This window comes from Molossus molossus, unplaced genomic scaffold (assembly GCF_014108415.1).
Source record: "Molossus molossus isolate mMolMol1 unplaced genomic scaffold, mMolMol1.p scaffold_m16_p_7, whole genome shotgun sequence".
Taxonomy (NCBI): domain Eukaryota; kingdom Metazoa; phylum Chordata; class Mammalia; order Chiroptera; family Molossidae; genus Molossus; species Molossus molossus.
This window is the reverse complement of record NW_023425401.1, coordinates 97859250-98134369: the sequence shown is the minus strand read 5'-3', so window position 1 is coordinate 98134369 and position 275120 is coordinate 97859250. Positions and strand designations below refer to the sequence as shown.

Genomic DNA, 275120 nt, shown 5'->3' with positions numbered 1-275120 from the left:
TTTCTTGAGTGCAGCCACGCAGGACTGTGGTCATCTTACTCCTTCCCATGGCCCTGGGGAGAGGCGGCGGCCCCTCCCTTGGAGATTCAACCCCACCTGGTGACCATTGAAATGCTAATTGAGGCCCATTAACAAACAGCATCTGCACCACCCTCAGAAAATCCTCTTACACTGAGCACCTGAGGGAGTTTTTCAGGCAACTCAGAAACCAAGGTTCTTCAGGTGACCTATACTAATAGCCTCCAGGCAAAAAAAGCTAGAGGAAAGTTAAGACTTGACAGTGGTGGTTAAAGTGGGTCCTCCCTGGCTCATCCAAACCCAGGAGAGGGAGCCACAAACAGCAGAACACCAACACCCACAGGGAAAATTTGGCAGACTCCAAAGCCCACTGTGATAGCCAAAATGGTGAAAAACAGAAACAAAAGCCAAACGAAAGAACAAGAGACCTCTACCGAAGATGAGATAAATGAGGGGCAGTTAAGCAAGTTAACAGAACTAGAATTCAGACCCATGATCTTGAGGAAGCTCAACAGCATGTGTAAGGACATGAGCACCATAAGTAAAGACATAGAAATGTTGAAAATCAACCAGTTAGAAATTAAAAACGACATATCAGAAATGAAAAACACATTGGAAGGTCTAAAAAGCAGAGTAGAGGAAGCTGAGGACTGGATCAGTGAATTAGAAGACAGGGTAGAAAAAAATCAATCAATCAGAAAACAAAAAGGAAAAACCTATTAAAAAACAGGAAAAGAGCTTAAAAGAACTGTGGGACAACTGGAAACGTAATAATATTCACATCATAGGAGTCCCCGAAAAAGAAGAAAATGAGCAAGGGTTAGAGAATATATTCAAAGAAATAGTGACAGAAAACTTTCCTAATTTGGTGAAGGAAGAAGGCATTCAAGTTCAAGAAGCACAGAGAGCCCCAAGTAAGAAGAACCCAAACAGGCCCATACCAAGACACATAGTAATCAAACTGCCAAAAATTAAAGACAAAGAGAGAATCCTAAAAGCAGCAAGAGATAAGCAACAGGTTACCTACAGAGGAAACCCCATAAGGCTCTCAGCTGACTTCTCACAAGAAACACTACAGGCCAGAAGGAAATGGCATGAGGTAATCAAGGTCATGAAAAACAAGGATCTGAATCCAAGACTACTCTACCCAGCAAGGCTATCATTCAAAATGGAAGGTCAAATAAAGACCTTCCCAGACAAAAAAAAAGGCTGAGGGAATACATTTAGCACCAAAGCAGCACTGCAAGAAATGTTAAAAGGACTGCTGTAATTAGCAGTAGAAATGGGAAGAAAAATAGAACCACACTAAACAAAAATGGCAATAAATAAGTACATATCAATAATCACCTTAAATGTAAATGGATTGAATGCTCCCACAGAGTAGCTGATTGGATAAAACATCATGACTCATCTATATGTTGTTTACAAGAGACCCACCTCACAACAAAAGACTCATATAGATTGAGAGTGAAGGGATGGGAAAAAATCTTCCAAGCAAACGGAAAGGAAAAAAAAGCCAGGGTAGCAATACTCATATCTGAAAAAATAGACTTCAAAATGAAGGCCATAAATAGAGACAAAGAAGGCCACTACATAATATTGAAAGGATCTATCCAACAGGAAGATATAACCTTGATAAACATATATGCACCCAATATAGGAGCACCAAAATATATTAAAAATCTTCTGGAGGACTTCAAAGGAGAAATTGATAGCAATACAATCATAGCAGGGGACTTCAACACCCCGCTGACATCACTGGAAAGATCCTCTAGACAAAAAATTAGCAACGAAACAGAGACTCTAAATGAAGCACTAGACCAAATGGATTTAATAGATATCTACAGAGAATTACACCCCAAAACTACAGAATTCACTTTATTCTCAAGTGCACATGGGACATTCTCAAAGATAGACCACATGTTAGGGCACAAACTAAGTCTCTACAAGTTCAAGAAGACTGAAATCATATCAAGCATCTTCTCAGATCATAATAGCATGAAACTAGAAATCAATTGCAAGAACATACAAAGACATTTCAACACATGGAAGCTAAATAGCATGTTATTAAACAATGAATGGGTCACCGAGGAGATCAAGGAAGAAATTAAAAACTTCATGGAAACCAATGAAAATGAAGACACAACAACACAAAATTTATGGGATGCAGCGACAGCAGTTCTGAGAGGGAAGTTCATAGCACTACAGGCCTACCTCAAGAAATAAGAAAAATATCTAATAGACTATCTAACCTCACAACTTAAAGAACTAGAGAGCAAACAAATAGAAAACCCCAGAGCAAGTAGAAGGAAGGAAATACTAAAGATCAGAGCAGAAATAAATGACATAGAGACCAAAAAAAAAAAAACAATTCAAAGGATCAATGAAACAAAGAGCTGGTTTTTCAAAAAGATAAACAAGATTGATGGACCCTTTGCTAGACTCACCAAGAAACAAAGAGTGAGAACCCAAATACACAAAATCAGAAATGAAAGAGGAGAAGTAACAACTGACAGCACAGAAATACAAAAGATCATTAACAACTACTATGAACAATTATATGGCAACAGATTCAACAATCTAAGCGAAATGGACAAGTTTCTAGAAACACATAGTCTAACAAAACTGGACCAGGAAGAGATAGAAAACTTGAACAGACCAATACCAACAGAAGAAATTGAAGATGTAATTAAGACTCTCCCAGCATACAAAAGCTCAGGCCGGGATGGCTTCACGGGGGTTTTACCGAACATTCAAAGAAGAAATAACACCCGTTCTCCTCAAACTATTTCAAAAAATTCAAGAAGAAGGAAGACTTCCAAACTCGTTTTATGAAGCCAGCATAATTCTAATTCCAAAACCAGAAAAAGACACTACAAAGAAAGAAAACTACAGGCCAATATCCCTGATAAACATAGACACCAAAATCCTGAAAAATTACTAGCAAATCGGCTCCAGCAGTACACCAAAAAAATTATCCACCATGACCAAGTGGGATTCATCCCAGGGATGCAAGGCTGGTACAATATTCGCAAATCAATAAACGTGATACACCACATAAATAAAATGAAGAATAAAAACCACATGATCATATCAATAGATGCCGAAAAAGCCTTTGACAAAATCCAGCATCCATTTCTGATAAAAATGCTCAGCAATGTAGGAATAGAGGGATCGTATCTAGACATAATAAAGGCCAAATATAAAAGACCTACAGCCAACATCATACTCAATGGGTAAAAACTAAAAGCATTTCCCTTAGAACAGGAACAAGGCAAGGATGCCCACTTTCGCCACTCATTTAACATAGTACTGGAAGTCTTAGCCACAGCAATCAGACAGAAAGAAAAAATAAAAGGGATCCAAATTGGAAAGGAAGAAGTGAAACTGTCATTATCTGCAGATGACATGATACTATACGTAGAAAACCCCAAAGACTCCATCAAAAATCTACTAGACTTAATAAATGAATTTGGCATAGTAGCAGGATACAAAATTAACGTCAAGAAATCAACGGCATTCTTATACACCAATGATGAACTCATAGAAAGAGAAACTAAGAAAACCATCCCATTTACCATTGCAGCAAAAAAATTAAGATACCTAGGAATAAACTTAAACAAAGAAATAAAGGACCTATTCACAGAAAACTACAGGTCATTGAAAAAAGAAATAGAGGAAGATATAAAAAAGTAGAAGCACATGCCCTGTTCATGGATTGGGAGAATTAACATCATTAAAATGTCCTTATTACCCAAAGCAATCTATAGATTAAATGCAATTCCCATCAAAATACCAACGGCATACTTCACAGAATTAGAACAAGTACTTCAAAAGTTCATATGGAACCAAAAAAGACCTCGAATAGCCACAGCAATCTTGAAAAGAAAGAACAAAGTTGAAGGGATCACATTACCAGATTTCAGGTTATACTACAAAGCCACCGTAATCAAAACAGCCTGGTACTGGCACAAGAACAGGCATATAAACCAGTGGAACAGAACAGAGAACCCAGAAATGAACCCAAGGCAATATGCTCAATTAATATTTGACAAAGGTGGCAAGAGCGTACAGTGGAGTAAGGACAGCCTCTTTAATAAATGGCGCTGGGAAAATTGGACAGCTACATGCAGAAAAATGAAACTAGACCATCAACTTACACCCTACACAAGAATAAACTCAAAATGGATAAAAGACCTAAATGTGACTCATGAATCCATGAAAATCCTAGAAGAAACTGTAGGCAACAAAATTTCAGACATCATACGCAGCAGAATTTTCACTGATACATCACCTAAGGCAATAGAAACAAAGGAGAAAATTAACACATGGGACTACATCAAACTCAAAAGCTTCTGCACAGCAAAAGATACAATCATCAAAATGGAAAGGCTACCCACTGTATGGGAGAGCATAATTGCCAATGATATATCAGATAAGGGGTTAATTTCCAATATATATAGAGAGAGTGCTCATACAACTCCACAAAAGGAAGACAAGGAACCCAATTAAAAAATGGCCAGAGGAACTAAATAGACACCTCTCCAAACAGGACATACAAATGGCCAAGAGACATATGAATTAATGCTCATCATCACTAATCATCAGAGAGATGGAAATTAAAACAACATTGAGGTATCACCTCATACCTGTCAGAATGTCCACCATCAACAAATCATCAAACAACAAGTGTTGGCGAGGGTTTGGAGAAAAGGGGACTCTAGTACACTGCTGGTGGGAATGCAGACTGGTGTAGCCACTATGGAAAACAATATGGTGTTACCTCAAAAAATTAAAAATTAAACTTCCATTTGACCCAGTGATCCCACTTCTAGGATTATACCCTAAGAAGCCTGAAACACCAATCAGAAAGAATATATGTACCCCCATGTTTGTAGCAGCACTATTTACCATAGCTAAGATCTGGGAACAGCCCCAAGTGTCCATCAGTAGACGAATGGATAAAAAAGCAGTGGTACATATACACAATGGAGTACTATGCAGCTGTAAGAAAGATCTCTTATCCTTTGAGATTACATGGAGGGACCTGGAAAGTATCATCCTAAGTGAAACAAGCCAAACAGAGAAAGACAAGTATCATATAATCTCACTTATTTGTGGAATATAATGAACATAACAGTCTGAGGAATGGGGTAGTCCCAGAGACATGGAAGTGGTGTACAGACTGACAATCCCCAGAAGAGGGGGTGGTGGGGGAGAGATAAACCACAGAACTTATATGCAGGTATGCATAAACAGTGGACATGGACAACAAACTGGGGACAGGGCAGGGAGGGAGGGGGAGGGGGGAATCAGTGGGGGGGAAAGGAGAAACATCTGTAACAAAAATTAATTAATAAAAAAATAAATAAATTTTAAAAAAATTAGTGTATCCCTTGTCTTAGCAATTGCATGAAACTATGTATGCTCAAAAACATACATTGTAGCACAAGATTAAGGAAGTTGTTAAAAGAGAAACAATGTCAATCAATAAATAATTAAAATAAATCATGCTATCTACATACATTAAAATCCTCTGTGTCTGTGTGCTTGTGTGTATATGAAAGAAGTTTTTATGTGTTTATTTAGAAAACTCTTCAAGATAAGTGAAAAAAGCAAGGTTACAAAAAGAAAAAGAAAGAAAAACATTTGTACACAAAACAAAGAACCAATTTCCTCTATACAAAGAGCTCCTACAAATTTGAGGCATATCACAGAGGTAATATTACTGATCAGTGAGAAAGAATGGGCTATTCAATGAATCATAAAAAAAATATTGATTATCCATATTGGGATAAAAATAAAATTAGGTCATGCCATACACCCACACACACAATGCCAGAGAGATTAATGGCCTAATGAGGAGGCAATATATATACATATATATATTTATCCTCACCTGAGGACATGTTTCCATTTTTGTTCAGATAGAGTGGGAGGGAAAGAGAGAGAAACATCAATGTGAGAGAGATACACTGATCAGTTGCCTCCCGCCTGACCCTGACCAGGGCTAGGGATGAATCACAACTAAGGTACATGCCCTTGACTGGAACTGAACCTGCGACTCCTTGGTCTAAGGGCCGATGCTCTAACTACTGAGCTAAACCGGCCTAGGCGAGAAGAAAATATTTTAAAACTGTCAAAAGACAATATAGAAGAGTATCGTAATGATCTCAGGCTGGAGTGAATTTTAAGATAAAACATTAAGAACACAGACCATCAAGAAAAAGATAGATCTGACACATTAAAATGTAAAACCTCCATACCATAAAAAGGTGGAAAGATAACTCAATGGACTGGGAGAAAATATATGCAAACTGAAAAAAAGTAAAGCCATTCTGAATATATAATTACCTTCTGAACATCAATAATAAAAAGACAACCCAACAACAACAAAAAAAGATAATCCAACAGAGAAATGGATAAAGCTTATAAACAGAGAAAAACAATGGTGAATAATAAACAAAATATTCAAAGCAATGCAAATACCATTTACACCCATCAGATTGGCATAAGTTAAAAAGTATGAAAAATGGAAAAATGTCCTCGGGTGAGGATAAAAAAACAAAAAACAAAAAAAGCCCTGGCCGGTTTGGCTCAGCGGTTAGAGCATCGGCCTGCGGTCCTGAGAGACCCGGGTTCGGTTCCCGCTAAGGGCATGTACCTCGGTTGCAGTTTGTCCCCGGCCCTGGTTGGGTTGTGCGGGTGGCAGCCACTTGATGTGTTCCTTTCACATCGATGTTTCTCTCTCTCTCTGTTCCTCTCTCTCCCTCCCACTCTACCTGAACAAAAAATGGAAAAATGTCCTCGGGTGAGGATAAAAAAAAAAAACCAAAAAAAAAAAGTATGACATGATCATCTATGTAGGAAATCCAAAATAATTGTCTGGCCAGTGTGGCTCAGTGGTTGAGCGTTGACTCATGCACGGAGAGGTCGCCAGTTTGATTCCCAGTCAGGACACATACCCAGGTTGTGGGCTTGATCCCCTGTCGAGGGCATGGAGGAGGCGGCCAATTGATGTTCTCTCTCATTGATATTTCTATCTCTATCTCCCTCTCCCTTGCTCTGTCTCTAAAATCAAGTTTTTTTTAAAAAATTTGTTTTTACATGTACAAAGAACTCTTCAACACACAACAATAAAACAACCTGATCTAAAAAATGGGTCAAACACCTTGACTCCTCACCAGAAAAGATATACAGATGGCAAATAAACATATGAAAACATGTTCCACCTCACCTGTCACCAGGGATATGCAAATTAAAATGAGAAACCACTTTGTGCCTATTAGACTGGCCAAAATCCAGAACACTAACACCAAATGCTGACAAGGATGCAGAACAACAGGAACTCTCACATATTGTTGGTGGGGATCAAAATGGTACAGCCACTCTGGAAGACAGTTTGGTGGTTTCTCACAAAACTAAATATACTCTTACTATATGATCCAGTAATTGTCCTCCTTGGTGTTTACCCAAAGGAGTTGAGAATTTATGTTTACATAAAAAGATTGCAGGATCTTTATAGCAGCTTTGTTCATAATTGCCAAAACCTGGAAAAAACCAAGATATCCTTCAGTAATTGAGTGGATAAGTAACTGTGGTATGTCCAGACAATGGAGTATTATTCGGCACTAAAAAAAAAAAAAAAAAGAAAAAGCTATCAAGCTATGAAAAGACAAAGAAGAAGCATATATGCACATTACTAAGTGAAAGAAAATCAGACATTCATTCCAACTATATGAAATTCCAGAAAAGACAAACCTATAGAGACAACGAAAAGATCTTTGGCTGCCAAGGGGTGAGGTTGGGGTATGGACAAATGACTAGGCAGAATGCAGAGGAATTTTAGCGCAATAAAAATACTCTGTATATTTCAATGATGGCTATATCTCATTATACATTTGTCCAAACCCATTGAATGTACACCCCCAAGAGTGAACCCTAATATAAAAACCAGGGGCTTTGGGTGATTATGCTGTGTTAAGGCAGGATTATCCTTGGTAAAAATGTACCACCCTGATGATTGATGTTGATAATGGGGGAGGCGATGCATGTTTAGGGGGTGGGGGTATATGGGAAATCTCTGTATCTGCCTCTCAGTTTTGAGAATTGGAACCGTTATTGATGGTGTGGACAAACGGGAACTCACTCCTTGGGTAGGAGTAAATGGGCGCAAACACTAAGAAAAATATTGCAATCCCTTGTAAAATTAAAGCTCTTAATCTCCAACCCAGGATTTCCATTTCTGGTTCCATAATCCAGAGAAGCCCTCTTACATGTCTCGTGTCTGATCCAAGGAGACGCATATGATAATCATCGTTGCAGCACTGTTTGTAGTAGCAAACTCTTGGGCATGTAAATGTATACTAGTCTACCCCAGTAAAATTCATAAATTAGGGTATTTGTAAAATGCAATACACTCTTCAATCCTTATAATAAACGAGAATGAGGAATGATCAAAAAACACAATATTAAACAAAAAAAGACAACCTGTGAATTGCTCCCTCGTATGATGACACACATATCAATGAACAACCCATAAAATAGTACTTTTTACTGCCCAGGAATACACATACATAGAAGTATATAACAATGACTGACAAAGATCAACCATGAATTCCTAACAATGGTTACCTCTGGGAGGGAAGAATGGGAATGAGATCAGGGATTTCACAGGTCTGTCCTCAGCTGCGTCCACCATATTGTATTTCCTTTTAAAAAAGAGGGGGGGGGGGTGATCTAGAGCAAATATGATTAAGATTTGAGCAAATTAGGTACAGGACATGAAGAGTGGGCACCTATGTGTGAATTAGATTGATTATATTATTTGTATGATTGAAACAGTACACAGTTTTTTAAACTGAAATAAACGGTAAAAGCAGTAGTCAAAAGGTTGTGTTTTTTTTGGGAAGCAAGTGTCAGAGTGTCAACCCACAGATTACTTATTCGTTCCAATGATAAGGTCAGCTTACAATGGAGAGGTGTGTCAAACATTACCCTCACTAAGTGTTCCCACTTAATATCAAGGGACAAACTGACACGTACCTCTGGATATGGTATGCTGAGGGCATCCTATCACCCGTAGAATTGAAGCATTCTTGCCCAAAATGTTGAACCTAAATCTAAATTTTTTTAAAAATCAAATTGTGGAAATTTTTTCAAAACAACTAAAAAATGTCATGTGACATAAAAGAGCCCTCCCTTTCCACACCAAAAGAAAGAGGAAGTGTTCCAGAACAAAGGAGACTGGAGAGAAAACTACATGTAACGTTTGATTCTTGATGAAATCCTGTGCGTAAAAAAAAAAAAGTTTGAAAGTATTTTGGGGGCAATTGAGGAAAATTAAATATGAACTAAGTATTAGAAAATTTTATTGTCAAATGTCTTATGTGTGATAAGGGTATTGTGATTGATTAGGAAAGAAATATCCTCATTCTTACTTGCTGAAATATCACAGAAAAAGTGCCATGATGTCTACAACCAACTTTCAAATAGCTAAGGAAGAAAACCAACACATGCACATATAAAAGAGCTAAAGCAATGTGCAAAATGTTCACTGGTGAAGCCAAGTGAAAGCTGTATGGATTCCTGTCCTTTTCTCTCAACATTGGTGACGATTCCAAAATTTTCAGTTAGTTGGGAAAACAATAGACAAACATTTAGAAAAGGTTAGGTCGTGTACGAACAGCTTTTCTAGCTCAGATAAAGTTCAGACATATATTTATGTATTACTATCGTATAAAAACTGTAATAAGAATGACAAGGTACTTGCCTCTTTTTTTCTAACCCCACCAAACTGATCGACTCAGTAAAAACAACGCATTAAGATCCTTTGCTTATTTAGAAGGAATAGATGAACCTACCCCCTAAATGCTAAAACTTCTAAAAATACAGTATCTGTAGTCTGTATTTATCCTTTTCCTTTGCTGAAGAGCCCACACTGTACCCAGAAGCCTCTCTGCACACCCAGTGCCAAGTCAGGGCGAGTGTCCTTACTGGACTGATTATACAAACACATTTCCTTCTTTTTTAATCCTCACTTGAGGATATTTTTCCATTGATGTTTAGAGAGAGTAGAAGGGAAAGAGGGAGGGAGGAAGAGAGAGAGAGACATCAGTTGGCTGCCTCCAGCAGACCCAACCGGGGCTGGGGATCAAACCTATAACCCAGGTAACCTGCAACCCAGGTAATGTGCCCTTGACCGAAATCGAACCTGAAACGCTCTAACCGCTGAGCCAAACTGGCCAGGGCACAATGTTTCTGGTCAGCCTTCTGAGCAGCACACATGAAGCTGCAATTCTTCCTGCCTCTCCCTCCCACATCCGTCTCCACTGCCCCAACTTCTCATCCACAGCCAGCTGCAATTCGGGAAGAAATGATGGGAAAACAAACTATGAAGCTTAGCAAATTCAGTCTTAATTCTGTATTTAGCTAACATGTCTGCCCGTCAGAGGTTTATCAGATGCTTTGACTCTGTGCCCCGGCTTGTTTCTGATTTTGCAGGTTCCTGCCTGTGTTCCAGACGACAGAGATCGCCATATTCCTGACCAGTGGAGTAACAGGCATTATTACTACATTTTGGATCCACTTATTTATTCATTCACACCCCTCTAAGACTTCTCTATGAACAGCTAAAGACTAATGTTTGTAAGTGGTGGGTAGTAAATTAATTTCAAAATATAACAATGGCAAAGCCTTTTTTAAAAGATGCTAAAAAGCCGTGGAGATTTCTTAAGATTAAAAATAGCCCTGGCCAGTTTGGCTCAGCGGTTAGAGCGTCAGCCTGCGGACCAGAGAATCCTGGGTTCGGTTCCCGCTAAGGGAACGTATCTTGGTTGCAGTTTGTCCCCGGCCCCGGATGGGGTTGTGTGGGTGGCAACCAGTCGATGTGTCTCTCTCTCTCTTCCTCCCTCACTCCCTCCCACTCTATCCGAAGATAAATGCAAAAAAAAAAAAAGTCCTTGGGTGAGGATAAAAAAATAAAAATAAAAGCAACACTACAGAAGTAAGAATTAATTTTCTGCTATTACAAGAGAGTCAAGACTCTCAGCAGTCTCTCCTATATATTAAGCTGAAAGAATTGGTGGCCAAAAAAGGAAAAATGGACTTTGAGATGATGTAGTTACTTGAACATAAATACAACTGAGCAAGATATAGAGAGGTGATTGTCAAATTCTTTTGCCTTAACTGTAATTATTATATGTTATATGAGAAATATGCGCAGATGATTAGAGAAATTTCACACTCATTTCTAAGGAACAAATAATTTTAGGAAAGAGATGGCTTGACTTTTTGAGACGTTTCTGAGTACACTAGTCTATTAAGAAGCATGGCTATAGTTTATTATCCACTCTGCCCCACAGAGTAACCCTAAATACCACAGAAATGTAATGTAGATGCAAAGATAGAAAACAAAATGAGAATTTCCAGACTATGTCTTTAATCTAGCATTTAGAACTATATCCCTAGGGGAAAACCACCACTGTGGAAAATTAAAACACTGGATTCCTGATAATGTTGATCGTTTTCTAGGTAAAATTTCAAAAGACTAATCATACATTTGTTTTATTTGTTTTATTTAAAATGTTTATTTTTTTACTAGTAAGGCTGAAACCAGGCAAAGTTTACAGAAAAAAAATGTCCATATATAAAGAAAGAAATAACAAAATATTTTTGGTCATAATTTAGAGACAAACTAATCTATAAAAAGGAGATAGTTTTCCCCAATTCATCTCTTCCCTAGGAGAGTACATTAACCACGGGCTCTCAGTTCCGTGATATCCTCAGTAGGCCTCGGATACGTCTGACAAGGGCTTGTATGAAACTATGGCGAGATCGAACTTTTGAATATAATCCTTCAATGTCCAGAAGTTTCTTTTGTAGTGATTCTCCGAAAGCGTTGATGGCATCAGCCTGAAGCTAGAGGTAAGACAGAGGACATTTCATTATTAAAACTGCAGTCTTGAATATTTCTTTTATTCTTTCTTCCAACTTAAAATACCTTTGAATCTCTGTAATGTTGGTCCTTTCTCATGTACCAAGTTAAAAAAAAAAATCACATTTTCCACCCTAGAATTTATTCAAACTGTTTCCCCCCTTTCTTTTCTTGTATAAATGTGTAACATTTAAAACCTCTTTAAATAACAACTATTGATGCTGCTGTTGACATGTGGACATATGCACAAAAACACTTCCTGAGCACCACACAAGAAGTTTTAAGAGTGAATATCTTTGGAGAAAGAAATAAAGGATACAGCAGGAAGAACTTTTACTTTATTGTGCAATTTAAAAAAGCCAACATGTGCATGCTTTTACTTTTAAGAATATATAATTGAGGGAAGGGAATCTGGTATCTACTTCAGACCTCAGATGTATTTTAGAGTGTCTATGTAGTTTCAGATGGATCCTTTTGGCATTACACTGAAAAGCTAAAATCAAATACAAATATTGTATTGAACTAACTGCCTTTGATTTTGCATTAAAATTAAACCACAGAGGTTATTTACTAATCCTGTATTTCTTCTAAATTTATAACAGACCAGCCCAATGAAACAGTCATTAATTCAACACAGTTTATTAAACATCTTCTGTAAGATCTGTGCTCTAGTTCATTCTGCACATGGCCTCACTTAACGTTAGCTTCCCTGAACAAACCATGCTAACATAACTGCTGTGACAAAGTCACCAGGATGACAGCACAGCATCTGTAACATCTGGCTAAGTGTGGGTCTGAACAATACTGTAACTGCGCCCCTCCTTCCGGGTCAAGGCCCAAACTTCAGCTTTAAGAAAGGCAGTGACCAAAAGGGTTCAGGGAAGAGCAGAGGAGTTATCAAATCACGGCCAAGAACATTTCTTTTAGTTGCCTAGGAGTAGATCTAGCTGTGATTCATTTCCCCTAATATCACACACCCTGACAACTGCTCTGTTCCTAAGACTCTGTATCTGTTTCATATAAGGTTCTCATTTTAATTGTTTTTGGAACGCTCCTCATTCAATTCCAACACCACTAACCAAAGGGCTACTAAGTACATAATACTGTACACAGTCACATGCCACGTAACGTATTTTGGTCAACGTCGTACTGCATGTGTGATGGTGATTCCGTAAGATTATAATGATGCTGAAAAATCCCTACCACCTAATGACTTGGTTGCCATCGTTAATAGAGCTAGGAGTGTTCACGGTGCATTATCTGCTTATAAGCAAATCTATGATGAAAAAAAGAAATAAACCAAAAACCACCGTGGATGTATTTGTGAAGAGAACAAGTCCTCAGGAAGAGCCTCGGGCAGGTCCTCAGGAGGTACTGCAGAAGAGGCACTGCCGCCACCGGAGAGGACGGCTCCGCGTGTTACTGCCCCTGGGGCAAGACAGCGATCCTGATGCCTGACCCTGTGTGGGTCTAGGCTGATGTGTGTGTTTGTGTCTTACTCTTTAACAAAAAGTTTGAAAATAAATAAAGAGAAAAAAGAGCTTAGTCTGGCCAGTGTGGCTCAGTGGTTGAGCGTCGACCCAGGCACCAAGAGGTCGCCAGTTCAATTCCTGGTCAGGGGGGCATGCAGGAGGCGGCCAATCAATGTTCTCTCTCATCAATGTTTCTCTCTCTCTCTCCCTCTCACTTCCTCACTCTCTAAAATAAATAAAGGAAAACAATACATATTAAAAAAAAAAAAACTTAAAGCTTATAGAATAAGGATATAAAAATAAATTTTTGTACAGCTATACAACGGGTTTGTGTTTTAAGCTAAGTGTTATTATAAAAGAGTCAAAAAGTTGTTTAAAAATTAAAAAGTTTATAAAGTAAAACCAGTACAATAAGCTAAGTTTAATTTATTACTGAAGAGAGAAAAAAAGTTAATAAATTTAGTGTATGCATAACCAATGGACACAGACAAGAATACTGGGGGGGGGGGCAAGGAGGAGGGTGTCAATGGGGGGAAAAGGAGAAATATCTGTAACAAAAATATATAAATTTTAAAAAATAAAATAAAAGGAGTGAACTTAGTGCGGCCTAAGTGGACAGTGTCTGTGAGTCTGCAGGATGTGCAGTGGTGTCCTAGACCCCCCCGGTACTCTCCACTCACTCACCCACCCAGAGCCACTCCCCGTCCTGCAAGCGCCCGTCACGGCAAGCACTCCGTATAGATGTACCACTTTTTATCTTTTATACTGTATTTTTACTGTACCTTTCCTGTGTTTAGATATGTTTAGATACACAAACAGCATTGGGTTGAAACTGCCCTCAGTATTCAGTACAGTAACATACGATCTGCACTGGTTTGTAGTCCAGCAGTAACAGGCCACACCACATAGCCTAAGAGTGTGGAAGGCTACACCGTCGAGGCTGTGTGAGTGCATGCTATGATGTTCACACAACCACAAACTCGCTTAATAACACGCTTCTAAACATGTATCCCCATCGTAAAGTGACACATGACCTATATAACATTATAGTCTACTATAGTTAAAGGTTTAATGGCTATGCACAATCTCGCCATTAAATTGTTTTCTGAAAAATTAAGTTGAGTGACGCTTTGTGCCTAAAAATTCTACAAAGTTAATAAAAAATTTTTTTTAAATTAGGAGTTTCCAGATCATAATGTCTATCAATTACTGAACTCTTAGTAGTTCCCAGGCACTACCCTAGGAGTCTCACGTGTGAAACCTCAGTTAATTCTGACAAAGCTCTGAGGTTGAACTATCATTGCCATTTTTCCGATGGGGAAATGGAGGCTCCGAAGGAAGTTGTTCCAATATCAACAGCTGTTAGGTGGTCATGCAGAAGTCAAATCAGGCCTTTGTACACATCCTGAAAATCATCATCTTACTAATACTAGACTTTCCTTCAGAAATAAAAAACGAGTATGAGAACAGAACCCTACCTGGTCTATGTCATGTTGGCTCACCATAGTCAGTCCACTTCTAAAATCCATATTGGCTTCAGAAGCAAAGGAATCTAGAGATGAAAGATACACACAAACCATCTCTGCAGTTTATGTCTACAACACAGGGGAGGAACCCGAGGACAATGAGCCACAGAGCATGGGAAACACGGGTCAAGACCGAGAACTCCGTTTCAGCTCTCAGCAAACGGAAGCCCCGGAAGCACTTCACTGGCCTGGGCCAGGGCTCTCGAGCTCGTCTTCTGTTTTTTCCACAGCAGTCACAGAGGCTCACCCCCGCAACCAGACCCGTGGCCTAGGCTGACCCACTTCCAATTTTCTGGACAATTATCTGTGACCAGAGAACACTGGAGCTGTCACCCCTTACTTGAAAGAAGTTGAGGAGCAGGTGAGGAGCAGCCTCTAAGGTGCTGTTATGCTCTGCACAATTTCCCATGGATAGAAATAAAATACAAAATAAAGGTGTCTAATACCTAAGTAGCTCTCGATTTTACTCTTAATAACCTAGACACATAAAAAATACATTAAAATGTGACTAGGTTTTCCAGGCACTAAAATCCAAAGGCATTTATGGATCGCGAATTTGCAGAATAAGGTTTACCTTGTAGCCTTCTGCTTTTGAACAAGGTCCTGGAGGCAAACAAGGAATCTTGGGAATCCGTGGGCGTGCAGTGTAACAAGTAGTACTCCAGATGGCGCCAGAGAATAAACAGGCAGGTCTCTATGATAACTACAGAGGAGAGCTCAGATAAAGGAAAACAATCTCAACTCGATTTTACAAACCCGTTTCTGAGGAGGAAGAAGGAGAGTGCACCACCTAGTGAGGTACCCACAGCCTCAGTCTTACAGCTAGGGGAGGGACTCCACAGAAGGTGTCTCCCCAGAGAGCAGCAGGGTGTGCTGAGGAGGAGGTGAGGACCGGGGGCGCTGCACCAGCAGTCTCCAATGTCCTTGTCTCCTGTCCAGACAGAAAGTGTCTGTATACAGTATCAGGATTACTAGCTGCTCTAAAAGAAAAAGAAAAAATTCGATTTGGAAATATAGCAGGCATTTACTGGGAAAAAAGGAACAATAATTATGTCCCTTTCCATGCGGTTTTTGTGGCCAAATAACTGAGAAAAAGTAAACAGTTCTACAATTTGCAGATTCTCTTACAGGCCACCATCCAGTGCCCCTGGGATTTCATGAAGGATACAAGAACAAAGGGACAGCAGTTTAGCTCGGTTGTTGATCAGCTTCACCAAACGCCGTCTGGCTAGAACATATTTCTGGGCAGTGGAGATTTTATCAACACCAGCAGGCATCACAGCTTGACACAACTAAGAAAAAGAAACAAATGCAGTATTAAGAATGACACAAACTGTAACAAAAATTAATGAAAATTTACTGTAAGAGGGTCGCCTGGGATAAGCACTGTGATAAACATTCAAATAAGTTTAAACATCCTGGCAGACAAGAGTCATCATCTAGTTAGGGAGCTAGTAAAAAAAAACACAAAAAAAACAAAGAAGCAGTCGAATTACAAATGAATATTCATTTGTTGCTTTTTGAATAAGTCCTGTCCCTGAGACAGACATTTCCAATCTGCTGATGGGCCGAGCAACCCTGAATTCCCCATCACTTCAGACAGAAGAAAAACTAGGTCTTTCCAGCAGCAGGTGTAACAAGGCCACAGCACAGCTGTAACAGCTGTCACAGATCTTCTGAAGAAAATGTGATTTTCTAGAGCATAAAAAACACAGTCACAAACATGAACCCTCCCCGTCACCTTTCTATGTGGCAGACCTATAAGCACACAGTCCAGTTAAAATTCAGACACTGGGTCTGGCAGAGGGCGTACTGAACGGGCTGGTGGAAGGTCCCGTAGTTGACTGTGATGCTATAGTCCCTCTTTCAAGTACTAGCATCACCTATAAGCTATGCATGAGGGGGAAAGGCCGCCAGATGTAAACCACACAATTTCAGGGACGACCTGAACCCAGTCAATGACTCCTGCCTCAATCTGGACTTGCTAGCTGTGGCTTTAGGTATTCAAAGTTCCAGTGCCTGGGTTTCCTCATCTGAGAAATGAGAGAAGCAACAACCTCTGCCTCGTATATTCAGGTAGAACTTGTAGCTCAGGGCCTGGCACATGAAACCACTCAATAAACATCCCCTATGATTATCAGAAGAGTGGCAAGAAGGAGTAGGCGTTGACTACTCTGAAGAGTGACATGGAGTTTTTTAGGAACGTTGGAGTGAACCAGGAATGGGAAAATAGCTCAACATCTGCCAGCCTGCCACAGGACACCAGGAAGCTGCAGCACTGGCCAAAAGATGCCTGATAGTTCAGCTGTGCCAACGGGAAAGAGGGCAAGCTACTTAGGGAGTAAGCCTAGCAACTCAGCATCTTTAGCCGCAGTAAATGCCAGGGAACGATTCTGGGTCATTGACAGCAGGCAGTCACGTTTGATGCACCATCCCCTTGTCTGAAAATTTTACTAAACAGGTACTGAAGATACTGAAGGCACAGAGACATCTTACCTAAGGAATCGTATCTACTGAATAAGCACCTGTAATAGAAGCCTAAGTTCTCAGCACAGATTTTAGAGTATAAATTACCTATTCAAAGGCCGGCTGCCATTCTCCCGATGGCAGGTGGTTTTCTTGGACAGGTGCAACTTCATTGTCTCTCATTCAAGAGTCTCTATGCTTACAAGGCATGGTGCCAAGGTGAGGGACTCTTCTTCAAGCCATACAGAGGAATCATTTTAATTCCTCCGTCTCACTGCATACATCATCTTTACTCACAAGTCTGACACCAGTACCCTGGTCCCTATTAGTAAAGTCAATGGCTTCACAGCCCATTATAAGATTCATACCTCTTTTATCTCATCTGGTGGAAGTTGCTCTACATTCTGTAGCTTGTTGACACTCCGTCGATGACTGTCATAATAGCTGAAGAAATCATTAGCGCTCTGTTTCAGCAGGTAGACAATAATACCCAAACCAGGCAGGCGCCAATATGGAACTACTGGAGCTTGGGTATCTATCAGAGTTGATGATAAAAAAAAAATAATGTTCCACTTATAAGCATTTTATATGAATTTCAAATGACCTGTTTTAAAACAAGAGATGCCCAGGAATTTAAGGGCATGTAAACTATTATTAAAACCAACCCAAGACTACTCTTAAATACCAATGTCAGTTCAAAGGAGTGGTTAGGAGCTACTGTAAGCACAAAACCAGGGATGAACATAAGGCTGAAGACCTTAAGGGAAATAAGGAAATTTGACTACTGGACAGAGAGAGAGCTGACCCTGTATTGGATAAAGATGTCTTTCAGAACTATGTTAGTTATAAACTTTTACACTCACCCCACCCCACACAAGCCATATACACAAGTTTGGGGTTTCCTGACCCCAGATGAGTAACTCTTGCCTCACCCTACTGCTCTAGTTATATGGGTTCATCCCCAGTCTTCGTCTTCCTGGTAGCTGAATTCCCAGCTCAAAGTCACTCTTCCAAAGAGAGAAGGAAATCATCAACTAAAATATTCAAAAACTATCGTTGGATTTAAACTTTAATGAGTCTTTTACCATAGTAACTCCATTTGGGTAGCAAAACAAAACGATCTGCCTTTGACTTGAGTGCCTTGTGAAGAAGGTACAAGGAACGCTGAGACGTCAGAAAAGCTGCCCGCAGAGGGACGAGCTAGAGACCAGCAACACTGCTTTTCTACAGACAGCCTGTGTGGGGCACACAGAGCACTTTTCTCTATGACTGAGGGATTTCTTAAGAAACACTTTAGTAATTTCAAGTTCAGTTTGGAGATCACCTTTGTTAATGGCCCTCACTGCCATGAACACTGAAGGCGATCTGCACTTCCTTCGCTGCTACCTCCCCCCTTAACTTTCTCCTGAGCCAGATCTCTTAGGTCTTCATGCAGAGGGGAGAGAGAACAGTCCCTGGCCGGTAGATGCTGCCACCAACCAGGATATCCCAGACTCGTCTGATTTTAGGTTTCCCGTTCCAGTCTTCAGTGAAGATGTGACAGTCCTCACGATACGGGCCATCTATACAGAGCCTCCTCCTGGGGAAATTATGTATCCTGGTCCCCAGATAACTTTTGTGTAGTTTCTCCCCCGATAGAAAGGTCCCCACAAAGATGGTCTAGTGTTGAGATTACTCCACTGCATTTCAGTTCTCACACACTAATATGATCAAATCTAGAAAATATTAGTGTTCAGAGGCTATCAGACGTAGACATCAGATGAGGATGACTTATAAGAAATCTGGCTACAGGAAAGACCACGAGGCCTAGGCACGAGAGTTGCTAGCTAGAGGAAAGGGGCCCTGATCATAATAGTAAATATACTGAACAACAACAGCAGCAGCAGCAATAGTGGAAATGACAATAGCCAACATTTAGGTAGTGCTAGGCACTATTCTAAAGCACTTTACAGCTAGTAACACATACAACCCTTACAATAACTCATGGAGCGGAGCTTGTTGTTACTGCCATTTCACAGATAAAGAAGCCGAGGCATGAAGAGAGTAAGTGATTTTTCTGAAGCCATACTAATAGTCACTTGTAGAACTGGGACGCAAATCTAGGCGTAAACTGCCTCCCTATAACTCAGAGTTCTCGAACCTACCACACACCTACCCACTCCCGTGTCTAGAATTGGCAGAGGAAAACATGCTTTTAACTCTTTAAAAAGCCTGAGGGAGAACAAAGATCAATTTATAAGGCTTCATAGAGCTCATCTTTAAGTATTAAAGATCAAAGAATGATAACAGTTTGTGAAAGATTAGCTCAAAATCAGAAGAAACTAAACGAAGTTTTAATAGTTACTACCGATAAGTTATTAGCATATGATTAATGTTTTTGAAGAATAAATGACAAAATTAAGATTCGATTTGAAAATCTTATGTTCAGGTTACATTTGTTTTTGAAAGCGTTAGATTTAAGGGGACGAGAAGGACTGCTCTCTTGATGCGGAGTCAGAGGTCTCCATCAAGACCTACAAGAACAATACAGAGATTCATCTTTATTCACAAACTGCCAGATACAGAGGGGAAGGATGAGGTGCAAAGTCACTGCTGGGTGACATGCAAACCACAGTTGTAAATGTGGGGTTGAGAGTAGGACTGCCAATCATTCCAAAGTGAAGACAATCTTTCCCCTTTGCTGAACCACCCATGAGCACATGCCGGGATCAGCATCTCCCCAAGGTGGGACTCTTCCCAGGGTGGCACCTTTATATTCTAGTGATCTTCTTAGAAGCAAACTTTTTGAATGTACAAGAAAGCGTCTATGTCCATACCACCCTGAATGCTCCCACTCTTGTCTGAATACAGAAGAAAGCTAGAACTATGCAGAATTAATTTGCTTAATTAAGCCAAAGGCATTGTTTTATATGTACAATCTAAATGATTTAATACTCATTCATCCCACAGAATATGGCTATAAAGCTTTATAGCTACATCTTCAATTTCTTTAAGACATACTCTTACCTAAATAAGACTACTCTCCAAATGAATGACTGAATGAAAGGTATCTTTAAGTAAAAGTATCTTATTAGATATTAAGGACTTCTGCTTCCAGGTGTGACAAACTGAAATCAGAGCAGAGAACAGGTAAAAAATCCTAGACATAATATAAAAACAGCTACCTTACGGTACCAGAGTGAACAGGAGCAGAGACACTGGTAGGGAGTGCAGTATGCAATTTAAAATTGCCCAACATACGAACAACTAAGAAAATGGAAAACCTTCTCAAGAAACAAGAAAACCGATCAAGTCTAATCACAGATGAACCAGATGTTTGAAATCAGTGAATGAGGGTTTCAAAGTGGCTATTCTGACTATCCTACCCAAGAGAAAACAAAACAGGCTCACAAACAATAAAAACCATAGGGTACCTCAGTAGAAAAAATATAAATGATACAAAAAAAGAACCATTTCTGAAATTAAAAAAAAAATCACTGGATATACTTAACAGCCAAATGGAGCTGACTAAGGAAAGAATAAGTGAACTTGAAGATAGATCGATCAAAAATATTTAAAGAAAAGAACAAAGAGAAAAAAAAAAGTTTAAAAAATGAACAGAGCCCTGGCCGGTTTGGCTCAGCGGTTAGAGCATCCACCTGCGGTCCGGAGAGACCCGGGTTCGGTTCCTACTAAGGGCATGTACCTCGGTTGCAGTTTGTCCCCGGCTCTGGTTGGTCGTGCGGGTGGCAGCCACTCGATGTGTCCCTTTCACATCGATGTTTCCCTCTCTGTCTCTTCCTCTCTCTCCCTCCCACTCTGTCTGTACAAAAAATGGAAAAATGTCCTCGGATGAGGATTAAAAAAAAAAAAAAAAATGAACAGAGCCTCAGGGACCGATTATATAGTATCAAAAAGTCTGATACATGTTTGGAGAGAATGGGGCTGCTCTATTTTCATATTTTAATCCAGCTAGCTTACTCTCCAAGCCTAGATCCTTCCTTTGGATTCTCAAGTACTATTCCAAGACTCTTCTAGATTTATTCTCAGAAAATATAGAATCCCTCTATTCTCTTGAGCTCCCCAGCCTATCCATAGGTCTGACAACAGTATGTCCTCACCACTCCTTCTTAGGAAAGTTTTAATTTTTTTCTCATTGTTACTACTCACAAAGAAAAAAACACCACCTCTTACCAAAGCCCGTCAGAGTTTGTCATAATCATAACAACGTAATTCCTCAAATACAGAGAGGAAGAACGAGGCTCACCTTGCCGGGCTCCCTCTCTATTCACGGTTTCTGATAGGCACGGGGTGAAGAGGCACACAGCATGCTGAAAGGTCGGGGAACTCTGCAACATGAGTGACTGGCAGTATTCCATGACATTGGCACAAATCTAATGGAAGAATAGCAGTAACAAAAATATTAGCTCCCAAATGACCTAATATCATGGAAATCCACATTTGAAGGACACAATTATGTTTAAACTGTAAAATTACAACAAAGTTATAAATCAATTAGTAAAATTACCCAGTTACTTTTATCAAATATTTCTAAAAATATTTTACAGAACAGGTACACGTTCTCACTCCTCTTACCTGTTGCATAGCCAGTTCGATCTCATCTTTCCTGCTCACTCTGTCTCCCTCCACATTATCATCTTGAAATTTAAACTGACGGAGTCTGTCAGAGCCACCAAAGCGACTTAGTAGTCCGAGGCACTGGCGCTAAAAAAGAAAAAATATTTTGTTCATATCTAGTTAAATGTTTAAAATTAGTTAGCAACCTCTCTTTCTTGAGGGATATTAGAAACAAAAAACTCAGTGGAGACTGGATTCACTTCAAAGTGTCTGATTTCTTATTCCAACGGAGTCAACTAAAGTCAGCGCTATTAAAGTCAACTTTTTGCAAATGTATACACTTGGCAGTCAACTCATTAAATACCAATTTTTTAGCAGTGAGTGAATCCCAACTATAATCTAAGTGTTTGCCAAAGAATTCTCTGTATCACAGCAAATAATTGCTTGGTAGATGCTCATTAAATAAACACAAGTTGATAACCAATGAGAAGCAAACTGCTATGGCAAACAGAAGACAGTCTGTAACAGTTAGCACATCCATGCTAATTGTCTACTAGAGCTCAAATACAAAGGCTGCTACTCCCATGGCCACTTCTTGGGACTTCATAAAGGGGTTGGGAATTCACAGCTGTCCCTTGGCTGACAGAACACAAATGCCATCTGTTTGAAATATTGGTACATTTTATCTGAGAATACAATTTTTCCTAAGGTTTCAAAGGGAAAGGATGGGCTTTTCAAAACTTGCAGTAAATCCAGTGGTCAGAACATGGGTGTGGAATCAGAGGCGTGGGTTCCAATAGCAGGTGCATAACTTTTTGCTATGTGAACTTGAACAAGTTACTTAACTTCCTCAAGCCTCTATGGTCATATTTCTAGGGTGGTAATAGTAATTCCTACCTTCTAAGATTGTTGCCAGGATTACCTGAGTCATGGAATTGTATTTAAAGTGCTTAGTATAGTGTTCTGCATATAGTAAGTAGACAATAAAAACATGTATTTTAAAAACTGGTATTATACACACACCTCCATACACTTATATACATATATGTAAAATATATACGTTATTTGAACTAATAAATTTGGAGAAGGCAAAAACATATTAAGGAGACTATATATAAACTTATTTTGTCAAAATAGTTATATCTCTTTTTAAAACTTGTAACTAACTGGCCGTTTGCTAGTCTTACAGATAAAACAGATGCACTAAAACCTTTTCATAGGCCACCTTATAAGTGATTCGTCAAAAATATTTTTTTCTCCCTATCAATGATAAAAGTTAAAAGACTGGGGGGGAAAAAAAGCCCAGAGTATTTGGGTTTTGTTGGTGAGAATGCAACCCTTTTGAAGAATAGCTCAAAATGCACCATATGGGTTTTGCTGGTGAGAATGCAACCCTTTTTAAGAATAGCTCAAAATGCACTATGTGTAAACCCTTAGACAGTGATACCAGCTATGTTATTTAATCTACAGTTTAAAATTCGGGGCACAAAAATGCTGATGGCAGCATTTACTTCTGGAAACTTGAAAAGCAGTTCATGACAAGAGGATTGGTTAAGAAAATTACTGCATCAAAAACAATGGAATGTATGCTCTGGTCAGTGTGGCTCAGTGATTAGAGTGTTGACCCACACACCAAAGGGTCACATGTTCAATCCCTGGCCCCGGCTGGGGCATCTGTGGGAGGTGACCAAGACACACTGATGTTTCTCTCTCCCCATCTCTCTGCCTTCCACTCTCTGTAAAAAATCAACAGTAAGATATCCTCTGGTAAATGTTAACAAAAAACAAAAAAACAATGGAATATAAATTCTAGTACATGAATATAATTATTCTGCAGTCAATAAAAAGTGAAGATGATCAAAGCAAGCCAGGAGGCTCCCAGAAATACTGTGATAAAATATCTAATTGACAAGCTATCAATTATGTGTGAACATACTGACAGGAGATTATACAACTGAAGAAGAGTTTGTGAATAAATTAGAAATAGATACATAAAAACCAAGCAAATATAAAAAGAAAATGATTTACTCTAGGGAAAACAATGTTACATAGAAAAGTAACATATCATCCATGACAATTACACAGTAATAATAATGTAACACTAAACACTGATCTAATTAAAATTATGATATAATTATATTGAGTTTGGGGGTGGGGTGGGGTATAAGAAATGTACATATTTTATGACTGAAGAAAAGGAGTAAAAAGATCTAGGCTCTCAACCTCCTCGATGGGAATTCAACAGATGATTCCTAAACTTGGATAATCAAGTAGTAGCAATATAAGCATATTATTTAGAGATAACAAAGAATCATTATAATCATTGAAAGGGTTTGCTCAAATTCAGGGACAGATTGGGGAGGGTGAGTGAAGGGACTGTGTATTTTGTTAAAAGTCTTAAGCTGCTCTTTAAAGAAATACGAATCAGTTACCTGGAATCTTCCAATATGTCCCTGTAGCTCCATTAGAGATCCTTCATTTACATCCACATCCAGTTCACTTAATATACCTAGAAAATTTGGAATGCCTTTAAATGTGGTTTTATAATCAAGAAAATAAAAACAATAAAGAGCTAGGAAGAGCAGTTCCAGTGTTTTATATATTTTATGTGCATAAACAGACACAGTCTCTGACAAGAGGGAGTTTGGAGAAATATAGCAAAGATTCATATGCAGTCTAAATCTAGACTCAATTCGTGATTTTAAAAGGCACTTTTTCAAGTTTTGAAAAAATCTACTTTTTATATCTATAGCCATAAAAGCTAAAATTTTTCTAAATTCAGCAGTAAATTACTTACTTATGAAAGAGTTTAGAACATAAAACACTAAGAATAAAATGCATATCTTTTATCTTTTACCTTTTCTGGGTATTGTATCACTGGATTTGTCCTTTCCCCTTAGGCAAAGTAGTTTTGCACATAAGCAAAAGTTTTCATTCCACTTCTGAGTATGGATCCATTTAAAATTCCTAAATCAAGCTGATCAATTTCTTATAATACCACAAACTCCCTTTATTTTTATCCAGGCCTGCAAGCAAACCCACAGTTCATTCTCCCCCTCTGGTTAATGACTATAGCCATGCTGAGGACCCACCTGAACTTGTCCTAACTACCAGAACTTTCTATGCATTTTCACAACCTCTTGAATTCATTTCTTATGTCCAAGCCTCTGCTCCATAGCATATAACCTAGAATCTTAGCCTTTGCTCCTTATGACAAGCTGCTCTTATTGTAGATTTCTCAGCCCATGACCTCATGTGATCTGGCACGTGCTGGCTTGTTCTAGCTCACCTGAGCCGCATTACTACTCCACTAGGCCCCATCCCTGCCCACCTCCTCCTCACAGTCTGCTCCCAGAATTGCTCTATTTGCTAGCATACTAAAATCTACCCTGCCTCAGAGGATTTTCCCTCACTAAATGAAATATGTCAGGTCCCTTGTATTCCGAAACAAGGCAAAAACCTGGATCATAGCAGATCCTTGAAATAGTTTCTTCTGCATTTGCTGCTTGTAATTCTTATGCCCTCCTTTCCCATCTTAACCCCTTGAAAGCTGGATTTTGAAGCTAACACTATCGTGGAACTTTGGCTTTTTCCTCTGTCCTCAAACTCTCTGCCACATGTATTGCTATTCCCCATGCGTTCTTTTTCTTTTTTTTCTTTTACCCTTGCACATCAACTATGCCTCTACTTAGAGAGACCACCAATTCTCAGTTTCTATGAGACCCTCTGTTAAATGCCACCTGACTGCTCTGCGTACCATATGTATCACTCTCAACTCCAAAATCCTTTCCAGAATATCTGTGGGTCATAGAAAAACTAACCCATTGATAAGTATGTGAGGAGGTATGACATATCCAGTACTGGGCTAGGCATTATGGGGAAACAAAGTTCTAAGTGGACTTATAAGTTCATGGGAACATTTAAGATAAAAAGAATGATATTATAGAATAATACAAAACAATATGTAAGCAAGACCTAAAGTAGGGTTGATAGGAGTAAAAATTGTTTTAAAAATTTGGGAGGGTATCTGACATTACCTTTTTTATTTATTTATTTATTTTTTATCCTCACCTGAGGACATTTTTCCATTTTTTTGTTCAGATAGAGTGGGAGGGAGAGAGAGGAAGAGACAGAGAGAGAGAGAAACATCGACGTGAAAGAAACACATTGAGTGGCTGCCTCCCACACAACCCAACCAGGGCCGGGGACAAACTGCAACCGAGGTATGAGCCCCTTAGCAGGAACCGAACCTGGGTCTCTCTGGACCGCAGGCTGATGCTCTAACCGCTGAGCCAAACTGGCCAGGGCTGGCATTACCTTTTTTAAAAAAATTTAAGTATACCAAGCACTAACAGAAACTGATCAAGCCTACCAGCTCAAATCTATAAAAATGCACACACACACACACACATACACACACACATAACACGAATATACACAGGTTATTAAATACCATACTGTTTGAATTTTTTAAAAGACTGGAAACAAAACAAAACAAAAAAAAAAAACGGGAAAAAAACTAAAAAGACTGGAAACAGTTACCATGTCATAGGGGTCTGGTTAAGTATCTCACAACTGCAACACTATATATAGCTAATTAAAAAGAATGAGGTAGGAGCTATATGTGCTGATGAGAAAATATCTTCAAGAAACAATGGAAAAAAATGTTGCAGAGCAGTGTGTGTAGAATAATTTCACTTGTGGACAGAGAAAATTTTACACACTTGCACAGTTCTTTTTAAACAGTAGGAATTGCTGGTCAGGGTTCCTTTATTCCCTTTTTTTTGTTCAGATTTATCATGAGCATGTTAAAATAAATTGTGCTTGCCCTGGATGGTTTGGCTTAGCAGTTAGAGCGTTGGCCTGTAGACCAATGAGTTGAGGATTCGATTCCGGTCAAGGGCATGTACCTTGGTTGTGGTTCATCCCCACCCTGATCAGGTCGTGTGGGAGGCAACCAGTCAATGTGGCTCTATCACATTGATGTTTCTCTCTGTCTCTCTCTTTCTCTCCCTCCCTCCCACTCTATCTGATGATAAATAGAAAAATATCCTTGGGTGAGGAATAAAAATAAAATAAAATAAATTGTGCTTTTCTGAACAGAATCTTAATACACTGACATGGTCAAATGATGCTATTAGCAAAATAGGGAATTAGGTGTTTCAAAAAATAAATGAAAGGAGACTACATCAATAAAACCACCTTGCCAGAGGTTTGATAAAAGGTAAGTAAGTTCCCTTTAAACCTAATTTAGGGCTTCTCGGTTAAGAAGGTAAAATGAAGTAGCACCATAATAATGTCCCTCCTATCATCAACCTACAAAATGAACAAAATTTACCGAAAAAGTAAAGGGGCCAATTTATGCCATAAACACCAAAGAGTGATGGCTAAAATGAAAAAAGAAGAAAGAAAAGAGGAAAGAGGAAAGGAAAGGAGAGAGAGGAGGGGGGGAGGGGAGAAGAGGGGAGGATGGAAGAGAGAAAGAAAGGAAATTCTGGTGGAGTAAGTTGCATGGTTCAGCTGACGGCCCTTATCCCACCCCTCAGCAGTACAGAGGAAAGAAGAGAAACCAATAACCTCTTGTAAATTCTCATGGAGACTCATTTTAGAGTAATTAGGTAAAGTCCTGCAGAAATCAAGGGGAAAACCATTAGGAGAACCACTCTACGACACTATGGGACCTCAGCAGAAGCCAGGGTAGCCTGACTTGGTATCAGTCGAATGAGTTCGGAAAATGAGCATAATAAGCCCACAGGACTGAGACACACCCAGCTGGGTGGAGTAGAGGCTAGTAGCTCACACTCCAAGTGCCTCCATAGGTACCATACTCTGCCCTGCTAAACACTCTCCGCTCAGGCAAAGAGCCCCAGAGAGGAAAAAATATTAGGGGTGCTGGGGTGGAGTCAGGGGTTGGTCTCAGACTACTCCCATATAAAAATGGGGATAGTACTGCCTAATAGGTAAGGGCACAGGCTCAGAAGCCATACTGCCGGGGACACTATTATTACCAGTATTATCTACGTGCCTTTGGACAGGTTAACCTCTCTGTGCCTCAGAGTCCTCGCTGCAAAATGTGGATAATAATAGCTGTATGTCATAAGATGGTTGTGAGAATTAAATAAATTAACATGTTAAGTGTGTAAAATAGTATTTGGAACACAAATGTTTAACAAATATGATCTATTATCATTACTATTACAAGTTCTGAGGAAAAGAAAATTATAATCAGTCCTGCTATCATTCAAGAATAAAGGCAACCTTTAGCCATTCATGAACATTAGAGAATTCAGTGACTATAATGTACCTCTTCTCGGGGGAGAGGATCTCAGTACAAATTAAAAATACCAAGAAATATATCAAAAGAACAAATTCAGGAATGGTGAAACCATGGGAGGAAAAAGAATTGGTGTTTTTTTCAGTGACCTCCTGTAAATATACCAGTACAACTAAATAGCTAAAGGTATTATGGTTTCAGGACTGTATGTAAATATATAAAACCTGGCAAAGTATAAATAATATAAACAAACAAACATAATCTGAAGGTGGAAGAGGAAGGTAAAAGACCTCATCATTTCATCTTTCACATCAGGAGTTAACCAACTATCTAAAATTTACACTCAATAAAGAAATTAACATATTTTAAATGACCAAAATATCTTTTTTTTTTTTAATTCTCACCCAAGGACATTTTTCCATTTTTTGTTCAGATAGGGTGGGAGAAAGAGAGAGAAAGAAACATTGACGTGAAAGAGACACATCAAGTGGTTGCCACCCGCACAACCAAACCAGGGCCGGGGACAAACTGCAACCGAGGTATGTGCCCTTAGCGGGAACCAAACCCAGGTCTCTCTGGACTGCAGGCCAACGCTCTAACCGCTGAGCCAAACCGACCAGGGCATAAATGACCAAAATATCTTAATAAATAATCTTTTTTTCTTCTTAATCATTTTTAAGAATTAGTATCTCCTGTACTTTTGCAGTAAAGAAACATTTGTCTGGAATTCAACAAAGTCTTCAGTTTCTCTTCATTTAGTTTTTTATCTGTTGAGTTTATGTAAAATTAAATATTTTCTCAAATTGCATGTAAAAGGTAATCCCATTCTTATAAATTACCTCTGTATGTCTGTTTTCTCTGTCTCATGTACATATATAAGCACTGGTCAAATAGAAAAATGTTTGAAAAGCTACTTACCAAATGTTAAACTTTTGGTAATTTCTAGATAGTAAGATTTTGAGTGTTAATTATTTTCTTGGACTCTGAACTTTTTATATAAGCAGATATCACTTTTATAAATGTAAACTTAGTACTTCTAAAAAGGCATTGAATTCTGTTAGTACCAATTTCAAATTAGTAACATACAGCTGCAAAGTAACACAAGCCTCATTCTATAAGTGCGCATGTCAGTCTGCAAAGAATTATGAAAAGTCCACTCCACACAACGCACCAGGCAGAGCTGCTTTACTGATGATCCCCGTGAGCAGGGCCAGCTCCTGCAGAGAGCCGGCACTGACGTCCTGGCAGCGCAGGACTGCCTGGATGGTATCGGAATGCGAGATGAGAAACTGCAACACCTAGGCCGGGAAAGAGAACATTATACATTTATGACTCATCTTTCTTATAACACTGAAGGAGTTCAATGTGAAGAAGAATGTGAGACAAGCAATTGTCTTCTGCACTTACACAGTTTATTTCTTCAAGAAGTGAACATTTACCTAAAATCCATAAGAAAGTTAAGGGATTTCTTCAAAGTTTAAAAACTAACATATTTAGAGACTACTGTAGAAGAGTATAACTTAAAACTAGTGTATGAAAACTATTGTTTGACCCCTATTTTACTTCATTTCTGTCCTAGTGGAAACTGAATATGAATTTAACGAATGGGGATTAAAATGAATTACTGCCAGTGCTCTATGGAAGTCTGACTAGTGTGACACGGGGACGATCACATAAAAACTGTTAACTCTCCTTCGGGCAGGGTGAAATGAATGAGATAAAACCCTGCCTTTCCAGCTCTGCCCTCCCACCTGCCGTTTACAGTGTGCACCATCAGAGAGGCCTCTAATTCTTTTCACATACAAGTCTCCTCAACTTGATCATGAATGCCTTCGCAGAACTGATTCCAAGCAAGCCGAACCTCTGAATCGCTCAGGAGCTGTGGCCCCTTTAATTTTTTCAATTCAGATTCCTGGTCTTAGACCATAATCACTTTGGGGATTCTGCTATAGACAGTAAAAGACTGGTATCAGAGAACCAATGTCTTATGCCACAATGGCCAACCTACTAAAAAAAAATTTTAATAGAGTAGAAGACAAAGGAAGTTTCTGAGTTTTAAAGAACTGACTCAAAGGCCAGGTATGAAAGGGGCAGAATGTCACCTAGACTAATTCGGTATAAAATAAGGTGCCATCTTAGAAACGGCAGTATTCTATATTGGCAAGATAAGCCTGAACTGATGGCAGAAAATGCAGACAAAATTACCATGAATTATTAGGACACAGTTCTAGAGGGTATCATAGTAATAGAGCAATATCATAAGACTACAGATTCATAATGATAAACCTAATCAATCAGTGAAAGGCTAAATTATATATTGTATTACTAGTTTAAAAAAACAAAGTAATATATGCATGCTTTTAGCAATGAAAATACAACTAATTTCTGGTGCTCAAAAAAATTTTTTGAGTTTCAAAATTCACTTACTTATATTACTTCATTCTCTAGATATCACAACTAAATGTGGCACATCATCTATCTTTTGTATTTTCTTCAAGGCCTAACAGTGTATAGCCTCCTCTCAGTAAATAGTGCTTAAATTAAACTTTAGAAGGCAGCTCATTCCTATCACAATAACAGCTTCCTTTTACTAAAGAACAAATTTAGATCTCTTGCTTTCCATCTCACTCTTCTATTAAGTAGCTGTGGTGTTTCATTCAACAAAAGTGTAAAAACAGGCCAATGAAGTTCAGGTCCAGTACAGGGGCCTATTTGCGATACCCAGGTGTGCCACCAACAGGATGATTACAGTAAACTCATTCACGCTTTCTATACCTAGGGTTTCTGCACTTGTAACATGAGGACCTGGCACCAGCCAATCTCTCTGCTAAGGCTCCTCTTACCTGTCCTGCTGCCTGCAAGTGTTGGGCCATGCTAGACGTGAGGATGACCTGGCACAAGCGGAGAGCTGGAAGGAGGATCTGACGGTACCGGTCCACTGGAGTCGGAATGAACACTGGGGGTTCCCTCATGCCAAACACGCTTCATTCATTTGCACCAAACAAGGAGAGAGCAATAGTGCAAGAGTTAAGGTACACTCCAATGTCCCTGACCGTCTGTCTCCATGCCAAACCACCACAGGTGGCTGATTAGGATATGAAGCTACTGATGGGTACTCTGCAACCCATAGAGACAGCAAAACCAAAGGAATCATTTGAATTCTGAAAAATCTTAGTAAGAAAATCTGCATAATTTGAAAAGACAATAACTGCAATTTCCTAAACATATTTATTCTACTCTAAATGTTCCCTTGGGCTATAGAGACTATGAGTAAGAAACTGATAAAGACAAGTCCTTCCCCAAATTTCTCTCTCCTGTACCCAAAGCCAAAAATTAATCTACATTGTAGTCCATTGCATTTAAAAACACAGCAAGATTTAAAAGTTAAAATGCAGTTATAAAAATCACTTGACTTTTAAGATGAAGTCTCAGAACACTGTATTAATAAAACTATTACTTAATGTAAATGTTTACATTTAAAGTTTTAGAGTAGCCCTGGCCAGGTTGGCTCAGAGGTTAGAGAGTCAGCCCGCGGACCAATGAGTTGCGGGTTCGATTCTGGTCAAGGGCATGTACCTCGGCTGTGGTTCATCCCTGGCCGTGGTCGGGTCGTGCACGAGACAACCAGTTGATGTGTCTGTCCCATCGATGTTTCTCTCTGTCTCTCCCTCCCCCCCACTCTATCTAATGATAAATAGAAAAATATCCTCGGGTGAGGAATAAAAAAGAAGAAATAAATAAAGTTTTAGACTAAAGAAAGTGGTTGTCTGCTGAAGAGAAGGGACTAGACGCAGAACATGAAAACTAAGGGAAATGAATACGAGAACGGCTTTGCACAAAGTGCCATGATCTGAGAGAAGCAATTAACTGAACCATCTTCACGTAAGGAGAAAACAATACCTCTCATGCTTAAAACTTTAAAAAGCAATATTTTTTAAAATTCTGGAGGTAAAATAGTTACATAATTAATACCGAAAAACTCAAATATTCAATTTGACAATAGCTCTTCAAAGAAAATTAGAAAAACTGGCCTAAGTGTCACCGCCGCTGGGAGGGCAGGCTATTGCCTAACAATGTTGCAGCCATGTAGACAAAAAAGGAAAAATAAAATCCGCATTCAAACTAAACTGGGAAATTTGCTAAGAAGTTTGAAACTTAAAATAACTCGACCTGATGCTTTCAAATTAGCAGGCAGCCGGTAAAAATGAGAAAAATATAAACTGCTATTCCAGTCACCAGGATTAGGACATCAGAACAAACTGTAAGTTCACTGACACTTTAAAAGACCATTAGAACTAAAAGCATGTATTTCTACTGGACAAAACAAAGTGGGGAAGAAAAACATTTACTAGCAAAATGCTCTCATCTCCCTCTTACACTGCTGCTCTAAAATAGAAAGCCTTTGGGTCCCTACCCACTTTTACCCTGATCAGCAACTTCCATTCATTAGTAAATGGCAGGGATCTATGACCACGCCCTCCACCCCCACCCACCTCCACCCCCCAAAAAGTCATCAAGATGAGAGTACTGCTCAGACAGAATTATAAACTGTAGCAAAATTATGTTGGAATTTCTTTTTTTTCCCCTAACAATCCTTAGTGGGGAACACATCGAAATAATCTACATGGACACTTACCCCTGTGGGTCCATTTCTGGGCGCATATCGTAGACTTGACACTGTGCCAGCCTCACAATCACGCCGGACCTCAGCAGCTCTAGAGCGCCCTGCTGTATCTTCGCCACTCTTGTGAGAAATGCCTAAGAAGTCACCAAAGGAAAATCATCACTACAGAAACCATACCCGAGGGCTTCAGACAAAAATGAGACTCTCGTGGCACATTTCTGATCTTGAACCATCACTGAAGAGAAATTCTGGGCTAGCTATGAAGGGACACATGATGCCACCTTTGTCATAGGATTTTATGAGGACTGAATGCCATAGCATACCTGAAGTGTCACATACAGTGTTTTTGCATAAGTTAAGTATCCAACTAAACAGCAGTTTCTGTTACCATCATGTGGGCTCATGGAGGGCAGAGAAGATTGTCCATAGCTGTTCTGCCCCCAGCGGCACCCTCTAGTACCTAGTGCCACGCCTGGCATATGTCTTTAATAAATACTTGTTGAATAAGCGAATGAAGGAGGGGGAGAAAGTTAAATAATCTAAGGCTTTTGTGCTTCTATTATTGTGACAGTGTAATTTTTTAAGCAGGAGGAAAGAGAACAGATTTGGAGTAACAGAAATGATGAATTATAGACTGCACTGAAATCCCGTTTAAAGTAGCACCAGCACATCTACACTGGAATGTTCAGGAGGCAACTACTGTGCCAGAATCCTGTCGTGGAAGGACAACTTGGCTCCCGGCCCTCCGCATAGAGCACTGAGTGTCACATCATTTGCCACCACCAGCAACCTAAGTAGGTGGCAGTCCCATTATCCAACTAACCCTCTCAGGATCATTTCAACTCAACTCTGGCATGCTTAGAAGATACTTCTAGACCACGTGCCCAGATTCAAAACTCATTAGAATGATTATAGCTGACATAAAAATATACGAAATATATTATTCCACATTAATAATCTTTACAACACTTATAGCCCCAAGAGGAAACGAGCACAAATGAATATGAAGCCTTACCATTTTGGATTCATAAGTATAAAGGGCTTTTAAAAGCGGTGGTTGTGGTGTGAGTAAGCTCTGCAAAGTCAGGTCATCTTCAACCAAGCTGTCCACGAGCACCTTCAAATAGCCACTGTTGGACAGGTACAGAAGCCACTGCTGCTGCTTGTCCACAGAGACGATCCGGTCGAGTAGAGCCAGTGCCAGCATCTGAGGACACATCAAAGTGCAAGCCATGCAGATGGCTACCGAACGGGAAGGCAGAAATGCCTTCATCTGGAAATACTCAGCACTTTTCTTACAAGGAAAGCCATAGCTTGCAAACAAACTTTCTTATTTTGTGTTTTTGAGGAATTGAAAGCTATATATCCAAAATATCAATTAGTTAATAAAACAAGAACATTCAGGATAAAGTTTTACTTCTGAAACAAAACCTAATACATTAAAATAATGGCATTAAATATATTTCAGTAAAATCTAAACATTACTTGTTGGAGCAAAGATTTTTTAAAACAGCCTTTTTTTCACTAATGGTAAAATTTTATACACTCACTACAGAAAACATAGAGACGTATATAGAAAATACATAGCTTGATAAACAGTTAATCCATTTTGGTCTATCTCCTCCAGTCTTTTTTCTATGCATAAGAACACAAACATTTTTTTTAAACACCTTCAGAATTTACTACACAGTTTATGTGTTACCCCATTTCTTAAAATCCTCTTTCCCATGGTTTTCAACATGATTCACATACTATGTAATTTTCCACTGGCAGGAAGTTACTCTCTGTTGTTTCTACAAGTGTATGCATCCTCTCTGTTGTTTCTACCAGTGTCGGGCCAAACTCAGAATCAGCAGAAATATTATTCTGAGGGAAAATTCTGAACTAATTGAGATTCTAAACAGAATTAAGCAAAACGTTCGACTAAACAAAATAGAAATTCCAAATTATAGCAAATAAGCAAAACCATTAAAATACATTGCAGAAAATAAGTCTCAGTATATAACATACATTTGAAAAGTTGAACCAGCTTATACCTTAAAGTCAAACTATGTATTCAATAATACCAAACAGGAGTTACCGTACCCTTCCAATCTCATGACCATCGCAGGCGTCTCGACAGACCACTTCCATGAGGGCGGCGCCGTAGCTCTCAATGATGGCTATGTTTTCTCTCTGTAATTTACTAAACACGTCTTCAGGGGCTGTCAACCTTTCCCACATGGTTTTCTTGGCTAAAAGAATTACAAAAGGAAAATTTGAAACACTCCAATTTGGTCATTGAATTACTACACTTCATGCACAAATGCTGGTAGGCATTATCTATCAAATTACAATACAAAAAAAATTACAAAAAGACAGAACTATGACAATGTGAGGTGTTAAGGTCAAGGGAAACAACATTCAAGAGAAACAAATGGAGAAAACTTAAAACTGAATTCTAAATCTCAGATCTGTCAGACAAGCAAGTTTTTAGTCTCTGTAAGTCAGATTCCTTTTACATAAAACGGGAAATGGTTGGCTGATATGCACTAATTATGGTTATATTAAAAAGGAAAAGGAAAAAAAAACGGTAAAAGTGGTATGAAAAAATAAGTATATAAACATTAAAATTCAGTTTGTTTTCAAATAAAACAGAAAGTAGGTACAGTGTCGAGCACAAAAGTATGTGCTCAATAAGTATTTATTAAGTTTAATATTTCTAATTTAAAACTTAAAAACACTATTACCTGGGGGAAAAGTACTTTGCTATTTAAAATAAGTCAAAATAAGCAATAATTATGGCTAAGAAAAACTAAGTAAGTGATAAAATTATTCTAAAAATAGATCATTTGCAAATTAAAAACAAAGAATTTTCTTTCAGGTCACACTCTAGCTCATCTTGATAATGACTTATAAAAAATCATTATGTAGAGCCCCACCTAGTGGTTAAGTGGTGATTTTGCCAATTCAACTAAATACAATGTTAAAAATTTTAGAGGAGGAAAATGGGGGAGTTGTGTTGAGGGGAGAGGGAATGGGATATCCATTTCTATCTCCTCTAAAACAAAATTTAAAAAGTCCCTATTTGTTTAAAAAGTTTCTCTGAACTATTCTTTTATTATTAATGACCTTAAAAATATTTTTGTGCATTATTTAACTGGGTAGGACATTTCTGTAAATAAATCACTTGGCTATTACCTTCTGAGAAAAATATTATGTAAAAATATATAGTCAATAAAGAATAATATGAAATAATCTGAGTCTTACACCCAAAATCTATGTATAAAATAACAAATACTCATATGTGTTCTCAGAAGGGCACAAGAAGTCCATTATCAGAAGGTGCTTATAACAAGTCCTTGAATAGCAGAATAACACTGGCATAGAGTAAGTACTATATATTGACAGGTCTGTTGAACTGTCAAAAATATTCTTCATGTTTGGAAACCAAAGAATCCAGCTTATTACTATTAATTAAAAGCACTAACTATATTTTAGAAAGCAACATTTATCAATATTTTAAATATGCATATATTCTGAACAAGAAATTCTACTTAGAATTTTTCCAAGGAAAACCCCACATTAGTACAATGCATGCTATCAGTGAGCATGTAAATGGCAGAAGGCCTTTGGAGAGAATCTATTAAAAGAAAAATGTACACACTCTTGTCATGGAAATTCAAGTATTCTTCTTGAAAATACATAGGCATATAAGAGAATATCTGCTGCAACATTTTTTGATAGTGAAATTAGAAATAATTCAAATGCCTATGAATAAGGTAAATTGTAAATAACATTACTGCCATGCTTTGGAAAAACAGCCATTTTAAGAGCTTCGCCGAGCTGTGTCCGGGGAGCGCGACAAGGGAGGAAGGAGGGCGCACACGCCACAGCACGCCGTTCAGGGGACCGGGGCAAGACAGCACGTTACAAAAATACAAGCTAAGGCTGTGTTTGAGGGTTTGTTTTCACAGACTACCTTCATAATTTTAGAAAACTACACCTTCTTCCTTTACTTTAGAGTAAGCCTGTTAATAATTCCGTAAAGACTTGTTTATTACAACTTTGCATAGACAAAAGATGGAAAAGCGATGTTTAAAATTTTAACCAATCTTAAATCAGAAAAGATGAGAAATCTATCTAATTCTACCTGCTTCTAACGTGTCCGGTTCATCTGGCCTCTGGGCGATCTGTAGGTAATAAAGCAGAGAGCCATACAGGTGTGTCCTCACTCGCTGGAATCCGCCGCCTAGGGAGGTACAGCAGAGTAAAAACCTTTTTTCAAACTAAAGTTAAAACAAATACAAAAGCTATAATTTACAGAAAATTTAGATGAAAAAACCTGTCTTCAAAATGAAGTCTAACAGTTTCTTCAATATGATGTGAAGTGAAGAATCTCCAATAGAGGTGAAATCCACCGCTGGGCTCTGTGCTGGAGAAGGGGAGGTGAAAGAGCTATCGAGCATGAAAGCGTACTGGGTCTCTCCAAGTCCAGAGGCCAACGGCTGCTTCTGCTCTGTGCGAACGGCTTGGCTTAGGTGGGCGGTCAGGGTGAACACAGCTCCCGCTACCACTGGCATCAACTCCTGTGCTGCCTCATCATCCAGTATCTTAAAGCAGAAAGACAAAGCAGAGTGAAGACCCTGCGTTCAGCTACCGTCATTAATATACTTTATATATGCTTAGCTTTTCAACTACCATAAGAATATCAGAATAGCACTGTACTGTTCAAAGAAAAGAAAAGCAAATATATAGAGAGAAATTTAAATATGATGCTGGCTAACACGTGTTTTTAACCAGAGCGATTCCTATCAGAATTTCCTAGGAGGTTTTTAATGGCAAATCACATAAATGGCCTCACCAATAGAGTGTCCCTTTCAGTAGGTCCGGGGAGAAAGCCACCCATGTGGATTTTTTAAAAACTCCCTAGATAATGCTGATACACACTCTGGTTGAGAGTGACTACTGTACAGAATTAACATCTTTCTCAAGGTAAGTCTTTTTTTTTTTTATCCTCACCTGAGGACATCTTTCCATTTTTTGTTCAGATAGAGTGGGAGGGAGAGAGAGGATGAAGGAGAGAGAAACATCGACATGAAAGGGACACATTGAGTGCCTGCCACCCGCACAACCAACCAGGGCGGGGGACAAACTGCAACCGAGGTACACGCCCTTAGCAGGAACCAAACCAGGGTCTCTCTGGACAGCAGGCCGACACCCTAATCGCTGAGCCAAACTGGCCAGAGCTTCAAGGTAAGTCTTAACCTTGGCACTGCACATATCTACCTATTTAAAAAAAATTTTTTTTGCCCTGGCCGGTTTGGCTCAGTGGCTGGAGCGTTGGCCTATGGTCTGGAGAGACCCGGGTTCGGTTCCCGCTAAGGGCATGTACCTCGGTTGCAGTTTGTCCCCGGCCCTGGTTGGGTCGTGTGGGTGGCGACCACTCGATGTGTCCCTTTCACGTCGATGTTTCTCTCTCTCTCTCCCTCCCACTCTATCTGAACAAAAAAAGGAAAAATGTCCTCGGGTGAGGATTAAAAAAAAAAAAAATCAATTAAAAAAATTTTTTTTAATATATTTTTTTTTATTGATTTTAAGAGAGAGGAAGGGAGAGAGAGAGAAAGAGAGAAACATCGATGAGAGAGAACACTGACTGGCCGCTTCCTGCATGCCCCTCACTGGGGATCGGGCCCACAATCTGAGCATGTGCCCTGACTGGGAATCGAACCAACGACCTCTTGGTGCATGGGTTGACGCTCAACCAGTAAGTCACACCAGCCAGAATCTCTACCTATTCTTAATCTAAAATGGAAAAAAAGGAGTTTGGCAAATTGTATGTATAAAAATATTTGTCCGGCAGCATGAAGTAATTTAGGAAGTATGTCACCTTATCATGCACATCTTGTAAAATATCACGAATAATCAGTTGTCGGTCCTCTGTCTGAATGAGGTCCTGGGGACAGGCTGTCAGTATAATTTCTACCAGCTGCCTCCATGACTCCAGCACATGCCGTTTTGCATGAAGACATTGCAACAACTTGTTTCTTCCTACCACGTACTGAAGGATGGTGCTGATTTCCTAAAGCCAGAGAAATTGAATTAAAAGGTTAACACGTAGCAGATAAAGTCTTTTACCAACAGGTTCCTATTTTTCACTGACAGTTACTCTGAAAATGTGGTAAATTTTGGAAACCTTCCACATTTATGCCAGTCAGCAGACAACTTTCTATGTTATACTTGTGACCACTGCTATGAAAAGTAATATACGTGGCTATGTGTGTGGCTGTGCGTGTATAAGGCAGGGAGCAAAGGTGGTAGGGTGAAAATCAGCTTTTTTATAACCCCATCTTCTTTCTTCTTCAATTCTCTACTTATACTAAATCTGGAGCACTAGAGTTGCCTAAAACCCAAGTCTCCTTGATGTGTCTTATATTCTTCTTCGTCTCTTGCTTTGGCCTATCCAGCAGTGTTGCCACGTATGTGGTTCTTCCTGCCTGACCTCTTACTCATAACTCCCCACTGTGGACCCCCCCCCCCACCGCCAAGGAGCAAGTGAAATGTAACATACAACATGGACAGGCTGCAAATCCTTAACTAGCCTAGCAGAAGAAATGTTATTATTTTGGCATTCAGACATTAGCTTCAGTTCAGTTTATAAAAGTTAAAAAGTCAAAAATAAAAGATTCCATTAAAGTTTAATTTTTAATTAATTTACAGATTAATGTACTACAAGTCCATTTATTGTTTTGTCTTCTAAACGGCAATTTAAGTAAAGTAGTTAAAAGGTTGAAACTGACAGACTCAGAAGGCTTACCTCCATTAGTAGAGGTCTCTGTCCTATGGCTGCCATACCTTGCAGGGCATTTACTTCAGCTACAAGAACCCTATGAAGAAGCTGTATGAGGATAAACAGAAAAATAAGACCGTTTCAGACACTGGAAGAACAATACCCCTAGCAATTCCTATACACTGCCCTAGAGAGAAAAGTTTCAGGTACCTTTATATAATCTAACAGTGACACCGTCCAGTTTCTAGTCAAAAACATCAGTTATCCCTCACATTTGAGTTTGGTACCAACCTGCCCTGGTTATCTTCCTCCCACTAGTGTGGCCATTACTATTTACCTGGTAGAAAGTTAAATAGTTAAAACCACTCCATAGTTACAGCTGGGAAGCACAACAACTAAGAGAAAGGTGATGAAGAACCTTTTAAACCGGTAAAGTTAGTGCGGTCTACTCCGTTTCATTTCCCGGCTGTTTGAAAACTAAAACCACCGTCCAATAAAGCGGTATCTCTATCGGAAAACAACCACTGCATGCTTGTATTTTTGTCCGATAACTCAAAGTCTGAACCACTTGATACTGCACACACCTGAAAGCCATCCTCACCTTGACATTGCAGACCGTCTGTCCCCGTAAATTTTTGTGTTCACAGTTCGCTATAACTTGTTCAATCTGGACCCGATCAAAGAAATCCAACTGCAAAGGCTCAGGGATCTCCTGACTGAAGTCAATCGAGTCAAGAATACTTAAAATTTTTCGACGTACTGGAAATAATAAAAAGTGGTTCAATTCTACTTAGGACATTGAGGAGAAGAACAAGCCCCCATACTCAAATCAAGGAGAGTGAGTGCTACGTTCAGAAAGGGTATTAGTCTAGAAAACAGAATAAAATTTAAATTTACTTTTAATACATCCATTTGCAAAAATATTTTTTCCTATCCTAGTTATAACAATTTTTGGATGACAATCCTTTACATAGCTTTTCTATACCAATTAAAAATTTGAAGACACAGACACAAAAATTCTCTCTTGAAATTTTAAGCAATTTAGTATATAATCTATAACTTCTTCGTGAATTCAAAAGGCTTTACCTTTTGCAGTAGTGTCAAAGTGGAGGAACCCAGAGACAGATCTATTTTCATCTTCCATTCCTCCTTCACCATCTGTTGGAGCATCAATAAAAATAGATCAGAAAAAGAACAACATACTTATAAAATTTATTTGAAAATAACAAAGTATTTTATTTCTAGGTCATTGTTTCTAGGTCAAAGAGCCCTATGCAAACAGATAATTAAAATGCAAAGATGATGAGGACTTACCAACAACATTCCTTTAATTCTTTCAGTCCCTCTGGGATCCACCTCACAATTGTAAAGAGGATAATCAGAACTCCAAAAGAGGTAGGACCCAATCATGCCCAAGAGACGATTAGAAAAGCTTATGCTTATTTTGCAAGCATAACACACACTAAAATATCTTGGGTCATGCTGGCTCTATATGACAAACTCCACTGAATATTTGTGTATATGAATATAACAAAATGTGGATGCTTCAAACAATAATAAAATGACAATTATGGGATGATTTTAAAATGTTGTGTTTAAAGGAAAAAAATTCCTAAAGGCAGAAAGACTTGATTAGTCTGCAATCACATACTAAGCACAAAATTCAGCTGTGAGCTTGCATGCACCCAGACCCGTCAGCAGCACAGTGAAACAATGCCGACAGTCACATGTTCACCTGAGTATGGTTTCACTGGCATGTCATCCAGCAAGAGGTGTAGGAGCCTCTGGGTATGTGACCGCTGACGATTCAGAGATGTCACCCTGAGTTCTATGGAGGCAGTCTTCATCAGCCAGGACATTTGGTTCAACATAGATATTTCATATTCTGGAAGTTAAGTACATAAGTTTAATTTCCCAATGAAAATAACATAAGATCAGAACAGACCTAAAGTCCATTAACTCATCAGATATATTCATTCCCACATACCACAGTTAATAATTTGTGAAACTTGGAACATAATAATTTCTCACTCTGAAAAATAAAAAAATAAAAAACAGATGCCAAGGGAGAAAAAAATAAAGTAGTAGATGTTTATAAAAGATGAGCAGAAGCAGATGAAGAACACGGGAGTCAAGTTTCCATTACCAGCATAATTTTATACAAATCTACGGAATTCTGAGTCTGTCACATTTTGACATTAATACAGAACATAATACTGTACAAAAATTCTCAAATATATCAAAATATTTTAAAAATTAAAAATATTTTTAAACTATCATACTTTGATTTTTATTTCACAAAACAAATATATTTTGAAAACGTAAAATTAATTTAAGTTGTATAACTGTATGATATCTCTTAAGATAATCCAGGGCATTTGGTTTAGCATATAACTAGGGTTGGGCCTTCCGTCACAGTTGCCACTGAAGAGCAACAGCCAGGGCTCTGCACCCCCACGACGTGGCCCTCAACAAGGGCCACAGGTGACCAAACATGTGAGCCGCCGAGGCAGAGCTGCTGCCGAGGGCGCCTCACCAAGCACACCAAATTCATGCGGGGCATGACCCCTTATGAGTAGAGTGCCAGGGAGTAGCTCAAGGTCTCCAAGGACACGTGGGTCCTCCTGCTCTTCAAGAGAAGTGTGGGGACACACATCTGAAAGGCGGCTGCCAAGGACTGAGCGCCCTCCCCCACTCTGCACATGATGCCTGGTTTTGAAGTCCTAAATTGTGACAATATGAACATAAAACACACCAGATAAAACGACTGCTGCTACTACTACTACTAATGACCAACGCTAGATCAATTTTTTAAAAACAGATATAATAGGCAAGATTAACTTTTCTTTCTAATTAAACACAAAAGAGGGTTTCTAGAAAGCTGCTTATACAACCAAAATCTTAGGACTAAAAATAAGATATAAACTTATAAAAATGAAGTGAAAACTATTTTGCCAGTGGATAATTCCCAAGGGTCTATCACACCGTCATTCTAAAAAATAAATTACAAACTGATAATTACTAGTAATAAAAATTTATTGTGAAATCAATGAGCATAGATTTCCTAAAACATAAAAATGATACCAAGTAAACTTTAAAACTCAACACATCACCACTGTCTGGATATAATACAAATTCTAAAAAATGATCAGACATAAAGTTATACAATGTAGAATGCTAAAAAGCATAGGTAGCCTGGGATACTTGTGCTGGTCACATCAATAAACTAAGTTATAAATAGTTTCCACCATAATTAGTTATCTATTTTTCATTTCAAGACCTAATTAGTTTCAATATATCGACAAGGAACAAAATTAAAACAGATTTTTAATAAAACAATATTTTACTCAAAATCTAAATTTCCTTATATATTTTTAGCCTTCAATAATTTTAAATTTTTATTTATTAGGAAAATAATCAAATTCCATCTTTCAGAGACTATTTTTAAATAATTTTGTACCAGCAGCTAAAACATGGGTCTGAGCACAAATTATAAAAGCAACCGCAAGTATCAAGCAAGTAACAAAAAAGGAACAGAATTCCACAACTATAACTACAATCCCCAAACATTACATAAGCAACACCACTCAACATGGACTTTACAATTTTGTTTTAAGACAGTGGTTCTCAACCTTCCTAATGCCGTGACCCTTTAATACAATTCCTCATGCTGTGGTGACCCTCAACCATAAAATTATTTTTGTTGCTACTTCAGAACTGTAATTTTGTTTCTGTTATGTCTTAGGCGACCCCTGTGAAAGGGTCATTTGACCCCCAAAGGGGTCACGACCCACAGGTTGAGAACCACTGCTTTAAGGAATAACAATGTCCTACCTTTGTTAGCAAAAGGTAAATGTTGCAACTGAGAAAATAAGAAATCCTGGCTGGTTCTCAAGTACCTCATAGTAGGACCAGATGTATCAGAGCAGGCACATAACTGATATAGCACCTTAAAATTAAAATAAAATAAGAAAATCCTCATGTCAGTTTTTGTTGTTATTACCCCATCTTAAGATAAAATGTGAAATTAGATCTACTAAGTGGAAACTAAGACCCATCAATAACTCAAACAAAATGGATAAACACAAGCAAAAAACTTAGAAGCTCATAGTTATAAGCAGTCCTCAGCACCTTAACTCAAGAAAATATATTAAAATACAACTGACAGTGATTAAGACATTACTATAAGACTAAGCTTAAAATGACCCTAAATACATTTATTAATACATACACATAGTTAATTAACAAGTTTTAGTATTTTAACTATTATTAATAGCAAATTACTTGGAAGTAACTTTTGAAACCATAGTTATTTTATCCCTACCTCAGGAATATAATAAATTTATATTGAAACAATTAAAGAATTACTAAGATCTAAAGATTCAACTAAATAAAAATATAAACTCTAAATAAAAATTTCACAGAAAATAGTGAGAATTAAATGCTTTCATACCAGATATTTAAAATGTGAATAGCTATAGCCCTGGCCGGTTTGGCTCAGCGGTTGGAGCGTCGGCCTGCGGTCCTGAGAGACCCGGGTTCAGTTCCCGCTAAGGGCATGTACCTCGGTTGCAGTTTGTCCCCGGCCCTGGTCGGTTGTGCGGGTGGCAGCCACTCGATGTGTCCCTTCACGTCGATGTTTCTCTCTCTCTCTGTTCCTCTCTCTCCCCCCAACTCTACCTGAACAAAAAATGGAAAAATGTCCTCCGGTGAGGATTAAAAAAAATAAAAAATAAAAAATAAAATGTGAATAGCTATAATACATATAAAAACCTCCATTAAATATATGAATATCAAGAGATCTACATAGATAAAATGACCCAAAAAATTGCACGAGAAAAAATAAAAATAGCCATCAATTAAAGTGTTCACCCTCTTCAGTAAATTAAAAACATTAAGGCTGCCCTAGCTAGTTTGGCTCAGTGATTAGAGCGACGGCCCATGGACCAATGAGTCACGGGTTCGATCTAGACCAAGGGCACGTACCTCAGTTACGTTCGTTCCTGCCCTGGTTGGGGTCATGCAGGAGGCAACCACTCAATGTGTCCCTTTCACATTAATGTTTCTCTCTCTCTCTCCCTCATCCTCTTTCTTCCTCCCACTCTGTCTGAACAAAAATGGAAGAAAAACTCCTGAGGTGAGGATAAAAAAAGCCCTGGCCAGTTTGGCTCAGCAATTAGAGCATCGGCCTGTGGACTGGAGAGTACTGAGTTTGGTTCCCACTAAGGACATGTACCTTGGCCCCAGTTGGGGTCATGTGGGTGACACTAGGTCGGTGTGTCTCTCTCGCATCTATGTTTCTCTCTCTCTCTTCCCCCCCTCCCTCCCGCTCTATCTGAAGATAAATGTAAAATATATATAGTCAGTAAAATATATATATATGTGTATATATATATAGTCAGTCACTGGTCCAAATAACAAATTAAAAGAAAACTTGTAATTTGGGGGCATTTCCAAGGGATAATCTGGTGATGATCAGAAACTAACATTGTCTTATATTTTAATTACAAAAAAACAACCTTAAGGCAGTAATAAGACAGACCTCTATTAAAAATCAGCAACATTTTTAAATGCCAAAAGCAAATCCAGTATTAGGCAATGTGGTAGTGAAAATTTTCATTCATGAGTAATTCATTTTATAAATATTTATTAAATGCTTTCCATGTACCAGGCACCATTTAATACCCACTGTAATTGTTATGATTACTTCCAAATGAAAATCTGAAGTCAGAAAACTATTCATATCCTTTGACCCAACAGTCTATCCTCATTATTGGTAAAGTACATACTTGCAAATTCGTCTACCTGCTAAATTTATTTGTAATTCCAAAATCAATACTCTGATGTTTTTGCAGTCTTTCACGGAAAGGCACCAAGAAGCAAACACCTGAGTGCTCACAGCCGAGACAGAGCAAACTCCGCTCTCATTTCAGTTCTCATGCTGGAAGCAAGTGTCCTTCACCCAGGCCATTTAGTGCTCCATCTCGTGCTTTTTGTTGGTGCTCTCACTGGTTTAAATGGCCCCAAGCAAAGCATTAGAGTGCTGTGTGGTGTTCCTGATGTGCCTTACAGAGAAATTACAGGTGTTCGGTAAGCTCCCTACGGGCACCAGCTGTAGTGCTGCTGGCTGTGAATTCAATGTTAATGAATTAACAATATATTAGAAATAGTATCCATAAACAGAAACACACATAAGACAAAGTTATGTATTCATCAATTGATAAAAATGTTGAGACCAGAGGCTTGTAGGATTCTGACCCTATGTTTTCCCTAGAAGCAACAGTTCAATATTTACCAATCAGTGTTCACGGTAAATATAAAGCAAATTAGTGACAACTATGAATCCATATCTAGAAATATATTGTTAAAAATATAAAACAAATAAATAAGTAAAAATATAAAGCAGAGAAAAAAACCTGAAAATTACCAAAATGTAATTTACATCATAGCTGCATAGAAAGTTTACACACTGAGAGAATAACCAAATAAACAATATGTATACACAGAAAAAAGGGAACACAAGGTAAAACTTAAATACTTCTGTTGAACATGTATTCCTGTCTTTCCAACAGCCCTGAGTTTGTTTTAATGATCTATAAACAAATAAAAATTTGATAAGCTAAATTGAACTTCTCAAAACAAAACAAAAATCAATTATTTATATGAGATGGCCGGTTAATAAGATACAAGAATAGATTCCCAAAGATGTGGGAGAGGTAATGCTGTTACAGGGAGGACACAAAAAGTGAGTTCCCACAGCAGGACCAGGCAGGAAATATCTCCATCCCTAGAAAGAACAGAGCAGCTGCCTGGTCTTCACCAAGAGCCGCTCTTGGGTTTCAGAAGCCAGCATCCACAAGATGCTCTGAACCTGCTTCCAAATGCATCTGCAAGTCAAAATGTTGTACGTGTCCTCACACGCTAAGCCCTCCAACCCCAGTAATCCCCAAGTATTCTTTAAAGTGGACATGGGAGGCAAGCAAGTTAGTCAGACTGTCTTAAAACTGTTTGCAGATATTGTACCGAAAACTGTAGAAAATTTTCATGCACTGTATACAGGAGAAAAAGGCATCAGACCCTCTACTGGGAAACCTTTCCATTTCAAAGGATGCCGGTTCCATCGAGTTAACAAGTTTATGATTCAGGGTGGAAACCTCTCAAAGCAAAATGGGACAGATGGCGAAAGCATTTATGGTGAAAAATTTGAAGATACACATTTCTATTATAAGCATAAGCAGGAGGATTTATTGAGCATGGCAAATGAAGGCTGAAGTACAAATGGTTCTCAGCTCTTTATCACAACAGTTCCAACTTCTCATTTGAATGGGAAACGTGGTATTTGGCCAAGTAATTAAGGGAATGGGTGTGGCAAGAATTCTGGAAAATGTAGAAATGAAAAGTAAAAAACCTGCCAAATTGTACATTATTGCAGAATGCAGAGAACTGAAGGAAGGGAATGATTGGGGAATATTCCCAAAAGATGGTTCTGGTAACATTCATCCAGATTTTCCTGAGGATGCAAGTATAGATTTAAAAGATGTAGATGAAATATTATTAATAACAGAAGCCTTAAAAAACATTGGACAATATACAGATGATGTATTACAGAATGGTACATCTGAAATCTATGTAATTTTATTAACCAATGTTACCCCAATAAATTCAAAGAAAAGAAAAAAAACATTAGAAATACTTTTTTCAATCCCAGAACTGGGAGATGGCCATTAAAAAATATACAAAAGTTGCTCTGACTGGTTTGGCTCTCGGCCCACGGACCAAAGAGTCCTGGGTTCGATTCTGGCCAAGGGCACATACCTTGGTTGCAGTTCATCCCCAGCCCCAGTTGGGGTCATGTGGGTAGCAACCAATCAATGTATTTCTCTCACATTGATGTTTCTCTCTCTCTCTCTCTCTCTCTCTCTCTCTCTCTCTCTCTCTTCCTCCCTCCCTCCCTCCCTTCCACTCTATCTGAAGATAAATGGAAAAATATCCTCGGTTAAGGATTAAAATATATATATATATACACACAAAAGTTTTAAGATAGTTGGAAGAAAGCAGATAGATCAAAGCTGCAATCTATTGGCTTTAAGCTGCAAGCTGGACACTGGTGCTTGTAAACTGAAGGTGTCAACCTGGCAGGGAGCAATCAACAGTTGTTTGAAGGCTCTTAAAACAGACCCATAAAATACCAAAGCACTGTACCATACAGGCCAAGGGTGGCAAGGACTAAAAAGAATACAATTAAGCATTGGCTGATCTAAAGAAAGCTCGGGGTAGCACCGGAAGAGAAAGCTGTCCAGGCAGAATTGCTGAATGGCCAAGAAATAATAAAGGCACAGAAAGAAGGCAGCATATGCAAAAACGTTTGCTTAGTAAGAAATTCAGTTTTGCTTAGATATTACACATTGATTGTATAAAGGCAATAAGAAAATGTGTAATTAAGAAACTAGTTGCATCTTTTAAAAAGCCTGGTTCTTAAAATACTTGTGAAATGAATAAAACAAAAAATAAACACAAGTATAAAACACAAATAAAACAAAAATTCTCATATAGTTTAAACTTTATAATAATTTGACTTTCTACCACCTTATATATAGTTATAGGGCTGCAAAATTTAAGTGGTTCTTAAAAAGTGCTTTCCCTTAAATTCTTCCATTCTCATTTAAGTCTTCACATCAGCCCATTTCAAAGATCAGAAAACTCAGAGAAGCTTCATGGCAGGCCCATGGTGTCTTAGCTAGTAAGGGGCAGATAGGGGAACTCATGTCTTCTGACCCAAATCCACTGCTCTCTTCAACAGAAAGAAGCAACTGGAAACACAGCATCATTGGAAAGTTTCTACACAACCTGGTCAAAATCCCTCTCAAAAATCCAATTTCCCTCATTTTTCATGTGATCAACATAAGGATCTGTAGATCCATAGGATCTTGGAATTTGTGTGTCATGGATTTTATCCATAAATGAAAGACTGTTAAAACTACCAAATGAATTCATTTCAAGTCAGTCTTACTGTTATACTTTCATTTCTGTGATAGAGTCGAGCACCTAGTTAAGTTTCTTCCAGGAAGTGCTACAGAGAGCAGCCTGCGGTGTACCTGGTAGCACAGCTCAGCCAGTTGAGGAGCTTCTCTCACTGCCTCCGGGCCTGTCCTCCCTTCGGTCCCTTTCTCCAAGATGTTTAAGATGGCATGAAGGCACGTCCGGGGGCAACCTAACACTCCTACACGAAACCAAGACAAAATGCAACGTTCCTTTTTAAATGGTTGCTTTAAAAACCTGAAAAAAACTTTACAAAAGTTAAATTCTGTAAATATCTCCTCTACTGCAAACAGTCTTACAAATATTTATTCAACAAATTGATAAATACTAATTTTCTAAGGCTTATTAGTCTGTCCAGACTTTAAGTCCTAAAGATTGAGCCAACACATGGCATTATTTCTTCCAGTGAATTAACCTAGGAGCCCAGCATTAAATACATGACTAACTTAGCTACATAAATATGAAAAGATAGTGTCTCATAGCGCTACCTGGGTCTTGCAGGTTTGTGGTACTGACAGGTTTCTTCAATTCAAAGCCCAGCAGGTAGAGAGCAAGACTGGGTGGATTGCGTTCCAGCGAGGTGATGAGAAGATTCAAGATGTGGATTCTTGTTTCATGACGGATTCCAGCTAATTTCTTTTCAACTTCTGATCCTTAATGTGAAAATCACAAAACAAAAGTAGAGAACAATAAAGTTAAGTCAAATTTAAAACTATAAAATTATTATTCCAAACCTCCAAGTTTTCTTTGGTTTCAGTTTACCTGGTTAGTCATCACACTGAGTTGGGTTTTGTTAAGAGGTTTCCCAAAAGCCTTATACATTTATGCCAGCAATTTCTCTAAGTTCTCTTACATCACCAGTGGACCAGTAAGTTCCCTTTTTGTTCAGCATTTATGTAAAATAAAAAATATACATGTTACTCTAAGACTTACCCTCTTCTAGACGTACAAATTCTTCTGTATCTTCACTATCCAAACACTCCACAAATCCAGCCATCAGCTTCTGACTTATACTCTGGAGGCATATGATGATAAGATAATAAATTATTAAAAGTTGCTCAATATTAGAGAAACTATAATAAATGGTATATATTTATAAACATTTATCTATAAAAAAAAAAGAAAACAAATCTGCACCAAGTAAAGTATTTACGTTTTAGTTACATTTTTAATTAATAGAAAACTCATTTCCTTAAACTGCCATAAGTTAGCACTCTATAAGAATAATTAAAGAAACAGGGCTTCCAGTCAAGACGGCGGGTAGGTAAATGCGGTATCGCGTCCTCCCACAACCACATCAAAGTTACAACTAAACTACAGAAAAACCATCATTCAAAACCGCCTGAAATCAAGCTGAATGGCAGTCCTACAACTACGGAATTAAAGCAGCAGCCACATCCAGACTGGTAGGAGGGGCGGAGGCGCAACAGGCTGGTCCCACACCCACGTGTGGCGGATAAAAATCAGGAGGACACCTCAGCTGGGAAGGTCCTCCCTGAGGACTGAGGGGTCCCTGTCCCACACCAGGCACCCCGCTCAGGGTTCCAGTGCCAGGAAGAGAATCCCCATCACTTCTGGCTGGAAAAACCAGCGGGAACTGAGGCTCAGGGAGGCTGAGGCACCTGGAGCCCCAGGCAGCTCCCTAAAGGACCCGTGCATGAACTTATCGGACTTACTCCCTCTAAGCTTGGAGGGAGGCAGCTCGAGGGGCGCCAGAGACATACAGGGAAGAACTGAGCTGTTTGGCACTGGAGCGAGGGCTGGAGAGGGGGCTTTCTCTGGGACAAACGTGCTGTAAGAGGCCTTTGTTCCTTTGGTGACCCTTCCCTGGGGCGGCAGACAGTCGCCATATCTGGGACTCCAGCAACCTGGCTCACACTGGTAGCCCCGCCCTGGTGACTCCCTGAGGCCCCGCCCTACCCAACTTTCAGGCCCCCCCAAGCTGTTGTCACTTGCTTAACCATAGGATTGACCTGTCTTGGATCCTGCTTCAGGTTTTTCCTAAATTCTTTCAAACAAGCATTATCTGGTCTCAGCTAGCTCCATACCGCTCGTTAAGTAATACACAGAAACAAACACAGGGAGGCAGCCAAAATGAGGAGACAAAGAAACAGGTCCCAAATGAAAGAACAGAACAAAACCCCAAGAAAAGAACTAAGCGAAATGAAGATAAGCAACCTAACAGATGCTGAGTTCAAAATACTGCTTATAAGGATGCTCAATGAACTTAGTGAGAACCTCAGTGAACTTAGGGAGGGCCTCAAGAGCATAAAAAAGGACCAGTCAGAAATCATGGATGCACAGTCAGAATTGAAGGAGGCATTAACTGAAATAAAGAATAATTTACACAGATTCAATAGTAGAGTACGTAAATCCAAGAAGCAAACCATCGATTTGGAATATAAGGAAGCAAAAAACGCCCAATCAGAAGAGCAAAAAGAAAAAAGAATCCAAAAAAATGAGGATAGTGTAAGGAGCCTCTGGGACAAGTTCAAGCGTGCCAACATTCGCATCTTGGGGGTGCCAGAAGGAGAAGAGAGAGAACAAGAAATCGAAAACCTGTTTGAAACAATAATGGCAGAAAACTTTCCTAACTTGGTGATGGAAACAGACATACAAGTCCAGGAAGCACAGAGTCCCAAATAAGATGAACCCCAAGAGGCCCACACCAAGACACATCATCATCAAAATGCAAAAGGTTCAAGACAAAGAGAGAATCTTAAAAGCAGCAAGAGAAGGGCAGCTAGTTACCTACAAGGGAGTTCCCATAAGGCTGTCAGCTGATTTCTCAAAAGAAACTTTGCAGGCCAGAGGGAGTGGCAAGAAATATTCAGAGTGATGAAAAGTAAGAACCTACAACCAAGATGACTCTATCCTGCAAAGCTGTCATTTAGAATCAGTGGCCATATAAAGACTTTCCCAGACAAGAAAAAGTTAAAGGAGTTCATCACCATCAAACCAATATTATATGAAATGATGAAGGGTCTTTTTGAAGAAAAAGATAAAATATATGAACAAACAAAATGGCAATGAATGCATATCTATTAACAATGGAATCTACCAACAAAATGAACAGGTAGAACAGAAACATTCTCATAGATACAGAGAACATTTTGTTGGTTGCCAGATGGGAGAGGGGTTGGAGGAATGGGTGAAAAAGGTGAAGGGAATAAGAAGTACAAATTCATTGCTAGACTGACAAACCTCAAAGGGCAAGGGGTTGGGGGGTGGGAAGAAATAAACCAAAGAACTTATATGCATAACCAATGGACACAGACAATAATGTGGGAAAAGGTGGGAGGGGGGCGGGAGTGGGGAGGAGAGGGTCAATGGGGAAAAAATGAGGAATATCTGTAATACATTCTACATTCAACAATAAAGATTTTTAAAAAAAAGAAACAAAATTTTTAAGTTTGCTTCCCTAATTTTCTTTCTCAAAGAATCAAACTAATTTTTTGTTGTTGTTGTTGTTGTTGTTTTGTGGTTTTCTTTTTTTTTTATCCTCACCCGGAGACATTTTTCCATTTTTTTGTTCAGGTAGAGTGGGAGGGAGAGAGAGGAACAGAGAGAGAGAGAGAGAAACATTGACTTGAGAGGAACACATAGAGTGGCCGCCACCCGCATGACTGACCAGGGGTGGCGACAAACTGCAACCGAGGTATGCGCCCTTAGCGGGAACCGAACCTGGGTCTCTCTGGACCGCAGGCCGACGCTCTAACCACTGAGCTAAACCGGCCAGGGCTCAAACTAGTTTTTTAAATATATCATTAAATTGTTATTTTATGATCTCTTTATTATATATCAAATGCTATAAAATCTTAACTAAAATATAAATTATTTTCATTTTACATCTAAAATCTTTATCTTTTAAAATCTACTATTTATCACTAGTATTATATTTCTGGGCTGAGAGATTAGATATACAGCCACTATGGAAAACAATATGGTGTTTCCTCAAAAAATTAAAAATTGAACTGCCATTTGATCCAGTGATCCCACTTCTAGGAATATACCCTAAGAAGCCCAAAACATCAATCAGAAAGAATATGTGTACTCCTATGTTCATTGCAACACTATTTACAATTGCTAAGATCTGGAAACAGCCATGTGCCCATCAGTAGATGAGTGGATAAAAAAGTTGTGGTACATGTACACAATGGAATACTATGTAGTCGTAAGAAAGAAAGATCTCTTATCCTTTGAGACAACATAGAGAGACCTGGAGAGCATTATGCTAAGCGAAATAAGGTAGACAAAGAAAGGCAAGTATCACATGATCTCAGGTTCCCGCATTGTAGCTATTTAGCAAATAGAGATTATAAATTGGGTTAATAGAGAAATATCTAAAAACTCTCTACAGTGTAGTATTAAATGAAATGACACAAATGTGGATGATTTCTGGGTTAATAGAGAAATATCTAAAAACTCTCTACAGTGTAGTATTAAATGAAATGACACAAATGTGGGTGATCAGAAATCCATAGAAACAGACAACTCACAGCAGTGAGACACATTCAACAGTACAGAGTCTCAGAATAGGCAAGTAACAGGGTGAAACAATAGATTCAAAGAACAAACAGAAGTTGCACTTGTAGCAATTGTCACATACTATTATAGATAGGATAAGCAATACTACAGTATATGTAGCATCACTGTGGCATTTGTTATTTTCTTCAAATATAAATCACAGCCCCTTATACAAGTAGGTTTTCACCCAACATACCTAAGTACATTTACTCTTGGAGAATTTTTCCACAAACAGGAATATGATTCCTCTATAGACCCTGTGACTTCCGTATGGACTCAGAAGCACCAAAAATGAATAACAACAAAATCAGTTACCTGGTCATGTGTGAAATCTCCAACCAGTTTTATCTGAATATTGGTGTTGCAAGATATACAGCAGAGGATCTTGGCACTTTCAAAAGCCAGTTCCGGGTTGGTATTGCCATGATACAGGTATCTTTAAAACAAGAAAGTATTTGAGGAATAATGCGATGAAACTTGGCCTCTCACTAGTCTCAATAATGAACATTTAGAACCAGGGCTTTTCCTTCTCATATAGCACTTTTTGGCAAATCAGACAATGGTTTCCCTTTCTAACCAGGTGCAGCTTCTTCTGGGTTAAATAGTGTACATCCAAAAGTCCTATGTTGATATCTGAACCTACAGTGACCTTGGAAATGGCGTCTTTGGAGAGGTCGTCAATCAAGTTAAGATGAAGTCATTAGGAAGGGCCCTAATGACTGGTGTCCTCACAAAAAGGAGAAGTTTGGACATTGACACACCATAGAGAGAAAACAACGGAAAGCTGAATGCAGAGATCAGGTGATGCTTCTACAAGCCCTGAAACACCAAACACTGCCAGCAAACAATCAGAAGCTAGAATATATACAGTAAAAAGCTGCTCCCCAGCCCTATTCTCCAAACATCCAATTTCCCTACAGGAGACCTACAACATTAAGATTAGATCATTTTATACTTGGAAATGTTTAGGACATAGAATAATTAGAAAAAAAGAAAAAGAAATTGTTATTAAAATCAGAGGAGCCAGAGAAGGCAAGAAAAAAATAAGGCCCCCCAAAAAAGTGGTGCATTAGGGATCTGACCAGTTTTGGAAATCAAAGCTAGAATCCCTATCTGATTCATTTCATCATTTTCTACCTACAACTGTAACTTACCTGGCAATATTCACCACATTATCAGCCTTCTTAGTTCTGGGATTGATTCCCTGCAGAAGTTGTTCTAAAGGAGATACTATCAGAGCCAGTTGACTCTCTCTTAGAAGATCCATAAAGAGATTTTCCTTTTGCAGAGTAAGATTGAGAAGTGCAAGGCAATGCTGTACTGATTTCTCTAAGTGTTTCTTCCCTATAAACCAAAAATTGAAGTTAGAAAGTTACACATGAATCATGGAAACTCACAGTCAAGTGTTAGGAAAACAAGATAAGCTCTTGCCAGGGCAGCTCCGTGGGCTGGAGCATTGTCATGTGCACTGACAGGTTGTGGGTTTGATTCCTAGTCAGGGCACATGCCCAGGTTGTGGGGTCAGGGCATTTACGAGAGGCTCTCTCTTTCTCTTCCTTCCTCTTTCTAAAATCAATAAAAACGTATCATCGGGTGAGGATTTAAAAAATAAAAAAATAAAAGACAAGTTCTAGATTCAAAAAGCTTTCAAGTTCTCAAACTTTCAGTAGCAACTTCACAAAACTGCTCACCCAAGCAAGTCATGGTAATGTTTGTGATTCAGATTACTTTTATGCAATGGCTTCTAGGTCATTTTTTCTGTATCTTTTCTGGATACCTCTTTTCCCTGAGTATTTAGAGCAGTGATATTGAACTGGTGTGCCGTGACACACCAGTATGCTGCAAGAATTTTTTTTTTAATCCTCACCCGAGGACTTTTTTTTTTTTTTTTGCATTTATCTTGAGATAGAGCAAGAGGAAGAGATGGAGGAAGAGAGAGAGAGAAACATCGATGTGAGAAAAACACATAGTGAGAGATCCCTACGTGCCCGTAGCAGGAACTGAACCCTGGCCTCTCTGGTCCGAAGGCTGACGCCCTAACCACTGAGCCAAACCGGCCAGGGCAAGAATTTTTAAAACATACAATACCTGACTATTTAGTCAGGGGCACTAACCTCTTTTCCCTTAGATTTCAAATTAAAAAGTGACAATAGCCATCACAACAATAGCCATCTGGTGCAAATAAATCAAAATTATACCTTTTTTTGGTCAGATTAGCAAAAAAAATTTTTTTGGTGTGCCACAGAATTTTAGTAATTAGTTTATATGTGGCATGAGATGAAAAAGGTTGAAAATCGATGATTTAGAGCAATGGTTCTTAGATGGGGGAGGGGAGTATTTTGGTCCCAGAGGACACTGGCAATGTCTAGAGACACTTCTGGCGGTCTCAATTGGCCAAGTGCTACAGGCATCTAGTGGGTGGAGGCCTACAATGCACAGGACAGCCCCACAGCGAAGATTTATTCCGCCCAAAATGTCAATGGTGCCAAGGCTGAAAAACTGACTCAGAGTAATACATACTCATTGTGGGAAATTTGGGAAATAAAGAAGCTAAAAACATAAACAAGGATCACTTATAATCCCATCATTCAAATTTAAAATACATGGGCTCTTATGCCAAACTTCAGAGGTTCAAATTGCAGCCTTGATACTTGCTGGGGGACGACGTGAAACCTCTGTTAACTGAAAATGATAATAAATACCACACAGGGCTTTCGTACAGATACAGATTAAACGCATAAATACTTTTAAAAGCACAAAATGCATAGTAAGCACTCAATAAATAATAACAATTAGCAGTAATAATGATACTAAATCAAATTTATTGAACCCTATGTACCAGGCACTGTAGTAAGTGCTTTTACAAATAGTATATGGAAAACAAAACAAAAAGTAAACTAGAGTCAAATTTAGGCATGTTAAGCATGTTCAAGTGAAGGAAAGATCATTCTAAGTACCTATAAAAAACCTTGCAATGAGACACAGTTATAGTTAGTCTCTATCCTTTCCTCTGCTTTCACTTTTTATATTTTCATTGTATGACTCCCTCAAAACACCACTGTAGATACAGAGAGACAATCTTACAGTGAAAAAGAACTTTAGAGGTCATTTGATTATTTTCAAATCCTTAGTTTACAAAAGATGAAAATACCGGAACTGTTTTCAAGGCAGAAAGACATTCAGGCACATACCAGGGAAAGGGGCGTAGGTATCAAGCTGCTTGACGCCTTCTTCCAGTAAACTAAGTGCAAGCTCCAACATTGGTGACTCATTTAGAAGATGATACATCAGACTGAATCCTGGTGGCTTATAGGCTATGATTTCTTCTCCTAAATAGAACATAACATAATCCAAGAGATGGTAAATTAGTATTTTTCTCACCTTTGATTTATAAAAAACAAGAATTAAATTAAATGGCATTTAAACACATAAAAGGCAAGTTTCAAGTCCCCAAAAGGCTGATCTGTACACAGGAATCAGTCACCTATTATATGTTAACTCACTAAGAACCAGTAAGGCAATGTTCTTTGTCTTCCATTCAGTAAAATTTTACTTTATTTTCTCTTGCTAGGAACAAAAAAGATTAAATTCTAATTTGATTTATAAATGGGAATAATATATACTATATATAATATATAACTTATAAACTATAAATAGTTTTATAAATAGCTGACACCTTATTTGAAAGTGACAGAATGAATTACCTTGTAGTTCCACAAACTGGTCTACAAAATCTTCAAGTTGAGGCTCATAATCTCTGAGCAATTTGTAAAATACCTCCAAAACAACTTCAGCAACTTCCCACTATAGAAAGATACGAATATTTCAATAACAATAAAACAGTCCAAGGTGCTAGCCAGGCCATGCTTTTCCTTCCCCCTACTTTTCTCCAGAAATGAGTGAAGTCCATGTCTACTTTATTAATTTATGCTAAGCAATACAGAAATCCCAATTCATTTTGCTTTATTTTGCTAAATGACAATGACCTGGCTACTTTTTCAAGGTAAAATATCTGTAAAGGCATTCCTCTTAGAGAAATGATTCTGCACCAGCTATTTGGGCTTCATTAGCTCATCTGGAAAAGATCTGAGAAATCACCTCCTCTAATCACCCTTATTTCCCAAGGGGAAGCGAGCGAGGGTCACAGTGTGAATGGTTTCCCTGAGACCATAAAGCTTGGCAGCAAACATGCAGGAGGTCAAGCCCTGGACTTCTCATTCCAGATCAGTGATCTAGCCCGTGGCTCTAGCCAAAGATGTTAACAAAACATAATCACTGGTAGGCTTGCTCCAAAAGAAACCATTATCACCTCAGTTAAAAATTGTTTTTATAGCCCTGTCCAGTTTGGCTCAGTGGTAGAGCATCAGCCCGTGGACTAGAGAGTGCGAGGTTCGGTTTCCGCTAAGAGCATGTACTTTGGTTGTAGTTTGTCCCTGACCCCAGTTGGGGTCGTGTGGGTGGCAATCAGTCGATGTGTCTCTCTCACAGGACCTTTCTCTCCCCCACCCCCCTTCCACTCTATCTGAAGATAAATGCAAAAATGACCTTGGGTGAGGATTAAAAAGTTTTTTGCAAACTATGTAACAAAAAGGAAAAATGTCTATGCCAAAGGGAAATTATATACAATGGTACAAAGAGTAAAATTAAAACTTCATTTTTAAAATTCATTGCACAAAATTTTTAAAAGGCTGAGTTTAGTAATTATATGCTGCTAATAAAAAAAAAAAATTGGTGCAAGTTTTAACTTATTTCCATCTCTAACCTAAATCTTCCTAATAAAGGATAGTGTGTTTCCACCTGACAAAGGTGCAACATTTTTTGTTACATTTTGGTCAGTTTGTTCAATTAAGGATCTGAATGACTATGAATTCATGTTAATTAAATTACTGATCACTAAAAGTCAGTGCTTTGGTGTTAATGCTCCAAATTATTTTTAATGCATATAAATTAATTAGACCATAGACATTTCAGTATTAAGACTATGAAACTTACTAACCTGCAAAAGCTAAAATTAATTTGTAGCTTCTTATACCTTAACAGAAAAAGCAACAATAAATGAATGAGGAGAAAACGTTTTTCTCTGAACATAACCTTTTCAGCTGCCCTCCGGTAAGCTCTTGTGCGGAATCGGAGAAACACAGAATCTCTAAGGAACTGCAAATAAGGGTCAAAGCCAGGGGGCCGCAGTCCAGCACCCAAATTAGAAGGAAATGAACTCTCCACCAGGGTACTAATAAGCTGGCAAAAGGCCCGTGTCAACGGGTATTCTTCACACCGGGATTCTATTTCATTTAGTTCAACCTTCCAAAAAAAAAATAAAGAAAATTTAGTAATATAAATATCAGCTATAAGGTATCGAGCACTTTGCAGACATTAACTAATTATTATTGCTACAATATCACACCAAAAGATAAAACAGATTGTTACCATTATTCACTGAGAGAAAAGAACACAAAAGTATTACATACTTAATCTTAGCCAAAAGGATAAGAAGGGATACAAAGTATTATATGAATCTAGATCAATCAAGAATTTCAAATTCATGCATATTGTTTCAAACTCTTAAGTAAAAATAGAAATCTTAAATGTTTTTTTTTTGAGAGAGAGAAAGTGAGGGCAAAGAGAGAGAAGAAAAGAAACCAGGCCCCACTTCAGGTTGACTCAAGTAACCTAATTAAATTGAGTTCAAAACAAACTCTCACTCTGGATAGCTGCTATTTAACATCCTTTCCAATGCTGAAACCTAAAGTACTTTGGTTCCTTTCAAAAAAAGTTTCAACACTGACCAGCAAACCCTTCAAATGAAAATACATTAAATTTGAAAATCATAAGAACTTAATAGAGTAAGAATAATTCTCAGTCTTTCTATCATGTGAATGTATAAATAGAGCATTGAAACTAAAAGGAAAACTTTACCTCTATACCAATAGCTTGCCTCTGGCTTGGAACCCTTATGGTCTGCAGTATCTTAAAAAAGTAAAAATGAAATGTTAGGAGCATTCCTCATTCATCAATGAAAAGTAGTAACTTTGCAATAATACTCATATTCCCCACCCACCATATCCACAGATTGACAATGTCAATCAGAACTGACAACTGAGAAGTCTCTGTGGACTTCCATTAGCAATTGTGTCAGGGTATAGTGATAGAACTTCCAATTATCTGGGCTTCAGAAAACTGGTCATTTCTAAGTGTTTTCAGCAAATTTCCTCTCAGATATTCTAGGAATGAATCTTAGAAGGATTTATGGGATAAAATCTTACCAGTGTTCTAGACACTGGTCTGTTTTCACAACCAATAGTACCACTACTATTGGTACCAGAAAACCAAGAAGTACATTTGTTCAGAACAGGTTTCTTATGTGGGCAGAAGTTTTGAGTTAAGATGTTCTGTCCTGTTCTTGTTAGGGTCATACATTGTCTATGGCATAATTAATTTTATTTAATGTCACATTATTTAACTCTCTTAAAAGTTGAGAATATACTATTAGGTGGGATTCTTTAAAAAATAATCTTACTCAGAGGATCAAACTGTCTAAACCCAATCACTTTTCCTCTCAGGTATAAAGAAACACTAAGCACTTAGGATTAGTGCTGATACAAAATGAATGAAAGAAATGGAATATCGATACTAAATTAAAAGTGACTGGGCCTCTTAGCACACACCCACACCCTTCATTTTTGTTTTTATAAAGTATTGTTAACATCTTCAGGACACATATGTTAGAACATAATTGGAATATTTTACTACTTCAAAACAGTTGCTTCTATGAATAATGTGTTAGAAGCAGAGGCTCCCTTATGTTATATTATTTCTAAGGCAGACACATAGTCCACTCAACCATTTTCCTAGAAATATCTCTATATAGTACATTCTCATTTTCCTTTTTTACTTTACCACATACAGAATAACTATACCTTGACAGAAAAATTCCAATAGGGCTTACATCTAAAGATAGAAAAGAAAAAGAGGCATTCCCCACATTTAATGAGCACAGATGGCTTCCAAAGGCTTATAGCATCCTGGTCTCAAAGACAGAGCTGAGGAATTCTGTCCATTCATTAATATCTTACAAACACTGAAAAACTTTAGTCCTAAGAGAAGAACCAGTCTCAGTAACCTAGTGAAGTTGTCACTGATCCAAGAGGTAAGCAAGCCTATTAGTTTCTAATGTTCAGGACCAAAATAATAACTTTCTCTTTTTTTTTTTATCCTCACCCGAGGACATTTTTCCATTTTTTGTACAGATAGAGTGGGAGGGAGAGAGAGGAAGAGACAGAGAGAGAGAAACATCGATGTGAAAGGGACACATCGAGTGGCTGCCACCGCACGACCAACCAGGGCCGGGGACAAACTGCAACCGAAGTACGTGCCCTTAGCGGGAACCGAACCCGGGTCTCTCGGGACCGCAGGCCGATGCTCTAACCGCTGAGCCAAACCGGCCAGGGCAATAATAACTTTCTAATTGGAAAATTCATGGTATATTATAAGTTTCCATTTGGATGCTGTTGCTTCTATATTATCAAGCCTCTCTTTCCAAACTGGAACAATGCAAATAAATAAAAGAGCTTGTAATACTACCTGAGTGTATTCCAATGACTGCCAGAGGAAAGCAGCAATTTCAGGAGATTTGCCAAAAGCTGCCAGTGTCCTGAGCAGTTCGGCTTTTAAAACAGGGGGAATGCTGCATTGTAGGAGTCCCAGAATCACCACGACAGGCGTCCACTGAGGATGCTCACAGAGGGCCAGACGAGCATTTTCACTCTGAGCATTGAACACAAAAAAGAACAAGAGACTTTCCATTTTAAAAAGCTAAGAAAAAGGATCTGCAATCATCTAAATGTCTAGCACTTATGATGAGTATTCATGGGCTTAATATGTCCTAAAATAAAGATAAGCCTGTGGTTTGTGCTTGAAGTCTACCACTAGATCAAATCAGATCACTTAGCTCAGTCAGTAAAGAATGGAGGAGAAACAGCCTTTGCAGAACTACTTTTATAGCCCTAGCATGTAAATAATACATGCAGAAATAAATGGTCTGCAAGGGTCACATAAATCCTTTCTGGAACAATACAATGTATTCTACTATAATGTAACATATAAATGGATACATACTTATCCTTTACTGATAAAAGAAAAAAAAAGGAGATATATATGGTATAAAATATCACTCCATTTTAATTCAATGAGAAATAATTACTAACTTGATGTTTTGCTTTTTAATAATGTTAAGCATTATTGAAAGAAAACAAAAAGTTAGAAGGAACTATTCTTATCCTGCACTCAGAATGCCAGATTGAGCAATTTACTGTTCTGATGAACAACAGAAACAACTAGAAGAGACTCTGAGCAGAGAAATTATGTAATGAAAATAATGTTTTTTAAAAACACTAATTTGGCAGTGGCGGTTAAGATGGTTTGGTGTAAGGAGAGAAAAGAAGAGTAATTCAATAAATAACTTTTCAATTTAAAACGTGCTTTATGCACACATGTGCACACACACACATACACGCATCTATGCAAGAAAACTTTCTAGAAGGATGAGCATCCAACAACTGATTCTTATTTGCCCTCATACATATTTTCTTTCAGGTGTTGGCTGTTGCTTTCTTACTAGCTTATGGTAATGAGCAGAACTACCATAACTATACCTTCTAAAGGTGAAGAACAAACAGCGTAAGAACAGAATCCCACGGGAGGCTTCCCATGAACATGGTGGAGTAGGTAAATGCAGTGCTCACCTCCTCCAATGACTATCAAAATAACAACTAAATAATAGCACAGTAATACTGGAGAGCCACCTGAAGATTAGCTGACCAGAACTCTTATAACTAAAGACATAAAGAAGCCACAACAAGACTAGTTATAAAATGAAATAAAAATGAAGCCAAACAAAACAAAACTTAATCCCATATATTCGCTACATTAATTACTAATAAACTTAGTGATACACAAATTTGATAAAATTGGGGGGCTCCTTAAAATGCCACTGGACCAGAAAACAATAAAATTAGACTCTCACACGCTGTGGCTGGGTTACCTACCCAAGTAATGATGGTGGACGTGAGCTGTAAAAAGGCGATCAGTCCATCCTGCTCCTTCTGGGTGATGCCACGGGAAGGAAGGTGGCGGTACTGAACACTGTCCGCACTAGGAAGATCCTTCCGGAGGTGTTCATGGTAAAGCATTAAAGAGTGGAAAAAATGTTCCCAGGAAACAGGACTGCCCCCTGCTCCCTGAATATTTTCAACTGTAAAGAAAGACAGCACAGAATTTTCTTTAAAAAATGTCTAAGCATTTGCTTGGAAACAAGGAAGAAAACAAATTTAAACAATAAACATTGCCTTTGTCCTAGATAAGTAGTGTGTTGAAAATAGGTTAGAATCCATCTGTGAGCTAGAACTCTGGATTCATTTTGCCTCAGGACTAAGAATGGGTGGTGCCCATGTAAATGCAAAGATAAGTTACTCTGGAAGTCAGTTATCTACTGCGTTGCCAGGAGAGCACCTCTGTGTTGTCACGTAACTATACAGGGCTACTTCTGCCACCAACTAATTCCCAAATGTTGAGCTTTAACTCCCATAGAGAGAGGTAACTACAGTCTGGATTTAGAAATGACACTACCAATTACACAAGCACTGGCACAGCACACAAGACGAGCAAGCCTTGACGGAGTAATGAAAACTCTGTCTTTGGAGCCAGGCGGGTCACACTTCCAGTCGTGACTCCCCAATTACTTGTGACTTAGGGTAAATTACTTCTCTAAACCTCCGTTTCCTAAGACGTAAAAATGAAAGTAATATCTACCTAATAAAGCAGATGTTTTTTACATATTCCTTTCTCTTCCCTTTTGCAGTGTTTTTGGTTTAACCAGACTCAAGTCTGAAAATTAAATGAGGAAATTGGGAGAGGGTCAAAAGAAAAACCAGTAAGTACAGAAACTTAGAAAACAAACACTTATGAAAATAGAAAAATCAAAATTAAGTGGCAGGGGCATATATTTTATTTCAAATACCGGATGTGTTCTTTAAAAATTTTATATATTAATTTTGATTTCTTAAATTGAACTGTATTTTATAAAGGAAACGGTAAAATTCTCCGATCTGTGAGAGCATAATCCAGGCATCGCTATGCATAAAGCTACCATGTATTTCTTTCCCCATTATTATAAAAATAAGTTATATGCCTCGTAGAACCTATTACAAATATATGTATTACAGATAACCAATATCCTTAATAGACGGTGCTACTGAACTCAAGAATGTCACAACAAACTTAAACATCTAGATTTTTCTTACCATGACTACTACCATTGACCTTGAGCAGGCTGAAACAGTAGTGGGCACACTGGGGCCCATTGGCCAATCCCTGCAGCATTTTCAGATAAGGAATATATATCGTTGGAGGCAACAGGTCACCCATTTGCCTAACAAACTTTGACAAGACAACCTGAAATAGATAGAAACAATTAGTTTACATAAAGCATATCTTACATTTAAGGCAACATGGACTAACTAATAAAGACTACTTGTTAACTAAAATTAAGTTCTCTGATTTAACCCACCAAAGCCAAAATAATCTGGTATTCTACTTAGGAAAAACTGTTTTCTCAAGCTTGTCATCAGCAATTTAATGCAATTATAGAATAATATTTTGGTGAATATAAGGTATATTTTTTTCCAAAACATCTCAATGTCTCAGAACATAAGATTACTCATATTCTAAATGTGCAAAATGATTGAAGTAATTTACCCATCTAAAATTAACCAGCGATTTCAAAGATATAATTAGACATCAGAGTTCCTAAATTCCAATAAAATTTAGTATACAGACCTTGTAACGTGAAAGAATTTTTGATGGTAACCTAAACATATTTTGTTTTGTGTTCCGGCCAATACCATGTTCCTACACGCCTGTTCTGTAAGTCCACTTACTAGTCTTCCTTTTTTCTTGCTTATTCTTAAATCTATTATCAACAGCTAAAAATATTATTCAGACTCATTAGTTGGAACTCGGAACTGAAAATATACAGTACTGGAAATTATCTGGAATTTCCAGATATCTGGAAATTACTGTTAAAGATATTAGTTGTAACAATGATTTAGTAATTATGTAGAAAAATACTCTTATTTTTAAGAGATGTTAACTTAACCAATGAGAGGTGAAATGTCATGCTGCCTATAATTTACTTTAAAATGCCCCAGCAAAATAAAAATAGTAAAAATAACAGGAGTAGATGAAGCAAACACAGCAAGATGTTAAGTTATTAAATTAAGATGTTGGGTGTTTATTATAACTAATCTCTCTTTCATGTTTGAAAATTTTCATCACAGAAAGTTTTTAAAAATCTTTAAGAATTTTTAATAAATCCTTCTCTAAAACATTTATAAATGAGGAGAAAAAATTAAACAATAAATGTAATAAATACAGTAAAAAGAAAGGACATCTGATGTTAAACTCTAGCATAAATGAAAATTCTAGAAGAGGAAATCCCAAAGACAGAGATGGCAATCCATTTTATTTGCTACTGCATATCATACTTAAGTTAACTTAGGATGAAAAATGAGTTTTTTCCTACATACCTACTGACTCATAGGCATTCTGTCATCAGTGATAACTTCTAAGCTTTTTCTTTTAGTACACATACCTCTCCTATCTTCCTCAACTTGTTAAGAATGATGTGTATTGCTTATTGTCATGCCTATAGAGGACTGACTAGTACTAACAACATTCAAATAAGTTACACATAAAGAGACTAAACACCTTTCTGTCTCTAACGATTTGACACATACCTAGTATGTTATAAAAGCCTGACTACATAAACTCCAAAATAATCAGAACTTAAATTTAAGAATTTCAAATTTCCTTAAATAAAAGGAAACAGTGTAAATTTCTAAAGATTACATTAATGGTCATTTGTGTTTACAGCAACAACATCAGGAAAAAACATTTTTCATGTTTTCAATCTCCCAATTACCATCCCAGGGTAGAAAAGTGGAGAAACTAAGAGCTCACCTGGCGTTGAGGGGGTCGCTGATGGGCCACCCCAAGGTAAGAACCCAGGATGGTGGTAGTCTGCAGAGGCTCTGAGGGGCACCAGTACTCCAGAGCAAGCTCCAAATTAAAAGGGTTCTTTTTATATAGCTCACCAATCTGCAAAGAGTAAACAAAGGCTGGGAAAATGCCGGTAACTCAAAAATCCCTTTTAAAGGAAAAATTGCATTTTTAATGAATTCACTTAAGATATCAGATCTAAAATTTTCCAAAATTAAAGAAAAAAGAACAGAAGAAGATGACAATCCACCCAATAAAATGGCTTACCAAGAGCATTAAGTGTTCCAGATCCCTTCTAAGCGAAATGGGGGGGTCATTACCCATCTGCATACTCATGTGAATCATTCGAGCATCTTCATCTGCCCGATTCCTCAACTGCTTCACCTAATAAATGGATTACATATGGTTTAAGATGTAAATTTATTATATGGCTGAATAACACTGAAATCAAGAAATCAGGGAACTATCTAAAAGTGATTACATAAAAGAAAAATGGTTTAAATACCATTTCCACTATGACATGAAGAAATATGCTAGAAATTTTATTGTAATATTACTATCCATAATTTATGATATCTTAAAATTTCAATGCGTTTTCCACTATAGAGAAGTTGAGTTTAACTACAGTGTTTCTCAATGAAGACATTACTGACATTTTGGGCAGGACATTTCTTCACTGGGTTGGATTATCCTGAATACTGAAGGACACTTTAGCACCTGGACTACCTACTAACTACCAACAACACTGCTAGTTATTGTAACAAGCAGAACTGGCCCCACTCATTTCCCAAACACACTCTGAAGGACATTATAACCCTGGCTGAGAACTGTTCTCTTATAACATTTGTGTGTACTAAATACCAACTGAAATAAGAAACTACTTCTCCCTTGAAAAAATTATAGCTAGATAAATCCAAAATTACAGTTTGTGATTACAACACTCCTCTCTCAATATTCAATAGAACAAGCACACAGAAAATCAGTATGGATATGAAAGACTTGAACAACACTATCAACCCATTGATCAAAGAAGTCTCAAAGAAAAATAGAAAATATATTAAATTGAACAAAAAAAAAAATACAGCATATCAAAATTTATGACACAGCTACCATTTCCAGATACCATTATCATTCCATAACCATTCCTATCTATAATTATCAATTAGGAAAAACTTTAAGCCTTTCTAAGGCTTCATTTCTGCACATGTAAAATGAAAGAATCAGCAGGCTTCTTTCTATTCCAAAATTTTGTGATGTTAGTCTATCAAGTCCTTCAAGGTCGATAAGGGGAAAAGCTATCTGTTATGTATTTCTTGACTATTCTAGTCCTGAGTGAGCTATCCTTAGCCTAAATAAATCCATAGTAATTTACTGTCTATACCTCATTTACTTACTGTTACTACCTATGTGTTTCTGTGTAGATATTGTATCTCTCTGACTAGGTTATAAATTCTTTGCTGGAGGCAAATGAATTTGTCTTCTTCACAACTAGCATCCTAACACCTGGCACATGAGAAACTCACTAAACACGACTCATTAAATAATGAATAAGCACTTCATTTCTTGATTGTTCAGTGCCTTGTGAGTACTTTTTCCATTTGCCTTATGTTTTTCAAAAAGCGTGGTATCAGAACTACACATGGCATTACAATGTGGATTCTTTAAGAGTGCTTTTTAAAAAATGTATTTTTTATTTATTTTTTTCTAATTTTTTTTTTTTTTAGAGAGAGAGGAAGGGAGAAAGAGAAATAGAAACATCAATGAGAGAACATCGAATGGCCGCCTCCTACATGCCCCCCACCAGGGATGAGGCCCACAACCTGACCGGGAATCAAACCAGTGACCTCTTGGTGCATGGGTCGAAGCTCAACCATTGAGCCACACCAGCCGGGCATGAGTGGTTTTTTTTAATAGAAACACACAAAAAGTGATTTTATAGAACTCCTTTTATTTCCTGCCCCCATTTTTATGGCTTTCTTGGAACAACATGGCACACACAGCTTATGAAATGAAGGAAGCTGTCTGAAATGGGTCTAAGAATCCTTTTTAAGATCAAGCCCTTTATTCAAAAGTAGCCTATGCATTTATTTCTTTAATCCATTATGTTACCTGTATCCATGCAGATGCCCATTTATAGACTATAACTAAGAGTCTAAATAATGATCTATGAAACAAGATTTTCTGCTATGCCTTCCAAATCATGTATGAAGATATGACTAATGCAACTCAGCATCAATCCCTAGGGTAGCATGGCATTAACAAGTTTCTACCCATACAAGCATTTTCATTTAACTATTACTTTCGCATTATAAACCATTCTGTGTGAAATTTTTTTAGCTTATTCTCAGTTAACAGGTATTATTTCACTTTGATGAATTATAAACTAATTCACAAACTGTAATTCAACTACTGTCAAATTTTAATCTATATAAAAATATTTTATTAGTTTTTAAAACATAAGGTTAGTTCACTGGTCAGTTTTAAATTATTTTATAAAATTTGTCTACTACTTTTTACTCATGCTAAATTATCCCACCTACCTTCATTGGCATAAGTGCAAGAAAATCTGTGATGAGATTGTGGATTCTACGAATATAAAATTCGTCCTGATAGAAGTTTTCTGACACCACTACGGATTCGGTGAGGAACAGGAAAACATTGTCAGCAATCGCAAGCTCTGCCATTGCTTCATCTGCTTCTGTGAATTCAGCCACAGCTAGAAATGTATTTAGAAAAACAGCACATGGAAGAAAAGTTATTAAACTAGATTACGTTATCTCATGATAGTCTGTTGATGTCTCAAATTGCTCAAACTCCCAGTGTGTGCTATGCACAAAACAAGACAGTAGAACTGATTCGCAAATCCCGAAGTACTAACAAAGTACATTAGAAAACCACATGGTCTTCACAGTAACATCATGAAGTACTACTTCAGAGATATGATGTAACACTGATTTAGTCCGGGAGCCATTATCAAAACATTAACATCTGAAAATGATTGATGTTCAGGCTTCAATCTCAATGTAATGAGCTGGATCATTCAGAAAAAGTCTTCACAGACAACAAGTGAGACCAAAACCTGAACGTGACCACCTAAGAAACTCTCTTAATTTGGTAATCAAGTAGCAAAAATTGAAAAACAAATCTTAACCTAAAGTGAAACTGGTCTGTGATTTTTTTAGCTTTTTATTTGGAAAAAAAAGACCAAACCTCCACATACCCATCACCTAGCGTCAATATTACCCATTATGGTCAACTTCGTTTCACCTAGATCTCCAAGCATTCCCCATCTCCACCAAAATTAGATTCAGGCAAATTACAGACAATTTAACATTTCATTCATAAGTGTTTCAGCATACAACTCAAAGAGATACTCCAAAAAGAAAACAGACCACGTACACACACAATACCATTATCAGATCTTAAAAAATAATTCCTCAATATCAAATATCCAGACAGTAGTCAAATTTACAATTGTCTCATAAACAGTATGAAAGATTTTTATTTTGTTTTTTGCTTTTTATCTTATGTGCAGTTTTTTTGGTTGAATCAGGATCCAAATAAGAACTATACATTGCAATTAACTAATATATCTGTAAGGTCCTCCTACATCTTTTAAATGTTCCCCTTATCCTTTATTTGCTGAAGAAACTGGGACTTTTATCCTATAGCATTTCCCATAATGGGGTGTGGCATGCATCCCATCCCAATGGTGTCATTAACATTTTTTGTCCTCTGAATATACTAAAAATTAGTAGTTTTAGCTAGAGAGACCTGACCTGACTTACATTCAATTCTTTTTTTTATAATAGTATATCCTTGCATCAAGAAATACATTGCTGATTACTTTTTATTCCATTTATTTATTTTTTTCCTTTATTGATTTTACAAAGAAGGGAGGGAGGGAGAGAGAAAGAGAGAGAGAAACATAAATGTGAGAGAGACACATCGAATGGCTGCTTCCCACACGACCCCGACCAGGGCTGGGAATCAAACCTGCAACCCAGGTATGTGCCCTTGACTAGGAATCAAACCCATGACCCTTAGGTCAGCAGGCTGCTGGTCTTAACTGCTGAGCCAAACCAGTCAGGGCTTCTTTTAAATTTTATTTTAGTGATAATCTGGCTTTGGAAAAGAACTGCTACATAGCTTATTATGCTTTACTGTCTTAGGGACCAAATACATAGTGTGCTATTGAAAGTATTTCCGTTTCCTTGAAAACAAGGATAATCTAAACTAGAGGGCTTTTTAAATTTGGTTTATCTTTTGTTTTGCATTTTGAAATAAAGCCTATATATCTACCAATTCCATACAAACTCCTAGAGAACAAAATAAGTTTCCTAATTCTTATTATAATTAATAATGATTACAAAATTATTAAGTACATATTAATAATAATAATAATTCCAAACCTTCACTTGAATTCATAAATGTTAGAATTAAAACTGCATGATGATAAATTCAAGAACTATTTATGGAAGACTACTTAGGTAGTAAGTGGCATTAATAGCTTAATGTAAACTGAGTTTTAATGTTAAAGTAAGTATATTCAAAATTAGTAAAGTTTAGTAAAATTCCAAACATACACTTTACAAAATAATTAACATGTCTGATAAAAATTTTCAGAAGTCTATAAAAAGAATAGGAATTAATTTTTCAAAATTGAGATTTTTGTTTAAACTTGTCTTCAAGAAATTACCATTTCTGTAATATAAGGTAAACAATTTGTCTTTTCTAGCAATTTTTAAAATCCAAATTTATAAAAATATTTTTAAAGTTTAAAAAAGTTAATTATATCCCTAATTGTCAAAGCTTATAAAAGGGTATGAGCAACTAAAGTTAAAGAGATTAAGTAGCCAAAGATCTGGGATTTGAAACAGGGTCTGGATTCCTAGCCTATTCTTACTCACTATTCTGTAGCCAACTACATCCAGGAAATAGCACAGTAAATTATAGCACATGAATTTGATTAACTGTCACATTGCCACCTAAAAGTTTAAAGGGTAATTTTATGCCAGAAAAGTACTTAAATAAGCCTTGTAAATGAATAAGCGATACTCTCTGGAAACAGAATTTGTACGTGAACATAAATGTCTAATTAGCCACCCGTCAGCTTTAAAATAAAAACCAGTTGGCCAAAGAAAGACTCCTAACACAAAAAATGCTTTATGCAGCCCCCTTGGGAACAAAATGTTCTGGAATCATTACATCACTGATAGTACCTTGGATGTATGCAATACCTTTCAACACAGTCTCAATTAAAATGCTAAATGGAAAAAAAAAAATTATTCGAGCCTCAAACAATTGGTAATATACTGGAATCTGTTGACGCTCTAGAACTAGAAAACACTGATGTGAATTGTAAAATCTAGGGTGTGGAGAAAAGGGGACTCTAGTACACTGCTGGTGGGAATGCAGACTGGTGCAGCCACTATGGAAAACAATATGGTGTTACCTCAAAAAATTAAAAATTGAACTGCCATTTGACCCAGTGATCCCACTTCTAGGAATATACCCTAAGAAGCCTGAAACACCAATCAGAAAGAATATATGTACCCCCATGTTTGTAGCAGCATATTTACAATAGCTAAGATCTGAAAACAGCCCAAATGTCCATCAGTAGACGAATGGATAAAAAAGCTGTGGTACATATACACAATGGAGTACTATGCAGCTGTAAGAAAGAAAGATCTCTTATCCTTTGAAACGACATGGAGGGACCTGGAAAGTGTCATCCTAAACAAAACAAGCCAAACATCATATGATCTCACTTATTTGTGGAATATAATGAACATAACAGCCTGAGGAATGGGGTAGTCCCAGAGACGTGGAAGTGGGCTACAGACTGACAATCCCCAGAAGAGGAGGTGGTGGGGGAGAGATAAACCACAGAACTTATATGCATATATGCATGAACAATGGACATGGACATAGACAACAAAGCTGGGGACAGGGTGGGGGGGAGGGGAATCAGTGGGGGAAAAGGAGAAACATCTATAACAAAAATAAATTAATTTAAATTTTAAAAAAACAACAACAAAAAAAAACAAATGACAACTCTTCAACTTCAAATTTCAACCAAAGGATAGTTCCCATCATGTTAGAGTACACCACTACTTGAGTATGATCGTTACATGAATGAAAACAGCACAATAGGACATGGTACATATAATTTCTTTTGGGAGACAAGGGGTGGGGGGGGAAGAGATCTGCATTTTACCACCTTAACAAAGTTTTATTTAATATAATTCTGGATATCTTCCTATTGCAAAATACCATTAAAATTGATATGTTCTTTCTCATAACAAAATTACCTATAATCAATTTACCTGTCACATCAGGTAACTGAGATATTCCCCTCAACGCCAGTGCCCAGGCAAGTCTAACAGTGGCTTGCAGCCCAGGCAGTTTCCAGGGCTGTGAGTCTTGAAGGCGAGAGTGAATTGTTGCAATGTACTGTCTCTCCGTCAACAGTGGAAGTTGATGAATCATATCTGAAAACACAAAGATACACCACTATACGAAAAAATAGAAAAATTCTCACTCTGATATACAGAAATAATGTCGAAAAATCACAGAATTCTCATTAAAGATTTATGATTAATTGACATTAATGTTTAGCAAACCAAAAATTACACTACTATAAAAACTGTACACACACGAAAAACAAAAAAATTGACAATCCTAAATTTTAATTCCATTATTTTCAATGGTTTTTATAAGTGTACTATAAATAAATTAGAAAAATAAAGAGCTACTCATGTTTTATGTTTATATAAATTCTAAAATATAAATCAATGCTACTTAAAGATCAAAGCAGAATGTTACTAGATAAATAAGCCAGCCTGAATTTAAAATATTAAGTAAAAACTGATCAAAACAAAGAATGCAAATTGTAAACAAGTACCTACTCGATTGTATCATAAATAAAAAATAGCCAAATGACAAAGAATTTTCAATTTACAATTCAATTGCATTACGGCATTTCAAACAAGCACAGAATTCTGAATAAATACTAATAATAAATAAGTAATGAGAAACACTATTGACCACCCAAGAATTCATTTATTTTACTTCATTATTTTCTTATACTTGCTCTTTTAAATTACTGATCTGAGACAGAGAGAGAAAGAGACAGAGATACATCGATCTATCAATCGGTTGCCTCCCACACAAGTTCCGACCAGGGATCGAACCCGCCACCTATTGGTGTATGGGACAACACTCCAACCAACTGAGCCACACCAGCCAGGGCTCTTATACTTCTTTTTGATGTTATCTTGTGAATAATTGCTTCAGTGATTCTCAACCTTTAAGAACATTCTTTATTTAATTTCCTGTACTTTGAAAGTTTCTGTTTACTACTGTACGTGCACTAATAATTCTCTTCTCCCATTTATTAATCAAAAAATACAAACAGAATAACAGAAATTATAAATGAGTTAATCAATCTAAACACCTGAAATTGATACAATTATGACCCAATATCAAAACCTTTATGTTTTAGTCAGCCTGTGAAACTTCCCAGGCATTTCTTTTAGCTTTGGAAAGTCCCAGCTTAACAAACTTCCATTTACTTTTTTGTTGTTAGTCCTCACCCAAGGACATTTTTTCCATTCATTTTTTTGTGTGTGTATGAGAGAGTGAAAGAGAGGGAGGGAGGGAGGGAGAGAGAGAAACATCAACGTGACAGACACATAGATTAGTTGCCTCCAAGCCCTGAATGGGGTGGGGGATCGAACCTACAAACCAGGTACATGTCTATGACTGGGAATCAAACCCACAACCCTTTGGTGCCCAGGCTGACATTCTAACCACTGAGCCATACCGGCCAGGGCAGGGTAGCTGTGTTTTAAATAAACCTTTCCTTGTGGCTAAGGATAGTCACCAAGATGAGTGGGAAATGTTCATTCTCCTTAAACACCTAATGAGAGAAGTGGATGATACAGTCAAAAGTGAACAGGGGATAACTGTAGGAATAATTATAAATATCTATGACATTAAATGGCAATAATATTCCTTTGTGGGAATTATTTTTGAAATCCTCAGTGTTAAGTAGTAATAGGTTATGCGATTGCCAAGTAAAATTTTATCTACTTCAGAGAAATCGAAGTCAAAGATGATATATTACTAAAAATGATAGTTACCATCCCTTAGAACGTTTTCATGAAAGGTATGAAATGTGAATAAACAGTAAGGAAACAAACAATTAAGTAAATTAGGCATGCGTAACTCATGAACATGTGCTATTTAACCTTTAACACTCTCCCACTCCAAAACCCAAAAGGACAACAAAACATCTAACAGGATTATAATTGTTTAAAATGTGATCTTATATCTACCTATTCAAAAATGAATGAATTGCACACAAAGGAATGAAAAGTATAATTTTAACTTTCTAGTTAAAAAACTACCTTTCTTAAATTTTATCGCCACAATTTTAGATCTAATTTTTTTTTTTTTTTATCCTCACCTGAGGACATTTTTCCATTTTTTGTTCAAATAGAGTGGGAGGGAGAGAGAGAGAGAGAAACAGCTACGTGAAAGGGACATATCAAGTGGATGCCACCTGCACGACCCAACCAGGGCCGGGGACAAACTGCAACCGAGGTACGCGTCCCCAGCGGGAACCGAACCCCGGTCTCCCTGGACCGCAGGCTGACGCTCTGAGCCAAAGCGGCCAGAGCTAGATCTAATTTTTAAAAATAGATGTATTAAGAGGTATCCAGTGCAGTACCATCGCGTTCCTCTGTGCTTTGTTCTATAAAACTGATGTCGAAGCAATACAGGAGTGCCATGAGGAGGGCCAGATTCACTGAATCCAACGAGCCATTAGCCTCAACTGTCACTCTTTCCAAATGTCCAATAAGGAGCAGAGTGTCGTCTTTGCCCAAAGGTGACTGGCAAGCCCAGGCAAAAAGGCTTTCTGCCAGAGACTGCCTGCACTCCTTGATGAGATCAGACACCTAGAAAAAAGAATGTATCATTAGATATATAAACAATAAATATGTATAATAAAAATATATAAATAAATCACAGTGAAGCTTGTCTTATCCCAAAATCTTAACTATCATTTACAAAAGCTAACTAAATAAATGTATCTTACGCCTACAATCACAACTCTGGAATTCTGAACAAACCTACTGTTAATTCCTCAATCTTAATCCTCACCCAAGGATATTTTTCCCATTGATTTTTAGACGGGAGGTGGGGGGATGTTAGAGAGAGAGAAACATCGACTGTTTGTGGCCAGGGATCAAACCTGCAACTCAGGTACATAGGCGCATGCCCTTGACCAGGAATTAAACCTTCAAACCTTTGGTGTGTGGGCCAATGCTCTAACTACTGAGCACACCAGACAGGACATTAATTCCTTATTCTTTTTTATCCTCACCCAAGGACATTTTTGCATTTATCTTCAGATAGAGCAGGAGGGAGAGAGGGAGGAAGAGAGAGAGAGAAACATTGATGTGAGAGAGACACGTCAAGTAGCTGCCAACCACACGACCCCAACAGGGGCTGGGGAAAAAATGCAACAGAGCTACATGCCCTTAGCGAAAACCAAACCCAGAACTCTCTGGTCTGTAGACCAACACTCTAACCACTGAGTCAAATCGGCTAGGGCTAATTCCTCATTCTTAAGTTCCAAGTTCCTATGTGGGATAACCAATTTCTTGAAAGTTCATGCCAGAAAAAGATCTGGAATGGCAAATAGGGGACTAGAAAGAAACTAAAACAACTCATGTCTATTTCGCCGACACAGCTGCCTACACACTTTAATATGCATTATTATCTTTCCTATGCCTATAACAGAAGAATGTTCTAATTGTCATGACTTTTCTGCCTTCGAGATCTGACAGCCCATGAAGTGATTTTGTTGAAACCTTGCCTCTTTGCGATGTTTTTCACTGCCCAAACCTCTCTCACGCTGTAGTTTCTCAAACTCATTGTTCACATCAATCTGTGACACCAGAGTAAGGACTTTGTAAGTCAACCCTTGCTCCATCAGCTCATCTGTAAAGCGTGTTGTCATGGAAACCAGTTCTGGACTGTAATGAAAAGAAATCAATAAATAAATTTATAATGAATAGTAACGCTTATACTTCCTCATCACGTGGACACGGCAAACGCTCTCCTGACAATAATGTGGCATTACTGAAAACACCCAGGGTGAATATCCTAGATCTCTTCACCCTTTTCAGATCACTGGGTTTCAGTGATCTAGCCATAAATAACTGAATTAATGTATTTGTAAACAAAATAAAGTACATGTAGCCTGTTGTGTCACTCTTGGAAGAATAAGGTAGCTTTTATGTCTTATGTTACACACATCACTTAAATTATACATTTTAAAGAGAAATTGTTGTTGTTTCTATCATTATAATTCTTCAAGTAATTTCTAATTAACCCCTGAAATCCTAAGACGCGAACAGACCTGAGTTCGAGGGTCCACGTCTTTCCCCGTCTAGACTGTATCAAGGCTTTCAGGGAATTCGCAATGCATCGCTTTCCATCCCAGTACAGAAGAACAGCTACTAAGCCTCTGGTGAGGCCAGGAAAGTGTGGCTGCTGGTGCTCTCCTAGAAAAGGAAGTTGAGAAATATTTAATAAATAAACACTTGTGTTTAGGATGAGACAAAAATCACTACGTCAATGTTCAAAGAAATCACAGAATCTCTGGGCTTAAGGGGCCTTAGGGGGTCTCTACTTCAAACATTCATCCACTGTGTTATTCTGTCACGTGAAATCTTTCAAATACTTGGAAGTTTCTTCCCCTAGTCTTTTTGGACAATTAAACAGCCTTTTCTTGTGTTCCACCTCCTCTCACCCTTTTTAACTGCTCTCCTTTGAGTAAGCTCCACTTTGTCTTTTTAAAGCACCCTGCCTATAGTTTGTTTCATTTCCTATGGCCTTTCCTGCCCCCTCGTCCAGTAACTCCTCCACTCCATTCCCTTCTGTTCCCCAAATTCATCGCTTCGCATGTCTCTGTACAGGCGATTGCGTTTGTCTGGATGCCCTTGGTCCTCCTAAGTGCCCACCGATTCCATTTGATATATGCCCACTCATTTTTCAACACATACCTTAAGCCTCATGATCTTTGTGACAATTTCTCTGAACAACCAAAGGTCAATTTAATCCTCTGCCTTCCAGACCACCACTAAATCTTGCACAAACCTGCATTAATGTACTTAATGATGTCGTAATTCTTTATTTCCATGTCTTTTTCAATTACTAGACTATGAGCTCCTTTCCACTGATTGAGGTTTTATTCATCTTTATATCCTCGGAATCTTAACACAGTGACTGGCCCATGGTATGCATAAAATAAATGTTTGTTAAATAAAAGATCTGAATTAGCCCTGGCCGGTTTGGCTCAGCGGTTAGAGCGTCCACCTGCGGTCCGGAGAGACCCGGGTTCGGTTCCTGCTAAGGGCATATACTTCGGTTGCAGTTTGTCCCTGGCCCTGGTTGGTCATGCGGGTGGCAGCCACTCGATGTGTCCCTTTCACATCGATGTTTCCCTCTCTCTCTCTTTCTCTCTCTCCCTCCCACTCTGTCTGTACAAAAAATGGAAAAATGTCCTCGGATGAGGATTAAAAAAAAAAAAAAAAAAAGTTAAAAAAAATAAATAAATAAAAGATCTGAATTAAACTCAAAACTGAAGCCTGTCTAGTTAACATCTCCATCATCGAATGGGAAAACTACCTTACTTATTCTCAATATCATACTTCTTTTATTTTTTTTCTAATAAGTTTTAAAAAAAAATTTTTTTTTCTTTATTGATTTTAGAGAGACAGGGAGAGGGAGAGAGAAAGATAGAAACATTGATGAAAGAGAACATGGATTGGCCGCCTCCTGCACACCCACAACTGGGGATTGGCCCACAACATGGGCATGTGCCCTGGTTGAGATTCAAACCAGTGACCTCTTGATGCAAGGGTTGACACTCAACCACTGAGCCACACCGACAAGGTTCATATTTCTTTTAATGCAGCCTTAGGTCAAAATGGATTTTGGTAACCACAATATCTTTAGATATATTGGACCTTCTTTCAATTAAAGTGCCTACACGGCTTCTTCACATGGCTCTTCTGTTATAATTTAAATGAACTGCTTATTTTATGGAAATTTCCATCTTTCCTCTATGTAGCAGCCAGAGAAATAATTTCAAGGTTATTCAGATTATGTAAATCTTCTGCTTAAAGCTCCTGCCTACAACTTCCCATTGCAATATAAAATCCAAATAACTTTCATGACCGGCAAGACTGAATGTGATCAGATTCCTACTCTATCCTCACCTTCCTTCACTCTCCCCTCACTCCTAATGCCCCCACCACAGGGGTGTGTTTATCCTTTCACATGCCTTCGTTCTCATCTCAAGCACCTGCAGTAGCTCTGCCTAGAGCACCCCCCCCACAGTTCCGGCATCTGTCATCATTCAGGTTCGGCAAATGTCCAATCTCAAAGAGGCCTTCTCTGAGTTCCCTACTTAGAGTTGTCCCCACCTCTCTATTTCCACTGCCTTGTTTTATTTTCTTCCTAGAATTCAGTATTATTGAAATTATTTTACTTTGTCCTATTACCCCCTCAAAAAGAAACTCCAAAACAGCAGTGACCTTACCTTCTTGCACATTATAAGACAATAAATGCTGTGTGCTATAAAATCCTGAGATGCAGCCAATGACTCTTTGCTGGTGAACGACCATGTAAAAGCTTATGTTAAATTGCCTCTAACACCTCCAATTGCTTAACTAAAGCTTCCCAATAACCAAAGAGAAACAAGAGAAAATATTTTGAATATGGTGTTTCAAATAAACGACATCCTTAGAAACTATTTTGGAATCTAAATCATATACTACTTTAAACTCCGAGTGAATAATTTTATAATTCTTACCACCTTACTGTAGGTTCAGTTAAATGTCAACCTACCGGCGAGGAGAAGCTCAACAGCCGCCAGCTCCCCAATGTCAAAAAGGTCACTGAGGATAAAGGCCTCTTTAATGAGCTGCTCAGGAAGAAGTCGGGTTCCCTGCTGACCCTGGATGGCGACACCCTCTGTGCTGGCTTTCTGAACCTTCTCATGTTGTTGAACATTTTTTGGCTACAATGGTAAAAATAAATAAGGTCATGTAATGAAAAGAGTACACTGGAGACAAGGTCTTAAATTGTTAACTAGAGAAGTTTATTCATAAGGCAGCCTGGTAACATGACAAAAGAAGTATTTCTCACAGAGAATCTACAATCAGACCTTTAGGAGGTAACACTGACATTATTTTCACCTGCTCAATAATGGCTTCTGCTGAACTCTGAACTACAAAATTTAAGAAAGCATACAAAATAGCATATTATTTTTCAAGTTTTTAAGGAACTTTTCCAATTATATATTTAATAAATAAAAGCAATAAGGTCTTCAAGTGGAAAATAACAAATGGATATATTAATTGTTGAAATAGTTAGTGGGGCTAATGATAGTTTATTAATATATTATTTAAAACATAGTCTCATACCCAAAAGAGTCTTACAACTTGGTTCAAAAATTTAACAAATGGCATATAGGACAGAATTACTTGATGGATCATACAATCTTAGATATTTACACCTTAAAAAAGGCCACAAAGTTCATTTAATCCAACTCCTCTGTTAACAGATGGGAAAACTGATGCCCAGATAAGTCAGGGGACTTGCCTGTGGGCAGACACCTCTAGTGGCAGAGTCAGGACTGGAACTCAGCTTAACTGGCTCCCAGGCTAGGACTCTGTCTAATAAAAATAGCTATAAAACCTAAAAAACAAAAGGCCATTTCTGGTAAGACAAATCCTAAATAGTTCTCATATGATCTTATCAATCTATTAAAAAAAAATTGCCAACCAGCAAGAAGAGAAATTGCCTTTTCTTAAGTACTCTATTCCTGGATGAAAAGGATTTCAAGATGCAGTAATTAATGATATGCAAGAACTGATTAGTTCAGCTAACACAAGTCACATAATATTATGAAGAGTTAAAATTTTGAAGTGTGCCTGGAAACAAATAAACTAATCAGTCTTACTGAGCTTAGATGTGTTAACTGTAAATCAGAAATTCCAAGGAGGCTCATTTTACTGAACTTTAAAGTTGTATTCAAATATTATTAAGACAGCTCTTAGCTATAGATAAGCCAATATTAATTTCTATGGAGAGCAAAAGGAAGATAACTGCTTCTAGAAAAAAATTACATTTTTACCGAAAACTTGAATCAGTGGACCAGTACAAGTAACACCTTTCATTTGCATGATCCTTTAATCTTTAATCTTTTAAGTTTACATGTTCCTTTAATCTTTTAAAAAGGAAAAAATAATAAATAAATCCAAGAAGCAAAAATTTCCTACTGGGTTTCTGAACAATGAGATGAAGTCAGGTTTATGCTTCTTCAAAATCATATCAAGAAGGTGAACAGCTTCAGGTTGTCTTCTCCAAAGAGCATTTCCCACCGTTTGCCAAATGTCTTTATATGGACCCCATAGACTAGCAGCTTAAAGAAAAAGAAAACCAGCATCAAATAAAACATATATTTGAAAAATAACGTAAATTGTTGTCTACACATTTTAGTCATGCTCACGGCTACTTTTTAAAAATACCGAGTTATACATAAAACCAAACATTAACATAAAAGCATACTTATTAAAATTCTCAAGCAAAAATATAAACATCATTTTATCTAACTTAATATAAAATAAATCCTGGCTTTGAATGGGAATATCAGCCGAAGCTGGCTTTGCCACTGTATTAGCCGTGTGACATGGAGTGGGGAAAGAACCTCTTTACACTTCAGTTTCCTTATATACAAAATAGGGACATCGTGTGCCTCATTGGGTTGAATGATTCGATACTAGATAAAACACATGATACAGTGCATGGCACACCACAGGCATGCAATAAATGTAAGTGACTTTCCATCCAGATGAAAAGCAGGAGTAAGGGGAAAATCTAATTTTGTAAAACTCAGCAGCTAAAAAAAAACAAAACTTTATTTTGGCTGGGATGCTAGCTATTAAAATACAGTATAGAAATACTAAATACTTTTGTACATTTATATAAAAAGGGTCACATTTTGGTTTATAAAGGTAATAAGTAATAATGAGCTTTTGCTATGTGCTATTGAGCATGGTTCTAAGCTCTTTACATGTATTATTTCATCTCAGAACACTATGAGGTCAGCACAATGTCTTCCTCCATTTTATAGATGTGGAAACTGAGGCAGAGAGGGTCAAGAAACCCAAGGTCACACTGGATAAGTAAGTAGGTTGTGAAACCAGACAGTCTGGCATCTGAACGTGCTCTAACCACTAAGCGGCACTGCCTCCATACATATATGAGAGGATGAATTTAGGTACTTCAGACATATCTGGAACATAGTCTGGTAAGTAAAGAAATTAAGATCACATCTAAAAATACTTAGGCAAATTTACCTAAACTCAGACAAATTCACTTATCTAAAAATCATTAAGTATGAGCAGTATGATATCATAGGGGATAAGAGAAACAATTCTGGTTTTTAAAAACTCACAATCAAGTTTGGGAGACAAAGTGTATATGAGTGAAATATTTCACTCACAATACAAGAAAGTAATATGATTGCTGCCACAAAACAATATAAGAATTTCAAGGTCAAAATGATGCTCAAGGACTTCTAAGGGATGGCTACACTCACGCAGCAATTGAAGGACGAGGAAAATCTAGGTGACAAAGAACAGGCAAAACTAAGTGTGAACAGAGGCTTAGATAAGCATGAAAGAGAATTCAGAGAGGTTAAAGACGTCACACTAGTGGCTTTCAAAGCCTTTTTACTATAACCCATGGTAAGAAATATTCCATATCTCAACCCAGTACACACACACATGCAAAACTGAAACAAGTTTATATGAAATACTAACTTTCACTCATTTATTATACGAGTGCACTCATATTTTGTATAGTCTTCCCCTTTTTGTTAGAGAACCCACTAAACTTATTTAAGACCCGCTATTTGAAAAACACTACCCTGATGTTCAAAGTTTCTGGTTGCAATCAGATATGGTTCCCATATGTGTTTGTAAAGACTCTGAAAGGGAAACTAGTCAAATACAATCAATCACTAAACATATGAAACTTAGCAATAACTATATTAACCCTACAACTAGCCTAAACTGTAAAGGATAGTCTGTAAATATGTTTAACTGCTAAGAAAACACAAAACCAAATAGAGTTACCAGGACAATATGAATGACAAGAAAGTTAACTGTAACCTAATTAAATGCAATGCAATTCTATGAACAATGTTGCCAGATGAAAGCAATATACTCGGAAATTTTTTTATAGGGGGGGGGGTGAAGGGAGAGGACAGACTAAATAAGTCAAGCTGAATCATTCATTCACTCAACAAATACTGATAAAGGGACTAGGGGAATAGACTGAGCAAGACAGACAGGAACTTACAGATTGACAAGTGGGACAGACATTAAATATAGCCTTCAAAAGACAATGACCAGTATAATAAAAGATGTGATGAAGTATAGAGTGCTGAGAACATATAAAAGGGAACACCTACTCTAATCTGAAGGGCAGGGGAGGAAGTAATATGTCAAGTCTTTGGCATAGGAATGTGGGGAAATGAAAATCACAATGTCTAGAGCACACATAGAGAGCAATTATCCAACTCCCTGCTTTGCTTCCATACTTGCCTATCCTGTGATTAAAAATATAGCTTATTGCCCTGGCCGGTTTGGCTCAGCGGTTAGAGCGTCGACCTGCGGTCCTGAGAGACCCGGGTTTGGTTCCCGCTAAGGGCGCATGCCTCGGTTGCAGTTTGTCCCCGGCCCTGGTCGGTTGTGCAGGTGGCAGCCACTCGATGTGTTCCTTTCACATCGATGTTTCTCTCTCTCTCTCTGTTCCTCTCTCTTCCTCCCACTCTACCTGAACAAAAAAAATGGGAAAATGTCCTCGGGTGAGGATAAAAAAAAAATATATATATATATATATATATATATAGCGCTTATCATATAAATTTCGAGTAAAGAATAAGCTGACAAACCATCATGAGTACCCACACAGATCTTCCCATTACAGATCAATAAATTGGCATACTAGTATGTTATATATGTCTCTTACTGAGTTTGATCATAGAAATTCAATTATTGGGCTCTAATCAACTCTGGATACACTAATAAATAGTTCTGGACCTGCCAAAATGAGGGCCTAACCCTGGATCCTGGTGACCCTCTGTGAGATGCTACTTGGGTGGTGACTAGCTGATTCCCTAGACATCATTTTCTTGGCCCTCTCTAACTGCAAAGAATAGAGTAGTTTTGAGCCTTGGATTCCAGAACAAGATGGCTTTTTTCCTATTCATAAATGGAAAATTTTCAAGTACTAGTAAAACAAGCATTGCAGGACAGTGGTGTGATTGATGGACTAACTAAAACAGGAAGTGGCAGGAACCAAGGATGACAGGCAGGTAAGCCACTCATGAGGTGAGGACACCTGAACTAGGGCGGTAAAAGAGACAAGGCCTGTTAGTAGGGTCAGAATTGGTAACTGATTGGCACAGGGTATGAAGAAAACATATCGAAAATGACACCTAGGCAAATTTGGAATTTGTCTTACCACAGGTATTTAAGAAATCTGACAAATAGTTGACAAAAGAAAGTAAACTCTCTGTAAAAATAAGACTTAATAGACAAAACAGCCTATAAAGAACTAATGCTCAGTGAGTTCTAGAGAAAAATTCCATTTACTCCCTCTTATGGGGAGGCATCCAATAACAGGTCAAAAATCTACACCAAAAAACCCATGTATATTGGCCTACTTAATCGATTGTTAACATCAACACATCACAGAAGGTAGGTGCAACGAAGATTTATCTTCAGTTTGACTAATTTTAGTAACTATCTTCCTGTTACTGAAAGGAAGCCATAAATTTTTCCAAATTACTAAATATGTATTTTTAACCTAAGTGTTTTGTTCATTTGAGAAATACTGTACCTTTGTTTTCCTTAATGTTTAAGAATATCTCCAGCAAGTCACATTTATTCACTCAATCATCATGTATTCAGTATTCAGTGTAGTGAGGGAAACACATTTATCACACAGTCACATGTAAGTGTAATATCCAATTTAGTGAATGCTATAAGGAGAGGTACCCGGGGCCAAGATCAGAGGAATCTGACCTAGCCAGGGAGATTAGGGAAGGAAGAATTCATTAAGGAAGTAATGGTTAGGCTGAAATTTGAAGGATAAAAGCAGAAGTTAACTTAGGGGTCAGAGGTGAGGACATGCATTCCAGGAAGAAAGGACAGCATGTGAGTTCCCAAAGCCATAGGAAACACTACACTCCCAAAGAACTGAGAAGCCCAAGAGAGCTCCAGTACAGAAAACAAGGGCTTCTTGCAACTGCCACACCCCGCAGGGCTTCCCAGCCCATGTTAAGGATTCTGGTCTGTACCCTAAAAGATCAAGCAAGATAAAGATTAAAAATGTCTGCTGCATTTAGTGAAATACTAGAAGGGTATGTTAACTTTACTGAGAGCTGTTTAGGAAGATGGGAAGAGACTAGAGGGGGTGGAGGAAGAGGAGGTATGGAAATGGAGTCAGGAAATACTTGAGGAACCTTTGAAACGTTTGACTGTGAAGAGGGTCAAGAAGACAGTAACTGGAGTGAAGCATGAGATCAAGATAAAGAGAGGTTAGTGGAAAGAAAAGGAGCAAGAGTGGTGAACATACAAGGGAGAGATGAGGTAATAGAGAGAAAGGCAGAAAGGGTGGGATTTACCTCAGAAAGACACAAGTACATTGATTCAAAGGGTGCAGATATATCTAGGTCATGCTTGTTGGCATCTATTTGCTCTGTGACTAGAAGACTTAGGGGTCAGTTGGAAGTTAAAAATGAAGGGCTGTCAAGCACTGTCAATGGTTGCCTACTACAAGCCATATGTCTACTCAGCCAGGATGATACAAGTTACAATACTAGTAAATCATGCATCTGAAACCCAAGCATAGACCTTAGAACACCACAATCTCTGCTTTTTTCCCCTGCTACAACTCTAAGATGTTTAATTTTTTGGAACTGTGGTTAAAAGAAGAAAAAAAAAAAGTCAAACAGAATTTATTATCTTAAACATCTTTAAGTGTACAGTTTGGTAGTGTGAAATACATTCATTGTTGTACATCAAATCCTCAGAACTTTTTCATCTTGCAAAGCTGAAACTCTGTACCCACTAAACAACTCCCCATTTCCACCTTCCCCAGCCACTGGCAACCAACATTCCTTATTCTAGGACTCTGACTACTTTATTTTATTTTTTTATCCTCCTCACCAGAGGACATTTTTCCATTTTTTGTTCAGGTAGAGTAGGAGGGAGAGAGAGGAACAGAGAGAGAGAGAAACATCAATGTGAAAGGGACACATCGAGTGGTCGCCACCCAAACAACCGAGGTACATGCCCTTAGCGGGAACTGAACCGGGGTCTCTCCGTACTGCAGACCGATGCTCTACCCGCTGAGCTAAACCGGCCAGGGCTGACTCTGACTACTTTAGATACCACATTTGTCTTTCTGTGACTGTATCCATTAATCCACCTATGAACATTTGGGTTGCTTCCCTAAGAATTAATTTTTTAAAAAAAATTCTCCCGATTCTTGCTTTTTCAAAAACAACTCCTTTTTCCTTCAATGATTTATGTTTAATGGCATAAGTATGTACCAAAGAATTGTATATAACCACAGTTGTAACCTGCAAGCCTTGCTTATAAGTTTACATCAGGGTAGGATGGCGGGGACAGCAATATCAACAAAGTAACTTCATTACTAACATTCAGATATATGGAAATATATTGTATTTAAGTAGTAGCATGTAGTCGTTTAAGTATCAAAGACTGGTTTAGAATCACTGGCTGGATAACTTTGGGGAAGTTACTTAACCACTCAAAGCCTCTATTTCCAAGTCTGTAAAATGGGACATTTAATAGCGGCTACCCCACAGATGTATAAAGGGAACTAAATGAGATGCAAGTACAACTCAGTCCAGTGCCTGGGAAATAGCGGGTGTTCAATGAACATAATCCTTCGTTATCACAAGGTAATTGATCATAGTGTTTCTGAAATGGTTTGATTTGAAAAATTCAGATTTAGACAAGCTAACTATGTTTCAATCTAGGCACGGACACTCTAAGCTGGAAATTCCTTTTCAGGCGTCCTTGCCCCGCCCCCCAGGCGCCAGCAGTGCGTCCCAGAAAATGTGACAATCAAAATGCTCCCACTCTTTCCAACGCCCCCGGGGGCGGGGGTGGTACCGCTCCAGGTTGAGAACTGCCGAAAGAGAACCCACCCCAGATCTGTCCGAGTTCCACTAGTGCCTTCTAGATTCCATCCCGCCCTGAAGATCTCCGGCTCCCAAGGTACGGGAGCATCCAGGACCGGCCACGCCCGCAGAGCTGGGAGTCATCCGCTGAGCGCGAGGCACACCTTCTCCGCCACCTTTCGGGTTGTAGGCTTCATGATCGGGGGTCCTCGCTTCCTGCATGACCACCTAACCTCCACGAGGAGTCCCAGAGCCTATTGGGGTGCGAGTTTACGGCGGGCGCTCGTGGCTGAAAAATCTCTCAGGTCCTCTGGCCTCACTGCCCGAGACTTGCGTACCCTGGCAAAATCTGGGCCGCAGGAACGTGATGGGGTGGGGAGTGGGAAGGACCGGGCTCGGCCCTGGGCTGCACGCCGGGATGCAGCGGACCAAGCCTCCTTCCTCGACCCGCAAGGCTACAGGCGCAGGGCCGACGCGCGCCATTCAAACTGGGGAGGGGCGGGACTCTAGGCCCCGAGCTCTGGAGAAGCGGACACTATGCACAAGAGGGGGACTGGCTGCAAGGAGCCTCGCAGCCCGGATGTCTCCCTGGGAAACCGATCACTGCGCTGCCCCCGTTTCCCTTCTGCCCCACCGCACTTACCCGAATTTACCGCCAACGGCGTCGCCATCTTGGAGGCGCGCTAACGGCGCCCTGTGCGCACGGAAGCCCCAGAAAAGGGGGAGGCTGCCCGGGGCGGCACCTGAACAAAATGGTACCACGCTGGGCCCTCCCAACAGCACACTCGACAGACCCAGGCGTACAAAGACTCGGAAAATCTGCTCTGGGTCACAAGAAGCCAATTTTCGCTGGGATTATTCCTATTCAAATAAGGCGAGAGCCACCAGTCCCGAGATCCGAGGTCCTTGATTTCACTTAGTCGTGCAGTGCATCCTGGGACTTGTAGTTTTTTAATGATGAATCAAGTTGGTTAGGTGGAACAGAAAAAGATATTCTGAGTTATTTAAATGACTCCCATTTATGACATATTAGAGCCGTGAAGTCAAATCATCTGCATTTCAAATTAAATCTTCCTTGCATTACTCACTTACTTAAGAGAGTGGAGTGGTGTTTAATGTGCATTGAACCCAAAACCATGAGAGCAGTTACAAACTAAGTTTTCATTGTATTTCAACATTATCGAGTGTCTTGCTTAACATAGTTGCATAGAGTGAAACAAATCGTAACATTTTATTATGAAATCTTCAAGTGTATACAAATTTAGAATAATGACCGCCCTGCTTCAATAGCATGGCCAATTCCTGTACCCCAACCCCAACTAAGGAGATTATTTTGAAGCAATTTCCAGACATATCATTCATAAACATCAAATATGTTTCTACATAAGCATCCCCAAATAGCTGGACCTTCTCTTTTCACTTGCTAAATTTTAGGTTGATAAATTTCAGACTAAAATATAGGCATAAACATTTGCTATCACATGCCAGATATTTATTGAGAATCTCACATTATCTTATCATAATAATAAATAGTAACATCCTATATATTTATATGTTTTATATATTTTATATATTATTATATATACATATTTCATTATCTCATTTAATCACCAAAACAATCCAATTAGGCAGATGATATCATTGTAGCTACTTATCTCAGATGTCCATGTGCCTTACAACCTCACTTTATCAACTCCTCCAACATTCCACTGAGGCTAGGAGAAAATAGTTTTTTGTTTTTAATTTTTACTTATTGATTTTAGAGAGAAAGGAAGGGAGAGAGAGAGAGAGAGATAGAAACATCCATGAGAGAGAACATCGATTGGCTGCCTCCTGCATGCCCCACACTGGGGATTGGGCCCACAACCTGGGCATGTGCCCCGACCGGGAACAGAACCGGTGACTTCTTGGTGCATGGGTCGACGCTCAACCACTGAGCCACACCAGCTGGGCTGGGAGAAAATAGTTTATATTCCCATTTTACTGTTGGAAATCAGAATTAAATAATCTAGACAAAATCACAGAGTATGTTGTCAAGAGTATCAGGCGTAGTCATTCTCCCGAACAAATAACAGGTAAGTGACACAATGTACATTAAGTGGAACACAAAAGTCATTGGCACCTTGACCAGTTTGGCTCAGCAGTTGGAGCATCAGCCTGTGGACCAGAGAGTCTCAGGTTCGGTTCCCACTAGGGACACGTACCCCAAAAAAAGTCATTGGTGATTTTTTTTTAAAGTCATTGTTATAGAAAGAGAATTGCCAGACTACAATTTAAGGAGTGAAGAATAAGAGAGCCCTGGCCAGTTTGGCTCAACAGTAGAGCATCAGCCCAAGGACCTATGAGTTGTGGGTTCAATTCCAGCCGAGGGCACGTACCTCGGTTGCAGTTCGTCCCGGCCCTGGTCAGGTCGTGTGGGAAGCAACCAGTTGATGTGTCCCTCTCATGTCAATATTTCTCTCTCTCCCTTTTTCTTCCTCTTTCTCTCTCCCACTCTATCTGAAGATAAATAGAAAAATAGCCTCAGGTGAAGATTTAAAAAGAAAAAAAAAGAATAAGAGAATGCAAAGGCGAAGTTTAGTGTGAAAGTGAGAAGAATGTTGAGCAGAAGCTTGTCGGGAAGCTGGCATTCAAAGATTTTCTTTCTCAGCACAACTATTACCAGCCTTCCCCTCCACATACTCTTTAAGCCCACACACTGCCCTCTGAGTGGATTATTTTGCTTTCTATGAAGGAACTCTTTTTTTTTTTTTTTTTTTTGTTCAGAGAGAGAGAGAGAAACGACCCAACCAGGGCCAGGGACAAACTGCAACCGAGGTACGTGTGCCCTTAGCGGGAACCGAACCTGGGTCCCTCTGGACCGCAGGCCGACGCTCTAACCGCTGAGCCAAACCAGCCAGGGCATATGAAGGAACTCTTTAACTTCCTCACCCATCATCACTCAAGCATTCTCTCCCTAGACTTGTGGGGCACCACCGTTCCTGGTTTTCCTTCTTTCTAGTTCTTCTTTTTGGTTTCCTACAGGAACTTCTCTTCCTCTTCTCATCATGATATGTGACTCTTCCCTTTCGGTCATCCCAGCCTCTATTTTTGTCATTCTACATGCTCTGGGAATTAGACGGCTTCTTACTACCACCTATTAACTAATGAATTCTGTGTTTGCATTTCTAGGCTTCAGATTTGTATATCTAACTTATCTACCCTACATCTCTATTGATTGTCACACAGGCATCTGAAAATCAGTCGATAATCCATAACTTAAATGAGCACTTTTCTCTTGAAACCCTGCCACCGGTATCCATTTGGTTGCCAAAGTCAGAAACCTGGGAGTCTTTCTACATTCTTCCTTCAATTGCCAGATCCCATCCATTCTGCTTGTAAATATTTCTGGATCCCTTTTTCTCTTCTCCGCTCCCTAGGCCATTGTTTTCATCAGGTCTAATCTTCTTATATTTGGTATTTTGCCATTGTCTTCTCACTGGTCTGGCTGATTTCCAACTCATCTCCCTCTCATGGATTCCCAAAGTGATTTTCTTTTTCTTTTCTTTTCTTTTGGTACGTGCCCCTAGCGGGAACTGAACCCAGGACTCTCTAGTCCGCAGGCCAACGCTCCAACCGCTGAGCCAAACTGGCCAGGGCCCAAAGTGATTTTCAAATCCACAAATCAGATTCTGTGCTTGCCCTGGTCAAAATGTCTCAGTGACTTATTACCTGAGGGTAATATTAGAAAACTTCTTAGCAAGGCACTCATGTCACTTCCTGACCAGGTTCAGCCTCCTTGCCTTCTCTCTTCCTCAACTGCCCTTTACTCTGACCATTCTGCATATTATTATTATTTCCCCCAGGATAGCAGGCTTTCCTGTACCATGTGTTGATGCCTTTGCACCTGCTGTTCTGTTTGCCTGGAGTGCCCTTCCTCCCCTTCCCCGTCCTCTATTGACCACTCACCAAGTTAACTTCCCAAACATAACCTGTCTTCCAAGTCTCAGGGCCTGTGTTAATGATGCCTCCCTGATGCTATCCTTGTACTCCCCCACCCCCCAAACCAATTCAGGGGCTTCATTCCCTACATCCCTATTGCACTGTTACCTGCCTCTGTTATAGCCCTCTGTGCTGACAATTGTCTCCCTGTTGAAACTGTTAGCTTCTTGTAGAAGATTGTTATTAAAGGACCCGCAGTGAATCGCATGTCCCTGAATTCAAGCCATTGTGTCATCATCTGCCACAATCAATCTGGGTGAGCATACAACTTGCTTGGAGGGGGAAAAATGCAGTGGAAGTGACACTGGGCAAGTTCCAAGCCTAGGATTTCAGAGGCCTAGGCTGTTTCCACTTTCGTTTTTGCTGCCCTGAGAAACCATGTAAGGAAACAAGATACATCGCACTATATGTGTGTTTGTTAGATAAAAATAAACTATTTCAAGGCAAAATAAATGCTAAATGGAGATACAGTAGTCCAATTATCCAAAGGGAATATATATTCCAAGACCCCCAGCTGATGCCTGAAACCACAGATAGCACTGAACCCTATATATACTATGATTTTCCCTATACCTATATACCTATGATAAAGTTTAATTTATAAATTAGGCATAGTAAGAATTAACTTACTTGTAAGTAATAATAAAATAGAACAATTGTAACAATATACTATAATAAAAGTTGTGTGATTGTTCTCTCTCTCTCTCTTTCTGTCAATTTATTTCTGAAATTTTTCTATTTTTTTCTGGAATTGTCCATTTAATATTTTCAGACGGAGGTTGGCTGCGGGTAACTGAAACCGCAGAGAGCAAAACTGCAGGTAAGTGGAGACTATTGTATTTGGACACATATTCAGCCTCTCCAGCTCCCCCAGACCTTCACCAGTGCAGCCCTCTTATTCATGGGGTGTTCCCTCTGGCTACTGTAATCACAGCATCCTTCCCCCTGAATCTTTGTTGGCACTATATTCTCGTGCTAGGATACCTTTAGCCCCTTTGTTTGGTTAGTCTTCTCAGGCATCACCTTTTCCCACCCTATTCCCTCAGGCTGGATTAAATGCTATGCTCTTTCATAATGTATTATAGTATTCCATAACTTTGTCCCTCTGGACCGAAAACTCCAACAGGTGATCAATAAGTGTTTGTTGAATAAATATGGCTGAGGAAAATCACCCTACAGTTCCTAACCCATTGCCAGACTATATGGTGAGCTCTTTGAAGACAGTTTCATAAACTACCATCTCTCTTGCAAGTGCCTGAAAACTGTAGAATAAGAAGACTAGGTCCCTCTTTTCCAAATGTTTGGACTACCAATACAGACCTAAAGAAGATAGGGTCCTTCATATTTCCTTGAGTTCCAGCTAAGGAATTAGCTAGTTGACCCGCCTTGCGAGGTTTTACTACAGATACGTGTGGGAACTTTGGCCCAGGCAGAAGGCATGTGCCACAATGGTACATGACATAAAACAGGGAAACAGGCTGGAGAAGAGTAATGTAAAAGTACTGGTGGCGAAGTCAATTTATCTGATCAAAAAGAGTCTTGACTGTACTCTGGGAATCAGCATGATACTTGGCTCCGGTCTTGGGCAGGGAGTGTGTGAAGGAGAGTGGGGAATCATGAGGGGAGCTGAATTCCGTCTGAGTGTGATGAAAAGCAGAGCATTCATCCCATCAGAAGAATACTCAAAGCGAAACTATGTACCAGGAACAAGAAAGCATTAATTGAAATAAACTATGGCACTGTTCAGGACATGATGTAAACTCAGAAACAAAGGACAATAGGAAATATACATGCAGACAATTGCAAAAATTAATAAATGAGAGACAGATGATTTTAAGAAAGATCCCAGATCCACATGAAGCTGTCGTGTGTGTCGTTTCTCTGCTTCAATTTGGCTTATGATCATTTTTCAGTGATTATATTTTGTATCTTCTCATGTCATGGAAGAGCTGGGGTCTTAGGAAAATGCTGAAAATAAGGTATAACATGCTGATGGAGTTGAGGACTTTTATTATGACAGGTTGCCCTGAATCTAAATTTTTACTTTGCTAGTGACTTACTGTGTGATAGTGAGCAATATTCAACCTCTCTGAACCTGAGTTTCCTCATTTATTAATATAGAAATAAGAATACTTTTTTTGCTACAGAGATTCAGTACAATAACACATCAATTAAACATAAAACAGAAGATATTCTGCTGTAGAAACAGGACAATCAGACTGAAGAACATTGAAGGTAAAGTATGAGAATTAAAGAAAAGAAAAATAAGCTATGAATAAGAGTGTCTGCTAAAGATAGACTAATGCAGTAATATTAATCGTATAGCATCAATGAATTCTATTAATGAGGTTCCCATGGCAGTGTTAACTCAACCATGTTGTACAACTCTATACATTTTAAATTGCACATTTAATAAGCACTTATGTAGTAATAAGACCAATTTAAATGCTTTTAAAATTAAACTTTCTGTCACGATGGCGGGTAGGTAAACACAGTATCGCCTCCTCCCACAACCACATCAAAATTACAACTACAGAACAACCATCATGCAGAACAGCCTGAAATTGAGCTGAATAGAAGTCCTACAACTAGGGAATTAAACAAGAAGCCACAAGGAGACTCATAGGAGGGATACACGCAGATGGCCTGGTCCCACACCCACATGTGGTTGATAAAAATCAGGAGGACAGCCCAGCTGCTGTGGCTCAGTGGTTGAGCATCTACCCATGCATCAAGAGGTTGCCGGTTCGATTCCTGGTCAGGGCACATGCCCAGGTTGTAGGCCAAACTCCCAGTGGGAGACATGCAGGAGGTGGCCAATTGATGTTCTCTCTCATCAATGTTTCTCTCTCCCCTTCTCCCTTCCTCTATCTCTAAAAATAAATTTAAAAAAAGGTTTTTAAATCAGAAGGACACCTTGGCTGTGAAGATCCTCCCTGAGGAGTGAGGGGGCCCGTCCCACACCAGGCTCCCAGCTCAGGTTTCCAGTGCCAAGAAGAGAATCCCCATAACTTCTGGCTGGAAAAACCAAGGGGAACAGCCCTGGCCAGTTTGGCTCAGCGGTTAGAGCATCAGCCTGCGGTCCAGAGAGACCTGGGTTCAGTTCCCGCTAAGGGCACGTACCTCGGTTGCAGTTTGTCCCCGGCCCTGGTTGGGTCGTGCAGGTGGCAATCACTTGATGTGTCCTTTTCACATCGATGTTTCTCTCTCTCCCTCTCCCTCCCACTCTATCTGAACAAAAAATGAAAAAATGTCAACAAAATGGAAAAACGTCCTCGGGTGAGAATAAAAAAACAACAACAACAACAACAAAAAACGGGGAACTGAGACAGAGGGAGACTGAGGCAACTGGAGCCCCAGGCAGTTCCTCTTAAAGGTCCTGAGCCCTGACTTATTCGGACTCACACCCTCCAGGCTCCAGCGTGGAGAGGAAGCAGCTTGAAAGGCACCAGGGACATATGGGGAAGAAATGAGTTGTTTGGCATTGTGGTGAGAGCTGGAGAAGGAGCTTTCTCCTGGAGAGGCTTGTAGTCAGAGGCCATTGATCCTTTGGTGAGCCCTTTCCCGAGCTGGAAAACCGCCATATCTGGGACTCCAGCAACCTGGCTCACACTGGTAGCCCCGCCCTGGTGATTCCCTGAGGCCCTGCCCCACCCAACTTTCAGGCCCACCCAAGCTGTTTCCAGTGGCTTTACCGTAAGATTGGCCTGTCTTAGATCCTGCTTCAGATTTTCCTAAAATCTCTCAAACAAACAGCATCTGGCCTTAGTCAGCCCCATACCTCTTATTAAGTGGCCCCAGGCCTGGCACTAGAAGCAGCCAGCCTTGGTTCACAACTTGGCTTCTCCTGGGCACCTCCAAGCCCAGCACATGAAGCAGCCATCAGCAGATTGCTTTGTAGCTTATGCTGGGTGGCTCCGGGTAGAACACAGGCAGTGGCTAACCTTGCCCCAGAGCCAGCACACCCAGTGGACAGCTTCAGACCACGTCAAGCACCACCACCCAACCACCTCCATGAGTGACACACTCAATGAGCGGACTCAGTGGGTACCAGAGCCCTGCTGAAGTAAGTCTTGCTCTGTGTGGTGGGCCCTGCACAGCTGATCCTCCAAGGGACTCAGAGGCCAGTGGGCACAGCCAGTCCTTGCAGCTGATCAGTCTGAGTAAATCCCTCCCACTGATGTGCCAACAGCAATCAAGACTCAATTACAACAGAAGGGTGTACAGTCCCCACTAGAGATGCACCTCGAGGGCCCAGCTTGGGTGATCAGAGAAGCTGTGCCACTGGATCCTACAGGACACCTACAACAATAGACCCCCGCTATGAAGCCTAGGAGACATAGCAACTCTACCTAATACATAGAAACAATGACAGGGAAGCAGCCAAAATGAAGAGACAAAGAAATATGTTCCAAATGAAAAGAACAAAACTCCAGGAAAAGAACTAAACAAAATGGAGATAAGCAATCAGATGCAGAGTTCAAAACACTAGTTATAAGGATGCTAAAAGAACTTATTGAGAACTTCAATGAACTTAAGGAGACCTCCAAGGAACTTAGTGAGAACATCAACAACATAAAAAAGGACCAGTCACAAATGAAGGATGTACTCACTGAAATAAAGAATAATTTACAGAGAATCAATAGTAGAGTAGGTAAAGCCAAGAAGCAAACCATCGATTTAGAATATAAGGAAGCAAAAAACACCCAATCAGAACAGCAAAAAGAAAAAAGAATCCAAAAAAGTGAGGATGGTATAAGGAGCCTCTGGGACAACTTTAAGCATGCCAACATTTGCCTCATGGGGGTGCCAGAAGGAGAAGAGAGAGAGCAAGAAATTGAAAACCTATTTGAAAAAATAACAGAAAACTTCCCTAACTTGGTGAGGGAAACAGAAATACAAGTCCAGGAAGCACAGAGAGTCTCAAACAAGAGGAACCCAAAGAGGTCCACACCAAGACACATCATCATCAAAATGCCAAAGATTAAAGACAAAAAGAGAATCTTAAAAGCAGCAAGAGAGCCCTGGCCAGTTTGGCTCAGCAGTTAGAGTGTCAGCCTGTGGACCAGAGAGTCCCAGGTTCGGTTCCCGCTAAGGGCACGTACCTCCGTTGCAGTTTGTCCCCGCCTCGGTTGGGGTTGTATGGGTGGCAACCAGTCGATGTGTCTCTCTTACGTCGATGTTTCTCTCTCTCTCTTTCCTCCCTATCTCCCTCCTACTCTATCAGAAGATAATACAAAAAAAAAAAAAAATGTCCTCAGGTGAGAATTAAAAAAAAAAAAGCAGCAAGAGAAAAGCAGTTAGTTACCTACAAGGGAGTTCCCATTATTAGACTGTCAGCCGATTTCTCAAAAGAAACTTTGCAGGCCAGAAAGGAGTGGCCAGCCCTGGCCGGTTTGGCTCAGCGGTTGGAACGTCGGCCTGCGGTCCAGAGAGACCCGGGTTCGGTTCCCGCTAAGGGCACGTACCTCGGATGCAGTTTGTCCCTGGCCCTGGTTGGTCGTGCGGGTGGCAGCCACTCGATGTGTCCCTTCACGTCGATGTTTCTCTCTCTCTCTCTCTACCTCTCTCTACCTCCCGCTCTATCTGAACAAAAAATGGAAAAATGTCCTCGGGTGAGGATTTAAAAAAAAAAAAGAAAGGAGTGGCAAGAGATATTCAAGGTGATGAAAAGCAACAACCTACAACCAAGATTACTCTGTCCTGCAAAGCTGTCATTTAGACTCAATGGACATATAAAGAGTTACCCAGACAAGAAAAAGCTAAAGAAGTTCATCACTACCAAACCAATATTATATAAAATGTTGAAGGGTCTTCTTGAAGGAGAAGAACAAAAAATACAAACAATAAAATGGCAGTTAATACATATCTATCAAAAATTGGATCTACAAACAAAATGAGCAAGCAGAACAGAGAACTTTTTGTTAGTTGCCAGATGAGAGGGGTTGGAAAGATGGGTGAAAAAGATTAAGGAATTAAGAAGTACAAATTGGTTGTTAGACTGATGAGGGCGAGATGAGATAAACCAAAGAACTTCTATGCATATAACCAATGGACACAGACAATAGTGTGCGGAAGGTAGGAGGGCAACAGGATTGGGGAGGAGGGAATCAATGGGGAGGGGGGGCATCTGTAATATATTGAACAATAAAGATAAGTTAAAAATTAAATAAAATTAGATAGAAAATTGATGTGGTCAGAGGAACACAGAACGTGCTGTGATTTTAAGGTTTTAATCTCCAACTGTAGCATGACAATCCTAAAGCAAGATCATTATTTTTAAAATGTAATTTAAGAAAAAATAACTATCTAGCCTTGAAATATTGTTGCTTCGTGGTTTCTAAAATTACCTCTGCATAACACCTAGAACAAGATTGGGTACTCACTTTGTTTATTGTGATAAAATAGGCAAAACCTAAAATTAACCATGTTTAAGTGTACAGTTTGAGGCATGAAGTACATTCACACTGTTCTGCAAGCATCACCACAGTCCATCTCCAGAGCTTTTCCAGTTTCCCCAACTAAACTCTACCCATTAAACATAACTTCCTATGCTGCACCCCACCCCACGCCAGCCCGAGGGTAATCACCATTCTTCTGGTTCTATGAATCTGACTAGTCTTAGTACCTTATATAAGTGGAATCACACAATATTTGTATTTTCATTTAGCATAATACCCTCAGGTTCATCCGTATTGTAGCATATGTCAAAATACCCTTCCTTTTCCAGGCTAAATAATAATCCATTGCATATATACACTACATTTTGTTTATCCATTCATCCATCAGTGGGCACTTGGATTGCTTCCATATTTTGTTTACTGTGAATATGCTCGGGAACATGGGTGTGCAAAATCTCTTCAAGTCCCCACCTTCAGTTATTCTGGGAATATACCCAGAAGTGAAATTGCTGGCTCATTTGTTAATTCTGTGTTTACTTTTTGAGGAACCTTCATACTGTTCCACAGTAGTTGCACCATTTTGCATTCCCACCAACAGTGTAAAAGGATTCAAATTTCTACAAATCTGCCACAACACTTGTTATTTTCCTTTTGTTTAGATAGATAGATAGATAGATAGATAGATAGATAGATAGATAGAGATAGAGATATATATAATAGCCATTCTAATGGGTATGAAGTGGTATTTCATTGTGGTTTTGATTTGCATTTCCTTAAAATGATGAGTGATGTCAAGCATCCTGTAATGTACCCATTGTCCATTTGTATGCCTTCTTTGGAAAAATGTCTATTCAGGTCCTTTGTCCATTTATAAAAATCCTATCATGGCCCTGGCCGGTTTGGCTCAGCGGTTAGAGCATCGGCCTGCAGTCCAGAGAGACCCGGGTTCGGTTCCCGCTAAAGGCATGTACCTCAGTTGCAGTTTGTCCCTGGCCCTGGTTGGTCGTGCAGGTGGCAGCCACTCGATGTGTCCCTTTCACATTGATGTTTCTCTCTCTTTCTCTCTCTTCCTCTCTCCACCTCCCACTCTATCTGAATAAAAAATGGAAAAATGTCCTCGGGTGAGGATTTAAAAAATCCTATCATGTTTTTTGTTGTTGAGTTGTAGAAGCTTTTTATATATTCAGGATGTTAATTCCTTACTAGGAATTCATTTTTTGTTTCATTTTATATGTATATATTTGCTTTAAAATGCATTATTTAGCCCTGGCCGGTTTCTCAGTGGTTAGAGCACCGGCCTGTGGACCAATGAGTCAAGGGTCCGATTCCAGTCAAGGGCATGTACCTTGGTTTCGGTTTGTACCCAGCCCTGGTCAGAGTCGTGCGGGAGGCAAAGTCTCTCTCTTCCTCTCTCCCTCTCTCTCCCTCTCTCTTCCTCCTACTTTATCTATCTGAAGATAAATGGAAAAATATCCTCAGGTGAGGATTAATAAATAAATAAAATAAAATGAAATGCATTGTTTAAAAAGAAAAATAGGGTCACTCTGAAAGTGACCAGGAAAACATTTTCATTACGTTCAAGACTAGGTCATTTGAAGGGCTCCTTCCTTTGTTCATTTTTCAAACAGTGAACATATACAAGAGAAAATTAAAGTCACCATAATCCCAGCACTGGGAGATAACTTTAGTAATTTTTTGGAAAACTTAATGCTGATTGAGTCCCAAAACTAGAAAAGGCTTATGAAAATCCAGTCCGTCTTCCTGCCTTCAGACAGGACAAGGCATACATAAGACAGAGTCAAGAACAATTCTCCCAATAAACACCATTTTCTACCAAAATAATAATTATAAATTTAGGAAATGTATGTAAACAGGTGGTTTGAATCAATTAAGGTATACATATGAGGTAATAAGTATTTTTAAATATAAAAGTCACTGGTATAATTTCATAGTTGCAATTAAGTATATACTATAGCACTGTAATGGATATACAGGAAGGAAGTAGTATGTCAAGACTTCAAAAGGAAGGGACCCCTTCATTAGGAATAAATACAGGCCAAATCATAAAATTGTAACCCACATTAGAATGTATGCTTTGTGGGGGCAGGTATATATATTTAATTTTCTGAATACATTTATTAAAGCTGGGAACAGTCCGGCCAGTGTGGCTCAGGGGTTGAGGGTCGACTCATGCACCAAGGGGTCGCTGGTTCGATTCCTGGTCAGGGCACATGCCCAGGTTGTGGGCCGAATCCCCAGTGGGGGGCGTGCAGGAGGCGGCCAATTGATGTTCTCTCTCATCAATGTTTTCTATCTCTCTCTCTCCCTCTCACTTAAAAGAAAGCTGGGGACAGCGAAACAAGGAAGGTCTTAGCATAGAAGAAACAACACGAGGGAGCCTAGGCGGGCTGCTTTGGCTCACTGAGAAATCAGAGAAAAGGCCTTGGAGACAGGTTCCAGGGGTTAGCCCTGGGCGAGCTGTCACTGCCCATTGCTTCCCTGGTTGCAGGTCTCATGCAGACCCTCAGAGTTTAGGAGATGCATGCCTGTGGGGAAAGAAGACGGGGAGGGGAAGATGCAGGTGTGCTCCGTGGAGGGAGAGCACACTGGGCAGGTATATTTATTTTATTCCCTCATGTTTCTCAAGTACCTAGAACAGTATCTAATACCCCATAGCAGGTGATCAATAAATATTTGTTGAATGAATAAATGTGCAGAAGAAAAAAGTTGGTGTACAAGTCAGAGTAAGATTAAAAGACAAAGAACTACTGAGAAGGGTTCAAGAAAAAAAATCACACGCAAAATTAGAAAATAGCTTAAACTAAATGAAAATTAAGCATCTTGTAAAAACAAAGCAAATCAAATGTATGTGGAAGAAGGAAACAATGAATGAAAATCAAGCAAAAGGAAAAGGGGGGGTGGGTCAAGTCAATGAAACCAACTGTTTGTTCTTTGAAAAAAATAAAATTGGCCCTGGCTGGTTTGGCTCAGCAGTTAGAGCGTCAGCCCGTGGACCAACGAGTCCCGGGTTTGATTCCGGCCAAGGGTACGTACCTTGGTTGTGATTAGTCCTCAGCCCCAGTTGGGGTCGTGCAGGAAGCAACTTGTTGATGTGTCTCTCTCACATTGATGTTTCTCTCTGTCTCTCTTCCTCCCTTTCTCCCTCCAGCTCTACCTGAAGATGAACAGAAAAATATCCTTGGGTGAGGATTAAAAAAAAAGAAATTTGATAAATCCTTGATTGATTCAGAAAAAAAGAGTGAAACATAAATTGTCAGTATTAAGAAAGAAAGTGCCCTGGCCAGTTTGGCTCAGCGGTTGGAGCGTTGGCCTGCGGTCCGGAGAGACCCGGGTTCGGTTCCCGCTAAGGGCACGTACCTCGGTTGCGGTTTGTCCCCGGCCCTGGTTGGGTTGTGCGGGTGGCAGCCACTCGATGTGTCCCTTTCACGTCGATGTTTCTCTCTCTCTCTCCCTCCCACTCTATCTGAACAAAATATTGAAAGATATCCTCGGGTGAGGATTAAAAAAAAAAAAAAGAAAGAAAGAAAGAGCGCTGTGGCCAGTTTGGCTCATCAGTGGAGCGTCAGCCAAGGACCAATGTGTCATGGGTTCGATTTCAGCCAAGAGCACATACCTCGGTTGTAGTTTGTCTCCAGCTCTGGTTGGGTCATGAACCAATTGATATGTCCCTCTCACGTCGATGTTTCTCTCTCTCCCTTTCTCTCCCTCCCACTCTATCCGAAGATAAATAGAAAAGTATCTCCATGTGAGGATTAAAAAATTTTTTTTAAATAGATTAATTAAAAAAAAGAAAGAAAGGGAAAATATCGCTTCAGACGTGGCAGACATTTTAAAGAGAGTACGGGATAAAGTACAGCATAGGAAATATACTCAATAATATTGTAATAACTATGTGTGGTGTCAATTGGGTACCGGAAACATCAGGGGAACACTTTGTAAATTACATTGTCTAACCACTATACTGTACACCTGAAACTAATACAAAATAATGTTAGAAAATATTTTTAAAATAAAATAAAAGAGAGGAAGGAAATATTATGGACAACTTCATGCCAGTATATTTGACAACTTAGATCAATTGGTCAATTTCCCTAAAAGACAAACAATTCTAAAATATAAAACTCAAATAGCTTTATATTTGTTAATGCAATTGAATTTGTAATGAAGAACTATTCAAAAAGAAAATTCAAGGCCTCAATGGCTTACTTGGTGAATGTTAACAAATGTTTAAGAAATGATACCAATCCTACACAAACTCTTTCAGAAAACAGAGGAATAAACACTTCCCAGTTAATTACACGAGGCCATTATTAACCTGATAAAGTCAAAGACATTACAAGGAAAAGAAAAGGAAACTTCAGACCAATATTACTCCCGAAGATAAGCTGTTAAAATCCTTAAGAGGAACAACTGCTAAAAATAGCAAAACCACATCAGCAATATAGAGAAAGGATAATACGTCATGACCAAATGAGCTTTACAAATTCAATTTTAGCAATTTCTTTTCAATTATAAAGGGACTGAGCTTTATTAATTCTGTTTTATAAGGAGAATAAATGGCAAAAGAGAATTCTAGTGTGATTATCCAGAGATATTACTAAGCCAGCTGAAATCTTCAGATAGATTGGTCCAGGCCCTCTCTCCATGGGACACTGGCAATCACAAATCTAGGACTTTTGTTCCCCTTTTCCCAAGAAGACAGACCATTCTATTTCTGTTAACAAATTTTATTTTGTTTTTCACTTTTTTCCCAGAATTAATTCAGTCGGCAACCTCTTGATGAGATGTGGGCACACTCCTATTTCTGGATTGGACTCATTCTTCCAAATTTCTGTAACACATTTGCTGTCTCTTAGGATTTGCTAGGGTGTTAATATTTGTATCCCCCCAAATTAGAATATATTGAAATCCTAATCCCTAATGTGATGGTATTAGGAGATGGAGCCCTCAAGAAGTGATTAGATATTGAGGGTGAACCTTGAAGAATGAGATTAATGCCCTTATTTTAAATGAGACACCAGAGAGCTAGCTCAACCCTTCCACCTAATGAGAATACAATGTGAAGTGTGCAACCCGAAAGAGGGCCCTCATGTGCCCACTGGCACCCTGATCTTGGACTTTCAGCTTCTAGACTGTGAGAATTAAATTTCAGCTGTTTCTAAGCCTCCCAGTCCGTGATACTTTATTATAGGAGCATGAACAAAATTTCTTGCAGATGACCATTTTATACAAACAGTATAATCGCTACTCTAGCGTATAGTTTATAATCATTATTAGTTTCTCTCTCAGATTAATCATTTGGCAAATTAATTGCTTCATGGCTAAGTCTTTCACTAATGAGTGTGAGAGAGCAGAAACCACCTTCCTCTTACCTCTAACCTTCAGCAACTCCCTGAAGCACCCGGCTCAATAGACAGTTGAATCCACAAATCTGTGAATCTCCAAGGATAAACTTTTCCTGACCTCATCCCCCAGTTCTAGGACATTTTATTATCTTAGTATTTTTAGAGGCACGATCAAACAAAATGCTAGTGTTTTGAGTACTTTGAACAGGAATGAGCCTATCTCAGAGACATGGGGCTGGGAAAAAGTACAAGAATCCTTTCAACAACCAGGACCAGTCCAGACCTGATGACAGACATGAGTGGTAGTACTGCTTTCAGCCATGCAGGGCAGCCAACACCTGAATCTAGGCCTCCGTAGAGGGTCACTCCCCGCGACAGGTTGTCTTGGCTTGCTTTTTTTTTTTTGGTACGTGCCCCTAGCGGAAACTGAACCCTGGACTCTCTGGTCCGCAGCCTGCTGCTCCAACCACTGAACCAAACCGGCCAGGGCTCAGCTTGGCTTTCTTAACCTCTAACTAATCTCGGCATTGCGCCCGTCCCTGCCTGCTCATAGGTGGGTAACCTAATGAAGCTGAGAAGCAGTTGTCTGCTTGCTGTTCAGGTAGGAAGCTTGAAACAGCAGCAAGCCGAGATTTTCCAGGATGAAACCTCACTCAGCTGGCCTCTGACTCCTGGTATTTTGAATCATGACTCCAACTGCAGAGTCCTCAGACTCATTTCACCTCCAACCCAAGGGGCCAGGCAGTCCTGGACTTCTGCTGGAGGTAGAAGCTTCATTCTTATATCTCACCTCAATTTGCTGACTCTGAAATATGCAGCGGTGTAGCCCAGTTCAGCTTTGGGGCACTGGCTGATCAGCTGTGCAGGTGGCTCATTCTCTGCTTCTGTCCCACCCAGAATGAGAAGAACCACGTTGCTCCAAAGGGTGAAGGCAAGACCAGGTTGAGAAAGGAGGCAGTTCAAGCAGGGTGCCCTTCATCACCCAGGAACTGGGCAATGACCCATACCCAACTCTGAGCTGACAAAGGAAAGGTGCCCAGCGGGTTTTGGAAGGTAATAGAAGACAAAGCCTGAGTAGATGGCCCAAGGCTCTGAAAAGTGAAAGCCAGGAGGTTGAGGCAGAGGGCAGCCTGCATCCTCAACCTGAGTCTAGGGGAGCTCCTGTTAGGGCATCATCCAACCTGGGCTATCACTGTGCCACGGCAACTAACATTAAGAGTTGACAATGAGAAAAAACGCCGAGCATACCGCGGGAGGGTGGGAGAAGCCAAGGATTACGTTTGGAGGTGTCTTTGAGCTCGCTTAGACACCATGAGCAAAGATCACCCTCCCGAATTAAAAAAATGTGTGGACTGGAAGTTACATTGAAATTAAATGGTGGTAGACATGTCTCAGGAACATTGTGGGGATCTGATCCCCAATGAATATTGGGATAGATGAACGCGTGGAGAGGGCAACAGAACAATATTGGGACAGTGGTAACACGAGGGAACAGTATCATCGTGTTAGAAGCGTTGGAACGGGTACAAAGAATGGTTGTGTCGCCCTGGCCAGTTTGGCTCAGTGGCTGGAGCATCAGCCTGTGGTCCAGAGAGACCCGGGTTCGGTCCCCGCTAAGGGCATGTACCTCGGTTGCAGTTGGTCCCCTCGATGTGTCCCTTTCACATCGATGTTGCTCTCTCTCTCTCTCCCTCCCACTCTATCTGAACAAAAAATGGAAAAATGTCCTCGGGTGAGGATACAAAAAAAAAGAATGGCTGTGTTCACCAGAGAAATCAACTGCTTCCTCATGTCCCCTCTCCGCAGCACCTGTTTTACTACAATATAAAAATCGAGTTGTGTCCATTTTCATATTGAATTTTTGTTAAATAAACTTTTATGTTGATCAAAAAAAAAAAAAAGAATCGACAATGAGCCCAGCCAGTGTGGTTCAGTGGATTGAGTGTCGTCCCATGGACTGAGAGGTCCTGGTTTGAGTCCCGGTCAGGGCACATGCCGGGGTTGCCATCTCGATCCCCAGTAGGGGGCGTACAGGAGGCAGCTGATCAATGTTTCTCACATTGATGTTTCTCTCTCTCTCTTTCTTTCTCTCTAAAAATATTACATAAATTAAAACATAAATATATATATATATATATGATCCAGGTTCCATACCTGTTCTTCCGATCCTGATTGGAACATTACTTCCTGAGAAGCTTTCTTCAACCAACCTGTGCAAATGGTTTCTACCCCACCCTTGATTCTCTGTCAGTGCATTCCATTCATTTTTTATAGCACTTAGCATAATCTGAAGTTCTACATGTACTCTATTACTTGTAAGAAAGAGAAAAGCAGTCTCCTGATACCCAGGAGTGGCCTGATACAATCACTTAGGCCTGGTGTTGCTATGAGCCGGCCTAGCACTCACAGCTGGGTCTTGATGTTCTCCCGTTGACCATAAACAAGATCACACAACATTAACTCCAGACTAGAGCACTCTGTGACCACAATGAATCGAAAAAAACAAGACCGCTTATAATCATATCTGAACAGAGAGAAAACATTAACATTGTCCAAGCTACAAAATACCAAATATCCTCCCTCCAGCTCCACTCTTTCCCAGTTACAGTTTTAGCTCTACTCTCGTGTGCCCTCCGTACAGATAAGATATATTGAAAATACCCAATGCAGACCAGACCTCTGTTTCTTCAGACCACCCCCTCCTAAGTTAGCTAACCCAACCCAAATCTTCTAAGTCCTTTCTAATACCGTCTTAATGAAATGCCCCACAGTCCTGGAAGGTGTATGTTTTCCTTAGCAGCAGCGAGTTAATAAACCCAACTTGTTCAACTACAAGTATGTTCCCGTTGTATTATTTACCAATATATTCCCTGAGCCTTGCACAGTGCCTGGTACTTAGGAGGTGCTTAATTTAATATCTTGGATAAAGAAAGAAAGAAATGAGAATAATAAATTACTTAATTTCCACTTTCCTGGGCAGGGGTGGGGGAGCTGTCTGGGGGCTGACTGATCTTTCCTGAAGACAGTGTTCCACCTTGCTGTGTCGCTTCATAGCTACGACTTTTCATTAACACCCTCCTTAAATTCTTGGCACTCTCTTCTCTGACTGTCTCTGCTGCTACAAAGAGAAGTTTTCAATTATTCAAGGCAGGTTCAAACCGAATTCTTTCCTGGTCTTGGCTCTCTGAGTTCTCAGCACTTAAACATTCTCTGGATGGCAAAGCTGAACATTCATCTCTGGGTCTGCAGAGTGGTCCTGTGTGATGCTCTCTCCAAGCAAGAATTTCTTTGGCAAACCTCTGCTGACTCTTCATTCTCCCTCCAGCTTCTTGTATAATATTTTATCTTATGTTGAGTTTCACTGATAAAAAATAATTTTTAATTTTTAATTATTTTTTTCTGATTATAACAATAAGACATGCTCATTACAGAGCATTTAAAAACACAGAATGGTGCAAAGAATAAAAACTGAAATCAGCCATAATCCCATAGTCAGAGATCTTGATTTAATTCCAGATAGACATATTGATATTCACATACATTATTAAAACTATATTTTTACTTAGTTTCTTATGTTCTTTATAAGAACATCATGAGCATTATTAATTATTCTTCAAAATTATCATTTTCAATTTTATTTCACTCAGAGAACATTTGTGGAAAGAACCCAAAAGCCAGCATATTAATCTAGTACATAGATATAAAGTCCTAAATTTATGTAGCTGAACTAATACTTAATATTTAGATTTCTTCTAATTTTTCATTGTTATAAATACTTCAACAAACATCTTTATGTAGGACTCTTTGCCCATATCCTCTAAAAAGTTTTCCTAGAAGTAACATTATTACTTTAATATGCCTGAATTTTTTATACTCTCAATAGACACTGAAAAATTGTTTTAAAGACTTCACATTCCTGCTAGAGGATATACCTGGTTCACCAACCTTTACCAATACTAAATATTATAATTTAAAAATATATGTTATTGGGGAAGTTTAAAAAAAAAAAATGGTATCTAGCCCTGGCCAGTTTGGCTCAGCAGTTAGAGCCTCAGCCGGTGGACTGAAGGGTCATGGACTCGATTCCCAGTCAAGTGCACATACCTGGGTTGCAGGTTTGATCCCCGGCCCCAGCTGGTGTCGTGCAGTAGGCAATCAATCAATGTGTCTCTCTCACATCGATGCTTCTCTGTCTCTCCCTCTTCCCCCCACCCCCTTCCACTCTTTCTAAAATAAAATAAAAACAATGGAAAAATATCCTCGAGTGAGGATTAATAAAAAGAAAAAAAATGGTATCTAATTTTAACTTTTTTTTTTTCCCCTCATTTGAATGTGTCTGGAGTCTTGGAGGCTTAACTAACCTGTGTTCTCCTACAAATGGACCTTGAGAGCTTGTTTGGAGGTTCTAGCAGAAGAGCACAGCTGCTCCCATACCCTTGACCTGAGAATGGTCCTCTCCTCTATCAGGAAAGACGTCCCCCTCCACCAAGGGGATGCACGTGGATCAGTGGAGGAGAAGGGAGACACCCACCTAGCCAGTCAGATCAGGGGAATCAACCCCGGCGATCAGTGGGGTGACAGATGTAGAAGCCAGATCCCCCTCACATCCTAACTTGCTTTTTTTTTTTATTGCTGGTGAAGTTTGGGAATTTGTTCAAATAAATTTCTTTATGAGTCCCTACTCTGCATTTAAAAACATAATTAAATAAAGCACAATACCTTAAAGATGATGTTAGACAGTAGTTTTCTCACATAGATCAACTATTTATTACGGGACCTCCATAAATATGAACCAAAAATAGGCAAGTCAGATATTGAGAGATGATATTTTATTTTATTATTATTTTTTATCCTCACCCAAGATCATTTTTTGCATTTATCTTCAGATAGAGTGGGAAGGAGAGAGGGAGGGAGGGAGAGAGAGAGAGAAACATTGATGTGAGAGAGACACACTGACTGGCTGCCACTCACACAACCCCAACCGGGGCCGGGGATAAACTGCAACCGAGTTACGTTCCCTTAGCAGGAACCGAACCCGGGTATCTCTGGTCTGCGGGCCAATGCTCTAACAGCTAAGCCAAACCAGCCAGGGTGAGAGATAATATTTTAAAACAAAACTGAGGTCCAGCTGGTGTAGCTTAGCGGTTGAGCATCGACCCATGCACCAAGAGGTTGCCAGTTCGATTCCCAGTCAGGGCACATGCCCAGGTTGGGGCTAAGTCCCCAGTGGGGGGCATGCAGGAGGCAGCCAATCGATGTTCTCTCTCATCGATGTTTCTATCTCGCCTTCTTACTTCCTCTCTCTCTCAAATCAATAAAGGGAAAAAAATTTAAAAAGAAAAGAAAAACTGAGGCACAGTGGTAAGGGTCAAGGTAGAGTGGGTGGGGGCTGGGTGGATGAGGGCAGGGAATGGGGGACATCCACAATAGTGTCAACAATATAAAACTTAAATTTAAAATTTTCTTAAATTAAAAAATTACATGTGGGATATAAAACTGAAACTCAACAGTATTGGTTACCAGAGGGAAGGGGGTGAGCTGGGCTAAAGGGGGCCAAATATATGGTGACAGAGATGCTATTTGACTTTGGATGGTGGGCACACAATGCAATGTGCAGATCACGTATCATAGAAATGCACACTCAGAACTTCATATGACCCTATTAACCAATGTGACCCCAATACATTTAATAAAATAAAACAACTGAGGCAGAAAAGTTGGGACACGTGGTTGCCTTTTTCATGCACCATGTTGATTTCAGAATGATTGGAGGAGAAGGAATTGCCAGGTCATAATCTCAAGGGATCAGGATTTAGAAAAAGATTTCTATAAATGTTGCTTATTTATTACATGTTACTGGGTTAAGCCGTGACGAAGATTAGAGACATGAGCAAAGGGAAGGAAGTGTATTCCAGATAGAAATACAGCTCTCCCAAAGGTTCAAAAATACCCAGACATTTCCCTCGCAGTGCTGGGCAATTCTTCATGTTTGCATTTTTCTCATAACAAAGACCTTAGCCTCCAGCCAGAGCTATATCACCCCCTCGAAATTCTCTGAACAAAACTGCCTGGATCCAGAGCTCTATTTTTAACCCCTGGAAACTCTTTTTGAATAAATCATTTGATCTGAGAGTGTGAAATATGTTCTGAGCTCTGAATAGCTTCAATTATATTACGTTCTATTGAGGTAAATTCAATCCAACAAACATTTATTGAGAGCCCACCATGAAAAACAAATTTTGAAAAGAGGTCCGTCGAAGTAACAGATATATCAACACATAATCACAATACACTGTGACTGTCTGTGATACAGGTGAATGAATATAAAGGAACATAGAAACACAGATAAGGGACAAGAAGAACTCCTCTTACCTCTTCTTCTTTTGTCGAATGGGTGAATCCAGGTTTTTCCAGGAAGTAAAGGAGAGAAAGGAGAAAGAGAATAAAGAGAAAAAAAAAAAGAAAACAATGTTAGTTTCTTTCCCATACCTACAAACCTACATCTCTTGCAATTTAAGCCCTCGTTCAGCTTCCTAGATTGATCTGGAATTGAGGGAAGTAGATAACCTTTGGGACTGAGGAGTTACTGAGCAACATGAATGGACCATGGGAGTGGTTAGCTATAGAAAACTAGCTCAGATTTTATGAGGCAAATGCATGTGACTGTATTTCTCAGTTTGTTTGTTTTTTTAACTCTCACCCGAGGACATTTTGCATTCATCTTCAGATAGAGCAGGATGGAGAGACGGAGGAAGAGAGAGAGAAACATCAACTTAAGAGAGACACATCGACTGGTTGCCACCCACACAACCCCAACGGGGGTCGGGGACAAACTGTAACCGAGGTACACGCCCTTAGCGGGAACCGAACCTGGGACTCTTGGGTCCACGGGCCAACACTCTAACCCCTGAGCCAAACCGGCCAGGGCTGTATTTCTCAATTTTTTAAAACCATATTATTGAGGTATGAGTGACATGTAAAAAGTTGTACATGTTGAATGTATACAATTTGTTGAATTTGGGGACAAGTATATGCTTGTGAAACCATCACCATCATCAAGGCCATAAGCATATCCTTCTCCTCCCAATGTCTCCTCCCACCTCCTTTGTTGTGTGTGTGTGTGTGTGTGTGTGTGTGTGTGTGTGTGTGTGTGTGATAGGAATACTTAAGAGCCACTTCTCAGCAAATTTTAAGTGTACAGTAGTTAGCTATAAGCATTATGCTATATAGTAGACCTTATTTATCTTGCACAGTTAAAACTTTGTACCTTTCGACCACCACCTTCACATTCCTCCCTTCCCTGGGCTCCTGGAAACCACTTGTACTCACTGTTTCTATGAGTTCGACTATTTTATTTTATTTTAAAAATATGTTTTGCCCTAGCTGGTTTGGTCAGCGATTAGAGCCTTGGCCCGCGGACCCGAGAGTCCCAGGTTTGGTTCCTGCTAAGGGCATATACCTCTGTTGCAGTTTGTTCCTGGCCCCGGATGGGGTCATGTGGGTGGCAACCAGTAGATGTGTATCTCTCACATCGATGTTTCTCTCTCTCTCTCTCTCTCTCTCTCTCTCTCTCTCTCTCTCTCTCCATTCCACTCTATCTGAAGATAAAAACAAAAATGTCCTCAAGTGAGGATAAAAATTATATATATATAATATATATGTATATATTTTTATTGATTTTTTAGAGAGAAGAAGGGAGAGATAAGAACATCGATGTGAGAGAGAAACATCAATCGGCTGCCTCCTGCACACCTACTGTGGATGGAGCCCACAACCTGGGCACGTGCCCTGACTGGGAATCGAACCAGGACCTCTCAGTCCATGGGACAACGCGCGGTCCACTGAGCCACACAAGTCAGGCAAGTTCGACTCTTTTAGATTCCACATATAAATGAGATCAGCTGTATTTCTGATTGAATGGATCTTTACAGGCTACAGAGTCTCCTTCCTTCATACGTTATCTCATCTGTCCTTATAACAACTTGATAAATGAGGAATGATTATTCTCCAATTTTACCGATGAGAAACTGAAGATCAGACAAGTTAAGTGACTTGTCCAAGACCATCCAGAAAGTGGCCCAGGGAGGCATAAAACCTAAGTCTTCTCACCACAAGTTCAATGCTTTTTCCAGAGGAGGAAAGCCAAAATACAGTATAAGGCTTGCTGGTATTATCTGTGCATGTGATGGCTCAAGTTTCTAAAAATTTAAAGATCTCTGTTAAATATGTGCTAAAAGCTAGACTTGAAAGGGGAGCAAGGAAGGAAGTTTTTAGTTATACCACTGATTTGGGCAAAAGATGTGGGGAAAATGTGATGCTCTAAAATTTTCACTTGCCCTTGCCTGGCCATTGTGAGTCAGTGGTTGAGCATCAACCCAGGCACCAAGAGGTCGTCAGTTTGATTCCCGGTCAGGACACATGCCCAGGTTGTGGGCCAAATCCCTAGTATGGGGCATGCAGGAGGCGGCCAATCAATGTTCTCTTTCATGGATATTTCTATCTCTCTCTCCCTCTTCTTTCCTCTCTCTCTAAAATCAATAAAAATATTTAAAATCAATAAAGAAAAAAATGTTTTAATAAAAAATAAACTTTTCACCTGCCCCATAAAAGGGGAGGTAGAGTTAAATAAAGACAGCTAGACAAGATCAACTACAACAATACTATCATATTATTATCCTATTTTCATGATGTAATAATACCTATTATTAAGTAATAATACCTAATACTCAAGTAATACTTATGAAGACCCATTTAGTGCTTACCATATTCCAGGTACTGTTTAAGGGTGTGCAAACTCATTTAATCCCCACTGCAACTCCAAAAGACAAACACAATTACGATTCCCATTTTATAGGTATGGAATCTGAAATACAGAGAGGTTAAGTTGTTTAAGGTCACACAAGCAGTAAGTGACAGAGCCTGCTACAAACCCAGAGAGCTGTGCTTCCCAGGGCCACTTAACCATTTCCTGTACTGCCGTTTCTGGGGCCTGCAAAACTCCTTCCAAGAACAGCCAGGCCTCACTTTGACTTGGGCTAGAAATGCCCCTCTAAATTTCTCCCCAACACCTTTTACATCCCCCTTCAAAACGTTCTTCATGTATTCTGTCATCACTTGTTTAATTGTCTTTATCCATAGTCTCAGAGTTATGGAAGCAGAAGCTGTGACTCTCATTCATCATTGTAACCCAAGCACCTGGCTCAATGCCTGGACCATAGTCATTGCTCAACGCAGACTGGTTAAACTGATGAATAAATTAATCTAACCAGTACTTCTTTTTTTTTTTTTATCCTCACCCGAGGACATTTTTCCATTTTTTGTTCAGATAGAGCGGGAGGGAGAGAGAGAGAGAAACATCGACGTGAAGGGACACATCGAGTGGCTGCCACCCGCATGACCAACCAGGGCCGGGGACAAACTGCAACCGAGGCACGTGCCCTTAGCGGGAACCGAACTCGGGTCTCTCTGTACCGCAGGCTCCAACCGTTGAGCCAAACCGGCCAGGGCTAACCAGTACTTTAATGTTTACTATGTCAAATACTATTCAAAGAGCAAATATAAAACAACCCTAGGAGGTACATACTATTTTACAGGTAAAGAAACTGAGGCACACAGAAGTTGAGCATTTTGGAAAGGGTAACACAGTAGTAATAAGTAACAAAGTCAAGATTAAAACTCAGGCAGTCTGACTCGAGTCTATGTTCTTAACGTCTAAGCTCAGTGAATATATGAATGAAGAATGACATATCTACCTCTATACACTATATAGTCTGGGATTGCTGTTCCTTAGGCTTTTGTGGTCAGTTCGTTTTCCGAGTGGCTTCTTGATGGCTTCCTTTATGGCTTGGGCTTGTTATATTTCACAGGCCTCCTCGAGTGGAAAAATGATGAATATTACAATTGCAACTTGGCTGAGTGAAGTACCAGATATTTCTGTCTCAGTTACTCTGCTTTTTATTTAGTCTCCACAAATGTCTCAAAGAAAAAGGTGGAAATAGTTGTCTAAATCTTTGGAAAAGAACTAAAACACTAGATTTTCATAGCATTCGTAGATGTCATTAAAATGCCAAATGGGGGAGGGGGGCTAAAAAATTATTTTATTTCCAAACCTGCAGCATTATTTTGCTGAAACCCCCCAGATCCAAAGAAAATTATAAAAAATATTGAAAGAAAATTAAATAGATGTATTTAAAATATAAACAGAAACTTCTGCTATGATTGGTTCTACTAAAGCTTATGCCATGAAACTAGAACCCTGGTTTCTTCAAAATTATTTATACTTACTGGAATATTGAAAGAAAAAAATGCATAGTTTGGAAGTAAATGTGCCTGAACATACAAGTATTTTTTCTTTAAATTCTAAATCTCTTGTACTGTTATTTCAGATTTGGAATGAGAAAATCACACACAAATGTGTGCTCAATGATGAAGCAAGAGTTATCATGATCAGCCCTGGCCAGTTTGGGTCAATGGTTAGAGTATTGGCCCAAGGACCAAAGGGTCTTGGGTTCGATTTCTGGTCAAGGGCACGTGCCTGGGTAGTAGGTTCCATCCCCCGTCCTGGTCAGGGTGCATGCAGGAGGCAACCAACTGATGTGTCTCTCTCACACTGATATTTCTCTCTCTCCCCCTCCCTCCCTCCCTTCCACTCTCTCTAAAAATCAATGGAAAAATATCCTTGGGTGAGGATTAACAAAATATAAATAAATAAATTCCCATATTAAAAAAAAGAGTTATTATGATCAAGTTCATCTTTTCTCCCACTTTATTCTCCTTTTTTTTTAAATCCTCACCCGAGGACATTTTTCCATTTTTCGTTCAGATAGAGTGGGAGGGGGAGAGAGAGAGAAACATCGACGTGAAAGGGACACATCGAGTGGCTGCCATCCGCACAACCCAACCAGGGCCGGGGATAAACTGCAACTGAGGTACATGCCCTTAGCGGAAACCAAACCCAGGTCTCTCCGGACCGCAGGCCAATGCTCTAACCACCGAGCCAAATTGGCCAGGGCTCCCACTTTATTCTCTTCAGAGAATGCCACCTGTTTTCAGCACATGGCCCACCTCAGTGTGTAGACCCCCTGGAGCTACGCAGGGGCTCAGCACATACTTGTTGACGAGAGGACAGCATAAAAGGGAAGGTACAGTCAGACATCTGACTCCTGTGTTCTAGGATAACTCTTCAGAAATGGAGATCGGCACCTCCAAAGAGATAAAGTGAAATAAAAAATCCTGCTTTCCCTAAAGTTTTTAAAAATTCAATAATTTATTTGTGTGGCAATCAAATCCAGAGGAGAAATTAAAAATTATTTAAACCACGAACCAAAAGTGTTTAAATGGAGTTCGTTTTTCAAGGTCTTCCAGATGAATTATACTTTATTACAGTTTTTCCCTCTGTCTCTGTATTTTTTCCCCAGTAGAAAGAAATTATTTTATTTTGGCACCATATTGAGTATGTGGTGAAAAGAATGTCTCCCCTTGCCAAAGAGTCTTCCCCCCGAGGGACTCGCCATTACTAGTTTCTTGTGTAGCCTTCTGGAGATATTCTTTGAATATACAATTTTTTTTTTCACAAATGATAATATACACGTATTCCTGTCCCCTGCTTTTTTTCATACTGTGATACGTTGAATATGGCTCCATATCAATATAGACACATCTGTACCATTCTTTTAAATGACTGCATGAAATTCAATTAATTATATTAATATACCACAATATTTTAGCCAGTATACTATCATTAGACATTTGACCTTATATTTGCTCTTATAAACTTTACTGAAAAGAATATACCTAAACATACAGACCACAAGTATTTAAAAGGGAAAATAATATTAGATACATACTGAAAAAGAGGCTCTTTGAAACCTTTTGGGGGGTACTTATTTCCAAATTTATACAAAAAACATAAAATCTCTAGTAATTTAGGAGAATAATGAAATATAGTAGAAATTAGAGGTTTGTAATATACAAAAGAAAACTGGATTTTTCAAAATGAATTACTCTCTTTATGAGTAGGATGGTTCAAGCATTACGTGAAGTGTTCGGATAGCAGAATGAGATGGTTGAAGGGAAATAACTTTAGCTAGCCCTGGCTGGGTAGCTCAGTTGGTTAGAACATCGTCTCAACACACCAAGGTTGCAGGTTTCATCTCTGATCAGGGCACATACAAGAGTCAACCAAAGAATGCATCAATAAGTGGAACAACAAATAAATGTTTCTCTTTCTCTCTCTCTCTCTCTCTTTCTGTCAAATTAAGAAAACAAAACAAAACAAAAAAACTTACCTGGCAGCGGCGATACCATGATCATGAAGTTGGTTTTCCCAGGGCGAGGCTTATCCATTGCACCCCGGATGTGCTGATCCCTGCTTTTTCCCCAAATGTAGAAAACTCAATGACATCATTTGTGGTAGTGGGTGACTGTGTTCACACTCTCCTCTGGGGGAGGGAATTTTTTTTTAAAGAAATCACTTTAGCTACATGTACAGAAAATTTTCCAGTGTAATAGCCTGAAAGCTGGAAAAGGTATAAAATGCAGGACTACAGTTTGAAAAGACTAAAGCTGGGAAAAGGGTCTTAGTCATGAAAACACAGCAAAGTGAACAGGTTCAAAAAGTGTTGCAGAGAAACATGGCAAAGTAAGAGGTAGGGGACAAGGGCAAGGGAGTTAAAATGGAACTAAGGGCAAGTCTCGAATTAAAAAGAAAATAATAACAGTATCCAAAGGACGGTTATGCAATGATGGGCCCAAATAGGGTCAGCATGAGACTCATGGAAGCCTTTTTGCAAATATGGTTTATGCATCTCAACCCATGACCAATCCTGATGCTTCCAACTTGGGGGACTATCAGCCAGGGGAAGCTGGGGAAAACAGAGATAAATAGATTAATATGAAATCAAGTTTTGCTTGTGTTTCTGGACCACTAAAGCTCAGGCATGTAATCTAGTCCTGCAGTTGTAGGATTCAGTGATGCAAGCAGGAAGAGTTAGCCAGACTTGACCGGGGGCAGCGTGCCACAGTGCCATTCACGCCACGCAGAGCAGTGGTGATGAGTGCAATGTCTGTGATGTTTGTCCTGTTAACCAGACTGCTCCAGCTGCCAGTCCCTGATTCTTGCCTGTTTTCCAAGCCTGGTTCTCCATTTCCCAGCCAATTCTGTGAGTCATCCAATACCCTTATAATAAATTTATTTTCCACTTATGTTTCACTGCTGTTCTTTGTGTTCAACATGCCTGACTGATAAAGTGAACACGAAGTAAGCAAGCTGGAGCGGGAGCCAGCCCGACAGAAATAAGGGCAGGGGTAGAGATCCCCAGAACTGGGTCCTAAATGGGATCATCTCTAACTGGGCTATAAACTTGGTCTCCTCATGAAAGGCCAGAGAAGGAGAAAGCAGGGCAAAGGTTCATAGGACTGCACTGGTCTCGGGATTAGACAACTCTCCTTCCTTCTGATGAGGTTATTAGGGCCGTCGGAGGATAGGGGTTTGAATGCTCTTCTTCCAGCAAAGGGGAGCTGGTTGGGTGCAGGACAGGGAAAGAGAGTTAAGAGGAAATTGATTAAAGTATCCAGGGCAAAGCTGCAGACTTCAAATCCAAACATTTAAAGGGAGCTTGGTTGCAGGTGGCAAAGGGTCTATAAGTTGGAAATGCTAAGACACCGGGCACAGGCTGATTGCAATACTAGCACAGAGGGAGTGGAGCCCTTGCACTTCATCCACTAGCAAAAGGAACTCATTTGCTTCGCTCATTACCATATGCTCAGTGGTGCCTGGTACACTATAGGTCCTCAATAAGCATTTGTTGAATGAATGTAATAAGTGTTAATGATTGGACATGTACCGTAAGTTAGCATTAGTCACATCAGGGTACCTCAAGTAGACAGGATGGAATGACATTTGGGGTTTCAATCCAGACCTGACTCTGAAGTTCAAATTCTTAATCATTGGGCTACATTGTCTACTTCCTGGACCCCAGTAGCTGTAATTGCTCAGGATTTGGCTGCCTGCCAACCCATGTGAAGATGCCTATCATGGCTGTTGGTGCTCACCAAGCTGTCACCTGCCCTGATTGCCATCTTCTCCCTCTCTGTGCACCACTGTGGCAGATATACTCAACCTTTCAAGGTGCCAAAGCTGCTTGAATTCTGGGCAAATGTGTTTAGGTGTGTCATGCTTTATGAATGAGTGTTAAAGATATGATGCTTGTACAGCAATGTCACACAGAGATTTAAGGGAAATTACTTTTTCAGAGTTGACTCATGGCTCACATTTCTTCCTCTCCCCAGCGTATACACCTGCACTTGGGTGCCCGTACTACTCAACTATGAGTTTATGGAGGGAGCTGAACTGAGACACAGGTCTGAGCAAAAAACATGACTCAGTATCATCCCCGGCCCTCCAATGACTAGAGATTTGTCATAGTCTTATATGCTAGGTTCTTCTCTGGAGGTTCATTTCTTAGGGGATTTTTTGGGATCTTCTATATGTAGACTTCTAGTGGCCGTTCCTCTGTCTCTCAGGGGTCACCATCTTGTGTTTCCCCGCAGTAGACACAAATGTGATTCTCCCTGGGATCCTCTTTGGACAAAGTTAGCAGTCTCAAGCATATATAATAAATTCTCTTTAGCTTCCATGCAATACAATTAACAAGATGAAAATATTTGTTGTTGTTTTTTTGAGAGAGAAAGAGAGAACAACAAATTGCATTCATTAGTTGCTTCTTGTATGTGCCCTGACCAGGAATCAAACCCACAACCTTGGCGTATTGGTACAATGGTCTAACAAACTAAGCTACTCAGCCAGGGCACGATGAATAAAAACTTAAATCAAGTTTTAATCTTATATGAAAATACGTAAAAAGCAAAATGATATTGCTTGAGGTTGAGGTCAGGGAGAGAGGATTGACTGCAAAGGGGTATGCAAAAACCTGCTAGGGCAAGGGCGCTGTTCTATACCTGGATTGTGATGGGGGTGCTAGGTTAGAGTAGCAGAAGCAGACCTGGAGGTAAGAAGTTGGGTGAGTCAGTTTGGCTCAGCAGTTAGAGGGTTGGCCCGCGGTTCAGAGACCCGGGTTCGGTTCCCGTTAAGGGCACATACCTTGGTTGCAGTTTGTCCCCGGCCCTGGTTGGGGTCGTGTGGGTGGCAGCCAGTCGATGTGTCTCTCTTACATTGATGTTTCTCTCTCTCTCTCTCTTCCTCCCTCTCTCCCTCCTGCTCTATCTGAAGATAAATGCAAAAATGTTCTTGGGTGAGGATAAAAAATAAAAATAAAAAGTTGGGTGAAAGTAGTTATGTGAGAGTTGATTCCAAGAAGTACAAAAAGTGAGAAGGTATGGAAAGTGAGACAGAGAAGAGAAAAAAAAAAGGGCGCATGAATAATCAGTTAACTGCGGCAGTCAACTGTGCTTAATCCTGTATTGTCTTGACTTGAGGCGTATCCCATAATCTCTTACTGTTTCTTAGACATTTTACTTTAAACATTACTTTTAGGAATAACTTAAAAGTTAGGATACTGCAGGCTTTCTCTTTAGAATTTCTGTTTCCTTCTACCAAGTACCTGACTATGCTGGCAGGCAAGGGCAAAACTGGGTTACCTAGATGACCCACCGGAAAGTACCTCCTCTCACTTTTAAAGTCAGGCTACACCCTCCATTAAGAGGCTAAATAGTAACTGTGACAGTAGTGAATGAACATCCTCGCTGTGTTTTAAAGAAAATGTTTTTTAAATTCTAATATTCAGTGTAATGTTTGCTGTAGGTGTTTAGTAGATTAAGGAACTTCCCTTTTATTCCTAGTTTGTAAAATATATATTTTAATCAATGAACACTGACTTTTTATTGAAAGCTTTTTCTGCATCGATTAGAATCATCATCTGTATTTCCTTTCCTTTTTTTCTTTCTGGAGCATCAAGTTTATTACAAACTTTGGAAGAACCAAATACTTTAATAATCCCCAAACACGAAAAAAAAAAGAACAGGTGACCTCTCCTCTTGACCCCCAGGGGCTCCAGGCTGTTCTGTCCTCCAAGCTCAGCAGGTATTTTGGATGAAACACCTTTGAAATCCATGGAGATGCAGGATACCCTCCTGATGTGAATCTTGTGCAGAGAGCATCGCAATTCGTACCTCCATCATCTGCTGGACAAAGTCTCCTCACCTTGCACACACAGCGTGCATTTCTGGCACACTCTCACCAGCAGGTGTTTGTATCCTGCCTCTGGCTCCTCTCCTGCACCACGTGGCCAGCCTTGCTGCAGCTCAGCACCTTCAAGTTTGACATTTAAAATGCAGGGAGTGTGGCTTGACCTCCCCAGAGACTTTGGTTGTGGCTCTGCCTTGGCTGTCCACAATTTTAAAAATTTTATGAGCTTGACTCTTGTCCTTTTGAGATGTTGCTTTTTGGTAGACGGCCTATAGAATATGAGTCTTAATAGGAAAATAAAGACCCTCCTAGCCACCCCCTGCTGGTCCTGGCTGTGGCCAGAGGGAGAGGCTGGGGCCCCACCATCAGGTTGCCCAGAGTGGAGGGAATCTTCCATGTTGGTTCCCTCTGGGGCTCCACAGCTGCTGCGGCTGTGGATGGAGTGGGGCCCCCAGGGCCACACTGCAGGGCTAGGCTGGGGTGGTCATCCTTGACTCCAAGCTGGGTGGGGAGTGGCAGGCTTTTTGGTCTTCTTCCCTGATGGCTAAACCTCCCAGGTAGGGGAAGAACTGAGGCTGTAAGGTCAGGGGAAGGGCAGGGCCTTACCCTGATGGTACAGCCCTTCATCTTGGTCTTCCTGGTACTCAGGGTCAAAGTGCCCATCACTCTGTCGTACTTTCTTCCTGTTACTGACTCCTGGATCTCGTCCTGCTCAGGTTCTTCATTATCTGTTATCTGGGGGTCCATGTTGCCACAGGGCAGCTCTCCGTAAGGCCCGAGTTCCCCCTCCTGGACCATGTTGAGCCATGGGTCTCATTATAATATCTGCCTGGGTTCTTCTTTTGCTGGGGTTGAGGGCATTTGTTCTTTCAAAAGCTTTTGCCATTCTATAGATATGACAAATGGGATGTGGATGTGCTGCTCAGCATCTGCTGCCTCGGTTTCCAAAAGTCTTCTCCCACAAATGGTAGGGTCCCCATCACCATCCACACATCAACCCCGGTACCATCATAGGTTTGGCGCAGGGAGAGCTCTGGGGCAGCAGCAAACGTGCTCAGCTTATGGCCTATAAACTCACTACTGAGGCCAAAGTCTGCAAGTTTTACCTTTTAGGCTAATAAAGGAGATGTTATAGCCCAGCTGGTGTAGCTCAGTTGGTTGAGCACTGTCCCATGCACCAAGAGGTCGCTGGTTCGATTCCCGGTCAAGACACATGCTTGCGTTTCAGGCTCAATCCCCAGTAGTGGGTGTGCAGGAAATAGCTGGTTGATGTTTCTCTCTCATGGATGTTTCTATCTCTCTCTCCTTCTCCCTCTCTCTCTTTAAAGCCAATAAAAACATATTTTAAAAATAATAAAAAAGAAAAAATAGAAATATTTGTTATTTAATCAAAGTGATTCATAAAAAATCTTAAAGATCAGCCCTGGTCGGTTGGGACACATATGGAAAGCAACCAACTGATGTTTCTCTCACACTGATGTCTCTCTAAAATCAATAAGCATATCCTGGGCGAGCATTAAAAAGAAAAACCTTAAAGAGCATATGTATTTTCTATTTTAATTTGTTGATGTGGTAAGTTATGATGCATTTATCTCCATAAGCAAAGTTGAATGAGAAGAGTTGAATAAGAGACATTATCTATTTCTTGAGTGATTGCCAAAACTGGCCTGCAAAAATATTTGACTTGGTGTCCTTCAGCAGGGGAACCTGACTACTAATTCAATTTTTCTGAGTATGTCTCTGAATAATATAGTTGTTTTAATTGTGAGCATATCACACAAAGGAGAGTACAAAATGTATCTGCATCTCTTAAAAATAATAGTAATGTGAACACTTGTAGGTCTACACGATTAAAAAATAGACCGGCACCCATTCTTCAGATGTTCCCTGCGTAACCTCCCAAGATCATGTCCTTTTTCTCCCCATAGAGATAACCATGTCCTGCATTTTGTATAAAACATTTCATTGTTTTTCTTTTTAATGTTATTCTATGTCTCTATGGTAATATTATTTAGTTTTGCCTATTCCTGAACTTCATATAAAATGTATCATACTGTTATATAGTCATTGATCACTTTTTTTCCTTTGCCTAATATATTTTTTCTTTTTTCTTCTTTTTTTATTACTATATTTTGTTTTTGAAATTCAATCTTGAAATTGAAATGTATAGCTGTAGTTAATTCATTTATTTGCTGTACAGTATTACACTGTATTAAATTACTCAATGTATCCATTCTACTATTGATTGACACTTGGGTTGTTTCCAGTGCTTTTGCTGTTACTAGTAAGGCTGCCATTTAATCTCCTGACATACCTGTGTAAGATATATATATAAATATATCCACCTACACCCTCACAGACCCAGGAGTGGTTGGAGGGTATATATTAATAGGCCATTTTTTACTTCTTTTTATATAAACGATTTAAAAAATCAAACCAGCAAACTACCAGCAGCCTTAGAGCCAGCTATCTATTTGGTAAATAAAGTTTTATTGGAACCAGGGCCAGGATTAGGGGGAGGGAGTGAGACAGGGTTTTACAAATTTAGGGTCTCATCTTGTCTTTATTTTATATTTTGACATTTTGTTCATCACAGATTTTTTTTAATCAATTTTGATTTTTAAAAATGTTGTATCAAAATATAATTGACATTTATACTGCCTCTTTTGATGCTTGCTTAAATTTTGTGCCCAAAACACATACCTCCCTCACATCACCGTAGTCCCAGCCCTGCCTTAGTCTAAGCCATTTATTATTTCCAGGCTGCACAAAATCTTCCTAACTGATCTCTCCACCTATCTTTGATTCATTCTGCACATGTCGGGTACCCTGATCTTTCGAAAAGATAAATTGATGTACCAAAATCCATTCAATCATCTCTTAATCTACTTAGACTAAAATCCAAATTCCATGTAAAACCCTGCAAAATCTGAGTTTTGCCTTCTTTCCTAGCCTCCTCTCCAACCACTCTGCCTTTGCATGCTCTACTTCACTGGCTAACTTTCCATTCCTGGAATATGCTAAGCTCATTCCTATGTCAGAGTCTTGGAACAGGCCATTCTATTAATTGGTGATCCCTTTAAATTTCAGATTCAGTTATCTCTTTAGAGAAGCTTTCCAATAGAAAGTAAATCCCCTCCTGATATTTCTATTACTCTGTTCCTTTTCCTTCCTAAAACTCTGACTACATATAGAGTTTTATTTGCTTATCATTTTGTTTATCTGTTTTCCTTTTTTTTTTTGTTAATCCTCACCTGAGGATATTTTTCTATTGATTTTTAGATAGGGTCGAAGGGAAGGGGGGAGGGTAAGGAGGTACAGCAAACATTGTCTTCATAAAGCATGGTGCCTAGGGAAGAAGGTAGAAATGAAATAATCAGACATATAAATAAATGCAACTATATAAATATGTAAAAATATATAAAACTAATTCATACATACAATATATCAATACATCAACTTACAAAGAAAAGTTATTTTCTTCCTCCACCCCTTTCCAAGTGCAATCCCCCAAGGTAACCAACCGCGCGCTAAAATTTGATATGTAAATATCCTCCCATTCTTTTTTCTGTGCTATTCAGATATATATGCAAATATTATTTATTGATTCGATTTTATTTCTAAAAAATGGATTACATTATATATAATACATCATGTTGTCATTTACTTATTCTTTACCTAATAATGTATCATGGCCATTCTTTCAGGTCAATATATATTCTTTCCCTTTTCCTTATTGATTGATTGATTTTTCTTTTTTCCTTTTCTTTTTTATATAGCCATGTAATATTCCAGAGAATGGAAGTAAAACAAATAACTTCCCCAGTGATGGGTGTTCAATAGCATCATCGTTATTTATTTATTTATTTAGTATAATCCTCACCTGAGGATATTTCTCCATTGATTTATTTTAGATAGAGTGGAAGGGAAGGGGGAGAGAGAGAAACATCAATGTGAGAGAGACACATTGATCGGTTGCCTCCTGCACAACCTCAACCAGGGACTGAACCTGCAACCCAGGTATATGCCCTTGACCAGAAATCAAACTGAGACCCTTTGGTCTATGGGCTTATGCTCTAACCATTGAACTACACTGGCCAAGGCAAGTAGTATGGTCTTTTAAAATGTAAATTAGATTTTTTGAGGAAACACCATACTGTTTTCCATAGTGGCTGCCCCAGTCTGCATTCCCACCAGCAGTGCACTAGAGTCCCCTTTTCTCCACACCCTCGCCAGCACTTGTATGATGATTTGTTGATGGCGGCCATTCTGACAGGTGTGAGGTGATACCTCATCATTGTTTTAATTTGCATCTCTCTGATGATTAGTGATGTGGAGCATTTCTTCATGTCTCTTCGCCAGTTATATGTCCTGTCTGGAAAGTTGTCTATTTAGCTCCTCTGCCCATTTTTTTTTTATCCTCACCCGAGGACATTTTTCTATTTTTTGTACAGACAGAGTGGGAGGGAGAGAGAGGAAGAGAGAGAGAGGGAAACATCGATGTGAAAGGGACACATCGAGTGGCTGCCACCCGCACAACCAACCAGGGCCGGGGACAAACTGCAACCGAGGTACATGCCCTTAGCGGGAACCGAACCCGGGTCTCTCTGTACCGCAGGCGGACGCTCTAACCGCTGAGCCAAACTGGCCAGGGCTCTGCCCATTTTTTAATTGGGTTCTTTGTCTTCCTTTTGTTGAGTTGTATGAGCACTCTATATATTTTGGAAATTAACCTCTTATTTGATGTATCATTGGCAATTATGCTCTTCCATACAGTGGGTTACCTTTCCATTTTGATGATTGTTTCTTTTGCTGTGCAGAAGCTTTTCAGTTTGATGTAGTCCTATGTGTTCATTTTTTCTCTTTGTTTCTGTTGTCTCAGGTGATGTAGCAGTGAGAATTCTTGCTCTGGCTGGTATGCTCAGTGGTCAGAGCGTCGGCACATGGACCAGAGAGTCCTGGGTTCAGTTCCCGCTAAGGGCATGTACCTTGATTGGAGTTTGTCCCTGGCCCTGGTTGGGGTCGTGTGGGTGGCAACCAGTTGATGTGTCTCTCTCATATCGATGTTTCTCTCTCTCTCTCTCTTCCTCCTCTCCCTCCCTCCCATTCTATCTGAAGATAAATGCAAAAATGTCCTCGGGTGGGGATTAAAAAAAAAAAAAGAAAATTCTTGCCATTTGACCCAGTGATCCCACTTCTAGAAATATATCCTAAGAAGCCTGAAACACCAATCAGAAAGAATATACATACCCCTATGTTCATAGCAGCACTATTTACAGTCGCTAAGATCTGGAACCCACCCAAGTGTCCATCAATACATGAGCGGGTAAAAAAGCTGTGGTACATATATACAATGGAATACTATGCAGCTGTAAGAAAGAAAGATCTCTTATCCTTTGAGACAACATGGAGGGACCTCGAGAGCATTATGCTAAGTGAAATAAGCCAATCAGAGAAGGACAAATACCACGTGATCTCACTTATTTGTGGAATACAATGAACAGGGAGGGCGGATGAACGAAGTGGACACAGAGACATAGAAAGGAGTATGGTTCAGACTGATAACCTCAAAGTAGGGGGGTGGGAGGGATAGATGAGATGAACCAAAGAACTTGTATGCATGTATGCATAATCAATGGACATAGACAACAGTGCTAGTGGGGTGGGGATGGGGAGGAGAGGGTCTAGGGGGAAAAAAGGAGAAACATCTGTAACAAAAATAAATTAATAAAAATCAGAGGAAAAAATAAATAAAATGTAAATTAGATCATGCCTGTCTTTAAATTCATTTTATGCCCCTCTGCCCTTGCTCACTGTTGCCCATACTAGTCTTGTTTTTTTCCACTGCATGGTCCCTGCATATTTTCTACTCTTAACCTGTAAAGACCTTCCCTTCTATCTTCCTTCTTCCTCACCAACCTAAATTAGAATCCCCTTACATGTTCTCATAACATCTTGTAAATGCCTTCATAGTACTCATCACCAGTTATAATTATATATAAGAAATTATACTTATATTTATATAGTTGTATTTATTTATATGTCTGATTATTTCATTTCTACCTTCTTTACTAGGCACCATGCTTTATGAAGACAATGTTTGCTGTATCACCAGTACCAAGCACATGTTTAAATGGAAAAAAATATTTACTAAGTAAATTGATGTCCTACATTGAGGAATCAGTAGGAAGCTAGGTAAAAGATTTTAATGTTAACTTTTAAAATGATACAAGAATTGTTATGTAGTAACTTTATATGAAATTAAATATACACACATATACATACATACATAGAATAATGGTAATATAGTATAGTAAAAGGAGAGGGTAGTGACTCTGTCACTAATTGGTTGGTGACCTAGGAAATGTTAGTCTCCATGAGTGATTTTCAACCAGTGTGCTGCAAGAATGTTTAAAACATGCAACACCTGACTATTTAATCAGGACACTGACCTCTTTTCCCTTAGACTGTCAAATGAAAAAATGACAACAGCCAACACAACAAATTTTGAATGAATCAAAATTATATTTATCTTTTTTTGTCAGAGTGGCAAAAAAAATATTATATATTTTTTGGTGTGTCATAGAATTCTATTAATCAGTTTATGTGTGCCATGAGATGAAAAGGTTGAAAATTGCTGGTATCCACCAATAAATGACTCAGTAAGTGTGGTATTGCCCCCTACTGTTGGATAGTCTGGGAGGTGCTTCTAGCCTTGAGAGAGTCAGGGCCAGTAAGCAAGACTTTCTGCAAAATGTTTGAGTGTTCCTCACGTGAAAAATCATTTTGTGCCCCTCATGAGTTTTAAATGCCCCAGCATATGTAAAAAACCTGTTTATAATGATCTATACCGAAAACCTGACCTACTTTATGTATTAACCCAAAGTTGTTTTTTAATTTTTACAGAATTCTAACAGGAAATATTTTAGGAACACATTTACAGTAGACACTGAGGACAGATTAGCGTTGTCCACCAGGGGTGGCCGAAACACCATACTTATGTCAGTTGGCATTTGTAGCTTTCACATTAATGGGAATTTTATTTTATCAATGCCAGCAAATGATGACTTGATTACGTTCTCTAGAATAGTCATGCCTGAACATTTGCATATTGAAATAGAAATTATTATATTACAAATTACTTTCTTTGTTCTTTTTATTTTATATATAGGACATTATTTACAAAATCAAATATGTAGGTAAGTTATACTATCTATGAATTTCATTTTAAGCTAATAAAGGAGATGTTACAGAAATATTTGTTATTACAAAAAGGTATGTTGCACCCTAGTCGGGCAGCTCAGTTGGTTAGAGCAGATAATGCCAAGGTTGCAGGTTTGATCCCCCATTGAGACACTTACAAGAATCAACCAATGAATGCATAAATAAGTGGAACAACTAACCAATGTGTGTATTTTTTTTTTTCTCTCTCTCTCTAATCAATAAAGAAACAAATAGGTGTGTTGGGTAAAGTAAGGTTGAGAACCATTATTGACTTAGATGATGATTAAGAACTATCCTACTTCTTAATGCAATGTTTCTAATCTTTAACAATGGGAAGGATTCTTATTTTGTTCCTTTTATTTGTTTATATTCCACTATAAAATTGACAATGTATCAAACAGAGATTTAAAAAAATACAGGGGTGAGCCCTGGCCAGTTCGGCTCAGCGGTTAGAGCATTGGGCTACGGTCCAGAGACACCCGGGTTCGGTTCCCGCTAAGGGCATGTACTTCCGTTGCAGTTTGTCCCCGGCCCCGGTTGAGTCGTGCGGGAGGCAGCCACTCAATGTGTCCCTTTCGCATCGATGTTCCTTTCTTCCTCTCTCTCCCTCCCACTCTATCTAAAAATAAAATAAAATAAAATAAAAATAAAAAAATACAGGGGTAGGCAAAAGTAGGTTTACAGTTGTTCATATGGAAAAAGACATGCAGGTTATGAGTATTACTAATAAATAAAAATACAAGAATAAACTTTGTTTCCTGTACTCACAACTATAACCCTACTTTTCCCCACCCCTGTACATTTCCTATGCTACTTACCTAAAGGTGAAGCCAAATGATTTACCAATTTTCCTGCTAGATAATGATATTTTGATTCTATAATTAGAAATTTATGCTAAACTGTGAATTTATTAAATATTTTAAGTTTTCACCACATAACCATTGTCTTTAGGCTTCATATTGAAGAAACCAAAACACAAAGAACTAACGTATTTAAAAAAAGAATGAAGGCTTCTTGCTATGAGATTAGGCACACCTAAATTTAAAATTGCAACCTCTTGCCCTGGTGGGGTAACTCAGTTGGTGAGAGGCATGTCCTGACAGGCCAAGGTTGCAGGTTCCATTTCCAATCAGGGTACATATAAGAATCAACCAACCAATGCATAAATAAGTAGACCAACAAATAGATGTTTCTGTCTCTTTCTCCCTACTTCTCTCTAAAATCTATAAATAAAAAATTAAAAAAATAAAATTGCAACCTCTTTACCCATTCCCCTTCCTGGTTTTAATTTTTTTTTTTTATTAGTAATGACAAACTATGCATTTTAATAATACATTTAAAATAATTGTCTCCTCTCCCTTTTTCCTCACCCCAATCCACACTAGAATACACAATTTCTTAGGATGGGAAGAGGGAATTTTGTGTTTTGCTCCCCAACATTTCCCCACATATAGAACAGTGCGGAGCACAGAGGAGCTCAGTGAGTGTTTTATGAATGGAAGAATACACGCAATAAACAAAAACCACTGCTTGGAGCGCTACTTTCACTAGAATTCCAGGAGGCAATCGGAGGAACCAGGAAGTTGATTTCTGTGACTTGGCGCTCCTAGGAACTGCATTCTTATATTCTCTGGGATGTACTGATGTGTGAGGACTTTCTGATCTTAGTGCTCAGGGCTGTGCACAGCTGGATACCAAACTAACACTAATTTGCGCCAAAATCCATATAATGTTCTAAAATTTATATAATCAGAAACACGTTTTTGTAAATGAATGGATCTTCCGTTTCTTGTACACCTGTACAGAGCAATGTGGTTTATTTCTTCACTGGAGACTAAAGGTGAGTATGGCATCAAGACTGGCGGCTCCTAATCCTCTCTTTTCGCAAGCAAACAATTCACTATCAAATCCTCACTCTAGATCAAATCCCGCGCTCCTCCTTACCTTGCCAATCTGCCTCGACCCCGCCCTTTTAATATCTGTGGTAGGCGGGGCAGGAGAGAGACGTTCTTGGTTCCCCCTAAATTGGTTAAGCTCGCCCCGAGTTTTGGTATCCCATATTTGAGCAAACACGGAGGAAACGGAACCACTAACAAGATCGCCGACCAAATGACAGCGGAACAGCACATGCGACCAGAGAAGGAAGCAAAACACGAAGAAAGGCAGTCTAGCAGCCACGTGAGGTGGGCAATCCCATCCGCCCTAGTAGGGAGAACTTCAACTCCCAGCTTGCAACGGGGCGGTTACCTTCCGAGGACTACAGCTCCCAGAGTGCCGTGGGAGCGGCCGCCCACCGCTCCTCCCGCCCCTCCCTTGCCCCTCCCTGCCGGATCAGCGTGCGCCTGCGCACGGGAAGCCGGAGGAGTCTTACCCTAATGTAAGATGGTGGCCCGTCTGGCTGTGGAACCCACCGAAAGCTGAGGGTGTCTCTCTCAGCCGTAAAGGTCGGACTCGCTGAAGCAATCAGGCCCGGTTCTGAAGAGTTTTTTCCCCGACACTCGTCCAGTGGTCTCTTGTGAGGACGCGGCAGCTCTTGGAGTCGGCTAAGGGAAAAGCGAGACAAGGCAGGCGGGTGAGTCTATGCGGGGCTGGGCTTAGGGGAAACCCGGGGCTGACCGGCTACGAGAGAGCGGAGGCTTCGCTGAAACTGTGCAGGCCGCACCCCCCTCTCTCCCCACCCCCCGCCTCATTTTCACCCTCCTCTTCCTTGGTCTTCTTCCTCCTCCTCCTCTTCCTCCCTCTCTCCTCTACGCCACAGCAGTTACCGCCGGGAAAAGGGAGCGGGGCAGACGGCGCCGTGGCGGCGAGCACCGACTCCTTGGAAAAATTTCTTCAATTGGGGAGTCGAGGCGGCTTTTCGTCTTCGGCTCTCTCCTCCACCTTTTTGTTGGGGCAGGAATCTTAGCTCTCAGGACTCCTTGTTTTCCCAGTCCCCTTTCCCCGCTCTGACGTCCTTTCCCAGTGGCCCCCGACTCCCAAGACCAAAGCCATCACTTCCACTCTGACCCGTGCTGCTGCTGCCGCTGCTCACGAATCCCACTGCTCTTGGCTGCTTGTTCTTGCTCCGCTGCTCCCTTCCACTCTGGAGTTAGGCTTTGCCCCCCTCCTGTGCTTGCCATCACCCCCGGTCGGCCTGCCCCGGTGGACACTCTCCCGATGTGTCTAGTCTTGCCTTGGACCGCATCTGTCATTTTAAAGCTGCCCCTGAAGTGTCTAGTGCTGCTGCTGCTGCTCGTCCTAACCCACCTGTTTCCCAGCTTTCTTGGGAATTGTCTGTTCCTTCCCTCTCTGCTGTCCAGATTCTTTCACCATTCGCTTCCAGAAAAAAAAAAGGGGGGGGGGTGCCCCGTGTTGGCCCCTGGCAAGTCAAGGAAGTTGGGAAGTGCATGAAGCGAGGGTAGGGTACTATTACACGTTCTGAGTGAAGAGCGTTTACTTAGGCTACTCTGGAGAGGGACGTTTTCGTTTTGTTTTCAGTAATTTGTAGATTATTCGCTCTGTTGGGAGGGTTCCCCCCCCCCCCTTTTCATTTTGGACCGGTTTGTCCGTGCTGCTAAGCGTTCTTCCGAATTGCCTCTCCCCAGGACACTTAATGTTGGCGCTGATTATACTAACAAATGTTAGCCTTGGCATTTCAAAATAAGATAAATCTGGCACACAACCAAATTCATCTGTGAACTTCACAAACAAATATAAGTGATATTTTGGTTATATGTGGGTTACAGATCCCTTCCATATTGAGCATTGATTATTGACTGAGTTATATTGATGTTCGGCTTAATTGATGACATTTTATTTATGGTTTGAGTGGAAATTTCCTCTCTAGCTAATACCAGACTTAGTATTTTGGCATTTGGGAACTTCTCTCTTTAACATTCTTAGAGTGGTAAGTATCTGAATGCATTATTTTCTTTTGGAAACCCATTAGGTATGTATGCAAAAGAAAAATAGATGACCCTTCCCCCCAGTGAAATGACAAAGTGTGCACATACATGCATTAGGTAGCAATCACTGTCATTATCTACATTAAAAAACAGAAAACTAGAAGCAAGAGGTGTCTGTGTTTTGGCAAAAGCTAAATTGAAGTATACTGACTAATGGCATAATGGGAAGAAGGAGTCTTTGCTTTAATCAGACTACCGTGAAAAAAGAATGACCAGAAAAGCGAACAGGATTACATAAATCAGAGAAATACATCTTAAATTTAAATAAGACATTGTGTTCTTAAGATATATGTAATACATAGTTACCCTTTTAATCACTTTTGCACATTACTGTATTGTGATTTTTACAAATTTTACCTTAATACTTGAGGTGTCTTACATTTGGCATTATGGTCACTTGTGATAAATGGTTTGTTTTAGCAAATATAAACCGAGGTGGAAAAGCTGTTTATAAATCTTCTTTTTTTCTTTTTAGCTACTTAAGCCCCAATTTGGGGAAACTAAATAAATCCGTACTCTTGGGAATTGAAAGCAATTTATATAGCAAACTTTGTTCTAAGTTATAATTTGAGGTTTATAAACAATATTACTTACATTTAGTTTATTAGTAGGATTTAAAAAAATATTCCTTACTTTTCAGTGGAAATGTGTTTAATACAATTGATCTTTACTCTTAAGTAAAAAATGTATTTCATTTTTCTTTGTAATATGCTGGGGGAGAAGCTTTCCACTTTGAACAAACCTAACACACAGGCTTAGGAACCCTTGGCAGTTATACTTGGCTGAATTATAAGCAATGTGTTCTAGGAGAGGACTGTTTGGCAGAAGAGGGTAAATGATTTTAATACATCTTTTTTGTGTAAAGATATTTTTGCCTCACTAAATATATTCTCAAGTAATTTACTCTGCACTGTTTTTTCTGCAGTCATCAAATTCTTAGTTTCAGCACTCTGAAGTCAAAATGAATTTACTTTGGGATCTTTATTACATCTAAAGATATCCAAAGTTGTTTGACATTTTGATAGGAAATAGGGAGCTGAGATTTCAAAATATTTTTGTATGGTTTAAATTTTTGGATGTAACATTATGAACATTACAGCTTCATAATTTCGATTGTAGAAATATTTTCTGCCAGGTTCAGTTGTTGAGTTCTTCAGATGAATAGATTGTTTCTATAGGAAGGTTTTTGGGCACGAATTACTTAAAGCTGACTTACTATAAAATTTGTTTTTATAAAGTTGCACAGAGAAATCTATAATTTTATTAGGATGAGACAGTTATAATCAAATGGCAAAATACAGGAAAATTGGTTTGTAATGCCTTCAACTTCAGTCTAAATGGGAGCAGTGGTAATCACCTGCAGCTCATTATGTGTAATAGAAAGAGGGTGTTGCTTAATAATGAACTCCTTGCATTCGGGCAGTTTTATTTTAAAAATTATTTTACATGTCTTAAGAGAATGGAAAAATACCTTCTCAGCTTAAGCAGTATGTTTCACAAGTCTTCCCTTTCCTTCTCTACTGCTGTTTTAAAGGTGAAGCTACATACACTATTTTAACGTATTTTGGAGGTGGGTGCATGTATGTGGGGGTACCTGCAAATAATACTGGGTAGAATCTATTTTAAGTCAATGTTGTTATTTTTATAGACAAGTTGAAATAGAAAGTTTTAATTTGTAAAAACTTCAGCCTCTGTAAAAATTTAGTTAGCTTTGTGTTATTTAGTACTGTCTCGACTTTTTGTGAAAGAAGTTACATTAATCTCACTTGGTTCCATAGAAAAACAGTAGGGAAATAGGTTATAGAGATTTTTAGTGTTCTAGAAATAGTGTAACTAGAATGTACTACATACTTTTCTCAAAGGAGTTCTTAATCTAAGTGGAACTTATAAATGGTTTGCATCCCGCCGGGATAGCATGTATTGGATAAAACTAACACATACTGAGATTTAAAAAAAATTTATTTTTCAATTACAGTTTGCATTCATCATTATTTTATATTAGTTTCAGGTGTACAACATAGCAGTTAGACATCATATACTTTACAATATGTTCTCCCAATGCAGTCTCAGATTTAAAAAATTTTGTTACCTCAGAGATAATAGGAACAATTTGCAAAATGTCCATTCTTATATAAAATGTGGCAATATCCCTGATACTTTGAAGATAGTAATTTTTTTTTCAAAAGTTGAGTGTACACAAATTATAAAAGTGACATAATTTACTGAATTATTTAGTGGTGCAAGTAAAGAAGATAAGTGGGACTTTTTTCTTTCTTTAAGTGGAACTTTTTAATCAGTATTTAGTGGTTTTCTAAAAGAACTTTCTCTGGAATTGTTTTTAATCTCGATATTATGTGTCCTTTATTAGAAAATATTGTGTAGTAAATGTCAACTTTTTTAAGTGTAGTAATAGTATAATTCAGGCCTAGCTGGTGTGGCTCAGTGGTTGAGTGTGCACCCATGCACCAGGAGGTCATGGGTTCGATTCCCAGTCAGGGCACATGCCTGGGTTGTGGGGGGCATGCAGGAGGTGGCCAATCGATATCCTCTCTCATTTATGTTTCTAGCTGTCTCACCCTCTCCCTTCCTCTCTCTAAAACTAAATAAAGAAAAATAAAATAAAATAAAAAATAGTATAATTCAGTGGGTTTTGTTGCATTTCTTTTTCGTAGTATGATTCTTTTAGTTGTTTTTGTTTTTTTTTTTTATCAAAAAGTAGTTTATAGAAGAGAAAATTTCAACACTATTTAGGTGCCTTAGGTTAGCTTTCCTATATCAGAGTTTTTCTTTTACCAGAAAAGAGAAATTACATGCTACTAAAAAGAAGATGATTATTTTTACTTGCAAGGAAAACTTAATTTTAAAGATAGTACAAGTGCCCTGGCTAGTGTGGCTCGGTTGGGATTTCTGGTCAGGACACACATCAGTGTTTGGCTCTCACATAGATGTTTATTTCTCTCTCTCTTCCTCCATCCCTTCTACTCTCTCTCTAAAAATCAATGCAAAAATACCCTCAGGTGAGGATTAACAAATAAATAAAATAATAATAATAATAAGGATAATACAATTAACAAGGCAAGTTGAGTATGAGTTTCTTTTCCTAAGAACTTTATTTGTGAGGATTGTTTCATTCTTACTAAACTCTGTTTATACAAGAAAGTTGTCCTGTTTTAAACTTTAACTGCATTGGGTGATTGGTGGATGATTTATCGCCCTTAGGATGAACCTTACTATTTGTATATGTGTATATATCAGATATCTGTGCAAAATAAAGTATGATTTAAAAAAAAAAAATTATAGTAACTAAAATCTCACCTCTTGAGTATTTAGAGAAAAGGAAATCAGAATAATCAGATTGGTTTGTATATATACCTAAAACCAATTTGGGGGAAATAAAGTCAAGGCAAAAAGCAGAGTAATGAAAATAAAATGCCAATATTTTAAGATAGTAAGTGTTAACTGCTTTGTAGTAATGCTTTTGGAAGGAATTAGTGAATAACGTAGGGAAGATCGTAGTGAATGAATTATGAAAAGTAGCTATAGACTAAAATGTAAATGAGGTGGAGTATTCTTTAGCAGCAACAAACAAATATATTGTTATTAAGTCAAATATCTCAAATTTCTTAAGCATGTTTTGCAGTCCTTGGAATAAAGAGGAAGCTCTAATTTTTCTGATTGTTGAAGAACCTAATTAATTCCCTGTTAAGAGCAATAGGTGTCTCCAGATTGAATTTCCTGAAATAACATTGGCTGAATTCTAGCAATTTTTTTCCCCCTAATTTTCTGCCTTTCATATTTTGTTTATGATTTTTTTCAGTGTTTTGATTTTCAGCAGTTGTTTGGGTGGACCCTCTTGTGAACACTGTAATTGAATACAAATTTGAAATATAAATAGTGTTGCTTTTGGTGGTAAGGTCAATTTTTTTATGGAGATTCCCCTCCTATTTTGATTAGATCTCTCCTCTAACTAATTTTTATGTAAGAATTAGGATCATGAAAGTTCCCTGCCAAATTAGATCTTTCTAGGACTTTTTTTTTTCTTACTCTAAATGTGGACTTAAGTATTTGTTGGGTAAATAAAATGTTACAACTATTTTGGTTTGTCATTTAAAATGAAGTAAAGAGACTATTAGTATTGCTAAAAAAGAAATTTATTAGTGTGAAAAATTTTAAACAAGTATAAAAGTAGACCTAGCTGTCACTTCAAAGATGATCAATTTATTACTCCCTTGTCCCCTCTCTTTGACCTGGATTATTTTAAAGCAAATCCTAGTCATCACATTATTTCATTTGTACTAGAACTCTTTCGACATAAAATATTTTGATTTAAAAAAAATCAGAATTGTTCAGTTAACTTGTCAAATAATCTTTGAGTACTGATTATAGACCCATTTCTTGGGAAATGGTCCAACATCTAAGAATTTAATATCTTATTGGGTATACTTCCATAATAATAATAATTGTTATTTAAAGTATTATACAAATGATGTGTGGTATATATAGTCTGAGTCATACGTTTGCGTTGGGGCGTCTTAAGACTAAAATTCTAGACCTGGGGCTCCCTGGAGAAAGTGGGACTTGAACAGAGAATGTATACTATTTGCATAGGCAAAACATCCCCAGAAAGAGAATATTCTATACATTCCATGTGTGGGATGGAACTATGAGCAAACACCTAAATGGTGGGACCTACATGATGTGAGAGGGATGTAAGGAGTTTGGTCTCAGTGGAATAAGGTGTTAATTTCTGGAAATGATGTTGGAGAAGTTAGTATAGTAGGGTAGAGCTACATTATGAAAGGTTTATTTATTGTCAAGTTGAATTTGATCTGTTAAACCCGAAGGAACCATTAGAAGTTGGTAGGGGCAGGAGATGACAATAAAAATGCTTTTTAGAAAGATTGCTCTTTCAGTAGGGTGCAGCTATTTTGAGGTTGACAGTTGAGTGTGAAAAATTAAATGTCTAGGCCACCAAGGTAAGGGGCTATCTGAAAGATATTGGTGTGGAAATTCTACAGGATTTGGCAGCTAATTGATTCAGTCTTCTTTTCAGTTGCTTATATCCAGAAATGACACCAAGGTTTTGGAGGATAGAGAACTGAGGAAATGTTGTTTATTTGTCTTTGATAGTAAACTGCAATTTGTTATCTAAGCCCAGCTTTTGGAAAGGAAATGATGCATGATTACTAAAATAAGGTCAACAAATTTCAGTAGAGAAAAGCTACCAGTATTTTCAAATTGTTTTAGATATTTATTCACTGGGGAATAAAAGTTGGAAAGATAAGAAAATTTTATTATATGGTAGTAAGAGATGGAACATATTTCATTTGTAAAAGAATTAATTTGTCTCTCATCTGCTTCTCATGTGTATATGGATTCAAAGGGGTATTAGGAAACTTATATTTGAATAGCCTCTAACCAGTATATATTACTGGGTATCTTTAAAGTTTAATAATGACCTGATTAGAGCAGAAGAAATTCTGATGAAACAGGGCACTAAATATTGTCCTCCAAGCTCCCTTAAGGATGGATAAGGTTAGGTCGGCAGGCCGATGAAGAATGTAGAGACATTATTAAATTAAAGTTTATTCTTTAATTTATTCTTATATACTTTGCTTTGCAAAGGTATTATTAAAAACATTTAGTTCAACAGCAATCATATTTGTTTTATTTGGAATTTTTAAAAGATCTGAGAATATAAAGTTATTCTTTTCTTTATTTTGGTTTGTTGACTTTGTTAAACCACTTTTCTTCATCTATTGTATATTTCTGGATAGCATGTTTTCTTTGTTTTGAAGGAAACTTTCACATTTCATCTTAAAGCAGGGGGAAAATGTAGATTATTGACTTCAGACATTGTAAATAGTAAATGAATAGTACTCTTTATCATAATTTATTCTCTTGCTGCTTCCTTCAGTATGACATGTATTTTCTCTGCATGGTATTTAGCATGCAGATCTCAAGGATTCTCAAAATTGAGTCTGAAACCATCTTGAACTTAGGTTCTTACAGCTTCCAAATTAAATTTATCTTAATTTACCACTCAGTTTTGTTTTTGTTATTATAAAAGCTATGACCTACCATAATGCCATGTACTTTTTAGGTACTTGAGAAATATTAATAAGGATAAAATTGATGATGCAATATGGTACATTATTGGGAAAAATCTGTTTTTCATTGACATTTATTCCATCCTAAGATCTCCTTAATTCTATTTTTGACATTTTTTATTTCTTTAGTTAGCTGTTCATGTGTGCTAATATGGTCACTAGAAAGCTATTATCCTCTCCTTGGGAGTTTAACGGGTTTTAATGTACTAATTTTGGATTTAAGATTGAATTGAGATCTCCTGTGCACAGGACAGTCTTGAAAAGGATTATGCATCTGTCTTATTGTGTGTGGGAGGGAAGTAAATATCAAACATGTAGTATAGTATTTGAGAATATCTTCAGTAGTAGCAGCCAATCCATTGTTTTCCCCAAGAAATTTTAATATAATCTCTTGGAGTGTGGAATCACTTATTAAGTGTCATGGTGAGTTGGTGATAGGGAGAGGAGAAAATGGCTCCCTACACCAAAAATCTCTTCCAGATTTTAATAACTTGAATTAATCTCAGATTTATAACACTTTGCATAGCTTTCATTCATATAATTCTTGGGAGGTTGCTGATTTTATGCAAGTGGCTTTGGAGGTGCCTTGGGTAGCCAGGGAATAAGAAAAGGGAGGAGAGGAAGAAATATTAAGTGAGAAGACTTAAAATTCTAATAATGGCTACTGTGTATTTTTGCCTGAGGCATTCATAGCAGTGGCTCCTTTGCTGCCTTTGGCTATATACTTTAGGTTTCTAAGTTAGGTTGCCAGTACTGATTGAGAAGGCTACAAGTTTTAGCCTTTTCTAAATCAAACTATTGTCCATCTAGGCTTATGCATTTTAATCTTTTCAGTTTAAAGCCTGACATTTTTTCTGTCTTTTTCTCTGCCAGAAAGAAAGGGGAAAGGGAAAGAGAAGAAAATGATAGGTATGGTCCAGCTGGTGTGGTTGAGCGTCGACCCATGCTCTAAGAGGTCGCCGGTTTGATTCCCGGTCAGGGCACATGCCCAGGTTCGGGGTCCAATCCCCAGTTGGGGGGCATGCAGGAGGCAGCCAGTTGATGTTCTCTCTCATCAGTGTTTCTGTCTCTCTCTCCCTTTCCTTTCCTCTCACTCTAAAATCAATAAAGGAAAAAAATTTAAAAAAATAAAAAAGAAAATGCTAAGTATGATACTTCCCATCTGTTCATATGTTAGGGTTATATTATTCGAAGATTTTTTTATAGAAGAACCTCTGCCTTTCATTTTTAATTTTATGTAATCAGTTATAAAATAGCTTCACAGATTTACTAGATGAATCCTCAGAAACCTTTTAAGTGGTCCTTTAACCATACAGTTGGCAATAGGTTGAAGAATATGTAAGGTAGATGCTGAGTGGAACTTTTTTGGAATTTCTTGCTTCTACTAAAATCGTTTGTCATACCGGACCTTGTTCTAATGTGAATTTTGCTTCTAAAAATTAAAGTTAGTCTTTCTTTAAGGTAGTTATCTTCCCTGAATTGTATTCAAATCTATTTTGATCCTGATGAAAACAAGTATGACAGTAAAATATTTTAATATAGGCAGTCTAATAAAAGAACATTTGTTTGTCATGTGTCACCATATAGTCTTTAGTCATGCCTAGCAAATATTTTCAGCAGCTTTGCAGAACTCTGAATAATGTATCATGTGTTTGTGTTTATAGATTGTACTTTTTATTATATGCTACTAAATTCTAGAATTTTAAAAATTTGGCATGATATTAAAGGAAATATTACTCCACTATTTGGAGTAAAGGACTAACTTAAATGATTTTTCATAGTTAAACCTAGTTTTCCATGCAAACCCTTTGAACTCTCCTTGTTTTTTGTTTTTTTTAAATTTGCACCCGAGGATATTTTTCCGTTTATTTTCAGATAGAGTGTGAGGGAGGGGGGGAGAGAGAGAAATGTGAGAGAGATACATCGATTGGTTGCCTCCTGCACGACCCTGCCAGTGCTGGGGACTGAACCACAACCCAGGCATGTGCCCCTTGACCGGAATCGAACCTGAGACTCTGGTCAACTGGCTGACGCTCTAACTGCTGAGCCAAAGTGGCCAGGGTTGAACTCTCCCTGTTTTTATATATTGCTTCTACTAGGATTATAGTATGGAGCCAAACTGCCCAACTGTGAATCTTGGCCCTAACCACTTACTGCTTGTCAGACTTAGAGCAAGTTACTTTACCCTTTTTGGGCCTCAGCTTCCTCAGTTGTAAGATGGAGATATTAGCATTGTTGTGTGGAGTAAATTAATTAATGTACACAGAGTGCTTGGAATAGTGTTTGGCACAACAGTAAACCCTGTAAAAGTGCTTGCTATTTTTATACATTTGAAAGAATAAAAAAAGACATTAATTTTTGAACACTTAGCTTTTTATTCAATATACTTTTTGTTGTTGTTAATCCTCACCCAAGCATATTTTTTCCGTTGTTTTTTTTATTTTGGACAGTGAAAGGGAGGGAGAAGGAGATAGATAGAGAAAGAGAGAGAGAGAGAAAGAGAGAGAGGTAGAGAGACACAGATATCGATGTAAGAGAGACACATTGTTTGGTTGTCTCCCGTACGACCCTGACTGGGGCTGGGGATCGAACCTGCAACCAAGGTACTTGCCCTTGACCGGGAATTGAAATTGAGACTCTTAGGTCTGTAGGCCGATGCTCTAACCACTGAGAAAACTGGCCAGAGCTCTATATACTTTTAAATGTCTAGGTAGGAACTGAACGTGTTTTCTTTTTTATTGTCATTTTGTTCTGTTAATCTTCACCAGAGATATTTTTCCATTGATTTTTCTTAACTTTTTTTTTTTTAAATCTTCACCTGAGGATATTTTTCCCTTTTATCTTTAGATAGAGTGTAAGGGGCAGGGGGAGAGCAAGAGAGAGAAACAGTGACTGGTTGCCTCCCTCATGACCCTGACCAAGGCCGGGGACGAACTCCAACCAAGGTATATGTCCTTGACCGGAATCCAACCCAAGACTTATCAGTACTTGGGCCGATGCTCTAACCACTGAGCAAAACTGGCCAGAGCAATTTTTCTTCTTTTTTTTTTTTTAGAAAGAATGGGAGAGAGAGAGGAAGGGAGGGAGAGAAACATCAATGTGAGAGAGACACATTGATTGGTTGCCTCCCGAATGACCCCGACTGGGGCTGGGGATTGAACCTGCAACCGGTATGTGCCCTTGTTCAGAATCGAACCCTCTACCCTTCAGCATTGGGCCAGTGCTCTAACCGCTGAACAAAAGTACAGGGCTGGACACATGTTTTCAGTAGTTATTTGATCAGCAGGAAACACAGGTAAGGTGTTTAAGGGGGTAATCAAAAGGACGATATCTGGAAATTTTTTTAAATCCGGGAGTAATGGAAAATGAACCTGGATAGGTATGATAGAAAATGATGGTGGACAAATGTTTTGAACAAAAGCACCGAAATTTAGATTTAGATTTGGTTGATAAGAGGGGAATCATTGCAAGGTTGTATTTTTATTTTATTTATTTATTTTTAATCCTCACCTGAGGACATTTTTGTTGTTGTTGTTGTTTTGTTCAGATAGAGTGGGAGAGAGAGAGAGAGAGAGAGAGAGAGAGAGAGAGAGAGAGAGAGAAACATCGACGTGAAAGGGACACATTGAGTGGTTGCCACCCGCACAACCAACCGGGGCTGGGGACAAACTGCAACCAAGGTACATGCCCTTAGTGGGAACTGAACCCAGGTCTCTGTGGACCGCAGGCTGATGCTCTAACTGCTGAGCCAAACCAGCCAGGGCTATTTTTATTTTTTTAAAGTCAGGAGAGTGATATGTTTAAAATAGTGTTTGTGTGGTGGTGGTTTTGAGTGTCCTTGGTGGGATAGATTTTTTTTGTTTTTGTTTGTTTGTTTGTTTTTGTTTGTTCTGTTCACTGATTTATCCAGAGTGACCCATACAGTGTGCCTGGTAGAGAGAAGGTGCTGCTCAATAAATATTTTTTGGATAAATGAATCTTAAGGGAAACTGAGCTAACAGAGATAAAAGCACAAAGGACCCTAATTAAACTTTTGGGATTCCCTACCTTTAAAGGGGTAGAAGTGAAAAAGTATTAAAGAAACAGCAGCAGAGGTGGAAGGAAGATGGAAAAGTATAAGTCTTAGAAAACATAAGAAGAAATTAATCAGGAGAGAGAAATCACAGACAGGGTCAGGAAGATCCAGCATGGTATTGCTTCTATTTCAAGAAGAAAAGGAATTGACATAGTCTACCACAACATTCAAGGAGAATAAAAATTAATAAAAAGCCCTTTGGCTTGTGGTGTGATAATCACTAACTACACTAGATCAATTTTATTTTATTTTTTTTTTATTTTATTTTTTTTTTTTATCCTCACCCGAGGATATTTTTCCATTTTTTGTTCAGGTAGAGTAGGAGGGAGAGAGAGGAACAGAGAGAGAGAGAAACATCGACGTGAAGGGACACATCGAGTGGCTGCCACCCGCACGACTGACCAGAGCCGGGGACAAACTGCAACCGAGGTACATGCCCTTAGCGGGAACCGAACCCGGGTCTCTCGGGACCGCAGGCCGATGCTCTAACCGCTGAGCCAAACCGGCCAGGGCTAGATCAATTTTAATAGACTGAGAATATAACTGGGAATGTAAATCAAATTGGGGAGAGGTTAAGGAAGGTAGTAAGTGGAGATTGTAGGTAAGGACCATTTAGTCTAGCAAATGACTGGAAAAATGGCAAGATAGCATTATAAGAGCAGCTTTCATAGTTATTGAATATGTACTTGGAGAGATTCTATATATTAGAGATGAGAAAACTTGAAGCAGTTTATTCTGAATGTTAAGTTTTTTGGTAGACAAGATGTTATACATGCCGTTGCAGGGCTCTGCCACTTACTGACTTTCTAATCTTGGGGAAAGTTGCTTAATTTTTTGTGTGTTTCAGTTTTCTACATGGAGGCAATGAATGGTAGCACCTATTTCATAGATTTGTGGTGAGGATTAAATTATTTAAATTTTTTTAATCCTCACCTGAGGACATTTTTGCATTTATCTTCAGATAGAGTGGGAGGGAGAAAGAGAGAGAGAGAAACATCAGTACAAGAGAGACACATCGAGTGGTCGCCACCCACATGACCCCAACTGGGGTCGGGGACAAACTGCAATCGAGGTACGTGCTCTTAGTGGGAACTGAACCCAGGACTCTGGTCCACGGGCCAATGCTCTGACCGCTGAGCCAAACCGGCCAGGGCAAAATTATTTAATCTTTTAAAAACACTTAGAACAATGTTTGGTATATGGTAAATGTATGATAAATGTTAACTAGTACCATCCACTGCTAAAGGGGAGTAGGATTAGAAACTTGATGAGAAGAAATAGGAGAAAAAGAAAATAAAATTATTGCCAAGATGTGGCAAGAACCAAATGAAGAGGCCTTAGAACTTTTGCCCTCGCTGTTCCCTCTGCCTAGAGAGCACTTTTCCAAATATCTATCTCAACTTCTTCAGACCTTTGTTCAAATGATCTCCTTTTCACTAGGCCTACCTTGACTATTTACAGTTAAAGTTCAGGCCCCTCATCCTATTATTTGTGTTGTTTTACATTTTTTCTGTAATACTCATCTTCAAACATATAAACCACTTATTTGTTATATGTACTGTTTATTGTAAATCTCCATCTACTAGGGTATGGGTGTCTGTTTTCTGATGTATCCCAGGTTCTGTAAGTAGTACTTGGGATATAATAGGTGCTCAGTATATGGTTTTTGAATTAATAAATTATTTAACCATTGAAGTTGGGCGGGTGGAAAAATGAGTTCAAGTGCTGGTGGTGCTATTTTTTGGAGGAGAGCCAATTTTCTGAGACTGGTGGACACTACGTGAAAGTTGACCTCAGAGACTTCTTCTTTCTCAAATGAGTTTTCTAAGTCCAATTTGATACTGGTTTTCCTGGAAATCACTTGGGAAACCCATTGGATGAGGAAAGGAAAATGTATGATGAATCTCTCTTTTTTGATACAATAATTATATTTTACATTTGATTAGCTAATAAAACCTTATCTTTGAGTGCTCATTAGATGTGAGGCACTGTTCTAATCTCTTTATATTACTAATTTAAAAAAAATCTACAACAACCTTACAAGTACATTACAGTTTCCTTTGCAAGCCATCATGAGGGTTGAGGGAGAAACAAGCCTTTTGCACTGAGACTAAGAGCATGCTTCCCCGGACTATTGTGTTCTATTGACAGGGAGCTTCTGATACCTCATTCCTCCCACTAACACTCACTTGACACTATTGTTTGTCTGAAGTCCATCAGGACTAATCTTATTATATATGTCTTTTATCCCTTTTTATGTTAGTCACTATCAGTTTCCCAGCTGACATTTCATGTCTCCCACTTTAATACTTACAACGTTCTTAATAATTTCTATCTTTTCACTCTTCTCCATTATCAGAAGAATTTTCCTGTGTGCTTGTTTTTTCCCTGAACATTTTCTCTTCTTTCTACTTTTCTGAAGATACTTTTTCCCTGCAGCCCTCTTACATGTTGGCTGTTGTTTTTAATTTTTTCTTATATGCCACCATCAAAGGTCAGCAAGAAATCCCATGAACTGAGATTTAAGACTACATTTCCCATTCTGACCTCCTACATTGAATTGGAGTCCAAGAAGGAGACTGGTTCCATTGAGCCTGGAAATGGGGCAAGAGTCTTCCATTCTCTTACTCTCCCTAAAACTTGTCTGTTAACAGGTTATGTTGTCCATAAACCCTCGTGTTTGCTGACATATACTACACCCTGGGTTTTTTCTTATCTTTTGTTGACTGTTTTAGCTCCTAGTTCACTGTCACTTTTACCAACTCTGCCTCTTTTAATTCTTAGTAATTTCAACATATGCTATCTATGGTACTTCTAATACTGTAGCCTATTAAGTTCTAAAATTCCTCTTCTCTAATGATCTTGCTCTCTACCTTACCTCAGCCACACACTCTGTGGTCATATTGTATGCTTTGTTATTACCAATATATTGAGCCCCTTCATGATTTTCAATTCATGCAGACCTTTGTATGACTACCATCTATATTTTCAGCTCATTCTACCTACTATCCCAATTCAATAATCTTTTATTGTCATTAGGACCTCCAGTCCAGAGATTCTATTCCATTTTCATTTTCACTATCCCTTGCCCCCTTGATTACCTTTCTTCCCTCCCTCTCTAGTGTACATTTGTGAGTTAGTGGTCAGTTACTATATTCATTCTCTTCAATATACTCTCAACTCCATTACTCCTTTCTTCATACTTGTCAAAATCCCAATTCTATGTAATTCATATTCTCTTAGTACTTTCATGTCTGCACCAATGTACCTGCAGATGACTGAAGAAAAATACAACAATATGAACATTGTCACTTTAAATTAATGGGAAGAAACCTCAGGTGGCCCTTAATATTGTTTGACAATCATACTCTATTTCCTTAATTTATTCAGTTTCTCCACTCCTAGACGACTTAGTATATACTCCTGCCTTTCTCTTTAAACTTTCAACTGTCCTCCTCATGCTCACTTTCAGTTGATAGACCTGCCTTCTACTCCATTGAGAAAATAGAAGCAGTCAGAAGAGCATTTACAGACTCCACATCTTGTGTACCTACTGATCTCACTCATAGACCTTGCTTGCCTTCAGCTACTATAGATGAACTGTCTTTGCTTCTCTCGAATCCCAGTCCCTCTGGTTGATGCATTAGATCCCATCCTTTTTATTCAGTCTGCACATTGCTGTAGTAATTTCCCCCCTCTGGTACATCATCAGTTTTTCCTTCTCTTCTGGATTATTCTCATCAACATGCAAACATGCTATTATTTTTCTCACAGAACTCTCTTCTCTTGATCACTCTTCCTTGTTTTTCTCTATTTCCATTGCTGAGGAGAACCCCTTTCTTTGAAGCATTGTCTAAATGTACTTGTTCTAGTTTTTTCTTGTTCTCTCTCACACCTATTCCAGTCTGGCTTTTGCTTCTACCATTTATACTAAGATTGTTTTTGTATAGGTCTCCCAATAGTGACATTGTTAAATTTCATCAGATTTTTTTTTTTATCTTATGTAATCAATATACATTTGATGAATTTTTTTTCTTCTTCTTTGATATACTTGATTCACTTGCCTTTTAAGATACCTCATCCCTTTGGTTTTTCTCAAAACTCATTGTCTGCTCCTCAGTCTTTCTTGGTAGATCCTCCTTTTTTGCCTGCCTCTATCATTGGAATATCCCAGGACTTAGTTTACTTTGATTATCCTCTCTCTCTACCCTCACTACCTTTGTGATCTCTGCTAGTTTTATGGCTTTGAATACCTTCCAAATGTTGATAACTCTTAAATTTATTTCTCCAGTTCAGACTACTCTCCTGAACTTTCGATTTGTATATCTAGTTGCCTACTCAATAGCTCCACTTGAATCACTCTTAAACATCTCAAACTCACCATGTCCAAAATAGAATCTTGTTTTTCCCTCCCATTTCTGCCCTGTCATAACTGCTCCACCCATATGCATAGCCTTTCTCATCTTGAAGGTTGGCACTTTCAAGTTGGTCAGACTAGAAATCTTGGAGTTATTTTTTATTCTGTTGCTCACACATCCCACATTCATTCTTTCCATCAGGAAATTGTTGGCTCTACCTTGAAAACACACCCAGAATTCAATCAGTTTTCATAATTTCCATAGCCACTATAATCTCTTCCCTGGGTAATTGCAACAGCCTTCTAACCAATTTCTTTGCTTTTACCTCTTTTTCTGTAGTCTCTTACTAACACAGAAGGATCCTTTGAAAACATGTTAGATGGCAAGAGATTTTGTTCTACACTTAGAAAATGTCATGAGTTGATAAGATTAGAGAGTATTCTAGTCTACCTTATTTTACTAAATTTCCTTGGCTAAAAGGCATCTTTAATGTAGGCTTTGATTATAATAGTTTTTATGAGTGGGGAAGGAGTTGTAAGGGATACATAGTTCACGGCCTTCCTCTTTTCTTCCCATTAACCCTCCACCCTACACACAGGAAGATTTGACACCTATATCCTTGAGGAAATTGCAAAGAAAGGGTGTGATTTGGTTGATATTCCAAAAAGTTGCTTTAGTGGAAAACTGGATCACCCTTTCTTTTTAAAAATTTTTGTAAAAATTTATTTGTGCAGCCCTGGCCAGTTTGGCTCAGTGGTTAGAGCGTCAGCCTGCAGACCAGAGAGTCCTGGCTTCGGTTCCCGCTAAGGGCATGTACCTTGGTTGCGGTTTGTTCCCGGCCCTGATTGAGGTTGTGCAGGTGGCAACCAGTTGATGTGTCTCTCATGTTGATGTTTCTTTCTCTCTCCCCCTCCCTTTCTCCCTCTGGCTCTATCTGAAGATAAATGAAAAAAATGTCCTCGGGTGAGGATAAAAAAAAAATTTATTTGTGCAAACAGGATATGCCTGGAAGGAAGATCTCAAAAGACTGAAAAAAATGGGCTATTTAATGAAATTTCCATCAGAATGATACTAAACATGATAAAAAAAAGGAAATTTATTTAAAAAAAACAAAAACGAAGAAATGTGTAGAATTGTGGGAAATTTAAAAATATTTGGGTACTGTAAGTTGAATGCACTTGTGATAATGCTAATGATTTCTAGAGGAGGTATATGGTACTACATATAAAGAAGCTTGGAGGTTGGTTAGTAAAAAAATAACTTATCTCTGCATTCTTTGAAGGCAAATGTTCTTTAATGAGTTTTTCTTTGATGACCTTACAAAGAGTCCTCTTGTACCAGGATCAACAATCATATCACAAATTGTGATGTTGTGTATGCATTACTATTGATTTTAGATCTTTTCAGATTATTGTATTTAATCTCTTGGTCTGAAGGCAGATATATGACTGTTTTCTGAAGCCGTTTCTTAGACCTGTGTTGTCCACAGGCTACATGTGGCTATTGAGCACTTGAAATGTGTCTAGTCTGAATTGTGATGTGTGCTAAGTTCAAAATGCCCACTGGAGTTTGAATCCTCAGTACAAAACAATATCTCATTAGGCCCTGGCAAGTTTGCTTCAGGGGTCAGAGAGCCCACATACCAAAAGGTCATGGGTTCGATTCCCAGGCAAGGTCATGTACCTGGGTTGCAGGTTTGATACCTGGTCCTGGTTGGGGTCGTGCTGGAGGCAACTGATTAATATATCTCTCTTTTTTAAATTTTGTTTCCTTTATTGATTTTAGAGAGAGAGGAAAGGAGAAGGAGAGGGAAAGGGAGAAAGAGAGAGAGAGAAACATCAGTGAGAGAGAACATTGATTGGCCGCCTCCTGCATGTTCCCCACTGGGGATTTGGCCCACAATCTGGGCATGTGCCCTGATTTGGAATTGAACCGGCCACCTCTTGGTGCATGGGTCAACGCTCAACCATTGAGCAATACCGGCCGGAGTAATGTGTCTCTGATCGATCTTTCTCTCTCTTTCCCTCTTCCTCCCTCCCTTATACTCTCTCTAAAAATCAATGGGAAAATATCCTTGAGTGAAGATTAACAAAAAAAAATATATATATATTTATTTTCATTAGTAATTTTAAAGATAATACACATTGGCTTATTTTGCTTAGCATAATATTCTTCAGGTCCTCCCATGTTGTCTCAAAGGATACAACATTTTTCTTTCTTACAGCTGCATAGTGTTCCATTGTGTATATGTACCACAGCTTTTTTATCCACTCATCTATTGATGGACATTTGGGCTGTTTCCATATCTTAGCAATTGTAAATAGCACTGCTGTGAACATAGGGGCACATATATTCTTTCTGATGGGTGTTTCAGGTTTCTTTACTTTTTGTCCTCACCCGAGGACATTTTTACATTTTTTGTTCAGATAGAGTAGGAGGGAGAGAGAGCGAGAGAAACATCGACATGAAAGGGACACATCGAGTGGCTACCACCCATACAACCCAACAAGGGCCGGGGACAGACTGCAACCAAAGTACGTGCCCTTAGCGGGAACTGAACCTGGGTCTCTCTGGACCGCAGGTCGATACTCTAACCGCTAAGCCAAACCGGCCAGGGCTGTTTCAGGTTTCTTATGATATATTCCTAGAAGTGGGATCATTGGGTCAAATGGCAGTTCAGTTTTTAATTTTTGGAGGAAATACCATGTTGTTTTCCATAGTGGCTGCACCAGTTTGCATTCCCACCAGCAGTGTACTAGAGTCTCCTTTTCTCCACACCCTTGCCAGCACTTGTTTGATCATTTGTTGATGGCGGCCATTCTGACAAGTGTGAGGTGATACCTCATATTTGTTTTAATTTGCATCTCTCTGATGATTAGTGACTCAGAGAAAGACAAATACCACATGATCTCACTTATTTGTGGAATTTAGTGAACAGAAAAAGTTGATGAACAAAATAGACCTAGAGAGATAGAAAAGAGTATGGTTCAGACTGACAAACCTCAGAGGAGAGGAGTGGTGGGGGAGGGATGAGATAAACCAAAGAACCTATATGCATGTATAGACAGCAATATCTGGTGGGGAGCGGTATAGGGAGGAAGGTGTCTGGGGAAAAAGGAGAAACATCTGTAACAAAAATAAATTAATTAAAAAAAAGTGTAATAGAGCAAAAAAATGTAATACACATTGCATTGATAATATATTGGATATGTTGGGTTAAATAAAATCAATTACCTTTATGTTTTTATTTTTTTAGAGAGAGGAAGGGGGCCGAGAGAAACATCAATGAGAAAAACATTGACTGGCTGTCTCTTGCATGCCCCCTACTGGGGATCAAGCCTGCAACCCAGGCTTACCCTGACCAGAATCAAATGAGCGACCTTTTGGTGCACAGCGGCCAGCGCCTGGTTGTTGTTTTTTTAATGTGGCTAGTAGAAAATTTTAAATTATTCATGTGGTTTGCATTATATTTTGCTTGGACACTGCTGTCTCATTTCTTTTCTTTTTGTTTTAATCCTCATCTGAGGACACCCTTGCACTTTGAGATATAGAGTGGGAGGGAGAGAAGGAGGAAGAGAGAGAGAGAAATATCGATGAGAGAGAGATCCATGGAGTGGTCGCCACCCACACGACCCCAATCGGGGTTGGAGACAAACTGCAACTGAGGTACGTGCCCCCAGCGGGAACCGAACCTGGGCCTCTCTGGTCTGCAGGCCGATGCTCTAACCGCTGAGCCAAACTGGCCAGGGCTGGACACTGCTGTCGTAAACTTACCTTTCTCTTTGCCCCAAAACTTTTGGAGTTATTTTAACTCAGATGTGTTCTGTGATATATTGTAATATAACAATAAAATATATTTTTTGGCTGGTTTGGCTCAGCGGTTGGAGCGTCGGCCTGTGGACTGGAGAGTCCCAGGTTCGGTTCCGCTAGGGGCATGTACCAAAAAAAGAAAAAAAAAAATATATATATATATATTTTTATTTTTCTTGTTAATTAACTTTCTCAAGACCTGAGTTTTCTTTCCCCGGTGGGGAGGATGCAGGAGGCAGCCAATCCATGTTCTCTCATCTTTGATGTTTCTATCTCTCTCTCCCTCTTCCCCTAAAAATAACAAATAAAAAAACCTGTGGCAGCACCTGACTGAGTCAGTGTAGGTTTTTTTTCCTTTATTTGTTTATTTGTTTACTGGGTTTTATGCTCAAACAGACAAAATGTCTTTGCTCATATGCAAAAGTTCAGTGAATGCTTTTTAGGGTTAAGCTTTGAACTGTGTTTAAAGTCAAGTGGCATATGCCTCAAATCTGGGTAGTTTTTAAGTGAACAACTGATTATTTGGTAGCTGTGGACTATTTAAAGGGAGATGTTGACCTCTGAGCTCCAAAATACATTTCAAATTAATCCATGTTATGTTGTTAATTTGTTAATAAAGACATTAATAAAAATGACTGTATTAAGCACTTGAAAATAATTTATTTACTGGAGTAAATTCACATTCTTTAAAAAACTGTTTGTTTTTTTTTCTTTATTGATTTTACAGAGAGAAGAATGGAGAGGGAGAGAGAGAGATAGAAACATTGATGAGAGAGTACATCGATTGGCCGCCTCCTGCATGCCCCCAACTGGGGATTGGGCCCACAACCTGGGCATGTGCCCTGACCGGGAATCAGACTAGCGACTTCTTACTGCATGGGTCGACGACGCTCAGCCACTGAGCCACACCGGCTGGGCTAAATTCACATTCTTATATGGATAGCTTTTGATACACTCAGATAGACAGAAACAAAATTTTGCTTCTTGTCATTTTTCTGGATTTTAGACCAGGAATCGAACTGGCAAACTTTCGGTGCACAGAATGATGCCCAACCATGTGAGCCACACTGATCAGGGAGGTACCATAACATTTTGATTACTGTATCTATGTAGTAAGTCAAAACATCAGGAAGAGTGATTCTTCCGACTTGATTCATATTTTTCAGAATTCCTTTGGGTCTTATGGAATTTCTTTTCTTTCTACACAAATTTTAGAATAAACTTTTATCTATACCTATAAAAACGTCTTTCTGGGAATTTGCTAGGAATTGCATTATACCTATAGATCAATTTGGGGAGTGTCAATATCTTTACTATTGTGTCTTCCAGTTAGTGAATACAGTCTCTCTAATTACTTAGATCTTTGATTTTATTCATTGACATTTTGTAATTTTCAATATACAGATCCTGCACATGTTGTTTTAGATTTATACTTAAGTATTTCATTTTCTTTGAAGCAACTGTAAATGACATTGTATTTGCAATTTAGATTTTCACACGTTTAATGTTAGTATATAGGAATGTGATTGATTTTTGTGTATTAATGTCATATCCTATAATCTTGCAGAATTCATTTATTAGTTCTAGGGGATTCTTGATTAGATTTATTGGGATTCTCTAGGTAGAAAGTCATGTCATCTGCAAAAAGGGAAATTTTTTTCTGTTTTGTTCCAATCCGTTTGCCTTTTATTTACTTTTCTTACTGTGTTTGCTGGCTAGAGCCTCTATAACTATACTGAATAAGATTGATGAGAGCAGCCATCCATGCCTTTTACTTGAGTTTGAGTTTAGGAGGGAAAGTATATAGTTTGCACTATTAAGTTGTGATGATAGCTGTGGGATGATAGCAGATGTTCTTTATCAAATGAGGTTTGTTAGTCTGTTCCCTACTTCCATGATTCTGGATCTCTTTTGCTCGACAGCTTATTTTGTTCATTATGTTCCACAAATAAGTGAGATCATATGGTACTTGTCTTTCTCTAATTGGCTTATTTTGCTTAGCATAACACCCTCCAGGTCCCTCCATGTCGTCTCAAAGGGTAAGAGATCTCTCTTTCTTACAGCAGTGTAGTGTTCCATTGTGTAAGTGTACCACAGCTTTTTTATCCACTTACCTACTGATGGGCATTTGGGCTGTTTCCAGATCTTAGCTATTGTAAAAAGTGCTGCTATGAACACTGGGGTACATATATTCTTCCTGATTGGTGTTTAAGGCTTCTTAGGATATATTCCAAGAAATGGGATTACTGGGTCAAATAGCAGTTCCATGTTTAATTTTTTGGAGGAAATACCATGTTGTTTTCCATAGTGGCTACACCAGTCTGCATTCCCACCAACAGTATATTGGAGTACCCTTTTCTCCACATCCTTGCCAGCATTTATTGTTTGAGGATTTGTTGATGGCTGTCATTCTGGCAGGTGTGAGGTGGTATCTCATAGTCGTTTTACTCTGTATCTCTTTGATGATTAGAGATGTTGAGCATTTTTTTCATATGTCTCTTGGCCATTTATATGTCCTGTTTGGAGAAGTGTCTATTCAGGTCCTCTGCCCATTTTTTTAATTGGATTGTTTGTCTTCCTTTTGTTGTAACTCTTTAAATTTTTGATAAAATTCTCCAGTAAAGCCATCTTGCCAGAGGATTTCTTTTTTCTGAGTTTTAAACTATGACTCTACTTTATTAAATGGTCATAGGACTATTCAGAGTATCTGTTTTACTTTGATTGAGTTTTGATAAGTGAATTTTGAAGAATTGGTCTATTTTTTCTAAGTTGTAGAATTTATGACTATGAAGTTATTCATAATATTCCTTATTGTTCTTTTAATGGCTGTGGAATCTGTAGTGATAATCTCATATCTCATTTTCATGTTTATGATTCCTATATTTTCCCATTTTATCTTTGTCAGTCTTACTAGAGGTTTATTAAATTTTTTTTTTAATGAAGAACCAGCTTTTTCTTCATTAACTTTTCTCTGTTTTTGTTTTAAATTTTATTGATCTCTACCATTTATTATTTCCTCCTTTCTGCTTGTGTTGAGTTTGTTTTTCTCTTCTTTTTGTAGTTTCATGGAGTAGGAGCTAAGATATTGATATAAGACCATTTTTTCTAATGAAAGCATTTTAATGCTATAAATTTTCCTGTGGATGCTGCTTTAGCTGCATTTGACAAATTTTGATATGTTGTATTTTCATCTTTCTTAACTCTATTTGAAAATTTTTCTTAGAGATTTTCTGTTTCTAAGTGTGTGGAGATTTATTGAATTCTAGTTGGATTCCATTATGGCCAGAGAATATACTGTGTATGATTTCAGTTCTTCGAAATTTGTTAAGGTTTGTTTTATGGCCCAGGATATTGTTATTTGGATGAAAGTTCCATGGGCACTTGAAAAGAATGTATGTTCTTAATTTTGACTCTACCTAGTTTTAATTGGAATATCACCTACCTCTTGCTATGTAACTTTTCTCTCTACTCCTTGCCCCATCTATTCTGTTTGGTTCATGTTCCTTATTATTGGTTTGTGTAACATCATTAACAATTGTGTGTTGTTGTTGTTTTTTCCAATTCTTATCTCTTTTCCATAGAATTCTTTATTTCACATACTTTCTTTATTTTCATGTCTCATTTGACATTTTCTATAGTTTTAAACAAAATTTAATATTTTTTGTTCTAAATAGTCACTAGTTTTTATCTTGGCAGTATAATTTATGTTTACAGTAGTAGCGAATTAACCTTGAAATATTACGACTACAAGGTGACATATGGTGGTCTGTTTTTATTATTCTTGCAAAAGGTACCCACACAGTGTGATTCTCTGGATAAACTTAGATGAAATTAGAAGTTATATGCTAAGCATATTGTTAGGCATTAAATGGTAAGGTTTGTGTCCTCAAAGCACTTCATGGGCCCTGGCCAGTGTGGCTCAGTGTAACTTTAAGTGCCAGTCAAGGGCATGTACTTGGGTGGCAGATTCAATCCTCAGCCCTGGTCAGGTTTCATGCAGGAGGTAACCAGTCCATGTCTTTTCCACATTGATGTTTCTCTCTCTCCCCACTCCCCTCTCCATCCCCTTCTCCCGTTCTCTTTAAAAATCAATGGAAAAAATATCCTCGAGTGACAATCAGCCAGGAAGGAAGGAAGGAAGGAAGGAGGGAGGGAGGAAGGGGAAAAAGCACTTTATAAAAACACTTCATGGGACATAAGATGAACACCTCTGCAATGGTTCTAATAGTATAGGGCAGCAGATACCAGATGCTTAATGGAGAAGTATTATAGGAATTTGGAAAAAGAGTAGACAATGCGGACAGGATTAATTTATGTGGTTTTGTTAAAAGATAATACTTGAATGAGTGGTAGGTGGACTGGGAAAGGAAGTTGAAATGAAACCGGGGAACATTACATAAGGGTACTGCTAACCCAAAATGAGTATGACCTGTGGGAAGGAGAATGTGGAGGACATTCTGTGAAGCTGTAGGGTTATGCAGTACTACAAAGGGGGAGAGAAAGAGGGTTCCTGAGCACCAAGAAAGAATTTAAATTTGAGCAGCAGGTTCTGAAGAGTGACTTGAAGGATGAAGTTAAAATATTAACATAACCTGGGAGCTTGCTAGAAATGTAGAATCTAACACCCCACCTCAGAATCTTCATTTTTAACAAGATCCTCATAATTTGTATGCATGATCAGTTTTGATAAGCACTGTTCAGAAGGGAAGTTAATCAATCAGAACTATGTGCAAATTGGATGCTAGAGGAGATTTCATACATCCTTATATTAGTTATCCAGTTGAAATGGAGACGAAAGGGCATATAAGAGAGAGAGATTAAAGGAATATAAGCAATAGGATTTAATGACCAGGGTTTAGAGAATGGAGGAGGGTACTAAATCGAAATCTTGATCAAATTTTGGCACTGGGAAGCTGAAGACTGGGTGGGCCATTGACGGGAAATAAAAAGCCTGGGTGGCATAAAAGCTGTGATTATTTTATTCCCAGGCCACTAGAACATTTTTTTTTTTTTTTATCCTCACCTGAGGACACTTTTGCATTCCTTTTCAGATACAGCAGGAGGGAGAGAGGGAGGAAGAGAGAGAGAAACATTGATGTGAGGGAGACACACTGACTGGCTGCCACCCACATGACCCCAACCAGGGCCAGGGACAAATTGCAACCAAGGTACATGCCCTTAGCGGGGACTGAACCCAGGACTCTCCGGTCCATGGGCCAATGCTCTTAACCACTGAGCAAAAACTGGCCAGGGCCAGAACATTTTGTTAACAGAAAATCAGCATGATAATAATACCGGAGAACATCTTCAAAAAGGAATGAAAAAAAACTTATAATTCCTAAATTCTGGAGTAAACATTTTCATTTTTTGCATGTTATCTTGATTTCTTATTAATATGTGAACTTGTTTGTATACTGTTCTTAATAGTGTAAAGCTTTTTCATATAATTTTAAACTATATAAATATTTTTCGTGTTTCTTCACAATTTGATTAGTTTAAAGGACTTTTTTCCATTATAAAATGCATACACTCAAAATTTTAACAGCAAAAATTTAAAATAACAATAATTCCAGCATTTACATTTTAGATCCATAAGGATTAACATATTTGGTTCTAATAGATTTTAGTGAGAATGTAGATTGCTGCAACTGTAATTAATTTATTTTTTAGATAGAGTGGAAGGGAGGATGGGGTAGAGGGAGGGAGAGAGAGAAAGGAGAGAAACATCAGTGGGTTGCCTCCCAAACAAACTCCAACTGGGACCGGGGATCAAACCTGCAACCCAGGTTATGTGCCCTTGACTGGGAATTGAACCCGACACCCTTTGGTCCTCGGGCTGGTGCTCTAACCACTGAGAAAAACTGGCCAGGGCTGGTTCAGCTTTTTAAAAGGCCCTGGCCGGTTTGGCTCAGTGGTTGGAGCGTCGGCCTGCGGTACAGAGAGACCCGGGTTCGGTTCCCGCTAAGGGCACGTACCTCGGTTGCAGTTTGTCCCCGGCCCTGGTTGGTCGTGCGGGTGGCAGCCACTCGATGTGTCCCTTCACATCAGTGTTTCTCTCTGTCTCTCTTCCTCTCTCTCCCTCCCGCTCTATCTGAACAAAAAATGGAAAAATGGAACAAAAAATGGAAAAATGTCCTCGGGTGAGGATAAAAAAAAAAATAAATAAATAAGTAAATAAAAAATAAAAGAACTTTTAAAAGGCCAATTCGGCAATGTTGTCAAAGCTAAAAATTGCACATACCCTACTTAATCCAGCATTTTCATTTCTAGGAATTTGTTCTGCAGCTATACTGGCTCTAGGTCAATTACTCTATAGGCTAATTTGTCAAATTTACCAATTCTTTGTATTATTGTAGGCAGGAAAATATTTTTCTAATGCATATGGAGAAAATTGCATTATTTCATGGGAGAATTTTTCAGTTTACTTTGATTTTATTAGTCTTGTGAAAAATCATTTTGTTTTTATCAGCATTTTCTGATATTTTTACAATCATTTGAGAAGTTATTTTATGTTAATTCTTACCTGTTGGTATTTTTAGGGTTCTTTTATCAATTTCAACCTTGCTTTTTTATATTTTTGACTAAAATTTGCAGCTATTTATATTGAATGTAATGATTTTAATGTTTTAAGGGTTTTCAATGAAATTTGGTTGACAGTTTTACATTTGTCATTATTTTAAGGAAGATTCAACTTGTTCTACCTTGAAGGTCATAGCTTGGTTGAGTTTTATAAATATATTTAATATTCAGAAAAGCATTTCACAATTAGTGATCATTATTTCACTATAAATCTAAAATGTATTTAACATAAATATATCCTAAAAAAAATACCTAGAGTAACCACATAAGAAAGAAATGCTAATATTTTGGTTATTAATTGCTATAAAATTTATATCTTCATTGACAAACTGAGGATTAATAATAAAGTTACCTAAAGACTGGAATAATGAAATATTTCGTTTCGACCAAGAATGTGAAAAAACTAAAAAATTGGCCTAAATCTCACCACAAAACACAAGCTAAAAAATTTAATGACTAGAACTAAACTAACAAATCTGTTAATTATATATATGTATTTTAATTTAATTATTTAAAATTGATTGTTAGAGAGGAAGGGAGAGGGAGAGAGAGAGCAATATTGATATGAGAGCAAATTGTCTGCCTCCTGCACGTCTCCTACCAGGGACTGAGCCCACAAAGTATGTACCCTGACTAGAAATCGAACCAGCACCCTTATGGTGCGTGGGATAACGCCCAACCAACTGAGCCACACCAGTCAGGGCTGTTTAATGTATTAGTACATATAAAATATTTATAAAAGTACTATTTATAAGTAGATATCTGTATTACAATATTAATAACTATGTAAGTTTTTATATATAGATAAATGTCAATACAGACATTTCTAATAAGTTAATAAATATATCTATATACATTATAAGTACGTATATAACAATGTATCATCATGTCATTATATGTTAATAATAAACAAATTATCAGGTTCATGTGTCTGATTTATTCAGATCCTTGACATAAATATGTAAATAACTGAATTTATTATTCAGCAGAATAAATTTTGGAGAAATGGTTTGTTTCTGATATACTGACATACAGGAACACATGTTAAAAGGTGTGCCTTATAATACTGTATTATCAGAAGTCTGAAAATACTGAAATTTATGTCAGTAGACTTGTTAAATTACATGAGCATCTGTATGATGGAGAATATATTGCAGCTATGTAGAAGAATGAAGTAGCGATATAGGTGTTAGGATGAAAAGATTTCTAATCTATATTAAGTAAAATAGGGAAAATTCAGAACAGTGCACACAGTCCTTTTCATTTTCAATTAAAAAATACATATTCATAAATTTATCTAAAATAATACACCAGACCCCTGGCTGGTTTGGTTCAGCGGTTAGAGCGTCGGCCTGCGGTCCAAAGAGACCTGGGTTCGGTGTCCGCTGGGGACGTGTACCTAGGTTGCAGTCTTTGTCCCTAGCCCTGGTTGGTCGTGCAGGTGGCAGACACTTTCACATCGATGTTTCTCTCCCTCCCTCCCTCCCTCCTACTCTTTCTGAACAAAAAATGGAAAAATCTCCTCAGGTGAGGATAAAAAATAAAAATAAAAATAAAATAAAAGAATACACCAGAATTATCTACAGTTATTGTCGTTGTTCTCTAAAAGATGGAAACAAAGTTAATTGATACTCCCTACTGTGTTTTAATTTTGATCATTTTTACTAATGAATAGAATAAAGTTAAATATTTATAGAATATATTCATTGTAGAACATGTGAAAATGACATGTAGAAGTCTCTCAAAGCTAATTACCGTTAAACAGTTTGTTTTCATGTGTTTTTAAAATCTTTTTATATTATTTTACTTTTCATCTTTTTCTTTTCTTTCCCCATGTCCTCATCCCCCTCTTCTTAGGTAACCATATTGTTCTCTTCAAAAAGTTATTTTTATTCCTCATCCGAGGACATTTTTGCATTTATCTTCAGATAGAGTGGGAGGGAGAGAGGGAGGAAGAGAGAGAGAGAGAAACGTTGATGTGAGAGAGACACACAGACTGGTTGCCACCCGCAGGACCCCAACCAGGGCTGAAAACAAACTGCAGCTGAGGTGCGTGCCCTTATTTATTTATTTTATTTTATTTTATTTTATTTATTTTATTTTATTTTATTTTATTTTATTTATTTATTATTTATTTATTTATTTATTTATTTATTTATTTATTATTTTCCTCCTCACCCGAGGACATTTTTTTTCCATTTTTTGTTCAGATAGAGTGGGAGGGAGAGAGAGAGAGAGAGAGAGAAACATCGACGTGAAAGGGACACATCGAGTGGTTGCCACCTGCGCGACCCAACCAGGGCTGGGGACAAACTGCAACCGAGGTACGTGCCCTTAGCGGGAACCGAACCCGGGTCTCTCTGGACCGCAGGCTGATGCTCCAACCGCTGAGCCAAACCGGCCAGGGCCTATTTTATTGTATTTTGTATTGTTGAATGTATTACAGATGTTCCTCATTTTTCCCCCATTGACCCCTTCCTCCCCACTCCCGCCCCCCTCCCGCCTTTTCTCACACTGTTGTTTGTGTCCATTGGTTATGCATGTAAGTTCTTTGGTTTATTTCTTCCCACCCCCTAACCCCCTTCCCTTTGAGGTTTGTCAGTCTAGCAATGAATTTGTACTTCTTAATCCCTTCACCTTTTTCACCCATTCCCCCAACCCCCCTCCCATCTGGCAACCAACAACATGTTCTCTGTATCTATCAGAATGTTTCTGTTCTGCCTGTTCATTTTGCTTGTAGATTCAATTGTCGATAGATAATGTATTCATTGCCATTTTGTCTGTTCATATATGTTATCTTTTTCTTCAAAAAGACCCTTCATCATTTCATATAATAACGGTTTGGTGGTGATGAACTCCTTAAACTTTTTCTTGTCTGGGAAAGTTTTTATATGGCCATAGATTCTAAATGACAGCTTTGCAGGATGGAGTAATCTTGGTTGTAGGTTCTTGCTCTTCATCACTCTGAATATTTCTTGCCACTCCCTCTGGCCTGCAAAGTTTCTTTTAAGAAATCAGCTGACAGTCTTATGGGAACTCCCTTGTAGGTAATTTGTAGATTCTCTCTTTGTCTTGAACCTTTTGCATTTTGATGATGATGTGTCTTGGTGTGGGCATCTTGGAGTTCATCTTGTTTGCAACTCTCTGTGCTTCCTGGACTTGTATGTCTGTTTTCTTCACCAAGTTAGGGAAGTTTTCTGCCATTATTGTTTCAAATAGGTTTTTGATTTTTTGTTCTCTCTCTTCTCCTTCTGGCACCTCCAAGATGTGAATGTTGGCACGCTTGAAGTTGTCCCAGAGGCTCCTTACACTATCCTCATTTTTTTGGATTCTTTTTTCTTTTTGCTGTTCTGATTGGGTGTTTTTTGCTTCCTTATATTCCAAATTCATGGTTTGCTTCTTGGCTTTACCTTCTCTACTCTTGAATCTGTGTAAATTATTCTTTACTTCAGTTAGTGCCTCCTTTGTTTCTGACTGTGCATCCTTCATTTCTGACTGATCCTTTTTTATGTTCTTGAGGCCCTCACTAAGTTCGCTGAGGTTCTCAATAAGTTCATTGAGCATCCTTATAAGCAGTATTTTGAACTCAGCATTTGTTAGGTTGCTTATCTCCGTTTCACTTAGTTCTTTTCCTGGGGATTTGTTCTGTTCTTTTATTTGGGATCTATTTCTTTGTCTCCTCCTTTTGGCTGCCTCCCTGTGTTTGTTTCTGTGTATTACTTAATGAAAGGTAATGGAGCTATCTGAGACCAGATGCTGCTTGTTTGAAAGAATTTAGAAAAATCTGAAGCCGGATCCAAGATAGGCCAATCCTATGGTTAAGCAACTGGCAACAGCTTGGGTGGGCTTGAAAGTTGGGTGGGGTGGGGCGCGGCCTCGGAATCACCGAGGCGGGGCAACCAGTTTGAGCCAGGTTGCTGGAGTCCCAGATATAGTGTCTGTCTGCCGCCCCAAGGTAGGACTCACCAAAAGAACGAAGGCCTCTGACAGCACCGTTTGTCCCTGAGAAAGCCCCCTCTCCAGTCCTCACTCCAGTGCCAAACAGCTCAGTTCTTTTCTGTATGTCTCTGGCGCCCCTTGAGCTGCCTCCCTCCAAGCTTAGAGGGTGTGAGTCGGATAAGTCCTTGCGCGGGCCTTTTAAGAGGAGCTGCCTGGGGCTACTGCCGCCTCAGCCTCCCTGAGCCTCAGTTCCCACTGGTTTTTCTAGCCAGAAGTTATGGTGACTTCTCTTCCTGGCACTGGAACCCTGAGCGGGGTGCCTGGTGTGGGACGGGGACCCTTCAGTCCTCAAGGAGGACCTTCCCAGTTGAGGTGTCCCTCCTGATTTTTATCCGACACATGTGGGTGTGGGACCAGTCCATCCGCCTCCACCCCTCCTACCAGTCTGGATGTGGCTGCTGCTTTAATTTCGTAGTTGTAGGACTTCCATTCAGCTTGATTTCAGGCTGTTTTGAATGATGGTTGTTCTGTAGTTTAGTTGTAACTGTGATGTGGTTGTGGGAGGACGCGATACCGCTTTTACCTATCCTGCCATCTTGACCGGAAGTCGAGGATTGGTTCCCTTAGCGGGGATCAAACCCAGGACTTTGGTTTACCGGCCAATGCTCTAACCACCGAGCAAATCTGGCCAGGGCAACCATGTTCTCTTTATCTTTTGGTCTGTTTCTGTTTTGTTTTGTTTTTTTTAGATACCATATATAAGTGAAGTCATACAATATTTGTCTTTCTCTGACTTGTTTCACTTAGCATTAATACCCTTTAGGTACATCCATGTTGTTGCAAATGGCAAGATTTCATTCTTTTTTATTGATGAATAATATTACATTGTATGTATACACATATATGATATATGTAGAGGGTGGGACAAAAGTAGGTTTACAGTTGTGAGTACCTGAAACAGAGTCTATTCTTTTATTATTATTTATTTATTGTATTTTTCATATGAGCAACTGTAAACCTACTTTTGCCACACCTTGTATATACTTGCAACATCATCTTTATTCATTCATCTATTGGTGGACATTTAGGTTGCTTTCTTGTCTTGGCTATTACTAGTAATACTGCAGTGAACATAGGGGTGTATGTATCTCTTTGACATGGTGTTTTTTTTTTTTTTTTTTTTTTACTAAGGAAAAACACTCAGATGTGGAATTGCTGGATCCTATGGCAGCTCTATTTTTTAATTTTTTGAGAAATCTCCATACTGGTTTCCATAGTGGCCGCACCAATTTACAATCCTAGCTACAGTGTACCAGGGTTCCCTTTTATCCACATTCTCACCAACACTTGTTTGTTCACTTATTGATGATAGCCATTTGGACAGGTTGTGAGATGTTCTCATTGTGGTTATGATTTGCATTTTCCTGATTAGTGATGTAGAGCATCTTTTCATATGTCTCTTAACCATCTTTATGTCCTCTGTGGAGAAGTATCTATTCAGGTTCCAGGCCCATTTTTTATTTGGATTGTTAGTTTTTTTGGTGTTAAGTTGTATGAGTTTCTTACATATATTGGATATTAGCCCCTTATCAGATGTGTCATTGGTGAATATCTTTTTCCATTCAGTAGATTGTCTTTTTGTTTTGTCGATAGTTTCTTTTGCTGTGCAAAATATGTTTTGTTTTTTATAGTTTGTTTTTTTATAGTTTGATATTGTTCTATTTGTTTGTTTTTCTTTTATTCTCCTGTCCAAGGAGAGAAAGTAAAAAAAAAAAACAAAAAACTACTGAGAGCAATGTCAAAGAGTTTATTGCTTATGTTTTCTTCTAGGACAGTGATTCTCAACCTTCCTAATGCCGTAACACTTGAATACAGTTCCTCACGTGATGACCCCCAACCATAAAATTATTTTTGTTGCTACTTCATAACTGTAATTTTGCTAGTGTTATGTCTTAGGCGATCCCTCTGAAAGGGTCGTTCAACCCCAAAAGGCATGTGACCCACACTTTGAGAACCGCTGTTCTAGGAGTTTTATGATTTTAGATCTTACATTTAAGTCTTTAACCCATTTCAAGCTTATTTTGTATATGGTGGAAGAAAGTGTTCAACATCATTTTGTTTTGCATGTATCTGTCCAGTATTTCCAACACCATTTTTTTCAAAGAGACTGTATTTATCCCCATTATATATCCTTATCTCCTTTGTCATAGATTAATCGACTATATAAATGTGGATTTATTTATGGGTTCTCTGTTCTATTCCATTGATCGATATATCTATTTCCATGCAAGTACCATAGTTTTGATTTTTGTAGCTTTATAGTATAGTTTGACATTAGAGGGTGTGATACCTCCCACTTTATTCTTTTTCAAGATTTCTTTGGCTATTTGGGGTCTTTTGTGTTTCCATATAAATTTTAGGAATAGTTGTTTAATTCTGAAAAGAATGCCATTAGTATTTGAGTAATGCTTGCATTGAATCACTATACTCCTTTAGGTAAGAAGGACATTTTAACAGTATCAATTCTTTCAATCTGTGAGAAAGGGCTATCCTATTTGTCTCTTGTTCAGTTTCTTCTATATCCAGTTTGTTGAGTTATCATAGAAGGATGTTGAATTTTGTCAAATGCTTTTTCTGCATGTATTCAGATGATCATATGGTTTTATGCTTTATTTTGTTAATGTGATGTATCAACTTGATTGATTTACAGATGTTGAACCATTTTTGCATCCTGGTATTAATCCCACTTGGTCACGGTGTATAATCCTTTTGATGTATTGTGGAATCTGATTTGCTAATATTTTGTTGAGAATTTTAGTATCTATGTTCAAGAATATTGGCTGGTTATGTTTTTTGTAATGTCTTTGGTTTTGATATTAGGGTAATGCAGACTTTATAGAATTAGTTTGTTTTTTCTTTTTTATATATATTTTAAAATAAAATAAAAAAGGATTTTGAGAGAGAGGGAGAAAGAGGGACAAACATTGATTTGTTGTCCCACTTATTTATGCGTTCATTGGTTGATTCCTGTATGTGCCCTGGCCAAGGATTGAACCCTCAACCCTTTTGTATCGGGATGATGTTTTTGGAAATAGTTTAGGCAGGGTAAGTATTAATTCTTTGTCTCACAGGAGTAATTGCTCTCTATATACATGTATATTTGAGTTTGCTCATGGGAGGGAACAAATTCAGTCTCCTCCTTGTGCTACTGTCATCTTGGACCTCCTCTTACATTTTTTTTGTATTAGTTTATTTTACTTACAGTATATTTAGTGTTTTCTTGTTGTCATATACTCTAGCATACTTTCTAAAATATGATGGCAACATAAACTAAATTTATAAGCATCCGTTTTAGTGGTCACTTAATATTTCATTATGTTTCTGATAGGAAGGCAATGTGGTTGTGTGTATTACCACATTATTGCCTGGGGTGATGGCTGATCTTGTGGGTCGGGTATGTAGTCTCTTTTTTCCTCATGGGTTCATATCTGTCACTGTCAAAGCTCCCTGGTGGGTTGAAGGTGATGGATTCCTTGGATAGGAAAACTTCCCCCCATTGGACACCTGGGTATTTCTCAGTTTTTGATGATCTACATAGAGCAACAGTTTACCTTTTTAACTGAGTATCATTTTGACCCAGTAGATGTATTGACCCTCTAAGGATATTGGTAATACAAGTATTTTATTAATCAGTCATGCCAACGTTAAGGAATTTTAATCATATTATCTTCTGTGGAAAACTATTAAGTCATTTAAGTTTATTGGTTAATTATCCACACCATAACATTAGACTTTTTCAGACTTTCTTTTTCTAGTATTATTTTTTGGAAGGCCAAGAAGCATATTGTTGTAACCCTTCCAACTGATAACACCATCTGGAGTGATTGATGCCTGCCCTCCAGTCATACTCACATAGGTTGCTGCTGTTGAGGCTTGGGTGGTGGGGAGGGGGCGGTGGCCTCCAGTATTTTTTTACTCATTATTTTTACTAGGACTAATTTTTTTCTGTTTACATTTGGAACAAACATTTAATTTGATTAGGTTTTGTTTTTAAGTTTTCAGATTATAGCTTTGGTATTTATTAGTTTTTATTTGAACTTCTACCAAATTCGGTTGTCTATATATCGTATGCTGAAATTTTGTTTAGAAGAGTTGACTCATCAGTTTTTAGACCATGTATTTTACCATGTGCAGTTTTAATCATGGTCTGCCAGTTTCATTGATTAACTGTACATTTATATTCTTATGAGTTGGAAAAAAGACTAGTTTTATTGTTTAACTAATCTATGAGAAATATGTAATCATTTCTCTTTGATATTATAAGACTGCTAACTCTAATGTCACATTCAATGAGTGTCAGAATTCTTTCAATTCTTTTATTTTTCACTTGTCTTCACCCTAAAAATACTGGTTGTCCTCTTTTATTTTGGAGGCTTCCTGTTCCATTGATGAGATTTTTAAAATGAATTATTCTGTTTGCATGTGACTCATCCATATCTTTGGTCAAGTCTTTTTCTCTGATTGTCATTGGTGGTTCTATCGCATAGATAACACCTTGTGTTGCCCTGGCCGGTTTGGCTCAGCAGTTAGAGCCTCGGCGTGAGGTCCAGAGAGACCCGGGTTCGGTTCCCGCTCAGGGCATGTACCTCGGTTGCAGTTTGTCCCTGGCCCTGGTTGGGTCGTGTGGGTGGCAACCACTTGATGTGTCCCTTTCACGTCAATGTTTCTCTCTCTCTCTCTCTCTCTCTCTCTCTCTTCCTCTCTCTCCCTCCCACTCTATCTGAACAACAACAAAAAAACGAAAAAATGTCCTTGGGTGAGGATAAGAAAAAACAGATAACACCTTGTGGAGTGTAGCAAGGCAGTTTGGATGTTGGAAATACGGATCTTCATACTTACTTAAACCAGACCTCAGCTTGTTTAAATTGACTGCTAAATTGTATTAACTGCACTCTCAAGTGCTAGGCAAATTGAAATACCTTACATTGCTTTTAGTGAAATTATTTATTTCTAATCATGAAATTATTGGAGTTGAGGACAGTATTATCATTGTGGATTTTGCATTGTATTGATTTTCAAAACAATTGAGGCAATTTATAGTGCCATCAGCAGAGTGTAAGCAGCTCACTTTACAGTATATTTTCTTTAGAGTTAGGTATCACTATTTAAAAATATTTACTTAGCGAACTAGGAGTAAAATGGTCTTGTTGGAGTTGCTTTAATTTACATTTTCATTTGCTTTGTGTAGAAAATCAATAATAGGAACAACAAATCAGAAGCAGGGTGGGAAAATGTTAACTCTTAACCAGAGCTTTTGGTTATGTCTCCTTCTATTCACTACATTAATATTGTGAATCAAAACCTATTTAATGCCCTGGCCGGTTTGGCTCAGTGGTTAGAGCGTGGCCTGCGGTCCAGAGAGACCTGGGTTTGGTTCCTGCTAAGGGCACGTACCTCGGTTGCAGTTTGTCCCCGGCCCTGGTTGGTCGTGTGGGTTGTAGCCACCTGATGTGTCCCTTTCATGTCAATGTTTTTCTTTCTCTCTCTCTCTCTCTCTCTCTCTTTCTCTCTCCCTCCCACTCTATCTGAACAAAAAATGTCCTCGGGTGAGGATAAAAAAAAAAAACCTATTTAAAAATTAAGAGTGGTTACTAGCAGAATGAAATAGAGTATCCCTGGAAGGAAAGTCATAGACTACTATTGTACTTTTGGAACAGAGGAGTTCTTCTGTGTTATGTCCCCCCTAGCCTCTGAATAGAACAATATGCTACTTTTATCTTGCAGTTTGACAGTCACTGTGCTTACATTTCTCTGTATGTCTGCTCAGTTAAGTCAATTAAAAATTTACTGTTTATTTCTTTGCCAAGTTAGTAATGCCCCATTATATTTTGCAGGGGAGTGAATAAAAACTATTTTTGTCATGTTTTAATAGTTCTCTTGTTTGTTCATTTATGGTCAGCCAAAAATATTAGTGTAGCCTCACTTTTCCTTACTGTTTTTAAATATAGTTTTTAAACTGTAAGAATTTAACTAAGATAAATTTAGAAGTATTTTAAAACAATCTGTTAAATTAAGCATTTCACCAGTTCATTTGTTAGAAAACAAGGAGCACAAATGGTTAAGTGAATATTTTTATGTACTTTCCCATTTATGACATTTTTTTTTTTTTTTTATCCTCACCTGAGGACATTTTTCCATTTTTTGTTCAGATAGAGTGAGAGGAAGAGAGAGAGAGAGAGAGAAACATCTATGTGAAAGGGACACATCGAGTGGTTGCCGCCCACACGACCCCAACCGGGGCCGGGGACAAACTGCAACAAAGGTTCATGCCCATAGCGGGAACTGAACCCGGGTCTCTCGGGATCGCAGACCACTGCTCTAGCTGCTGAGCCAAACCAGCCAGGGCCATTTATGACATTTTTACGACTCTTATTCAAACTTCCAACTCAACAATTTTATTGAAACTTGGTTCTGAGGCAGTCTCATCATTATTTTTTAAAAACTCGAATGAGATAAGAAACTAATTGCATCTTTTGAAAGATTTTTATTCTTGTTTAGTGTTTTTTTTTTTGTTTTTTTTTTTGTATTTTGTGAAGCGCTTGCTTAGAGGTTTATCTCTCTCTCTCTCTCTCTCTCTCTCTAATTTCTTTTGGAGCCATCATCTTTAGGTTGAGTTTGGAAGGGTTGTGTAAGTGCTGTGAGATGCTTACTGCTATGACCGCCTTGTAGTGAGGAATATTTAATACAGTATGTAGCAAGATCTTGTTTGCCTAGCATGTGTGCCTTCCAACTCTGCTAGATGCTGCCTTGAAGGCACTAGCATATAGGCTAGCTGAGTGACAAAATTATCATATATAAAGTCATGTAGTTATGAGCAATACAAATCATTGTGTACTCAGGAACTGAATAAATGGAGTACAGAGGAGGAAAAGAGTGATCAAGAATTTACTTTCAAGGCTATTTTCTACTTTTAAATTGCTTATCTCTCAGTGATTTTGCTTCCTCAAATAAAATTGTATCAGATCCCTTTAAAATTACCTATCCTTTGATAGGTACTTATGTATAATTTTAGTAGTAGTTGCCAAGGTGCTGCTTCTAGGTTTGTGTCACAACTCTTATAATGGTAAATAATTGTAAAACATTCTGTAGTTTAATAATTTTTTTAAAGAATCTCAAGTTTTACAAGATATATGTCTTATAAAGATACTTAGCACATAAAAGTTTCTTTAAAATATTGACTTTTTTTCAGTAGTTTGAGTGGTTTCTGATTTTGCATGCTTGGTGACTTATTATCAACCAGAATCCCCTCACTCTATTCTCAGCCCACCAACTAAAGGTTTACTTGTAATATAGGATTATTGTCTTGAATATTTTAGGATCGAAACTTCTAGGGCATGTACTAGAACTTACTTCCCTCCCTCCCCTCAATCTTCCACTGGTGCTTTGCTTCACTCCAAGTCTTCACCACCAGCTGAACAGTTGAACCAACTTCTAATAAAGTAGCCTTAACTGTTTGGACTCTACAGGCATGATGAGCCAATAGAGATTTTATTTATCGATTTACAACTGCTATTTAAACAATTTGAAGTATAATTTACAAACAGTGACATAAATCTTAAGTGTTCAATTAATCTTTGACAAACATGTGCACCTGTGTAACTCACCTCTATCAAGATATATAATATTCAAATCACTCCAGAAAATGCCCTCATTCCTCTTTGTACGCAATACCTGTCTTCCTGGGTCAGTCTCTGTTCTTACTCTGTTACCATAGCTTAGTTTGGCTGTTCATGGAATTTTACATAAATGGAATAACTTTGTGACTTGCTTCTTGTACTTCACATAATGCTTCTGAGATTTGTCCATGTTATATCTATCAACAGTTCCTTTTTATTATGGAGTAGTATTGTAATAGTCCATTGAATGAATATACCACAGTTCATTTATCCATACACATGTTGGTGGACATTTCAGTTGTTTTCATTTTGGCTATTATGAATAAAACTGCTTATGATCATGTATAAGCTCTTTTGTGGATACGTGTTTTCATTTTTCTTTGATAAAATATCTAGAAGTGGAATTGCTATATAGTAAGTGTATGCTTAAAAATTATTTTCTCAAAGCCAGTGTTTGAGACATAATAATAGAGAGGAATGGAGTGGGAAATGACCCTAAAGCAATAATACCATGAAGGACTTATTAGGTCATACTAAGAAAAGTTTTGTCTCAAGTGCAATATAAAGTCCTGAAGGGGTTTAAGATAAATGTAAAATCATCAAGCACTGTCCGGTTTGGTCAGCAGTTAGAGTGTCAGCCCAAGGACTGAAGAGACATTGGTTTTGATTCCAGTCAAGGCACGTACCTCGGTATGGTTTGGTACCCAGCCCTGGTTATGGTAGTGTGAGAGGCAACCAGTCGATGTGTCTCTTTCGAGTCTCAGTTTCTCTCTCTCTCCCTCCCTCTCTCTCTCTCTCTCTCTCTCTCCCCTAATACATAATTTTACTCTGACTGCTTTTTGAAGAGGAGATTAAAGGTGAGGCCAAAAAAGGAAGATCTAGGGAAGAGGACTATTTTGTTGCAAAGGACATAAAACTTGACCCAAACTAGCTTTAATAAAAGGAGACTATTTTGGGTCAGATAAATGAAAAAGGCTGGGCAGTATCATTCAGTCTCAAAACTTTAAATACAAAATATGTCTTAGTTAAAAATGTACATTCTAGCTATGTTTATTCAAGTGATCCCCATTCCTAGAAAAGTGCCTTGTACATATTAGATACTCAGTATTTTGATGAATGAATGAATGTTCTTGGGCATCCCTGGGAGTCATTGGGAATCATTTTTAAAACGTCCTTTTCTTTCATTTTCAAACATCCAGTTTATCCTCTTGTCAGAATATACTTTTTTCCCTCCTTTGTTGATTTTAGGGAGAGGAAGGGAAAGGGAGAGAGAGATAGAAACATCGATGAGAGAGAACATCACTTGGCTGCCTCCTGAATGCCCCCCATTGGGGATCAGGCCTACAACCTGGGCATGTGCCCTGACCAGGAATTGAACTGGTTACCTCTTGGTGCCTGGGTCGACGCTCAACCACTGAGTAACATCAGCCGGGCAGAATATGCTTTTTTTCCCCCTCTTACCTCTCTTGAGTTTCTTATGTGGTTGTCTTTTAAAAAAATGTTTTTACTGATTTTTTGAGAGAGAGAGGACAGAGAGAGAAACATTGAGGCAAGAGAATAACATCATTTGGCTGCCTCCTGCACGCCCCCTACTGGGGACTGAGCCCGCAACCCGGGCATGTGCCCCGAATGGGAATCGAACCAGAACCTCTTAGTCCATGGGACGACACTCGGTCCACTGAGCCACACCAGCCAGGCTTTTGTGCATCCTTTTCCTCTATTGCTTTCTTCTCTACAAGGTTGGAATTATCAGGCCTTGGTCCTGTGTTCTTGTTTGTTTGTTTGTTTGTTTGTTTCTTTCTTTCTTTCTTTCTATTTATTTATTTATAGCCTCACCCGAGGACATTTTTCCATATTTTGTTCAGATAGAGTGGGAGGGAGAGAAAGAGGGAGAAACATCGATGTGAAAGGGACACATCGAGTGGTTGCCACCCGCACAACCCAACCCGGGCCGGGGACAAACTGCAACTGAGGTACATGCCCTTAGCGGAAACTGAACCCAGCTCTCTCTGGACCGCAGGCTGACGCTCTAACTGCTGAGCCAAACCAGCCAGGGCTCTTTCTTTGTGCCCTTCTCTTAGGGGAAGGTAAAATTTAAAAAGGTGAAAACGGTATGATATTAGGACTAAGGCATGGGGTTTTAGGTGATTGTGATATACAGTGAACTACATTCAACCTTGCTATAAGCAGAAAGTAGAAAATATACCAGTGTTTATTATAAACCAAAGTTTAAGGAAAGAAGCGAGAAATAAAATTTGAGGAAAAATTTCTAGTAGAGTTCTTTCTGGTTTGCTTGAGAATGGAGATAATATATTATTCCTTTGCGTTCTGTCTACAGATCAAGTACACAAAATGTAATCTTAGTGTATACACTTCAGGCAGTCTATAACAATTTTACTTTTCTAAGCTAACAAATTATTTTAAAATATGTAAAGGAAATGAGAAAAAAAGTGTGCTGGATAATTCAATTAAAGCACCGACATTTATATATATTTTTTGCCTTTGACTCTTTTCTTACCTATATTTTCCTTTGACATTCAGACTTCCCAACAGTTTTACATCTTTAAAAAATGTTGTCTCACAGTGATGATGGGGAAAGTAGTGGCAGCATGGAGTAGGTAGAGCTGCACAGTAGTTTGTACAGCTATGTTTAGAACATAGCTGATTTATTTTTAAATCTGGAAGAACCTGAAATTTGCCTGTGTAAATAGAGTAAAGGTCATTGAGTGTATAATAAATTTATTAGTCATTAATTTTTCTCCCTCAAACAACAATCAGTATCATCAGTATCATCATCATCACCAGTACCATCAATGCCTAGTACTATGTCTGGCACATAGTAGGCACCTAATAGGATTTGCTATTTCAAAAGTGATGAACTTCAGTTCTCTGGAAAATTTACAGATGGCGAAAAATAAAATAAACATTGCTAAAAATTGAAAGGCTCAGTCCTAGAAATAGAAATATGTTTAAGGGAGGAGTAAGAGTTTGGCCTAAATATCTAGTCTATTAAGTTCTCTCTCTCTCTTTTTTTTCTTTTTATCCTCACCCGAGGACATTTTTCCATTTTGTGTGTGTGTGTGTCTGTGTGTTGTTCAGATAGAGTGGGAGGGAGAGAGAGAGAAAAAAACATTGACGTGAAAGGGACACATCGAGTGGTTGCCACCTGCACGACCCAACCAGGGCCGGGGACAAACTGTTCCCTTAGCGGGAACTGAACCCAGGTCTCTCTGAACCACAGGTCAACGCTCTAACTGCTGAGCCAAACCAGCCAGGGCTCTTTTTAAAAATTAAAAAATTTTTTCTTGTCATTGACGCTTTTTTTAGGTATTTAAATATAGTATATAGACCTGCCCCAACCAGTGGTCTTTGTAGTATAATAATGTGACTTATTTTTAAGTATACATATTTTAAAATTTGTTCTTAACATCGTTTCAGTTTACCTTTAGTTATACAAGTAATACATTTTTAGGAAAACTCAAAACTATAGATAAAGCAAAAGTGCCTCTTAATTGAACCCCACTGCTCATTTGGATCACTTAGATAACTAACTCTTCTGGTCAGTATGGCATATATACTTTTGAGGTTTTGTACATGCACACAAATATACACAGTTAAAAAAATTTTTTTAAATTGACTTTAGAGAGAGAGGAAGGGGGAGACAGAGAAACATTGATCAGCTGCCCCCTGTACTCACCTTGACCTGGGATCCAACCCAAATCTTGGGTTGTGCCCTCACCGGAAATCAAACCTGCCACCCTCTTTGGTGCACAGGACAACGCTCCAACCCACTGAGCCATACCGGCCAAGGCCAAATATACACACTTTTGCAAAATAATATTTAAACTTATAGTTTTCCTTAGGTGAGTTTTAGGGAGCTTTATTTTTCATCTGGTTTTATTCATAGTATACAGTACTCCTGGTTTACCTAAGTCCTATCCTTTTTTTTTTTATATCCTTACCCGAGGACAACTTTCTATTTTTTTGTTCAGATAGAGGGGGGTGGGGGGTGGAGAGAGAGACATCGACATGAAAGGGACACATCGAGTGGCTGACACTCGCACAACCCAACCAGGGCCTGGGACAAGCTGTAACCGAGGTATGTGGCCTTAGCGGAAACTGAACCCGGGTTTCTCTGGACCACAGGCCGATGCTCTAACTGTTGAGCCAAACCAGCCAGGGCCCAAGTCCTATCCTTTTATTTAAAATTAAGTTAATTGATTAAAACCAGAGATCAACAGCTTAGAAAATAAACCAGATTTATTAAAAACTTGCTTTAATAGCCAAGCTGTTTCCAAATCATTGTAGATGATTTAGTGCTTTAATAGCAATCTGATGTATGAGATAAAGTGTATATACAAAGGAGTATCTACTAATTCAGACTTTCTTCCAATCCATATTAATAAAGCTTCAAATTGTTATACTTTAGGAAAAACATCTTTATGCAGTAACTTTTTAAAAAAAAAAACATTTGAATACTTTATTGGGATTGCAAGTTTTAAAGATTAAAGACAAAACCCAGATGATGGGTTTTGCCAGAGACAGCATGTTAAAGGGGTTGAGTGGAGGTAATCAAGGCCACTGTGAGATGAGCTGGGATAGTGGCAGGGTGACACTTGGTGCTCTGCACCTGGAATATCTTCAGGTGATGGCACAGGGAAAGATGACCCAAGAGGGGAGTCCTGCTGAAGATTTTTGGTGGGGAGGACTCAGGGAAGAGACAAGATGGACTGCCACAACTAGGGGAATGGGGGCGTCAGTGGGGAGCTGGGTTGGGATGATTGATGACCCATGAAGAGCTGCTCGCTGGGGCACACAGGTGTGTTGGGCAGACGCCTTCAGCGTGCCCATCTCCGTGAGGTGAATGTAGTACTGGGTGGGATGGATGTCTGGCCGAATGGGCAGGCAATTTGGGCCACCTCTAAGTCTTTTGGGATTTCTGGCCAATCTCTTTGGGTTCTCTAATAATGACAGTTTGGCTCTTTAGGCTTTTGTCCAATGTTTCGAATAGCCCATTCCCCCAGCTGGGCCTCTAGATGCAGTAATTTCTCTTTAGATTTTTGTAGCTATTAATTTGTAACATTAAAATTAATAGCCACTAGATATCAAAACATTTGGCTCTATTAAATAAATTTAATTTTCTTAAAATTTGGAATCATAGAATGTTGATTATCATTACATGTTTCCTAAGTAACATTTTATTTTATTCCTATTTTGGCTTTCATATCATTTAATCTCTTTAAAATACTTTGTGCTTAACCAAGGAAGGTTTAATGTAATAATCACTTTGCATTTTTAGAATTTTAGAATCAGGAGAGATGTTGGAGATTTATCTGATACAACCCTTTCATTTCACAAAGAAGCCTTGGGTCCAACTCAACCAACTTCTCAAAACGAGTTATTTTAAAAATTGGAAATGTAACCTAGATCTCCTGTTATAATACCTTATTTTCTAACTCTAATATTAAAATAGAGAATGTGCTCAATATTTGCATGTTCGAAGGCCTTCATTAGTAAGAAAATCTGCCAGAATCTGTGTTGGCCAAAAGTATTTTGTAAAAGGGTTAGAGTGAGGTTTCCTTTGAGAAAGTCTTAATGTTTTTGTCTTAGTGACATGTAGTTGATAATTATCCAGTCTTTTCTTATTCTGTCTCTCTTTTCCTTCTCCCCCCTTCTCCTTTTTCTTTTAGAGTGCAGATAGGAGAACTGTAAATTAGTTCTATTATACTAGACCAAAATAGGGAGATTGGACCTAGGGAGATAGGGTCGAACTGGAGTAGGTTAATTATATTTTGTAACTTTCCATGCTGGTTCTGATGTTGCAACACCAGGCACTAAGAACCAAAAACAGATTTTAGAAGCATCCAGACCCTACCAAAGCTGATAGTTTTAAAGTTATTGCATTCTCTTTCCATTAGTTTTCCAACCTACACCTGCAGAATTTATTTTCTGTTTTTTAGAAAACTTTTTTTTATCCCTTTTCAAGCATTGTTTGCTTAATTTTTTTTTTTTTTTTACAAAGGAACATAAAAGATAAAGTGAATATACTGATGACAGATACTCTTCTTTTCTTTTTTTTGTTAATCCTCACCCGAGGATATTTTTCCAATGATTTTTAGAGAGAGTGGAAGGGGGGGGGAGGGGGGAGAGAAGCATCTGTGTGAAAGAGACGACCCTGACCAGGGCTGAGGATTGAACCTGCAACCCAGTAGGCCCTGGTTTATCGTGGTTAATCAGTTCCAGATTCTACCGTGATAAATAAATTTATGCGAAGTAGGATTCTTTATTTATATACAGTTGTCCCTCAACACTTCGCGCTTTGACTTTTGCAGCTTCACTCTATCACGAAGTGGCGAGGGACGACTGTACATGCTCTTAACTGGAATGGAACCTGAGATCCTTAAGTCTTAGGCCAGTGCTCTAACTGCTGAGCCAAACCAGCCAGGGCCAGATTCTATTCTTTTAAAATTTTTTTGAAATGTCACTGGTCTTATCCTTATTTTTTAAATCTTAAGAATTGCTGAAACAAAAATATTTTACTGAAGTCCCATATTGGTAAGAAGAGACATAGTTACTTTTAAATACCATCTTTACTATATTTACTACTCTTGTTATTTCTAAAGATTTTATAGGTAAAACAAGGACAGGCTGTGGAATGAGATGGAGTCAATTAAATGATGCTATTTATTCTTGTAGCTAAAATCACTAGCTAAAGTTGGGAATACAGTGTTTGCTGGCAGCAGCCTTTCAGAAAGTATCTTCTGAATATTTGATAAAAGTCATTGAAGAACCCTAGCAAAACCACTTATTCTGATAAGAACCTTTAAAATTGTTCATGTCATTTTCTTACTTGTTTTTATATAAATTTTTTTTATCCTCACCCGAGGACTTTTTTTTTTTTTTTTTTGCATTTATCTTCAGATAGAGCGGGAGGGAGGAGAGGGGAAGAGAGAGAGATAGAAACATTGATATGAGAGACACATTGACTGGTTGCCACCCACACGACTTCAGCCGGGGCGGGGACATACTGCAACCGAGATACTGCCCTTATCGGGAACCAAACCCAGGACTCTCTGGTCCGTGGGCCGACGCTCTAACTGCTGAGCCAAAGTGGCCAGGCTAGTTTTTATATAATTTTAAAATTTAATAATCTAGTCAGGATAGGGGTTGGGTGGTCTAATGGTAGTTAAAAGAAGAAATCATATTAAAATAAATTGTTTCCTTAAAAATAACTAAAAATTAAATGTATTACACTACTGTCAGTAGAATATGGTGACTGGCACAAGCCATCTAGAATTCTAGGGTAACTTTTTGTCTTTAGGGGTTTTTGTAGAACATGATGTAGATCAAGGGTTTGCCAACTATAACCTATAGACTACATTCTTTTGTTCACGGACTAAGCTAAGAATCATTTTTATATTCTTAAAAGGTAAAAAAAAAACAAAGACTGTGCAACAAAGATTGTATGATTGTATGAGGCCCTGAAAGCTTAAAATATTTACTATCTATCCTTTGAAGAAAAGACTTTATTAATCTCTGATCAGAATGAGAGAAGATGCTAAATGGTCACATAGAACCATTTCAGGCCATTCAGAGTTATAGTAAAAGTAATATAAATCAAGAAAATCAACACGGTTGGAACATTTGTTACAATTTTGTTTACAGTAGTAAAATTTTTGAAAAATGTTTTAATAACGGGACTGGTTAAATAAATTACAGGACAGATGTGTAGTAGAATATTATGCAGTGAATCATTACCTATGATTTATGCAAAGGAAACGTATTAATTGCATTAAGCAGGGAGCCAAATTCCAGAACAATATGCAGCATACTTTTAAAACAAAACAAAAAAGACCACAAACATATATAATATGTAACTGATGTCTGTTTAGGTACATAAAATTTTATATATTAGAATATGAGATTGTGGGTGGCAGACATTTTTTCCCCCTAATTGTTGCTTTCTTGTAATTGCTAATTATTTTACAGTGAAATTAAATTTACTTTTTGTTATGGAAAAATTAAACTTCAAATAGAATTTTAAGTCACAAAGATAACAAATATTATTTATATCTTTTTAAATTTACTTTTATTGTTTAAAGTATTACAGATGTCCCTCCTTTTTCCAGCCCCCCATTACTGCCTCCTCCTTGCCCTCACTGCACTGTTGTCTGTGTCCATTGGTTATGCATATATGCATATAAGTTCTTTGTTTTATCTCTTCCCGCCCCCTTCCCTCTAAGGTGTGTTAGTCTGTTTCCTACTCCCAAGTTTCTGGATCTGTTTTGTTCTTCAGTTTATTTTGTTCATTAGATTCCACAGTTAAGTGAGATTATGTGATACTTGTCTTTCTCTGACTGGCTTATTTCACTTTGTAAAATAGTATTAGAAGTATGGATATTTCTTTGAAGTTTAGAGGTCTTTGGACAAATTAAAACAGAACTATCATCAGAATCTTCTTAATGTATTATCCTTAGACATTCAATAGGCTGAGCATGTAATAATAGCATTTCACTGGGATATTCAAAGAATATAATATAATTTTAAGGTATATTCCTAACAACCTGAAGTATCATGTATCATAGGGAACGTGCCTTTCCACAAATTGTTTGTTGGAGTCACTTTCAGAGAGAGAATTTTGACTTAGACCATAAAATTTAAATTAAAATGGCATTTCTTCCTTTCCTTTCCTTTTTTATCCTTTCCTTTCCACGGTATGTTATTGAATACAACTTATATTAAAGTAAATTGATCTTATACATATGTATACATACTTATCTGCAACAATTAAATCAAGATATGTAACATTACCATCACTCCATATAGTTCATTTGTGCCCCCTTCCAGCAGTACTATTGCCCCCACTAGGAGGGAACCTTTTGGACTTTTGCTTAGCTTTGCCTATTCTCAAATTTTATGTAATGGAATCATATGTACTCTCTTGTGTTTGACTCCTTGTTCTCAGCATGATGATCATATCTTTAAGATTTATCAAAATAGCCATTTATATTAGTTTCTTTTCTGCTGTAAAGTAGAATTCATTGAATATAGCACAGTACCATTGAATATAGCACAATTTATCCACTCTGATATTGGTGCACTTTTGAATCTTTTTTTTTTTTGCAGGAATGTGGAGAGGTGATTATGAATAATGCTGCTATGAACATTCTTGTACAAATCTTTTTGTAGGCATATGCACTCATTTAACTTGGGTATGTATCTAGGAGAGGAATTTCTGAGTTTTCGGGTACATGTGTTTAACTTTATAAGAAACTGCTAGTTTCCAAAGGTAGTTGTCCCGTTTTATACTTGAATCAAAATATGTGCATTCTAGTTGCTTCATCTCCTCACTAACACTTAATATTGTTAGGTTTATTGATTATAGCTATTCTGGTGATTGTGTAGTGATGTCTCAATGTAGTTTTTTTTTTTTTTATCCTCACCCGAGGACACTTTTTCATTCTTTGTTCAGGTAGAGCAGGAGGGAGAGAGAGAGAGAGAAACATCGATGTGAAAGGGACACATCGAGTGGCTGCCACCCGCACGACCAACCAGGACCGGGGACAAACTGCAACCGAGGTACATGCCCTTAGCGGGAACCGAACCCGGGTCTCTCTGGACCGCAGGCCGACGCTCTAACCGCTGAGCCAAACCGGCCAGGGCTCAATGTAGTTTTAATTTGCTTTTTTCTGATGACCAGTGAAGTTGAACACATTGAGTGCTTATTGGCCATTTGTGTTAATTATATTGTCTATTGACATGTGGGAGTTCTTTCTGTAGTTTGGATATGAATTCTTTGTCAGATACATGTGTTGTGAATGTTTTTTGCAGTGTGTAGCTTGCCATTTTACTTTATCAATGGTATCTTTTGATGTGAAGAGGCTTTAATTTTGATGAAGTCCATTTTACCAATAATGAATTTTATGCTTGTTGTGTTTTGTCTGGTGAGAAACCTTTTTCTTATTCCAAAGTTATGAAGGTAAGTATTTTCCTAAGTATTCTTCTAAAAACTTTATATATATTCTAATTTTTTAAAAATTGAATTATATGTCCCTTTATTTTTTGCAGTAGTTCTTCAGTATTTGAGATAGGAGTCTTTTGTCAGCAATATATAATTTCGCACTCATATCGAACTCTGTGATTCATCTGAAATGAATTATTTCTATGATATGTTAGGTAGAGGTTCTTTTTTTCCCTCCCACATAGCTATTCAGTTTCTTCAATATCATGCATGGAAAAGATCTATCTTTCTCCATTGAATTTTTTTGGTGTCTGTCCAAAAATTAAGTACCACAAATGCCAGCACTGTTTTAATTATTTTATAGTAAGTTTTGAAATCTGGTTGTGTAAGTTTTCCATCTTTGTTCTTCCAGATTGCTAGAGTATTCTAAGTACTTTACATTGGCATTTTGATGATAATGTGTCTTGGTGTGGACGAACCTCTTTGGGTTCCTCTTTTTTGGGACTCTCTGTGTTTCCTGGACTTGTATGTCTGTTTCCTTCACCAAGTTAAGGAAGTTTTCTGTCATTATTTTTTAAATAGGTTTTCAAATTCTTACTTTCTTCTTCTCCTTCTGGCATCCCTATGATGCAAATGTTGGCATGCTTGAAGTTGTCCCAGAGGCTCCTTACACTAGCCTCATTTTTTTGGATTCTTTTTTCTTTTTGCTATTTGGATCGGGTGTTTTTTGCTTCCTTATATTCCAAATCAATGGTTTGTTTCTTGGCTTTACCTGCTCCTACTATTGATTCTCTGAAAATTATTCTTTATTTTAGTTAGTACATCCTTCATTTCTGACTGGTCCTTTTTTATGTTGTTGATATTCTCACTAAGTTCCTTGGAGGTCTCCTTAAATTCCTTGAAGGTCTCACTAAGTCCCTTGAATGTCTCACCAAGTTCCTTGAGCAACCTTATAACCTGTGTTTTGAACTCTGCATCTGATTGATTGATTATCTCCATTTTGTTTTTTGTTTTTTTCTGGAGTTTTGTTCTCTTTTTTTCATTTGGGACAGGTTTCTTTGTTTCTTCATTTTGCCTGCTTCCCTGTGATTGTTTCTGTGTATTATGTAGAGTTGCTATGTCTCCTAGGCTTCATAGGGTGGCCTATTGTTGTAGGTGTCCTGTAGGATCCAGTTGCACAATCTCCCTGATCACCCCAGCTGGGCCCTTGAGGTGCATCCCTAGTATGGACTGTACAACCTTCTGTTGTAATTGAGTCTTCATTGCTGTTGGCATGTCAATGGGAGGGATTTACTCAGGCAGATCTGCTACAAGGACTGGCTATGCCCACTAGCCACTGGCCTCTGACTACCTTGGAGTATCAGGGGCCCACCACACAGAGCAAGACTTACTTCATCAGGGCTCTGGTACCCACTGTGTCTGCTCATAGAGTGTGGAGGTGGTTGGGTGGTGGTATTTCGATGTGGTCTGAAGCTATCCACTGGGTGTGCTGGCTCTGGGGCAAGGTTAGCCACTGCCTGTGTTCTACCCGGGGCCACCCAGCATAAGCTACAAAGCAATCTGCTGATGGCTGCTTCATGTGCTGGGCTTGGAAGTGCCCAGGAAAAAGCCAAATTGTGAACCAAGGCTGGTTGCCTCTAGTGCCAGGCCTGGGGCCACTTAACGAGAGGTATAGGGCTCTCTGAGACCAGATGCAGCTTGTTTGAGAGATTTTAGGAAACTCTGAAACAGGATCTAAGACAGGCCAATCCTATGGTAAAGCCTTTGGAAACAGCTTGGGTGGGCCTGAAAGTTGGGTGGGGCAGGGCCTCAGGGAATCACCAGGGCAGGGCAAACAGTGTAAGCAAGGTTGCTGGAGTCCCAGATATGGCAGCCATTTGCTGCCCCAGGGAAGCGCTCACCAAAGCAACATCAGCCTCTACCAGCACCTCTGTCCAGGAGAAAACTGCCTCTCTAGCCCTCATCCAGAGGCCAAACAGCTCAGTTCTTTTCTGTATGTCTCTGGCACCCTTCAAACTGCCTCTCCTAGGAGCTCAGAGGGAGCAAGTCCAAGTAAGTCCCTGTGCTGGCTCTTTAAGAGGAGCTGCCTGGGCTCCCACAGCTGCAGCCTCCCTCTACCTCAGTTCCCACTGGTTTTTCCAGCCAGAAGTTATAGGGACTTTTCTTCCTGGCACTGGAACCCTGAACAGGGTGCCTGGTGTGAGACAGGGACACCTCACTTCTTAGGGAGGACCTTCCCAGCCAAGGTGTCCCTCTTGATTTTTATCTGCCACACATGGGTGTGGGACTGACCCATCCGCGCCTCCACCCCTCCTACCAGTCTCGATGTGGCTGTTTCTTTAATTTCGTAGTTGTAGGACTTCCATTCAGCTCAGTGTCAGGCGGTTCTGAATGATGGTTATTCTGTAGTTTAGTTGTAATATTGATGTGGTAGTGGGAGGAGGAAATACCATGGTTACCTACGCTGCCATCTTGACCAGAAGTCCATCATTCTTTTTTATTCTGTGAATATAGTGAATTCCACTTACTGATTTTTTTTACTGTTAAATCAACTATGCATTTCTGGGATAATGACAATCATGATATAGTTTTCTTGAATATATTTGCTGTATATATTTTTTTTTTTTTTGCATTTATCTTCAGATAGAGAGTGGAAGGGAGAGAAGGAGGAAGAGGGAGAGAGAGAAACATTGATGTGAGAGAGACACATCGACTGGTTGCCACCTGCACGACCCCAACCGGGGCCAGGGACAAACTGCAACCAAATTACATGCCCTTAGTGGGGACCGAACCCGGGACTCTCTGGTCTGCGGACCGACGCTCTAACCGCTGAGCCAAACTGGCCAGGGTGCTGTATTTTGTTTGTAAATTTTTTTAAATTATGTTTTTATTGATTTAAAATTTTTTTTTCTGTATTGATTAGAGAGAGAGAGGAAGGGGGGGAGAGAGAGATGGAAACATCAATGTGAGAGCGAAACATTGATTGGCTGCTTCCTTCACGGCCCCTACTGGGGATCAAGCCTGAAACCTGGGCATGTGCCCTGACTGGGAATTGAACTGGGACCTCTCAGTCCATTGGACAACACTCATTCCACTGAGCCACACCCGCTGGGCATATTTGTAAATTTTGAAAGGATTTTTGTATTGGTCTTCATGAGAATTCTTGTTTATTAATTTTTTTGTAATGTTTTTGTCAGGTTATAACAACAGAATTTGCTCCCTCATAAAATGCCTTTGGAAGTATTTCCTCTTCCACTCTTCTCTTTAAGAGCTTGTTTAAGTTTGCTATTATTTATTTCTTAAATATTTGGAGGATTCACCCATGAAGTCATCAAGGGAAGGTTGTTAAATATAAATTCAATGAACTTATAAATGACAATCTAGATTTTCTATTTCTTCTGGGGTCAGTTTTAGAAATTTGTGTGTTTACAGAACTTAGGCATTTCCTTTTAGTTAAATATATTGGCATAAAGTTGCTTATGATTTTACTGTTTATGGTATCTGTAATGGCATCCCTTTTCATTATGATATTGGTAATTTGTGTCTTCTGCATTGTCTTTTGAATTGTTCTTTATGTATAACATTGTTTAATTAAAAAATTTTAGCATTGGCAACAACTTTGGAAATAATGCTAATAGAGATGATAGCATCCTGTATTATTCCTGATTTTAGTTGGGAATTCCTTTAATGTTTCATCATTAGAATGTATTGGGGTAGATATGCATTATCATGTTATAGGTTAATCTCTTTATTCCCAGTTTATTAAGGGATTTTGTAAGGACAAGGTATGGGTTTTATTAAGTGACTTTTTAGTATTTCTTGATATGGACAGTTTTTCGTTCCGATCTTTTGAGTTGATAAATAATTTTCTATTAGTCCTTGCACTTCTGATAAAACTCTACTTAGTTTAATATTGTTGAATTTGGTTTTGCTAATATTGTATTTAGGATTTTTTTCTTTTTTTATTTTTAAGAGAGCAAGAGAAAGGGAGGGAGAGAGAGAAATACGATTTGTTGTTCCACTTATTTATGTATTCATTGGTTGATTCTTGTATGTGCTGTGATGGGGGATCGAACTCACAACCTTGGTGTATCAGGACGATGCTGTAAGCACCTCAGCTACCTGCCAGGCTATTTATATTTTTATGCAAATGCTCTGTAGGTTTTTTATACTTAGATTTTGGTATTAAGCATATGATCTAGTTCCCTCTTGTTTCCCCTCTCTTTCATTATAATTATTAAGCACCTCTTAAGTTCAGAGCACTATATACTTATTCTTGTTTCTTACTCTAAGGCTAATTTATTTATTAGTCTTTGTTTAGGAGACATAATCTTATTAACCTAATTTTTGCTATTTCAGCACATTTTTTTCACTTAATGAGTTGTAGTCTAGGTTGTCACTCATACTCTTCAGGCTAGTTCTTCTGTGGTTCTTAGTTTGATGTAGATTTCTACTTGGTTAATGTATTCTTGTACACCTTGTATTGTTTTCAAGTAGGATTCTCTCTTGTCAAAATTTTCTATTTTTTACATTAAAGTTTCTAGAAGTATGTGTCCTGACCGGGAATTGAACTAGTGACCTCTTGGTGCATGGGCTAGTGACCTCTTGGTGCATGGGCCGATGCTCAACCATTGAGCCACACTGGCCTGGCTGGTCACTTTCATTTTTATTCCCCTCTCCTTCCATTTCTCACCATCATTATTTATATAAACTGTTTTCTCTTTAATTAAATCCAGCTACTTTCTTTGCTATACCAAACTCATTAGTCTACCATGGGCTCTTCTGGTTTCTTTCTTTTTTTTTTGGCTTGTTTGTTCTTTTTTTTTGTTAATCCTCACCTGAGGATATTTTTTCCATTGATTTTTTTTTTTAGAGAGAGTGGAAGGAGAGGGAAGGGGAGAAAGAGAGTAGTGAGACATCGATGTGAAAGAAACGTATTTGTTGGATTGCTTGGTTGCCTCCTGCAAGTGCCCTGACTGTGGCCTGGGATCGAACCTGCAACCCAGCTACATGCCTTTGTTTGGGAGTAGAACCGTTGACCCTTTGTTGTCTGGGCCGACACTCTAAACCACACCAGGCAGGGCTGGCTTATTCTCCTTTCTCATTAAAACTAACTTAGACACTACTAATTGTTTTATTTCACTTTCTCTGCTTTTGTATTTTCATAATTCATATTTCATTTTCATTATTACTCCTTTTGGCACTTTCATCCAATTTTTTTGTTTTTGGAAACTATTCAATTCTAAACTTGTAGGTAATTTTCTCTTTTTATTTTTCTATACAAATAGCATGATTATTTAGAAGTTTACTGAGGCCTCCAACATCAGGAACATTGTGTAAATGTTTAATAAGTGTTGATTGATATCATTGGGGGCAGAACCACAGAATTTACATGCATGTATGCATAACTGATGGACATGGACAACAAAGCTGGGGATGGGGCGGGGGTGATTATGGGGAGGAGGGTTTCAGTGGGGGAAGTAGGAGAAACATCTGTAACAAAAATAAATTAGTTAAAAAAATTTTTTGAAAAATCATTGGGGGCAGTTTTACTTAATACTTAACATGTATTATCCAGAATGGTATTGGTTTTATTGTAGTCATCATATAGTAGGTAAGTATTTCATGTCAGTATTTCTCAGGTCCTATATTTTCTAAATTTCGTCTAATTGGAAAACAAGCCTGTGTCCACAGTTTACTTCAACTTTGTGAAATTTTATATTAGAGTATGAAGATACAGAAAGAGTTTTTTTATATCCTAAAATAGTGCTAGTAGTTTCTCATAGCATGCTAGGATCAACTCAGCAGGGCCAGTAAAAGTGAATGCTTAGAGTGAAGAGAAACCATTTGCTTAATGTAATACTCAAAAGATTTCCTCAGGGAGAAAGTTAAGAGAAATAGATGTGAAAGAAGCCTAATGCTTAACTCATGTTCAAATTTGTGAGGTTTCTGTGTTTGTTTAGAGCAGGGGTTCCTGCTACTTGTTTTTGTAAGGCCTAAGGGAATGGAATTTACATTTTGAAGTGTTTGAAAAAAATAATAAAAGAGGAATATTTTGTGACATGAAAAAATTAGAGGAAATTTCAGTTTCATAGTATATAAATAAAGTTTTATTGGAACACAGCCATACATTTATTTATGTACTGTCATAAGTGCCTTTGCATTTCAACATCAGAGTTGAGTTAACTGCAAGTCTGTATGGCCCTCAAGTATAAAATATTTAGTATATAACCCTTTACAAAAAATTTGCCTACCCCTAGTTTAGAGCCTCTTATTTAGTCAACATGTTTTCCATTCCACAATTAAATAAACAGAATATCCTTCATTTCCTCAGAATTTGCATGTACATATGTTTTAGTCATCTTTTTACCCTATAGGTTTAAATTCCAAAAAACCATTTGAAATATAATTATTTAAAGAGACCATTTAGCTGCTAACAATGAGTACGTTTTTTCTAAATTGCTTCACTTGTAATTGATCATGGACTTTTATTTTAAAGTGTACAGAATATACTTATATGCAACCTAAAGATTAATAATACAAGCACATTGGAGACAGCTTTTGAGTTGATTGAATAGGTTTGCATTGCTATATAGATTGAAAACTTGTTTTTTAAACAGAATTCTTTTTTTGATGACTTACGTGTTTTACTATTAAAATTGAACTAATGTCATGTGACAGTGGTCTTTTGTTTATAAAATGTTTTATTGTTTAAAACATTTGGACACATACTTTCTCCTCGAGACTTTCCACAGAAATAGTTAGCTTAACATTTTCTGCTTGAGATTAGTTCATGGGAATAAACTTGTACATGTAGCAGAGAATTCTGAAGTGTGTCCACTCAGCCAAAAATTTTCAGTTCTTGCCATGAAATGGAAAGACCAAAACAGGATGAAAGGACTTAGGGACAGATGATTTGGAAGAGGAACATTTGATCGGCAGCATGTGATCTGGGATTAGAGTTTAGGAGGTTATAGATAAAATCTAAGTGGCTGGGTGACAGATTTGGGTTTCTAAAGAGGAGGTCACACTTAACCATGCCAATAACCATAATTTTTATTTTAAATACTGAGAGACTGAGACTGGCTCTTACACTTCAGTTTAGTATTTCTCTTTGGATTACTTTTTTTTCTATCTTATCTGTTACTACTGGTATATTGTAAATTAATGTACAGAAGCATCTCTAAAAGGACTAATTTTTAAGTCCAGAGTGACCAGTAGGGTTTTAGCTTTTGAGCCTGGATGCATTTGTTTTCAAGTAGGTCTTGGGGTGATTCCTTAAAAACTTTAAAAATAAGCATACCTTTCTGCCATGCATTTGCCTTGACATAGATATGAGTTTTTTTGTGTGTGTTTTGTTTTTTTTCCTAAATTGAAAACACATTGACCTAGGCAACTACTGTTGACAACTGGTACGAGTATGGTAAAGAACTAATTAGCACAGTAATTAGTCTCTGCTTTGATGTTGTGCAATTTGATTTTATCTAATTAATAACACTATCAGGCTTACTGGCCTTCTTCTGAGAGAACATGAACTAATAGGAAACAGGTTGATGTGTATTCTCTAATTATACATTCAAGAGTTTTTTCATCTCATCATTTTATCTTCTTTTTATTTTTTTATTGTATTTGATTTTTAATTAATCAAAATAGTTTTTTCCATTACACATGTAAATGTTCATTTTCTAAAAATTGGAAAATAAAAGGAAAAAAACTACTCATAGCCTCCTTACTAAGTGAAAAATTGCTATTTAGGTATATTTCCTTTGAATCAATTTTCTGTGTACTCCTCTTCCCCCCAGTTGTGCAGACCTATGATTTCCTATATACATTCATCTATGGTGCATTGTTGAACATAATAGATTCAATGTTTGCACTCAGAGGATTCAAAGTTTAATATCCTTAAAAAGTTGCCCTGGCCGGTTTGGCTCAGCGGTTAGAGCATCGGCCTGCGGTCCGGAGAGACCCGGGTTCGGTTCCTGCTAAGGGCACGTACTTCGATTGCAGTTTGTCCCCGGCCCTGGTTGGTCGTGTGGTGGCAGCCACTCGATGTGTCCCTTCGCGTCGATGTTTCTCTCTCTCTGTCTCTTCCTCTCTCTCCCTCCTACTCTACCTGAACAAAAAATGGAAAAATGTCCTAGGGTGAGGATAAAAAAAAAAAAAAAAAAGGTTATTTTTGAAAATTAACTTGCTATTAAAGAAGAAATGTATAATCATAGGCAAGGTTCAAGTTTCTAATTCATCCCATTTCCTTCATTGTTTTTGTAGCTATAACCACTAATACCCGCTTGTTTACATCTTTTTTTATGGTTTTACATATATAATTATATTTGTATATGTAGAAAATACATGGTTTCATTTTTAGTATAAAAACTGTTACATAGTACCTGCAATTATCATTGTCATTTAATATGTTTGAATGTACAGGTTCCTCGTAGTCTTTTGTTGTTGTTGTTCATCCTCACCTGAGGATTTATTTTTCCATTGATTTTTAGAGAGAGTGAAAGGGAGGGAGGGAGGAGGAGGAGAGAGGGAAACATTGATGTGAGAGAGACACATCGATTGGTTGCCTCCTGCACACATCCTGACTGGGGGTGGGGATTGAACCTGTGAACCTGTGGTGCAAAGCCAATGCTAGTCTAACTACTGACTCACACTGGTCAGAGCGCATCTTAGTCTTTTAAACTGCTATATAGTATTTAGTTTTATTGATATACCATAATTTTGCCATTTTCTGTTAATGACAGGATTTCCATTTTCTTGCTACTGCAAATAGTGCTGTGCACAGCCGGTGTGGCTCAGTGGATTGAGTGTTGTTCCTTGCACCAAGAGGTTGCCAGTTTAATTCCTGATTATGGGCTCAGTCCCTAGTATGGGGGTGTGCAGGAGGTAGCCAATCAATGTTTCTCTCTCATCAATGTTTCTATCTCTTTCCCTCGCCCTTCCTCTCTATCTAAAAATCAATAAAAACATATTTTTTTAAAAAAGCATTGCTGAAACTGTTTATATATGCCCCCTCATTAAAATGTACAACTGTTGCCCTGGCTAGTTTGGCTCAGCAGTTAGGACATTAGCTGTGGACCAGAGTCCCAGGTTCAGTTCCCACTAAGGGCATGTACCTCAGTTGCAGTTTGTCCCCTGCTCCGGTTGGAGTTGTATGGGTGGAAGCACTTGATGTGTCTCTCTCACATCAGTGTTTCTCTCTCTCTCCCTATCTGAAAATAAATGCAATAATGTCCTCGGGTGAGGATTAAAAAGAAATGCAACCGTTTCTCTAAGGAAGTCAAGGGAAGTGGAATTAGATGATCATAGTGAGTATGTGCTTACCCTTGAAATGTAATCATTCATATTGCTCTCAAAGTTGAACCTTACCGCAGTTTATCCTGTATCACTCCTCTCCCAGCACATATATTGTTACTGTTTAACATTTTAGCCTTGTTAAATCCAGCAAATTATATTATTTTACATAGAAATATGTGATTCAGTTTACATACCTCTTTGCCATATTCTTTCCTCACCCTCCTCAGGAATAGGGGAGAGTATGGACCTGCCTGTTGGTTGTAGGAGTTGGGGGGTGGGGTCTCTTCATGGAGGCTCTCTGTAGAGGCCCAGACCCCTCTGCTCCCCATGAACAGCTGCCAGGCAGGGCATAACCTGCATCTCTGTCTGGCCCTGCACCCACCTCTGGTTTGTGCAACTTTGATCCTACTGCTGCTTGGTCTTTCTGTCCTGGGTCTTGACGGCTTTCTTTTCACTCACAGGACTGGCCTGTGCAGCGGTGACATATATGAGATCTGGGTCTCATTCTTTTTTTTTTATGAATTTTTAATTTTTTTTTTGTTACAGATATTTTACCTTTTTACCCCATTGGCACCCCCCACCCCACCCCACCCCACCTCCGCCCCGTCCCCGGCTTAGTTGTCCATGTCCATTGGTCACGCATACATGCATATAAGTTCTGTGGTTTATCTCTTCCCACCCCCCCCACCCCCTCTTCTGAGGGATGTCAGTCTGTGCCCTACTTCCATGTTTCTGGGTCTACTGTATTCCTCAGACTGTTATATTCATTATATTCCGTATATAAGTGAGATCATGTGGTATTTGTCTTTTTCTGCTTGGCTTCTTTCACTTAGGATAATACTTTCCAGGTCCCTCCATGTCGTCTCAAAGGATAAGAGATCTTTCTTTCTTACCGCTGCATAGTACTCCATTGTGTATATGTACCACCACTTTTTTATCCATTCGTCTACTGGTGGACACTTGGGCTGTTTCCAGATCTTAGCTATTGTAAATAGTGCTGCTATGAACATAGGGGTACATATATTCTTCCTGATTGGTGTTTCAGGCTTCTTAGGGTATATTCCCAGCAGTGGGATCACTGGGTCAAATGGAAGTTCAATTTTTAATTTTTTGAGGTAGCACCATATTGTTTTCCATAGTGGCTGCACCAGTCTGCATTCCCACCAGCAGTGTACTAGAGTCCCCTTTTCTCCACACCCTCGCCAACACTTGTTGTTTGATGATTTGTTGATGGCGGCCATTCTGGCAGGTGTGAGGTGATACCTCATTGTTGTTTTAATTTGCATCTCTCTGATGATTAGTGATGTGGAGCATTTCTTCATATATCTTTTGGCCATTTGTATGTCCTGTTTGGAGAGGTGTCTATTCAGCTCCTCTGCCCATTTTTTAATTGGGTTCTTTCTCTTCCTTTTGTTGAGTTGTAGGAGCACTCTATATATATTGGAAATTAACCCCTTATCTGATACATCATTGGCAATGATGTTCTCCCATACAGTGGGTTGCCTTTCCATTTTGATGATTGTTTCTTTTGCTGTGCAGAAGCTTTTTAGTTTGATGTAGTCCCATGTGTTCATTTTCTCCTTTATTTCTGTTGCCTTAGGTGATGTATCAGTGAAAATTCTGCTCCATGTGAGGTCCGAAATTTTGTTGCCTACATTTTCTTCTAGAATTTTTATGGATTCATGGGTCACATTTAAGTCTTTTATCCATTTTGAGTTTATTTTTGTGTATGGTGTAAGTTGATGGTCTAGTTTCATTTTTTTGCATGTAGCGGTCCAATTTTCCCAACACCATTTATTAAAGAGGCTGTCTTTACTCCACTGTATGCTCTTGCCACCTTTGTCAAATATTAATTGAGCGTATTGCCTTGGGTCCATTTCTGGGTTTTCAGTTCTGTTCCACTGGTCTATATGCCTGTTCTTGTGCCAGTACCAGGCTGTTTTGGTTACAGTCGCTTTGTAGTATAACCTGATATCTGGTATTGTGATCCTACCTACTTTGTTCTTTTTTTTTCAAGATTGCCGTGGCTATTCGGGGTCTTTTTTGGTTTCATATGAACTTTTGAAGTATTTGTTCTAGTTCTATGAAATATGTTGTTGGTATTTTGATGGGGATTGCATTGAATCTATAGATTGCTTTGGGTAGTATGGACATTTAAATGATGTTAATTCATCCAATCCATGAACAGGGTATATGCTTCCACTTTTTTATATCTTCCTCTATTTCTTTTTTCAATGACCTATAGTTTTCTGCAAATAGGTCCTTTACTTCTTTGGTTAAGTTTATTCCTAGGTATCTTAATATTTTTGCTGCGATGGTAAATGGGATTGTTTTTTCAGTTTCTCTTTCTGTGAGTTCATCATTGGTGTACAGGAATGCCGTCGATTTCTTGACGTTAATTTTGTATCCTGCTACTTTGCCAAATTCATTTATTAAGTCTAGTAGATTTTTGATGGAGTCTTTAGGGTTTTCTATGTATAATATCATGTCATCTGCAAATAATGACAGTTTCACTTCCTCCTTTCCAATTTGGATCCCTTTTATTTTTTCTTCATGTCTGATTGCTGTGGCTAAGACTTCCAGTACAATGTTAAATAAGAGTGGCGAAAGTGGACATCCCTGTCTTGTTCCTGTTCTTAATGGAAATGTTTTTAGTTTCTTTCCATTGAGTATGATGTTGGCTGTAGGTGTTTCATATATGGCCTTTATTATGTCAAGATATGATCTGGGTCTCATTCTTGAGATCATTTGACCAGCTGACCCTGTACCCTGTGACTGTCCCAGTCACAGGGAAGTGGTATGGGTCCCATGTTGTGGGACCTTTAATTGCAGAGATGGTCCAGACAGGAATAAGACCCAGACAAGACCCAGACATTCCAAGCTGAGGTCCTGGGTAGTCAGATGGGATGGAAAGGATTTTCTGGAAGAGAGCTGGTCTTCATTACAGCCACTGTAAGACAGAAAGGACCCCAGGAATCTACCTGTATTTTAGTGCTGCTCCAGGACTCCTGCCCTCCAGCCAACCACCCATATCCTGTTTGGAGGAAGGAGCAGGAAATGCCACCCTGGGCCCTAGGATGGCTGAGGATTGTGTCAGTCTGGAGCCAGGAAGGCCTTGTGCTCACCAAGCTGCTCACCTAGGAGGAGCTGGCTCTGTGTGTCTTCAGGCTGCTGGTTTTGGGCTCCTTCCTGTTTCTCTTCTGTGGCCTTCTCTGATTTTCTTACTGTTCTGTGCTTCCACCCATACGGGGAAGTCCTACTGGTCTAGAATCTGGCTCTGAGGGCACTGGCCTAGTTCCTGTCTTATTCTCATGGTTAGGCTTGACTGCTGTAATCACCTGCTTGAAACAGAAAATGAGGCATTGCAATGCCAGGCTTAGATGCTGTGACCTGACATTGCAGGCCATCGGGGCCACTGATGCAGAGGGGAAGAGACTGAGTGAGTGAAAGAGAGAGACCAGGCCTTTCTTAGATCTGAACAGACTGGGAAAGGAATACTTTCTGGTCCCAGGCAGATCCTGGGGTCCTGAGGCCATCCCAGTTGAGATGAGTACCTATACCTATCTCTAGTTGTCACTTCCTCTGTTTTTTCCTCAGTTTCTGCAGCCATTCCAGAGCTTTCCCCAAGGGCTCTCTCACCTGCCCTGTTTTTTAATTTTATTTTTCTCCAGGTGTGAATCAACTTCTCAGTCCTTGGTTCTGAGTTGGAAGAGATGTTACAGGAAGTGGAGAGCTAGAATGGTGCATGGACGGATGGGAATATGAGGATTTTTTTGCCCATTGTTGCCCAGTGTATTTATTGGGTATTGGATTGAGGTCGAAATTTTAGAGTAGACTGGTTCAGGAGGTTTGGGGAACTTTTCCTTGTTGACTTCTAGTTTGGGGTACAGATTGTCATAGGGCATGGGTTACTGTAGCTATTCCCATGATTAGACCTTGGCTTTGGAAAACACCTGGTTTTGATTCAGCTCTGCCACCATGTGTCTATGAAATAAAATAGATCATTTCAGCTAGTTGAGAGAGTCAGGTGGGTTTGGTCGTGGCAATGCTTTGAAAAAAATTAAAAAAGAAAAAATAGAACATTTCAAGTACCTTAGAATACCCCCTTAACTCCCAATGTACTTTCGGTTCATAAGCCTTTCCCTTTCACCTACAGGAATTCACTATCCTGATATTTGTCATTTTCTCTGCATCCCTAAAATATAGTTTTCTTCTATTTGTTGGAATTTATAATACTACAGTTATATTCTTCTTCATGATTTCTTTGTTCAACATTATGTTTGTGAGATTTAAGTATTTTGTGTAGCTGTAGTTGTTAATTTTTATACCGCCATTATTTCTTTTAATACTTTTTCTTCTTGTATTCCCATTATGTGTATGTTGATGCATTTTATGGTGTTTTACATTTCTGAAGCTTGGTTCGTTTTTCTTTACTCTTTTTTCCTGTCTTTGGACTGCATAATCTCTCTTGATCTGCCACCATCTGTTTCACTAGTTCATTTTTTTCTAGTTGAAACATACTGTTGAGCCCCTCTAGTGACTTTATTTCAATTGTTGTACTTCCCAACTCCAGAATTTCCATTTGGTTATTTTTTTAAAAAGAAATATCTAACTTTTTATTAAAATTCTCTATTTGATGTGACATTTTCATTATACATTCCTTTACTACTTTAATCATGGTTTCCTTTAGTTCTTTGAGCATACTTAAAATGGTTCCTTTGAAGTCTTTGTCTGTAAATCCAACATCTGGTGGCTCTTACAGGCAGTTTCTGTTGCCTGCTTTCTTCCTGGTGTACATGGGTTATACTTTCCTGTTTCTTTGCGTGGCTTGTAATTTCTGGTTGGAAACTGGGCATTTTATTTTAGGTAGCAAATGTGGGTAGTGGTCTCCTTCCACCCCTCCCAGCGCTTGTTATTGTTATTTGCTTATTTGTTAAGTGACTGGGTAGATTATTTTAGTGAAGTCTGTTCCCCTCTTGCAGTGTTACCCATCTGGTGTTGTTCCTGGGGCGTGCAGATGTAGATATGCCCACATGCACCCTGGGATGACAGTATTTTTGGCAGGCCTCTCTTCCTTGACCACACCCAGATGTTAATTGCCAGCTGACTTCTTCCTTGCTGTCAACAATGCCCTAGGACACAAATTTCTTCTCAGCTTGATCCAAAAAAAATTGGAGCTCCCTTGAAGGGATAATTCTTGATGTCAGACTTTGAACTTTGTTCTGACTGTAGGAGGGCTCATCCTAGCTGTCTTATTTCCCTGGTTCTCCTCGTTGTTTCCTGCAAACTAGCTGGTTTACCATATAGCCTGTATCTAAATCTCTCAGTTGCCATTCATCACAAGCTTCTTGGTTTTGAGATTGCCTTTAGGCCTGAAATTCACTTTCTGTTGCATATGAAGTTTTCCTTTGGAAGAGATTCAGAGCTATCTGTTTTTAAAGTCTGCTTCACCTACCTGCCAAAATCTCTGGTTCTGGTTCTGGAGTTGGATAGTGGGGAGAGTGGTGCACTTTTCATGTCAGATATTCCCAGTTTAGTAACTGAGCACTTCTTGGAGTGGTATACAGTAGCCTCAAATCTTGTTTTGCCTTTCCTGGTGTAGGAGCTCTGCTTTACAAAGTATTTGGGTGGAAGACAGCCTTGGACCTAGTATTCAACATGCAGCAGCAAGGTTTCTTTCCCACCAGTGGCAGTTGGGTGGAAGAGGGGAGCCCCCACCTATTGGCTGCACTTACCTGGAATTTAGCGTTAGCATCAGGTAGCTTTGGGCAGGATGAGAAATGCTGATGTTCTGCCCCTCCTGGCAAGATAGCTTTCTGAGGTAGCTGTAGTGAAAGGGCATTCTGTGTTTCTGATGTACCAATCTGGAGTGGAATTTCAGTTTCACTGAGCTGAGAGTGGGAGGGAAGGAGAGAGGGAACTAACAGGTTTTGGTTCAAATACCATATAGTCTTGCTGTTTTTTCCTGAATTTTAGTAGATTTTCTTGAATAAATATTTTGTTTGTTTGTTTGTTTGTTTGTTTGCCTTAGGCCTTTAAGATCATTTCCAGATACTTGAAATGATTGGTTTTAAGTAATTTTTACCAGTTTTTCTGGGGAGTGGGTTCATGGAACTCCTCATACTCTTATGCTGGAAGTGGAACAGAGAGAGATCTTTTAATAATATAAGTCAAATCTATGCCATCTCTCTGTTTGAAACTCTCTGGTCCTCTTCCTTTATTTCATAAAGAAAGCCAAAGTTGTTCTAATGGCCTATGAGGAATCCTTACAAGATCCTGTACCCTCACATCTCTGTCCTTATGTCAGATTGTTCTTCTCCCTACTTATTCTCTTCTAGCCACTCTGAATTTGCTGTTCTTCAAACACTTCAGGTATATCTCCTCTGTGGAGCCTGTATACTGACTTCTTCATGCCTGGTCGGTTCTTTTCACAGATATTTACATGGCTTATTCAAGTACCTCCTTTAAATGTTAACTTTTCATGAAACCAACTCCAACTGGCCTATTGAAATTGCAGTCCCATCTCTGGTACCTTCTTTCTTCATATCTTATAATCTTAAACTCTTATAATCAAAAGTATATCACCTTCTATCATATTATTTTATTTACTGATTTATTATGATTATTGTTTAGATCTCCCAATTAAAAGTTAGGCAACAGGGCTTAGATTTTTACCTATTATGGTCAACTAATGTATCCCAAAGACCTAGACTATAATTTGAAACAGTAAAAGCTTGATAACTATTGAATCACTGAATGAAGATTAAAAAAAGAACTGTTGCCCTGGCCGGTTTGGCTCAGCAGTTAGAGCGTCGGCCTGCGGTCTGGAGAGACCCGGGTTCAGTTCCCACTAAGGGCACGTACCTTGGCTGCAGTTTGTCCCCGGCCCTAGTTGGGTCGTGCGGGTGGCGGCCACTCGATGTGTCCCTTTCATGTCGATGTTTCTCTCTCTCTCCCTCCTGCTCTATCTGAATAAAAAGTGGGAAAATGTCCTCGGGTGAGGATAAAAAAAAAAACAAAAAAACAATTAAAAAAGAACTGTTAGAAAGGCAAAATCCTTAACTGGCCAACTGTCTAACTTTACTAATACAGTTAGAACCTGTTCACATAGAGTAATAAATAAATGTTATTGGTGTACTAGGTACAGTTAGAACAACCAGTTAGCTTTCTTGATAAAGAGAGGTTTAAGTGTGCTTAGTGCCCCTCCATTTTTTCAAACCCCCTCTTCCTTTAAAAGACTAATTATTGTTAAGTAACCATTAAATAATAACTTCTCATTCTCTTGACTCCAGGCCTTGCTAACTTCTACTTTTTGTGTCAGTGAACTTGCCTTTTCTAGATACTGCACTATCAGTGGAATCATGATGATATTTGTTTTTTTGTGACAGACTTACTTTATTTAGAATAATGTTTTCAAGGCTCATCCACATTGTAGCATGTAACAGAATTTCATTCTTTTTATGGCTGAATAATATTTTATTGTATGTATATATTACGTTTTGTTTATCCATTCATCTGTTGACAGACACTTGGGTTGTTTCTATCTTCGGTTATTGGGAATAAACCTGTTATGAATATTGATATACAGGTATCTGTTAAGAGTCTCTGCTTTTAATTCCTTCTGTCTATCTGGAAGTGGAATTGCTAGATCATACACTAATTCTGTATATAACTTTTTGAGAAACCACCAAACTGTTTTATATGGCGCTGCAGTACTTTACATTTTCTAGTGTTTTTTTTTTATACATATTTTTTGAATAGTGCCCTAAGCAAAAGCCATGTATTTGCTCTTTATGAGTGATATGGAATTTTTGAGCATGATTTTGAGTATGTGATTTTTATTTTGTGCACTTACTACATGGTATGTGAGATTTTTGGTGATTCAGGAACATTCATTATTATGTGTGTCAGAATCTATACTGTTATGGTATTAGTTGCAGATGATATAGAGAGTAAAAACTCAGGCAATGAGGTAGAAATTTCCTGTAGAATTTAAGTTTTTGAAAAAGTAATGTAATTTTTAAAATTTTGAACATTTGCACTTTATACCCAAGAATATGCAGTAATGACTTCAGTTATCATCATTTCTATCTTTACCATGTTGGAAAGGGCATAGGTTTTTAAGTTGACTGACTGTCTTACTGTTGATTTGTGTCTTTAATGCTTACTTAAAGGCTGGGTCACCCTTTGGCCTCAGTTTTGTCTTTTATAAGGGAATAGTACATTTTTACCAAGTCACTGTAAGGATTAGATCGTATATGTGAAAATGGACTTTTTTTTTTTTTTTTGCAAAATTAATTGCCGAATTGAAAATTGATCACTTCTGTGCTATATCCCTCACACCTCATCCAGAAAGTCATTGACTTTATTACCCTTTTTTCCATTTAAAAACATCTTTTATTTCTGTGTCTTGTACCCTTATAAATCTTACTGTTTCAGCTCATTGTTTTATTTTTATTTTAATATTAGTTAACTGGCTTATGAAATAAAAATTATTCTTTCCTAAGAGAAAATCCTGGCCAAGATGTTTAGAGGGGAGAGAGTTTATGTCAGTTTATTTTAAAAGCTTAGTTCAGTGGGGTTACATAAAAGAAATTTCTCTGTACTTGAAATTCCATTAAATTTTGTGTCTCTTACTTTTTTTCAGATGAGTAACTTAAGTCCTAGAGCTTTTGAGTTTTATCCAAAATCCTACAGCTACCTAGTCGAAGAGATGAGGCAGAATTCAGCTATTTTTTTTTTTTTATCCTCACCCGAGGATATATGTTTTTTACATTAATCTTCAGATAGAGCTGGAGGGAAAGAAGGAGGAAGAGAGAGTGAGAGAAACATCGATAAGAGAGAGACACATCGACTGGTTGCCACCCACACGACCCAACCAGGCCGGGGCCGAACTGCAAGCAAGGTACGTGCCCTTGGCTGGAATCAAACCCAGGACTCTGGTCTATGGGCGACGCTCTTACTGCTGAGTGATACCGGCCAGGTCAGAAGTTAGATCTTTTACCTGGTATTTTAGTGTTCTATCACATTAGTCAGCTCTTTTACCTGGTATTCCAGTGTTTTACCACATCAGACTTCCATTCTGCATTTTACCAGTTGTTTGATTACATTTGGCCACTGGCTTGCATGGCATCTCTCCATGGTGCTAGAAGTGTACAAAATGTACCTGGTTTTGTATTAACTATCTTAAGGGATTTCTTGTTAGGTTTGTCTTTTTTTTGTTTTCCTCTCTCCCTCTCCCAAAGGTTCTTAAAATTAAAAGAGCAATTAAAAAGCAAAACCTCAATATGTCATTTTTAATTTACAGTAATCTAAGAAGATTTTCAGTTCATAAACCCTGCATATTGTTTCCTTTCCAGCATCCCATAAATTACTTCACTTAAAACCCTAGTAAGCTGTGGTTGTGGAAATAAAATCTTATAATCAAAAGTATATTAGAAGTATAGATAATAACTCTCAATTAGTTTAGTTTAGTTTAGTTTAATTTAGTTTCCTGTTGGTGGAACCAGTGTTTAAGACTGTATTTTCTACAGGTACAGTTTTTGGATATTCAAGTTGGGGGAGCTATTAGATTGGCTCATATGAGGAAACTGATAGTGACAAAACTGAGACCAAGATGCCTGAATTATTTATAAATACATGTACCACTTTTCTTTTTAATTCTTATATTGAAATAATTATAAAAAGATATTTTATTTCATTTTTCTGTTAATAACAAAAGTCACATTTAATTTTTCTAAATGAGATGAAAGTAATTTCCCTTTTTTTTTAAGTTGGCCATTTGAATTGCAAAAATAATGTTTGGCCCTGGCCAGTTTGGCTCAGCGGTTGGAGCATCGGCCTGCGGATCAGGGAGTCCTGGGTTCGGTTCCCGCTAGAAGCACATACCAAAAAAAAAAAATAATGTTTGTTGTAACGATTCAGATAATATGGATTTTTAAAAAATAAATTAGTAGTCTACTTTTCTCCATTTTGTCTTTTGTGATATGGTAACACTTTAGTGTATAACCTTTCATGTACTTTATTTTTTTTTAGGAAAATAAATCAAATATATTAGTCTCCAACTTACTTTTTTTTTTTTTTTTATCATCCTCACCCGAGGACATTTTTCCATTCTTTGTTCAGATAGAGTGGGAGGGAGAGAGAGGAACAGAGAGAGAGAAACATCGATGTGAAAGGGACACATCGAGTGGTCGCCACCCGCACAACCAACCAGGGCAGGGGACAAACTGCAACCGAGGTACGTGCCCTTAGCAGAACCAAACCCGGGTCTCTCCAGACCGCAGGCCGATGCTCTAACCGCTGAGCCAAACCGGCCAGGGCTCCAACTTACTTTTAAAAAGTAAAAAACACTATGTAATAGACATCTTCTGATTCAACACACACACATCTGCCTTATGGCTATATCATTATTTACGCAGTGATTTCCCAGCTGATGGTTTGCAGTTTTGTGCTTGTGTGAACAGTGCTGTAAAACATAGCAGAGTACTTGGTACACATGTGTGAGTATGTAGGACAGATTCTTAGGTGATATAAGGAAGTGGTTAAGAGCACAGATTCTGGGGCTGACTTCCTGGAACAAATCCAGGCTCTACCACCTAATAGCTGTGCAACTTACAGCAGGGTACTCTTTGTGCTCCCATTTCCTCTTTACGAAGAGAAACATAAATCAGTGATCATTCTACTTTGTGGGGAGACTAACTTCTTTGACAGGCCGGTGGGGAAACATGCTATCTCACTGTTTACAAACTAAAAATGTTGATCACCCTTTCATATGTTGTAATCATTTGTGATTCTTCTGTGAAGTACTCATATGCTGTTCTCATTTATTCTTTTGACTTATTTGCCTTTCTAAAATTGCTTTATAGGATTTCTTTATATATTCCGGACACGAACTCTTCATAGTATGAATATATCCTTTACTCTTGCTTGCTTTTCATTTTGTTTATGTTTCTTTTTCCCATGTTGCTAAGTTGATTATATCTTTTAGGGCTTCTGAATTTCTCTTTTTGCTTAGGAAGACCTTCTGTATCCCAAGATTTGAAAAATTCTATTTTTTTTTCCCTAACACTTTAATAGTTTATTTCGATGTATATTTCTTCAGATCTTTTGGGATTTATTTTGATGGCAGTGTGACATAGATATATACTGTTTTTTCTTAAAGTGGATAGACCAGAATCCTATTACTGCTTATTAATTGGCCCATCCTAGACATATTGATTTGTAATGTCACTTTTATCAAATATTAAATCTCATAAAATTATGGTTCTTTTTCTAGATTTTTAAATTTAGTTTCTTTGATCATTTGTCTATATTTGTTCCAATATAAAATTATTTAAATTATTGTAGCTTTGTAGTACAGTTCAATATCTGATTGCACAACTCCCCATATTCCCGCCCCCTCCCCCCCGAAGTTTTAAAGCAGTTCTCATGCATTTATTCTTTTATGTCAACTTTAGAATCATTTTGTCAAATTATGTAAAAATAACCAATCTGTTTTGATAGGGAATTTTGGAGCCTATCCATCCTGTTTTAACAGCGACTTTAACCTAAATTGTTACTTAAAAAATTTCAACTCTGGCCCTGGCTGGTTCGGCTCAGTGGTTAGTTAGAGCATTGGCCTGCGGACCAATGAGTCACAGGTTTGGTTCTGGTCAAGGGCATGTATCTTGGTTGCGATTTGTCCCTGGCCCTGGTTGGGGTCGTGTGGGGAGCAGCCACTCAATGTGTCCCTTTCACGTCGATACCCCCCCCCCCCCCCACTCTATCTGAATAAAAATGGAAAAATGTCCTCAGGTGAGCATAAGAAAAAAACATTTTTTTTTTTCAACTCTGGCCCAGCCAGTGTAGCTCAGTGGTTGAGCATTGACCAACCCATGCACCAAGAGGTCACCGGTTCAATTACTGGTCAGGGCACATGCCCAGGTTGTGGGATCTATACCCAATGGGGGACATGCAGGAGGTGGCCAATCGATGTTCTCTCTCATCGATGTTTCCCTCTCTCTCCCTTTCCCCCTCTCCCTTCATCTCTCTCTAAAAATCAATAAAGAAAAACTAATTAAAAATTTTGAACTCTGTAATAATGTAAAAAAGATACATTATTTAATTTTTGTTTTGTTTAATGCGTGTTAATGCCGAGAAGTTTTCAGTGGCATATTATACATATTTAACTGTAAACAGTTAGATTATATAGCATTTTAAAAAACTCGAGCCTTTGTCCTGGCCAGTTTGACTCAGTGGTTAGTGCATCAGCCCACGGACCAATGAGTCACGAATTTGATTCTGGTCAAGGGTTTATACCTCAGTTGTGGTTCATACCCAGCCCTGGTCGGGGTCATGCAGGGGGCAACTAGCCAATGTGTCCCTCTCACGTCCCTTTCTCTTTCTCCTTCTTTTCCACTCTTATCTGAAGATAATTAGAAAAAAAATGTTCTCAGGTGAGAATTGGGAAAAAAATAAAAACAAACAAAAAAACTCTGGCCTTTGTTTTCTGTGGTAAGGGTTTGATATTATTAACATATAATTTTATATGACTGAACCCCCTTTTTTTTCCATTAGGCTTATTTTGTAAACTATGATATATTTTAGAAAATATCATACTTCTTTAGTTATATGGCAGCATTAAGAATCACTAGCTTTAAGGTCAAAGACAAGACAGTCCACAGTGTGTGTTAAGGCTGAAGATACTTCTGTATATTACTCCCCTAAAATGTGCCATGATTAGTATTAGGTTAGTACTAAATGTTTTATCTAGAGAAAAGGAAGTTGTTTTGTTTATCTATTAAATCCAAAGTGTTAATAATGCCAGGCATTTTATCTTGACATACAAAAAATTTCAGGATTCTATTCTGAAATCTATTCTGAGATGATAGAACTGATCTGATTAATATTTTTTAAATTTTTAATAAAATGATTATTGTTTTTTTTGATAATGTTATTTATTCCAGTAGTAAACAGTATATTTTGTTTCTTCTCATGCAGGTCTTTGAAGTTCTACATTTTAATTCTCAGTGCTGAACTTCTTTCTCCCTTAAATTATTATAAACTTTTGCTGCTGTTTAATAAACGTGAAGATGTCTCGCAGTCCTGATGCGAAGGAAGACCCTGTGGAATGTCCTCTTTGCATGGAGCCCTTGGAGATAGATGATATCAATTTTTTCCCTTGCACCTGTGGCTACCAGATTTGCCGATTTTGTTGGCATCGAATTCGCACTGATGAAAATGGACTTTGTCCTGCATGTAGAAAGGTAAAGACTCCAAAATAACCTTGTGTACATGTGTATGAGTAAGTTGATTCTTGGCTTTTGTTAACTAAGTATATAACCTTGGTAAAGCCACATAACCTTTCAGTTGGCCTTTAGTTTGGCTGCTTAAGAGAATTTAGATAGGATGGTGTAAATTGGAAAAACGAATTCAATATTACATCTGTGAGGGATTCACTTTAATTTTCTAGTACAAATAGGAGAAAAGTCTTTTTATTTATTTTTTAATCCTCACCCGAGGACATTTTTACGTTTATTTTCAGATAGAGCAGGAAGGAGAGAGGGAGGAAGAGAGAGAGAGAAACATCGATGTGAGAGAGACACATCGAGTGGTTGATACCCGCACGACCCCACGATCCCAACCAGGACCGGGGACAAACTGCAACCAAAGCACGTGCCCTTAGCAGGAACCGAACCCGGGAGACTCTGGTCTGCGGGCCGATGCTGTAACTGCTGAGCCAAACCGGCCAGGGCAGTTTTGATGTTTACAAAAATAAGTCATGGGTTAAAGTGACAGAAATTCTGGTCCGGGACGTAATAGTTATTCATTTCTTGAGTCCTTACAACAATTCTAGGCTGATAATGCTATCCCTGTTGTACATTTAAAGAAACTGTGCCTTTGAAGAAACTTGTTCATGGGCATCAACTAGTGGGTAATAGGTTTGAGATTCAAATGTATCTTTTGAGTCTCTTCTAATGCCTTAAAAAAAAATGTATGATTTTAAATATTTTCTGTTTTTTTTTGCTTTAGTTGTTGTTAATCCTCACCTGAGGATATGTTTTTATTGATTTTTACAGAGAGATTTTATTGATTTTTACAGAGAGGGAGGAAGGGAAGGAGAGAGAAACATCGATATGAGAGAGACACATCAATTGGTTGCCTCCCACACAACCCCAACCAGGAATGGGGATTGAACTTGTAACCCAGGTACATGCCCTTGACCAGGAATCGAACCCTGACCCTTCAGTCCTAGGGCCGATGCTCTAACTGCTGAGCTAAACCAGCCAGGGCAAGAGTTTTGTTGTTTTAATAAGATGGTCCACCAATTGAAGTATAGTGAATGACCTATTAGGGTGAGGAGGATCACTGCATTTCTATTTTGAAGGACTTTATTTGTGACCTTAGGGCTCCATGCAGTTATCTGTTTTTTCTCTTCTCTTTAATGTCTGTATGATTTAAACGTTTTTTCCTATTTGTTTTTTGTTTTTCCCATTTGAAAGAGCTCTTATGTTTGTTACTACCAGATTTTGAGAAAGCATAAATGTGTTTTAGATACCTAGATTATTAAAAAAAAATTTTATTTTTCATTTTACTTACCAGAAAAGTTTTATTTTAGAAGGCAGTACATTGTCTAGTTTTTTAAAAAATATAGTGGGCATGTAATGTACATTACATGAATGAAAAGCAGATCTACTTATATGTTAATACAGTTTTTATATATTATATATAACATGTAATAGATATTTGTAATGTATTTTTAAGGTATTTAATTTAATTTTTTTAATGGTTAATAGAATTTTAGAATGTGAACGTGAATGGAAAGGTAAATGAAAACCTTAACATTAGCTTTAGTTAAAATTTATAATAAATTTGTGGTAATGGATTTAAAAATATTCAATCATATTTTAAAAATTGATTCCTGGTCATTTCATATGATAATCATATTGAATTATTTTGTTAAAAGTGGTAACTTTCAGGATAGCCCAAGACTCTAAGGCTTATGAATGTTATGACTTCATGAAGTTTGTCTCTTTCTCTCTTCCCCTTGTCGTGTTATGAAGTAGAGTCTTAATAAAAAGACCAGTTGTTAAATTGTCATTAGACAGAAATCAGTTATTTGAGGAAATGGTAAAAAAATTCACTTCAATGTTAAAGGGTTACCTAGAATCATCTCAAAGCCTTAGAAAGTGGAGAAAAATATTTAAAAATTAAAGATTAAAACAAAACTAACTTTAGCAAAGCTAGTTATCAATAAAGGGTGCCTTTCTGGGAGGACCAGAAAGTGTGAGGAATATGAAAGACAGAAGGCCATTGGGATCACTTTCAGTAAAGAAGCACTAGCTCAAAAAACATACTCAGGAGAAACTGCTGAAAAAAAGGTAAGAATAGTGGTGCTTCAAGATCCTAGGAAAAATATCAGTGTGGTTATTTGAATATGGTGTTGGAGCAGCGTATCGGTCCAGCTCCACTTTTACACCACATAGCAGAGTCAGATGCTCTGTAGTTGAAACAATGATTATAAATTTGGGTCAGAGCCTTAAGGTACCTAGAAGTACCCTGGAGGAACTTGGACCTCCTATTCTCAAAAGATGGACTACTGACATACCCTGTCCAGCAGTCTATCCTCTGTACAATCATAAAAGAGCATCCTGTTTTTTTCATCTTGCAGTAAACAGAAATAGCATTTATACACTGGTTGACAGAATTCTTACATGTAAACATGTACAACAACCAAGAATCAACAGATATTTTAGGAAAACCAACATTGTGAAAGAGAAGCACAAAATTCAGTAAATGGAAGAAACTAACATAAGTAAGCAAACAGAAACTTTTAAAAGTGTCACTGGTACTTCTCAGAGAGGTAAGAGGGAATGACATATTCATCTAAAAGAACATAAAAAAGCATATTAGAAACCTTGAAAATGAACACTGTTATAGATGGGCTGAAGAACAGAATGTACAAATTTCAAGAACAAATTAGTAAGTTGGACGATTGTGCTGAGTATTTTCTTTGCAGGATATAGTGCAAGAAAATAAAAATATAGAAAGCATGAAAGAAAACTCAAGCAATATAAAAGATAGATCTGTTGGTTCTAATCTCTGCTAAGAGAAGTTTCAGAAGCAGTGAACTAAGAAAATTTCTCATGATGAAAAGCAGTTGTTGTTATAAGGGCTCTGTGAGTATAAAGCAAGATGACTGAAGCCAGGCCAGTGTGGCTCAGTGGATTGTCCCATGGACTGAGAGGTCCTGGTTAGATTCCCGTTCAGGGCACATGTCTGGGTTGTGGGCTCGATCCCCAGTAGGGGGCATGCAGGAGGCAGCTGATCGATGTCTCTCTTACATCGATGTTTCTATCTCTCCCTTCTGTCTCTAAAAAATCAGTAAAAACATATTTTAAAAAAGATGACTGAAAAAGATCAACAACTATTTATACAATTGTGAGATTTTATAGTATCTAGAATAAAGACAAAGTTCTAACGGCTCCTGAGAGAGAAATACATAAGACTACAAAGGAAGATGTTGAATAGACGGGAATATTCAAGTTTGTTTCTGGTATGGAGAAATAAATTCGGAAATTATCAACATACAGAATGTTATTTATAAAATAATGATACTTGATGAGATCATAAGAGGGAGAGGTTCAATAAAAAAGTTGAGAGATTGTCTAAAGATGAGCTCCAGTGCTCTCCAACATTTATAGAAAAAAAAAAAAATCCAGATTAAAGAAATACTATAAAACCTTCTTTTGGGTCTCCAAGTTATAATGTTTAGCTGAGGCAGTTACTATTTTTTTTTTTTTTTTTTTTTTGAGGTAGTAATTGTTTAACAGACCAGGAGTAACTTTTTTGTTTTTGTTTTTTGTTGTTGTTGACTTTGTGTAACCACAGCTTCTAGAACCTCTCCTTGGTTTCTACCAGAACTTGCTTATAGTGTCTCATGGCTGGAGTGGGTCATGGAAGGGAGACAGTGTAGGCCACACACAGAGTCTTGAAGTCTGAGACCTGGCTTAGCTTTGCCAGAGAGTGTGCAGAACACTCTGAGCATATGTATTTTTGCCTGTCTTAGGTACCAGCAAGTTTGTGTCTCTAGAGACCAACCTCAGTGCTTATATTAACACACAGTCTTAAAACTAGATGACGCTTATGAAGGAAATTTTTTTCATCCTAGAACTCCGTATCTATTCAAGTGTTAATTAAGTATGTGAAAATGGTACACAAAAAGACATTTTCAGACCTGAAAGTTCTCAAAAAGTTTTTTACCTTTCATTCAATCTCTCTGGGGAACCTACTGGAGAATATGCCCCACCAACATGAAGGAATGAAGAAGAGAGAACAATACATGGGATGAAGGAAAGAGGTGACCAAACACAGGAGAGAAGCAGTGGTATTCTTGGGAAATGGAGAAAGATGACAGCTGTTCCCCAGATAAAGAATACTTGCTATTTTGTTTTTTTGTTTTGTTTTTCTTTGGTACGTGCCCCTAGTGGGAACTGAACCTGGAACTCTCTGGTCTGCAGGCTGACGCTCCAACCGCTGAGCCAAACCAGCCAGGGCAATACTTGCTGTTTTCAAAGAGAAATGTCTTGTGAGGCCACTTAAGCATTTGGAGGAGATTTGATTGTTGAATTAGTAATGAATATATGGAGATATAAGACAAAACACAGTTATTAACTGTAGAGAAATAAAAAATTGTACAGAATAGGAAATGTAGTCACATTATACTACAGTGGCTTAGATATGGGTAGGGGTTGATATTTATTTTTTTATACAGATATTCTTTTGTTACAGCATTATTTGTAGAAAAGACTATCTTTTCACTGTTGAATGGTTTTATACTCTTGAAAATTAATAGTCCAAAAAAAAAAGGAAGAAAATTAATTAACCATTAATGTGTACATCTATTTCTAGAGTCTTTATTGTACCCACTGACAGTTATATCCTTGAATCAGTACCATACTGTCTTGATTACTACTCTTAAGTTTTTAAATCTTTCAACTTTGTTACTCTTTTTAGAATTTATTTTGGATGTCTAAGTCCTTAGCATTTCCACCCAAGTTTTTAAAATAAGTTTGTCATTTTGTAGAAAAAGTCTACTGAGTTTTTAGTGAGATTGCATTGAATAAACAGAACAATTTGATGGAAAAATGACATCTTAAAAATGTTGATTTATCTAGCTCATGAATAAGATTTATCATTTTATTCTAAGTTTTAAGGATTTGTAAAACAATGTTTTATAGTTTTGGTATATAGTATATTTTGTTATATTTATTTGTAACTATATTTTTTGAGCTGTGGCACATTATATAGTTTTTAAAATTTCATTTTCCAAATGTTGGTTGCTATTATACACAGCAGTTGCTTTTTGTTAAATAGATGCCTTACGACTTTTTACATAGATGATCATGTCTTCTGTGAATAAAGACAGTTTTACTTCTTCCTGTCCAACATGTATGCTTTTTAAGTATTTTTCTTACCTTATTGCATTGTTTAAGCCCTCCGGTATAGCATTGGATAAAAGTGGTAAGAACAGATGTCCTCGTTTGCTCCCAGTCTTAGTGGGAAGGTATCAAGTATTTTACTATTAAGTATGTTGCTGTCTGTTGGGTTTTTTGTTGTTGTTGTTGTTGTTGTTTTTAATATGTGGTCTTTTCATGTTGAGGAAGTTTTCTTCCTTGCTTACTGAGAGTTTTTATCTTGAGTGGGTGTTACATTTTGTCAAATGTGATTTCTCCTAAATTCTGTTGAAGCAGTAATGATTTAGGTTGATTTATTTTTAAAATAATTTTATTTCATTTTTAATTTAAATTTTGTTTTTCAGTTACAGTTTACATTTAATATTATTTTATATTAGTTTCAGGTGTATAGCATAGTGGTAAGATAATCATATACTTTACAAAGTATTCCCTCTGATATTTCCAGTACTATATATATTTATTACAATATTATTGACTATATTCCCTATGTTGTACTTTATATCTCTGTGACTATTTTGTAGGTTGATTGATTTTTTTAAATCAACTTTTCCTTTCAAGAATAAATCCCATTTGATCATGATATATTACCAGTTTTATTTTTTTTAATCTTCATCCGAGGATATTTCTTCATTGATTTTTATTTTTAGAGAGAGTGGAAGGAAGGATGGGAAAGAGGGAAAGACATCAGTGTGAGAGAGACACATCAATTGGTAGCCTCTAGCACAACCCTGATCAGGCCGGGGATCGAGCCTGCAACCCAGTTACATGCCCCTGACTGGAATCAAACTCAAGACCCTCAGTCCCTGTGCCGACACTCTATCCACTGAACCAAACTGGCCAGGGCTCCTATTTATTTATTTATTTATTTATTTATTTATTTATTTATTTATTTGTTTATTTGTTTATTTATTTATTTATTTTATTTTATTTTATTTTAATCCTCATCCGAGGACATTTTTCCAGTTTTTGTTTCAGATAGAGTGGGAGGGAGAGACAGGAAGAAAGAGACAGAGAGAGAGAGAGAGAGAGAAACATCTATGTGAAAGGGATACATCGAGTGGCTGCCTCCCGCATAACCTAACCAGGGCCAGGGACAAACTGCAACCGAGGTACATGCCCTTAGGGGGAACCGAACCCGGGTCTCTCTGGACCGCAGACCAACTGTCTAACTGCTGAGCCAAACCGGCCAGGGCTTGCTTGCTTGTTTGTTTGTTTGTTTGTTTGTTTGTTTATTTATTTATTTATTTATTTATTATCCTCACCCGAGGACATTTTTCCATTTTTTGTTCAGGTAGAGTGGGAGGGAGAGAGAGGAACAGAGAGAGAGAGAGAAACATCGATGTGAAAGGAACACATCGAGTGGCTGCCACCCGCACAACCGACCAAGGCCGGGGACAAACTGCAACCGAGGTACGTGCCCTTAGCGGGAACTGAACCCGGGTCTCTCTGGACCGCAGGCTGACGCTCTAACCGCTGAGCCAAACCAGCCAGGGCTTATTTATTTATTTTAAGTATATTTTTAATTGACTTTTTAGAAAGAGAGGAAGGGAGTGAGATAGAAACATCAATTTAAGAGAGATACATCGATTGGCTGCATGCCCCTCACTAGGGATTAAGCCCGCAACCAGGAATCAAACCTGGAGCCTCTCAGTCCAAGGGACAAGGCTCAATCCACTGAGCCACACCCACCGGACTCCTTTTTATTTATTTATTTAGTATTATTATCATTTTTTAATCCTCACCCAGGGATACTTTTCCATTTTTGTTCAGATAGAGTGGGAGGAAGAGAGAGAGAGAAACATTGATGTGAAAGAGACACATCACTGGTTGTCTCCCTCACGACCCTGACCAGGGCCAGGACCAACCACAACTGAGGTACGTGCCCTTGACCTGAATTGAACCTGCGACTCATTGGTCTTCAGGTGGACACTCTAACCACTGAGTCAAACTGGCCAGGGCGTATTTTTAATCTACTATTATCAGGACAATTTTTGTGTCTGTTTCATGAGGGGTATTTGTGGTTTTCTTTTATATTATTTTTAGATTTGGTATCAGTAATACTGGTTTTATAAAATGAGTTAGGAATATTTTCTCATTCTCTCTATTCTGAAAGAGTTTACATGTGACTGATAACTTTTTAAATTTCCTCTTCATATTCATTATTAACATGGGATTCTATCGGGGATTCTTCATTGATGAGCTGCCTGCAGAGACTTGCTATCATAGGATTCCTCTCTGTAACTCTTTATGGAATTCTTTTTTAACTAGTTCCTTCTTCATGTTATTTTTCCCCATAATTTTAAGTTGCCTTGTCTCTTCAAATTTTGATCACTGTCACCTCCACTCAGTGTGACTGTTGAACCCAGTGCCACGATCCAGTAAGTTCCAGAAGAGCAAAAAGCTGTGACACTCATGGTTTTCATCTGTCTTCTTTTTTCTCCAAGTTCACAGACCTGCTGTTCGTTGCCTGTTGTTCAGTGTCTCATGTATTTTATACATGTTGTCTAGTTTTCTAGTTGTTTATTCTAGTAGGCCTAATCTGTTACCATCTACTCTGTCACAGCTGGAGGTGGAAGTGTATACACATTTGAACTTTGTAATAATGTAATCATGAATGTTGACCTAACCAAAACAAAGATGGAAGGTGGGAAAGTGGTCTTGGGATGTATGGTTAGGCTGGCTGAAAGAAAGTTAAAACTGCGCCCTGGCCGGTTTGGCTCAGCGATTAGAGTGTTGACCCGCATACCAGAGAGTCCCAGGTTTGGTTCTCCCTAAGGGCATGTACCTCGGTTGCGGTTTGTCCCAGGCCTCTGTTGGGGTCCTGTGAATGGCAACCAGTCAGTGTGTCGCTCTCATGTCGAGTTTCTCTCTCTCCCTTCCTCCCTCTCCCCCTTCTACTCTATCTGAAGATAAATGCAAAAACTGTCCTCGGGTGAGGATTAAAAAAAAAAAAAGGAAGTCAAACCTTCAAATTGCATAATGTGATGATATCTAAAACTGAAAAATCAAGAAGTAATAATACAAGCATGTTATTTAATGATACGATAGTAAATGACAGACTTCTTAAAGAGTCAACAGGAATATTTGTAGGGAGAGGCAACTGGTTTGAGGGAGGAAGGAAATGAGGGACAGCTCTTTTTTCTGATAAACCTTGTAGAACTATTTGAATAGGAACATATATAAGAAAAATACTAATGAAACCAATGAAAAAAGAAATAGTAGGAAAATGGAAATAGAGGAAAGAAGGTATAATAGTGCTGATATTATTCATAATCAAATTCAAGATCAAACACATTTTAAAAGGGCAAAGAGGTCTTTTTCTTATCAATAAAAGCTTCCCTCAAGTCATGAAACTTTATTTCGTTAACAGCAGAGCTTTGAAGTATACTGGGCTGATATCAATACCCAGAGAAACTATCCATACTCATAATGGAGAGACTTCTTAACTTGTATGTTTTAGACTTTGACAGATAAAGTAGACAAAATGGAAAATTGAATTACATAGTTAACAAGCATGTATATGTTTTTGTATGTACAACATTTGTACAAACAAATTTGTACAAAACTTTAAAAAACAAGTGCAGTGGGCACTAAAACTGACTGTTAGGCCACAGTGGAAATATTAACCAGTCCCTAAAATTAAAACCCACTTGTACAATTTTTTTTTTTTTTTTAACCTTGCTTAGGGTTTGTAGGGCTCATTGAATCTTGGTTTGGGGTTTCATTAGTTCTGTGAAAAATTACCCTATTATCTCTTCAAATACTGCATTTATTCTCTTTTCTTTCTGGGACTCTGATTAAATTTTTTTCTGATCTTTTCACTATTTTCCATGTTTCTTTTTTTTACTGTATCTTCTTTTTCTTAATGCATGGATGGATAGCTTCTGATTTGTCCTCTAGTGTTTGAATGTTTTTTTTTAAGGTCCAGTCTGCTGAGTTTTTAAATTTTGCCTTTGTGTTTTCCATTTCTAGAAGTAGTGTTTGTTCTTTCTTCATACTTGATATGTTATTTTTAAAATAGAATTTTATGTCCTGAAGATATTTTCAACTTTGCTATATAGTTGTTTAAACAGATAAAGATTGTTTTAAAATCTGTGTCCAATAATTCTAGTAGCTGGTCTGTGAGGTATGTTTCTGCTGGTCCTTGTTTGTGTTATTTTATTTCTTTGTGTGTTTGGTTACCTATTCCTGCTTCTTGGTTGTTGTCATTGAATTATTTCTGAGTTCTTCAAGACCCAGAGTAGATTTGCCCTCCTCTAGGGATTTGACTTGTACTGGGTCCTATATACATTGGCATTAGGGATGTTTGAAGCATGAAAGTCTTTGTTTAGGCCAAGCATTAAGGGCTTTTTGTCTCCAGGGTGCTAAATTTTCCCTAGGGTTCGTTTTGACTTTGAATGCTGTCCCTTTTCCCCCTTTGTATCTCTTTGCCCCCATTTGTTGTTACTCAGACTTTTTACTTTTCTCTCTGGATTTTGACTCTAATCCAAAAATTGGCTTGGAACTTCCCTATTGCAGACCATTATTGTTTTTAAGATGTTGGTTTGAAGTTTTTAATAGTGTTTTTTTCATTGTCTTCAGCAAGAGGAAAAGTTAGAGCTGTGACTACATTTGTTAGAAACAAAGAACAAAAATAAATGAGCTTATTTCTAGGTTAAGAAACCAGAAAAAGAATAAATATGGTGATAGTGGAAGATACGGATTAAGCAGAAATTAGTGAAACAGAAGAAAAGTAGTATTTCAATAAACGGTAGAGCTGGTTCTCTGAAAAGACCAATTGACATAATTGAACTCTTGGCAAGTCTGATTAGAAAGTAAAGAAAAGACACATTAGGAATAAAAGTGGGAACATACTACACATGTGAAAGAAATTAAGTGATTACACTAGCGACTATAAACCATCTTAGTAGTTTAGCAGTTTATTGCCAAATTAACACTATTAAAATATTTTTCACATGAATAATGCTTCTTCACAGAAACCCCATTTAGCGTTAGTTTGATATATAACACACAATAGTACCTTTAAAGAAAATTTTTCTGCTTGTAATTTTTTATTTGATGCTATATTCCTAGAATATAGAAAAGTATGTTGAACATACATGTTTCAACCAAACAGTAGACTAGAAGTCCTTTTCTTTATTTTTCATACTACTGTTAGTAGCTTTGTGAGTCACCTTCTTTTTCTGCAGTTATTCAAATTATGCTTCATCTTTCATCTTTAGTCTACTTTCCTTCTTCATCTCATTGTATCAGCTTATTAATTTTCTATCATTGGGTTCATAGAATAGGTATTTATGGTGGCATGTGTGGAGGAGGAATCATCATGGAATGCATGCTTTTTCAACTTTTTATGTAACCTTTAGGCAAGTTAAGGCCAATAAGATTTTGCCTTTCTGTTTAGAGTAATTAGCACATTTTATATTGTCTCAAAAATGTATTTAATTCCTCCTGACAACAGAAATGTAGTTTCACAAATATATTAAGATTAAAAAGCTAATATTACTGCTTCCTGTAAGTTGCTTGAATAAGAGATATTTGGAGGGTAAATCATAGCTAGCTAATTTGTCTTATTGTTCTCCTGTATTGTTGTTTTTTACATTATGTAGCAGTTATTTTCTACCAAAGTTGACTTTGAAGACCGATTGAAGTATATTTCCATAGGGAAAACCTTGGAGTAACATAGAAGAAAGACTAGGATAATCAGTGCTGCATCAGTAATACACTTGATGAGACTTGATACTGTACTTTAGTTTTTGGTACTTGTTAGTCTCCATTTTTGGGTGTTTATGCTTTTTTGCTTTTATGTTACTTTGCATCATCCTTTATCAGGATTTTACAATGTCAGAGAATGTTAGCAAAGGGGAAAAAAGCCTTTGAGTACTTGTCAAATTCTTCATATTCACAGAAGAATTTGAGTCTCGGAAAAGTTACATAAGTTTTTCGCAAACTATCTTTGATGAAGAACCAGAATTGAAACTGTACCCCACTACTTCCTGTGCCCCAAGTCTGTTGATGACCAATACAAGGCCCTATTATGCATGCCTATTTCCCAGCTTGTGTCATGTGATTTACCACCTAAATTCAGTAACAACCACACTGATAAAGATCTTATTCTGCATAGTCCACTGATGACGGACATGAATTTGTGGTAATCGTAAGTTGTTATAAACGTCTCCAAATACTTACTCTCAGCATTTGTATTTTTCTTATCATAGACTGGTAAAACGCAGTGCATGGGCTACACTTTGAAGTGTTTGATCTATTCAGGGAGAGGATTATCACTACTATTGATATTACTGCAGAGCAACAGCTTTCAAATTAATTTAGTGATAAACACTCCAAAAAGAGCCAGCCAGAAATCCTGTGGTAGAAAACAGCTTTTCCATGTGCAAATGAAAAATTTAAGTGATCTTATGGAAAGTTATTTCAGTTGCTTTTTATGTAGTTCATTTTTATACCTGTGCCTTTATAGCTCCAGATAGTGTCATGGGATTAAAATCATTTGGGCAAATAGATTAAGATTTGAAAGGAGAATAATATAGGCACAGAAAGGTGAGTGGAGGAGAGAGAGAAAACTTAAACAGGGAAGTTACATCATTGAATATTCAACATACTGCAGTAGATCTTTAACCATTTTGTTCCCTAAATTAAAATGTGAGAACATTTTTGAAGTAAGTATTTTTGTTTTTTAAAGAGAATTAGCAGCACTAAAATGTCAATTCTAGAGTAGTTGGTGTTCAATTGGCATATATTTATTGAGCTTCTAAAATGTGTGATACTAATATTATATTTGAAAGTTCTTAAAAACTCAAGTAAATTACTGAATTGGCTGTTCAGTATGCCTCTCACTCAAAAGTAAGTTGGTGTGTACCAAATAGCTAGAAAATTGAGATTTTTACTGTGGGAATCTAATGGTGTGGGTGCTTATATATTACAGAACCACCAGTTATACCTGAATATTTAGGAATAGAATTTTTGGAGACTTTAAGATATTACCAGTAGAAATTGAGGAACATAGAGGGAAATCTTATTTTCTTTTCTTTTTTTTTTTTTTTATCCTCACCTGAGGACATTTTTCCATTTTTTGTTCAGATAGAGGGGAGGGGGGAGAGAGAGAGACAGAAAGGAAGAAAGAGAGAGAGAAACATCGATGTGAAAGGGACACATTGAGTGGCTGCCACCCGCACGACCAACCAGGGCTGGGGACAAACCACAACTGAGGTATGCGCCCCTTGCAGAAACCGAACCCAGGTCTCTCTGGACTTCAGGCCGACGCTCTAACCGCAGAACCAAACCGGCCATGGCGAAGTCTTACTTTCTTAATTGCCTTCATTATTAATGTGTGATCACATAGAGTTGAGCATTTTTTTATTTTTTGGTTTTATATATGAAAAGATGGAAGTAACTATGTTAAAGGCATAGCAGGGTTTCAGGCTTTGGATATTTCCTCTACTCTTTCTTATTCCCACTTGTTTTTCTTGATGGCATTGTTTCTGTTGATTCCCACTCCTGTATTTTTATAAGCACAATTTCCCAACCAGTTGTTCTCATTTTGGGGATCTCTTCATATCCAGTTTTAGGTATTGTATTTAATGTGTTCCATCTTATATTTATTATTAACTATTTTTATTAGTTAATAATTTTTATTAGTAGTAATTGACTTATTGAATGCTAATGTGCAGGACATAGTCTTAATCACTTTATAAATATATTTATATTTTTGAACTCACAGAAAACCTCTGAATAAAGTACTATGGCACCCATTTTACAGAAGAGAAAACTAAGGCAGGTCACATAACTTAGCTAAGGTCTCTTAGAGAGTAGTGATTGAGCCACGTTTCAAAGCCACAGCTCTTATTTAGGCCGTGTAGCCTTGGCATTAGCAATAGGAATAAAAACAATACTCTAATGACGAGAAAGGGAAAAAAATTACAATGGTATAATTGCTAATATTTATTAAGGATTACTATGTGCCAGTTGTAATAATAATTGCTTTATGAGCGTTATTTTATCTTTAGAGGCCCACCTTTAAGATTATTTTCATTTTACTTGTGAGGATAATGAGGTATAGAATTTGATGAACTTGCCTAAGACCACATGGCTAGTAAATGTTGAAACTAATTCAGACTCCTAAGCTGGAGTCTCTGTGTATTATATTTATTTCCCCTTGTGTGTTTCTCTTTGACTGGGAATGTGTTGAAAATCAAGTACTTTACTAATCTTTTAGCACATAGTAGGTTTTCATTAAATATTTGTTGATTGTAATACAGAAACCCATATTTAGATGAGGAAGCTTACACTTTTTGCCTCTTACACAGCACCTTAGAATTTTAATTTTTTTATAAACTGTGTGCTAGGCACTGTAGGAATCCCAAGATTGTTTTTTTTTTTTTTAATTTTTTTATTTTAGAACTGGTGGTGGTGGTTTAAGTTTTAGCACTAAAAATGGTCTGTGCTAAGCTCTAAAGAACAAGTATTTAAAAAAACTATATTATTTAATGTTTAACTTTTTTTTTTTTTTTTTTATCCTCACCCGAGGACATTTTTCCATTTTTTGTTCAGATAGAGTAGGAGGGAGAGAGAGGAAGAGAGAGAGAGAGAGAAACATCGATGTGAAAGGGACACATCGAGTGGCTGCCACCCGCACGACCAACCAGGGCCGGGGACAAACTGCAACCGAGGCACATGCCCTTAGCGGGAACCGAACCCGGGTCTCTCTGGACCGCAGGCCGACGCTCCAACCGCTGAGCCAAACCGGCCAGGGCATGTTTAACTTTTATTAAATAAGAATATATTAAATAATAAAAAAATTCTTAAAAAGGGAGATGTAACCATATACTCATCGTCCAGAATTTGATAATTGTTGTTTGTATAGTTTTTCTGTTTATTTAATACTAACTTCTATGTTTGTTTTATGCTTAAAGCCATATCCAGAAGACCCAGCAGTTTATAAACCACTCTCCCAGGAAGAACTGCAAAGGATAAAAAATGAGAAAAAACAGAAACAAAATGAAAGAAAACAGAAAATATCAGAAAATCGCAAACATTTGGCAAGTGTACGTGTTGTACAAAAAAACCTTGTCTTTGTCGTAGGTCTGTCTCAGCGCCTAGCAGACCCAGAGGTAAGTCCTCTTCTATTTTCTTTCTCAACTTGACATTTTTTGTATTTGCTTTTCTTATTTGGAAATAAGAGCTGACTGCTCAACTGCAGGATTCCACTGAAAATATTGAAACTTAGGAGAAAACGAGAAATGATTTTTTAATCACTAAGAAATCAATAACTAATTGTGATCTTAGGCAGGTGTTTTAATCTTTCTTGGCCTCATTTTCTTTAGTTGTAAAACTAAGCAGTTGTACTAGATCTCTAAAGTCCCATTTAGTGCTAATAATCTGAAACTTGGATAATAGTTCTATTTTGCTGTTAAGGCTAACATGTGACATGACTACTTTCTTTCTGTAGCCATATAAAGGCCAACAGTGGAGATGCAGTTACATGAACCCACTAGAGATCGCTACTCTTTTTAATTCTGCCCCCCTCACCCCTGCTGTAGGATTATCTAGAGAACAGTTATAGAGCTGTATCAGCATTCTTGACTCATTCATTTCATTTCAAGCCAGTTTTCAGGAAAGAGGGAGACTTTGATGAAAGAAAATAATGGACCAGGTTCTTTGTCATTTGTTTGGGAGTAGGGGAGATCTTAACTTTTGCTTATTACCTCTTTTCTCTCCTTCCACCACCAGCCTTATTACGGTAATGTTTTTCTGTTTGTTTTTTAAATCAGCCAAATATTGTTTTAATTTGTTCTCTCTAGTTGTTGTTGTTGTTTTTAACAAATCAAAACGACTCTATCCTATGAGCCAGTGGGCCTAGGCTTTCATGGGCTTTAGCGAAGATAATCAATCTATGTAACTGTTTTATATAATTCCCCAAGAAAGTGGAATTTCCCTCTCAGGACAGCATAGATAAAAATAAAATAAAATAAAAGTAAAAGTTAGTGTAGTTTAACTCATAACTTTAGACCTGATGCCTTTGAATGCACATCTGCTGATTTTTAGTTTCTGATATACTAGGAGGTGCTGACTAGATTAATGGGAAGGGAGATAGAAGCTGGTTGACAGCCAGAGTCTGTTTACTTCAGTAGGAGAGAGCTGGATTTGGGGGATCTGCTGAAAGTTCCCATTGAAAAGGTTTTGAAGTAATGCTCATCATGGTACCAGTCAGAGGGAGGATTGTAGTGAATATGCTTAGGAAGGTGGGAATCATCAGACTTGGCTAAGTAAGCTAATGACCCTAGAAAGAGGAAATTTAAGGAGTCTAAACTTTGATTTTATAAAATTCAATTTAGAGAGAATAATAAATATTTGCTGATGATGAGTTTGCTGTGTATTGAGGTTAGGAAGGGCTTCCAGATCAGTGGAGGAGAAATTCAGGAAAATTTTACCAAGAAGGCTATATCATTGACAGTAAATAGAGCGGCAACTCAAGAATTCTAGGACCTAGGTCCAGGGATGCTGGCATTAGCAGGCCACATGATCTTCAGGAGACCAGCTTCTTTCCAAAGCCAAAAGAAATGGGTCTAGAATTCATACAAGAAAAGACTTCTTCAGTTAGAGATGTTAAGAAGAGTGCTCATTTTAGACCTATGATTCAATCTCAGCAGCGAATTCTTTCTTTTTCTAAGCTAGTACTTAACTCCCCAGGCAGGCACAATGCCACTTTACCCTTGACCATTTCCTTGAATACCATCACAGCTTTTCATCAGCCCTTCTCTTTCTCTTTCAGCTCTGCTTTTTTTCCTAATCAGAGGGCACTCTTGCCATTGCAAGTTTTTTATTTTCCTGTCTGTTTACTCCTACTAATTGTATTGATTAGAATCTACTTTTGCATTTCTGCAACTGCTACTCCAGTAAATTAATGGACGTTTTATCTTGATTAGATAACTCTTAGATGTGAATGTATTTGATTTTTTTAAATACATCCTGGATCTGGCCATTTGTAGAGCATGAAGAGGTAAATGGAGCAGCACTTGTTGGGTAAAATTAAGCCATAGTCTGAAGTTTGGATTATAGGTTTTCTACCTCTTCTTTAGAATCTGTTATTTGTTTTTTATTTACAATATTCTCTCCTTATCATTTGTGGGGGATTTGTTCCAAGACTCCCTTTGGATGCCTGAAATTGAGGATAGCATCAAACCCTATAAATAGGGTGGGGCAAATTTAGGTTTACAGTTGTTTGTATGGGAAATAAAACAATAACTAATAAATAATACAAGAATGAACAGTTTCACTTACTTTTAGTTGTAAATCTACTTTTGCCCCACCCTGTATTCTATGTTTTTTTCTATACATAGATACCTATGATAACTCTTAATTTATAAATTAGGCACAGTAAGAAATTAACAACAATAACCAATAATAAAATAGAACAGTTACAGCAGTATACTGTAACAAGTGTTATGTGAATGTGGTCTCCATCTCTCTCTCAAAATATCTTATTGTACTATACTCACCCATCTTGAGATGATATGAGATGATGAAATGAATGCCTATGTGATGAGATGAAGTGAGCTGAATGATGTAGGCACTGCGACAAGGCGTTAGGCTACTGTTGACCTTCTGAAGATAGATCAGAAGGAGAATCATCTGCTTTGGGTGATTCTGGATTATCGAGTCTTGATGATGTCGATGGTTGGATATCAGGAGCAATCAGTGTCAGTGGTTGGGGAAATTTAATGTTTTCACACCACAGTTGACCATGGGTACTGAAACCATGAAAGTGAAACTCGATAAGGGAGGACCACTGTACTTAAAGAGATTTCTTGTTTCCACTAATAACATGACTCCAGTATGATTAATCTGAAGAACTATTAAATGGAAAGAAATTGATCTAGGGGTGACCAGTGAGAGAAAACACTTTATTAGGAGTCTTAGTGTACCTAAAAAACTACTCTGCTGGTTTTATACTTTTGAAATAATTGTTGCTTGGTAAGAGGACAATGAATTTTCTTTTTCCCGAAAGCCTAGGAAGATCAGAGGCCAGTATTTTATTTATTAGATCCTATCACTTCTAAATAATAATATCTTTAAAAATTATCTTAATTTGTCTATACAAGCTTTTCAGTTTGGAAAACTAAAAGTTGACTTATTGTTAGTGTAACTTTCAAGTCAAAGAAGATTCCTGTTATTTATTTATCTTTGGATGATTAATAAAACATGAGAGTTTAGGAAACTTTAAAACTTATTTTGAAAATAATTTGTGTACATCAGAAAACATATCCAGATTGATGATCAAATGTATTATTTATTGATCAGTAGAAAAAACTATCTTAGAAGATATGAAAATTAGAGGTAATGATCGTCTTCTAAGTTGTAAAATTTTAGATTTGTTGGAACCTAATTCATTCCCTCCTGAATACTTCCCATGTGTTGGGTACTCTGATGTTGGAAATGATGTAGTTTAGCAAGCCATTCAACAGTCTCCTCCCTTAACAAACTTACAGATTCATAGGGAAGACAGAATTTAAGAACGTTTAAGTAGACTACACATTTATAAACAGGGAACTACACAGCTCGTTGGGAACACATAACAGTGGAGAACTTATCTGTAGAGATCCGCACAAGGCCTCCCTAAGGAAAGGATGATTAAGAATTACTAGATGGAAAAAATAAAATAGAATTAAAAACAAAAAAGAATGATTAGGGATTGGCTAGGCAGCAAAAAGGACAAGAGAATCCCCAGGTGTGTAGTCCAGATGTGTGGTGGCCTGAAAGAGCAAATTGTTTGAGGAACTAAAAGACTTTGAAGACATAACCATTTAATTTACAAATGAGAAACTGAGGCATAGGGAAGTTGAGTGACATGCTTATAACCACACAGTTATTTCATAGCAGAGCCAGGACTAGAAAAATCTCCCAACCACGTGCCTTGTCTTAAAAGCGCCTATCCCAGTGTGTTTTACACTGATGATTGGTCTGTTGTTCATCCATTTATGCATCTATCCATCCATGATCTATTGATCCATTTATCCTTTCATCTGCTTAATCAAGTTTTTGATTTTCTCTGTCATGTTCATGAACACTTGACTGTGGTCCCATAGAAGACACTTTATGCATTAGGCATGCTGTTGGACATTTATAATTCTGTCACATGACCTTTTGTAGTCCACGTTAGTACAAAAACTGGTTCACTGTGAAGTAAATATTTGACATTGAATATATAGATAATATGGTAATGAGCAGGGTACTCTGCCTACTCCCCATACTTTCTTTATTCATTGTAATACTGTTTTGCTAGTTGACTGTTATGTTTAGGCAGAATCTGTAGTGTTCAACTTAACATAAAAAGTTTAAATTATTTGAATTTTTCTTGCCTGGGCAGGCCATTTCTTATCAACTACAGGCCATTTGCTGATACATTGAGGCCCCCCAGTGTTCTGTATCCATGTAATTCTTTCTGTTCAATGCCAACACAGTTCTGTTTTTCACTAAGTTGTAAGACATTGAGCATACACCAGTAAGAAGGTAGTTTCTGCTTATTTACAAAAGTTACAGTACACTATGAGAAGTGCTGTATGCTGTGGAGGCACAAGAGATAGCACTTGACCTTCAGTGGGGGAGGTATGTTCCCTATTTTATCTTTGGGGTAAAGTGCTTCTGGCACAGGAATGATACAAATGCTTCTGGATGAGAAAGAACTCGCTCAGTCTGCAAGTGATTTGTTTGGCTGGAAGAGTGCAGTGGTGAGAGATGAGGCTGGTGAGGTAAGTGATAATGGATTTTGAAGGGCTTTCTAACCATGCCAAGGAGTTTACAATTTATCCTCAAGGCAGTGGGAAACTGTTGAATGTTCTTAGGAACAGAGTGACACGACTCTATTTGTACTTTGAAAGTACTATTCTGGCTGCAGTGTGACATGTCAGTGTAATTATATAAAAATCTTAAATTGTTATGAGAGTGCTATACTCAAATTGGCCAGAAACTTTCCATAAGTCAGTGGTCTTCAGCCTTATCAGACACAGCACCTGCTTTTTATTTATTTAGTTAGTTAATCTTTACCCGAGGATATTTTTTCCATTGATTCTTAGAGAGAGAGAGAAACATTGATGTGAGAGCGAGATATTGATTGAGTGCCTCCCACATGCAACCTAACCAGAACCAGGGATCTAACCTGCAACCCAGGTACGTGCCCTTGACCGGGAATCAAACCTGAGATCCTTTGGTGCACAGGCTGACACTCTAACCATTGAGCAACACTGGCCAGGGCACAGTACCCATTTTTTAACAACATTTTATAACATCCTTTGACTTTTACAAAATGACTTCTTGATAATCTGTATACATACATAATTTGCAAAAAAATGTATAAGGGAGAAATAAAAGGAAAGTAATTATAAAAAGACTTTCTAATTATAAATTCTTGGGTACCACTACTGTAGAACCTTGCTACTTAAGGTTTGTCCTCTGGGCTGGTAGCACCAGTATCACCTGGGAGTTTATTATGCAAACTCTCAGATCCTGCCTCACAACTGCTGCATCTAAATTTACATTTTAACTAGATTTAAAATGACTTGTATGCATATTCAACTTTGTGAACTATTCTTTTTCAGTACTTAATAAAATTGTAAGATGCTTGCATCTATTTGTAGAATCACTATGAATGTGGCAACTATGGTTCCATGAAATGGCAGTGACAGTTTCCTAAAACAACTCTTAGTAAAATTACAAACAAAGCATTTGTATTCTTCTCTTAATTACATATTATTCGCTTTCCTGTAAATTTAAAATATGTCAAAACTGTGGGGAATTACTTTGTGTTTATAAATGATACGGAGTTTGTTTCTAGGTTCACTTAAATATAATCAGTCTTCTCAGTTACATGAATGTCTTATAGGACATTTTGTAAGTTGTGCAGGACAATTCTTTGTTATGCAGGTCTAGTCTGAGCATTCTAAGCTGGACATCCTGGCTCCCTTCCACTGACCAACAGTAGTGTCTCCCAGTCACTTTGACAACATTCCCCAATAAGACTTCCCACAAATTTCCAAAATGCCCGCTTGTATGCTGCCTTTATTGAGAATTACTGCCATAAACTCAGATGTGATATGAGATGCTGATGCAGCACAAACTGACGAGCCAGACCCTTTGAAGCAGGTATTTTGGCTGTGAAGCCTTTTGCTGAGTTGGTATGTATCCAGCTGGAGTATTAAATGAAGTTCTACACTCCACCTCCTGAAAACTTTTCAAAATATACTCCTCTTACTCCTCAACCCGGAGATTTTGCCGTGAACAACTGGAAGATCCTTGCCTTCACCACTATTGCTATCATATTCCTGAGGGGATTTGGTGAAAAAAAAAGTGTAATCACTTCACCTTCTAATTCATTAAAATTGGCTATAGAAAACATGACAACACTATAATTATAAGAACCTGAAATGAAATATGGTAATAGTAATTAAAGTTGATCCTTGAACAATGTAGGGGTTAGGAATGACTCGGAACTCTACATCCAACTTTTGACTCCTCCAAAACTTAACTACTAATAGCTTACTGTTGACCAGAGACTTACTGATAATATAAACAATCAATTAATTCATATTCTGTATGTTTTATATATTATGTACTATATTCTTACAATGAAGTAAGCTACAGAAAAGATGTTATTAAGAACATCATAAGGAAGAGAAAATCAATTTACAGTACTGTACTGTAGTTTTTGATGCCACAACTTCTCATCATGTGTTTACAAGATGTATCATCTGTCAGCACCTACATCAGTATTGTCTTATATGATACAAAACACTGTAGAGGTTATATGTATTTCTAACACTAGGTTTCAAAAATGGAAAGATAATTGAAAAGAATCCTATTTATTTACAGGTGTAACAATTCATGCATTGATAATGAAGAAGAAAATATGTTTTGTGATAGCCTAGTGTAAGCTGTATGATTGTTTCATGGTAGCCTAGCCTATACATTAGTGAATTTTTATGGCATACAGTATCATAGTCAAATCTTACATTTTAAAAAACTACTTATGATGATAGGCTAATCTGCACTTTCTCAAATTACAAGTGGTGTACTGTATAGTAATGTAATTATTTGAAAGCAAACTTATAAAACAGTAAGAAAACATTAATTTTATATTAAATATTGCTCACTTTATGCCTATATTAAGGATAGGGTATGCATTTCTGTGCAAATTTTGCACGATGACCACTTAGGCAATGATGATAATCATTACACAAAAATGTTTCTTACTAACATATTTGCTGTCCACTTATTAGATTTTTCACATGGAAACAAGCATATCACAGAGAAGTTTATTAACTGTACAGCATGAGGATTATTTACTGTTCATTAAGTGGAAGTGGATTATTATAAAGGTCTTCATCCTACTCACCATACTGAGTACATTGAGGAGGAGGAGAAGAGGAGGAGTCAGTTTTGTTTTCTCAGGGGTTGCAGAGGCAGAAGAGATGGAAGGAGAGGCAGGCACACTCAGTGTAACTTTATGGAAATACATCATAATTTCTGTCTCGCTTTTTTGCCTTTTCATTTCTCTAAGAATGTTTCTGTACAGTACCAGTCCTTATTCCACCCTTTGGTTTGGTTTCAGTCATGTCATAGAAGGGTCCATGTCATATAAGAAGTCAAAAGCAGTCTTGCATCATGGGAACACCTCTGCCAGATTGTCTGATGTCAGTTGTTTTCTGGCACTGCTTCTACACCTTCCTCTTTGTCTTGCTCTGGTTTGTAAGCACTCATCTCCAGCAAGTCGTCTTCTGTTAATTCTTTTAATGTGATATCTATTAACTTTTTAATTTCTCCAAGATCCATATATTGAAATCCTTCAGTCCTTCATCTTTTTTGCCATATCTACAATTTATTATTTCCTTTATTGGGTTTGTCATAAAACCTGGGAAATCATGCACAACATCTAGACAGTTTTCTCCAGCAAGAATTTATCATTTTGGGCTTGATGCCTTCACAGCTTTCCCTATAACAATGATGGCTCTTTAGTGGTGGAATCCTTTCATTTTATGATGTTCTGCCTTTGGGTTCTCTTCCATAGCACTGGCAATCCCTTCCAGAGTGTCTGTATGTAATGAGCCTTAAAACTCCTGTGATCCCTGATCTAGAGGCTGAGTTAAGAGACATTGTGTTTGGGGGCAAGTCGACCACTTCGATGCCTTCATTGTTGAATTGATGAGGTTCTAGGTGGCCAGGGACATTGTCCAATATCAAAAGAACTTTAAAAGGCAGTCCCTTACTGGCAAGATACTTCCAGACTTCAGGGACAGAGCATCAATGGAGCCAATCCAGAAAGGGGGTTCTCATTGTCTCGGCCTTCTTCTTGTACAGCTAAATGTCTGGCAGCTGGTGTTTGTATTTTCCCTTCAAGGCTCGTTGGTTAGCAGCTTTGTAGATAAGGGCATTCCTGATCGCATACCCGACTGCATTTGTACAAAACAGTAGAGTTAACCTATCACTTCCTACCTTAAATCCTGGTGTTTGCTTCTCTGCCTTATTAACAAATGTCTTTTTTTTTTTTTTCTTCAAGAATAGGGAACTTTCATGTGCATTAAAAACCTGTTCAGGCAGATATTCTTTCTCCTCGGTGATTTTCTTAATGGCATCTGGGAACTTGTCTGCTGCCTCTTGGTTGGCAGAAGCTGCTTCTCCTGTTATCCTGACTTTTTTAACAGCCAAACCTCTTTCTAAAATTATCAAATCATCCTTTGTTGGCATTAAATTCTTTAGCTTTAGCTCCTTCATTTTTTTTTTTTTTTTTGCTTTATGTTGTCATAATATGACTATGTTTTTTCTCGAATCATTAATCTATAGGTATGCCTTTCTTATAGCAGTTCGGTACCCACATAAAAACTGCATTTTTAATTCGAGATAAAAAGGTATTTTTTCAGAAGTCCAAGGTTTTTTCAAATGCTGATGTAGCTGCAGCAAGGGCTTCACAAATTTCCTTTTCTTTTTTTAAATGGTTTCTATGCTGGGTTTTTACCTCAAAATGACAGGCTCCCACAGCTGCAGACCTCAGTCTGCAGCACATGTTGAGCACTTCAGCTTTTCCTTGTAAAGAAATAACTTCTTTCTGCTTCTTGGGGGCACTGCCAGCATTACTAGTGACACTTTGTGTGGGTACCCTGGTGTTATTTAAGGTTTATGTACTGAACACAATGAAAAATACACGAGAACCTCAAGATAGCACTTTTTACTGTGATACCGTGTACTGGATAGACAACTGCGCACATGGAGATAATTAACATCACATGAGATTTTAAGCAGATAATCATAATACTTGAGCTCACCGCAGTAGGAGCAGGACGTGACTGTGACAGTATTACAGGAGCACAGTAGGTGCTGCAGTTAGTTTTATGCCCTTATGATGTAATAATGCATCTCCTTTCAACTACGGATGGCACTGTGTACAGTCTGTGTTTGCGTAAGTTAAGTTTTATATTAGATTTGTGTATATTTTATGGTTGTAAATAATAAAATAGAATATTTTATGCATTCATGATAACACCTAACTTAAATTTTTTTTATATTTCTAGGCTATGTGGTTCATCTGTGAGTTTTTCACATTGTTGCAAATCTCCAAAAAATGTTCCATTATATTAATTGAAAAAAATTTGTGTATAAGTGGACCCACAGAGTTCAAATTGCATTGTTCAAGGGTCAACTGTATATTAATTAAGTTGCAAACTGTTAAGAATTAATGATTCCCCAGTCATACACTATTTCACAAAGCTTTGATTCTGTCTGATGCAGAACATATTAAACTTGGTAATTTGCTAGTATGTACCTTGATACAAAAATCTTTCCTATGATTTGCAATTACCTCAAAATTATATTCTGTTCTTTTCCTAAAATAGACCTATAGACCTACTGTTCCTACAATCTCTCCAAACCGCAAGCTCTTGCAATGAAAGCTTTCTGCTCGTACTTGTTCAAGTGTATGCAAAGTATTCTTTCCAAACACTTGATAATACAACTTAGCAAGTAAGTTTGAGTACATAAGATGATCACAAGTATAAGGGGAAGTAATAATGAAGAAGTACCCTAGGTAATAGAGAAAGAAATGGATGAATTTGTTTCCCCGCTGTGTTCTTTTCCATCTGTCACCTTACATACATTATTTGCCAAGAAAAGAGAGGAGGGTGGGGATTGCAGAGTTGAGAAATGGTCAAATTGATTGACATAAGAAAATTAAATAAATTTATATATGTGCACAAACACACACACTGATAAATCATAAAGCATTGACAGTTGTGGATCATTCTGGTACCATATTTGGAATTTGTAGCTCATAAACAATGCTTTACTATGTCAGATATTATATACAATAGATTTATAAGTAAAGACTGTTTCTACTTAGGTCCTTGAGTTCTTATCTGTCTTTTTTGTTTGTTTTTAGTTAATCCTCACCCGAGGATATTTTTTTCATTGATTTTTAGAGATAGTGGAAGATGGAGAGAGAGAGAGAGAAACATCAGTGTGAGAGAGAGACATCATTTGGTTGCCTCCTGCACACACCCGACCAGGGCTGGGAATTAAACCAACCCAGCTATGTGCCCTTGACTGGGACTTGACCACTGAGACCCTTAGATGTGCAGGCCGACACTCTATCCACTGAGCCACACTGGCCAGGGCCTTATCTCTGTCTTTAATACTTTATTTTGGTCATTGTTTTGAAAAATTATTTCTTATAGGGATCATGTATTAATGAAAACATGGTTAAGATATTTGGATCCTGTCTTATGTTTAAGAATATTTTAAACATAAGAGTCCATAGAGTATTGCTGCAGAAATTAAAACATAATAGAAAATACCAAACTTAATGAGTCTGATTTTTCTATTTAGTGGGTCAATAATAAATAGCTTTTAGATTCTGTTGTTAATTTCCTGTAGTTTAATCACACAAATTTTAATCAGGAAATAGTCACATTTATTAGAAAACATTAAAAGTTATTTTTCTTTCACTGAAGAGCCTATGTCCCCATTATAAGGATAAAGTTAATGAGTGAGGACAGTTTATACCTTATTTCTTCTTCTTTTATAGGTTTTAAAACGACCAGAATATTTTGGGAAGTTTGGTAAAATACATAAAGTTGTCATCAATAATAGCACATCATATGCAGGCTCACAGGTAACTCATTATAGGGATTTTTTTCTTTTCTCCCTATGGTGTGGGTTTGACCTGGGCTGTTCAGAAGAAAATTTATTTTTGTGATTAGAAAGCTTGAGGGTCAAGGACTTAATTAGTGTAGTGACCTCTGTTGGTGGAGTGGGGCAGTTTAGTGTTCAGTGGACTTTTCCAGGACTTAACAGTGAATTGCTAGTAATAAGAGGGAAATAGTAAAACAAAGATTTAGTGATGATTTGAAGGGGGGGGGAGGGGGTGAGTCTGTTGTTAATCTAATAATTAGTTAATGCTTTTTAATTAGTAATATTTTCAGATGTTGAAAACTTAATAGAGCATCTTTGTTATACTGCTCTTAGCAGATAGACTATTCTTGCAAAGTGTATTTATTTTGGGGAGAATATAATTTGACACAATGTCTTCAAATACTAGTTTTTAAAATGATTTTCAGAGTTTGTTTTTTGTAACCTTGATCAGTCTGTCAAATGATTTTAAAAGAATAAATGCCAGTTCTAAGATTTTTTAAAACTGATTTTAGAGAGAGAGGAAGTGGGAGTGGAGAAACAGAGTAACGATTTGTTGTTCCACTTATTTATGCATTCATTGGTTGATTCTTGTATGTGTCCTGGCTGAGGATCAAACCCATAACCTTCCTTACTATATCAGGATGATGCTCTAACTAGCTGAGCTACCAAAGATGATATTTTATTCATACATGTTATAGTCTACTTAAAAAACAGATAAAATTCATTAAGTATGATTGTTTTACAATGAGCTAGTATATGGTTTAATTAAAGCTACTACAGTTCTAATTATTGTGATTATTATTAATGATAGTAAAGGCTTTTAGAGTATCCTAGGCAAGTTGCAAGATACTTTTAAAAAATGTTTTAGTTGAATTTGAAACTAATAGCAGTGGGTTTTCACTTTAGGGTCCAAGTGCCAGTGCTTATGTAACCTATATCCGGTCAGAAGATGCTCTCAGAGCCATACAGTGTGTCAACAATGTGGTGGTAGATGGCAGAACACTTAAGGTAATATGGTCCTCTTGTTTTGTTTTGTTTTTTTTTTTTTAAGGGGAAGGGATAAAATGTAGTAAGTAGAGGAGTACATACCATTTACATACATTTGAAGAGAGGCTATTTGAAGATTGCTTCTTAGGCATCCATGCCAGCGTATGACAGCTAATTTGTTTACTGCTGACTTATGGGAGGGTCCTGTTTTGCCAGGTATGAATAAACATTTTCATTATTAGGGGATAATCTTTGAAAATCTCCTGTATTTACATGTGTTTTATTCTGTAAAAATGAATCTACTATTCTTATCAGAAATAGATGATAGTTCTGATTTGTTGTCGTTAAATAGTTGGACATTGATCAGTGTGTGTTTGAGTTGAAGGGTCCCACCAAGCAATGCTTGATGTAAATGGAAGAAGAATGGCACAATTAGAAAAAGGAGTTTGCCTTCTTATGTGCCTAACCACACATAACATGGAACAGATTTTGTTTCCCTCCTGATGGTGAGGGAAGATTTGGATGCTCCAGTCCTAGAAACCATAGACTGAGATGTTTTCTTTAGTTCTTCCAAATGAGCATCATCTTGAATAAATCCTACTAGTAATAGTTTATCTGTCTAGTATTCATAGCCATGCTTCTTGCTTTGTCGTGTCTATGTTTCATTTTAGGTAAACACAATAGTGGAAGTTCTCATTGCGGTGTCATTTCACATTTGGGTCCTTCCCCCCTCCCCCTCTCTTCCTGCAGGCATCTCTAGGTACAACAAAATACTGCAGTTACTTCTTAAAAAATATGCAGTGTCCAAAGCCTGACTGCATGTATCTACATGAATTGGGGGATGAGGCGGCCAGCTTCACAAAAGAGGAAATGCAGGTAGTAAAGTATTATTATGAATTATCATATTTGCAGAAAAAGGGAGGATTCTTCTTTATAAGTTAAAATTACTAAAGTAGGGGTTTTATATTCTTAAAACTGGCATCAGTTTAAAGTAGCATTTTCTAAACAGTGTCCATGGAATGTCAGTTCTGTAGGATATTGCTATAATAAAAATGAGTCTTTGGTCTACTAAGTTTGAAAATGCTAGATTAATGAAGATAAAAAGATTTCTGTAGGACTTCTCAGAGTCTTTAATATGTTAATACATATCTAAGATAGGAATGTACAATTGGAACTTTATTGGCCAAGGAAAGCATTTTGGGAAATGCTACTTTAAGGAGAATGTCAGCAAAATGTGATACTGTAGTTATGAGTTGTGTTTTCCCCCAACCTCTACTCTTTACAGAGCATGCTAGAAAATAATATTCTATCAAATGTTACTGATAAGCTCACATTGTTATAAAATAATTCTCCTGTTAAAGTGTCCTGTAAAGGGTAAATTGAAGGCTTATTATTTTATGTTCATTTTTACATTTCCTCTTCTCCTGTCTGTCTCCTTTCAATTTTTAGTATAAACATGTCTTTACAAGTAAAAATGTTGACCATACGGCATATTAAATGAGGATTATTCCAAAGCACAATGCTGCACTTCCCTATTATAGATGAGGACTTCAGATTGTTGCTGTGGACTTTTGCAGGAATACTTCTCATTTAGAAGGTGGGGGGCATTGATTGCTACCTTTCATTCTCCAGGTCAAACTAGGGAAAGTCTAGTAGGGGCTCCATTAAGTACAGATTGTTAAATAAAAGGAAATAATACCTTTTTTTATTTGACTTGGAATTACTACAGATTAAATCCCATTATAATAAATACATTGTAATGTGTTGTCTTTATGAACTTCATGGGATGACTTACAATAAGTGCTTTTTGATCTTTTTGGAGGGGATGAAGCTTTCTTGGATAAAATCTAAGGTTTAACTATTTCAAACTGAATTTTTACTAGTGGGAAGTATGCTTTCCTCACAGGTACTATTACAATGAAAATTTCTGTCAAAGAATTTCTAAGCTTCGTTTTATCTCATTTTTAAGTAGTATTGAACAGTAAAAGAAAATGGACGACACCTGAAACTAATATAGAATTGTATGTCAACTGTAATTGGAAAATTTAAAAAAAATTTTTTTTAAAGAAAATGGATGTATGGTCCCATAGAACTTAATTTGTAATGGGATTTAACCTGTTTTATGAACTGTCCCTGTAGAGTCATTTGAATATCAGTTTGAACTTGTTGTGGCCAGTGAAAGCCATACTATCTGTTGAAGTGTTGATTCCAGAAACAGTTTTCAAGGCTTTTCATATGTTAAATTAAGTTGTAAAATCCACATCTAACTATTTTTTCTTAGTAATTTAAAATTCATTTGATATCGCTTTTCGGAATTCATCTTGCTTTTCTTTACCTGAGTTTAAATTTGCTTTGTAAAAGGGTTTCTTTGTTAAAACACTTCCTTGAAGTAGAAAAGAAATTGGAACAAACTATATTATGGCAAAAGTCAGAAGCTTTCTTTTTTTTGCTGCATAACTCAGAATTCAGTATCCTATTAAATACAGAGAGATCTGATTGAAACAGGCAAGAGCCCTCTCAGAACAGGGAACGATGCATTGTGCAGTGTATGTGATACAGGTGTGCCTAATTAGATGATATTGCCCTGCCCTTGCTTGTTTTTATTGTTTTGTTTTGATCTGTTCTGTTCTGGTTTCCCCATAACATCTATTTAGACAACACTTTTAAAACAATTAACAATCGTGAAGGTAAGTAAAAATGTCATTCCAGTCATAATATACATGCAGATAGTAAAAAATTATTCAAAGTAATTTCATTGTAATTTATTTCTGTATATGACTAGTTTCCACAGTCAGTCTTTGCCTAATTTACCCCATATTTGTGACATTGCCTTCTGATATATAACTACCAACTACAGTAAATACAGAATTTACTTTGTTGTATACAGAGCAAGGGATCACCAGACTTTTCTGTAAAGGGCCAATTAGTATATATTATAGGCTTTCTGAGCCACATGGTCTCTGCAGCAATTACTCAACTCTGCTGTTGTAGCATAAAACCAGCCATAAGTGATAGATATTCATAAATGAATGAACATGACTGTTCCAATAAAACTTTATTTATAAAAACAGAGTGGCTGGCTGTAAATTGACAACCCCTGGTCTAGAGTTTAGAATACATTAAGTGTTATGTAGAAATATAAAGGTTTTAATTTAGAAAAAATTAACTGATTTTCTGTGATCTTCAGAAAATGTAATAATGGCCTATTGTAATATTTAATTTTTATATGAAGATGGGTTTAAAAGGTTTTTTGAGCTAGCAGAAGTATTGTCTCAATATACTTTTCTACACAATAAAGTTGTTGATGAAATGCCTTTATTAATGGACTATATTTGTTTTGTTGGAAGAACTTTCATTTTGTACTTGCTACCCTCCTCACAGGTTTTTCTGACATGAAAAACCTTTACATGTTTTATTTAGGATATCTAATCATTCAGAAAGTAAATCAATATTTTATACTAGCCATTTTGTGAACCCCACTGCAGTTTTAATTCCTTCTTCCATTAGGCAGGTAAACACCAAGAATATGAACAGAAGCTATTACAAGAATTATATAAATTAAACCCCAATTTTCTTCAACTATCTACGGGTTCAATTGATAAGAATAAGAACAAAGTGACCCCACTGCAGAGGTATGATACGTAAGTACTGCTAATGGTATAATCACACACCTTACCTTCATGTTTGTTGCTCTTCTCTATTCTTTCTACATCATTTCAGACAGAATCCTTATTGCAATGCCACTATCATTTCTATGCAGAATAGTTGCACTATATAGGAAATATTGAGTCAAAATTTCTGGGTTTGAATATTTGTTGCCTGCTGCTACCTGATGATAATTTAGATGGATCTCTTGATGGTCTCATGTTTATATTGATTTTCACACTACCCTGAGCCTTAGAAACACCCTCATTGATAAAAAAGGAAATTAAGGAATGTTGGTTATTAAAAAAAGGCTCTTGTCACTTAATTGAGGTTTTTCCCTTGACATAATGAGGGGAACAAAATACTGTAAAAGGGAGAAGGAGTTATTGAAGTGTGGGGGATACAAATATTTATGGTTGTCTAATCTCAGGAATCACTACAGTCTTATATTCTCTGAGTGAGGAGGATATCCCATATTCAGAATCTTACTCATCTTAGGAGACAACTTGTTTTTGCGAAGACCTGTGTGTCAATGTTTAAACAAATTTATAGTCTTAAATACCAAGTCTCATTCTGAAATGGTGAGTTTCACATCTTTTATTATATTTGGTTATGGCCTGTCAGAAAATTGTTTGATTAATAAAAATAATCATTTTGGGGTTGTACTCTATCCTGAATATTCCTTAAGTTTGACAAGTTAGAATCTTTGTTTATTTTTAAAATTTGGTATGATTAACTTCTATAAAATTAATTCATTTAAAGTAAATAACTATTATTAATTTAGATATGTTGATTTTCTTTTAAAAAAATTATTCCAAAGTTAAATTTGCTTAAGTGATGTTTTAGATGTCTGGGTGTTAAATGTACAGTCCAGTGTCTATTTAGGACTAAAATAATATAAGGGCCATTTTTCAAATATATGTAATAACTACATGGATTATTGTCAGAGTCAGTTTCTTCAGAATTGTATTTAAATTCTTCAAGTCCTTTGCTTTGATAGTAAAGATTATTTATAACATATTTATATAAATATAGATGAAGCCACAGAGTAAAACATAGTTACTGTATAATAAACTATGTGAACTTTGTAAATATCAAAACTAAGAATAAAAGCTGAGTCCAAAAGAGTTCTCTCTGGGTTGATAATCTTTTACCCTTTCCATTGATCTTTTGGTATCTGCCCCTGTTGTATATTTATTATAAACCATATGCTATTACTTATTTCATTGGTTGCTGACTGTTGTGCTGCTTATAAGAATGGGTTATTGTAGTAAAAATTTATTTCAGATGCTTTTAACATTTATAAACATAATTGTTTTCATTAAAAATGTCATTCGAGGCCCTGGCCGGTTTGGCTCAGCGGTTAGAGTGTCGGCCTGTGGTCCGGAGAGACCCGGGTTCGGTTCCCGCTAAGGGCACGTACTTCGGTTGCAGTTTGTCCCCGGCCCTGGTTGGTCGTGCGGGTGGCAGCCACTCGATGTGTCCCTTCACGTCGATGTTTCTCTCTCTCTCTCACTTCCTCTCTCTCCCTCCCACTCTATCTGTACAAAAAATGGAAAAATATCCTCGGGTGAGGATTAAAAAAAAAATGTCATTCGAGTTCTGTCTGGTTTGGCTCAACAGTTAGAGCGTCGGCCCGCGGACTGAAGAGGGTTCCATTCCAGTCAAGGGCATGTACCTCGGTTGCGGTTCGGTCCCCTGCCCTGGTCAGGGTCGTGTGGGAAGCAACTAGTCGATGTTTCTCTCTTACTGTCTCCCCCTCTCACTCTATCTGAAGATAAATGGAAAAATATCCTTGGGTGAGGATATTAAAAAAAAAAAGTCATTCAAATTAAAATAGTATTCTGGGTTTATAGCACCTAGAGAATTCAGAGCAGAAATTTAAATTTTAGACTCTCTCTCTGAGTTAACATTTGTTATTTTCTGAATATAAAAGTATTATTTTTTTTATTGAAGGACATTTGAAAAATATAGAAAGCATTCAGAAGTAATTATTGTATGTAATCTCAGTACTCAGTTTTCTGAAAATGATTTGATGTATTTCCTTGTAGTATTTTTTTCTTCCTGTGAATGTATATAAATACATTAGTTTGTTACCTTTTAAAACTTAATAGTCATTAGTATGAATAGTTTCCCATGTCATGAAAACAGTTTTTCTGGCTGTGTAGTAATGCACTATATATGAGTATTTCAAATTTATTAAACCTATCTTCTGCTGATGTATATTATGTTACTTTCACTTTGGTGCTATTATTTATAATACTATGATGAACATTTTTTCATATAAACATTTTGGTTATATCTTTGATGCTTAGACAAAGAACTATTGAGTCAAAAGTACTTATTTCCTTCATTTTAAGTATTTTTTTCCTGCACACTTGTCAGTTTGATGAACAAAAACTTGTCTCATTTTATAATTATTTTTTAAAAATTATTTTAAATTCACTGTTTTTTTTTTTTTTTTTAGAGAGAGAGACAGACATCAATTTATTGTTTCACTTATTTATACATTCATTGGTTGATTGCTGTGTGTGCCCTGACTGGGGATCAAACCTGCAATCTTGGTGTATTGGGATGACACTCTAACCAGCTGAGCTACTGGCCAAGGCAAAAAGCTGTCTCATTTTAATTTGTATTAATTTGTGAAGTTCTTATGCATAGTGAATTCTTATCTGTTTGCCGTGTTTTATTGTCATATTTAAGTTTTTTATGTGCAATATACAGATCTAACTTTCCTCAATGAGTTGACCAGTTATATTTGTATTTCATAATATTTGAATTTATAAATCCAACTTGGAAGAATATATATTATACAATTTAACATTGAGTCATCTCAATCACTCAATGGCTCACTTTTATTGTGGCTCACTGCCACTTCTTTCTGTTTGAGAATCTCAAGAGTAAAAATTAAGGAACAGTATTACAAAGTGATGCTAGCAGACATCCTTGCCCTATTCTTTACTTTTTTTTTTTTTTTCCTTTATTGATTTTTTTTTTTCCTGTTTTTGGTGGTATGTGCCCCTAGTGGGAACCGAACCCAGGACTCTCTGGTCCGCAGGCTGACGCTCAACCGCTGAGCCAAACTGGCCAGGGCTCTTTATTGATTTTAGAGAGAGAGGAAAGGAGAAGGAGATAGAAACATTGATGAGAGAGAACATCGACTGGCCATCTCTTGCATGCCCCCTACTGGGAATCAGGCCCACAACCTGGGCATGCGCCCTGACCGGGAATTGAACGAGCGACCTCTTGGTTCATGGGTCGATGCTCAACCACTGAGCGACACCGGCTGGGCTATTCTTTACTTTTATAGGGATATATTCAGTGTACCATCCACTCATAGGTGATGCTTTTGACCATTTATTTGAGATAAATATTTTTAATTATAACATGAAAATACCTTGTTATTTCTAATTTATTGAGCTTTTTTTCTTTAGCTTGGAAGTGAAAATTGGAATTTATCAACTGTCTTTTCAGCATTTATAACAAGTATTTAGCTTTTCTTTATTTTTTTTATGATGAGTTATAAATAGATTTACTAATATTTTAATGTCTTTGTCTTTATACAAAGTATGGTCAGAGCACTTTCATAATTGTTTCAGTAGTAGGAGAGAGTTTCCTAGGAGCCACAAGAGGGAAAACCAAGGAGGATTTAAAACAGTGTACTCATTTAGTAACTTTGCCCAAAGCCAGTACTATAGAATCTGAGCTGGAACTCAGAATAAATTTTGACATGATTCTATGCTTTGCATAGATACAGGATGTAGGATGTTTCTTTCTGGGGGTAAGGGGTGGTTTTTTGTTTGTTTAAGTAGGTTGCCAAAATTTATTAAGGACATTTGATGGCCCAAGTTGGAGAGAGTTGTGGTTTGTTTGTTTGTTTGTTTGTTTGTTTGTTTTGGCAAGCTCCTGTAACTTGCTTTCTGTGCTAACCCCTGCAAGAGAGTAAGTTTGATGGTCAGTGATGCCAAAGGTATGCTTTGGTCCTCATTTCTACATTGCCACCATACAGCGTATAGCAATGGAGACAAATTTGTAGTAAATTTTCTTCTTCCCTTAGGGAAGACTTACCAAGTTGGAATGATGAGCAGTGTAACTCTTTCCATGGTCCTACCCAAGAGAAGTTTTTCTTATTTAAGCTGAGAATTAAACTTTATAGGGAAAAATGCCTCTTTTCTTGGCACTCCTATGTAGTGAGGAGCAGTTTTAGAAGAATTGCAAGAAATCAAAACCTGGAACCTTATACACTAACACTAAACTTACAATTTAGTTCTCTCTTATTTCCAATTAAGCCAGTACCATAGCTACTAATCCTCACTGAACCCTGACATGGTCCCCTGGTACACATATATGGTAGTAAGTAAAATTTTCTATAGTGTCTTTATTTCTCTCTCACTGAAATGAACAATAAATTCTATAAAGGAATGTGTCATTTTCTCTCTCCCGCCCCATTATGAATTTGAGAGTTTATCTGTCAGGTTGAGTATTGACAATAGATGTGCTGTTTTTCTGAATTAATAAGTTACTTTGAAATGTATATAAATGATGAGAATGGGGAGTGAGAAAGCTATACAATAGTGATATTTAAGGACTGGGTGTTTTGTTTCTAAGTTTGGGGCTTGAAATACCTTCATATAGTTTGAGACACTATTTGTCTACCACCTGAAGACTTTAGGGCAAGTTAGAAGCCAGCCAAGTTGGCCAAGCATCTAAGATACAAATGGAAACACAATTGTGTCAGACTGCCGCCTGCTTGGAGATAGTTGTGAATTTTGGTTTCTTTACCTATAAAACAAAGTATTTAAATTTGGTATGAATGATCCTTACAGCTCTAGAATCTTATAAATTCAGAGACTTTGAGGAAACTTGATTTGATAGATGAATGTTCACTGTATTCCTCTTCACTTCCTCTAGTGCAGTGATCATCGGGGATCTCAGTTTAGACCAATTGAATTAGAATCTCCAGGGACGGAACCTGGAAATACACTTTATACTTTAATTAAATAAATATAAACATAAGTATTTGTTTTCTGAAGAGCTTTATAGCACTGGATTCCAACTATTGGGTTAATTAAAAAATATTTACTCCTAAGAAATCTGTAATCTCATAATTATTTCAGAACTATTTAACTCTAGAACTTAAATAAATTAGTGAGATTATTTATATGAAAACGTGTTCAGGAATTTTTTTAAATTATTTTTTCTTTATTGATTTTAGAGAGAAAGGAAGGTAGAGGGAGAGAGAGATAGAAACATCAATGAGAGAGAACATCAATTGGCTGCCTCCTGCATGCCCTCCACTGGGGATTTGGCCCACAACCTGAGCATGTGCCCTGACTGGGAATTGAACCTGCGACCTTTTGGTGAATGTCGACGCTCAACCACTGAGCCACACCGGCTGGGCTGTTCGGGAATTTTTATCTATGGGGATTTAGACACACATCATTACCTTCTGGAAATAATGTCTTGATTGTGTTATGAGACCAAACTACCTATTAAAACCTTTTAGTCCCACTTGAATTCAGTGATTTTTCAATCAACTATGTTTTCAGGTGTCTTGATTTCACTTTCTCAGTATTTGAGTGAACTGTAGGTATAGGTGGTCTTCTAACCCTTAGCCTTTTCAAAGATGAGTGTCAACCTATTTTTGCCTTTGATATTCTTTAATTTAGTTCAGTTTATATTATCTGCTTTTCTTTGCTTTTAGCCAAGAGAACCAAATTGATATGCTTCAACTTTTCAACACCTTTCTAGGTTTTTCCCTAACTAGGCAACCTCTGCCCCACTGCTTTGTGCTGTGCAAATGGTTGTTAATCTTTCTTGTTGAAAATGGAATGAACAACAAAACTTTTGCTTCAAAATGTAAACTATTTTTTCAGTTTGGCAAAAAGAGGTTGATTTATGAAAGCATGGGCTGAATGGCAGCCAGTGTTGGTGCACCAGCTGGGACTGTCGAGATCCAGTGTTCAGTCACCCTTTCAAGTTTGCTGTGTCAGGGTGGGTCAAAGGGACCAACGCCAAGGTAGGGCTGGAGTCCTGGTGCTGGAGTTCCCTCTGGGTACTGAAAGCTGTGACCAGAGCCACTACAGGGAGTGGGAATTGAGCCCCTAGCCAAACTCAGACCCCAAATAATACAGTGGGAGATTCTGCAGAATCTTGACAGCTCATTTCAGGGTCAGAGAGCCTCCTGCTGGTGGACATTTGATAGTATTTGGCAAACTGGATTGAAGACCAGAAATGGCCAGAAGACTGCACTGGGCAACGATAACTCCAAGGCTAACACGCTGTTTTTCTGCTTCTTTTACCAACTGAACTCTGAGTATGGCTATTGTAGCCAGGACCTCGAGAGCTTGTTGCTATAGCACAACTTGTGAAAATTTTATCAGAACCCACCCAGTTGGCTGAGATGATCTTTAATCTCTTTAATTCTGATCCAGGCTCAGAGGGCTCAGTTGAGCAAGGAGAACCAGGCCTTGAAGCACCTATGGAGAGCCAGCAGCATGAGATTGAATCCTGGATGCTGGATTTGAGGCATAAGATGGAAAAGCTGGTAAAATTCATCAGCCAACTGAAAGACCAGCAGGATGTCTTCTGCTTTTGATATAACACCCAGACCCCAGTGTGGTTACCCTCTTTGAACCCCCATAGATCAGAGAGCAGCAGCTTCTATGGGAGACTCAGTGGACTGACCAGAAGGAGAAAGGAGGTTCTGGGTGTTTTTAAAGCACTGCTAGTCCAACTAACTACCCTAGTTGAGCAAGTGCTGACTAAATTGGAGGCATGGAAAGTCTAGCAGCAAAATGCCTGCTTTGGAACTCCCTGGACCGTAGTTGGAAGACATGGAGAAGTGGTTCACAAAAGTGGAGCAAAGCTGTTGTTTCAGCTGCTGAAGGACCTGAAGGGATTAAGGCACCTGATTAGCTATCAGAGTGACCCTCTGACCGAAAGTATGGACCTACAAAAGGCTCAGGTCACAGAATTGCTACAGTGTCTGCTTCACAAAGCCTTTGTGGTAGAAACCTGTTTGCCCTAAACCCCTCCTCGACCCCTCAACTTCAAGACTGTGAGGGAGTTTGCTGTACAAACAAGGCCACTGGTGAGACTCCAGGAAGGCAGCGTGGCACTGCCTTCAGAAATCTCCATTGACCAGGGACTGTCATTTCAAGGTTTCCAGAAGTTCAGCATTCTGACTTCAAACCAGAAAACTTTGACCCCCAGAGAGGGGCAGAGTCAGGGCTTAATTTGGGATGTGGGCTACCTCACTGATGGAGCAGCATTCAGGTGATTTGGAAAGGGCAGTAGGGGGCTACTAGGTGTGACAGAGGAACTGCACATGATCAGCTTCATGGTTGGATACACCAACCAGGGACTGAAGTAGGAGCTGAAAACACACCCTCCAAGTGGTTATTATTTCTGTTTCTAAGATGAACCTACTCTCAGTTGCCTGGGCCTCAGTTCTCTTGTTCAATATGCTCAGCTCAGACCCCTAGAATCAGCACTTCTTTTTCAGCACCCTCACTTCAAAAAAAAAAAATAGCCCTCCTAGACTTTGCTGGGCCCTGTTCTCAGCTGGCAGTCTGATTACGCCAGCCAAGTCCTTGACATGGAGCAGCTGAACAAGCTGAGGGACAAACAATTTGGGCAGAACCTTAGGACTGGGTGTGCATTGTTGTCATGAGATGATTTCATTAAGCAAGAGAGCCCCCAGGAAAACTCCTATTTTGGACATGGCTGGACAAAATTCTGAACCTGGTATATGAGCACCTGACATATTCTGGAATGACGGATACATCCGGGACTTTGTGAACCAGAGCAAAGAGTACCAGCTGCTGAAGAGACCATTTCTAGTGCCTACTGTTCTTCAGTGAATCATCAGAAGGGAGTACACCAGGATGATGATAAGGTTCTTATCTGCCCTGCAGCCCTACACCAAGGAGGTACTGCAGTTACTTAACATGTACTGAGAGCATCCACCACTACCAAGTGCCCACCAAGAACATAGCTGAGAAACTGTGTGCTCCCTCTATCTCCTGGGATGAGGCTTTTGGTTGCTGGATAATCTCCAGGAGTGGAGGAAGTACCTAAAACACAGGCTCATTGTGGTCTTGAACACACAGGTGGATGAGCTGTAACACTGGAGCTTAAACTGGAGCCAGAACTGGATCATTAGAGCTGGAGCTGGTGTTAGCACCAGGGCCAGAGCTAGGCCTGGAGTTAGAACCACAGCTTGAAGCAGGGTTGGATCTGGGGCCAGGACTGGAGCCCACACTAGGCATGGTATTACAAAGAGTGCCAGAGCCCAGCCTGAGACCAGAATTGAAGCTGGAACCTACTCTAGAGCCAGCCCCAGGGAATCCTAGTAAACAACTGTCATTGCTCTAAGATGTGCTTCTAGTGTGACTTGAGGTACAAATGAAAGGCCCTGAACAGGCACACCTCATCTTATTGCACGCCACGTCATTGTGCTTCACAGGTGTTTTGTTTGTTTGTTAAATTGAAGGCAAGCCCTCCACCAACAAAAAGATTGACTTGCTTTATTACAGTGGTCTGGAACTAAACCTGCAATATGTTCAAGGTGTGCCTGAGCATGTGGCTGTTTTGTGCCTGGTATATTAGAGGAAAGAAAAGTCCTGTTCAGAAAGAGACCTTTCTGAGCAGAAGTGGCTAATAAACTTTGTGTTGAGCTTGGAAGCTGGGGGGCAAGGAAGGAAGAAAAGGAAACTTGTAGATTTTTTGTTTGTTTTAAATAAAAAAGCCATGTGCAATTTATCTTAGTGTACCCAATCTTCTTTCATCTGCTGTCAATGGACTTGGTAGTTTTGGCCACAGAATAGTGCATTTCATAGAGCAGGTCTCTTTCTTCATTAGTAGATGTAATGTTTATTAAAGTTTGTTTTCCTTTCTTAATCTTCTTGACATAATATTGGGCGGCAGTGAGTAGGTGGATGTTGATAGTAAAACAAGAAATTTGTTAGTAGGATTACAGCTTAAGCAGACACAGAGTTTGGTGAGGAAGCAAGTGTGACATCTGATGCCAGGGTAGTTGTAAGAACTTTGACCTGTTAGAGGTAGCCTTGGGATACCTGCATTCTGTCCAGCCATTAGAGATCCAAGGAGTTCATGTTTATTGGAATTAGAATTTGTAAATAGACCTTTTCTTAGGGTTATACATGCATTTTCAGGGACTCTCATATCTTGATTTTCCACTTTTACAATGAGCTTCTTAATTATTCTTAAAATAAATGGAAGAATATGCTAAAACTCTCAGTGGACGATAAGCTTACTGATATCTTGCCCCAATCCCGATTTTTTAGCAGCTGTCTTTGGATTGATGACACTGATCTAGAAACTTTTAACCATCTTTGGTAAAACTTTCCCAGGGAAAATGTAAAAAATCTGCTTATAAAACTGCAGCTGGTATCGTGGACAATATGATATGTTATTCTAATTAGTTGTCATTCATAAACCTTCTTAAAATTTATTCTGAATGCAATATTTTCATATATTGCCCTTGACATGAACAAGACTGACCTCAACTATATTGAAAATTATTATTTAGTGCTCTTTGTTGGTGGTGCTGGGGAGGTGGAACAAGATTCTTCCTTTGTAATATCTTGCTTTCATCCTTTTGTGTCTATTAGTACTGCTTCCTCTCAACTTTTAGCCCTTATTCCTATATTATAGTAGTACTAGTTTGTGGAAGTTGTGGAGTAGGTAGCAACATGAATCTGTCTTCCTACCTGGACAATAATTGTACTGGCAGAATCTGTCTAATGTAACTATTTTGGAACTTCGAAGGCTTTCAACTTCTAGGAAATGACTTGATGGTTAATTTTGGTCAGTTTCAGCTCTTAGTACAGTAGCAGCATGACAGGCAGCTCTGTGCACATGTTTCTGGAGCACCTTGCACATAGCTTGAGGGAACCAGGATAGGCCAAAAGGACCCTGTTCTTCAAATATTGCAGATCTCTGCTCTGACTGCTCAGTACTGATCACACAGGTGCGGACAAAGAGTCATATAACCGTTGTTTCACTTCCCCCATTCTTGCAAGCTCCCCTCTTTTTGGGAGCCAGTCATTGAAGACTAGGACATTAAAGAACAACTGAATATGGGGGAAATTATGAAGTGACTGTGTATGTCCAGAGAAAGTTCAGAAGGGACCTGAGGACATCTTAAGTTTACACCCAAGGCTGATCCCTCAGCACAGAAGCAGCCTACAACAGTTGAAAAAAAATAACCAAAAAAATCAAACAACAACAAAATCACAAGTCATATAAAGAAACAGAAAAATATTGCTTATTCAAAAGAAAAAATATAGCCCTGGCCAGTTTGGCTCAGTGGTTGAGCGTCTACCTGCGGGCCAGAGAGTCCCGGATTCAGTTCCCAATAGGGGCACGTACCACCAAAAAATAAATACATATATGTATATATAGATCACCAGAAACTGTTCCTAAAAAAGAATGATAGATGCACTAGACCAAGACTTTAAAATACCTTTAAAAATGTTAAAGAACTTGCCCAGCCAATGTGGCTTAGCTGGTTGAGTGGCATCCCATATACCACAGTGTCGCAGGTTTAATTCCCGGTCGAGGGATTACTCATGTCCCAGGTAGGGTGGAGCAGGATGGTGCAAGATTTTCTCATGCTACTCAGAATGGTGCACAATTTAAAATTTATGAAGTGTTTATTTCTGGAACTTTTTATTTAATATTTTCAGACCTCAGTTGACCTCAGGTAACTGAAATTACAGGGAGTGGGGACTGTAGATTAGCGGGGGACTACTGTAAAAAAAAACAAGAAAGATCCCAATTCAGCAGCCTTACATTGTAACTTAAAGAACTAGAAAAAAAGAACTAAACCCAAAGCTAAGCAGAAAGAAGGAAAAAAAAATAAAGATTAGAGCAGAGATAAATGAAAGAGAATAAAAGCTGTAGAGAAAACAATGAAATTAAAAGTTGGTTCTTTGAGAGGATCAACAAAATTGACCAACCATTAGCTAGATTGACTATAAAGAAAAGCCTCATATTACTAAAAACAAAACTGAAAGTAGGGCTCGGCCGTTGTGGCTCAGTGGATTGAGTGTTGTCCCATGGACTGAGAGGTTCAGTTTCCATTACCAGGCAGGGCACATGCCCAGGTTGCAGGCTTAGGGGGTTTGCAGGAGGCAGCTGATTGATATATCTCATGTCAATGTTTCTATCTCTCGCTCCCTTCCTATCTCTCTAAAAAATTAATAAAAACACTTAAAAAAAAATAAGATGTTAGCCCTGGCCAGTTTGGCTCAGCGGTTAGAGCGTCGGCCTGCGGTCTGGAGAGACCCGGGTTCAGTTTTCGCTAAGGGCACGTACTTCGGTTGCAATTTGTCCCCGGCCCTGGTTGGTCGTGCAGGTGGCAGCCACTCGATGTTTCTCTCTCTCTCTCCCTTCCTCTCTCTTCCTTCCTTCCTCTCTCTCCCTCCCACTCTATCTGTACAAAAAAAAATGGAAAAATATCCTCGGGTGAGGATAAAAAAAAATAAGATGTTAAATTTTATGTTGTGTATTTTACCACATAAAATTAAAAAATATATATATTGCAAGTTTATCTCAGAATATCTCAATATTATGTCTGCCTGTTATTCATGTCACTACCAAATTTATCTTTCTAAAACACTGCTTTATTTATATCATTTCTGTGCTGAAAAATTTCCACTGGCCTCTATTCGTCTTTTTGTCCTTACCTCCCTTTGTTAAAATCATCTTATGTTAGCTAAACTAATTACTTAACTTTCTGCCATCTCTACCTGCAACCTTTTCATTCCTGATATACTTGTAATTCCTACCTTTAATGTTATTCTTTCCCATTTTCTTCTTCTGTTCTCCTGATGTGTAAATCTTTTTAAGGGCTTACCTAAATTTGAACTACTCTAGGAAATGTTCCCTAAATGCCCCACTTGTGGTGGCTTCACTCTAAAGACCTACAGCATTTATTGATCAAACAATTCACTTAACAGTTGGCACTGGCTGATATTTGTTTGTGTGCACTCGTTTTATTGCTCCAGATATCTCTAAACTTAATGGGCTCAGAACTATATCTTAAAATCATTTGTAATTACCCACTTGACTTAATAACATTAATTGATTTGTTGATATTTTGTGAATAATAAGTAAAGATGCTCTTCACGTAATTTTCAGACCTACCTGTCAAATTCTAGAGCATCTAGCAGTGTTTCTGCAAAAGGAACTCTTGGTATTCAGGTTGGGTACTAGCCCTTGTTAAATTTTTTTAGAGCAATTAAATGTGGTACCAGAAAGTTGTATGTATTTTCAGGCAATAAAATAATTTTGAGAAATACAGAATTTTAATTTTTGGGGGGTTCTAGTAGTGTGTCAGAAATAAGTATTTATATTTGGGAACTATTGCTTATCTTTTGGCTGAAGTTAAATAAAGTTAGTTGTAGGAATGGCTTGCTAGTTCTATGTCAACACTATGTCAGTGTTTATGTTTATAAAGGTTTTTAAGTCAGATGAGTTAAGATGGACTTAGTGTTAGCAATTCTGTATTACTTTACAGTGGTACTGAATTTTCTCTATATGGAAGTCAGGTTTTAATTTTTTTTTTTAAATAGTCAATTGTTAGCACAAAGGTTTGTTTCTATTAGTCATGTGTCTGTGTGTACACATGCACATGCCTTCTACAGGGTTGTGATTAGGATATTGAAGTATTAAGTTTATGGCTCTTAAGAACCTGTGGAGTACAGTCCAATAACTTTTATGTCCCCTTTTAATTTTTCAAACACCTAGAAAAATGAGTATTATTTCAAGAAGTTTAATGGGGAATGTGTTAATTACATACATAAAACTAAATAATTGATTAGACTTTTAACCTGTTACTTGGAGTAGTATCCATTTTAAGTAGTACTTTTTAAAATAAGCTATTGTTTCACTTATTGTTTTTGGAGAACCTAATTAGAAGGAAAGTTGTTCAGGGGTAGGGACTTTATCTTTTATTTCTTTGTATCCTTAATATCAACCTAATGTCTTACATCATAATGCTTCAATAAACATTAAGAGGATAGGATGTCTATTTTTCTGGCTTTTAGGAAGTTTATTTTTGTTGTGGGAGAATGACTTTAAGCTGATTTTTTTCTATTTGTTTTCTTTTTACAGCCCCATTGACAAACCTTCAGATTCTCTCAGTATAGGGAATGGTGATAATTCCCAGCAGGTAAGATTTTAATACTGTATCTTTTCATTTATCTACTTTCCCCCAAAAATCAGGACATTCTATGTAAGTGAATTTTCTAGATTGTGAAAAATACTTTAAATTTTAAACAATTTAAAAACATTTTTAGTGGACATCATTGTTAAATGTATTATAATTAACCTATTTCTCTACAGAATCTGTAGAACATTTTTTAACTGTTTCATAATGACTCAGAATTATCATTACGATCATATACTGTGTGGCAATATATTAGTGTCCTTAGAGTCTGCTATTATTGACCTGACATGAAATGGTCCCAACTATGCCTTCTATGTTCCTGATTTTAAGCATTGTTTCTATGCTATATGCTCCCTTGTCCCTTGCTTTCAGCTTTATTTTCTACTTTTCTCAGGGTACTTGTTCTCAACAGCATTTCCCCTTCCTCCAAATGACTATGGGATTTGAAACAATAAACCAAATAGTTAAATTCAGAGTTGCCCCCACAGCGATATGAATGAGGTCCTGATCTTTAGAGTACGCTTTGCATCATCTTGCCCAGTTGCTAGTTTTTTACTGGTTATGTTTCTCTACACTTTCTTACATTGGATTTTTAAAAAAATGTAGTCCTAATCTCTTCTAAGTGTTGTGAGAAACTTAGAGATCTGAAATACACTGCTTTTCCAAAATATTTGCTCAGAAATTCCATAAGAGAATTTGAAAATCTGTATGTCTCCTTGTGTATTTTAGGTTAACATTTAAGATTTTTAAATAATAAGTTTTAAAACTTGCAAAGGAAATATTGATATTTTGAATTGATCAAAACAATTTATGTAAGTATAGATTTTGATGAAAATTAGTTATTAAACAAACACTAAAATTATATTGGAAATTCATTCCTTATTGAGATAGATAATTAGTTTTTATGTATTAAAAGTAGTTTTTATGTACCCCTAGATGAGTATTACCTTTTGGTACAAATTTCAGCAGCAATCCATTACATTTTCATTTTTCTAAATGTAAGTGCTAAGATGTCTTCTTCATATAAATGATAGATGGAAGAAACAGTATTACATCAATATTACTCAAGTTTTTTAACTTTTTCTGAATTAAATACCTAAAAATCATATAAAGATTTATCATAAAAATAATAATAGTTATTATTATTATTTGTTAATTCTCACCCGAGGATATTTTTCCATTGAATTTTTTAGATAGAGTGGAAGGGAGGGAGGGAGAGAGAGAGAGAAACATCGATGTGAGAGAGACACGATTGGTTTCCTCCCGAATGACTCCTACCAGGGCCAGGGATCAAACCTACAACCCAGGTATGTACCCTTGACTGGGACTCAAACCTGAGACTCTTGGGTCCTCGGGCCGATGCTCTAACCACTGAGCCAAACTGGCCAGGGTGCATAAAAATTATTTTTAATGATGTGTTTGGAAATAAGTTGTTTAGATCGTCTTTCCATTTTTTTCAAAACTAATGTACTGGAATCACCTAGTTTATAAGAATCCAGTCATTAGAGTCAGTCATTTTCTCATCACCAACCTGAATATTTCTAATACATATTTATTTGACTCCTAGAAAGTTTTTAGGGGAAACTTTGTTGGGGAAAGTATTATAGTTAGGTCCCAGAGAGTGAGAAGTATTCTTTTTTGTGTAAAGTGAGAGGAGTTAGGTTGTAAAAGGAGAGGAGACTGGCTTAGTCTTTTCAGGAGGATCAGTTTTAGAAAAGAGTACTTATGCAAATTGATGGGTCTTTTTGAAAATTTGTGCTCTTATAAAAAAAAAGTCTTCAATATCCCAGTTTGAAGACCACTATTCTAATACTGTTTGTTGCTAGTTATTTTAATTGTGGTTTATTAAAATGTATAAATTTATATTGATTATTCTTTTCTTTTCCTATTTCATTTAGATACCTAACAGTGATACACCTTCACCACCTCCTGGTTTATCAAAATCTAACCCAGTCATCCCCATCAGTTCATCCAATCACAGTGCACGCTCTCCTTTTGAAGGGGCAGTAACTGAGTCACAGTCCTTATTCTCAGATAACTTTCGCCATCCCAACCCTATTCCAAGTGGGCTTCCTCCTTTCCCCAGCTCCCCACAGACATCTAGTGACTGGCCTACAGCACCAGAGCCACAGAGCCTCTTCACATCAGGTATGCAACAGTACTGCCATGTGGTCATAATTATACTGAGACTAAAACGAGACCCTCGCTGGATGTGTTTTTATCCTTTTTCATAAAAAAGTAAACATTTGAATAAACTGCAAGGAATTGCATGGTTAGATAAGTTGTTCTATGACCTGGAACTTGTTCTTTGTTAATAGACAGATTTCTCCAGAAATCAATGGTAGGATCATTTTTTCCCATAGTAAAACACTCATTTCCTCTAAGAATTATTAAGAGCTTACATTCTTATTCAGATTTGTGTTTTGCCCAGCTCACAAAAGACATTAACATTTGTATTTTGGCATTTTTGAGCCATTTTCATATTTATTTATTATTAGTTCTGTTATTAATGTGAATAGCATCTATTGTCAATGGAGCAGACAAATTATACTTTTATCTTTAATAAAAACATTTTAAAATATAAACTTTACTAATACATTCTGTAATATCCTATTTGTTATTTATTTCATTCAAATTGCTTATTCTGGGTTTTGATTGTTTCTTTCATTAGCACAATCAGTCTGTATTACTCAGAGTTTTTGAAGTTAGTAACCTAAGAATGAAATCATTGCTAGAAGTATATGAAGTCTTTTGTAATTTTACAGTCTTAATGTGCTAAGAAATTATATTTTATATATATTTGCCTTTATCTTGTAATATGATATTTAACTTTCACTATTATGAATACTCATTAAATATGAAAGTGACCTATGTATTTTAAATTCATCACTAATTTTGTCCCCAACAGAAACAATACCAGTATCATCCTCTACAGACTGGCAAGCAGCATTTGGCTTTGGTTCTTCTAAACAACCAGAGGATGACTTGGGTTTTGATCCCTTTGATGTCACTCGAAAAGCCTTAGCAGACCTGATTGAAAAGGAACTGTCAGTCCAAGACCAGCCTTCCCTTTCACCCACGTCTCTTCAGAACTCCTCTTCACACACTACAACCGCCAAAGGTCCGGGCTCTGGATTCCTGCACCCTGCTGCACCTACAAATGCCAATTCTCTCAATAGTACCTTTTCAGTCTTGCCACAGAGGTTCCCTCAATTTCAGCAGCACCGAGCAGTTTATAATTCATTCAATTTTCCAGGCCAGGCAGCCCGCTATCCTTGGATGGCCTTTCCACGCAATAGCATCATGCACTTGAACCACACAGCAAACCCCACCTCAAATAGTAATTTCTTGGACTTGAATCTCCCGCCACAGCACAACACAGGTCTGGGAGGGATCCCTATAGCAGGTAGGTTCATTTATAGCCCTTGAGAATTTGTGATTAACTCATGCCTTCAGGTTGTTGAGTGGGTGGGGAGGGAACTTTGGAATAACAGAGTACTTATCGTTAGTCTTGGAAATTTCTGTGGAAAAAAATATTAAAAGTCCTTGTAATCTGAAAACTTTTTAATTGGGTGGATGCCTTGTAATATTGAGCTTTATAAGGATGGTGGAGTATTATACCTAGTTACTGCTTGGAATCATTTCACTTAATAGGATAGTTATCAAACTTTCACATGCCATAAAAAGACCCCAAAAAAATAAGTCTCTGAAAATATGGTGCCAACACCATGGTAAAAATTCTGACTATACATTCTAAAAGTAAACTGGTTCAAAAATATTTTTTAAGATGTAGTAAGTGAGAGCATGAGGGATAAAGCCACTTTCTAACTACTTTTGGCAGATACTTATTTTGACTGATATACACATACACACACATCAAAACTGTGTTATATGGTAATAAAGTATTTAATATTTGAGAACTCTGATTTCACAGACATCTATGTGCATAAGTATACTTTCTGTGAAAAAGGAATTATTCAAGGAGAGAGATTTTCCCTTTTGGTGTGTGATTTTTATTTGGGAGGGAAATTTAAGTTTCTGTAAGTGATGCCAGAAAACTTCTGGTTTGTACTGTTAACTTGAAGGTTTCAGAATTTGGGGGATTTAAGGTCCCATATAGTCTTAGATCAAGTGAGTTCTATATCTAAAGGAATCATTCTTATTAATAGTTTTTAAATTTTAATTTGGGCTTTAGAGGTGACTGGTAAAAGAGTTTGTTCCTCTTCTGATTCTCTCAAGTAGAATAGAATAGTCTCTGACTCATATATAATTTATGAAATTTATTTTAATCTTTTGTCATAGCCTTTAAGATATGACATGGCACAGCATTATTGTCATTATGTACTGTTACCAGCAAGGCGTTCATTGTCTTTTTAGCAAGTTTGATAGATGAATTTACAGAGATCCATCGTAATTCTTTGGCTCTAATCTCTTTGTGATGAACAGTCTTTTATTTTTAAGACAAGTAGAGGGGTTGAGAGTATTATTTGTGGCTGTTGATATAGTGAAGTTAACAATTAATACAGAGAAGTTAATTTACATAATCTTGATAACACTTATGTAGTAGTTTGCACATCAGTGGGACTCATGATATTTGGTTATTTGATATGGTAGTTGGCAGGTGAGCCAGAGTGCACGGGAACACTAAGTGTTCAGTTTTTGGTACTCCTTTTATTCTTCCTTTAGAGACAGCATATTAGAGTGTAATTTTGTTTTGCTTTTGTTTTAACCATTTAGAAATGTGGAATTTTAATTACTAGTAGTGTATCTTATAACTGATTATAAAATTAAAGTTAAAGTTACATTTCCCTAAATATTCTAAACATTTAAAAATAAAATATTAAACCAATTGTATTGAGTATTTGGGCTCTTATTTGCCCCCCAAAATTAACTAGGCCATGTGGGTAATACAAAAGAAATATAAAATATGAGTACTGTTTCTAGGTACTTTACAGTGTAGTTGAAAAGATAAAATGAAGATTATGTATGAAAGTGGTAACTATATGGTACTGGAATCCCAGAGCCATTGATGGAGCTTATGTTGTTGGGGAGGCTTCATTGAAGAAGTAGAAATTGATCTGTACTGTGGTATCTTGGATTTGGGTTAGCAGGAGGGAAAGAGAAAGACCTTTCATGTTGATGGGCATGCTTGAATAAAGGCATAGAGGCAGGAATTGTTACTGTGTCATGATGTTAAGCAATCAAACTGCCTTCTGTAACAAGAGGTGCTTCCAGTATTGTACAGAGAATGGATGAGGAGAGGGGAGCTCAGACAGCAAGGCAAACTGCATGGCCTTGATCTGATAGGAAGGAGGATGCCTTTGTGGAACTCTAGTTCTTAGCTGTCTATATTGTGTACTTTTATTTGACGTATTACATGACCATTATCTGTTCTTCCAATTGTATTATTATCATATACATTAGCACAAAAAGAGCAGTTTTAATCCAAATATTTCAAGCCCAGAGGCGTTCTGGAAATGCCACAGTGATAATGAGTAATCACTGATTTGTGAGTGTAGTTGTCTTCATGTTAGTCAAATGAAAAAAGAAATTAAGCGGGAGGTGGAGGAGTTTATCTCAGATTTTCAGATTTTGACTGTGCATACTTGCTTGGTATTTAAATGGTAACTTTTTATTAAGCTTATTATTAAATTATTTGTAAGGTTTCAATGGCTAGAGAGGTTTTGGTTTTACCAAAATATTTGAAATTGTTATCAAGAGTTACACAAAATTCTCTTATAGCCTATAAATATTTGGCAGATACCTCAGGAAGCTGAATGTGTTAAGCCTCAAAACAGAATAGTTGTATAATTGTAGCCAGATGATTACTAATAATTAGAAGTGACAGAAAATAAAATTCTAGAAAACTCTGTACATAACTCTGTCTAATTTGAAGCAATTTAATACTTAGGCAATATCTGCCTCCCCCACCCCGAGTTGTAACTCAGTTGTACTTGAGTTGAGCTACTGAAATAGGTTCAACTTTATATCCTGCGATTAATAAATATCATGATATTTCACACAGGGTAGCTTTTCCTTAAGTGCTTGATAGTGGAGAGTACATACTGTTTCAGTGAGACTAGCCACTTTAAGATATGCTTAGACAATATCCTAAACTGGAGAAGGCATGCATATTTGTTCTTTAGACATGTGGAACAAAATAGAGTCTCTGACCTTCAGGAGCCAATACATAGCGATGTCAGTCACCTACATATCATACAGATACCATATCTATATTTATTCCCTTGTCGTACTTAAATATTTAGTTTTGATTTGTTTCAGTTAATTATTAAGAACTGATTTATCTGAAACCTATCATGGGAAGGATAGTTACCAGAGGTTTGACAGAAATGTGGCTTCCATTTCCTTTGCCTAATTGAAAACATTTTTGTGTTTAAAATTAGTTATTTCCGTAATTAAGACAAATTTTTTTAGCAGCATTTTCTTGGCAGCACATTTGGTTAAGTTTAGAAGGAATTTTGAAATAAATATTCTTGGGGGAAACTTTTATTAGTGGGAGTTACAGTAAGTCCATTCAGATCTTTTTTATTATTGGAACCATGTGCTTTTGTTTTAAAAAATCACTTTTTTGGTCCTAAAAAGTGACTTATCTTATCCAACTCCTCATTTTAGGAATGGCAAAACTGGGTTCCAGAAAGATTAAATAATTTATTAAAGGTCACACATTCAATTAGTAAGAGAATTAGGATAAGAACCTGGATCAATAACTGAAATGTTTTTCCACTACAACATTGATGCTCTCCTTCATAAATGAAGATGACTGGCATATACCTTAACTTGGCTTTCTTCCTGCAATAATTGATTTTTGCTCTCACACACTTGCAGATCCCTTTTGATCAACAGTATTCATGAGACAATTGGCCCAGCTCAGGGATATTGCCTACATTTACAAAATTGAATGAAGTTTATTGACTTGATGAAAATTAATCTTTTGCTTAGTGCTCATTAGCACCATGTTCTCACAAAGAACTCTACTATAAAATTTTCCTTATACATCCTCCTTGCTGTGCACTTAGGGTTTATAGAATCCTTACCAATTTACTGAAAATCTATGAAATAAGCTGTTCTAAAGACTGAAATTTCTTTTCTTCTCTTTGTCAGTGAAACTATCTTTCCAAATGTAAGTTTGCAGATATGTTTTTCAAGGAACTCTGCCAAGATGTTTTTATTCCATAATGCTAAAAATTATTTGGAAAAACAAATAATACTAAGTTTAAGTCTGTAAGCATTGTTGATTCAAGATATACTTAGGGTTGGATTTTTTTCTTCATATTTTTATACATTCAATTTTATGAGAGGGCATTTTTCTTTAAATTTTCTTTGTTTCTGAATTAGCTGCTTTAAAAGTGACTTGATTGAATTTTAAGTCATGTGTGAAATAAGTCACTTGTAGTCAAATAATTATCAATTATAATTAGAAGAACTGATCTCATTTCATGTATAGTTCTTTGACCTAGAAGTAGTCATCTCGCTTTCAGTCAATTGGATCATTGTATTGTTAGCATTTACTTCAAAAGTACAGAATAAATTTTCAGATGCTATATGGTAATTCACCAAATCTGTATTTATATCTTTTTATTTCTCTTTGCTAAACATAATTTCTGCTTCTAAAACATGGATTTGTCATTTTTCCCTTTTAAAAATCACATTTTCACTTATGTGAATTTGGTTTTATTTTACAAAATACTACTTACTATTATCAGTATCTAAATTTATAAGGGGTCCAATTGGCTTGGAAAAGAATGGCTTTCCTGGTCTCTTTTTTTCTGTTTTGTATATTTACAATCCTAACTCTTATTATATTTGTTCTCATATCTGACATAGTATTAAATTTAAGGGTGTGTTTAGAGTGTAACTACTTTCTAGGTACTTGATAAATTTATATTTTAAAATTCATGTCTTGTTTCACACCCAAGATTCCAACCATTAAGCATGTATTTTATATATGTATCAGTATTCCAAATATTGAAATCATTTTTAAAGGGACTGTTAACAAATCTAGTCACCCGTAACTAGACCATGACTGACTTTTCCACAGGGGAAGAAGAGGTGAAGGTTTCGACCATGCCACTGTCAGCCTCTTCCCATTCATTACCACAAGGACAGCAGCCTACAAGTCTCCACACTACTGTGGCCTGACAACAGAACTGAGAGGAGAGGATTAGACTCTGGGGTGCTTGCATGGGCAACCGGATTTTTGCATGATTCCTTTCTGATTTTGCATTTAATGTATACACCCAAAAGAGCCAATTATAAACGTTCCTCATGCCTACAACTAGTGTGTTACCTCATAGTTGCTAAAGTATGTCTTCATTAGTCCTTTAACACAATTTATTAGTATAATAATTTTGGCATTGTTTCTCATGAGTGATACTATTTTTAACTCACAAATAAACTTGTAGTACTAATTAAGATCCCAAATGAGATTAGCTAGAATTGTTCTTATTTTGGCTCTATTATTGAAAATATGCAAAGATAATGGTAGTTCCTTGTTTTCTGATTTGTGAAAAAATGGTAATATCCTAATATACTCATGAAAAATTTGAAAATTAAGAATATAATGTCTATTGCATTCTTTGAATACTTAAGAAAGAATACATATAAAACAAAATTGGTGGTGTCATTTAATGCTCAGAAGGATGTTGTCAGCAATTGTTTTTAGTTGTATGGATTTATATCCTATATTATGCATTACATGTTTAGAAACTGTTTTTGTTCTCTCTCATTTGCACATTTGCACTTTCTTTTTGAATGGTTGTTAATTATATATAGACGGTTAAAAATAATCATTATAGACTAAATGCAATATAATCTCTTTTCTAATGCACTGCCTAGTATACCAGGAAATGCCTCAGAAACAGAATTTCAACTTACAGTTGATTTATCAGAAACTTGAATATGGGGTAAACATTGTATATGAGAAGCAACCATAGTAGTGTATAACCTTTTTCTTTGAACAAGCGGTACTTCTGCAGGATATCTGTTTGGAAATTTCATTGTTTAATAATTGAAATGTGATAATAAAACTATATTACAAGTACCTGACCAGAATGGGACTAAGGTGGAAGAGAAGAGATTGGGGATCCTCTAAAATTAGGCCACGTAAGTTGTCATAGATCATTTTAGTTAATCACAGAGAATAGAATAATAGTACTTTATTAGGACATAATGTGAAGTGATACTTTTGGATAATACATAATTTCTTGAAATAGTTTTAAAACTGATAATGAAAGAAAAAAAGCTGAATTCAGTTGTGAGCAGTGGACAAAAGCTGATTAAGAAAACATGGCCTAAATTGAGCAGCTGGCAAGAAGGGGGAAGTCAGAGCTCCTCTTGAAGTTTTCAGAAAATAATTGTGACTTAAACGAGTTGGCTTCATTTGTTAAAATATTAAAAGGGTAATGTGAGTACCAAAAGACGGAAGCATAGAGATTTAAAATAATAAAACACCTTATGAGGAAATATTTAATGTCATGTTGGAGTTGGAATTTTCAAGGTTACCTTTCGATATAAAGTCTGATTACATTAGTTTTATACAAGTTAAAGATTTTGTCCTGAGATATAATGGGGTAAACTAAAATCTATTCTTAGATATCCTTTGATTTGGTTAACTGAGGGTATAGAAACAGCTGCTTATGTTTCTAATAATTTAAATTATTTTTATGACAGTCTGCATAAGTGATAGTATAATTTTTTGGAAGTGGTTTTAGGACAGCATTACAAGAAATTTAGAAAATACCATAGATTTTATTAGAAGCTTTTGATCATGGGTTAATCGTGGTTTCATTTTTGCTGTAAGAGGCAAAGACATCCACCTAATGTCTGCTGTGGTGCTGAGGCTCTGGGCTTTGTTAACAGACTGAGCTCCTTGAAATGAGGCTTACTAGAGCATAGCATTCTCCAGTCTTCAGTGCAAGCCTTTCATCTGGATCTTCTTACAAAGGCGTAAGAGGTGGTTAGCTCCGCTTTACTTCTCTGTGTTGAGAGATACACCTGTTAAACAAGGCTTCCTTCCTGTGGTAGCTTTCACTCTCCTTTCTCGTTCCTAGCCAGTGCCAAAAAGCTGTCAGGTAGTTTGCCCAGACTTGCTAGAACCAGAACTGTTTTCCTGCCTCCTCCTCCTCCCTCCCCACTTCCGCACACACCATATGTCAGGACAGTGCTTCTGAAGCAATTAGGCTTCAGCTCATATATTTTCACATAGAAAGCTAAAGTTCACCCTTGAACTCCCTTTGTAATTTGAGACCTTGAAAGCTGGAGAATAACAAGCCACACTGTTTTGCTTACTTAATATTTCAAATAGTATGTTTTCTAAATAAAGTGAAGTCTTAAAATCACAGTCATAATTAAGTATACTCAAGCACAGAAGAAAGAATATAGCACACAGCAGAAAGCAGCACTTCACATAGCAAGGAAAGTGATGAAACCAAATGATGGTAAAAAACGAGAAATTCTAAAAATCTTCAAATTGTTTTTTATAAATTCCTGCATCATCGATCTATCAGGCACAGGGGAGATTTGTATACCTTTACCTACTTAACCTTTAAAGGTTGCCAATCTATTCCTTAAATCAGGAATTAAACCTGCAGTCCAGAACTCTTTGGACGTACTTGCAAAGTTACAAGTTTGTGTGTATGTATATCTGTTCATTTTTTTCTGGGGGGAAGATCCATAGTTATTAGATTTGTAAAGGGTTTGGTGACACCCCCAAGGAAAAAAGTTAGGAATTTCTGCCTTGAAATGTTTTTAGTGCCACTGTAGGAAATAGACACTTAGACTGAATGGTTTTAGTCATATGATGAATGTCAAATGCCTCTTTATTTTCTTAAAGATTCCATTAGAAAATGTTTTCTGATTGATAATACTTTCCTTTTCATTCTGCTATTGCATTTTGTTTTTTTCCAGGTGGTGCTTTTCTATACTCTCCTTTTATTTCAACAAAGCATTAATTAAATATTCAAGTGCCTATTCTGTGTAGTGACCCAAGCTAGATCTTGAGGGTACACCATTGTGTAAAGTACAGACCCTGTCGTCAAGGATAACAGTCTAATAACAATTCTATTTCATATTATTTCTGTGAGGTCAACTCTTAATATACTTTGACCACAAGAACAGCCATAGCAGTCCAGACTCATTTTGATATTTATTGCTCTCAAGTGACACCAGGCGGTACCGAATACAGATATTTGAATATTTTAAACGCATAATTTGGCAGGAGAGGAAAAAATCATAGCAGGAAAGACATACACACATTATTCTGATTTAAGTATTTCTCAGTCATGTGCGTGTATGCTCATGTCTTTTACTCCTAGTGTCCTGCAGTTTAGACAGAGCTTGCTATGCATGTGTTCTTGTAAAGCCTTTCTGTGCACACTTTTCCAGACGTGGCTCCTATTTGTACGGTGTTCCAACACCTTCGGGACTGCCAGAGCTCTCCCCTGCTGTGACGTGGGCTTGTGGGCAGCCACTCCCACAGAGGCCTCGCCTCAGAAAGCCAGGAGAAAGGAGTGAATTGCAGGTGCATGAAATCTTACAAAGTGAAGACCACCATGTTATTTACGTATACATGAAAACCAGGGGACGATTTTTCCCTATGTTGAGCTGGAAGGGTTTGGATGTTTTGTTTTGTTTTGTTTATTTGATTATGAAGTTTAATTGGCTCTAAGAGATAGATAGCATACAATTGAAAACAGTATTTTAAAAAAATTATCTTGTAGACAGGTGATAACCCAAAGCATAATATGTATGTCTTTTTCTACAAAATATGACCAAAGTCAGTTGTCCAGTATCCAGCTCGTCCTTCTGCTTTTAGTGCTGCGTCTCTCTCCTCTCAGCCCTTCGATCTGAATGAGTACCTGCTGTGTTGTCTCCTTGTGCTGTCACATGGCAGGAATATATGCAGGTATCGCACATGAAATGTTTAGTGAACTAATTAGACACTGTGCTGATACAAAAGTAAAAATAGGAGTTAGAGAAAAGTTATTGTGAGCTTTTTCAAGGACAGGCTTCATAAAAAGTATGGGGCTTTTTTATTTTGAAGGATGGCTGACATTTAGATGATGAAAGGGGGAAATATAGTAAAAAGAACAGATTGAACAAAAAATTGGAGATAGAGAGTAGCAAGGTAGGTATGTAGTGGTTAGGAGGGAAGGAGAGAAGGGAGATGGACTCGTCTGAGGTATACTGGTTCCATAGGAAGGTGGGGTAAGTGTGCAAAAACCTTGAAACCCAAGAAGACTTTAGTCTTGATGTGGATGTGGTCGATGGTAGACAACTGCAGTTTCTTTAATAAAGATGTAACTTGATTATAGCATTTTAAGATTAATTTGGTAATATCTTTGCTTGAAATTAAGACCATTTAGAAAACAATTCCAATATGTCATTGCTGGTCAGTGCAAATTGCATGGCCTGGATTAGAACAGTAATAGGAATGGAGAAGAAATTATGCGTTAGAAGTCAGAAAGGACCTAAGAAAAAAGCCTTTCAGTTTGGTTAGGTCTCTAGTGACCTTTAAAAATGTAACTTCTGCCCTGGCCAGGTTGGCTGAGCAGTTAGAGCGTCAGCCCTTGGACCAAAGAGTCACAGGTTCGATTCCGGTCATGGGCACATACCTTGGTTGCGTTTTGGTCCCTGGCCTTGGTCAGGCTCTTGGGGGAGGCAACCAATCAATATGTCTCACATCGATGTCTCTCTCTCTCTCCCTTCCTCCCTCTCTCTCTCTCTCTCTCTTTCTCCCCCCCCCCCTTCCCTTCTCTCCCCCTCTCTCCCTCCTTCTCATTCTGTCTAAACATAAATGGAAAATATCCTCAGGTGAGGATTTTTTAAAAAGTGTAACTTTCAGCCCTGGCCAGTGTGGTTCAGTGGTTAGAGAATTAGCCTTTGCACCAAAGGGTCATGAGTTCAATTCCCAGTCAAGTCCATGTACCTAGGTTGCAAGCTCGCACGCTTCTCTCTCTCTCTCTCTCTCTCTCTCTCTCTCTCTCTCTCTCTCTCCACTCTCTAAAAATCATTGGGAAATACCTTTGGGTGAGAATTAACAAAAGAAAGTGTAACTTTCATTAAAAGTTACAGATAGAGGCCAGATTCCTAGGATTCATGAAGAAATGTCAAGGAAATGGATGCAGGAATCATTTGCTTAACACATTTGGCAACAAAGGGGAAGACACAAACAAGATTTGCTAATTAGATGGATGGTAGATCTTAGAAGGCGATGCTTGAAAATAAGTGAGACACCTAAGTGTTTAAAGACAACCACATAGAACAGTGAGAGGAAGACATGGACAGTGCTGAAGAGAAGGTAGGCTACCCCGGTAGGGTGACATCTCTGCTGGTTCTTTGGAGGAGGTCAGCCTCTGACGTGTGGTTAGGTTATGGGTTTAGCTTGAGAGAGGTGGGACAGATCTTCCTCTATATTTGTAGGAATAATCAGAAAAGTTAGGAAAGAGAATAGAATGTGAGATTAGAGAAAATAAGAATAAAGGGGCTCATATCAGTAACTATGGAAGGTATGTTGTATTAGAATAGGGGCAAAAGAGTGGAGTTGGGAGCCTGTGAAGAAAGGAGATTAGACCAGGCTGTGAGAACAAGCCTAGAAGCGTATCGGAAAGAAATGAAAGAATTGCTGAATAAAGATAAGGATCAAATTTTAAAGGTTGGGAGTCTAAATGTGTATGCTTTTGTATTTCCTCTGGTTAGCACAAAGTATCAGGAATGGACAAAGCAAATATTGAGAGGTTAGAAGGTGAAGACAATATTGAAATACCTAATCTTATCAAGAAGGTTCCACTGAGGCAGGAAAGAATCAGTGGTAGTATGTTGAAGAGAGTTCGGTGATTTTAGATTTCATGGGGATAAAGAACAGGTGTAGTCCTGTTAAGGGACTTTCGGGAGACTGGTTAGTATGATGACCTGCTGAACGATGAGTGAGAACCAGAGAAAGGATGGTAGACAACTGCAGGGCTGAGGGTTGGAAAGAAGGCTAGCTTTCGTAACCCCCACGATCTCTGTACCTCCTTTCCCTCTAGTCCTTTCTTGCAAGAAGGAAGTTAGACTGTATGAAAGAATTGTAGAAAGCAGGTTTCCTGTACATTGATCCTTTAAAGGAAAACTTTGCACAATGGAGTAAGTATTCCTTTCGCAAAGTACGGTAGGAGGACGTGGAGGCAGAATGAACGGGGAGGCTCTGAAAAGCCAGAGATGAGATTGGACAGGTGGAGGTAAGCCCAGTGAGGGTGAGGGATTGGTAGACATGTTACTTACGGCGTGAAGGATTGAGACCGAGGGAGTAGGTCTGGTATATGATGAGTCTGGTAGTTTAGGAGCCCATTCCAGGTACGAGGTAGTTTTTACCAAGCTCACATACAAACTAGAAAGAAACAGCTTTCCATCTACATTAAGGAAAGTGTCTCCTTAGTTGGGCTAGGTCATTCTGCTTCATTTATATAACAAATTGGAATTCAAAGCAGTAGATTGGTAAAGAGTAGAGAAGAGAGAAACGAAGAATTTTATAATTGGTTATAAAAATACGTGAACAGTTTTCCCCAGAAGAGAATGTGCACTGTGAATAGATACATACCTGCAAGTTACTAATCTACTCTTGGTCCTTCCTTTTTGTATTCTTAGATAGGACTTTTAGGAAATATTGCTGCAGATGTAGTAGAACAGGGATGGAGATAGAGAGATACAGAGCATATTTTACCTCCTTATTTGATTAATAGCAGATATGTCTAGTTTGGAAGCACCTTAATTTCCTGACACTAACCAATTTTAAACTCACTGGACTTGTTTCATATATGTCAGCTGAGCTCTCAGGTATGACATTTAAATATGATAATGCTTCCAAGTACAAGTCATTGCTCAAGAAGACTGTGCTTGTGAAACCATGCTGATGGAGTGAGAAACCACTGCTCCTTGGGGCTCCTTACCGTCCTGTGGTGTGCTGCTGTCAGTATTATATTGTTGGACATACCAGCCTACCGCTTCTTTAATCAGGAGCTTGTCCTAAAGAAGCACTCTTGAGAATTCAGGATTCATTAAGGAGAAGCTACTGTGTCCCGCAGAGTTGTAGAGTGTCTTCCTTGGGTTTGAGTTATACAGCAGTCTGGCTTATACCGGTTAGGTTCCTAGATCTGAGGGCAAGCCTAAGCGATCTGAGCTGCTCGACAATGACTGAAGTACCTAGAAGGTCCGTGGAGCCACCGGAAGTGTTGAAACCACTCCGTTTTCCTCAGACCATACTTCCTAGGGTAGCTATTGACTTGACTTTGTTCTTGGCCCAGTTCACATGACCCTTATTCTAATGGTTCCTGGAAGCCCTGGACTGGCCCTGGAACAAACTGTGCTTAGAACAGTTTTGTTGTCCCAGCTTCTGTTTGATACCGAGACCCTCTACTGTGCTGTTAAAAAGCACCCCCCCCCCAGGACATCCCCCCTCTGTATAATTTCTAATGTCTGTGAAATACCCAGTACTTAAAAAAAAATTGAAGTTCACATAACATACAATTAACTACTTTAAAGTGTGCAATTCAGTGGCCCAATACTGTTCTTTAACTATCTCAGTGTTAAAATAGCAGAATAAATAATCCACTCCAACTCTTGAGAATGTTGGCCTATTCCTTGTTGGGGCTGTGTGGTGGTTGCTGCATCTATACTTGGTGTTTTCTCCAGTGAGCTGAAAGGGCATCCTTAATAGATCCCACTCTCCTTCATAGCAGTGCTTAAGTTGTGGACCAAGCAGCTTTTATACTCCACTCTATCCCATAAAAGGGAGTGGACGGGGACAGGGGGCTGTAGGCAAGAAACCTTAAGATACTTCCCTTCCTTAGTCAGTAAAAATGTTTGAAACAACCATCTCAATGATTTTGAAATGGCAATAATGGTCTTTCTGTCTTCATGACATTTGATTAGCATACGTAAGAGAAGGTTCGTTTAGCAAAGCCAAGTTCTGTATGATTATGTGGTTGAATGTGTACATGCGTTGGGTTATGTATAGTCATCTTCAGTTTAATCCTCCACTTAGTGGATGTAGCAGAGGAAAAATAGTCCTGCTGTGTTTGGATTAATTTATATGTTCAAGATAAATGCTGTATATAAATTCTGTCTTTCTTTAAATATTTTTTTAAAGAAATAAAGACCCTATTTAAATGCAGTGAGGTTACAATACTGGTGTCACCTCATCCCTGGTCATGTTTTATCTGAACAAATATTTCATAGCTTTTTCTCATCAAATTTCACTCCTACTACTAAGGATACTTGTCTCGTGTCACACTCTTTGGGAAAACCTAAGGAAAGAATAATTAAAAAAAAAAAGATTTGTATTAGAATCATGAAATTTCATTCAGAGCTACGAAGTGTATAACCTAGCCTTTAACAATCTTCCTTTTAAAGACCAAATAATGATTATAATAAGCCTCAGAAGGATTGTGATTTGCCCATAATCACGTTCCAGTAACAACTTAAAGTTCTGAATTTGCTTTCATACATGTAACTCAAGAGGAAAAAAAAACTTCCAACAGAACATATTTCCTCTCTAAACCTTGTTGTGTCTTACATTTGGATTATTATAGTAATTCTTGTAAGTCAAGGGCTTTCAGCTGTGAATATCAGTGCAAATAGTGAATTGAAGGCTTTTAAGGTGTCCATCTCTTGGCAACCATTATCACAGATCCTATGAGTTATCAGTCTTGTGTTCAACGTGGCCCAGTGATTTTGGAGTAACTTCAGTGGGGGGCAAATATAACCTTGTGCTACTCTTAATGTAGACTTTAAATAATCACCAATGTCAGAACTAAAAGAGTAAAACAGGTGGAATTAAATTTACCCAGGATTTTTCTACAATGCCAAAGAATATTTAAAGACGAACATGTATGACCCTAGACTGGTGACATCTCTAATTTAAAAATCTTATATTAATGGCACCAACACGTACTATGCCCGCACTAAAGGTGTGATCTCAGATTCATCTTTGAAGAGCTACTGTGTGCTACACCATGTAAAATGATAGCATATCTGCTCATTTTTTTTAAATCAAGAAGGTTGTTTTCAGCGTAATGAAACAGGCAGAGCTCCACAAGGATTTTAAAGATGATAATATCATCACCATGTCCAAGAAGAAATGCAGGAAAGCTGACTGCAATCAACTTTTATAGCCTAGTGCTGTTTCCTAATCTGGTGAGATCTTATCCCAAGGACTGTGCTCGTATTTGCGCGCTGTTGGCAGCCTTGTATACTGAAGTCATGTGCCTATGAGCAGAACTTAGTGATCTGGAACATTACTGGGATGTTTTTAAACATTGTCATTCTGCATGTTGACATTTGCAAGAAGACTGACACCTTGAAGCTTTTTATTGTTTTATTACATCTACAAATTGAGTATCCAGCTGAAGGTAAAGGAAGAGCCCTTGAGTTGACTTCAACCAAGTAGGAAGGTTTCTTATTGGCTTTAAGCTGAGTGTGTTGGGCTACATACCATTGTTCACTTATGTTTTTATTAAAATTTATGATTATGGATTACTGATATATGCTGTATCCCTGCACCTCCCATTTAGGGTAAGGTTTGGTACTAGGTATGTTTCTTTTTTACTCCTAAACTGTTAACATTCACTATTGACCTAACTGTAACCTTCCCTAGTCCCAGATAGGTATAAACTTATCTTGCTTGCATTTTAGTGTAGTCATTGCTGCTAGGCATGAAACGCCTGTATTTTAAATGGTAGGTGACTGGAATGAAGCCTGTTAGTAAAATAAGCAAAGATCTTATATACTCTCCAAATAAATACACACAGCCATGCAACCTGTGTTTTATAACATGCTTTCAGGTTTTAATTCTTGAACACTCTGAGTCTTATTCTGTGTGCTCACCTCTCTATCCAATTTTTTCCCCCTTTGGACAGAGAAGAAATGGTTTCCTTCTTCGTGTAACTTAACCACAATTAGAGGACATGGTCTACTAGATCTTTTTTATAGACATTTTTTAGAATCCTCCCCCAAGGATATGTTTATTGATTTTAAAGAGAGAAGAAGGGAGCGGAGAGAGAGAGAGAAACATTGATTGGTTGCCTCCCATACACACCCTGACTGGGGATTAAACCCGAAACCTAGGTATGTACCCTGACCGGGAATCAAACCCGCAACCTTTTTGTGTATGGGACAATGCTCCAACCAACTGCGCCACCAGCCTGGCTTGACTAGATATTAAGGTGCTCTACGTGTATAATTCCCTGACAGGATCTCTGACAGCCCTGAATTTTCTCTTTTCAAAGGAGAAAGCTCTATCTCTATTAGGCCGTTTAGTCTCTGTGATCAGTTATCTCCCCAGTAACCAGTTGGTTGCCTTTTAACTATTTCCAGACTGGCTTTTGATTTTAAGTGATCTTATTCTTCTCTCTCTCTCTCTCTCTCTCTCTCTCAAATCAAAACAACACATTTAAACAGAAGACATAGTCTGGTTCTTGGAGTAGATTCACTAACCACCGTGCACTGTTAAATGTCAAATTGATAAAGATTTTTGATACTGTAAGACTATTGTTATTCACTTTCCCCAACTTCTAAGTTATTTTAGCTCTTTTGAAAAGCTCTTCATACTTCTAGACAATACGGCTAAAATTTAGTGTTTTACAAACATGTAAATTTTAATAGAATGAATTTTTTTCACTCAAATGTTAACTCTAGTTCGGTATAAAGCTCTAGGATATAGTGAAATAAGAACTGTAGTTTCTAATTTATATTCGAGACTGGATTCATCTGATCTTCCCTCTTTCTTCCCACACAGTAAGACTCAACACTGATTGAAATTTGATTCTGTCAAAACATCTCTGGAAATCTTTTCTAAATTCAACTGTAATAAATCATAGCTAAGAATGAACACTTAAATAAATATAACTGGTTTTTAAACTGAGGCTCCTAGTGGACTTGTGCTGAGCATATAAGTCTTTGAGTTCATCAGGGTCTTGAAAGAATGACTGTATTCTTATTAATACTAATTCTTTTAAAATCAAGACATTTGAAAGTTGGAAGCAAACTTTTTTTTTGTTTGTTTTTTGCCTGGTATGTGAATAAATAGGAGGAGAAGAAGTAAAATAGTTCTGTTTTTTTAAAATTATACATTACAAAGATAAAATAGTTAAATTTTAAAACAAGCATGCTTGTTTGGAAAGTCAAATGTATACAAAACAATCTCGAAACTAAGAACTATCTCATGGTTTGGGTATAGTACCATAAGAAAGAACTCTTAAAGGCACATGCTTGGTCTGTTGGGTCAGAATGCCTATCACTATGACTGTACCCATATCTGTTTCATTTGGTTTAGTATAAAATAAGGAAGTCACTTTATTTCCTGGAATAAATTTTTTTCTGAAATTAAGAAATAAAGCAAATTATTGTTTTAATGCCCAAAAAGATACTTTCTAAAAATGAAGCTCATAGCTGGGTTATGAAGAATTTTTCAATTAAAATCATGTTTCAGAGCATGGATAGATTTAGTCGTCTTTTGGGAAGATTTTTGTGACTTTGAATTAAACCCTTAAGATAAGAACCATCTTTCAGAAAAAGATGACACTGACTGATCTTCACTGTTGAAATAAAAGTGAGCTGTGTGATCAAACGGAGTAAAAAACTGGGTTTGGTATTTTTGATAACTTTTAGAAAATTTGGAAAATTATGAACATCAGAAATCTTGGGAATTTCACTGGACACATAACAATAGGGGAATTGCTGCATAGGCAGCAAAATACTTGGGTCTGAACACAAGCCTGAAGAGGAACTTATCCCCCATAAAAATATTGTATTGGCGCTAAACAATCAAAACCTATCACTGACTTGTTCAGAATGGCCAGCTTCAGTTTCATGAACCACTAAAGAAATCCGGAGACAAAGCAGAACAGCGTAGCATGACCTTTGGGGGGTTGCTGTGGACTATTACGGCATCAGGCTCCAGAGAAAATGATACAGAGTAGATATTGAATGTTCCTGGAATGAGACTAATAGTCGAGAGAGTGATGTTAGTGGCCGATTGCTTCTGGAGGCCTGCGAAGCCTGGATCTGCCTTGTGTTACATCTGGTCTTTTGTAAGCTTTTAATCAGATTCATTTGGACATGAGTTATAATTTATACCGTGGCATTCAGTGTTAGGATTCCCCTCACTACTCCATGATCAGCCCTTTTCTTCTCTCTGAATTCTGGAAACCTCAACTCCTGACTTTTCCTTATTTCCCCAAGACTAGCCCCTTCCTCCACCCCCCACACAAACTTAAAAAAATTTACCTATTAACACTTATTTTTATTTTAATCCTCCCCCAAAGATATGTTTGTTGTTGTTATTTTCTTTTTCTTTTTTTTTTCTTTTTTAGAAAGAAAGGAATGAGGAGAAAGAGAAACATCAATCAGTTGCCTCCCATACGCACCCCAACTGGGAATCCAACCCACAGTCTAGGTATGTGTCGTGACCAGGAATTGAACTCTGAACCTTATGGTGTATGGGACGACACTCCAACCAACTGAGCCACCTGGCCAGGGCAATACTTTTTTTAACCTTAGTTTCTCATTTATGATACAAATCTCTCTACCTCTCTATACATACGTGTGTGTGTGTGTGTGTGTGTGTGTGTGTGTGTGTACATATGGAAAATAATACAAAAATTAATAAATATTAGTACAAGAATAAACTCACAACTATAAACCTACTTTGCCACACCCTGTGTGTGTGTGTATATATATATATACACACACACATACATACACACACACACACATATATCTTCCCCTTAAACATATACACACAATTCAGAAAGTCTCTATAAATACCTTTTCTAATAATGAACTATTTGGGGAGCTTAATGCTTTCCTAAGTAGGGAGATTTTTTTTATAATTACAGTTTACATTCAATATTTTGTATTAGTTTCAGGTATACAGAGTAGTGGTTAATAATCATACTTTACAAAGTGTCCCCTCCGATATTTCCAGTACCCACCTGGTACCATACATGGTTATTACAGTATTGTTGACTATGCCCTATGCTGTATTTTTCATCCCTGTGACTATTTGGTAACTACCAATCTGTACTTCTTAATAGTAGGGAGATTGTAATTGTTAAAGAATTTTTTCTCTTGTGGTTAAACCAAAATCGTTTCCCCCATTTACACTTCTGGTTAAATATGTGAAAGCAGTTACCACCCGTCTACTAACTTCTAGAGGTGGATGAAACATTCATAGTTCTTTCAACCATTCAACACTTAACATTGTTTCTAGTTTTCTCTGTAGTTACGTTCTCCTCTACACAGATTTTCACTTAACGGTGAATGTCTGTCTTAAAATATGATGCTCACACTTCAGTAATCCACATGTGATCAAATAATAGATCCACTTTTCAATTAAAACCATTTTTACTAATATTTATATGTTCCTTTCAGTTTACAGAGTTCATTTATAAGAATATTTTGTGAGGTGTAGGTATTAATCCCCACTATGTAAATGAGGAAACTGAGGCTCAGCGTGTTTATCATTTGTGATTTGCCCAATGTCATGCAATTGCTAATGTAGACATTGTACTTCTATTTATATGGTCCTAACATTCATTGCCTTTTAAAAAGTTTTATTTATTGTCATATTAAATATTACAAGCTTATTAAGGTCTTACAGGCTAGACCTATTTTCATACATGTGACTGGTTTGATTCTCTCATCCTGTGCTTCCTAATGCATTTTTAAAAATCTGAATGTATATCTGTTCATTTTTATGTGTTTGGATTTGGTGTAGAGTGTATCCTGCTTGTATATCACCATCTTACAAGTTTGTCTTATGAAAGAACTATGCGATTATAAATGGTAGGTAAATGTTATTAGTAGCATTATTAATAACATTGTGTGAAGAAATTAAATTTCAGAATAGTTGCAGTTTGAGTTATGGATTTTGTCGTCTCTAAAATTGGCTTTTATTGCCCTGGCCTGGTGGCTGAGTTGGTTGGAACATCACCCCATACACCAAAAGGTTGCAGTTCGATTCCTGGTCAGGGCGCATATGGGAGGCAACTGATCAATGCTTCTTTCTCTCTCTCTACCCCCTCCCCAAATCAATAAAAACGTATCCTCAGGTGAGAATTTTTTAAAATTATTTTTTAATTGGCTTTCATTTACATATTTGATATGGTTTTTGTTAAGTATAATAAAAAGCATGGAGTCAAGAGATACACCAAGCTGTAGCTCAGAAATTTTTAGGCTGACACACAGTATCTTAAGTTCTATGCAAATCTACCTAAACTATTACCCTGCTAGACTTTACCATTTTATCCCAAAAGGTTACCATTGGAAAACTTAACAGAAACTGCTGAATTCAAGATATATTTATAACATCCTACGAAACCTACCCATATGACTTTGATAAGATTGGTTCTTCATGGAAATGCATTTTGGCTCTCATTGACCACTCTGTTGCTTTTATTTTATGGAATTTATGTGTCAGTGGGATGGGAATGGAGCTAGCTGCAAAGTCTCTGGGTGTGGGCAGGCAACAGAAGAGAGGAAATGGACCGTGCGATATGGAAGGAGGACATTTTGCCCTGGCCAACTTGGCTCAGCGGTTGGCGCGTCGGCCTGCGGTCCAGAGAGACCCGGGTTCAGTTCCCGCCAAGGGCATGTACCTCAGTTGCAGTTTGTCCCCGGCCCTGGTTGGGTCGTGCGGGTGGCAGCCACTTGATGTGTCCCTTTCACGTCAATGTTTCTCTCTCTCTCTCTCCCTCCCACTCTATCTGAACAAAAAATGGAAAAATGTCCTCGGGTGAGGATAAAAAAAGGGGGGGAGGACATTTCCGGTGGGAGTCAATTGGCAGTAGAACCTGCCTCCATGACTGCTTGTTCCACTTCAAAATTCAGGTTTAAGTTCCTTCCAGCCATCTTTTCTAAGCTCTTCTAATCTATTCCCATGAGAGTCGCCCTGTTCAAAAACTGGCTTCTTGAGATTTCTCCCCAGTTCGTTTTCCTGACCAGAAGAATTTATCATTGCATAGTTTCTGGTAGGTTTTCTGATGGTAACCTTTTGGGATAAGATGGTAAAGTCTAGCAAGAGTAACAACAGAGTTTAGGTGGATTTGCACAGAATTTAAAATACTGTGTGTCAGCCTAAAAGTTTCAGTATTTCAGTTAGACGGGAACTGAGGTTCTAGCCAGAATCCTCCATATTATTTCCCATGAAAACTGCCCCCCGGCACGAGCAATAGAGCAGTGCTTGCTTAAACCTAATATTTCATTATTCATTTCTAAAGAAAGCACCCAGCTCCTCCTCTGTCTCAGAATCCCCCCAAGAACTAACTGCAAGCATGTGGCCCCTAGAGTCCGCCATTTCCTCCTTTCTGCCACTTCTCTTACCAATGGTTTTGTGACCACATCTGAGGATTAAAACCCTGGGATAGCCCTGGCCGGTTTGGCTCAGCGGTTAGAGTGTCGGCCTGCGGTCCCGAGAGACCCGGGTTCGGTTCCCGCTAAGGGCACGTACCTCGGTTGCAGTTTGTCCCCGGCCCTGGTTGGTCGTGCGGGTGGCGGCCGCTCGATGTGTCCCTTTCACATCGATGTTTCTCTCTCTGTTCCTCTCTCCCTCTCCCACTCTACCTGAACAAAAAATAGAAAAATGTCCTCAGGTGAGGATAAAACAACAACAACAATAACAACTTGGGATAGAATTCATTTTGCACCTAGAGGTTTTAAGCTCCTTTAAATTGAGTAGGCTTTTTTTTTTTAGTGTTTTGCATCTCTACTGCCAATTCTCTTCTATACTTGGCTTAGTCAGTCCTTTCTGGTCTGAGGATGTGTGCTTTTTTATAAAGAAGATGGAAGGAAGCAAAATGAAGATGGAACCACAGAGCTGTGTCATCTCTCAGGGCTTAACATTGTGGTAACAGGCTGAGTGTCGACTTTTCCTGATTTTCTCCTATTCAAATTTAGCTTTTTCTTGCCTTCAGCATTTTCTACAAGCTTCAGTCATTATGGATTCTGATTTTAATCCTCAAGGATTATGATATTCTTATACAGGTAGGTTATATACTTCCATTCATCTTTTCTAAGCTTTTCTCATCTAATCCCATGAGATCCTCCCTGTTCAAAAACTGGTCTCTTTAGATTTCTCCCCGGTTTATTTTTCTTACTAGAATCATTTATTATTGCGTAGTCAGAGTATCATATTTTAGCATCTTCTGTGGTCTGTGAAGCACTGCTCCCTATAACCATGGGACACCCTAACCCATCCTTTTTTGACCTTTTATCGAAAGCCGTTGTCTCATGAAACCTGGAAGCAAATGCTCAAGGCTATTCATTCAGGAAACATAAATACCTCTTCAGGTTCAGCCCTGGGACTGCTCACAATATGCAAAGAGAATTAAATCAAGGCCCCTTTGCTGGAGGAGCTCCCAGTCTAGCAGAGAAAAGTAACATGTGGCTTTGGCCAGGTGGCTCAGTTGGTTGGAGCATCATCCTGTACACCAAAACGTTGCAGGTTCGATTCCTGGTCAGGGCACATACCTAGGTTGCAGTTTCAATCTCCGGTTGGGGCAGTTATGGGAGGCAACCGATTGATGTTTCTCTCTCTCTCAAATCAATTGGGAAAAAAACCCCAAAAACTAACGTAAACAGGTGATTGTAGCAAAAGTTCACTGTAGCAATTTCAAAAATAGCCAGCATGCCCACCATCCAAGAACTCAAGTCTAGTTATTCTCAATCTTTGCTTCTGGAAATCCTAAAATTATGTCACATATTTTCAGGGCTTCTGTTCACAGTAGTCAACCAGTTCTTTGTTGGTCGCAAGCCCAGAATAAAAGTTTTCCTTCTTGTTTTCACCTTGGGAAAGCAAGATGGTCAGGAAGTGAATTTTACCAGGTTTATTTTCTTCTAGCAGATTCAGACCTCAGAGATGCTGGGGTTGTTGACACCCTTTATGTCTCTGCAGTCTTGTCATGTTTTGGTGACGTGATATTCTGGTGATCTGTCTGTCCTCTCCTGCACAGTGAGCCCCCCAATCATCCTTGGATGTGCTCAGAGACAAAGGCCTTCCTGCCCTGGCCAGTTTGGCTCAGCGGTTAGATCGTCGGCCTGTGGTCCGGAGAGACCCGGGTTCGGTTCCCGCTAAGGGCACGTACTTCGGTTGCAGTTTGTCCCCGGCCCTGGTTGGTCGTGCAGGTGGCAGCCACTCGATGTGTCCCTTCACGTCGATGTTTCTCACTCTCTCTCCCTCCCACTCTATCTGTACAAAAAATGGAAAAATATCCTCAGGTGAGGATAAAAAAAAAAAAAAAGGCCTTCCTCCACGCTTCCACTCTCTTCCTCTGATCTTCCGTCACCCTTCGTCCTGCATGGAAGGTGGCAGAGATGTTCATTTTTTCTCTTTGCTCCTTCACACCAGAAGATCACTTACTATTACCTAGTGTAGTTAGTTAAACATGTCTGCCCTCCCTTCTCTAGGAGTCCTGCCAGGACAAAGACTGGTTGGTAGTGTGCTTGGTGGTGAGAAGAAATGCTTCGGAGCCAGACTGGGTTTGGATATTGACTTGGACCCTTTTAAACTGTGTAACCAGGGGCAATTCTTTCAAACAGCAGAGTCGCTCAGTCTCCTCACTTGTAAAATAAAGCTGATACTTAGCTTATGGGATGGTTGGTACTAAAGTAATCCAGTACTCGTAGTGCATGGTGAGTGAATGAACAGTGTCCAGAGTAGAAAAATGATAGAATACAGTTAGTACACCTGTTTACTATGCTGTACACATAACATTAGAATATCATTTTTTTTTAATTTCTTATTTAAATAATCTTGGTGTGTTGGATTTTTTAAATTATATTACTTGTGTTTGGACATCTCAAGCGCTATTGAAAACATATCTTAGTTCCTTTCCTTCGCCTTACATGCAGAGGAGCCCTTTGGACCCTAAAATTTAGTTATTTGCTGCTTTCAAAAAGATTTGTATCTCTTTGGAGAGAACTATTTGACTCGTAGCAATATAGAGAAATGAATGAAACAGGATTTGGGGGCAGCTCCTCTAGTTGGACCTTTGCATCAACAGATTCAGCAGATATCTTGAAACGTGTCCATTTCTAAGATGCTGAGCTACAGGCTGAAGAATGTACAGAGCGTCTCCTTGCTGGCCCTCAGGTTGCCAGGGAGAGGAGCTGAGCTCCGTGTCAGGGTCACCAGTGACCACAGTGGAGGCCACAGCACGGTTTGCTGCCACCTGAGTGTGATTCAGACCATGAGAAGTTCCATCGTCTGAGCGGAAGAGAAAGGACAGACTTTTGGAAGCTTGAGTAAAAATGCATTGAAGAGATCGGGAGAGCATTCCAGACAAGGAGAAAGACCTCTTTCTTCTTTATGTGTGTTCTGCCTCCTTCTAGTGGAAATAAACTTTACCTGGTTTTTTGCTATTACTTTGTTCAGTTCTAAGAATTTTTCACTTAGTCTAATCTCTACTTTCAGACCTATTACCCGTAAGCAGATTTGCTCTGCACAACTGGGCTATCGTGCTCTATAATAAGCATAATCCTAGACATTTGAGCATCAGCTCTGTTTAAGTGGAATAACATTATTTCATAATCTGATTTTACAAGTCCGTTTGAAAGAAATCATTCACATAGTAGTCATTTTCCCTGCAAATTTTAGTTAAACTGAAATGATTTTTGTGTATGGCATGTCTGAACCATAAAGACTTTCAAGTTCTCCGATAGAAGTTGTGTGTGCTCTATACAGCTTAGATTGACATACAAGACAAGGGTAATCAGTTTATATTTGAGTTGCTAGGGGTCTGTTGTTGAAGTTTGAAAAAATTTAGGTTTTCTTAAAATCACTTTCCAATGGAGATGGACTCCAGCCCCAAACTGATAGGAAATAGTACACAACACCTGGTGTGTGTGTGTGGGGGGGTGTTAGAGAAGGGCACAGTGGTCGACATGGGCTGTGTCCTGTGTCCTTCTGAAAATGCAGCTACTATGCTTCCTAGTAAGTAGTTGGACTGGTCTAGTGTTGAGTAAAAACAGCAAGGGTCGTTTCAACTTGTGGGTTTTTCAGGCACAGGGTTCTATGTGGTAACTAAAACAACTCCATGAATTAGTGATGGCTACTGTTCTCCACCCGCCAGCGCATTCCATGACTGGCCTCTTTTCACTCAAGTTTTATAGTATTCGTTAATCAGGTACAACCCTAGACATTTTCTCGGTTTCAGATGGAGTTGAATTTTTTCCTGTTTGCGTTGTCTCGCGGTCGAGATGTGAGGCTCCTTGAGAACAGGAGTCATGGTTTAAATGCTTTGTCCGTGTGTGTCAGCTTTAATGCATACACATTTTATAGTAGTTTTTGTTGTTGCTAAAAACGAGATCTATCATCTTGCTTAGTGTGCGGTGATCGGCTTGTCACAGGCTGGGTGTTAGTGTCGGCAAGCTGGCTGAGTTTGAACCACAGTTGCTTCTGTAATAAAAGGTGTTCTGAGCCAGGTAACCCGGAAGGGTACTGATACTTCTTACACAGGGGAATGTGAGTGTGGTATGCGGCATCTGGGAAGTACTTTAAAGTCTATGTCTTCGAGTTCTGTACTGAAACATAAAACTACAAACAACTGGACCCGCTCTCCCGCCCTCAAATTATTGAGAACCAAAAATAGTGTTTTGTTGTACATTGAAAATTATAAACTAGTTTTTTTTTGTTTTTTAAAGAGAGAGGAGAGGAGAGGGAAAGAGAGAGAGAGAAACATCAGTCTGCTGCCTCCTGCACACCCCCTACTGGGGATCGAGCCCGCAACCTGGGCATGTGCCCTGACCAGGAATCTAATCGGCAGCCTTTCAAGGTGCACAGGACGACACCCAACCAACTGAGCCACACTGACCAGGGCTAAAATCAGTTTTTTGATATCCTAAAAATCCTTTAAAAATATATAGTCCTTCCCTAATGTATTATACTACTACTAATTAAATACTTTAAAAATAAAATTACTCATTTTAATATAAAATGTTTAGTAACTTGATTTTCACTGTACTTTGCTTGGTCTTTTCTAGTCTTTCCGGTGGAAAGTTTAAAGTGCTTTCTCATATCTTATTTGTCTTTGCAATATTTTGGTGATGAGAAGCCTTATTAACTAGATTGAGTACATGGTACTTCGTGGTACGTAGGGTGTTATCTCTGCGTTCCTGGGAGGAGAACTTTGTGCACAGAGACAGTTCCTGGTTTATTATCTGTTGAGAATTGAGCTCTAGGTAAAAAAAATTGTTATTAGACATTGACCAGGTAATAAATGTGCTTCCCGTTACTTTCCCTTGTCTCATTTTATCTTTCCAAGAGAGTAAGGCAGATGTTATTCCTACTTACGAAGTCGGGTCCTGAGAATTAACGGGATGACTTACATGCCCAGAGGTATAGGAATGATCCGTGTAGAGCTGCCTTATACAGTACATCTGCAGTTTTCAGCCCAGGGTTTCTCCACCAGACCTACTGACGTGTACATATTGAATTGTACCCCGGTGTGAAGTCCTATACAAATAATGGGAGGTGCAGTTGCATCCAGTTGAGTCTAGTGGTCCAAGTCCTGGTACTTTTTGAAAGGGAAATTGTGTTCAAGGGAAATTGTATTCAAGGGAAACGACTTAGGGCCCCAGAAACAAAGGAATCTTTTTTTGTGTTGTTGGTTCTCAACCAGTAATGATTTTGCCCTCCAGGAGTCACTGGCAGCATCGGGAGACGTTTGGGGTTGTCAGGGCTGGGTGTCGGCGTGGGTGCGCGTGCATTACGAGCATCTAGTGGGTAGAGACCAGGAGCGCCACGGAACCTCCTACAGTGCATGGAGCAGCCCCCACAACAAACGGTTCATTGTACAGTCCAAAATGCCAGCGGTGCCGAGGTCGATGAATCCTGCTGCTTGTATTCCGAGGAGTGGAATTCACCCAAGTCTTAGAAGCGAGAAACGAATTTGGGTCAGAGGCAGGGAATAGGAAAAGGAGGTGATTTTAAGTGTGCTGGACAGAGATGAGCTATTTTGATGATGTTCAGAGTTCTTTTCTTTCCTTCTCTTGCCTTTTGCCAAGACTTGGCACAGCCATAGTGGAGAAAATAGTAAAGAAAATGTCTTTTCTTCTTCTAAAGCACTTGGACTAGCGGGCGCATGCCAAGAGCTGAACATGTCGGTCCACGTTCCCATGTCACCTGCAGCTTCTCTGCAAACCACACACCCATGCTGTCGGGCTCCCAAGCAGTCTGGGGCACGGGGCTGGTTTCTGGCAAGACTGTGAGAGTGATAAACTAGCTCATTCATTTCCAAGGAATCCTGTAATCCTAGTTCACCTGGGAGGAGCTAAGTCTCTCACTGTTTCTACATCATGTGCCATATGTGAATTCGACTGACATACTCTTGCTTGATTTCATTCAAGTCAGAGAAGCAATTATCTTTTTTTTAATAGTCTTTATTTTTTTTAGAGCAGTTTTAAGTTCACAGCAAAATTGAGTAGAAATATAGAGTTCCCATATATCCTCTGCCCATGAACAAAAATATCTTTTGACTTTATTGTAATACTAATTTGCCAATAAGGTTCATATAAATGCAGCATTATTCTGTTCTTGCAAAATTAAGGGGTTCTTAGTTCTGGTTCTCACTAATGTAAAGAAAAAGGAGAAATTTGGTATTGGTGAGTTACGGCTATTTTCTGTTTCCCTGCTCAGTGGGACAGAGAGGCTCATACCATCTGCATAGCTTCTTACTGACTTTGGCTACCTAGTTCAAGAGCATTCCCACAGACTCATACATCATCTTTTTATATCAGGGGGATTTTATTGCCCTCCTAGGAGGTTTTCCTAGTTTTCTAAAGTTCAGTTTCTGGGTAATTGAAAAACCCTCTTAGGTTATTCAGTGTGACAATGACAGCTCTAAAGGTTGAATGTACCATAGTCGCCCGATTCTAGGACCTGTAATTGAGGGTATTCTAGGACCTTATTCGTGTAATCTTGTTAATGTCTCATGCAATTGGAGCCAAGGGAATATTGATGATTGTGTTGTTGATTAGAATTGCTCCCCAAACCCCTGCAAAGTCCAGTTTGTTCCGTCAGCCAAAATATTGCTGTATCCTGCTTCTCGTGGCTAATGGACATAGTGTAATGCTGCTGTGTGTCTTTTTTGCTTCCTTTTAAATCATGGGTTTCATAGGCCCCTGGGTTTTCCCTTAAATAATTGACCCATTAAAAAGTCAATTAATGGTCTATGCAAGAGAGAGAGGGAGTTGGTTTTATTAAAAACACAACTCAGGTAGAGTCCGGGTTCAAGTCTTCTTGTGACCTTGGGCAAATTATTCTGGAGTCAGTTCCCTGATCTGTTAAATGCAAATGATTCCCCCTGCTCCGCCCACCTCACAACATGAGGCTCAAATGGAATCGTTGACCATGAGAGCGCCCGGTACGTTGCACAGCACAATGAAAGCGCGTGGAAGGGTGAGCTTTAGAAAACTGCACTGATTGTGACTGAAATAATTACTTTCCCTTCTGTTGACATGTGTATGGCGTAAACTGCCTTTTCTCCACCATCATACATTCAAAGCTGAGTTTTGTTGGGTTTGGTTGTCGTTTTTTGTCTTTTTATAAATAAAGTTAATATAGGTTCACTTGCTAAAACATGATGTAATTTGGCATAGATTAGTGATTGGTGCAAAACAAGATTCTGAATTCACCAAATAGCACAGACTGGGCCTGTTAAAATATCATCATCATCATCGTCATCATCATCATCAGTGGTGATTGCTAATCAAGTCTGTAGAACCAGAAAAAATTTTCTAGGCTCTCCTCAAAAACCCCAATTGGTAGTTGGACCTATATTCCTATTTTCAAACAACAATTATTCTAAGCAATAGTTACACTTTACCCTTTCCCCCCAGCCATTTAGTTATACTATGTAGGATCGTTAGTCACAATTTATAAAAAGCGTTTTTACGTTGATAGTGTCTTACCATGGAACTGTAGGACTCCGGGACTGGTGTTTTAAATGATTGGTACAACTTTTGAAGCAGTGTAGGCAGACTGTGCTGGAAATGACTCTCTGAAAGGTAGTTTAGTCCCTTCCTCTTTGGTCTTGGTAACTAACGGAAAAAGACTTCAAATTCAAAAGCCTGGTCATTACTGTCTTTCTCCTCTGAAATGCTTTACCAGTTTTATCATCAGGAAGATCTTAATTATTTTTCTTTTCCTGTTGCCTTATGTTTATTCTTCATACAATGAATTTTCTTCCTTTTAATGGACTCAGCAATAAGCTCTCATATTGAACTTTGTAGGCTTCCTTTTTATATAGACTAAATCAGCTCAGCTGGCTAGAAGCCTCCCTAACAAACTTCAGAATGTAGTGGAACTAAACTGTGCTCTGGAGCACCGAGTCTTTAACCTGGATTGTTGGTTGACATGCAGAATGGTGAAGAGGCTATCAGGACCAGAAGCTCCCTCTACTGATCCTGGAGCAAGTTTTTCCTCCGGTGTTTCAGGGGCTGTGAGCTCAGCAGCAAAATCCTAACCAAGTGTACCTTGCTAGGACAACCCATTTTAAAAGCTTGATAAAGAAAGAGTAATTCTTCTCCCGCTTAACCACTAAAGAACATCATCTGTTTCTAACGTCAGCTTTTTATTTTTTTTTTTATCTTTCATTTTTTGTTGGTAAATCTCCCAGACAACAGCAGTTCTGTAGAGAGTTTAAATATGAAGGAATGGCAGGACGGGCTCAGGGCACTTCTACCCAACATTAACATCAACTTTGGTGGACTGCCCAATTCCTCCTCCCCCTCCAACGCCAACCACAGTGCATCACCGTCCAGCACTGCCACCACCGACAGCCTGAGTTGGGACAGCCCGGGCAGCTGGACAGACCCAGCCATCATCACAGGTAACTTTCTCGCTCCTTCAGCTCCACTGGCTGCCATCAGTTTGGTTTCTCGCACAGACTAGACTAAAACAAGCCTCTTCATCAGTAGCCTCTTCTCAGAGCCACTCGGGGGGTGGCCTGCTCCGTTCTCGGGTGCAGTCTCGCTGAACTGTGGGCCTGCTTGTGGCATAAGGCGTCTGGTGCCTAGGTCGCTTCTTTGGTGTAAGTAGGTGCTCACGTCTGCAGCATGTGCGTATGTCTTAGGCCTCCGAGTACAATAAGGATCTGACTCATCCTCTTAAAGGAATATACTCCACTTTTAAAAATAAAGCTCTCTATTATAAGGCTATCTTGTTTACGGATTCCCAATAGAGGAGACGCGCAATTGGGCAATGACGTCGTGCAATTCTGGGGCCTCGGTCCTGCAGCTCCGCCTCTGTGCCAGTGGGGGGCAGTGTGCAGGGGAGGGGGAGGCCTGGCTTTCTGTGCTCGTGGGTGGAGGATGAAAGGGACGTAAGATTAAAAAGGTCTTACTTGGGAGGAGTTAAAAATTGTCATTTCTTCTGGTTTTTGTTTGTTTGTTTGTTTGGGGTGGGAGGAACTAATCACCTTTGATGAATATCTTATTCTTTGGGCACAAACTCACCATTTCCCTCTTGTTTTCTCTTCTCTCCGTAGGTATTCCAGCCTCTTCAGGAAACAGTTTAGACTCTCTTCAAGATGACAATCCTCCACACTGGCTAAAATCCCTGCAGGCCCTCACAGAGATGGACGGCCCCAGCGCCGCCCCGTCGCAAGCCCACCACAGCGCCCCCTTCAGCACACAGATCCCTCTGCACAGAGCCAGTTGGAACCCCTACCCTCCTCCTTCAAACCCCTCCAGCTTCCACTCCCCACCCCCGGGCTTTCAGACGGCCTTCAGACCCCCCAGCAAAACCCCCACAGATTTACTACAGAGTTCGACACTGGACCGCCACTAGGGAAAGAGGAGAAACCGTTAGAAAACGCAGGATTTGTCCCTCCCTGTTTTCTCCCTCGGCCCGCCCACAGCTCCCTTCTCATCTCTTAAGTTCTGAAGAATCCAGTTCCCGATCAATTTTTTTCTCCCCAGACGCAATGCGATCACAGGGTCATGACCATCTTTTTTTTTTTTTTTTTTTTTTTTTTAATTGTAAAAGTTTCTGTTGATCCAGCATTCGAATGACACTGTTGAATGTTTCCTAAAAATGCCTTTTTAAGGGAAGGAAAAAAAAAAGAAAGAAATCAAAGGGCAGTCTCGATACTTAGAAAATTACTGTTTGTCTGTCGCGCATAATAATGACATAATCTGCTTAGCAGAAAATGACGATTAATCTATAGAAAAGGTCAAGTAAATGCATTATCAACTGCAGAAGTTTGAAAACCAGGTGAATTGAAATGAGATTGCTAAATGCATGAGACAAAGCAGTGGTCCTGGCTCCATTTGTATTCAGCTTATCACTATTGCAGGGAAAATGCTTTTTTTTATTTTTATTTAATTTAATTTTTAATTCTTTTGGCAAATTGATGGAGAGGACTTGATTGTGTCGTTAAGCAACAGAATTTATTGGAAGTTGATGGAAAGACAAATTGATCTGTAGTAGTAACTGGCCAATTGCTAAGAGTTTATAAGGAGGGGAGAAGTGATGTGTATTTTTTTTATAAGGAGAAAAAAAAATTGGCTTTATATTTAAAGTAAATTCAAATGTTTTAAAGAAAAAAAGGATTCACAGATTTAATACCTATGCATAATATAAGAGCTGAAATATGAATGATTTCTTCAGTCCTCCTCATCTGTTGGAATCTTTTTTTCTTTGACCTTGAATTCACCTGACTAGGGCACTGAGATTGAACTGCTCTGGGGCCATCTGATCACCATCAGGAGCAAATCTCCGACCTCCCTGCCTGCAGCTTTTACTTAACCCTGTAGTTTCTGGACATTTGTGCAGTATTGAAAAGACAGGAGAAAAGAAAACAGAAACCTGGTTATAACCTGATGCTAAAACTAAAACCAAGAAAATGTACCTCTTTCTTCAGAATTAAAACTAAAATCTTAAATAAAACAGAAAACTTGATGATGACCCTCGGATTCTTGTTCTTTTGTTTTTCCGTTTTATTGCATGTGAGTTCGAAATGTTTGGTGCCAGTGGTCCCCAAATGTTCCCGTTGATTGTCCATGGTCAGCAGTAGGGAGGATGGAATAGAAGAAATGAGAACAAAACATCATTTTATGGTTGGTCTCTGCCATCTTTGAAGTTCAGCTCATCCCCCTCCCGAGCAGTCCTCTTCCGGTGGCTTTGGACGATACCTCCGGAGGCTGCTGTTTTA

The 275120-nt window shown here is 38.2% G+C and overlaps 2 protein-coding genes, 1 non-coding gene and 3 pseudogenes across 6 annotated transcripts; 5 read left to right on the top strand and 1 right to left on the bottom strand.

The window, feature by feature from the left end:
- Positions 1-11598: 11598 nt before the first annotated feature.
- NUP205 (nucleoporin 205) lies at positions 11599-86323 on the bottom strand. Of its 2 annotated transcripts, XM_036246575.1 has the most exons (43): positions 86216-86323; positions 79628-79770; positions 78192-78363; positions 75697-75841; positions 75151-75310; positions 73999-74227; positions 71591-71755; positions 67802-67977; positions 65529-65645; positions 65223-65360; positions 63506-63656; positions 62252-62457; positions 60789-60971; positions 59124-59174; positions 58299-58508; positions 56912-57011; positions 56399-56536; positions 54362-54551; positions 53523-53643; positions 49614-49695; positions 49169-49333; positions 48737-48861; positions 43476-43590; positions 41377-41526; positions 40728-40799; positions 40243-40400; positions 39669-39749; positions 38742-38933; positions 37197-37464; positions 37005-37103; positions 34958-35106; positions 33888-34079; positions 32885-33006; positions 31092-31230; positions 29420-29546; positions 24407-24483; positions 21993-22121; positions 21664-21790; positions 17786-17952; positions 16120-16243; positions 15526-15654; positions 14904-14977; positions 11599-11937 (listed from the first exon to the last, which is right to left on the bottom strand). In XM_036246575.1, the coding sequence occupies exons 1-43, from the start codon at positions 86241-86243 to the stop codon at positions 11785-11787; spliced, it is 6039 nt and encodes a 2012-aa protein (XP_036102468.1). In that variant the 5' UTR covers positions 86244-86323; the 3' UTR covers positions 11599-11784. The 2 variants fall into 2 exon arrangements, with proteins under 2 accessions (XP_036102468.1, XP_036102469.1); XM_036246576.1 differs by lacking the exons at positions 79628-79770; positions 86216-86323 and adding an exon at positions 78948-79026.
- Positions 46541-48014, top strand: LOC118619815 (annotated as a pseudogene).
- Positions 86324-113599: 27276 nt separating the features above from the next.
- LOC118620613 lies at positions 113600-113761 on the top strand. Its single transcript, XR_004957510.1, has one exon. It is a non-coding gene; the product is annotated as a U1 spliceosomal RNA (small nuclear RNA).
- A 13285-nt stretch (positions 113762-127046) lies between these two features.
- Positions 127047-274874, top strand: CNOT4 (CCR4-NOT transcription complex subunit 4). 3 transcript variants are annotated; one of them, XM_036246163.1, is made up of 12 exons: positions 174306-174391; positions 197422-197687; positions 211823-212020; positions 222976-223062; positions 223989-224090; positions 224820-224945; positions 227577-227710; positions 240861-240918; positions 242814-243063; positions 243824-244321; positions 272583-272795; positions 273453-273769. In XM_036246163.1, the coding sequence occupies exons 2-12, from the start codon at positions 197514-197516 to the stop codon at positions 273752-273754; spliced, it is 2142 nt and encodes a 713-aa protein (XP_036102056.1). In that variant the 5' UTR covers positions 174306-174391; positions 197422-197513; the 3' UTR covers positions 273755-273769. The 3 variants fall into 3 exon arrangements, with proteins under 3 accessions (XP_036102054.1, XP_036102055.1, XP_036102056.1); XM_036246161.1 differs by lacking the exons at positions 174306-174391; positions 272583-272795 and adding an exon at positions 127047-127260 and having other exon boundaries at positions 273453-274874; XM_036246162.1 differs by lacking the exons at positions 174306-174391; positions 272583-272795; positions 273453-273769 and adding exons at positions 127047-127260; positions 248975-250743.
- LOC118619551 lies at positions 184768-187581 on the top strand (annotated as a pseudogene).
- Positions 233630-236515, top strand: LOC118620310 (annotated as a pseudogene).
- Positions 274875-275120: the final 246 nt, after the last annotated feature.

Coding starts and splice junctions, on each gene's coding strand:
- CNOT4 (XM_036246163.1), top strand. CDS start 197,514: ATGTCTCGCAGTCCTGATGCGAAGGAAGACCCTGTGGAATGTCCTCTT. Junction 240,919..242,813: donor ATGGTGATAATTCCCAGCAG/GTAAGATTTTAA, acceptor TATTTCATTTAG/ATACCTAACAGTGATACACC. Junction 244,322..272,582: donor GGGAGGGATCCCTATAGCAG/GTAGGTTCATTT, acceptor TAAATCTCCCAG/ACAACAGCAGTTCTGTAGAG.
- NUP205 (XM_036246575.1), bottom strand. CDS start 86,243: ATGGCGACGCCGTTGGCGGTAAATTCGG. Junction 78,364..79,627: donor TCTCATTGTTCAGAAACCCA/GTAGGAAATTTT, acceptor TTACCATTGTAG/CCAAAAAATGTTCAACAACA. Junction 34,080..34,957: donor ATGGTCATGAGATTGGAAGG/GTACGGTAACTC, acceptor ATGTGTCCTCAG/ATGCTGGCACTGGCTCTACT.